The following is a 288,358-nucleotide window of genomic DNA, read 5'->3' on the forward strand; positions in this document are numbered from 1 at the left end:
CTGTCGTCGAGGTACCTCCGTTTCCCAAACCTCTTCTCGTTTGATAGTGTGACTGTTTTTCTTTTTCGACACCCTCAAATTCCTTCAGGTTTCAAGCTGTGAAACGAGCGGAGCTGATAATTGCCATTTCACATTGGTACCCCTAGGGTTACAGCCTGACCAGCCACCAAATTCACAATATATTCCCCACTGTCCTCTCTCTTTACAGCACTGTCTCCTACCCAGATCTGCAAGCCATTTGGGCATCCTTGGCATACAAATGCTCGATTAGAGTTATGTGACTGCCCCTCCAACCCCCGAGCAATAAATCCCCCCATTTCCGAGAATTATCGAAGGCACATCTCCTTCGAGAGGCCTTCCCTGACTAAGCCCTCCTTTCCTCTTCTCCCATTCTCTTTGGTGTCACCCTTACTCTCTCCCTATATTCATCCCCGCTCCCAACCACACAGCACTTACGTATGTAGCTGTAATTTTTTTATATTAACGTCTATCTCCTCCTCTAGACTATAAGCTCATTACGGATGGGGAACGTGTCTAACAAATCTTATTCTGTACGCTACCAAGTACTCTCCCATGCTCTATCCACTAAGCCACCCTGCTTCCCAATAGCAGTAGATAGAAGCTGATCAGGTTGGACACAGTCCTGTCCCACAAGGGGCTCATAGGCTTAATCCCCATTTTACAGTATTAACAGAAACGCCAGTGGGGCTTAATGGAAAGACCCCAGGCCTGGGGGTCAGAGGACCTGGGCTCTAATCCCACCTGCTGTGTGATCTTGGCCAAGGCACATAACTTCTCTGTGCTTTGGTTTCCTCCTCTACAAAATGACGAGTGAGTACCTGCTCTCCCTTCCCCTTAGACTGTAAGGCCCACGTGGAACAGGGATTGTGTCCGACCTTACGTAACTAACGATCGACCTGACAGTCGATCGGTGGTATTTACTGAGCATTGACTGTGTGCAGAGCATTGCGCTAAGCGCTTGGGAAAGTGCAGTCCGACTGATTTGGCAGACAAGTTCCCCGCCCAGCCAGTGTGTCTGGCACGGAGGGTTGAACAGCTATTGCTATGGTTATTATTCATGAGGTGGCCACTGAGAAGTCAGTCAGTTAATCGTACTTATTGAGCACTTAATGTGAACAGAGTATTGTAGTAAGTGCTTGGGAGAGAATAATACAACAATATAACAGACACATTCCCAATCGACGTAACGGCAGTTAAATATAGGAAAAAGACATATGACATCGCGTGTGTGACGAGATGCGTGCAGCATAAATAATGACAGCATACATGCTATTTTTTATCCTGAGTTCACCCTAACCCTGCAGTGCTCCTCCACAGGTAGGATCTTCTCTTTCCCACCTTTAAAGCCTTACTGAAGGCCCATCTCCTCCAGGAGGCCTTCCCAGACTAAGCTCTCCATTCCTCTTCTCCCGCTCCCTGCTGCATTGCCCCAACTGGCTCCCTTAGCTCAGTGGAAAGAGCCCGGGCTTGGGAGTCAGAGGTCATGGGTTTGAATCCTGACTCTGCCACTTATCAGCTGTGTGACTGTGGGCAAGACACTTAACATCTCTGTGCCTCAGTTACCTCACCTGTAAAATGGGGATGAAGACTGTGAGCCTCACATGGGACGACCTGATTACCCTCTATCTGCCCCAGCGCTTAGAACAGTGCTCTGCACATAGTAAAGGTTTAACAAATACCAACATTATTATGATTATCCCTTGCCCCAGCCCCACAACACTTACGTCCATATCTGTAATTTATTTATCCTAATGTCCGTCTCCCCCTCTAGACTGTAAGGTCACTGGGGGCAGGAAATGTGTCTGTTATATTGCTCCTCATGTACTCTCCCAAGGGTTTAGTACAGTGCTCTGCACACAGTATGTGCTCAATAAATGTGACTGACTGACCAACAAGCTCCAGAGTCTTTGTGTTTTCCCCCAGGTCCCTGTGAATGCAATGCTGTTCTGAGCCTCCAAACATCACTCCAGGAATCAAGATGTAGGGCGACTATGGGCTCAAAAAAAAAAAAAGGTGGTCCAGTATAAACCGGCTAACTGGTCACTTCAGTACCAAAAATTATAATGATGGTATTTGTAAGTGCTTACCACGTGTCTAGCACTGTACTAAGCACTGGGGGAGATGCAAGATTCATTCATTCATTCAATAGTATTTATTGAGCGCTTACTACGTGCAGAGCATGGTACCAAGCTCTTGGAATGTACAAATCAGTAACAGATAGAGACAGTCCCTGCCCTCTGACGGGCTGACAGTCTAATGGGGGGAGACGGACAGACAAGAACAATAGCAATAAATAGAATCAAGGGGAAGAACATCTCATTAAAACAATAGCAACTAAATAGAATCAAGGCGATGTACATTTCATTAACAAAATAAGGTAATGAAAATATATACAATTGAGCAGATAATTAGATAATTATATATCTATTAGATGATAAGATAATGAGATTGGACACATGGAGCTCGCAGTCTAAGTGGGAAGGAGAACACCATTTAACAGATGAAGAACCTGAGGCACGGGGAGTGAAGTGACTTGCCCAAGGTCACGCAGGAGACAAGAGGAGGAGCCGGAATTAGAACCAGAACCTCCGATTCCCAGGCCTGGTCTCTTTCTACCAGGTCACGCTGCTTCCGAATGTCAAACTGGATGTGAAAGCCAAATGGCCTGCTTCTCCTCCCTTCAAAAGCCTCCCGTGGGTCTTTGTATATCTTTGCATCAAAAACTCCTCACAGTTGACATCAAAGCTTTCCATCATCTGGCCCCACCATCCCATATGCTCTCTCAACTGGATATTTCCCATTAGCAGTTTTCGCTCTTCCCAAGCCAACCTTCTTACTAGCTCTATCTCATTCTCAACTCTAGGGAAGCAGCATTCATGTATTCATTCAATTGTTCTTTTTGATCACTTATTGTGTGTACCAAGCACTTGGGAAAGTACAATACAACAATAAACAGGGACATTTCCTGCCCACAATGAACTTAAAGTCTACAAGGGGGGCGGGGGGGGCGGGGAACAGGCATCAATACAAATAAAGTTAGAAATATTTACAAGTGTTGTGGGGCTGGGAAGAGAGAAGAGCAAAGGAAGCAAGTTAAGAAGATGCAGGAGTGGGAAATGAGGAAAAGTAGGATAGTCTGGGAAGGCCACTTGGAGGAGGTGTGCCTTCAATAAGGCTTTAAAAGGTGGGAGAGTAATTACCTGTCAGATTTGAGGAAGGAGGGCGTTTCAGGCCAGAGGCAGGATGTGGGCCAAGGGTCGGTGGTGAGACAGGTAAGATTGAGGCAAAGTGAGAAGGCTAGCACTAGAAGAAACGAAGTGTGCAGTCTGGGTTGTGGAAGGAGAGAAGCAAGATGAGGTAGGAGGGGAAAAGGTGATGGAGAGCTTTAAACCCAATGGTGAGGAGTTTTTGTTCGATACGAAGGTGGATGGGTAACCACTGGAATTTTTTTGAGGAAGAGGGTGACATGCCCTCAAAGCTTTTATGGAAAAATGATCCAGGCAGCAGTGTGAAGTATGGGCTGGAGTGGGAAGAGACAGGAGGCTGATGCAGCAATCCAGGCAGGATAGGATGAGTGATCGTATTAATGTGATAGCAGTTTGGATGGAGAGTAAAAGGCGATTTTAGGGATGTTGTGAAGGTGAGACAGATAAGATTCGGTGACGGGTGGAATATGTGGGCTGAATGACATGGGGGAGTCAAGGATAATGCCGAAGTAGTGGATAGAGCATGGGCCTGCGAGTCAGAAGGACCTACTTTCTAATCCCAGCCCCACTTGTCTCCTGTGTGACCTTAGGGAAGTCACTTCACTTCTCTGTCCTTCAGTTCGCTCATCTGTAAAATGTGGATTGAGAATGTGAACCCCATGTGGGACAGGGACTGTGTCCAACCTGATTTGCTTGTAACCAGCTAATACAAACTTAGTACAATATCTAGATATAGTAAGTGCTTAACAAATAGCACACTTTTTATTTTTGTTATCATTATCAACTCTTCCCACCTTCAGCCCCTTACTCACGCTGCCTCCAACTCCTTGCTTTAAACTCCCTCCTTCCCCTCAACAGACCACAGCTTTCTCCATATTCAAATCCCATCTCCTGCTCTCAACTTTCCCCAACTAATTTCCCCGTATTCTGAGCCGTCACCTTTTCAGTCCGCCCTGGCACTGATGAACCCTCTTAGCATTTACTTATTTGTCCCTGGCATTGATGAACCCTCTTAGCATTTACTTATTTGTCCTGTTCACTATCACTCATATTTCTCGAGTGCTTACCATGTGGAGATCATCCTAAGCCCTTGGGAGAGCACAACATAATTCAACAGACACGTTCTCTCCCACAACGAGCTTACAGTCGTTGGGGAAATGGACATTAATGGCAGTAAATATGAATTACGGATATGTAAGCGCTGTGGGGCTGGAGAGGCGAATAAAGGGCAAAGCAGAAGGGAGTGGAAAAAGAGGAAGTGAGGATTCAGTTAGAGAAGGCCCCTTGGAACAGATGAGCCTTCAGTAAGGCTTTGAAGGTGGGAAGGGTACTTGTCTGTCAGACAAGAAAAGGGAGGGCGTTCCAGGCGGGATGTGGATGAGTGGTCAAGTGTGAGATAGATGAGATCAAGGTACAGTGAGTAGGTTGGTATTAGAGGAGCAGAGTGTGTGGCATTTTCTGGGTCTTTAGGGTTTGTTGGTGTGTTTTTTTTTTTCCTTTTAAATGGCATCTGTTAAGCCCTTCCTATTTGTCAAGCACTTTTCTAAACTCTGGGATAGACACAAGTTAATCCAGCTGAATACCCATTGTTGGGTAGGGATTGTCTCTGTTGCCAAACTGTAATTTCCAAGTGTTTAGTACGGTGCTCTGCACCCAGTAAGTGCTCAATAAATACAACTGAATGAATGAATACAGTCATTCATTCAATAGTATTTATTGGGCACTTACTATGTGCGGAGCACTGCGCTAAGCACTTGGTCAGCGGCCCGTATGGGGTTTACAGTCAAGTAAGAGGAAGAACGGGTTTGGAATCCCCATTTTGCAGTTGAGGATGCTAAGGCATGGAGAAGTGAAGTAACTTGCCCAAGGTCACACAGCAGACCGGTGGCTGAGCCAGAATTAGAACTCTGACTCCCAGACCAGGCTCTTTCCACTAGGACACACTGCTTCCCATGGTAGACACGTTTGCTGCCCACACATATATTGTAGTTTAGTGGTGTGGTTTCACACTAAACTGCTCTTCTGGTACTCAGGGAAACAGCATGGTGGGGTGGATAGAGAACGAGCCTAGGAGTCAGAAGGTCATGGGTTCTAAACCTGGTTCCACCACTTGTCGGCTGTGTGACCTTAGGGAAGTCACCTCTCTTCTCCGTGCCTCGGTTATCTCATCGATAAAATGGGGACTGAGACTGTGAGCCCCACATGGGAGCTCCCATTAGAGAAGCAGCGTGGCTCAGTGGAGAGAGCCCGGGCTTGGGAGTCAGAGGTCATGAGTTTGAATCCCGGCTCTGCCACTTGTCAGCTGTGTGACTGTGGGCAAGTCACTTCACTTCTCTGTGCCTCAGTTACCTCATCTGTAAAATAGGGATTAACCGTGAGCCTCACGTGGGACAACCTGATTACCCTGTATCTACTGCAGAGCTTACAACGGTGCTCGGCACATAGTAAGCGTTTAACAAATACCAACACGATGGGGCCTGTTTCCAACTCGATTTGCTCGCATCCACCCCAGAATTCAGTACAGTGACTGACCCGTAGTTAGTGCTTAACGAATACCATAATCGTCATTATTTTTTTCGAACGACATTGTCAAAGCTGTTCTACTTGCAAAACTACTGCCTTGGGGTATATCGAGAACCAGTGATGTGCACCACTCCAAAGTACTGTTCTCCTTTCAGGGCCCAGCAGAAAAGAGTCACCAGTGATTAATATGTTATTTAATTAATTTCTAGCATTAGATTAGCAATAATAATAATACCTGTGGTATGTTAAGGACTTATTATATGCCAGGCATAGGGGTAGATACAGTTAATCTGGTTAGGTTGTATCTACCCCAGGGCTTAGAACAGGGCTTGACACATTCATTCATTCAATCATATTTATTGAGTGCCTGTGTGCACAGCACTGTACTAAGCACTTGGAAAGTCCAATTCGGTGAAAGAGAGAGACGACCCCTACTTACATCGGCCTCACGGTCTTGAAGACATATAAGTGCTTAAAATGCCGTCATTAATATTAAAGTCCCTGTCCCACATGGGGCTCAGATTGAAAGCTCCTTGAGGGTAAACAGCAGTCACTGACAACAGTTGTATGTTCCCAAAGACCTCTGCAAATGGCACCCTCATGCATTTTCATTTATAAAACTGAGGGACTGTTCCAGTTTCACTTGCTCTGCTCCAAAGCCTATTGTCTTCCTTTAGTAACTACTTTCCTTTCTCTCGCTAGTTAGATGTATAATCTGTTGCCACTTGTGGAAAGGAGGATAAACTATTTTGTTTACTACCTTGAAGAGGAAGATGCCTTGAAGATTGCAGCACAATATTTTAATTTAAATGGCAAGGAGGCAGAAAAAAAAAAAAATCACACCAGAGGTTTAGGTAGGTATCTATTTTCATTGCAAACTCTTTAAATCACTCCCTCCTCCCAGGGGATGGGTGTCTGAACTCTATATTGGACATCACAAACTGCCAGAAGACAGTCATCAATGGTATTTGATTTATGAGAAGCACCATGGTGTAGTGGATAGAGCACGGGCCTGGGAGTCAGAAGGTCATGGGTTCTAGTCTTGGCTCGCCTCTTGTCTTCTGTGTGACCTTGGGTAAGTCACTTTGGTTCTCTGGACCTCATTTACCTCATCTGTAAAATGGGGATTGAGACTGTGAGCCCCACGTGGGACAGGGATTTGATCCCATCCAATATGCTTGTATCCACCCCAGGGCTTAGTACAGTGCCTGGCACATAGTAAGCACTTAAATATCATCATTAGTAGTAGTAGCGGTGGTGTTTATTGGATGCTAACTGTGTGGAAGAGCCCAATATCAGGACTTGATCTCTTTGGTTCCTCACACGACTCCCTGAGTCCTCGCAGCCTGGTGAGGTAGAGAATTGAACGATTACTTGGATGATTTGCTGGATGCGTTTCTAGGCTTGGGGAAATGGGCAAACCCACCTGGATAAAATCATCAACGATTTTTAAAATGTGAGAACATAAACTTCGATGTCTTCATTTCTTCGTTAGTAAGCCAAAGGCAACAGTCTTTCAGGAAACCTGTCTCTCACGGCACCGGGTGCCGGGAAGATTGATTCACTCATTTTCTCGCTCAAACATCCAAGTGTGCGAAACTGTCTTTAAGACAGAGATGGAAGACATGGAAAATTTGCTTGAGGGTGGAGAGTTAGAGATGATGAGGTGGATGAATGTGAAAATCCCACATTCTGATTATTGGGAGTTAAATCATCAATTAGTAAAGTTTTTTGAGCATTTTTAGGTCATATAGAATTGTATGTATTGTAATCTCATCTATCTCACCACCGACCCCTCGCCCATATCCTACCCCTGGCCTGGAACTCGTTCCCCCTTCGTATCGAACAAACAATAATAATCATGGCATTTGTTAAGTGCTTACTATCTGCCAAGCACTGTTCTAAGCGCTAGGGTAGATATAAGGTAATCAGGTTGACCCACGTGGGACCCACGGTCTTAATCCCCATTGTACGGATGAGATAACTGAGGCACAGAGAAGTTAAGTGGCTTGCCCAAGGTTACACAGCAGACAAGTGGCGGAGTCAGGATTAGAACCCACATCCTTCGACTCCCAAGCCCGTGCTCTTTCCACCAAGCCACGTTGCTTCTCTAACAGATGATTACTCTCCCCGTCTTCAAGACCTTATTAAAATCACATCTCCTCCAAGAGGCCTTCCCTGACTAAGCCCTCATTTCCCCTATTCGCTGTCTCTTCTGCCCCACCTTGGCTCTTGGATTTATACCCTTTGTTCACCCCACCCTCAGCCCTTTCTCCCCACTAGGGTGTTAATTCCTTGTCTACTAAATCAGTTATATTATACTCTCCCAAGTACATAGTATGTGCCCAAGAAATGTGATTGGTTAAATGATTATACACGCCGTAGAATCCCGTGGTGGGTAATGGATCCATGTCCCGATTCTATAGTGCTTGCATTAATAGACCTACATGAAATAAAACTGAACTCACACTTGGCAGAGTGGCAAAGCATAGTGGAAGACCACGGGACTGGGTGTCAGGACATCTCGTTTCTAATCCCTCTCCACCACTCACTTTCTCTGTGATCTTGCATCGGTCACTTGACTTTTCCATGCCTCATTTTCCTCATCTGTAAATGGAGATTCAAAACCCGCCCTTAAAAATTATGTAGGAAAAGGACGGTGTTGGATTTAATTACTCTGTATGTACCAGCTCCAGAACTTAGTATAGTGCTTGGCACACGAGCACTTAAACATCACCATCAGCAACGAATTCATTTCAACTAAATGAGGAGCATGATTATATAAATTCACTACCTTATTACAAAATCCCGAAAAGTTTCGAACCACTTCAAAATGGAAAAAAAAAAAATTCACTCAAAAATATGGTCCCACTCACACACTGCACTCTAAGCTTCACACTCTAAGTGACACTGACACTGTCCTTTCCTGGTTCTCCTCCTACCCCTCTGGCTGGTCATTTTCAGTCTCTTCCATGGGCTCCTCCTCTGCTGCCCATCCCTTAACTGTGGGGGTCCCTCAAAGTTCAATTCTGGGACCCCTTCTTTTCTCCAGCTACATTCACTCCCTTGGAAAAATCACTCATTCGCATGGCGTCAACCGTTACCTCTATACCCATGATACCCAAATTTCCACCTCCGGCCCTGCTCTCTCTCCCTCTCTACAGTCTCACATTTCCTCCTACCTTCAAGAAATCTCTAGTTGGATGTCCTCCCGTCAACCCAAACTTAATATGGCTAAAACTGAACTTATTTTCCCACCCAAACCCTATCCTCCCATTCACTTTCCAATCTCTATAGACAGCACCACCAACCGTCCCGTCTCATAAATCCATATCGTTGATGCTATCCTTGACTCCTCTCCCTCTCTCCACCCACATATTCAAGCCATCATTAAATCCTATGAGTTCTACCTTAATATCACCAAAATCCACATTAATGCAAGCACTCTCCCCTGGCTTATTGTAGCAGCCTCCTTGTTGACCTATCTCTCCCCACTGTAGTCCATACTCCATTCTGCTGCCTGAATCATTTTCCTTCAAAAATGTTCAGACCACATCCTAATGCTGGCCTGGAATGCCCTCCCTCCTCATATCCGACAGATAATTGCTCTCCCTCACTTCAAAACCTTATTGAAGGCCACATCTCATTCATGAAACTTTCCCTGACTAAGCCCTCCTCTCTTTCTCCTACTCTCTTCTGCGTCACTCTTACTTGCTCCTTCATTCATCCTCCCCCTCATCCCCGTAGCACACACAGATTTATATATATATATATATATATATATATACACATATATTTATAAATCTCTATATATGTATGCATATATATATATATATATATATATATATCTGTGTGTATATCTGTAATTTATCTATTTATTTATTTATATTAATGTCTGTCTCCCCTCTAGACTGTGAGCTCATTGTGAACAGGAATGTATCTGTTTGTTGCTATATTGTACTCTCTCAAGAGCTTAGTACAGGGCTTTGCATGCTTGGTACATGGTAAGGGCTTAACAAGTACCATAATTATCACTATTATTATTAGTAAGCACTCAATAAATATGATTGAATGAATGAATACATGCATACCAGAAGCAAATTTGGTATACAAACCCCCTCATGTAGTCAATTCCCATATCAGACAACAAATGGAAGAGTTTGGTATTTGATAACCGGATAAAGTTTTGTATTCTCCTTCAGATTTTAGTCCACTCTCAGTGACAGGACTATTCTTTCAGCTCAGCGAGCCAGGATAGGAAAAAAAATTAGGCTGAGATTATGGAACCAAGATACTTTTCCAAGATACTGCTTCCATGAGAAGCAGCGTGGCTCAGTGGAAAGAGCCCGGGCTGGGGTGTCAGAGGTCATGGGTTTGAATCCTAGCTCTGCCACTAGGCAGCTGTGTGACTGTGGGCAAGTCACTTCACTTCTCTGTGCCTCAGTGACCTCATCTGCAAAATGGGGATGAAGACTGTGAGCTTCACGTGGGACAACCTGATTACCCTGTATCTCCCCCAGTGCTTAGAACGGTGCTCTGCACATAGTAAGTGCTTAACAAATACCAACATTATTATTATTACGAGAGGACCCATAGTGCTCTCTCCTCATTGATCCAGATGTGTCAGTGGACAGCTATTACCCAAGAAGCTTTTGATGCCATCTTAATGCAGAAATCCTGGGTATATTCTACCCTAACCCCTTTCTCCTCCCACTCCATGCCAGCATATCTCCAAAGTGCAGAGAGAGGACTGGGCAGATAAATAAAAGCCAGTCTGTCAGATGACTGATTTGCTGACATTAGCACTCTGGGAATGGGCTCACAGATGATGAAGATGATGGTTTTTGTTAAGCCCTTACTATGTACCAAGCACTGTTCTAAGCCCTGGGTTAGATACCCTCTTTTCCCCCCATTTCCCTCTGCTCCTCCCCCTCTCCCTTCCCATCCCCTCAGCACCGTACTCGTCCGCTCAACTGTATATATTTTCATTACCCTATTTATTTTGTTAATGAAATGTACATCGCCTCGATTCTATTTAGTCGCCATCGTTTTTACGAGATGTTCTTCCCCTTGACCCTATTTATTGCCATCGTTCTTGTCCGTCCGTCTCCCCCGATTAGACTGTAGGCCCGTCAAACGTCAGGGATTGTCTCTATCTGTTTCTGACTTGTTCATTCCAAGCACTTAGTACAGTGCTCTGCACATAGTAAACGCTCAGTAAATACTATTGAATACAAGGTAATCAGGTTGTCTCATGTGGGGCTCACAGTCTTAATCCCCATTTTTACAGATGAGGTAACTGAGGCACAGAGAAGTTAAGTGACTTGCCCAAAGTCACACAGCTGAGAGGTGGCAGAGTCGGGATTCAAACCCATGACCTCTGAACTCCCAAGCCCGGGCTCTTTCCACTGAGCCACGCTGCTTCTCGAGCATTTATTGAGCGCTTATTCTGTGCAGAGCCCTGTACTAATAATAATAATTACGGCACATGTTAAGAGCTTACTACATGCCAAGCACTGTTCTAAGCGCTACGATAGATACAAGCAATCAGTTTGGACAGTTCCTTGTTCCAAACTGGGCTCACACTCTTAATCCCATTTTGCACACATGAAGTCACTGAGGCACAGAGAAGTGCAATGACTTTCCTAAGGTCATACAGCAGACATGTGGCAGAGCTGGGATTAAGTGGCTTAGTGGAAAGACCATGGGCTTGGGACTCAGAGGACATGGGTTCTAATCCCGGCTTTTCCACTTGCCTTCTGAGTGACCTTGGGTGAGCCACTTCACTTCTCTGTACCTCAGTTACCTCATCTGGAAATAGGGGATTAAAACTGTGAGCCCCACTTGGGAAAACCTGATTACCCTGTATCTCTCCCAGCGCTTAGAACAGTGCTTGGCTCATAGTAAGTGCTTAACAAATAGCATAATAATAACAATAACCCAGGTCCTTCTGACTCCCAGCCCCACGCTCTATCGATTAAGCCACGCTGCTTCTCTAGGGAGAGTGCAACGATAAACACATTCCCTGCCCACAACGAGTTTACAGTCTAGAGCTTCATTCTCACTTCTGTGTGTTTATGACCCAGAATTCCCAAACTGGGGACATTTCTACCCAAACCCACCCAACCGAAGAAGTTAACTCCTGGAAAGCCCTCACGACCTTATGGGAGAGAACCTGCTTGTGAATTCAGATTAAGTTTTTCATTTCCATTTTAAAATTTAGGTCAGTGGAGTTCTTTAGGTTAACCAAAAGATTAGGCTATTTGTGGACGGGCTAAACAATCAATTCAGTAATGAATTCAGTGGGTGGCTAAGTTCATTTGAACACAAAATTAATTAAAATGCATCAAAGATATGCAAGGAGAATCGGATTTATTCTATAGGAGAATTGGACAAAGTCTATTCAACATCAATTTACACATAAGCTATGGAATATAAGATCACAGGTACGTAAAACTCTCAAAATAAAAATCTTTAGGCGTTGTAATCGAAGGCCCGTAGTATTCGGGCAGGATATATTATGGGTCAGGTTTTTTTTGTGACTAGCCCCATTGCCTGGGCTTAGAGCAAATTTTCATGAACTTCAAAAGATATTTGCTTTCAGATCAACTAATAGACTCCTGAGCAGACTGAGGAATGCACCATGCAAACTTTTATTTTTAAACATTTGACCTTTTCAATCCGTTTTAATATGAGCACTTTGGAAAAAGAAAGCAGCACCTCAGAGTCAGATTCCGGCTCTACGAACTTCTCCATGCCGCGCTGAGGCCCAGCCAATTACAGCGTGGTAATTCCCGGTTTCAGTACTGTTTCTGCTTCTACAGGCAATTTACAAATCTAGCCTCTTTGACTTTGGGCTTTCTTCCATCCCTCTGGGAAGATATTGCAGATACAGATGGAAAAGCAGCATGACAAAAAAATGGATCTGCCGTTCGGGGGATTTGGGTTCTAATCCCCTCCCCGCCACTTGCCTGCTGTGTGACCTCGGACAAGTGGCTTAACCTCTCTGTCCCTCAGTTACCTCATCTGTAAAATGGGGACTCAACACCTATTCTCCTTCTGCCCTAGAGTGTGAGCCTCGTGTGGGACAGCATATATGCCCAACCTGATTATCTTTTATGCAACCCAGTGCTAAATACAATACTTGGTACACAGTAAATGCTTAGCAAATTATTAAATCACTCTCCTTGGTGATAGAGTGATGTCATCTCAGCTAAAAATGTTAGGTAAAAATTTGGGTGCCAAAATGAAAACAGAGAGATTCTAGATAGGGCTCCAAGCTCAATCAATGAATGGTAGTTACTGAGGACTTACTACATACAGAACACTATACTAAGCACCCGGAAGAGTATAATCTAGTGAGTAGATATATTTCCTGCCACCAAGGACTTGACAGTCTAAAGTGGGAATGGCCCATGTCTAGTAGGATGTTGTTTGGATCCAATTCATCCGTTTTTCCACACTGTGAACCTTGATTCAAAGATTAAGACCCCGACGAATATTTTTTGTTTATTTTTTATGGTATTTAATAGTGATAATGTTGGTATTTGTTAAGCGCTTACTATGTGCAGAGCACTGTTCTAAGCACTGGGGTACATACAGGGTAATCAGGTTGTCCCACATGAGGCTCACAGTCTTAATCCCCATTTTTACAGATGAGGTAACTGAGGCACAGAGAAGTTAAGTGGCATGCCCACAGTCACACAGCCGACAAGTGGCAGAGACGGGATTCGAAACCATGACCTCTGACTCCCAAGCCCGGCTCTTTCCACTGAGCTACGCTGCTTCTTGTTAAGTACTTCTATGTGCCAGGCATTATACTAACTGCTAGAGGAGATACAAGGTTTTCACGTTGGACACATTCCCTGTCCCACAGGGAGCTCACACTCTTAATCCCCATTTTAAAGATGAGGGAAGTGCAATACAGAGAAATTAAATCACCTGCCCACAGTCAAGTGACAGAGTCAGGATTAGAACCCAGGTCCTTCTGACTCCCACGCCTGTGCTCGATCCACTAGGCCAAGTTGCTTCTCTTAAATTCTAAAGGAAAGGAGGATGGATGGATTTCAGTGGGCTCTATTTGAGCTGGTGGTCCATTGGGCATTTCACTTCACTTCTCTGGGCCTCAGTTATCTCATTTGCAAAATGGAAATTAACACTGTCCTACGTGGGACAAGGGTCTTTGTCTAACCTGAGTTGCTTGTATCTACTCCAAAGCCTAACAGATACCAGTGTTATTATTATTTTTAATCTTATACTCCAACCCAGCCCAGACGTTTCTCTCCTCTAACACCAACCTGCTCACTGTCCCTCCCTCTCGTCTATCTCGCCGCCGACGTCTCGCCTGCGTCCCGCCTCTGGCTCAGAACGCCCTCCCTCCTCAAATCCCGCGGACAGTGACTCCCCTCTGCTTCCAAGCCCTATTGAAAGCCCACCTCCTCCAAGAGGCCTTCCCAGACTAAGCCCCACGCTTCCTCATCTTGATTCTATTTATTTGCTATTGTTTTAATGAGACGTTCATCCCCTTGATACTATTTATTGCCATTGTTCTTGTCTGTCCGTCTCCCCCGATTAGACTGTAAACCCGTCAAAGGGGAGGGACCGTCTCTATCTGTTACCGATTTGTACATTCCAAGCGCTTATTACAGTGCTCTGCACATAGTAAGCGCTCAATAAATACTATTGAATGAATAGTACAGTGCCTGGCATAAAGTGCTTAAAAAAATACCATTTAAAAAAAAAAACCAAAACACTTTCTCCACATCACCTGGGCCACTGCCAAATTGATGTGTTCCTCAGTTTAATGATTAATCAAAAATGCCAGCAGCTGGAATTAGTGCTGTCTATTTTTCCTCTAATGTTTTGGATACTTGTAAAAACCCGAGTGTTCTATTAAAGATGAGGACTGACGAGAGTCTATGTTACAGAAAAGTGGTTGAAAAACCCTACTTGAACACAAATTTCACGGCACAGAGAAAGGAATGGACTGGAATAAGCTGCATGCATAACGTTCCTATATAGTCATGAATATAAATAGAATTGATTGCTATCAAGAGATGAGATTTCTAAATAAAATATAAATATAAATGTTAAGATAATTATTTAATTATGAGACTTCACTAAAGGGAATCATTAAAGCCTGAGAAAATTCACGCTCATAGGATATTTCTAAAGGTGCTGAAATAATTTGGTGTACCTGATCATAATGAAGAAAATAAAAGCAAATAGAGGAAATCTGCACATAAATCTCTATTTTCTGTAAGAAAAATCTGGAAAATGTTATGAAAGCAGTAAAGAAGCCTTAGAACATAGAGGAAAAGACCTTTTACAGCTTGTGGAAATTACAGTGGAGGATGTCTTTGCTGAAGCAGAACAGGTTCATTAATCTCGTGGTGGGCATGCTTGAAAGCACAACGGAGCATCTGAAAGCTATGTTACGATAGGATTCCACTTCTCTAGAAAACATTTTGAATCAAGAGTGGGCAGCATCAACACAAGCCTTTGAATCCTTCACTCTCCGTTCAGTCATTCAATAAACACTATTGAATGAATGAATGAATGAATGGATGACTTTACTCTGCAAAACACACACTGACACATGCACACACATGCCATAGTGGATAAAGCACAGGCCTGGGAGTCAGAAGGTCATGGGTTCTAATCCCATCTCCACCTCTTGTCTGCTGTGTGACCCCGGGCAAGTCATTTCACTTCTCTGTGCCTCAGTTCTGTCATCTGTAAAATGGGGGTTGAGACTGTGAGCCCCACGTGGGCCAGGGACTGTGTCTAACACGATTTGCTTATATCCACCCCAGTGCAGAGTACCGTGCAGGGCACATAGTAAGCACTTAAATACCACAAATATAAATGCTTATGTTCCCTTCAACATACCTCTCCAACAGCTACTGTGTTGCTCCAAACACTTAGATCCAACCTCAACTAGCACATCATCTGCCTGGTTGACCTCTCTATCTCTTGTCTCTGCTTTTATAATCCATACTTCACTCTGCTGCCTGGATTATTCTTTTCTTAAAGAGTATTATTTGCACGTATCCTCAGTCCTCAAAAACCTCGAGTGGTAGCCCAAACATCTCCACATCAAACTTCTCATAAGCTTTAAACTTGTTATGGGCTTCTTGATCTCTTGATCTCTGTAATCTTGCTGTGGTCAGGGAACATGTCTTCCAACTCTATTGTATTTTACTTTCCCAATCGCTCGGTACAGTGCTCTGCATCTAATTTACGGACTGATTGATTTAAGGTACTCAGTTAGCTCTCCCGCTTCTAGTTAACCTTGGTCTTGGCCCACTACAATCCAAGCCCACACCTTTACACTTCTAAAACCAGTCTATTTCCTGTGCCTCCATCTGGAAAATGGGGATTAAGAGTGTGATAATAATTATGGTACTTGTTGAGTGCTATGCGCCAAGCACTCTTCTAAGCACTGGGGTTAATCAGGTTGGACACAGTTCCTGTCCCATATGGGGCTCACACTCCTTATCCACATTTTAAAGATGAGGTAACTGAGGCTCAGAGAAGTTAAGTGACTTGCCCAAGATCACACAGCAGGCATGGGAGGAGTCGGGATTAGAACCCAGGGCCTTCTGACTCACAGACCTTGCTCTATTTACTAAGCTGTGCTGCAAGTGGCAGGAGCAATAAAAGGAGAGGCATACCTCTATGAATGTGGATATATATATATATATATAACAAAGTTCTGTATTCAAGTTTTCCAGTGACATCTTGAGTGCCCTGCAAAATGGAAAAATAAGGATTGTTTTCAAGAAATCGCCCAGATTCTAAAATAAGAACCATTTTGGTTTAAAACTGTAATTTGTTTTTTGTGGCGGGGGTGGGAGATTGGGGCGGTTGGCAAGACATAGCAGACTTACCTATCATTTAGTATATTCATCCCAATGCCTATTCACGGGCAGGCGGCGTTAATTTTTTTTTTGAATTTTTAAAAAAGAAACATGACTAGAAAAACCTTGGTAACATGATTTTTGTGATTAGCAAACCTGATTCCTATTCAAAGAAGACCGCAGGAGTTAAGGTGGAGGCATTTAGGTTTTTCATATGCAAAATACAAACTACCTCTTCGTTGACTCAAACAAAATGAGAGTTCTGTTCATTGCTTACCTCGCCTCAAGTGAGAGAGCAAAACCAGAAATCTATGATACCTATTTGTAATGTGGAGGAGAAGTGAAATTGGTGTAGTATGTTGGCAAGCCACTCGCCAAAGAGTTTAGTGAGCTCTTCGCTGGTTGGGAGAACTTGGGGAAAACGGGGATATAAAAATGGATTGTTTCCAGTAGATTGTTTTCCCCCCACAATACTCACACAAATCTACCATTTTATCTGTGAAAACATTAAAGACTACATAACAACCAAAGATGAGTTTGCTAAATATCTTGTAATAATAATAATAGTAATAATGGTATTTGTTAAGTGCACTTTAGTAAGTTCTGGGGTGGATACAAGCAAATTGGGTTGGACACAGTTCCCTGTCCCCCAGTGAGCTCACAGTCTCAAGCTCTATTTGACAGATGAGGTAACCGAGGCCCAGAGAAGTGAAGGGACCTGCCCAAGGGCATTCAACTTATTTTCCCGGTCTACTTGTTTTGTCTTGTTTTGCTGTCTCCCCCTCTTAGGCTATGTGCCCGTTGTTGGGCAGGGATTGCTTCTATCTGTTGCCGAACTGAGGATTCCTAGCGCTTAGTACACAGTGCTCTGCACACAGTAAGTGCTCAATAAATATGGTTGAATGAATGAATGATTAGAACCCATGCCCTTCTGACTCCCGGGCCCTTGTTCTATCCACTACACCATGCTGCTTCTGTAAAAACACCTTCAGCTCTTTGGATGAAGTATGTGATGAGACTGCAAAGACCACCGCTTACGAACACTCAAAAGAGGAAGTAAAAAATACACACTGGTCATAGTTCTCGGGCTGTGGCCACATTTCACAGGAAACCAACCCAGAGGCAGGCCAATACCATAAAGTTCCCCCCTTCAGGCAATTTCTCAGTATCATTCACACATTCACAAAATAACTGAGATAATTATCCTGCTCCATGGTCTTCCAACCAGCTCCTCAGAACTGGCTGGCCTCGGATCCTAATGACGCTCAGGTAAAACTCGGATTTCCTCTCCCCCAATCTACGTTTTATTGAATCAAATGAACACGCACAGAATCCTGCCCAGAAAAAGGTACGTGACAACGATTATTTATATACTCCGGTTGGAGAGTCCTATATCAGCCTATCTTAACTCAGCTTTAAAAGATTCTTGCTTTCTGCGGTATGGAAATAAACTCACACCTCTATGTGTAGTTTCTTGAAAGATGGTCGTAAGCTCCTTCATTCAATAGTATTTACTGAGTACTTACTATGTGCAGAGCACTGTACTAAGCGCTTGGAATGAACAAGTCGGCAACAGATAGAGACGGTCCCTGCCGTTTGATGGGCTTTAAAGCTCCTTGAGAGTGGGGATCATGTCTACCAGCTCTATTGTATTTTACTCTCCCAAGTGCTTAGTAATAATAATAATAATGTCATTTGTTAAGCACTTACTGTGTGCCTAAGCGCTGGGGTAGATACAAGGTAATCAGGTTGTCCCACGTAAGGCTCAACAGTCTTAATTCCCATTTTACAGGTTAGGCAACTGAGACACAGAGAAGTTAGGTGACTTGCTCATGTGGCGGAACCGGGATTAAAACACGTGACCTCTGACTCCCAAGCCCGTGCTCTTGCCACTAATAATAATAATAATAGTAATGATGGTAGTTGTTAAGTGCTTACTATGTGCCAAGCATTGTTTTAAGTGCTGAGATAGATACAAGTTTATCACATTGTCCCATGTGTCACATTGCTCACAGTCTAAATCCCCATTTTATAGATGAGGTAACTGAGGCACCGAGAAGTCAAGTGACTTGCCCAAAGTTACACAGCTGGCAGGTGGCAGAGCCTGGATTAGAACTCATGACCTCTGACTCCCAAGCCCTGGCTCTTTCCACTAATCCTCACTGCTTCTCTATATGTACAGTGCTTTGCATGAAGAAAAAGCGCTCAGTAAATACCGTTGATTGATTGACTACTACCTTGATAGTAACTCCCCAGAATCTATGGGAGTGGGTATTCAAGGGTCATTTAAACTGTTTAGGAGTCTGCTTTTTTAGGGCACATCTAAATCAAATGACAATACAGTAGGGAAGGGACCTCAATTAAATCTCTTGTGTGCTTCCATAGGCTTTAAACCAATCTCTCCTCCTTTAAAAAGCCCATAAATGGTTAATATATTGGAAACAAGAACTGATTGTACATTAAGAAAATTATATCCTTTTCAAAACTGTAATAGAAAAATAATGTTTGAAAACTACATTTAAATGCCGCTACCAATCTCCCGGACATGTTCTAGGGATTTTTTTTCTCCCTCTATTTCTTAAAGGATATCTCAGAGTATACGTTTGTGAGAGAAACAGAAAGACACAATCAATGGGTGGATAATCTGGCATTGAAAGAGAAAGTTGTTTTATTTCATTAGGGAAGAATTTATGCAATACTCGGTGGACTAAAATCACCTACTCAGTATGACAGAACTTTCCTTTACATGTTCAAGCATTTAAGCGTCTGCATTGCTTTCATTTTGGAAAAACTGTTAGCTATATTGTAATAGTCTAGATTGGCCTGGCTTTTTTTGAAGAGATAGGAAGAAAACCAGTCGTTAGTTTGGCTGTGGAAAACAGATGGTGGACAACGAGCGGTGAATGAAGCTCTAGATTATAAACTCATTGTGGGCAGGGAAAAGGCCTCGTTTATTGCTCTGCACGCGTTAAGTGCTCAATAAATACGATTGACTGACTGACTGAAAATAACAGCATTTATGTCAAGTTGGGAATAGTTGCAACATAAATCGGAGGACTAGTGGATAGAGGGAATGGAAAAATAACCTGCAAACTTCTGTCCCTTCTTTTCCAAAGGGATATAGTCGTGATTGATTTGAACCTCATTTGGAAAAAGTCCTCTTGGTTAAATGTCTTAATGAATACGCTCCTCTGGAAATAAAGTGCATAGACTGGATAGGTCTCCACACTGTCATATTATCTCTCTAACATCAGAAATGAAGATTAGGAAATTTGAGTGAGATGAGTCATCCCAGCAAAGGAAAGATAAGAAACTAATGAAATTCAATCTGATGTTGGAATCACAGGAGGCAGACAAAGAAGCCGTAGTCAGAAAATATATGCCTCCACCTGAAGCTGTAAGTGAGAGACAAAGCAGGACAAGAGCAGATCACTGGGTAGAGTTTGAAACTTTCCAGATCTTTATTTTGGAAATTCTCTTTTCCAGACAAAGCACTTTTGAGCTAAGGTCATTTTATTGTTCTTTTTTTTTTTTTCCATTTAAATCACATTCCAGCCTTTGCACTGGGATCTGGCCACAGATTAGTTCCCACAATTGAATTTCTCCCGTAGGTCCTGACTTCTGGACACATGTTGCAACTGATAGAACGCTAATGTGAGTCAATTCCCTAATTTTCAACTCTGTTATCATTGGAAAAATTGCACCTCAAACCTCTAATGTCTAGAAATGACCTTCCAAAGTCCCTGTGTGGCCTCAATTGTGTGGTCTCACTTTTTTGAGGATTCTCTATGATGGGATCTTGAGGCTGCACGCTAGAGAGGAACAAGACTAAGGTTTATTATAGACTAACTGGGTCATACTGATTTTTGTAATAGCCAACTTCAGTCCTCACAATCTCTCCTCATATAATAATAATAATAATGATAATTATGGTATTTGTTAAACACTTACTATATGCCAAGCACTGTTCTAAGAGCTGGGGTAGATACAAGGTAATCAGGTTGTCCCACATGGGGCTCACAGTCTTAAACCCCATTTTACAGGTGAGGCAACTGAGGCACAGAGAAGTTGTGTCTTGCCCAAGGTCACACAGCAGACAAGCGGCAAAGCCAGGATTAGAATCCACAACCTGTGACTCCCAAGCCTGTGTTCTTGCCACAAAACCTCGCTGCAGGACACCACAGAATAATTAGTTGGGTTTTTTTCTGGTTCCATTTAACTCAAACTGTTGGCTTCATCACTGAGAACGAAAACTTTGGGAGGAACTGACTAGCGGAAGTTAAAACTTCTGAACAAAAGGCATGCAAGGGGGAGAACATTAGAGAAATACAAAATATTAATCAGTTCAATCCCAGAGACCGTTCCAAGATTGTACGGATTTCTCAAACAGGAATGTGACACCAAAGTCACACTGCACAAAGAGAATGGGATAGGAACTTTTTCCTGATCAGAAGCAGTGAACGATCTTCTAAAGAACCTAACAAAACCCTATGAAAATAAGTTAAAAATCTATTATACATCCATTTATCAAAAATTCAATAAAGTTAGGACCGATGACCTGTATCTTAATTTAAAGTCTTGAGTGGGGTTTAGTGCGTCATGGTGAACAGGGAATTTGCTTGCTGAAATCTGTTGTATTGAAATGAATCATATTTGGTGAGCACTTACTTTGTGCAAAGCCCTGCACTAAGTGCTTGGGAGACCACCATACAATTTAACAGACACTGTCCCTGCCCATCAAGGAGTGTAGGGGCTAGAGGAGGAGACAGATATTAATATAAATAAATTCACAGATATATACGTAAGTGCTGTGGGGTTCTCCCAAATGCTCATTACAGTGTTCTGCACAGAGTAAGTGCTCAAAATGATTGCATTACCAAAATGCATGTGTACAATTATACATGAATATAGAGAGAAGCAGCAATGAGCCTGAGAGTCAGATGGTCGTGGGTTCATTCATTCAATAGTATTTATTGAGCACTTACCATGGGTTCTAATAATAATAATAATGTTGATATTTGTTAAGTTCTTACTATGTGCAGAGCACCGTTCTAAGCACTGGGGGAGATACAGGCTCATCGGGTCGTCCCACGTGAGGCTCACAGTTCATCCCCATTTGACAGATGAGGTCACGGAGGCACAGAGAAGTGAAGTGACTCGCCCACAGTCACACGGCTGACAAGTAGCAGAGCTGGGAGTCGAACTCATGACCTCCGACTCCCAAGCCCGGGCTCTTTCCACTGAGCCATGCTGCTTCTGATCTTAGCTCTGCCACTTGTCTGCTGTGTGACTTTGGGCAAGCCACTTCACTGGGCCTCAGTTACCTCATCTATAAAATGGAGACTAAGACTGTGTGCCCCACATGGGATAGGGTCTGTGTCCAACCCAATTTGCTTGTATCTACACCGGCACTTAATACAGTGCCTGGAACATAGTAAGCACTTAAATACCAGAATTATTATTATATATGTATGTATATCAGCGTAGCTCAGTGCAAAGAGCACGGGCTTGGGAGTCAGATGTCATGGGTTCGAATTCTGGCTCTGCCACTTGTCAGCTGTGTGACTTTGGGCAAGTCACTTAACTTCTCTGTGTCTCAGTTACCTCATCTGTCAAATGGGGATTAAGACTGTGAGACCCATGTGGAAAAATCTGATCACCTTATATCCTCTCCAGCACTTAGAACAGTGTTGTGCACATAGTAAGCGCTTAACAAATGTCATTATTATTATTATATACAAAGTTCATAAATACACCATTGTAAAGTCAACTATCCCCAGAATATATTTCTTCCTATTTCAAAAATAGCCACCCTTTCTGAATAGTTACCAAATAAGCCAAACCTTGAGTTGATGGAAAGTCAACTTTCTACATGTTTATATACAAAAATATTTTTTCTAGAAATAAATCATTTTGGAACAGAATTAACTGCTCCTATAGTATCTGGGGTATTCAGAATGTGTTGTTTTTAGTAACAGTGGTTTGTATCTTAATGAAATAAATGAGAAAAAAATATTTGTGGTTGAAAGGCCTAAATATCCCACCCTGTTATCAGCTGTAAAATGACTTGGGCCATCACCTTGATCTTATCCTTTTTTCGTGATAATTTTATATTTAGCTTTATGGCAGAAGCTCTTGGGACTCGGGGAGTTCATCGCCAATCACTTTTATTGAGCACTTACTGTGTGCAGAGCACTGTGCTAAGCACATGGGAGAACACAACACGGCAGAGTCGATAGACACATTCCCTGCCCTCAGTGAGCTTACAGTCTAGAAGGGGATAAGAACACCAATATAAATAAATTATGTGTGATAAAACTATAGTATTTGTTAAGCACTTACCACGTGCCAGGCATTGAACTACGTGCTGGGATGGATCCGAGCAAATCAGGTTGGACAAGGTCTCTGTCTCATATGAGGTTCACGGTCTCAATCCCTGTTTTACAGATGAGGGAACTGAGGCCCAGAGAAGTGAAGTGAATTGCCCAAGGTCACACAGCAGACAAATGAATATGTACCTAAGTGCTGTGGGGCTGAGGGAGAGGTGAATAAAGGGTGCAAAACCAAGTGCAGGGGCAACTGGGAAGGGAATAGGAGAAGTGGAAATGAGGGCTGAGTTGGGGAAGGCCTTTTGGAGAAGATGTGTTTTTAATAAGGCTCTGAAGGTGGGGAGGGTGATCGTCGATAGGATGCGAAGAGGGAGGGAGCTCTAGAACAGAGGTAGGATGAGGGCCAGAGGTCATGCGATGGATGAAACTGAGGTACTGTGAGTAGGTTGGCATTAGGGAAGCAAATTGTGCAGACCGGTTGCAGTAGGAAATCAAAGAGGTAAGGTTGGCGAGTGCTTTAAAACCTACAGTAAGGAGCTTCTGCTTGATGCAGAGGTAGATGGGCAACCACTGGAGTTTCTTGAGGAGCGGGGAAATGTGGCTTGAACGTTTCTGTAGAAAAATGATCCAGGCAGAAGAGTGAAGTATGGACTAGAGAAGGGAGAAAAAGGAGGCAGGGGGGTTACCAAGGAGGCTGTTACAGTAATTAAGGAGGGATAGGATAAGTGCTTGGATTAATAATAATAACTGTGGCACTTGTTTACCATTTACTATGTGCCAGGCACTGTGTTTAGCACTGGATTATCATGGTAGCAATTTGGATGGAGAGGAAAGGGTGGATTTTAGTAATGTTGTGAAGGTTGAACTGACAGGATTTGGTGACAGATTGAATATGATATTGAATATCAAAACTGGATGCTTAAAGCTGGAACTGTTCCATGTTTTCAATGCGTAAGGACATAAAGGGACAGGTCAGACATTGAATACAGTTTTTATTACAAAGGTTTGAGTAAAAATATCCATCTCTAAGATACGAGATATTCATCCAGGAGGGGGTTAAACCTAACAAGGAAGGTTATGGTGAAAAAGAAACACAGAACCATAACAGAAACAGTTTCCATGAGACAAAGAGAATCTCTCTAGGAGAACCATGAAATAGCATTAGTTGGTTGGTCCATTTTCAATTTTCAAACTTTATCAGATGGTATTAATTCTTTCAGAATTCAGAGCTAAAGTAAAATTCATATAAAAGTGTCCCTCGAATGCAAGAAAGCCTCACTGACCATGAAATTCCCCTTTCAGTGTATGACTGACTTATAAAGGCCTAGGGACACACAATCCCAGCCAGATAGTGGAAAAAAAAATCAATCCCTGCCAGATGGATAATTACCGGCCCAGCCCTTAAACATCCAGGTACATTTCTGGTCTACACTTCTTTGCCCAAGGGGGCTCTTGCAGAATGTGAGTTTTGCAGGTTACCAGCAACTTGCTCTGTTTTTCATTTTACTGCCCACTTTCTTCTGCTGACATCATTTCATTATTTTCCGGTAATTAAAGGGCACTCAATATTCCCTGATAAAGACAACAGCTTCAAGGCTTTTATTAATTAGATCCTATGTAGCTGAGGTGAAGAAGGAACATCCTTTTAATTGGTAAACCCTAACCCAAGAGAATTAGGGGACGACTCCTTTCTGATCTCAGATTCAAATTTTAGTTAGAACAATTAAAGTTATAAATTGTCCATGGGGGTTGGGAGGTGTGTGTGTGTATGTACTAGGCGGGTGGGGGGGAAGAGACATAGCCACCCTCAAATTTCTAGATATAGAAATCCTTCAGGAGAAATTCTCATGGGAAAACATAAAATCATTTTTCAGCTGCGGAAATCCTGAACATCAACTAGGATCTCAGATGGTTTCTTAGCCTCCCATTCTGCACGTTCCAGCAGATAACATTCCATCTGACCAAGTAATCACTACCATTCTCCACTCTGAATGGTTGTCCCTTTCATCTACCTTTCTGCTCAATCCATGTCACAAGAGGGATTCTTTGCAAAAATATGGGGGAAAGTGAGCAATTGAGATAGGCTCCAACTGAGAAATTCAAGGTGGAGGAACAGGTGTTATTAGTTAAAGGCCTAGCTTGTGTGAACTTGTAGAACATTTGGATCCAATTTGCTAAATTTCTTCCCTGATTAAATTTAGATAGGATTTGGAACATAAATTGCCACTCTACACAATTGAAAACCTTTTTCTACATGCATCGATGTTATACGGTCCTGGGAATTTCCCCCCCCCCCACTTCCACTGAACAATGAATTGAAAAATACTAATGTGTGAAGGATTTCTGAGCTGAGCATTCAAATCCACCATGACCATGTTAATTGTTTTGGGTACTAATCTATGGGATTAGATCCAGGCAGTTTTTTTTAGACAGTGTCTAGCTGCATTTCTTACAGTAGAATGATGAAGGCAATCCTAGTGAGAAGCAAACTGATAGTTCATTGCATGGCTCCTCTAGAAAAGCAAGGTTTTAACTTTCCTAAGTGTTTGTTGGGTAGATGTGTTTTTAAAGGGAAGCGTGACCTAAAGCATGGGCCCGGGAGTCCAGAGGGCCTGGGTTCTAATCCCTCTCTGCCACTTCATTCATTCATTGAATCGTATGTATTGAATGCTTCCTGTGTGCAAAGCATTATGCTAAGGGCTTGGGAGGGTACAGTGCAACCACAGACACATCCCCTGCCCACAACGATCTCACTTGTCTGCTGTGTGACCTTGGGGCAAGTCACTTACCTCCTCTGTGTCTCAGTTCCCTCATCTGTAAAATGTGGATTGAAACTATGAGGCGATTGTGGGACATGGACTGTGTCCAACCTGATTAGTCTGTATCCACCCTAGTGCTCAGTACAGTATCTGGCACATAATAAGTGCATAACAAATAGCATTAATGAGATAATCAAAGTGAAACCACTTTGGAAAAAATGAATACCACAAATGAGGGGGAAAAAAGGATATTTATCCTCCCTATTTATGTACATCCCAAAGGAGGCTTGGTGTTTTCCCCTGAATAGAGGTTGGATTTTTAAAAATGGGAATGTTACCACATCATTTTTTTTTGGTTTAGCTTGTTGACCTGGTGCTTTGTTTTTGTGGTTTGTTTGTTAGTCACACGCTTCTGATGGTTAAAGTTATTAAAACACTGCCTCCGCACTGTATGATACTATCCAATAAATTCCTCACAGAGGGCTTCAAATCTCTCTCTTCCTCAACTTTTCCAATCTTCCTTGTAGGATTCCCTTCCCTAGCTAGATCCCTTTACCCTTCTCGAGATCACCTGAGCCTCTCTCAAGTCCAAAGCCTCCGTCCCTTCACTCACACTGGCTCTCTGAGCCTCCAAATCCACCAGACCACAGGTTTCCCCGTCTTCACAGCTTCATCACTTGTCTGCTCTGTGACTCTGGGCAAGTCACTTCACTATTCTGTGCCTCCTGAAACAGGCTCAGCCTGCCATGTATCGAAGACACTGCTTGTGTGTATGCATAGGTACACTTGATTGGAAAGAAGAAAGCAGTTGGCCGTGTAAACCACGATTGCAGCACAGTTTTGGCAAAGCCATCAGGGTTGCAACAAATGCTATGGATTCAGTGCTGATGGAGAAACTTCTATCTGATTATCGTTGGAAATACAGTTTTTCATTTCTAAACTTCCATTAGAATTTGGCTGGAATAAGCCAGTTGTCCAATTTGGCGTCGCTGTTTTTAAATGTATTTATTTATTTATTTTAGAAGGGCCAAAACATTTTCGCATCTGTTCCGTTCGTGGGAGGCTAAAGGGGAATAGAAGGAAAAGAGAGAGGATTGTAGAGCCAAAACACTAAAATTATCAAATAATTTTCAATTCCCCTCACTGTATTGTTTAGTTGGGGGAATGGTAGTTTTGTCTTGGCTCTCTCCCACAGCTCTTTACATTCAAATCACCTTCCAGGCAGGAGCACTCCTCTTTCTATCTAGCTTTGTAGGAACACTGCAAAAGTCTACCCCTTCTTGGGATTGATATGGACAGTCAAGAAATAATAATAATAATAGAACTGGTAATGATTATATAGTATTTTGTAAGTACTTACTATAATATATGCAAAATACTCTATTAAGTGCTAGGGTAGATAGAAGATGATGATGTTGGTATTTGTTTGTTAAGCGCTTATTATGTGCACAGCACTGTTCTAAGCGCTGGGGTAGACACAGGGGAATCAGGTTGTCCCACGTGGGGCTCACAGTCTTAATCCCCATTTTACAGATGAGGGAACTGAGGCACAGAGAAGTGAAGTGACTTGCCCACAGTCACACAGCTGACAAGTGGCAGAGCAGGGATTTGAACCCATGACCTCTGACTCCAAAGCCCGTGCTCTTTCCAGTGAACCAAGAGAAGATAATCAGGTCAGTCACGGTCCCTGTCCAAATGGAACCCCCAGTCTTTAAAAAAAAAAAAAAAAACATAGCATACTGAACACTTTGATGCCATTTTAACCACTTAAAATATCTATCACTTACCTCTTAATTCATGACCCTATCAATGGTAAAATCCTCTCTGGGTATATGTCTGTAACCCGAATGACCAATGATACTTGGGAAGCAGCGTGGCTCAGTGGAAAGAGCCTGGGCTTGGGAGTCAGAGGTCATGGGTTCGGCTCCCGGCTCTGCCACTTGTCAGCTGTGTGACTGTGGACAAGTCACTTCACTTTTCTGGGCCTCGGTTACCTCATCTGTAAAATGGGGATTAACTGTGAGCCTCACGTGGGATGACCTGATTACCCTGTATCTACCCCAGAGCTTAGAACAGTGCTCTGCACATAGTAAGCGCTTAACAAATACCAACATTATTATTATTATTATTACTTCATTGTGTACATGTAAGTATTGGGTTGGAGGGGGAGAGAAACTCTATATTTGCCCCCAAAGAGACTGCCTCTGTTTTTGACATTGCTTCTTGGTATCCCCAGCTTCCCCAAGTTCTTGTCTAGGCTGGCTTGTCTCCCATGCTGATCTCCCAGAAGTACAGCTCCAGGGCATGGCTAGAGACTGTGTGTGAGATTGTCTTCAACTGGGAAGCAGGGTGCTCTTGCGGATGGAGCATGGGCTTGGGAAAGACCTGAGTTCTAATCCCGGCTCTGCCACGTGCCTGCTGTGTGACTTGGGGAAAGTCACTGAACTGTGCTTCAGTTCCTTATTCTGTAAAATGGGGATAATAATGTCGGTATTTGTTAAGCACTTACTATGTGCAGAGCACTCTTCTAAGCCCTGGGGTAGATTCAGGGTGATCAGGTTGTCCCATGTGAGGCTCACAGTTAATTCCCATTTTACAGATGAGGTAACTGAGGCACAGAGAAGTGAAGTGACTTGCCCAAAGTCACACAGCTGCCAAGTGGCAGAGCTGGGATTCGAACCCATGAACTCTGACTCCCAAGCCTGGGCTTTTTCCACTGAGCCACGCTGCTTCTCAATTCAATATCTGTTCTCCTTCCTATTTACACCGTGAGCCCCATTTGGGACCTGATTATCTCGTATCTATCCCACAGTTTGGGGTTTTTGTTATGGTATTTATTAAGTGCTTACTTTGTGTGGATTACTGTTCTAAATGCTGGGGTAGCTATAAATTAATTAAATTGGACACAGTCTCCATCCCGCATGGGACTCATAGTATGAGTAGGAGGGAGAACAGGCATTCAATCCCCATTTTACAGTTGAGGGAACTGAGGCGCAGAGAAGCTAAGTGGCCTGCACGAGGTCACACAGCAAGCAACTGGCAGAGCCGGGATTAGAACCCGGGTCCTCTGACTCCCGGGCCTATGTTCCTTCTACTAGGCCACGCAGTGCTTGACACAGAGTGTTTAAGTGACACAATTATTATCATTATTATCATGATATCCTCCCCACTCCCAACCCCACAGCACTTATGTACACATCTTCAAATTATATATTTTTTTAGTTCATATCAATGTCTGTCTCCCTCTCTGAACTATAAACTAGTTATGGGCAGGGAACGTGACTGCTAATACTGTTGTACTGTACTCCCCCGAGTGCTTAGTACAGTGCCCTGAACATAGTAAGTGCTCAATAAATAAGATTGATTGGCATGACCTCCCTGATTGCCCATGTCCCTTTTCAGTTTATCATACTGCAGCTGCATTCAGCGAAGCTGCATTGTTATGAACATTGCCTCGAAGCTGATAAAACCCATTCTGTTCCAGGCCTGGAGTGTGGGATATTTCACTCCAACATTTGATATTAGGCACGGTTTGAAGGCAGATGATAAAAGCAAACTTTCTGGCCAGGCCTCACCCTTGATATAAACTAAGTCCTGGGCCGCTTGCGAACTTAACCCGATCCAGTCTACTTTCAGAACGAGCCGGAAGAGGACCAGGAATACCAACCTACTCTGCCCCTTGCCGCTGAACAACCTTTGGCAATCCACTTAACTTCTCTGCGCTCTTTTCCCCACCTACAAGATGGGGATTGAATATGATGCTATCTTTTCCCTTAGATTGCTATCCTCAATAAGACTTTTAAGGCAGGAAGAATAATTGTCTGCAGTATATGAGGAGGAAGGGCATTCCAGGCCAGAGGCAGGACATGGGAGGGAGATTGGTAGAGAGATAGGTGAAATTGAGGTACAGATCAAATAGGTTATCATTGGAGGAAAGAAGTGTGCCGCCTGGTTGGAAGTAGGAGAGTAGTGTCCGTGAGTGGAATAAGGCCTTCGGGTTTCATGTGGAGGTGGATGGGCAACCACTGGAGGTTCTTGGGGAGTGGGGAACACAGACTGAATGTTTATGTAGGAAAATGATTCATCCAATCGTATGGTCCGAGATTGTCACTCTTTATTGCTGCATTGTACTCTCCTAAGAGTACAGTGCTCTGCACACAGTAAGCGCTCAATAAACACAACTGAAGATGATCCAGATAGTAGAGTGAGGTATGGCGTTTGTTACGTGCTTACTATGTGCCTGACACCGGCCTAAGCATCGGGACAGAGACGAGCTTATAAGATTGGATACAGTCCCCGTACTACATGGGGTTCCCAGTCTTAATCCCCATTTTACAGATGAGGCAACTGAGGCAGAGAGAAAAGTTAAGCAATTTGCCCAAGGTCACACAGTAGACTAGTGGTGGAGTAGGGATTAGAACCCAGTCCTTCTGCTTCCCAGGCCTGTGCTCTATCCACTAAGCCACAGAGGTTTAACTTGTATCTACTGCAGCATTTAGATCAGTGCTTGACACACAGTAAGCGCTTAACAAATACCACAGATAATACCACCTTGCCTAACGGAAGCAGCATCGGACTGTGAGTCGGGAGATGAAGGTTCTCGTCCTAGTTCTGCCATTAGCCTGCTAAGTGATCTTCAGTAAACTACTTAACCTTTCTGGTCCCCATTTTCCTCAACCATGAAACGGGGCTCAGGGCTTTCATTCATTCATTCATTCAATAGTATTTATTGAGCGCTTACTATGTGCAGAGCACTGTACTAAGCGCTTGGAATGAACAAGTCGGCAACGGATAGAGACAGTCCCTGCCGTTTGACGGGCTTACGGTCTGATCGGGGGACGAGAACGATGGCAATAAATAGAGTCGAGGGGAAGAACATCTCGTAAAAACAATGGCAAGTAAATAGAATCAGGGTGATGTACATTTCATCGCTCTTCCTCCTTCAGGGCTCTTCCTCCTTCATAGATGGTGAGCCCCCTGAGGGACAACCGGGTCTGTGATATTTTCCAAAGCGTAGAATAATCAAATTAATCAACAATATTTTTGGAGCATTGAGGGCAGAACACTGTACTAGCACTTGGGAGAGAACACTGAAAAAGACTTGGTAGGCAAAATCCCTGCCCCCACGGAGTATACAGTCTAAAGAGGGTCACGGACACTAAAATAAATTACACCTAGAGGAAGAGACAGAGTATAAGGATATGTACACAAGTGCTGGGGTGAATATCAAGAGCTTGAGGGGTGCAAATCCAAGATCATAGGTGATGCAGAAGGGAGGGTAAATAGAGAAAAGGAGGGTGTTTTCAGGCATGGCCTCTTGGAGGAGATATGATTTCAGTAGGGCTTTGAAGGGATTTGAGTAGGGCTTTGAGAGTGGTAGTCCATCAGATATGAGGGTGGGAGAGAGTTCTAGGCCAGGAAGAGGATGTGGGCAAGGGGTCAGCATCCAGACAGATAAGATCAACTGATATGAGACAGTGAATAAGCTGGCATTAGAAGAGCAAAGCGTGCGGGTCGGCTTGTAGGGCAGGATTGGAGGGTTAAGGTAGGAGGGAAGATCTGACCGAGTTCCTTAAAGTCAACGGTGAGAAGTTTCTGTTGCATGCAGAGGTGGGTGGGCAACCATCGGAGGTTTTTGATGAGTGGGGTGTTGTGGATTTGATTTTTTATTCTTTTTTTTAGAAAAATGATCCGGTTAGCAAAGTGACAGAATGGAATGGGGAGAGACAGGAGCCAGGGAGGTCACTGTGGAGGCTGATGATGTAGTAGTCAAGGTGAGATAGGATAAATGCTTGGAACAGCAGGGTAGCACTGTGGATGGAGAGGAAGGGGTGGATTCTAGAGATGTTGTGAACGTAGAACTGACATGATTTTGTGAAAGACTGAGTATGCGGGTTGAATGAGGGAAATATGTTTAACCAAAGCCCAGAATAATAACATTTTACTGAATTCCCTGAGGCGACCTCGACAGAAAAGAGATTTCAAAATCGAGAACTTGTGTGCTAAGTATAAACCAATTTCCCAATACAAATGATTGTTTATCCATCAAACACTACTAAGTGGCATCATCTATTTAGCATCGCCAAAATCAAAAAAAAAAGGGGGGGGCAAAAAATACATAAGAATGACAATTGAGTTTTTCAAAACCATCAACTTTATTTTGTTTCCTCAGGCTGCTCTGAAGTGTGTTCTTTATATGCCGGGTGCCAAGAACCATGAATAGACAGTAAGTAACATAATTCTATCATTAAATAAATATTCCCCATCCTGCACGTGACTTGCTTCCAGCTGATAATGTGCAGCGGATGAATAAAAGAACCTTACGTCCTGAAGGTTTTATAGGACGCATTTCAGCATTGGGTTCCGAGCCTGACAAGGAACAGCCATGGGGAGGTGATACTAAAGGAAGAAAATCCAGGGCAGTGATTCTTTTTTTTTTTTTTGAAACAAGTTATTTCTCCAGGGCTCTGACGGAGGAAAGTCAGTAAATGACAGCTCCAATTTGAGAGCCAGAAATGAAAGCCAACCTGAAAAGGTAGAACACTAATCCTCCTTCTTGACTTAACATGGTGCTGACTTTGCGCAGGGACTTCCCAACACTGAGAAATATGTGATGTTCTGTGTGTGTGTTTGTGTGCTGCCAGATAAGAAGCACATTTGCTCCCTTTGTTCTTCCCCACTGGCCCACAGCACTTACGTATATATCTGTAATTTGATTTATTTGTTTTGATGTCTGTCTCCCCCCATCTAGACTATGAGCTCATAGTGGGCAGGGAACGTCACTGTTTATTGTTGTACTTTCCCAAGCGCTTAGTAGAGCAGAGAAGCAGCATGGCTCAGTGGAAAGAGCAAGGGCCTGCGAGTCAGCAGTCATGGGTTCGAATCGTAGCCTTACTGCCTGTCAGCTGTGTGACTTGGGGTAAGTCGCTTCACTTCTCTGTGCCTCAGTTACCTCACCTGTAAAATGGGGATTAAGACTGTGAGCCCCACATGGGACAACCTGATCACCTTGTATTCCCCCCCAGTGTTTAGAAGAGTGCTTTGCACATAGTAAGCACTTCAATACCATCATTATTATTATTACAGCGCTCCGCACACAGTAAGCTCTTAATAAAGATGACTGAATAAATGAAGGGGCTTGGGAGTCAGAGGGATCTGACTTCTAATCCCGGCTCTGCCACTTGTCTGCTGGGTGACCTTGGGCGAGCCATTCCACTTCTCCGTGCCTCAGTTACCTCATCTGTGGTTGGTCAAATGTTCGGGGAAAGACAGCGAGGTTGAGATGCAGTCCCTGCATACTAATGATTACTTTGCAGAGAGTGTTGTACTCACCCACTCTCCACTTATTTTTGAGAACTCCCACCTGGGAGAGAAGAAGTATTCAATTGGGCACAGCCGAATAATTAAAGTTAGCAAGAGCGATTACTTTTTGAAAGGAGGAAGAGTGTTAGTGAAAGTGATTTGGTTTAGGCTTGATGTCTAGCATTTAGTAAAGGTGTATGTCAGATTCCATAACATCATGCCAAATAATTTAAACTCCAGTTACACAATTTACAGAGTTGAATTTTCTTAGGGAGAAGAATTATACAAGCTCCAAGACACAATAGACTGTTTCTGTATTGTGGCTCGAGTATCCCTCAAATATACAAATGAAACTTGCTAATACAGTTCACGGGTTGAATGTCTTCTGTTTCATTGTCAGATTTCAAGGCACATCGAGCCTTGAGTTATTCAACACAGTGTCCTGTGAAATGAACATGTGATGTCCAAAAATACCCAAAAAGTTTACAACTGTTATTTAACCTTGGCTTAAGAATGTTAGGAATGAGTCATTTCTAACTTCACACTTACTCAAGCTGAAAAAAGCTGTAAAAACCTTTATACATAACACAGATTGCCAATGCCAATCACCTCATGTGAAAGTAAACTTTAGTAGAGTTAGGATGGAGGTTCACACCCCTACAACCAGAGGATCAAGTTTCTACTGATTAATGATTACTTTAGCAGGATATTCTCTTGTTTTTCACAGTCTAGTAAAACCGCTCACTGACATCATCTTTCTGGAAACACTTCCATCAGTGAAACAAACACTAGCACAGCTATTTTCTCAGACCAGGCCAGAGTCTGCCACCTTTCCCAGTAACAAAACACCCAAACTATTTAGGAACGAGCTTGCTAAACTGGAGGACAGAATTGGAGAAGCAGCGTGGCCTAGTGGAAAGAGCCCAGGTTTGGGAATTAGAGGATGTGGATTCTAATTTCAGCCCTGCACTTGTCCGCTGTGAGATCTTGGGCAAATCACTTCTCTTCTCTGTGCCACATTTATGATGATGTTGGTATTTGTTATGTGCTTACTATGTGCCTAGCACTGTTCTAAGCGCTGGGGGAGATAAAGGGTCACCAGGTTGTCCCTCTTGGGGCTCACAATCTTAATCCCCATTTTACAGATGAGGGAACTGAGGCCCTGAGAAGTTAAGTGACTTGCCCAAAGTCACACAGCTGACAGGCATTTATCTCATCTGTAAAAGGGGATTTAAGACTGTGAGCTCCATGTGGGACATTGGCTCAAACCTGATGAGGGTGCACTTAACCCAGTGTTTAGAACTGTGCCTGGCACATCATAAATGCTTAATACTATAAAATAATACTTTTAAAAAATTATTTTTCTGAAGTAGCTTGTCAGAAACTTCAGTCTCATTAACCAGGGACTCTTGAGAAAATATAGCACATCAAAGCCTCTCTAACAGTGATCTTACTACAGTTCTTTCCATTTTTATTCAGAATTCTGAATGGTGCTGGGTGTCAATTGTAATCTGTAAATAAACCTGTTCACAATGAAGTAGAAGGTTTCCTTCAACTGCCACATTTCACACAAGTGTGTTCCTTACACAGCTCATTACATTCTTTGAACCCTGCATTAAATCCCTTAAACAAATAAAATGAAGACCCACATACTTTAAAAAGAACACTCAATGACCCACCTTGTGTCAGAAATGCTAGCAGTACTGGAGAAATCGAGATTAATAATTTTATATTTAAAAAAGTTTACTTACAGTTAAAGTACTCTCCTTGAGGGAAGTAGATCATATGTTCCATTAACCTTTCCTTCATGTTGGGTTAAATCACGTCAGCAATCTTTGATTTTGTCAACCTCTATGTTAGTCTTGAGGGGAAAAAAGAACCAGTAAGGCATGGCCTCCCTTCAAGGCGTAGAGTGTCTTTATAAAAAAAAAGTGTCAGGTACACCAGATTTATATAGTGTAATTAGACAGTGCTTCTAGTCAACACATGGGAGCCAAATTTCCAGGGGAATTTCGATGAGAGGTTAATATACCTCAGACATGTAGGGTATAGAATTTGGCCCAAATAATAGACATTCACATGCCTTGCTTTGTGTATTTCACTTGTTGATGAGGACATCTCACTAAAGGATAAGGCTTGCTTCAACTAACATCTTTTTTAAAAGTATACATTTTTTTAAAAAAATTCCAATATTTCACTTCCAACATTCCTGACAATAGGTGGTATATTTAATGTTCTTTTTCATCTACATACAATGGCTCAAGTTTGGTCTTTAAAAAAAAAAAAGAATTTAATGCAGGGCTCAAGTAGTACAATGAGCTACAAAAGACACAATTGTGTGAAATGTGGAAGTTATAGCAAACACAAGAAAATAGGCTATTTCCAGGTGGTCTTTCTATAATTTAACAATGGTGCTTGTTAACTGAAGATTATACCTTGAAAAATGTATGTTTTCAGTCACTAGTCAGCTAGGAACCATTTCCTGTCCACCCCAAAAAGACACTATCTTGGCTTTCGGCTACTGACCTGCATATCAGAGGACCTATCAGGTCTGGGGCGTTCACCAGTCGCATGCTGCAACACATTGAGCTGCAAATATTTATTTTCTCTTTACACCTGAGAACACTAACAGGCACTAAATTCTCTCAGTCTCAAGGAAGAAAATGAAATCTGAGTTTGGACTTACTTGAAGCCAAGAAGTTTCTTTTTCAGGTCAAAATAAATGACTACATACCCACCAGACGATAGTCTGAAGGGGAGTAAAGCCTGTGGCTTTTACTTTTTATCTGTGGCTCCTGATTGTGACTCATCACTTGCAGCTGTAGGCATCCGGTAGCTTCCCCTCTCCCCTTTTCTCCTCCTCTCCCCCTCCCCTTTCGCTAGCTTTTCCTGATACTCGTTTTGCAGAGGTGGGATGAATGTGCTAGGAATTCCCCAAAGGCCTTTGGGCTTCTGTCAAAAACCAGTCTCCTTTCAAAGGCTTATGCCTTCAACTACAATTATAAAGGTTCAAATCTTCCTTTGTTTCCTCACCCCAACTTTCCAGACCTGTTCTCATGGCACCTCCCCATTTTTCTAACAATCTGAATCTCAGTTTGGGAAGCTAGCCAACGCGGGCCTCCCCGAAGTCCCTTTGCTGGGTCATTATCTTGGATTTATAACCTCATCTGACCATTCTCTGAAGTCGGTTTACTGAGAGCGTTGTTACACACCTTTGCTGCTCAGCAACTCACCTGGATGAAGATTTATTTCCCTCTAGAGCCTCCCAGCTGATCAATTAATCAATGGTTTTTATTGATCCCTTACTCTGTCCGAAGAACTATACTAAGCCCTCGGGAGAGTACGTTGTAGCAGAGTTAGTAGGACATGTTTCCTGCCCACAAGAAGCTTACAGTCTAGAATGGGAGACGGACATTAAAATATATTAGGAATATGAAGGTATTATTATTACGAATATAAGTGCTGGGGGTAGGAAAAGAGAATTTTTGACCGTTCAATCACCTTGAGTTGAACTCTTTCCCTTAAATCTGCCATTCTCTCTCTCCTTCCTTGTTTCTTTATAACTAACATCCAGTTAAATATTCTTGCTGCCTCCCTTCAGTAGCACAAAGGGAAAGAAGTTGTTGAACTGAGAGGTGATGGATAATTACTTCCCTTTCTGGACAGCTGAAAGGGCATACCAAAGGCTCAGAGGTATACAATACTTTAATTGCAAAATGCAGAGAATTTTGCGCCTAAATCCCATTTGAGTTAATGGGGTTTCCGCTTATTAATTCTTGCAAATCCCAATGAGAAAGTGCCTGCGGAATGAAAATAAGGAGTCCAGAAATTTCTCTTATGAGTAAAGCGACTTGACCTAGTGGAAAGAGCAAGAGCTTGGGAGTCGGGAGTGCTGGGTTCTAATCCTAGCTCTGCCACTTGCCTACCGCATGAGTTTGGACAAGTCATTTAACTGCTCTGTGCTTCCTGTGAAGTTTCCTCACCTGCAAAATGAGATTAAATTGCTGTTCTCTCTTTCCCTTAGACTGTGAGTCCTATGTGAGATAAGGACTGTGCCTGACCTGCTTATATTGTATCTGCCCAAGTACCTAGTACAGTGCTTGGCACATAGTAAGCACTTCACAAATAAGACAGATCTTACTGTTATGGACATTTAATATTCTATATTAACATGTGCATATAAATCTATATTTTGAGTTGCGACAGGAGAGGTAAACAGGCGAGTTCAACAGATACTGATCTCTAGAAACTTGGAACCAAAAATATCAATCAGTCAGTGAATCCAAAAATGGTGTTTACTGAACACTTACTGTAGGCAGAGCACTGAAAAGCAGAGTGGCTCAGTGGAAAGAGCCCAGGCTTGGGAGTCAGAGATCATGGGTTCGAATCCCGGCTCCGCCCCTTGTCAGCTGTGTGACTGTGGGCAAGTCACTTCACTTCTCTGTGCCTCAGTGACCTCATCTGTAAAATGAAGACTGTGAACCTCACGTGGGACAATCTGATTACCCTGTATCTACCCCAGCGCTTAGAACAGTGCTCTGCACATAGTAAGCGCTCAACAAATGCCAACATCATTATCATTATTATTACTAAACGCTTGGGAGAGTACAATACAACACTCCCCGGCCACATTGAGTTTACAGTCTAGAAGGGAAGATAGACATTAACATAAATAATTTCTACCGTCCCCCTCCATATATGCTAAACCACCACTCTTCCCAATTTAAAGTTTTATTAAGGTCGCAACTCCTCTACTAGGCCTCTCCCGATTAAACCTTCTTTTCCCCAGCTCTCTTTTCCTTCTGCATCATCTATGCACAGCACTTTATGTAAATAGCTATAATTATTTACCATATTTTATGTTTTTATTTTAGAGTCTCTCATCCCCCTCTTGACTGTAAGATCACTGAGGTCAAGGAACGTGTGCTTAGTCCTGTAATCTTATCTTTAGACTGTAAACTCGTTTGGGGCAAGCAATATGTCTGTTATAGTGTTGAAGTGTACTCCCCCAAGTGCTGAGTACGGTGTTCTGCACACACTAAACTCTGGGGAGTCAGAAGTTGTGGGTTCTAATCCCGGCTCTGCCACTTATAATAAAAATGTTGGTATTTGTTAAGCACTTACTAGGTGCAGAGCACTGTTCTAAGCGCTGGGGGAGATACAGGGTAATCGGGTTGCCCCACATGAGACTCACAGTTAATCCCCATTTGACAGATGAGGTCACGGAGGCACAGAGAAGTGAAGTGACTTGCCCACGGTCGCACAGCTGACAAGTACCGTGGTACAGTGGAAAGAGCCCGGGCTTGGGAGTCGGAGTTCATGAGTTCGAATCTCGGCTCTGCCGCTTGCCAGCTGTGTGACTTTGGGCAAGTCACTTAACTTCACTGTGCCTCAGTTACCTCATCTGTAAAATGGGGATTAAAACTGTGAGCCCCACGTGGGACAACCTGATCACCTTGTATCCCCCAGCGCTTAGAACAGTGCTTTGCACATAGTAAGCGCTTAACAAATGCCACCATTTATTTATTTTTAAGTAGCAGAGCTGGGACTCGAACTCATGACCTCTGACTCCCAAGCCCGGGCTCTTGCCACTGAGCCACGCTGCTTCTCTTATCAGCTGTGTGACTTTGGGCAAGTCACTTACCTTCTCTGTGCCTCATCTGGAAAATGGAGATTAAGACTGTGAGCCCCACCTGGGGGAATCTGACAACCTCGTAACTCCCCCAGTGGTTAGAACAGTGTTTGGCACATAATGAGCGGTTAACAAATACCATCGCTATTAATTAATGCGACTGATTAACTGACTGGCTTACTAGAGTACTCTACACATAGTAAACAATAAATAGATCACCATTAATGATTTAATTAATTAAATGTGGGGCTGAGGGTGGGACGAATACCAAATACCCAAAGATCCCAGTACAAAATATTCAAAAGCAAATTTTGAAATGGTCGTGCTATCAGGGAAAAAAGAGACGCTTAACACGAAGGAGGAGAAGTGATGTTGCGGATCAAGAAGTTAAAGGATATCCTGCTTGTACCTGGTGCGAAGTTTTTGGTAAAGGACTACTAGCCTATCAGTAACATTCCATATTGGGATTATTCCATTCACGCCAGTGTAGCTGATGGACAAAGATCCTCCAATAATCGATGCTGACCAAAATCTAGAACCCAACAGAAATACAAAAATCTCCACTGTTCACTCATAAATCTTTGAGGATTCACAGATATTGGCACAAGAAACGTACACCAGAAGGAAGTATTATTCCCCGTGGTGCTTATCGTGAGATAAAGAAACACAGGAAGAAGTTTATTAGAGCTAAGAGACTCTGTAGAGTATTGACCGCTAATGAAAACAATGATATAATTCAGGAAAATGATATTCAGAAGGGGAAATAATCAACAAATACTCCCAATATTTTCATAACAAAATTGCATACTAATCTTTCAGGCCAGGAGACCTCACCTACTCTGCTACTACAATCCAGCTTGCACATTTCACTCCTCTAGCCTTCCTCCCCACCGCCTAACCACTGGGGGAGTTACGAGGTTATCAGATTGCCCCAGGTGGGGCTCACAGTCTTAATCTCCATTTTCCAGATGAGGCACAGAGAAGGTAAGTGACTTGCCCAAAGTCACACAGCTGATAAGTGGCAGAGCCAAGATTAGAACCCACAACTTCCGACTCCCCAGAGTTTAGTGTGTGCAGAACACTGTACTCAGCGCTTGGGGGAGTACACTTCAACACTATAACAGACATATTGCTTGCCCCATTATTAAGACTGTGAGCCCCACGTGGAAAAACCTGATTACCTTGTATCTAAAGTGCTTAGAACAGTGCTTGGCACATAGTAAGTGCTTAACAAGAACCCAAATTATTATTATTATCATTATATAGGGAAGCAGCATGGCTTAATGGGAAAAACACGGGCTTGGAAGCCAGAGGCCATGGGTTCTAATCTCGGCTCTGTCACTTGTCTGCTGTGTGACCTAATGCAAGTCACTTCACTTCTCTGTGCCTCAGTTCCCTCAACTGTAAAATGGGGATTAAGACTGAGCCCCACATGGGACAACCGCATTACTTCGTATCTACCCCAGTACTTAGAACGGTGACTGGCACATAGTAAGCTCTTATCAAATACCATCGTTATTATTATTATTATTGTATATATATGTATATATAATTTTTTTTATTTATATTGATGCCTGTTTACTTGTTTTGATGTCTGTCTCCCCCTTCTAGCCCGTGAGCCCACTGTGGGCTGGGTTTCTCTTTATTGCTGAGCTGTACTTTCCAAGCTCTTGGTACAGTGCTCTGCACACAGTAAGTGCTCAATAAATATGATCCAATGAATGAATGAATGAATGAATGAATGAATTCTCACTCTACCTCTATCTCATCTCTCTCAATGTCTACTCTAGCCCACGTCCTACCTCTGCCCTAGAAAGCCCTTCTTCCCCCAGGCTGATAGATAATCACTCTTTCCCCCTTTAAAGGCTAACTGAAGGCCCATCTCCTCCAAGAGGCCTTCCCTAAGTCCCCCCTTTCCTCTTCTCCCCGTTCCTTCTCCATCGCCCTGACTTGCTCCCTTCATTCATCCCCCGGTCCCAGCTCCACGGCACCTCCGTGTATATCTGTGATTGTATCTATTTATATTAATGTCCGTCTCCCCCTCTACACCGTAAGATCATCGTGAATAGGGAAGGTGTCTGCTGTTATACTGTATTCTCCCAAACACTTAGTACAGTGTTCAGCACACAGTAAGCACTCAATAAATACTATTGAATAAATGAGTGAATGGATAAGAATCATCTGAGGAATTTTCGAGAATGCCAAAAATACAAGACCCTGTGGTTTTAATTTCACCGTTGCTCCTCAAATGATACTTTTCTGTTAGGGCTTCTGGATTTGAGGAGCACTGTCTGTCCGCCTCCTCCCTGACCTCCCTGTCTCATTCATTCATTCAGTCGTATTTACCGCCTGCTTACTGGGTGCAGAACACTGTACTAAGCGCTTGGAAAAGTACAACAATAAACCAACCTATTCCCTGCCCCCAACGAGTTTACATTCCGTCTCCTGTGCCTCCCTGCTGCAGTCCATACTTCACTCCGCCGCGTGGATCATTTTTCTACAAAAACATTCAATCCGTGTCTCCACCCTCCCTAAGAACCTCCAGTGGTTGCTCGTCCACCTCCACGTCAAACAGAAACTCGTAATCACTGGCTTTAAAGCGCTAAATCCGTTTGCCCCCTCCTACCTTACCTCACCCGTCTCCTGTCGCGGCCCAGTCCGAAACCTCGGCGTCCTCAGCACCAGCTTTTCTCACTGTGCCTCGATCCCGTCTTGCCACCAATCCCTTTCCCAAATCCTCTCTCTGGCCTGGAATTCCCTCTCCCAACCCCATGAACCCCAGACCACAACTCTCTCCACCTTCAAAGGCTTTCTGAGGTCACATCAACTCCAAGAGGCCTTTCCCCATGAAGTCCTTTTGTGCCATCTATGCACTGAGATCTGTACCCATTCAGTACTTGATATTCACCCACCATCCGCCTCACAGCGCTTATTATGTACATAGCCATGATTTATCTCAATGCCCGTCTTAAGCAGCATGACTCAGTGGAAAGAGCGCGGGCTTGGGAGTCGAGGTCACGGGTTCTAATCCCGGCTCCGCCGCCAGTCAGCTGTGTGACCTTGGGCAAGTCACTTAACTTCTCTGGGCCTCAGTTACCTCATCTGTCAAATGGGGATTAAAAAACTGTGAGCCCCACGTGGGACGACCCGATCACCTCGTCTCCCCCAGCTCTTAGATCAGTGCTCTGCACATAGTAAGCACTTAACAAATACCACAGTTTATTTCCCCATTAGACTATGAGTTTAGGGAATGGTCTATCAACTCTGTTGAATGGTACTGTCCCGAGTGTTTAGTACAGTGTTCTGCAAACAGTAAGCGCTTAATAAATATAACTGAATGAATTAAATGCCATTGATTGATTGACAGATTGATCGTTTGCCCGATGGCCCAGAGATGAGACTGCCAGTGATCAGGCTGCATTCGTTATAATAGGGTTAGGCTCTACCAACTCCGTTACTTTGTTCTCTCCCAGTCAGTCAATCAATAAATGGCGTTTATTGAGAACTTACTGTGTTGGAAAATACAACACAAGAGAGTTGATAGACATCCCAGCTCTGCCACTTGTGAGCTGTGTGACTGTGGGCAAGTCACTTCACTTCTCTGTACCTCAGTTACCTCACCTGTAAAAGGGGGATTAAGACCGTGAGCCTCACGTGGGACGACCTGATTACCCTGCATCTACCCCAGCGCTTAGAACAGTGCTCTGCGCATAGTAAGCGCTTAACAAATACCAACATTATTATGATCTCTGCTCACAAGGAGTTTGCAACCCATAGGAGGAGATAGACATGATATTTAAATGCTGTTGTTGTTGCCTTATGCGGTCGAGTCGTGTCCGACCCATAGCGACTCCATAAACACATCTCTCCCAGAACTCCCCACTTCCATCTGCAATCGTTCTCGTAGCGTAGCCTTAGAGTTTTCTTGGTAAAAATACGGAAGTGGTTTACCGTTGTCTCCTTCCGCGGAGTAAGCAAGTCTCTGCCCTCAACTCTCTCCTGTGCCACTGCTTCCCAGAACAGGTTCTTGTCTGTCCGTCTCCCCCGATCAGACCGGAAGCCCGTCAAACGGCAGGGACCGTCTCTATCTGTTGCCGACTTGTTCATTCCAAGCGCTTAGTACGGTGCTCTGCACATAGTGAGCGCTCAATAAATACTACTGAATGAATGAAAGGTGAGTTTTGACTTGTAGCAGATCGCCTTCCACTCGCTAGCCACTGGTCAAGCTGGGCATGGAATGGGTAGGCCTCTGCTTGACTCTCCCTCCTGTAGTTGTGACTGGTAGAGGACTGGAAACTCTCCAGGCGTGACCCCCGAGAGGGATGACAATTGATTACCTAACATTGATTGATTGACTGCATCATTTTGCTCAGTCACCAATGATTAAGAGGGGAAAAGATATGCTGTGTGACCTCGGGCAAGTCACTTAACTGCTCTGTGCCTCGGTTTACCTCATCCGTAAAATGGGGATTAAGGTTGTGGGACAGGGATTGCGTCCGACCTGATTACCCCAACGTTTAGTGCAGGGCAGCGCACAGAGTAACAGCTTAACAAATACTATTGAAAAAAACAAAATAAAACAAGGTAAATATATGTCCTATTGCCAGCAGGATATGAAAGCTTGTCTTGTTTTTGCAGTAGTCAGTGATGGTGAGAAACAGCGAGGCTTGGTGGATAGAACACAGGTCTGGGAGTCCGAAGGACCTGGGTTCTAATCTCGGCTCTGCCACTTGTCTGATGTGTGACCTTGATCAGCTCACTTCATTTCTCCGTGCCTCAGTTACCTCAACTGGAAAATGGGGATTAAGACTGTGAGCCCTCTGCGGGACAGGGACTGTGTCCCACCCAGTTACCTTGCATGAGATCCCAGTGCTTAGTGCCTGGTACATATTAAGCTTTTAACAAATACCAAAATTATTGTTATGGTTTTGCACCTCTGTCTCTCTCCCAGTGTCCCTGAGCTTCCCAGTGGCAAGCCTAGAGAGCCAGCTGACGGAAGAAAAGGTGCCATCTGGATTTACAGCAAAGAGTGAAATTGCACGGGCGGATAATTCGATAGCCACCGACTACAGATGTATTAAAAATAATAGGAAAGATAAATTCTTTGACTTTTTATAATGAGTGGTGGCATTTAATTCCCATATCTCCAGATACGAAAAAGTGGTCGCACTGCATAATCCAGAGGTGAATAATCGTCTGACTTTCGGGTGCTGTTTTAAATGTGCAAGGGGGCTGGAATTGATTTTCATATACCCTAACGCTAGCCCTCATTCCCGCTATCAGTGGTGGAATTTGTGCTACCATTTCTGCTGACCGCAGCACATGGAAGACAGTGGAGAGCTGCAGAATGAAATCAAATTCTCTGAGACTTAGATGTGAGCTTCTCTCCACTAAAGCCAAACAACATTGACAAAAGTTGAGGATTTGGCAGTAATTACCCGGGTAACAATCTGTACTTAGCCCAAGAGTTGCAGATATATGTCTGATGTGTTCATTCTAGAGCTTAAAATGCATCATCGGACACTGTGAGCCTGGAAAAACCTTCACCATATATATTCTTTCTTGCTCAGAACATGTTCTATATTTAGTCTATGGCCCAGAAAGAATTCTTTTTGAGTATTTGACAAAACCTAGTTAGTTCTTTCTCCACTCCCTTCCCCTCTCGAATTGGAAATCGTTCCCTGGCACCTCACCAGAGAAAACTAGAAAATACTGCCTGTGCTATTTTCAGCCCCAAAATCACTCCGGACCCCTTTCCCATGGCTTCCCCCAGCCTGGAACTCCCTCCCTTCCATATAAACCAGACCACCACTCTCTCATCCTGCAAAGGTTTTTTAAGGTCACATCTTCTCCCCGAGGCCTTCCCGGATTCAGCCCTCTTTTCCCGGGCTTGCTCTCGTTCATTCGTTCGTTCATTTAATCGATCGTATTTATTGACCACCTACCGTGTGCAGAGCACTGTACTAAGCGCTTGGGAAAGTACGACATAGAAATAAACAGTGACATTCCCTGCCCACAGTGAGTTTACAGCCTAGAGGAGGGGAGACAGACATCAATACGAATAGTTGAATTCGACCTATGTACCTAAGTGCTGTGGGGCAAGGAAGGGGGAATTGCAAAGGGAGCGAGTCAGGGTGATGCAGGAGGGAGTGGGGGATGAGGAAAAGTGGGGCCTAGTCTGGGAAGGCCTCTTGGAGGAGGCGTGCCTTCAAAAAGTCTTAAAGCAGGGGAGCTCACCTCTTCCAGGAGGCCTTCCCAGACTGAGCCCCCCCCCCTTTCCCTCTGCTCCTCTTCCCCTCCCTCCCACCCTCTGCTCTTCCCCGTGCCCCTCCCCTCAGCACTGTGCTCATTTGTATATATCATTATCCTATTTATTTTGTTAATGCGGTGTATATCTCCTTGATTCTATTTATCTCGATGATGTTGTCTTGTTTTGTTTTGTTCTGTTTCGCTTTGTTGTCTGTCTCCCCCGTTTAGACTGTGAGCCCGTTCCTGGACAGGGATTGCCTCTATCCGTTGCCGAATTGTCCATTCCAAGCGTTTAGTACAGTGCCCTGCACATAGTAAGCGCTCAATAAATACTCCTGAATGAATGAATGGGAGAGTAGTTGCTTGGCGGATTTGAGGAGGGAGGGCGTTCCAGGCTAGAGGCAGGACGTGGGCCTAGGGGTCGGCGGTGAGGTAGACAAGATGGAGGCGCACGGAGAAGGTTCGCACTAGAGGAGCGAAGGATGTGAGCTGGGTTGTATGGGAGAAGCGCGACGAGATACGGGGGGACAGGGTCGTCTACATTCTTGGATCTGTGTCATTTGCTATTTACCCCACTCCCAACCCCACGGCATTTATGTACATCTTTCAATTCTATATTAGGAAGTATTCTGCCTCCCCCTCTTGCCCCTCTGGGCAAGTCATTTAACTTCTCTGTGCCTCAATTACCTCAGTAAAATGAGGATTAACTGTGAGCCTCACATGGGACAACCTGATTACCCTGTATCTACCCCATGCTCTGCACATCGTAAGCGCTTAACAAATACCAACATTATCATTATTATCATTATTAGACTATAAGCTCATTACAGACAGCGAACGTGCCTGTTCATTCTGTTGTACTGTGCTCTCCCAAGCACTTCATTCATTCATTCAATAGTATTTATTGAGCGCTTACTATGTGCAGAGCACCGTACTAAGCGCTTGGAATGAACAAGTCGGCAACAGATAGAGACGGTCCCTGCCCTTTGACGGGCTTACGGTCTAAACGGGGGAGACGGACGGACGAGAACGATGGCAATAAATGGCACCTGGTATGGTGCTCGGTACAGAATAGGCACTTAATAAATACCATCGATCGACTGACTGATTGACCCGCATTTAGGAACTGACAGGGCTCAGCAAAAGCAGTTCAGCTTCCCCAGGCCCAGCGTCAGAGAATCATCACTTCCTGTTGAATTAATATGTCTGTCTCCCCACGTCTAGTCTGCGAACTCACTGTGAGCAGGGATTGTCTCTCTTTATTGTATTTCTCTTTCCCAAACGCTTAGTACAGGGCTCTGCACACAGAAAGCACTTAATATTGAATGAATGAATGAATTCCTCTCCGTAAACTGGCCCTTCCCCAGATCAATCCTAATAATGGTGATAATTATGGGATGGGTTAGATGTTCCACCAAGTGTCTGAGGCGCTGGGGTAGATTCACGATGATCAGGTTGGACACAATCCCTAACCCACCCAGGCTTCAGAGTTTAAAAGAAGGATAACAGGTATCGAATCCCCCATTTTACAGATGAGGAAACAGAGGCACAGAGAAGGTCAATGACTCGTTCACGGTTACACAGCAGGTAGGTGGCAGGGGTGGGATTTAAACTAAGGTATCCTGACTCCCGGGCCAGTGCTCTTTCCATTGGGCAAAACTAAGTTTGATCAAAAGAAGAGGCAGTTTAATAATAATAATGATAATGATAATAATAATAGTGGTATTTGTTAGGTGCCGACTATTCGCCAGGCACTGTACTACGCACTGGGGTGGATATGAGCCGGTTGGGTTGGGCACTGTCCCCGTCTCACATGAGGCTCACAGCCTCAATCCTGTGAGAAGCGGCGTGGCTCAGTGGAACGATGCCGGGCTTGGGAGTCAGAGGTAATCGGTTCGAATCCCCGATCTGCCACTTGTCAGCTGTGTGACTGTGGGCAAGTCACTTAACTTCTCCGTGCCTCCGTTACCTCATCTGTAAAATGGGGATTAAAACTGTGAGCCCCACGTGGGACAACCTGATCGCCCTGTATCTACCCCAGCACTTAGAATAGCGCTCTGCACGTAGTAAGCACTTAACAAATACCAACATTATTGATCCTCATGAGATGAGGCAACGAAGACACAGAGAAGTGAAGCGATTTGTCTAATGTCACACAGCAGACAGGTGGACCTTCTGGCTCCCAGGCCCCTGCTCTATCCACTACACCAAGAAGCAGAATCGCAGCACGGGCCACTAATCTCACGAAGAAGAATGCCAGCCGGGACCCGGAGCAGCAAAAACGTTGCCTCGCCCCAGGCCCATCAAAAGTCTGTGCCGCTGCGGAGACGGGGTCAGAGAGACTGGGGGGAATTCCGCAGGATCTGAAGCAGCCCCTGTTTTTCAAATCCATAGCTCTTGGCAACTTTCAGGTAAACCTAAAACAGGTTCGGAGACATGCATAAAAATTGTGATTTTAGGGAGCTTACTATTTCACATCACAGGCGAGCTAAAGGTGCTCTGCTCACTTCAGAGCTTTATTCTTCCTGCAGAATGGTTTGAGTGTTATTCTTTGGGACCCCAAAGCCCACGGATCATCCAGAACAATGGCACGGAGAGGTCGGGAATGTGTGAACTCGGCTGAATTTCCGTTTCACGAAGCATCGCGCTTTTAATCTCTCACACTTTCAGAGAAATAAAGACGACCGTGTGAGCCACTTCGCATATTGTCCCCGGCAGTCTGAGAAAGAGCATGCTGGAATTTGCCAAGGTCTCTCATGACCTCTTCAGGTCAAAACTCTGTGGACACTCTTCGGTTGTTCTCTTTGATTCCCTTACCTCCCTCGCCTGAAATGGGAACCCAAATCAGAAGCTAGTGGAGAAGAGAGTTAGCAAGGAAACAGCCCAGGACGCAAAGGAGAGCGTGAGAGCGTGGGTTGAGGGGGAAGGAAAGGGATCGTTTACGAGGGTGAGAGACACCTCCTTACCGTCGGCTTTAAAGCACTCGATCGCCTCGCCCCTTCCTACCTCACCCGCCTACTCTCCTACTATAACCCAGCCTGCACACTCGGCTCCTCTAATGCTAATCCACACCTTGTACCTTTCATTCATTCATTCAATAGTATTTATTGAGCGCTTACTATGTGCAGAGCACTGGACTAAGCGCTTGGGATGAACAAGTCGGCAACAGATAGAGACGGTCCCTGCCGTTTGCCGGGCTCACGGTCTGATCGGGGGAGACGGACGGACGAGAACAACTCCATCTCGTCTATCTCTAGCCGCCCCTTGCCCACATAATAACAATAATGTTGGCATCTGTTAAGCGCTTACTGTGTGCCGAGCACTGTTCTCCGCGCTGGGGTAGATAACGGGGCGATCCGGTCGTCCCACGTGAGGCTCACAGTTAATCCCCATTTTACAGATGAGAGGCAGAGAGAAGTGAAGTGACCCGCCCACGGTCACACAGCTGACAAGCGGCAGAGCCGGGATGCGAACCCATGACCGCCGACTCCCAAGCCCGGGCTCTCTCCCCCGAGCCACGCTGCTTCGACATGCATCCCGCCTGTAGCCTGGAACACCCTCCCTGTCATATTCATTCGACAGTATTTATTGAGCGCTCACTATGTGCGGAGCACTGGACTAAGCGCTTGGAATGAACAAGTCGGCAACGGATAGAGACGGTCCCCGCCGTTTGACGGGCGCACGGTCTGATCGGGGGAGACGGAAGGACGAGAGCGATGGCGATAGATAGAGTCGGGGGGGAAGAACATCTCCTAAAAACAACGGCGACTAAATAGAATCAATTGCCCGTTCATATCTGACAGGCAATAACCGTCCCCACATTTAAAGACTGTTGAGGGCCCATCTCCTCCAAGATGCCTTCCCTGACTAAACCCTCCTTGCCTTTTTTTTCTCCCATCCTCTTCTGCACCGCCTTGACTTGATCCCCTTATTCATCCCCCTTCCCAGCCCCACGATACTTGTGTACATATCCGTAATTTTGTTTATATTAACGTTTGTCTCCCGTTCTAGACTGTGAGCTCACTGTGGGAGGGAATGCATCCGTTACATTCTCTGCTATCAGAGGAGCGGCGTGGTTGAGTGGAAAGAGCCCGGGCTTGGGAGTCGGAGGTCATGAGTTCGACTCCCAGCTCTGCTACTTGTCAGCCGTGTGACTGTGGGCGAGTCACTTCACTTCTCTGTGCCTCCGTGACCTCATCTGTCAAATGGGGATGAACCGTGAGCCTCACGTGGGACGACCCGATGAGCCTGTATCTCCCCCCAGCGCTTAGAACGGTGCTCGGCACATAGTAAGAGCTTAACAAATACCAACATTATTATTATTGTTACAGTGAACTCTCCCAGGGGCTTCGTACAGTGCTCTGCACGCGGTAAGCGGCTCCTTAATACGATCGACTGACTGACCTGATGTGTAGAAGTGGTAGTAATATTAATAGCAATGATTGATGCCCACTTGGTAAAAGTCACGATAGTTAACACCACAGGACTATGCAGAATGATGTACTGGCACAGTCCCCGCACACGAGGAGTTTACCGTTTAACGGAGAGACAGACATAAAGATATCTACATCCGGAGCGGTCAAAGTTAATGAACCGCGCAGACATACAGAGCATGGGCCCGGGAGTTAGAAGGTCATGAGTTCTGATCCCAGCTCTGCCATTTGTGTCCGCTACGCGGCCCCGGGCAGTGCCATCCATGCACCGAGGACGGGTTCGTTCAATAGTCATTCAATGGTATTTATTGAGCGCTTACCATGTGCAGAGCACCGTACTAAGCGCTGGGATGAACAAGTCGGCAACAGATAGAGACGGTCCCTGCCGTCCGACGGGCTCACGGTCTGATCGGGGGAGACGGACGGACGAGAACGATGGCGATGAATAGAGTCGAGGGGAAGAACGTCTCTGTTTGTTCGGGTTTGTTGGGGAATCGGTGCGGCGAGAGAAAGAGGGAGACCGGGGACAGAAAACCTAAGTTTTATACAAAATGTATTCCGCGAGGCGAATGGAATTATTTGATTATTTTGGATGCGGCAAGTTGACCCTCCCTTTCGGGAAAAATATGATTATTTAATGATATTGAGCTTCCCTGTCGTGAGGATATACTTACGTATTATTCGTGCGTGGCAGAACTCCAGGTCCCACCCAGGAGGAATCACTTACGCTTTTGTTGGCACGCGGTGAGGCGGCTGGCTCTCACCCACGAGCACTTCCCACTTGGAAGGAATCGATTTACGCGTTACACACCAGTGGTGAAGGAGGCTAGGCTCCCACCCACGAGCATCCCAGCGGGACACTCACCCGTCTCACAGCTCCCGACTCGGCTGCAAGACAGAGGCGGGCCTCTCACGCTCTGGGGACAGAGGGCGACCCGCGGCCGAGCTACCGCCAGATTCTCGACGCGGCTGCCCAGAAGGTCGGAGGCCGCGGGATTTATTACCTGCGCTTCTAGGTCCTTCCAGCTTCCGGCCTCAGTTTATCCAATCTCTGCCCTCCCCGCTTCTCCATAACTGATCTGATCGGCAGGGGGGTGAGAGACACCTTCTTCATTCCTGGCTTGGGCTGTCAATCTAGCGGTTTTAATTATATCGATTAAATTAAATAACAAAAATATCATCACGATTTCATTCATTCGATCCTATTTATTGAGCCCTTACTGTGTGCAGAGTATTGTACTAAGCGCTCGGAAAGCAACATTCAGCATTCAGCAACGAAGCGAGACGATCCCTACCCAACAACGGGCTCACAGTCTAGAAGGAGAGACAGACATCAAAACCAGTAAACAGGCATCAGTAGCGTCAATATAAATAATAACGTTGGTATTTGTTAAGCGCTTACTATGTGCCGAGCACCGTTCTAAGCGCTGGGGAAGATACAAGGTCATGAGGTTGCCCCACGTGAGGCTCACGGTTAATCCCCATTTTAGAGATGAGGTCACCGAGGCACAGAGAAGTTAAGTGACTCGCCCACAGTCACACAGCTGACAAATGGCAGAGCCGGGATTCGAACCCATGACCTCCGACTCCCAAGCCCGGGCTCTTTCCACTGAGCCACGCTGCAGAATTATGAATATATACACATCATTAATAAAATAAGCACGATGATAAATATGCGCATATATACCGTGGCTTAGCGGAAAGAGCCCGGGCTTGGGAGTCAGAGGAAATGGGTTCTAATCCTGACTCTGCCATTTATCTTCCGGGTGACCTTGGGCAAGTCGATTAACTTCTCTGTGCCTCAGTTACCTCATCTTGTAAAATGGGGATTGTGCGCCCCATGTGGGACAACCCGATTATCTTGTATCTCCTCCAGTGCTTAGAACAGTGCTTGGCACGTAGTAAGCCCTTAACAGATACCATGACGATAATAAACGATAATAATATAGACAGGTGCTGTGAGGTGGGGAGGGGGGTAAAGCAGAGGGAGGGAGTAGGGAGGACTCAGTGTGGAAGGCCTCCCTGGAGGAGGCGAGCTCTCGGCAGGGCTTCGAAGAGGGGAAGAGAGTTAGCTTGGCGGAGGTGAGGAGGGAGGGAGTTCCGGGAAAGCCGGAGGACGTGGCCCGGGGGGCGACGGCGGGACGGGTGAGAACGAGGCCCACTGAGGAGGTGGGCGGCGGAGGAGCGGAGGGTGCGGGCTGGGCTGGAGAAGGAGAGAAGGGAGGTGAGGTGGGAGGGGGCGAGGGGCTGGACGGCTGTGAGGCCAAGAGTGAGGAGCTTTCGCTCGATATCCCACCCACACTTTCGAGTTCCACCTCAGTGGCTCGAGATAGCATTTGATCTTGAGATGGTATTTGGTCTTGGCAACTTTCAGGTTGACTTTCAGGTAACCCTGGGCTCACCTTGGGACAGCAAGTCACTTCACCCCTCTGCGTCGCACTTTTACTTCATCTGTAAATGGGGAATGAGTATGTGAGCCCCATATGGGACAGGGACTGTGTCCAACCTGATTTGCTTATATCCACCCCAGTGCTTAGTGCAGTGCCTGGCACATAGTAAGCGATTAACAAATACCACAGTTATTATTATCGTCATCATCGTTATTCTTATTATGAGAGCGTAAGCTCCTTGTGGCCGAGGAACACCGCTATGGTTCTCGTCCGCCCGTCTCCCCGATTCAGACCGTAAGCCGTCAGAGGCAGGGACTGTCTCTATCGGTTACCACTGCTACATTCCAAGCGCTTAGTACAGTGCTATGCACATAGTGAGCGCTCAATAAATACTATTGGATGACATGACATGAATGAATACCAAATCTGTCCTACTCTCCAGGTACAATTCTCTGCAGAGCGTAGGTGCTCAGTAAATACCGTATTGACTGCGTCCAATCCAATTCGCTTGTCTCCCCCAGTGCTTAGTACGGTCTCTGCACATAGTAAGCGCTCAATAAATACTATGAAAATGAACGAATACCAGATCTGGCACTCTCCCAAGTCTTAGTACAATTTCTGCAGAGCGTAGTCTCAGTAAATACCGTTGATTGACTGCGTCCAATCCAATTCGCTGTGTCTCCCCAGTGCTTAGTACGGTGCCTGGCACATTTGGAGCGCTTAATAAATACCACAGTTGATTGATTAAGACTAAGGAGATGTCACTCTTGAGTACGGCTCAAGTTCTGGGAATTAATCGACGTGAATTTGCGGAGAGTGGGATCATAGGAGGATCTGAACGTGTGAAGCCCGTGGTCTCCTTCGATGGGGAAGCGGAGCTCTAAACTGACGAATAATATGATGAAACCACAGATAAGAAAAAGGAGATTCAAGAGATGGTATGCCTACAAGGTATAGAGAAGCAGCGTGCTCAGGGGAAAGCCCGGGCTTGGAGTCAGAGGTCATGGGTTTCGAATCCCGGCTCTGCCGCTGTCACTGGGTGACTGCGGCGAGTCACTTCACTTCTCCGTGCCTCATTTCCCTCATCTGTAAATGGGGATTAACTGTGAGCCTCACGTGGGACGACCTGATGACCCTGCATCTACCCCAGCGCTTAGAACGGTGCTCTGCACATCGTAAGCGCTTGACGAATTCCAACATTATTACGAGGTTGGTTTAGAAGGGGTGAAGACAACATCGGTGAGAGAGCGGATAGGGAGTAAGACGTTGCTTTGGGATGCCTGAGAGCCAACAGAGACTTCGAGGAGAGAGAGGTGGAGCCGAGACCTTCAAGGAAGTGATCCGTTCACGGCATCAGCCAGTCGATCGTATTTGTCGACTCGCTTACCATGTGCGGGCACTGTACTAAGCTCTTGGAGAGTACGATATAATGATATGACAAGACATTTCCCTGTGCACAACGAGCTGGAGAGGGGAGAGCCAGGGCCTGGTAGTAGCAGACGAGGTTAACGCATAGTAATAGCTTTGGAAGACTTGATAATAATAATTTGGTATTCGTTAAGCGCTTACTATGTGCCGAGCACTGTTCTAAGCGCTGGGTAGATACGGGGTCATCGGATTGTCCCACATGGGGCTCACGTCTTTCATCCCCATTTTACGGAATGAGGAACTGAGACGCGAAAGTGAATGACTCGCCCACAGTCACACAGCTGACAAAGCGGCGGAGCCGGGATTTGAACCCGTGACCTCTGACTCCCCGGCCCGGCTCTTTCCACCGAGCCACGCTGGATGGAGACTGTGGCCCACTTGGGATAAGGACTGTAGAAATCCATGCGGATAAGGACCCCAGCGCTTAGTGCAGTGCCTGGCACACAGTAAGCTTTAACAAATACCATAATTATTATCAATATTGACGATTTAGAATAATCTGGGTATTAGGTAAGTACTTACCGCGTGCCAAGCACTGTACTAAGTGCTGGGAGAGCACAAGGCAAATCAAGTTACTACGTGGGGCTCACAGTCAAAGTAGGAGGGAGAAAACAGATCGAATTCCCATTTTCTAGACCGCGTCAGAGAAGTGAAGTGATTTCCCAAGTCACACGTAAGTATGGAGCTTGGAATTAGAACCCAGGTCCTCTGACTCTCATCTCGCACTCTTTCCACTAGACGCTGTCGACCGACCGGGAAACTTAGTGGGGATCATACGGGGGGGGGGGGGAAGATAAGTTCTTTTTGAACCATGATGGAGTTCGAGATTACAGCGCCATCCAGGGGAGATGTCCTGAAAGAGGTGTAGGTCAGATAGTCAAACTAGAGAAGCAGCGTGCTCGGTGGAAGCCCGCTGGGAGTCGGAGGTCATTGAGTCGAATCCCGGCTCTGCCGCTTGGCAGCTGGGTGACCGTGGGCGAGTCACTTCACTTCTCTGGCCTCAGTTCCCTCATCTGTCAAATGGGGATTAACTGCGAGCCTCGCGTGGGACGACCTGACGACCCCGTATCCGCCCCCCGCTTAGAACAGTGCTCGGCCCATAGCAAGCGCTTAACAAATACCAACGTTATTCAACTAGACTGTGAGCTCGTTGCAGACAGGGAATGTGTCTGTTTGTTGTGGTATTGACTCTCCCAAGTACTTAGCACAGCGCTTTGCACGCGTTCCATAAATACAACTGAATGAATGAACGCAAGTCAGGATGGGAGATACGTGGCGTCGTACTTATAGAGGCGAAAGTTTATTCCGCATGAGCACGTGAACTTCTGAGACAGTGACTTTAAGCAAGAAGAGGAGGAGCCAATAACCAAAACTAGAAAGAACTAATAGACATAAAATAGAAATCAAAAATAGTACCGTCCCAGCAAAACAACGCCCGAGCTTTCATTCATTTTTCATTCAGTTCATTCGCTTGTATTTCTTCGGCACTCACTCATCTCTGACTCAGTTCCCTCCTCTGTACTGAGGATTGAGACCAGACAGAACCCCCTAATAATGTTTGGTATTTATAAGCGCTCACTATGTGCGAGCACCGTTCTAAGCGCTCAGGTCATCCCACGTGAGGCTCACAGTTAATCCCCATTTTCCAGTGAGGTCACTGAGGCCAGAAAGTGAAGTGACTCGCCCACGGCCACACAGCTGACAAGCGGCCGAGCCGGGAGTCGAACCCAAACCTCCGACTCCGAAGCCCGGGCTCTTTCCACTGAGCCGCGCTGCTTCCCATGTGGACGGGGACTGTTCCGACCTGATGAACTTGTATTTACTCCGCACTTAGGACAGCGTTTGCCTAAAGCAAGCGCTTAAATTTAAAATGATATAATAAAATAATCATTATTTTTCTGGCATCATACGGGAGAAGGAAAAGGAATGACCCTGAGATAGTGGGGGGAGGGGGGTGGTCCAAAGTCTCAGTAAGGAAGGGGAGGTAAGAGGATGAGCTGAGATAGGTGAAGCGGGGCTGGGGAGGCGGGGTGAAAGTCCCATTAAGGACCGGGCCCACGTTTGGGGCGGAAATAATAATATGCTATCTTTAAGTGCTTACTTGTGCCAAGCACTGTTCAAGCATGATAGATACAAGTAATCAGGTCGTCCCATGGAGGCTCACAGTCTCAATCCCAGTTTTACAGAAGAAGCAACTGAGGCACAGACAAGTATTCGGCTTGCCCGGGGTCACACAGCAGGCAAGCGTGGAATGGGATTAGAACCCATGTCTCTGACTCCAAGCCTGCTTTTTCCACTAAGTCAGGCTGCTTCTCTAAGATGTGGATGAGGTTGCAGGTTAGCAGGTCAGATCAGAAAGTGATATGACAAAACCGGTGCAAGCAGCGCGTGAAGCTCTTTTTTGAGAGTGCGATCTGTACTTTTCAAATTGCACAGTGGGCGATACATAAGAAAATAGCCATAAAAGATTGCGGTTAACCCCGGGATTTCCCAACAGTCTGTCAACCAGTCAACTAATCAATCGTCTATATTGAGCATTTACTGCGTACGGGGCCTCTACTGAGGACTCGGGTGAATTCGGGATTGTAAAACTCCCCCTCTACACTCTAAGATTTTCATGGACGGGACTGTGTCTGCCAACGCTACTGTACTGTTTTGTTTTTTTCTAAGTGCTTAATACAGTGCTCTGCACACAGTCAATACTCATTAAATACCACTGTGGCGGAGCACTGGCAAGCGAAGCCACTGGTACGATATACTCTACTAAATGTTGGAGTTGAAGCCGGAAGACACGCATTCTATACCCGAGGAGTTTACAGCCTAAATGGGGAAACGGATCCAAAATTATTTATCATCAGTAGGAGAAAGGGAAAAAGGAGAGATGGATAGGGTGGCTGAGAAGTACTTAAACAGTCAAGTATATAAGACAGTAGGTTACCGAAGTACTAAGCAACCTGGGTGACAAAGGCCGAAGGAACCGAAGCACGAAATGAGCCCTGTCCACCTTCCGAGTCTTCCGTGAGCCGTGGGTTCTAATCCCGGCTCCGTCACTTGTCAGCTCTGTGACTTTGCGCAAGTCACTTCACTTCTCTGTGCCTCAGTCATCTCAGCTGTAAAATGGGGATTAAGACTGAGCCCCACGTGAGACAATCTGATAACCCCGTAACTACCCTAACACTTAGAACAGTGCTTGGCACATTGTAAGTGCTTAACAAATGCCATCATCGTTATTATTATTAGTCCATAAAGAAGATGCTACTTTGTCCATCTAGATTGTAAGATTATTGGGCAGGGAAAGTCTCTGCTAACTCTGTTGCTTTGTATTTTGTTTATTTTGTTTAATGAGATGTACATCACCCTGATTCGATTTATTTGCCATCGTTTTTACGAGATGTCCTTCCCCTCGACTCTATTTATCGCCATCGTTCCCGTCTGCCCGTCTCCCCCGAATAGACCGTGAGCCCGTCAAAGGGCAGGGACCGTCTCTATCTGTTGCCGACTTGTCCATCCCAAGCGCTTAGTACAGTGCTCTGTACATAGTAAGCGCTCAATAAATACTATTGAATGAATGAACGAATAGCCTCTCAAGCACAGACTACAGTGCTCTGTTCATTCATTCATTCAGTGGTATTTATTGAGCACTTATTGTGTGCACAGCACTGTACTAAGTGCTCAATAAATATCCAGTGTGACAAGTGTTTGAACCAGTGCACTTCACAGAGTAAGCATTCAATAAATGCCCTCGATGGATTGATACTGTTCCACAAATGGCATATAGTGGCCGAATAATAATAATAATGATAATGTTGGTATTTGTTCAGCGCTTACTATGTGCAGAGCACTGTTCTAAGCACTGGGTGGACACAGGGGAATCAGGTTGTCCCACGTGGGGCTCTGAAAGAGCCAACGGTCTCTTGCAAATGGCTAACACATCCACTGAATGAGTACACGGGAGAAGTTTAGAAGTTCGAGAATAGATAAGTGGGAGCCTCGTGGAGTATTAATTTGCTTCTCTCCCCAGGTTTGCCCTGTAACTGTCGGGCAATCAGCGAGAATATGGTCACTTTCGTGACCGAAGGCAATCCCCGGGGTCAAGCAGCAATAGAAATCTCCGGTCCCCCATGTGTGGTGACTGCTGTTAAATCCCCATCTTTTATTATGAAGAAGGCGCCTCCTTGGTTGCTATAGCAACCTTAACGTCAGGGCTGCGACTTTGGGGTACTCGATATTTTCACCGCAGGGTTGAAGTTAGCAAGGGAGCTATTGCATTCAATGGGCATATTTACACTTCATAGTGCCCTTGGATTGAATTTTGTGTTATTAAGATCCCGTGTGTTCCCTGCAGCTCTCTATTCTTTTTAAAAGGTAAAATAAATAAGAAATATCTGAGGTCAATAGACTGCTTTTCTCTGGAAGTAGTTAAAATACAGTTGCAATAATTCAGCGGGGAAGTAAATGGGAGGAAGGAGGTGCGGGAGGGTTTAGATGACCTATTTTCTCTTTTGCCACTTCTGGCATCTGGGATTCTACAGTCGGGAGCTCTGATTCGCTTGTAATAAAATATTGCTTTTGGAACAATGGTCTTTCAGAAGTCCATCTGCTCGGGCTCTGATAGGAGGAGGTTTGGCCTACCGATGGGTATCGTTTGGCTCGGTATCTCTCGTCTGGGTTTTATTTCCCGGACTGACACATCAACGACCCGAAAGTTTCCAGCTAGGAGGAGGCACTTGTGTTAGAACAAACTTCGTGATTATTAAGAAAACATAGGTTGTCTCCAAAGTCTTCCAAAAAAAATCGTTTTCATTATTTCCAAAGGCAGAAACAACACCAATCCTAGTCAGACGTCTGGTAGCTTGTCAGAGGCAGGATCTTACGTCCTCCTTTGTAAACTAAGATTCATGCCCTTTCTTGGCAGTGCTGTTAACGTTAGCATTTCCTTATTCATGCTAAGGAATCTCAGTCCCTTCAACTTTTCCTCCTATTACCTATTGTCCAACTCTTTTACCTTCCCTGATCTGTGAACTTTACCCCAAGTCCCTCTTAAATGGTGAAACTGGACTCTCTGCTAGTAAAAACATGTTCATAAACGTTTCCTCCTGCTCTTTTAGTCATTCTTGTACACTCTGACTGTACAAAGTAACCCAGAGAAATGGCCCTGCATTACTTCTCATTTTCAGCCTGTGGTCTACTTCGAGCCAATCAATCAATCGATCAAACTCTGTGTTATTTTTTGAATACTTACTGTGCGCAGAGCACACGGATTCTTGGACACGATCCACGGGGCTTCCACGAATCCATAATCCAGTATGAAGACTGGAAACTTCCTTAATAATTCTTCATTTCTTCCAGATGCATCCCACGATTTAGCACTGGCCAACTCGGCTTTCAGGCCGTTCCACTTCTGTGGGTTTCAAGCTGCCAGCAGTTAGGAGAAGCAGCGTGGCCTAGTGGCTAGAGCATGGGCCCGGGGGGCAGAAAGACCTGGGTTCTAATCGCGGGTCCGCCACTTGTCTGCTGTGTAACCTTGGGCAAATCACTCAACTTCAACCCCAGTTCCCTCATCTGTAAAATGGAGATTAAGAACATGAGCGCTATGTGGGACAAGGATTGTCTTCAAACTGATTACCTTGTATCTACCCCAGTGCTTAAGACAGTGCCTGGCATCAAATACCACACAAAAAAAGTTATGGACACGCAATTCCCGTCGGTCTGACTGGCACAGTGAACTCTGGGGATCTCTTTTACCTCAGGCATCTCATCTGTAAAAGGGGAGTGAGATTATGAGCCCCACGTGGGACAGGGACCATATCCAATCTGATTAGTTTATATCCACCCCGGTGCTTATTAAGACATCTGGCACATAGTAAGCACTTAACAAACCCGCCAGTTATTATTATGATGTCATTTATGCCGTTTCACCTGTGTTTACCCGAGTTTGTCCGAGCCTGGGGCATTTCTTGATTCTATCTCTTGATTCTATTTCGTTGCCATCGTTTTTACGAGATGTTCTTCCCCTCGACTCTATTTATCGCCGTCCTCGTCCGTCCGTCTCCCCCGATCAGACCGGAGGCCCGTCAAACGGCGGGGACCGTCTCTATCTGTTGCCGACTTGTTCCTTCCAAGCGCTTAGTACAGTGCTCTGCACATAGTAAGCGCTCAATAAATACTATTGAATGAATGAATGAATTTCTTGGGGGAACTTCTAATTCCCTCCCACCACTTCCTCCAGAGCCCAGTTCATTTCTCTTCCAGGTTCCTGTTGGCACAGGGACTGTAAAACACGGCAGCAGGAGCAGAGGTGGAGTGAGGTGGGTGCTTCAAATCATAAAATCATCAGGTGCCATATCCGTGAAAGACAAGGGAGAGACCTGCTGAAAACTGGACCGTCCAGTATAAAACCAGGCAGGTGTCTACCCTTCGGAGATAGCTAAAATTTTCCTCCTAGACATTTATCACCTCTGTAAGTTGACTTCCCAGACATTTATCACCTCTGTAAGTTGACTTTCAAAAATCACAGTTCAAAAGACTCCAGTATTTCCTATTGTGTTGCTCAACAATCCACTTTCACCTAATAAATCCACGAATGAACATTCCAGAGGGAACCGTCGGGATGGAGTGGGGAGTCTAGAAAGAGAATCAGAAATTGATTGTCTTTGTTCATTCATTCAATCGTATTTATTGAGCATTTACTGTGTGTAGAGCAGAGTATTAAGCGCTTGGGAGAGGGCAATATAACGATAAACAGACATGGATTGTCTCTCTATTGCTGTATTGAACTTTCCAAGTGCTCAGTACAGTGCTCTGCACACAGTAAGCACTCAGTAAATACAATTGGATAAATGAACGTTCTCTGTCCACAGTGAGCTTACAGTCTCGAGGTCCAGCACTTCTATTAAATCTGGGACCTCTGGGATACCCTTTAATTTCTCTGAGACCTGCCTCATCAATTTATCCAGATAACTCGAGGTGAAGATTACATTTCTAAATTATCTGAGTGCATGAACGAGGTCCAGAAGCATCTATTTTCAGGTTCCTGATCATTAGGATAATCAAGGCCAAAATATAACCTGAATCATCCAGATAATTCATTAGGGGAACTCTCCCTTCAGTGCCTTCCTCTCAAAGATGAAGGGACCATTCTGCATATGAATACTGACCTACCTCAAAGGGCTGATGGAGGATTAATAGATAATAATGTTCACAAAGCGCTTTGAGTTCTTCCCACGATTCCTTCTGATAGAGCAGCTGTTAATTAGGTCCATCCCTTCTTGCCCCAGAGAGCTGATTCAAACCCAGATCCTGGCTTCGAAGTCATCTTCTCCGCTCAGATCAGCTCCGTGGGGGCCAACGGAGCAAGGGGTGAAATCCGTCCAAAAGGAGGGAGGATGAGAATCCGAAGCATGAATATTAAAAACGCCACACACTTACGTAGCATTTAAGTCTCTGAGCTCAATCTTATTAATTGCTCCACACAGTATCTCTGCGAAGCAGAGAAATATATTCTGGCCAATCTCTTGCTCTTGCCACAGAGCTCTCGTTTGTTTCAAAAAGAGGGGAGTTCGGGCTGCGGGCAGATCCAAGAAGGGATGAACAGCGAGTAGACCACTCTACTGTTCTTTTCTGGGAAACACCCTGACCTAGTGGAAAGAGCACGGACCCGGGAAGGAGCTCAGGTCTAATCCCCGCTTGGCCACTCACCCGCTGCTTACCTGCTGTGTGACCTTGGGCGAGTCGCTTAACTTCTCTGTGCCTCAGTTCCCTCCTCCACAGAATGGGGATTCAATATCTGTCCTCCCTCTTACTTAGGCTGTGAACCCCACGTGGAACCTGATTATTTTGCAGAGCTAAGTACAGTGTTTGGCACATAGTAAATGCTTAACTAATACCATGATTATGATTATTATTAGAAATATTAGTGGTGGTATTATTATTATAACACTTGAAGAACAGGGAGGTAAGACCACGCTGTTGTGGGAAATTACTACGGCCTTTTGCTTCTCTGGCAGCCAAAGGGGCTGAGAACCGTACCCAGCAAAGCCATAATTGTAGGTTTTACAAAGAGAGAAAGTGACGCGTAAAAAGGCGTAAAACGTAAGGCCCTTGCCTTACTTGAGAAGTAGGGTTGCCTGGAGGAAAACGCATAGAGCTGAGAGTCAGAGGACCTGGTTTCTAATCCCAGCTCCACTTGTCTGCTGTGTGACCTTGTTCAAGTCATTTCACTTCTCTGGGACTCAGTTACCTCATCCGTAAAACGGGAATTAAGACTGTGAGCCCCGTGTAACTACCCAGCATTTAGTACAGTGCCTGGCACAGAGTAGTGCTTAACAGAGACCATTACGATTATCATTATTAATCCAGGCTCTGCCCTTGCCCCAGGGTGTGACCTTGGGCGAGTCACTTAACTTTTTTGTAGCTCCTCATCTGTCAGATGGGGATTAGATACCTGTCCTCCCTCCCCTTTAGACTGTGAGTCCCAGGTGGGTCAGGGGCTGTGTCTGCTTATCTCGGATCTACCCCGACGCTTAATACAGTGCGTTCCACATAGTAGGCACATCACATGTACCACAGTTATTAGGGATGATTATCATTAAGCTCCTTGAGAGCAAGGATCATGTCTGTGCTTCGTAATAAGCGCTTAACAAATTGTTCGTCCGGCAACTCCGAGATACGCCAGAACGGCAAGGTCAGATGGCTTGATGTCATTCCTCTGTGTGGGTTGTCTAGCCCATCCTCCACCCGCCATCCACGCAGATCCTGGACTTCTAGGGCAGTTTTGGAAATAGAACTCATCTTGGGGGGGGGGGGGGTCTCAATAACACAAACAGGCTACGGGACAATAATCCAGCCTTTTTTTTTCAGTGGCATTTGTTAATAAGCACTTACTATTTGCCAGGCTGCCACCTGTCAGCTGTGTGACTTTGGGCAAGTCATTTCACTTCTCTGGGCCTCAGTGACCTCATCTGGAAAATGGGGATGAAGACCGTGAGCCCCGCGTGGGACATCCTGATTGCCTTGTATCTACCCCAGCGCTTAGAACAGTGCTTGGCTCATAGTAAGCGCTTAACAAACACCAACTATTTTTTTTTTTCCCCGATTAGACCGTAAGCCCGTCAAAGGGCAGGGACCGTCTCTATCTGTTACCGATTTGTACATGCCAAGCGCTTAGTACAGTGCTCTGCCCAAGACTGTAAGCCCGTCAAAGGGCAGGGACCGTCTCTATCTGTTGCCGACTCGTTCATTCCAAGCGCTTAGTACCGTGCTCCGCACATAGTAAGCGCTCAATAAATACTATTGAATAGTAAGCACTCAATAAATACTATTGAATGAATGAATATTAAGCACGGGGGTAGATGCAAGTTAATCACGTCTCTATGGGACTCCCAGTCTCAATCCTCTTTTTCACAGGTGAAGTAAACTGAGGCACACAGCAGACACGAGGACACACTGCAGGCACAGCAGCGTGGCTCAGTGGAAAGAGCACGGGCTTTGGAGTCAGAGGTCATGAGTTCGAATCCCAGCTCTGCCACTTGTCAGCTGTGTGACTGTGGGCAAGTCACTTGACTTCTCTGGGCCTCAGTGACCTCATCTGTAAAATGGGGATTAGGACTGTGAGCCCCACGTGGGACAACCTGATTCCCCTGTGTCCACCCCGGCGCTTAGAACAGCGCTCTGCACATAGTAAGCGCTTAACAAATACCAACATGATTATTATTCACACAGCAGGCGAGGGGCGGAGCTGGAATAGGAACCCGGGTCCTTGTGACTCCTCTATCCACTAGGCCACGCTAATACTCAAACTCCTCCGAAAATACAGATGCCTAGGTCCTTCCTGAGTGCTTAACTCTCCACCAACTCCCAACTATAAACCATTGTTTTATATTCATTAATGTTATCAGTTCAACGCCCTCCCCTGAAACTCGTGCTGAAGGTTGAGGTGCTCCCAACTTCTATGGCTGCCGGAACGGGAATCCTTCGGCTTCAGATCCAGCCGTGGCCGCCTTTGAAGTGAGGGAAGTCTAGACTCCCAGGAGAGAGATCCCCGCCGCCGGTTGAAAGCATCTGCTTTCCATCGGACTCAAAGTAGATTTGGAGCCGGGGTTTATGGCTTCCGCAGCTCCTAGAGCAAGTCCTGGGGCGTGTCAAGGGTTAGAAAAGTTCCAGAGTCGGTTTAGAAACACCGACATTAATATTTGAAAGGAAAGCCGGAGAAATTCGGGAGATAGGCACAGGCTTCCTTGAAAGAGGCTGGGAAGATGGCAATGGCCGTGGCCTCAGTAGAAGAGAGCCCGGGCTTGGGGAAGTCAGAGCGTCATGGGTTGGATATCCCAGCTCCTGCCAGCTCGTCAGCCGTGTGAACCTGTGGCAAGTCACTTCAACTTCCTCTGGGCTCAGTGACCTCTCTGTAAAAATGGGGAAGCAGACTGTGGGCCTCAACGTGGGACAACCTGATGACCCCGTATCTACCCACCGCTTTAAAGAAAAAGAGCCCCCCCGTGGCTCTGCACATAGTAAGCCGCCTAACAGCCTACCAAAATTATTATTCTTGCCTGCTGGTGCCTCCAGTGTACCCTCATCTGTGTAAATGTCATCTTGTTAAGAAATGTGAGCCCCAATGGGACAACCTGGTTACCGTTGTATCTCCCCCAGGCTTAGAACAGTGCTTGGCACATAGTAAGCGCTAGCAAATGCATCATCATTATTATTATTATTATATTATATCTATAGTGAGGAATTTGAGTCTGGTGTTTTTTCAACCAATCATTCGAATGGGATTGAGGGTTACCTGTGTGCAGAGCGCTAAACTGGGCACTTGAGAGAGTGCAGTGTAGACAATTAGTAGATACGGTTCTTGCCCCCGAGGAGTTTTGCAGTCTAGAGGGGGAGACAGAACCTTTAAATAAATTAACAGGTTGGGAATAGTGGATTAAAATAACCACCCCAGTTTAGTGAGGAAGACAACGGCCCAGTGGAAAAGGACAGGTTCTAATCCTGGGTTTCTAATCCTGGTTCTAATCCTCTATCTCTGCTGTGTCATCTTGGTGAGTCACTTTAGCTTCTCTGTGCTCAGTTCTTCATCCATAAAATGGGGGATTAAATCCTACTCCCTTCTATTAGACTGTGAGTCCCATATGGGACAGGAACTGTGTCCCAACCTGATACCTTGCATCTATCCCAGCACTTAGTACAGTGCTTGGCACAAAGTAAGTGCTTAACAAATACCATCGGAAGAAAAAGTGTTGTGAAGCTGAGAGTTGGGCACAAATCCAAGTGTTTAGATTCAAGCGCATCTGCTAAACTCTTGACTTGAGCGAGTTTGTATTTCGAATCCGAATGGGATTCCCCGCGTTACTTTGCCTAGGTGACTTTCGCAGCCTGTTGGAAATTTCAGCTTTCGTTTTACTAAGGAAGGGCCTAAAACAGGAATGAACCACGGCACTCTCTCCTCCAGAGGGCTCAACGGATTATCCCTCGAACCGAACAAAAAACTGGATAGATAGCTGTCAAAGCCCTCCTAAAATCCCATCTCCTCCAACAAGCTTTTCCCACTGAATCTCCCTATTGCCGGCTCAGCAAATTCTAGCTCTTCTATTGTACTCTCCTAAACTCTTAGCACAGTGTCTGCACCCAGTAGCACTCAATAATATAACTGATGAATCTAACAACAAACAGACACATTCCCTTCCCCCAACAGGGAGCTTACGGTAAAGAGGGGGGCATATCTTTGTGTGACTGTCTGTGACTTTTGACCCCTCTACGTGAAAATCCTTTAGGCTCGTCTCCCCCATTTGAATTGTGACATCTTTGTGGGCAGGGAACACGTCTCTTCTTTATTCTTTTTTTTTTAATGGTACTTGTTAGTAGCTTGATATGTCCCAGGCACAGTTCTAAGCGCTGGGGTAGATACAAGATAATCAGGTTGGACACAGTCCCTCTGCACACAGGGATCCCACTCTTAAATTCCATTTTATAGATGAAGTAACTGAGGCCCAGAGAAGTGAAGTGACTTGTCCAAGGTCAACAGAGAAATCCCGGCTCTGCACTTGTCGGCTGTGTGACTGTGGGCAAGTCACTTCACTTTCTCGGTGCCTCAGTTACCTCAATCTGGAAAATGGGGATTAAGGCTGTGAGCCCACGTGGGACAACCTGATTCCCTTGTGTCTACCCAGCGCTTAGAACTGTGCTCTGCACATAGTAAGCGCTTAACAAATACCAACATCATTATTATTATGTGGCAGAGCTAGGATTAGAGCCCAGGTTCTCTGTCGCCCAGACCTGTGTTCTTTCCACTAAGTCACTCAGCTTCTGTAGAAGCAGCGTTAGGGCACCGTACGTGATACGAGATGAATAAAGAGATATTGTCGATGCCCTGTAAGCACAGAAATTATTCAAGGACTAGGTAACTAGTGCTTGAATTTACACTACAGCTTCCTCTCCTCTCCTACCCAGGAAATAAAATGGGATTGGAAAACCTGCCTTAATAGATGGTAAGGTTCCTCAAGGGCTGGGATCATGTCCACCAACTCTATTGCAGCTGGAGTCTCCCGAGCGCTTAGTAAAGTGAGAAGCGGCACGGCGTAGTGGATAGAGCACAGGCCTGGGGAGTCAGAAGGTCATGGGTTCTAATTCCGTCTCCGCCACTTGTTTGCTGTGTGATCTCGGGCAAGTCACTTCACTTCTCTGTGCCTCAGTTACCTCATCTGTAAAATGGGAATGAGGCCGCCCAACTTGCTTTTGCTCGTATCCATCCCGGGGCTTAGTACAGAGCCTGGCCCATAGTAAGCTCTTTAAGAATACCGTGATTATTATCATTAATATTACGTGTTCTGCACATAGTAAATGCTCAGAAATATTATGAATTGATTAATATTCCTCTCCCTCCTTCTGGTCTAAGTGGACCAAATTGTCTTCCTGGTCACTGTGATTCAGCTACACTATGGAGAGTCAGAATAACAACAATAAGAATAATAATCATGAGAGTCTTTCATTCATTCCATTCAATAGTAGTTATTGAGCGCTTACTATGTGCAGAGCACGTACTAAGCGCTTGGAATGAACAAGTCGCAACGGATAGAGACGGTCCCCTGGCCGTTCGACGGGCTCACGGTCTGATCGGGGGAGACGGACGGACGAGAACGATGGCGATGAATAGAGTCGAGGGGAAGAAACAGTTCACAGCGACGCATGAGCTTGAAAAAGCTCAGAGAAAGTTTGCACCATAATAGACTCTGAGATTCCCTTACTGCTTAAAGTGTCTTTTCTAAGGAGTAGTTTAATTGTCTTTCAGTCCAAGCTGGCTGGACAGCAAAATATAGTGCTGGAAGCCCCATATGGCTTGTAGAAGGGATATTGCCTCTGCTTCAGATGAGGAGGGGAGCAAACCGGAAATGAGATGGCTAGGGATGAGAGATCAGAATCAGAGTGAGCTCAAAATTGTGTTGAATCTTGGCTCGGCTAAAATAATCGGAGAACAATAGATTTGGTCTCTGGGATGGCTAGACCTCGGGAATTTGGGGGAAAAATAGACCTGGGTAGGAGGGATAACGATCTTTCTAGAGCATCTGTCATTCAAAGACCTCAAAGCTCTTTGCCAACAAAAATTAAATTGCATAGCATTGCACGGACGGTTACTACCCGTTCAAAAATAACATTCACCAATCTTTCCCTGGGATATCATTTCACCTCTTGAAAAAGAAGCTTAAAGGCAACCTAAATGAATCCCTGCGCCGTTATACCTATATCTACTCACTAAATCTAGAGCTACTATAGAGTAGATGTATACAATATATTCTAAATCTAACTACGTTACCGTCTCACTGTGCCTCGATCTCATCTCTCTTGCCACCGCCCCTCGTCCACATCCCGCCTCTGGTCTGGTACGACCTCCCTCCTCAAACCCAACAGACAATGATTCTCCCCCATTCAAAGTTTTACTGAAGGCCCATCTCCTCCAAGAGGCCTTTCCCGACTAAGCCCCCCTTTCTTCTTTCTCCCACTCCCTTTCTGCGTCACCCGGACTTGCTCCCCTTTGTTCTTCCCCCCCTCCCAGCGCCACGGCACCTATGCCCATATCTGTATTTTATATATATATATTAATGTCTATCTCCCCTCCCCTGCTCACTGTGGGCAGGGAATGTGACCATTTATTGTATTGTACTCTCCCAAGCGCTTAGTACAGTGCTCTGCACACAGTAAGCACTCGATAAAGGCAATTGAATGAATGAATAATAACTACTGCAGTTAGAGGTTACGCTGAACTCGTTGCTTCTCGACCTAGGCAATGAGTCGATGATAGTCACTTCGAGCTTCAATTCTAAATGGCCTATATAATCAACCCCTTAAGAATTCTTTCTTGACCATCAAAATAATAATGATAATGGCGGTGTTTGTTGAATGCTTACTATGTGCCAAGCACTGTACTGAGGACTGGGGTAGACATAAGATAATCAGGTCCCACGTGAGAATAAGTAGGTAGGGGGACCGGGTATTCATTCATTCATTTCATCAATCATATTTATTGAGCGCTTACTCTATGCAGAACGCTGTACTACAGTTAATCAGATCACCAACCTCCAATCCAAACAGTAAGGAGAGTTGGTAAATTATACCTACTTGGAAGATGAGGGAAACTGAGGCCAGAGAGGTTTGGTGACGTCTCCAAGGTCACACAGCTACTGGAGCAGACAGAGACTGGAATACTCATCTTCTAACTCCCAAAACCTGGTCTCTCTTCCTGGCTGTGTCCTCCATTTTGACTGTTCTGGTTTGATCTTTAAGAGCGAGCAGCTGTGCTGTGGAAAGAAAAATATCTTCTACTCAGTTTAAAATATCGTGAGGCTGCTATCTTTGTAAAGTACAAAGGCACTGGTCCCTCACGGCAAAATGGACGTCGGGGAATGTCCGGCCTGGAACACCTCCCTCCTCAAACTCTACAGACAATTACTCTCCCCGCGTTCAAAGCTTCTTGAAAGCACATCTCCCCCAAGAGGCCTTCCTGACTAAGCTCAAATGGTTCGGGATTGCACTTGTCAGCTGTGTGACTGTGGGCAAGTCACTTCATTCTCTGTGCCTCAGTTCCCTCATCTGTAAAATGGGGATTAGGCTTTGGAGTCAGAGGTCATGAGTTCGAATCCCAGCTCTGCCACTTGTCAGCTGTGTGACTGTGGGCAAGTCACTTGACTTCTCCGTGCCTCAGTTACCTCATCTGTAAAATGGGGATTAAGACTGTGAGCCTCACAAGGGACAACCTGATTGCCTTGTATCTACCCCAGCGCTTAGAACAGTGCTCTGCACATAGTGAGCGCTTAACAAATACCAACATTATTATTATTATTATTATTATTATTATTTATTACAAAGATGCTTGGAAAGTACAATTCGGTAACAGAGACAATCCCTACCCAACAACGGGCTCACAGTCTAGGAGGGGGAGACAGACAGCAAAGCAAGTAGAGAGGCATCAATAGCATCAAAATAGATAAATAGAATTATAGAGACCCCACTTTGCACATGAGGAAACTAAGGCACACGTAAGCTAAGTAACTTACCCAACATCACAAAGGAGACAAGTGGTAGAGCCGGGATGTGAACTCAGAGATGTAAAATATAAACGAAGGAAACCTCCCAGCTTCATTATTCTGGATTCAATAAACGTGAGATGGGAGAAAGTTGTGGAATTTTGTTGCTTTTCCACCTTGAGGCGTCAAAATCTACCACATTCCTGCAACCTCAGACACAGGATTCATAGTAAGGATGAGGGAATGTACAGAAGGAGAGGTGAGATGATTCTTGAATCATTGTTGGCTGGCCCATTACAATTCAAGAATCATCTCACCTCTCCTTCTGTACATTCCCTCATCCTTACTATGAATCCTGTACTTACTATGTACTATGTACTATGTACAGAGCACTGTACTATGCGTTTGAGAGAGTGCAATGCAAAGAATTAGCAGACACATTCCCCGCTCATAATGAGGTATACTTGAAGCTAATATGAAGATCATTTCTGATCTCCCATCCTCCTGTCTCTCCCCACTTCAGTCTATACTTCACACCGCTGCCCGGATTATCTTTCTACAGAAACTCTCTAGGCATGTCACCTCCACCGTCGACCCCTGGCCCACGACCTCCCTCTGACCCGGAACGCCCTCCCTCCTCACCTCCGCCAAACTAACTCTCTTCCCCCCTTCAAGGCCCTCCTGAGAGCTCACCTCCTCCAAGAAGCCTTCCCAGACTGAGCATCCCTTTTCCTCAGCTCCTCCTCCCCTCCCCATCACCCCTACTCCCTCCCTCTGCTCTACCCCTTCCCTGCCCGCAAATATGTATATTTGTACATAGTTATTATTCTATTAACTTGAATAAGGATGCATCTATATCTATAATTCTACTTATCTATTTTGATGCTACTGATGCCTGTCTACTTGTTTTGTTTTGTTGTCTGTCTCCCCCTTCTAGACTGTGAGCTTGTTTTTGGGTAGGGTTTCTCTCTATCTGTTGCTGCATTGTACTTTCCAAACGCTTACTACAGTGCTCCGCGCACAGTAGGCGCTCAATAAATACGATTGAATGAATGAAAGATATACTTGAAGATAATCTGTTTCACATTTGAACACTGTGTTGGTGAAATTCTACTGGACTCTCCCAAGTGCTGCCCAAGAGAAGCAGCGTGGCCTAGTGGATACCGCACGGGCCTGGAAGTCGTGTAAAGACCTGGATTCTAATCCTGCCTCCACCACTTGCCTGCTGGGTGACCCTGGGCAAGGCACTTAATACCTTTAGGCCCCAGTGACCTCATCTGTGAGCCCATGTGGACATGGATTGTGTCCAATTTGATGACTAGACTGTAAGCTCACTGTGGGCAGGAACTGTGTCCGTTCATCATTATATTATACTCTCCAAGTGCTTAATACCGTGCTCTGAGCGCAGTAAGCACACAGTAACTACAATTGAATTAATTAATAGCTTGTACCTACCCCTGTCCTTAGTAGAGTGCCTGGAACATAGTAAGCGCTTAAAAAATGCCATAAAAAAAGTGTTGCATAGAGTGCTCTGCACAGAGTAAAAGCTTAGTACATTTCACTGACTGAAAATATAGCTGTGCACATTTTCTAGGCCACAGTTAAGAAAATTATTAAGGTAAAGATGTGCTCTACATCAAGCATGGCCTGAGCTTAACTTATTCTTGCAGTAGTGGTTCAGATTTGTACTGAGCCATCCAGATAAATAAAAAATAAAATAAATAATGGTATTTGTAAGTGCTTACTCTGTGCCAGGCACTGTACTACACCCTGGGGTGGCAGAAGCAAATCGGGTTGGATATGGTCCCTGTTCCACATGGGGTTCACAGTCTCACTCCCCATTTTCCAGATGAGGTAACTAAGGCCCAGATAAGTGAAGTGACTTGCCCAAGGTCACACAGCAGACAGGTGGCAGAGCAGGGATTAGAACCCATGATCTTCTGACTCCCAGATCCGGGCACTAGCCACCGTACCATGATTCCCCGGAGGATGGGAGAGTGCCTTTCTGGGCAACAAACGAGCTAGTTGATGAATCCCTCAGGGACTGGTGGCCACGAGGCCAGCGGGCCTGGCAAACTCAACACTTTCCCGAATCCCAAGGAAACCAGATTCAGATTTTGTTTTAAACAATTTAGAGGAAAAACTTTGCAGTATAACTGGATTCGGGCAGGGAAAATGGAGGGGGAGAGGAGCTTCCTTAGCACTCTGCTAATTCAGAGCTCTCTTCTGGTAGGGAGACAGGCCCAAGGCACCTGCTCCAGCATTGGCTGGGAATTTCATGTTTTGTGATTTAAAATATCTTAGAATCTCTGAAGAAAACAAGTTCAGCTTCTCGTTACCATATGTATAGTTTTGACTTCCCAACGCACCCACTCCTCCCTCTAATCCGACAAACACTCTCCGCCGCTTCAAAGCCTTATTGAAGGCACATCTCCTCAAAAATGCCTTCCCCGACTAAGCCCCACTTTTCCTCATCTCCCACCCCCTTCTGCATCGCCCTGACTTGCTCCCTTTGCTCTTTCCCCTTCCTAGTCTCAAAGCACTTAGGTTTATATCTATCATTTTATTTATCCCATTGCTCTTCCCACGTCCCAACTCCAAAATGCTTGGGTACGTATCCGTAATTTTATTTACTTGTACTGATATCTGCCTCCCTCGCTCTAGACTGTGAGTTCGTTGTGGGTAGGGAATGTCACTGTATATTCTGTTGTACTTTCCCAAACGCTTAGGACAGTGCTCTTCACACAGTAAGCCCTCCATAAATACGATTGAATGAATGAACTCCATCCGGATGGGGAACTAATCCAGTTTGGAGTCATAGCTTGATCCCAACGTGGGCTTTTGGTTGCAGTCGTGCTTTAGTAAGGAGCAAACTTCGTATATACATATACATACCTATATATATATACATATATGCATATACATGTGTATATATCTATATACACCTATATTATCCATCTGGGGTCCCAGACCAGAAGAATTCCAAGTCCTTCATGGACACCACAGTAATGGCAGCGCTTATAGTGAGCAGCATGGCCTAGTTGCTAGAGCACAGGCCTAGGAGTCAGAAGCAGCGTATCTTAGCAGAGAGAGCACGGGTTTAGGAGTCAGAGGTTGTGGGTTCTAATCCTAGCTCTGCCACCTGTCAGCTGTGTGACTTTGGACAAGTCACTTAACTTCTCAGTACCTCAGTTACCTCATCTGTAAAATGGGGATTAAGACTGTGAACTGTGCATGGGACAACCTGATTGCCTTGTATCTACCCCAGCGCTTAGAACAGTGCTCAGTACATAGTAAGTGGTTAACAAATACTAACATTATTATTATTACTATTAAGGACCTGGGTTCTAATTCCGGCTCTGCCACTTGTCTGCTGTGTGGCCTTGGGCAAGTCACTTCACTTCTCTGGCCTCAGTTTCCTCAATTGTAAAATGGGGATTAAGACCGTGAGCACCATGCGGGACAGGTACTGTGTCTAACCCAATTTGCCTCTATCCACCCCAGAGCTTAGTACAGTGTCTGGTCCATAGTAAGGCCTTAACAAATAGCACCCTAATTATTATTATTATTATCATTATTTGCTAACCACTTACTATTTTCCCAGCACCATACTAAGCATTGGAGTAGATGAAAGATAATCAAGTTGGATAGGTTCTGTTCAAGTCTGTAGTCCCTTTCCAAACATTCGTATGGGGCATTGCATCAGGTAGATAGTAAATGCCTTTGCTACTAAATAACTTTCCTCGAGCACTTTGGCATTATGCAGAGACAGCTTATCATGTCATTTTCTAATTCTCTGAAAAATCCCAGCTGCTTTCATCCCAGCAAGCAGTGAGAGAGTTGTGAACATTAGAGAAAGAAATATTTCCATATCTTCCTACTAATTGATACGTTTTCCAGATCTCTTCATCCTCAGCAGATGCTATTTTTCCTTAAATCTCTTTTAAAAACTTTATGCCTTTTACTTGGTCAGATCATCCATGTTCATCCATTGTTTCTGCTAGAGATGAAATCTAAAAATGGACCCTTAAGCATTTGATATTCAGTCAAGCAGTCAAGTGTATTCATCGCTTACTATGCGCAGAACATTAAAGCAAGCACTTGGGTGAGTATTAGCAGGCCTGCTCCCTGCCCACAAGGAGCTCACAGTGTAGAGGGGGAGAGAAAAATTAAAATAAATTACAAACCTGCACAAAGAAAGAGGAAGTAGGAGAAATGAGGGATTAGTTAGGAAAGGTCTCTTGGAGGAGATGAGACTTTAAGAAGGCTTTGAAAGTGGGCGGAGTGATGGTCTGTCAGATATGAAGGGAGAAGGAGTTCCAGTCCCGAGGCAGGTCACCGGCAAAATAGATGAGATCGAGGTACAAGCGAGTAGGTTGGCGTTAGAGGAACAGAGTAAATGCACTGGCTTGCTTTTGTAGAAAACACCAGGCAAGACGATGAGGACCAACCTAACTGTCCACAGAGGCTTTTTTCCTCACAAATGAATCAAATGTATAAGGACACAAATGCTGAGGGTGAAAGGTCCGTTATGAGCGACATAGTCTAAGGATTTTTTTTCTTCAACTAAGCTGAATTCCTGGTCACTCATTTCTATAAAGTCACTTTTTGGTCTCTCATCCTCCAAGAGCCTTCTAGTCCCGGAGCTGTGGTAGATCTCACTCACAGCAAGTTAGATGGCCCCACCCCTGGCTGCCTTCTAGATTGTTCTGCAGTGGTCACTGATCTTATCAGAAAAAATAATTTCTTTCTCCTCCCCATTGCAACATTCAAAACAGTTCTTTCCCTCCCTCATTACCTAGAAAAGCCTCCTTTGAGAAAGGAAATAAACAGAATGGGAGGCTTGTGTGTTCTCTGTTGGTCTCAGTAGTTACTGAATAATGAAGTTTGGTTTTTGTTTTTTTAATCAGCAGCCTAATGAGGAATGGGACAGCTAGAAGGAAGGAGAAAATATGCTCAAAAGAGAAGGGACAGGCAAAGTGAATCAGATGAAAGGGGACGGAGGTTTGGAATAGGGTAAACAAAGTGGTCGGAAGCAGCCTGGAGTAGTGGGAAGCAGCATGGTGTAGTGGATAGAGCATGGGCCTGGGAGTCAGAAGGTCATGGGTTCTAATCCAGCTCTACCATTGTCTGCTTTGTGGCCTTGGGCAAGTCACTTAACTTCTCTGTCCCTCAGTTTCCTCAAGTGTAAAATGGGGAGTGAGACTGTGAGCCCCAGCGGGATAGGGACTGTACCTGACCCAATTTGCTTATATCTACCCAGTGTTTAGGACGGTGCCTGGCCCACAGTAAGTGCTTCACTGATACCCTAATAATTATTGTTAATAATGGGAAAAACAAATAAAAAAAAGGTTAAAATAAAAGGGGGTGATGAGTGGCAATAAACAAAAAGGGAAATGCAGAAGGGAGGACATGATAAAATGAAAGGAGCAGGGAGAAGTATGGTATGTGGAAGTGGTATGTGGAATAGTGAAAAGAGCCCGGGCTTGGGAGTCAGAGGAAGTGAGTTCTAATCCCAGCTCCGCCACTCGACTGCTGTGTGACCTTGGGCAAGCTACTTAACTTCTTTGTGCCTCAGTTACTTCATCTGTAAATTGGGGATGAATAATAATAATGTTGGTATTTGTTAAGCGCTTACTATGTGCCGAGCACTGTTCTAAGCGCTGGGGTAGACACAGGGGGATCAGGTTGTCCCACGTGGGGCTCTCGGTCTTCATCCCCATTTTACAGATGAGGTCACTGAGGCACAGAGAAGTGAAGTGACTTGCCCACAGTCACACAGCTGACAAGTGGCAGAGCTGGGATTCAAACTCATGACCCCTGACTCCAAAGCCCAGGCTCTTTCCACTGAGCCACGCTGCTTCTCGATGAAGATCGTGAGCCCCATGTGGGATAACCTGATTTCCTTGGATCTACCCCAGCTCTTAGAACAGCGCTTGGCACATAGTAAGTGCTTAATAAATACCATTATTACTAATACTAGTAGTAGAACTGGTCTGCGAGCTCCTTGAGGGCAGCAGTCATGGCTACCAACTTCGTTAAGTTGTACTTTCCTAAGCACTTAATATAGTGCTCTGCCCACACTAAAGCACTCAAAAAATACCATTGATTGATTGAAAGAAATACATGGATGAGGTATAGAATTCGCGGGTGGGGGTGGCAACAGACACGTAAAGGAAGGCCAACAAAAATAGAAAGCACAAAGACGGCAACTAACGCCAAAGGAGCGGTAGGATTTCAGGCTCCTCATGGCTCAGACTAACCGGACCAGAAGTCTTAGCTGCAGCCATCACAGTGACCTTCTCACTGTTCTACCAGGTGAGGAGGCCTCATGCTGCCTCTGGTTGAGACCCTTCTGGGCTGAGGCAGGGGTCTATGGGAGCTTTTCTAATGCCAACCTTCTCGTTGTACCTCGATCTCCCCTGTCTCGCTGCCCACCCCTCTCCCGCAACCTGCCTCTGGCCTGGAACGTCCTCCCTCCTCAAATTTACTCTCCCCCATTCAAAGCCTTACTGAAGGCCTCTCTCCTCCAAGAGGCCTTCCCTGACTAAGCCCTCATTTCCTCTTCTCCCACTCCCTTCTTCGTCGCCCTGACTTGCTCCCTTTATTCATCCCTCCTTCCAGCCCCACAGCACTTATGTACATATCTGTAATGTATTCATTTATATTAATGTCTGTCTCCCTCTCTAGACTGCAAACTTGTTGTGGGCATGGAATGTGACCGTTGTATTGTTATACTGCACTCTTCCAGGCGCTTCAGACGTGTTCTGCACACAGAAAGTACTCAATAAATAAGTTTGAATTAATCAATTAATGAATTAATTAATGAGTTTCAGTGCCATGGGGATAGGGGTCAACGGGCCAAAGGGGAGAAGAGACCCATTGCATCATGGCAATGCCTTTGAAGGTATTTGAACATTTATTTCCAACTTTAGCCAACCAACACTGAAGCGAAAGAAAAATCAGATCTTTGAATCTCTAAATACCTTTTTTAGCTGTTTAAATTTTGGTATTTCTGGAATGCATAAATTATCTTACTAGTTCCTAAGGAAGCTGTGATTTAAAAGCTGGGTACAAAAAAAATCAAATAGAAAGCGAAAGGGATGGGGACAAAGTATTAATCATAATAATAATAATGTTAGTATTTGTTAAGCTTTTACTATGTGCCAAGCACTGTTCTAACCGCTGGGGTAGATACAAGGTAATCGGGTTGTCCCAGGTAGGGCTCACAGTCTCTGTCCCCATTTTAGAGAAGAGGTAACTGAGGCCCAGAGAAATTAAGTGACTTGCCTAAGGTCACACAGCAGACAAGCGGTGGAGCCGGGATTAGGTCTGCTGACTTCCAGGCCCATGCTCTTTCCACTAGGCCTCGCTGCTTCTCAGGAAAAACAAGAAAACACCCAATCGAATTGCACAAAGGATAAACTCCTATATCCCTCGGTTTTCTCAGAGTAGTTCACTCAAAGGTCATGTAACAGAAAAGGGGAGAATTCTGCTTGCAATTATTTTAATTACTTTTTTAATGAAATAACTACACTATTCTAAGGGATGATTGAATCACACCACAATGGAGTTTATGAGCCTATCAAAAATCTTGGGTGGTTTCACTGCTCTATATGAGGGAAATCTCAGTGTTAGAAATTATAGAAGAATCAGGCTGCGGTGTTCATGAAAGGCATTGGACTTTTCAGATGAAAGTCCCTTTCTGAATGGAAAATATTATGGTTAATACTCCATTTTCTGGTTAAACTCCTGCAATTTATTTGACTTGAAGCTACCTTAGACGACCTCCCAGCAACTTCAGTGTGTGCAGAGCTAAGTATGCACTCTACTCTAATCTGCATTAGTTAGCTAATATGTATGACCTTGGGGATAGAGAGGAGGAACAGCAGGGAGGAAATTTATCCACAGGCAAAATTTTAAATTTAGCCCACCGGGAGAGTGTTATTAGAGTGCTTGCCCGAGAATCAGAAGAACTTGGGCTTTGGACAAGCTCTTGAACTTAGTTTCTCCTTCTGTAAAATGGAAATTATTGATCGCGACCCTCCCAGTGGAAGAGCTAAGTAGTTTCCAGAGAGAATGGCTAGCATCTTCAGGAAAGCGCAGAACTCTTTCGGGACAAGGAAGCTTTGCTATGGAAATTGAAACTTTAGAGTACCTATGGATGACAAGAGGGGCTTGGGCCGGGGGGTTTTGTTGTTTTTTTAAATGGTATTCGTTAAACACTTACTACGTGTCAAGCAATAGTCATTCATTCATTCAATCCTATTTCTTGAGCACTTACTATGTGCAGAGCACTTCCAGGAGCTGGGGGAGATACAGGTTTATCAGGTTGGACACATTCCCTGACCCACATGGGGCTCACAGTCTAAGATGGAGAGAGGAGGATTTAACCCCCATTTTATAAAGGAGGTAACTGAGGCACGGAGAAGTTCAGTGACTTGCCCAAGGTCCCACAGCAAATCGATTGGCAGAGCCAGTACTAGAACCCGGATCCGCTGACTCTCAGGCCTGTGCACTTTCCACTAGGCCATGAGCTTCTCAAATTAATTCTCTCCTTGAGGTCTTCTGAGGAAGTTGGTTAAAAAAAAAAAAGTAAAACAAACATCAAACACCTTGAACTCCGCACAAGGAAAACACTATGCTCTGCCATTGATTTCCAAGATAATAATAGAAAGTTCAAAGTAATGAGTTGCTATTTGGGGGGGCCTCAAAACAGCAATATCATATATCAGCTACTGACTGCTCTGAGCTCGGGTTTATCATTAGGGCTTCCCAGCAGTAAAACCTAAGTGGAAATCGGTGACTGTCGTGATTTTGCTGGATTTTTTTCCAGGTCGACCCGTGTGGTGTCTAGCGGAAGAGAGACTATGTCCAATCAGCTCGTCCGTATCTACCCCAGTGCTTAGTGAAATGCTCAGCACGGCGCAAGCACGTAACAATGCTACTGTCCTTGTTAGGACGCCCAGATTTGGAGAAATGATTACCTTATCCTTCCTCATCGAAAGAAAGATTGCTTCTTAAGAGGCAATCCCCACTTGTCTGCTGTGGGTGACCTTGGGCAAGTCACTTCACTTTTCTGGGCCTCAGTTAATTCATCTGTAAAATGGGGATTAAGACTGTGAACCCCACGGGAGACAGGGACTGCATCCAACCCAATCTGCTTGTATCCACCCCAGTGCTTAGTACAGTGCCTGGCACACAGTAAGCGTGTAAGAAATACCACAGTTATTATTGTTACCATTTGACTGTACTTCTTCCAAGTACTCTGCCAAACAAAAATATAAAAGCTTAGGAATTTTTTTAAAAAAGGCTTATACTTCTGCATTCTTAGAATGTGTTCTTATTGCTGTGTGACCTTGGGCAAGTCACTTAACTTCTCTGTGCCTCATTTACCTCGTCTCTAAAATGGGGGTTAAATCCTCCTCTTTCTCAACTTAGTCTGTGAGCCCCACGTGGGTCAGGATAAACTTGTATCTACCCCAAGTTGACACAAAGTAAGTGTTTCACAAATACCATTTAAAAATACCAGTATATCAGATGTTACTGGTAATGGCACAAGGAAGAACTAATAATAATGAATTTGACATTTGTTCATCATTTTCCATTGCTAAGTGTTTGGGCAGTTATGGTCAGATAATAGTTGTGGTATTTTCAAAGCGCTTATTCTGTGCTAAGCACTGTACTGAGAGCTGGGGTTGATACGAGATAATCAGGTCCCAAATGGAGCTCACTGTCCAAAAGGGAGGGAGAACAGATATTGAATCCCCATTTTGCCGATGAGGTACCTGAGGCCCAGAGAAGTGAAGTGACTTGCCCAAAGTCATATAGCTGACAAGTGGCTGAGTCGGGATTAGAACTCAGGTCGTCTCCTCTTTACACTAGGCCATATAAATACACTTTCTTAGATTTTCTGAAGGGGAAAAACTATTTTAGGGACATAGAGTTGGCTATTCATTTTACCCATATTTAAGGCAAAAGCACTCCCAATTAATGTTTCAATTTATCAATCGCATTTATTGAGTGCTTACTGTGTGCTGAGCCCTGTACTAAATACTTGGTAGAGTTACCATATAACAGTTCATTCATTCATTCATTCAATAATCTTTATTGAGAGTTTACTTTATGCAGCGCTGTACTAAGCGCTTGGGAGAGTACAATATAACAATAGGACATAATGGTTAGAGCACAGACCTGGGAGTCGAAAGGTCATGGGTTCTAAGCCCAGGTCTGCCATTTGTTTGCCGTGTGACCTTGGGCAAGTCACTGCACTTCTCCGGGCATCAGTTATCTCATATGTTAAATGGGAAACGTGGGACAGGGACTGTGACCAACCTGATTTGCTTGTATCCACCTCAGTGCTCAGTACGGTGCCTGGCACATAGTAAGCACTTAAAAATACACAATCATTATTAAAATTATTATGATTAAATGGACACATTCCCAGTCCACAACAAGCTCTTGTTCTAATCAGAGAGTTCTAATTTTTTAGAACAAAGCATCTTCTAATGTCTTTGCCTCAGTAGATCACGTCTCCCTCTCTTGTCAGTCGATTTACACGCAGTGTGGGAGGTTTCAATTAAGCCCTGATATTCATTTCCACCAATGAGTCCACCCAAATTTCCATGACTGCTCTCAGCATTCTGAGTTAATAACCTGATCTATCCCCCTGACCCAGATAGGCTACAAAATTCAGCATAGTGCAATTGTTCAAAATACTTCAGCCAGAAGCGGGCCAAACCCCAAGCCGTTCAGGACTCTTTTCAATGTATTTTCATTTAGCACCTGATGAATATAACATCCCAAGTATCCATTTGCATGGCACTCTGCAGCTGGAAACACGCAAATTTCCCACTCGCTAAATACACTGCAGGAAATAGGAGAAACCAGGTAGCAGCTAGATAAGTACAGTAAAATGCACGGCTCTATTAAACAACAGTTTCCGGTCTCCAACCGACCATTTTTCCCATTTATTTTGTTGCAAAACTAAGCCAGCTAATTCCAGAACTCCACATGGCCCAGTCGGAAGTGTGATTCTGAGGACTATTTAAGGCAAAAAATTTTCCCAGTGTCTCAATCACAGAAATACCTGGGCTAAGAAACTCTGGGCAGATGACTGTGAAAAATGACAGAGGTTTCACTTACCCTTAGAATTCTTCACTTCGTACCTATGATGCTGTGGGATCTTAGAATAGCACTATCAGAAGCAGGTTAGAGTTTAAAGTCATGTGCAGCTTTGTGGATGAGCTAGGGAGAAAGTCCTGGGGGCTTCCTGATACTGCAAGCTATGTGTTTTAAAAACTGATATCTGTTAAGCTCTTACTACGCGTCAAGAACCGTTGTAAGCACCGGGGTAGACACAGTTTAGTCAGTTTGGACCCAGGGCCTATCCCACATGGGGCTCACAGGAGAAGTAAGAGGGAGAAGAGGTATTTAATCCCCATTTTACATTTGAGGAAACTGAGACAGAGAAATCAAATGACTTGTCCAAGGTCACATAGTAAGTAATTGGCAGAGGCAGGATTAGAACCCTCAAACAAAAACTACTCATCATTGACTTTAAACCACTTAATCACCTTGCCCCCTCCTAACTCACCTCTCTACTATCCTACTACAATCCAGCCCGCACAACTTTGTTCCTCTAATGCCAACCTTCTCGCTGTACCTCAGTCTCGTCTATCTCTCCGCCAACCTCTCGCCCACATCCTACCTCTAGCCTGGAACGCCCTCCCCTCCTCATATCCGACAGGTAGTTGCTCTCCCCCACTTCAGAGCCTTACCGGAGGCCCGTCTCCTCCAGGAAGCCTTCCCTGACTAAGCCCTCCTCTCCACTCCCTTCTGCATCACCCGATTTACTCCCTTCATTCATCCTCCCTCCCAACCCCACAGCATGTCTGTATATATCTGGAATTTATTTATCTATTTATTTATAATGTCTGTCTCCCCCCTAGACTGTGAGCTCATTGTGGGCGGAATGCATCTGTTTGTTGTTATATAGTACTCTCCCAAGTGCTTAAAACTGCTTTGCACGTCTGTCTCCCCGGATTCGTCTGTCTCCCGCGGTTAGACCGTGAGCCCGTCACTGGGCAGGGATTGTCTCCATCTGTTGCCGAATTGTACATTCCAAGCGCTTAATACAGTGCTCTGCACAAGCGCTCAATAAATACTACTGAACGAATGAATACGTGCTCAATAAATGCAATTATTAATAATGATAATGATAATAATAGAAACCAGGTCCTCTGACTCCCAGGCCGGTGCTCTTTCCCCTAGGCAATGCTACATATGAGGAAATTAAATTGAAGTCAGTTGGTTCTTTCACTGGATCTAAGTGTTTGATTTCAGAGAATCTATGACCGGGGCCCCAAACCTCTTCCTCAGTCTTATCCCTAAACATAAGATTGATCTAGAAATGTCCCAAACTGCCAGTATGATTTCAACCTTATAAGAAATACAGTTTATCCATTCATTTTATTGTATGTATTGAGTGCTTACTGGGTGCAGAGCACTGTACTAAGTGTTTGGGTTAGTACAGCGTGGCTCAGTGGAAAGAGCACGGGCTTGCGAGTCAGAGGTCACGAGTTCAAATCCCGCCTCTGCCACTTGTCAGCTGTGTGACTGTGGGCAAGTCACTTAACTTCTCTGGGCCTCAGTTACCTCATCTGTAAAATGGGGATTAACTGTGAGCCTCACGTGGGACAGCCTGATTACCCTGTATCTCCCCCAGCGCTTAGAACAGTGCTCGGCACATAGTAAGCGCTTAACAAATACCAACATTATTATTAACAATAAACACGTTCCCTAATCAGTCAATAGTATCTATTGAGGGTCCACTGCATCATCATTATTGCCATCACAAATCATATGTTTTGAGCACTTACTGTGCACTTACTTTACACTTTACACTTACTTTACACTTATTTTACACTTAAAGTTACATTTACTTTACACTTACTTTACACTGAAAGCACCGTGCTAGTTGCTTGGGAGAGTACAGTGCAACGGAGTTGGTAGACATGTTCCCTTCCCCACAACAAGCTTAGTTTCTAGAGGAGACTTTATTAAGCCCTTCATCTGAGCTGCAAAACTGATTAAAAATGTAACGCTAGACAAGAAGAAATAGGGGTTGCTTAGATTATTAGCCTCTCTAGGGACAGGGAACAGCAGCGTGGCTCAGTGGAAAGAGCCCGGGCTTGGAAGTCAGAGGTCAGGGGTTCGAATCCCGGCTCCGCCCCTTGTCAGCTGTGTGACCGTGGGCAAGTCACTGCACTTCTCTGAGCCTCAGTTCCCTCATCTGTAAAATGGGGATGAAGACTGTGAGCCCCACGTGGGACAATCTGATCACCCTGTATCTACTCCAGAGTTTAGAACAGTGCTCTGCACATAGTCAGCGCTTAACAAGTACCAACATTATTACTTCTATTTCTGACCTGGGTATTCTCTCCCAACACTTAGTACAGTACTCTACACAGAAAGTGCTTTTTTCTGGTATTTGTTAAATACTTACCATGTGCCAGGCACTATTCTAAGTCCTGGGGTGGATACCAGTTAATCAGGTCGGATGCAGTCCCTGTCTCACGTGGGGCTCACTGTCTTAATCCCCATTTTACAGATGAGGGAACTGAGGCCCAGAGAAGTGAAGTGACTTGCCCAAGATCACACAGCAGGCATGTGGCAGAGCTGGGATCAGAAATCAAGTCTTTCTGACTCCTAGGCCCGTGCTCTAAAAGGTACAAAGCTATGCCGCTCCTGTGGGATGTATGAGGAGAATGAGTGACAGCAGGACACCCGGACAGTTGCTGGATGAAGAGGTGAAATTTAGAAACCAAGAGCAAGGAGTCAGTTGCTGAGGACAGCCGAGTACGGTGTACTGTCATCAGACCCCGAGTGGCTCGCTCAAAGCAAAGGCTTCATAAGGAACTGGGGACAAGGAAGCAAAAGAGAAAATAACATCAGAAGCTGGAAAACCTCAAACATGAAAACACGAGGGTCAGCATTTTTATGTTCAGACTATGGTCAGGGCACTAAATTGCACATTGATCTTTCAGTCACGCAAGCACTCATAGGTGAAATTCACCATCAGTGGTATTTATTTGTTTAATACTGTATTTTTTCAGCACTTACTATGTGTCAAGCTGGGGGACATACCAGTTCATCTGTTTGGACACAATCCCTGTCCCACATGAGGTTCACAGTCGAAGCAGCAGAGACACTAGGGATTAAAGAGAACGCTCAGCCAAGGCCGAAAGCCTCTTTATTGCCGGATTTTACTTTCTAAGAGCTTAGTACAGTGTTCTGCACACAGTAAGCGCTTAATAAACGCGACAGAACAAATAAATCGTATTCCTGTAAATGGCAAGTTCGTTGTGGGGAGGGATCATGTCCACCATTTCTGTTGGATTATACCGTCTAAAACAGTACATAAATCCTCTCGACTCATTAACTGATCACCCATCATATTAAAAATAATAATGATGGCATTTGTTAAGCACTTACTATGCGTCGACCATTGTTCTAAGCCCTGGGATACAGGTTATCAGGTTGTCCCATGGGGCTCACAGTCTTAAAAAACATTTTCCAGATGAGGTAACTGAGATACAGAGAAGCGAAGTGACTTGCTCAAAGTCACTCAGCTGACAAGTGGCAGAGCTGGGATTAGAACGCACGACCTCTGACTCCCAAGCCCGTGCTCTTCTCACTAAGCCACACTGCTTCTCATGCGCACGATCCTTTCTTCCGACAGCATGTCATGCTGTGCTCAGAAACATTTCCAAATTCTGTCTTCAGGTTAAGGCCAAATTGCCTCGTGAAAACATGAGCTATAACAGAACTCAAGTCTCTATTTTAATATGTGTCTCCCCACCAGATCCACTCTGAAAGGGGAAGGAGTCTACGAACTCTATTGTACTCTCCCAAGTGCTTAATATAGTGCTCTACACACGGTAAGTGCTCAATAAATGCCACTGATTGATTGACTGAATCCCCAGTGACTCTTCCAAGAGTCAATATGCTGCAGGGACAGATCAAGTGTCTGTGTTCAATTTGATGATCTTGTATCTGCCCCAGTGTTTAATACAGAGCTCGGTAGACAGTAAGTGCTCAGCTTAGTGGCAAGAGCACAGGCTTGGGGGGGGGCAAAGGACGTGGGTTCTAATCCTGGCTCCACCACTTGTCTGCTGTGTGACCTTGGACAAGTCACTTAACACCTCTGTGCCTCAGTTATGGGGATTAAGTCTGTGAGTCCCTCGTGGGACAGGGACTGTGTCCAATCTGATTACCTGTATCTACTCCAGTGCTAATATTGTGCTTGATTAACAGTGGTTAATATAGTAAGTGTTAAACAAATACCATAATCATCGTTATTATCGTGATTATTATTACTAATCCAGGATCACTTATTGCAAGAGATAATAGAGAACAAGGGCTAGATGGGCCTTTGTTAAATTTTTAGAATTAAATCACTGGGTTTTATGACTTCTTTACTACCAGGTCTGAAAACAATGCTGAAAATGTGCTTTATTTTATGCAAATGTTTTGCGGTGTCTGGTTCCCCATCCCTGTGACAGATAAAAAGTTCAGGCATCTCTCAGTACTGTGAGAAGCTAAGATTTAGATGGATTCGATAAGGTACTTACAGTGTGTTTTCTAATATAAAGGATAGGTGCAAATGTAATAGGCCTACCTATACAGATATGTACGTAAAAAGGAAAACTATATTCGTATTCACGTTCAATCATATTCATTGAGAGCTTAACGTGTGCAGAGCACCCTACTAACACTTGGAAAGTACAATATAGCAATGAAGAGAGACGTTCCCTGTCCACAACGGGCTCACAGTCTAAACGGGGAGAGGCGGACATCAATACAAGTAAACAGGAGTCATTATAAATAGAATTATAGATATATACACATATGCATACAAGCTGTAGGGTGAAGAGCAAACGGAGCAAGCTGAGGTGACGCGGAAGGGAGGGGGAGTTGAGGAAAAGGGGACTTAGTCTGGGAAGGCGTCTTGGAGGAGGTGTGCCTTCTATAGGGCTTTGAAGGGGGGAAGAGTAATTGGTGGATTTGAGGAAGGAGGGAGTTCTAGGCCAGAGGGCCAGGGGTTGGAGGTGAAACGGGAGAGATGGAGGCACAGTGAGAAGGTTAGCACCAGAGGAGCAGAATGTGTGGGATGGGATGTAGAAGGAGAAAAGGGAGGTGAGGTAGGAAGGGGCAAGGCGATGGAGATCTTTAAAGCCAATAGTGAGGAGCTTTCGTTTGATGCGGAGGTTGACGGGCATCCATTGGAAATTTCTGAGGGGGGTGGGGGGGTGACGTGACCTGAACATTTCTGTAGAAAGATAAATGGGCCAGCAGAGTGAAGTATGGATTGAAGTGGGAAGCGGTAGGAGGTTGGGAGGTCGGAAAGGAGGCTGATGCAGTTATTCAATCGGGTTAGGATGAGTGACCTATGCTAACGCGGTAGTGGTGCGGATGGAGAGGAAAGGGCAGATCTCGGCAACGTTGTGAAGGTGAGACCGACAGGATTTGGCGACAGATTGGATATTTGGGGTGAATGAGAGAGCGGAATCAAGAATGACACCAAGATTAGTAAGCATACAGATAAGTAGTTATATTTACCCAGCCCAGCGCTGAGTTTGGTGCTTGGAGCGTAGGAGGTCTTGTCTTGTCTTACTCTTTCGAGTCGTTTCCGACTCATAGCAACTCCATGGACACATCTCTCCCAGAACTCCCCATCTCCATCTGCAATCCTTCCGGTAGTGGATCCACAGAGATTTCCCGGTGAAAATACGGAAGTGGTTTACCACTGTCTTCTTCCGCTCAGTAAACTCGACCGTCCACTCTCGACTCTGACCCGTGCCCCTGCTGCCCAGCAAGGGGGAGTTTTGACCTGTCGGAGATTGCCCTCCACTCGCTAGCCACTGGCCAAGCCGGGAATGGAAACGGGTACGCCTCTGTTTGATTCTCCCTCCCTTAGCCAAGACTGGTAGAGACTGGTAGAACTCCCCAGGTACGATCCTGAAAGGGGACATAGGCGGTGCTTAACAAATATCATTGTCATTGTCATCATTATTATGATCATCAGGTGTTTAGGAGGGAAAAGAGGAGAATTAAGTTAGACGCCATCCCTGACCTCAGTGAGCTTACATTCTAACGCGAGACGGACTCCACAATAATTTACAGTAGGTGATCGTTTTTATTCTCTGAATGTGAGACTCTTTCACTTAGTTTGAGCATAATCCCCAAATGACAAGGTAAATGAAAGCATAATTGAATACTAGCTATTTATATAATATATCAATATTATACGCATTTCATATATAATATAATTGTAATTCCATATATATATAATATAATATATATTATTATGCATATAAAACGAAGTGCCTTGATATAATAATGATGGTATTCGTTAAGCGCTTACTGCGTGTCAAGCACTGTTCTAATTGCCGGGGTACATACGAGGTAATCAGGTTGTCCCAAGTGGGGCTCACAGTCTTAATCCCCAGATTACAGATGAGGTCACTGAGGCACGGAGAAGTTAAGCGAATTGCCCAAAGTCACACAGCTGACGAGCGGCGGAGCCGAGATCAGGACCCACGACTCTGGCTCCCAAGCCTATGCTCTTTCCACTAAGCCAAGCTGCTGCTGTCAGACCAAAAAGCAAGTCGTAGTCACACGTGAGAGTAAAATAAATGTGACTTTTTCTTCAAGGAAAACAGAGCCTGCTGTTGGTCGGAGGTTCTTTCGGGACAAACCAAGCCAGTGCAGTTGGGAGGAAAGCTAGGGGAAGAGGGCTCTGGGTGAGTTACAGTGACACTGACTACCTTGAGGCCTTGATTTTCCTCCCTGGCCAAGAGGAGCTTTTAAGTCTGGCCCAGCATCCTCAGCCATAGAGAGAGGATGCCGGAGATGATATTGGTGCAGATGATTGAGCTTCCCTAGAAAGGAAGATGCCTCATGAATCTAAGTTTTTATTATCTGTCTCTGTTGGGTCTCCGGGTGGCTAGCTCTCCGAGGACCAACGTGCTCGGAGCACCTCCGGGTATGCTAAATGGAATCTCCAAGTCAGAGGTCATGGGTTCGAATCCCGGCTCTGCCACTTGTCAGTTGTGTGACTGTGGGCGAGTCACTTCACTTCTCTGGGCCTCAGTGACCTCATCTGTACAATGGGGGTTAAGACTGTGAGCCCCACGTGGGACAACCTGATTCCCCTGTGTCTACCCCAGCGCGTAGAACAGTCCTCTGCACATAGTAAGCGCTCAACAAATACCAACATTATTCTTAAATAGCAATATTACGGGAGGAGGTATGGTGCAGAATAGTAACAATTATGTTATTTGTTAAGCACTTACTATGTGACAGGCTCTGTACTAAATGCGGGGGTGGATTCAAGTAAATGGGGTTGGACACGGTCCCCGTCTCACGTGGGGCTCACAGTCCCAGTCATTCATTCATTCTTTCATTCGATTGTATTTATTGAGTGTTTACTGTGTGCAGAGCACTGTACTTAGCGTTTGAGAGAGTACAATATAACAATAAACAAACACATCCCCCGCTCCCGACGAGCTCTCAAACGCTTAATCCCCATTTTACAGATGAGGGAAGTGAGGCCCAGAGAAGTGAAGTGATTTTCCCAAGATCAAACAGCAGACACATGATGGACCCAGGATTAGAATCCAGGTCTTTTCTGACTCCCAGGCCCATACTCTATCTACTAGGCCGTACTGCTTCAATCCATCAGTGATATTTATTTAGCACTCAGTGCGGAGGGCACTGTACTAAACACTTGTGTCATCTGTTAGGCACCACAATCTGCCACCTTTGGACATTTGGTATTCTCGCCTCTCCCAACCACAGCACTTATGCACATATCTTTAAAGTATATATTAGAAATTATTTATTCACATTAATGTCTCCCCCTCTAGACTGTAAGCTCGTTATGAGCAGGGAATGTGTCCGCTAATTCTGACGTATTCTCCCAAGCACTTCGTACAGTGCTCTGCCCAAAGTAAGCGCTTGATAAAAGAGAAGCAGCGTGGCTCAGTGGAAAGAGCACGGGCTTTGGAGTCGGAGGTCATGGGTTCGAATCCCGGCTCCGCCACTTGTCGGCCGCGTGACTGTGGGCGAGTCACTTCACTTCTCTGTGCCTCAGCGACCTCATCTGTAAAATGGGGATTTACTGTGAGCCTCACGTGGGACAACCCGACGACCCTGTATCTACCCCAGCGCTTAGAACAGCGCTCTGCACAGAGTAAGCGCTTAACAAATACCCACATTATTATTATTATATTGCCTGGCACATCATAAGCACCCAACAGATGCCATTTAAGAAAACAAAAGCATCAATCAGCCTGTCTTCCGTTGGCAGGAACAACTGCACAGATGCTCCCAGAGAGATTTTCTGATCATTACTCATTCATCAGTGGTATTTACTGAGCACTTACTGTGTGGGGAGCGCTGTACTAAGCGCTTGGGAGAGTACAATACAACAATAGACAGGACACATTCCCTGCCCACAGCGATCTTGACATCGGTCTAATGATTTTTGCACACTGACAGACGAGGATCCAGTGCAAACCACTGGATGTAGAGTTCACCTATTTCCACTTTCTGACGAGATAGACTGGGAGCTACATTTAGCCAGATACAATGAGGTGAATCCAAAATATTCTTTTCATCTCAGTTTAATTGCCTCTTAAAAGTAGTTGGCAATTCTTCAGAGGGTCCGGAAGGTAGAGACAAACAAAAATACCTGAAACAAGAGTATATTTTATTTTCATTCCTACATTCGGCTCTAAGTTTGTGCAAAAAGACTCTTGTGGTTGCTTTAATAAATATCAAGATGTAGGTTAAAAGAAATGAGAGAACTTGGCTTTTATGTTGTCAGCTACCTGAAAATGCAGCTAGAGGAGGAATAATTTAGACCCTTAGTTCCTCGTGGACGGGGAATGTATCTATCGGCTCTTTCGCACGTACTCTTCTAAGTGCTTAGTACAATTCTCTGCGCGGCTCAGTGGAAAGAGCCTGGGCTTCGGAGTCAGAGGTCATGGGTTCGACTCCCGGTTCTGCCACTTGGCAGCTGTGTGACTGTGGGCGAGTCACCTCACTTCTCTGTGCCTCAGTTACCTCATCTGTAAAATGGGGATTAACTGTGAGCCTCAAGTGGGACAACCTGATGATCCTGTATCTACCCCAGCACTTAGAACAGTGCTCTGCACCTAGTAAGCGCTTAACAAATACCAGGATGATTATTCTCTGCACACAAGTAAGCACTTGATAAATATCACCGATCAGATAATGGATTGACTAATCGAGGAATCAGATTTCCCCTGATAGACCAACTCTGACCTAGTGTAGTCTACAGTCACTGTTCTGACACCCACAGAAACATGAAAATAGTGTTAAGATGAATCAAAATTACTCAAGCGCTTACTACGTGTCAGGCACCGTACCAAGTCCTAAGGTGGGTATGAGCAAATCAGGTTGGTCACAGTCCCTGTCTCACGTGGGGCTCACAGTCTCAATCCCCATTTTACAGATGAGGTCACTGAGGCACAGAGAAGGGAAGTGACTTGTCCAAGGTCACACAATAGACAAGCTGCAGAGCAGGGATTAGAATCCACTATATCCTCATACCCAGGGCCGTACTCTGTCCACTAGGCCATGCTGCTTCTAACTGCGCTGCTTTACTGTGCTCTCCCAAATGCTTAGTACAGTGCTCGGCACACAGTAAGCACCCAATAAATACCATTGACTGATTGACTGATTCTCTGTGCCTCAATTTCCTCATCTGGAAAGTGGAGCAAGTATAATTGTTCTCCCAAATTGTGAAACCCTCGTGGGTCAGGGACTGTGTCCGAGCTGACTGTCTTGTACCTACCCCAGTGCTTAGCACAGTCCTTGGCCCAAAGTGTTAAAACAGACGCCAATGTTATCACTGTCATTATTAAGGGTTGGAAGTGCCTATATAAGGACATTTGCTCCCTCATTTGAGGAAAGGGTACCAGAGTTCTAATTTCTCTTTTAGAATTGCAGTTGAAATCTTTATTGGGTTTCTCTTTAAAATCCAAGATTTCATTCTAAGCGTATTGCTTTTTTTTCAGTTGTTTCTATTAAATATTCAGGATCTTTCAAGCATGACAAGCTATAAATTAAATTTTGTTATGAAAAAATCCATTCAAGAATAAAGAACAATTTACTGTTGCTATTAGATTTGTTTATGATATCCATGGGGATGCTATTAAAATCTACATCCCCTGACAAAGGGGAAAGCAAAAAAAAAAAGTGTTTGAAGGACTTAATAAATGACTACCTTCCATTATTTTTGGTTAATTAATTATTTTGCCCTGAACACATTCAAAATTGGTATTACGCTTGGTGGGATTTAAATATTAAAAAATCACAAAATGTTTTCTAATTTACTCTATTAGATTTTTTTTTAATTTGACTACTTCAAAAGTATTGCTAAGAAATACTGTTTACCTGATAAAGCTCTTAAAACTGAATATTATGATAAAAAAAAAGTCTCCCCTCTTGTGTAAGGTAAGCTTGTTGCCGGAGGGGAATGTGTTTCTTTATTGTTAATTAATTCATTCCATCGTATTTATTGAGCACTTACTGTGTGCAGAGCACTGTACTAAGCACTTGGAATGTCCTCTTCTAGGGTCTTAGTACAGTGCTCTGCCACAGGAAGCGCTCAATAAAAGTGATCGAATGAATCATAATAATGGTGGTATTTAGTAAGCGCTTACTCCGTGCAAATCACCGTTCTAAGCTCTGGGAGGGGATACAAGGTGATCGGGTCGTCCCACGTGAGGCTCACAGTTTTAACCCCATTTTCCAGATGAGGGAACTGAGGCCCAGAGAAGGTAAGTGACTTGCCCAAGGTCACACAACTGAGAGATGGCCGAGTTGGGATTCGAACCCACGACCTGTGACTTCCCAGCCCGGGCTCTTGCCACGGAGCCACGCTAATAATGATGGTATCTGTTAAGCACTTACTACGTGCCAAGTACCGTTCTAAGCGCTGAGGTAGATACAAGGTAATCAGGCTGTCCCACGTTGGGCTCGCGGACTTAATCCCCATTTTACAGAGGAGGGAACTGGGGCATTCATTCATTCATTCCCTCGTACTTTTTGAGCGCTTACTAGGTGCAGAGCACTGTACTGAGCGCTTGGAATGGTCAATTTGGCAACAGATACGATCTCTGCCCAACAGCGGGCTCACAGTCTAAAAGGGGAAGACAGACAACAAAACAAAACAAGTAGCCATCAATACCATCAAGATAAATAGAATCATAGATATATACGCCTCATTAATAAAATAGAGTAATCGATAATATATACAAATATGCACAGGTGCTGTGGGGAGGGGAAGGGGGAAGAGCAGACGGAGGGAGGGAGGCATAGAGAAGTGAAGTGACTTGCCCACTTCTTACTGTGTGCGTAAATAAGGTGCACACGCATAGAGAGAGAGATAGATGATAAAGTCTGAGGCCCATGTAGGAAAGGGACTGTGCCCGACTTGAATAACTTGTATGTTCCCCAGCATTTAGAACAGTGCTTGGCACACAGTAAATGTTTTCCAAATACCATAATTATTAGTGGTAATATACATATGCACACAAATAGAGAGAGACAGAGAGAGAGACAGAGAGAGAAGCAGCACGGCTTAGCGGAAAGAGCCCGGGCTTGGGAGTCAGAGGTCATGAGTTCCAATCCCGCTCCGCCACTTAGCTGTGTGACTTTGGGCAAGTCGCTCGGCTTCTCTGTGCCGCACTTACCTCGTGTAAAATGAAGATTAAGACTGTGAGCCCCACGTGGGACGACTTGATTACCTCCTATCTACCCCAGTGCTTGGAACAGTGCTCGGCACATAGTAGGCACTTAACAAATACCATTACTATTATATGTATATGTACATGCATATCCGTGTATTATATATTTCCATCGATCGCTTGTATTCCTTGAGGGCTTACAGCGTGGTTCGGTGGAAAGAGCCCGAGCTTGGGAGTCGGAGGTCATGGGTTCGAATCTCGGCTCCGCCACTTGTCAGCTGTGTGACTGTGGGCAAGTCACTTCACTTCTCTGGGCCTAAATTCCCTCATCTGTAAAATGGGGATTAAAACTGGGAGCCTCACGTGGGACAACTTGATTACCCTGTATCTACCTCAGCGCTTAGAACAGTGCTCTGCACATAGTGAGAGCGCTTAACAAATGCCAGCATTATTATGTGCACTTGGGAGCACTAAGGACTTGGGAGAGTACAGTACAAGAGTTGGGAGACACATTCCCCACCACACATAGACATTCACACATACGTGTAGTTGTCCTACACACACACAAAAAAATGTAGTTGCCCTTAGTATTCGAAAAAGGCATCGCTGATGGCAAAATCCACCTGTCGGCACGTGTGTGGCTGGAAAGACCAATGCAAGATCCACAGTCCGGGCCACAGAAAGTACACAAAAAGGTCAACATCCTGTATGCCGTCAGGCTATTTTCTCTATTAAGATGGTATGTAAGGTGAAGACATAAGGCTGGATGCAGAAATGTTTTCATAAACTGGAACAGGACGGTGATTTGTGTACATCTAGAACACCTTTGCCCCCGTGCAGTCCTGCCGAGCTAAACCTGCACGCCCTTCGGTAGAAGGGGAAAACTCAACTAAATAAAGGCCCCTGCAGCCAGCAATCAAGTTGGCAGGGCTAAGGCTGTGAATTATTCCAATGCATGTACCCTGTGACTAAAAAGGGCCGTATATAATGTTATTAATGATCCATTTTGATGATTGCAGAAAAAAAACCGGATGGATTAGTACCATGTAGCATCAAACTGCAATTTCCATTTCCTCTGAGATGCCTTATCATCATTCTCTGCTTTTCTTTAGACATAGTTTCCATCTCTTTCATCCCGAGGACGTTAGATAGAGCTGCTTTCATTGCGGGAATTCCGGATGGGCAGATTACACTCGCGTTCATAGATACAAGCGCATACTGTACCTTACTGGTCAGTTTGAATAGCGGTATTGTCTCACGGGGCGGGAATGAATCTGTTACTCTGATCCAGAAACCTCTAGTTTCTCTAATCTTCACCATTCTTCAGCGTGAATTTGGGGCCTGTAGCATGGCGTGATTTAGGTAGGACTCTTCCCTGTTTAGTCTTTTCAGTGTCGTTCTCTCGCTGGAAAACAACGGCGATCGATCTAACCGTCGTTATTTGTGCACTCCTCCAACTGACATTAGCCCGCAGCAGTATTTACTGTTTAGGCGGCGTGGCCTAGTGGATGGAGCATGGGCCTGGGAATCAGAAGGACCTGGGTTCTAATCCCAGCTGTGCCACGTGTCTCCTGAACAACCTCGGGCAAGAACCTTCCCTTCTCTGTGTTTCAGTCACCTCATCTGTAAAATGGGAGTTAAATCCTCCCCCCTCCTACTTAGAATGTGGGGACAGGGACTGTGCCCAACCTGATTAACCTGTATCTACGGTAGCGATACTGATGGTAATAGTAATAGCAATAGTAGTAGTTACAGTAATAATAATAATAATAATGATTATGGTATTTGTTAAGCGCTTACTATGTGCCAAGCACTGTTCTAAGCACTAAGGTAGATACAAGGTCATTAGGTCGTCCCACGTGGGGCTCAGAGTATTAATCCCCATTTTACAGAGGAGGTAGCTGAGGCCCAGAGAAGTGAAATGACTTGCCCAAAGTCACAGAGCTGACAAGTGACGGAGCCGGGATTAGAACCCACAACCTCTGACTCCCAAGCTCGGGCTCTTTCCATGAACACATGCTGCTTCTCACAGTAGCATTTGGCACGGCCTGGTGGATAGAGTGCAGGCCTGGGAGTCAGAACGACCCAGATTCTCATCCCGGCTCCACCACTTTTCCGCTGTGTGACCTTAGGCAAGTCACTTTACCTCTCTGTGCCTCAGGTACCTCATCTATAAAATGGGGATTAAGACTGTGAGCCCCAAATGGGCCGGGGACTGTGTCCAACCCAACTGCCTTGTATCTACGCCAGAGTCTGACACACAGTAAGTGCTTAAAAAATACCACATTCATTGAATCCCCATTTGGTGAGGCGCTAATGGAAAGAACCCAGGGCAGGGGGGAGGAAACCCTGGATTGTCATTCTAATTTCACCACTTGCCCATTGTGTGACCTTGGGCAAGTCCAGAATTTGATATTGAACTCTCCCTTCTACTCAGCAATGATCCTCAGGTAAGAATAGGATTGGGTCTATTCTGATTATCTCGTATCTGATGATGATGATGATGATGATGATGTTGGTATTTGTTAAGCGCTTACTATGTGCCGAGCACTGTTCTAAGCGCTGGGGTAGACACAGGGGAATCAGGTTGTCCCACGTGGGGCTCACAATCTTAATCCCCATTTTACAGATGAGGGAACTGAGGCACAGAGAAGTTAAGTGACTCGCCCACAGTCACACAGCTGACAAGTGGCAGAGCTGGGATTCGAACTCATGAGCCCTGACTCCAAAGCCCGTGCTCTTTCCACTGAGCCACGCTGCTTCCCTACCCCAATGTATCTACCCCAATGCCTAGGACAACGCTTTATATATAGAAAGTGCTTAACAAATACCATTATTATTATTATTACTAACATTATTACAAGCCCCCTCTATACTGTAAGCCGTTGTGGACAGGGAATGTTTCTGTTTATCACTGTATTGTACTCTCCTAAGTGCTTAGTACAGTGCTCGGCACACGGTAAGCGGTTAATAAATGTGACTGCCTATTATTGTTATTATTATTATTATCCCTGAGTTCTAGTCTTAGCCTTTCCAGCTGTGTGTCTTCAGACAAACCTCTTATACTCCCTGGAACTGTTTCCTCTTCAGCAAAATGTAGAAAGATTCCTGCTCTCAAATTGCAAGCCTTACACAGAACGGGGACGTCGTCTGATCGGACTGAACTCCCATTTTCCTCAGTGCTTTGCCCAGCACTTACCACGCAGTAAACACTTAATAAAACCATGATTATTATTTTGGTCACTGACATCAATGTTTACTAAATCTTTTGGACAACCAACAGGGTTGTGAGATTGTCCCCTTTCCCATAGGAAGAGGATGAGCAATCATCTGTGGCAGATAAGTTGTAAAAATGATGATTTTGTTTATTTTTACTACAGCATCTGGATGGTAAATGCTGTAACCTGCAGGAAGGACAGTGGGTATAAAATTTTTGTGGCCTTATAAATTTTTTGTATTTACTTATAAAGCTACAGTAAATGTACCATTACGACCAGATTAACAGATGGAATATCTGTCTGGAAAAGTTGAGTTCTTTTTCCCAAGGTTAGGTAGCTAGGCCACGCAAAAAATGACTCACTTTCTCCTGCTAATCACTCAAGCTTTCTTCTCTTTCGGACCGAATTCTGGGATTGATTTCAAGGATAACATCTTTGTTCATAACAACCACAAGAAAGATGTTGCTAGAAGATATTTTTAAAGGCTATTCAATGAATTCATTCAAATGACAAATTCAAACTAATCCAACAAAACAATCAAAATTTTAAATATTATAAAATAACTCCCACTCTATTGAAAAATTATCTAGACTATTTGCTCTTTTAAGGTTTGACGCTCATTTGAAAATACCCAGATGTCCTGTAATGAATTAGAAGATATATTAAAACTAAGAAATCAATTCAACATAAAGTTGGAAGACAAAGATCACTGTTCGCAATAATGTAGATACTTCCCCCAATTTTTAATGATTGAGATATTAATTCAAATGATGTTCTAAAGACTTAATACACGCACCTTCATTTTAGTTAACTTTTCTTCGTTTCAGACAGTTTTTCTCAACATTGCATTTCTGACTTTAATGTTATTTTAATTTAATTGGATTGTAAACCCCGTGAGGGACCGAGACTTCTCTGATCTGATTATCTTGTATCTATTCCAGTGATTAACACAGAGTAATTGCTTAACAAATTTCATAATTATCATTTTTCAAATATATTTCTCTGATTAATTTAGCCAGTAACTTGATTTCTAAATGATATCTATTAATTGCAAGAATTCAAATGATACAAAGGAGCAGTAGCAGGAGTACATTATCCGAAGAGAAAAGGTACTATACCTGACAAGAGAACTGTGGGGGTTCAAAGTGAATCAATGTTCCGTATAACCAAGTAGCTCGTAGTGGGCAGGAATTTGTCTGTTGTGCTAGTGTACTCTCCCAAGCGCGTAGTACAGTGCTTCGCACCCAGTAAGCACTCAATAAATACGATTGAATGAATGAATGAAAGATCAAGGAACTGTGAGGTAGAGAACATGAATTCTAATCCCAATTCCACCACTGGCCTTGAAGAAATCACTTAACCTTTCTCGGCCTCAGTTTCCTCATCTGTAAAATGGCTATAAGATACCTCTTCATTCCCCCCTCATAGTGTAAGCCCCATATGGAACAGAGACTTTATTTGACCTGATTATTTTGTACTTACCCTTGTGCTTTGCACAGAGCAAAACCTCTATACATACCACAGTTATTATCATTATGCTAAACCCTTCATTTTGATGATAAATTACTGTATTAATGATTCTACTGAACTATGATGGTACCGTTAGTCAAACCGATTCATGCAGGGACAGGATCATTTTAACCAGCTTGATCCCCTCTTCAAAGCCTTATCGATGGCACATCTCCTCCAAGAGGCCTTCCCAGACTAAGCCTCACTTTTCCTCATCTCCCACTCCCTTCTGCGTCGCCCTGACTTGCTCCTTTTCCTCTCCCCGCCCCCCACAGAACTTATGCATATATCTGTAATTTTATTTATTTGCTTTGATGTCTGTCTCCCCACCTCTAAACTGTGAGCTTGTTGTGGGCAGGGAATATCACTGTTTATTGTATTATACTTTCCCAAGCGCTTAGAACAGTGCTCTGCACACAGTAAGGCCTTAATGAATACAACTGAATGAATGAATGCTTTCAGTAAATAACAATTGCTTGGATAGATGTTTATATGGCAAGAAACTGGGTAGTTATCACTGCAATATTTATTCATAATAATGTCTGATTCCCCCACTCGACTATAAGCTCCTTGCGGGCCCAGAATGTGTCAGCCAATTCTGATGTATTGTGCTCTCCCAGGCGCTTAGTACAGGGCTCTGTACATAGTAAACTCTCAATAAAAACCACTGAACGATTGATTGGTGCCCAATGAGGTCTGGGCTGATTGCCGCAATAGCCATGACTGGGTTATTTTCGCCTCCTTTTGTTGATGTGGAAATGATAGGGTATCAGAATGCCCTCAGCAGATGCCATGAATCGATATGCCGAAATCTTTTCGTTCGGCCCATTTCCATAAGCCAAGCGATAGATTATCTCGTGTAGCCGGCAACACACAGGCAACATAGCGTACCTCTGTCAACTACGTACAAGGAGAAGCAGCGTGACTTAGTGGAAAGAGCACGGTCTTGGAAGTCAGAGGTCGTGGGTTCTAATTCCGCCTCTGCCACTTGCCAGCTGTGTGACTGGCCAAGTCACTTAACTGCTCTGTGCCTAAGTTACCTCACCTGTAAAATGGGGACGAAAACTGTGAGCCCCACATGGGCCAGCCTGATTACCTTGTATCGACACCAGATCTTAGAACAGTGCTTGGCACATAGTAAGCGCTTAACAGATTCCATCATTATTAAGGACAGACCGGCACTGAAGTCTTCAGTTGATCGATCGAGAGTATTTACTGAGTGTCTACTGTGTGCAAGGCACTGTGCTAAGCCCATGGAAGAGTAAAATATGACAGAGTCAGTAGACATGAAGCATAAGCTCCATAAGGAGCTTACAGACCACTCAGAAATGAACTACAAATTAGGGGAAATGAGAGAGTAAATGATGATAAGCAAAAATACTTTGGGGCTGAGGGAGGGGTGAGTCCTTAAAGGTTGCAGATCCAAGCCCAGAGATGACATAGAAGGGAGGGGAAACGGAGGAAATGAGAGCTCGGTCGGAGGAGGCCTGACGGAGACGATGTGATTGAGGAGGGCTGTGAAGGTAGAGAGAGTGGTGGCCCGACAGATACGAAGGGGAGGGAGTTTCAAGCCAGAGGCAGGACGTGGGGAAAGAGGTGACGGCGAGATAGACGAGAGCGAGGTTCAACGAGAAAGTCGGTGCTAGAGGAGTGAAGCTTGTGCAGAGCAGCGAGGTAAGGTAGGAGGAGATAATAAATAGTAAATGCTCAAGAAATACCAAGAGTATTATTATCATTATTATTATCCTTGTTTTTTAGAATGGTGGGACTCAGAACAGGGCCTCAAGGGAAAACATAGGGGCTGAGAGTCTGAGGAGGAGTGGGAAAAAGAACAGAGATGGAGAACCCAAAGATGTAAGAGGAGAACTGGGAAAGAGTGGTGTCTGAAAAACCCAGTTTAGATTATATTCTTGGTTCCTCTTTGAAAGAGCGTCTTCCATAGGTATTCACTAGTTCCTTCGGGGGCTACTCTAACTACAGGGAGAGAAATATGAACATGTTTTTGTGGGAAAGCAGCATGGCCTAGTAGAGAGGGCACAGTCCTGGACATCAGAGGACCTGAGCTCTAATCTCAGCTCTGCCAATTTCTTGCTCTGTGACCTTGGGAAGCCACTTAACGTCTCTGTGCCTCGTTTTCCTCATCTGTAAAATGGGGATTAAGACTGTGAGCCCCATGTGGGACACAGACTCTGCCCAGTATCTACAGCATCTATCTGCCCGGCACATAGGAGCTGCTTAACAGATACCATGAAATGCCATTTTAGACAGGGAGCACAGGGCAAAGAGTAGAGATGAGGATGTCATCTGTTGTGATGTGATCTGTGATGTGATCACAGATGTGATGTGATGTGAACATGTGATCTGTTGCCGACTTGTTCATTCCAAGCGCTTAGTACAGTGCTCTGCACATAGTAAGGCGCTCAATAAATACTATTGAATGAATGAATGAATGTCAGCCAGCGGGGAGATGAATCAAAGATAAAGGTCTTCTTGCCTATGAAACAGAGATAGTGCTACAAATAGCAACTGGATTAAGACAACAGCCACAGATACCTCACCGGAGGACAGACTAAATTGATTCTCCATGTTCAAAAGGTAACAAGCCACATGGAGTAACACAATTTTTCCACAACAATGGCCGCAACAGAATCAGCTATGCCATCTGGGACCCTGAAAGGCAATCAGATAATATTGCAAATAAGTAATCGTCTCTTCTTTATATGACTGAACATCAATGCCTAGGGTTAATCTGGGTAATGCTTGTTTTACTTAACAATAAAGTATTCTTTTAGTAGAAAAACGAATAGTACTTAATGAGCCTGTGAGCCCCTTATGGGATGGGGACTGGGTCCAACCCTATTTGCTTGTATCCACAACAGCGCTTAGTACAGTGTCTGGCACGTAGGGAGTGCTTGACAAATACTATTATCATTATAATTATTATTACCAAGTGCTTGAGAGAGTACGATACAATAGGGTGGGTAGATCTAATTAATTCTTGCCCTCGAGGGGTTTGCCTTCTAGTGTAACAACAGTCTGGGAAGTTCAAAAAAGAGAAGAGACAGAGTGTCTGTCTAGAAGGAGTTTGCCCTCTATCTGTGAAGAAGGATGTACAATATTTTCAAATATTTCGGTCGAGAGAAGAGAGTGATTGTAGGGTTGAATTGCTGCTTATATAAAAGTGCTGAGGAAGTGCTGATAGATGAATCAGAGCTAGAGAGAAAACTGTTAAGCTGTCCCTGAGAGAGTTCAACCCACCAAGCTAGCCAATGACACCCCAGTGACAATCTTCTTTTTTCTTTACATCATTTAATCCCATTCAAGGGCTTCTGCTGACTTTCTCAGAGTTTCCAAGTCACTCCTTCTTAAAGGAATATTCTCCTCCACCAGTGTTGAGAAAGAAGAAACTGTGCGAGACGTATCATTCTAGGTAGAACCAGTCTTGCCCCCATTTTTCCTCAGGCCTAAGACTCCCTCCTCCTTCACATCCACAAGTCCACCACCTTTTCCCACCTTCAAGATCACATTTCCACCGAGAGGCCCTCCCGAACTAAGTCCTCTAGTTCCCCTCTCTGTCGTCGCCTCACCATCAACTATGCTTTTTCCCGTGAAGCCCTTAAGCACTTTGATAAATAATAATAATAATAATAATTGTGGTATTTGTTCCCACGTCCTTACTGTGTGCTAGGCACTGTACTAAGCTCCGGGGTGGACACGAGCAAATCGAGTTGGACACAGTCCCTGTCCCACATGGGGCTCACAGTCCCAATCCCCATTTTATGGACGGGGTAACTGAGTCACAGAGAAATGAAGTGACTTGCCCGAGATCACACGGCAGACAAGTGGAAGAGCTGGGATTAGAACCCACAACCTTCTGACTCTTAGGCCCTGTTCTATCCACTCTGCCATGCTACAATATTTATGCAAATATTCGTATGCTTTACTATTTCCCATCTCCCTAATCTATTTTCATGTCTGCCTCCCACTGCAGATTGTAAATTATTTGCGGGAAGGGATCACGTCTATAATAACGTTGGTATTTGTTAAGCGCTTACTATGTGCCGAGCACTGTTCTAAGCGCTGGGGGAGATACAGGGTAATCAGGTCGTCCCACGTGAGGCTCACAATTAATCCCCATTTTACAGATGAGGGAACTGAGGCACAGAGAAGTTAAGTGACCTGCCCACAGTCACACAGCTGACAAGTGGCAGAGCCGGGAGTCGAACTCATGACCTCCGACTCCGAAGCCCAGGCTCTTTTCCACTACCAACTCGGTTGTCTTGTACATTCCCAAGTGCTTAGTAAGCGCCCAGTAAATACTACTGACTGATTGAGTGTACTGCCAGAGGGGCCCAGAATCAATCAGTCGGTCAGTCAGCGTGGGACTCGTGAACCTGGGAGTCAGAGGATCGGGGTTCTAATCCTGGCTCTGCCACTTGTCTGCTGTGTGACTTGGGGCAGATCATTTCACTTCTCTGGGCCTCAGTTACCCCATCTGTAAAATGGGGATTAAGGCTGTGAGCCCCATGTGGGACACGGACTGCCTGATTATCTTTTATCTACCCCAGAATTTACTATAGTGCCTGGAACATAAGTGATTAACAAATATCATTTTTTAAAAAATCAATTGGTGGTACTTACTGAGTGTCTAGTGTGTGCAGAGCACTGTACTAAGCACTTAGAGAGTCCAGAAAAATGGGCATGATCCCTACCCTCTAGGATCTTAAATTTCAGTGCATTGGAACGGACCCAGGAACTTCCCCATTGCAGTGAAACTGCGCGACTGAAGGGAAGCAGAGAAGCAACGTGACTTAGTGGAAAAAGCCCGGGCTTGGGAGTCAGAGGATGTGGGTTCTTACCCTGGCTCTACCACTTGTCTTCTGTGTGACCTTGGGCAAGTCACTTCACTTCTCTGTGCCTCAATTACCTCATCTGTAAAATGGGGATGAAGACTGTGAGCCTCACATGGGACAACCTAATTACCTTTGATCTACTCCGGCTCTTAGCACAGTGCTTGGTACATAGTTAATGCTTAACAAATGTCATCGTACAGGGAAGCAGCGTGGCTCAGTGGAAAGAGCCTGGGCTTCGGAGTCAGAGGTCATGGGTTCGACTCCTGGCTCTGCCACTAATAATAATAATGTTGGTATTTGTTAAGCACTTACTATGTGCAGAGCACTGTTCTGAGCGCTGGGGGAGATACAGGGGAATCGGGTCGTCCCACGTGAGGCTCACAGTTAATCCCCATTTGACAGATGAGGTAACTGAGGCACAGAGAAGTTAAGTGACCTGCCCACAGTCACACAGCTGACGAGTGGCAGAGCCGGGAGTCGAACTCATGACCTCTGACTCCGAAGCCCGGGCTCTTTTCCACTGAGCCACGTTGCTTCCCGCTAGTCAGCTGGGGTGTTTTTTTTAAATAACTAAGGAGCTATTCATTTTTCAAAGTAGTTATTGATAAGAATTGTTACTTATTCATTCATTCAATAGTATTTACTGAGTGCTTACTATGTGCGGGGCACCGTACTAAGTGCTTGGACTGTACAGTTCACTTACAGAGATTGTCATACGAATTAAAGACTAAATTAAATTCTCTCACTTCAGATATGGACTACTGATCACAAGGGCCAAAAGAAAACATAGCAGTTAGATCAGCTTTGAAGCAATCAGCTTGCCCCCTCCTACCTCACCTCACAACTCTCCTACTACAGCCCAGCCCCCACACTTCACTCCCCTAATTCAATAGTATTTATTTATTTATTCAGTAGCATTTATTGAGCGCTTACTATGTGCAGAGCACTGGACTAGGCGCTTGGAATGAACAAGTCGGCAACAGATAGAGACGGTCCCTGCCGTTGGACGGGCTCACGGTCTGATCGGGGGAGACGGACGAGAACGACGGCAAGAAAGTTGATTGCCATTGCCTAATCGCCCATTGTCAACCGTCTCACTGTACCTTGATCTCGTCTATCTTTCTGCAGATTTCTCTCCCACGTCCTGCTTCCATCTGGAATGGCCTCCCTCCTCATAATAATAATAATAATAATAATAATGTGGGTATTTGTTAAGCGCTTACTACGTGCAGAGCACTGTTCTAAGCGCTGGGGTAGATACAGGGTAATCAGGCTGTCCCACGTGAGGACAATTATTCTCCCCTTCTTCTGTGTCCTATTGAAGGCCCGTCTCCTCCAAGAGGCCTTCCCTGCCTAAGCCCTCCTTTCCTCTTCTCCCACTCCCTTCTGCCTCACCCTTTGCATAACGGATAGAGCACCAGCCCGGGAGTCAGAAGGTCATGGGTTCTAATCCCAGCTCTCCTACTTGTCTTCTGGGTGGCCTTGGGCAGGCCACCTCACTTCTCTGGGCCTCAGTCACCTCATCTGTAAAATGGGGATTAAGACTGTGAGCCCCATGCGGGCCAGAGACTGTGTCCAACACGATTTGCTTGTATCCTCCCCAGCACTTAGTGCAGTCCCTGACACATGGTAAGCGTTTAACAAATACCACAATTATTATTATTATTATTATTATTATCATCATTCATCACCGCCCCCCCCCCGCAATCCCCACAGCACCTAGGTCTATATCTGTAATTGTTTTATTTCTACTGATGCCTGCCTCGCCCTCTAGACTATAAGCGTGTTATGGGCAGAGAATGTGTCTGTTATATTTTACTCTCCCAAGTGCTTAGGTTGGTTTTCAGCGCACAGTGAGTTCTCAATAAATTCAGTTGTCTATCTGACTGAGTCTGTCTCCCCCGATTAATAATAATGTTGGTATTTGTTAAGCGCTTACTATGTGCAGAGCACTGTTCTGAGCGCTGGGGGAGATACAGGGGAATCGGGTCGTCCCACGTGAGGCTCACAGTTAATCCCCATTTGACAGATGAGGTAACTGAGGCCCAGAGAAGTGAAGTGACTTGCCCACGGTCACACAGCTGACAAGTGGCAGAGCTGGGATTCGAACTCATGACCTCTGACTCCCAAGCCCCGGCTCCTTCCACTGAGCCACGCTGCTTCTCTAGACTCTAGTCTAATCTAGACTGATTAGACCGTGAGCCCGTCAGAGGGCAGTGACTGTCTCTATCTGTTACCGATTTGTCCATTCCAAGTGCTTAGTACAGTGCTCGGCACATAGTAAGCGCTCAATAAATACTATTGAACGAATGACTGAATGAATAATCTCCTTGAACTCAGGGATCCTTCCTACCAACTCTATTATATTATACTCTCTCCTGTACTTAGTAGAGTGCTCTGCACACCCTGAGTCCTCAAAAACATCGCTGATTGATTGATTGTCTAAATTTGAATGATTAATTCTTTAAATCAGGCTGGCTCAGATTGGGAATCAACTCCTGAAGTCTTATTCAACTACTGATATTTGTTGAACAGAATATGTTCTCTGTCTCTGCAGGGGCAACTTGAATTCAACCAAAGAAAGACACCTTTTTTTGAAGAACAAGAAGTTGAGCCTGCCAAAAATCAGGTGGGAAAAAATATTCATTTATAAAAAACTTTCGAGGAATGGGACTCAAAGTCCAGAACCTGGGTCCCACAGATCCCGGCCACTCAGAGACCGGGAGAAGTCTGGGTTGGAAGAGGCCAGTTTGGGAGCACTTCCAATAACAGGGTCCATATCTAATTCTCTCAATCATATTTACTGAGGGCTTAACACCGTGCTAGATGCTAGGGACAAATCAATCTCCTCATGGCTCTACGCACAGTAAACTCTCAGTAAATACTATTATTGCTACAGAGAAATAATACGTGGCTCAGTGGAAAGAGCACGGGCCGGGGAGTCAGAGGTCATGGGTTCAAATCCCCGTTCGGCCGCTTGCCAGCTGTGTGACTTTGGGCAAGTCACTTAACTTCTCTGTGCCTCAGTTACCACAGCTGGAAAATGGGGATGAACACTGTGAGCCCCACAGGGGACAACCTTGCAGCCTCCTCAGCGCTTAGAACAGCGCTTTGCACATAGTAAGCGCTTAGCAAATGCCATAATTATTATGATTATTACTACTACTAGAGGCCAGAGCACTGGGGAAAGGCCAAACAGACACACTGACCTTTCACAGAGCTGGAGTGAATTGTTTTCCTCCTCACGGCTACGGCAGAGAAGACCAAAGCCAAGGGGGAACCGAGAAGGAGTAGGAAGAATGAATCCATAAAAGCGGAAAGCAGGATAATCAATAGTCATTCAGTGATATTTATTAAGCGCTTACTGTAGGCAGAGCAGTCGGGACTGTATTGTATCAGATTACAGCATGGCGTAGTGGATAGAGCACGGGCCCGAGAGTCGGAAGGTCATGGATTCTAGTCCCGGCTCCGCCACTTGTCTGCTGTGTGACGTTGGGCAAGGCACTTGACTTCTCTGGGCCTCAGTTATCTCCTCTGTGAAATGGGGATTGACAACCTGATTTGCTTGTAACCACCCCAGTGCTTAGAACAGTGCCTGGCGCGCAGTAAGCATTTAACAAATACCATTCATTCATTCGGTCGTATTCATTGAGTACTTACTGTGTGCAGAGCACTGTACTAAACGCTTGGAAAGTACAATTCAGCAACAGATAACCACAGTTATTATTATTGGTAGTGGTAGTAATGCAATCCAACAGAGTTAGATGTTTTAATGAGATGTTCTTCCCCTCGATTCTATTTATTGCCATTTTCCTTGTCCGTCCGCCTCCGCCGATTAGACCGTGAGCCCGTCAGAGGGCGGGGACCGTCTCTATCTGTTACCGATTTGTACATTCCAAGCGCTTAGTACCGTGCTCTGCACATAGTAAGCGCTCAATAAATACTATTGAATGAATGAACCCTGCCCACAAGAAGCTGACAGTCTACAGGGGAAACAGACATTAAAATAGATTAGGGATAGAGGAAATAATAATAATTACGGCACTCGTTAAGTGCTTCCTATGTACCAGGCACTAAGCGCTGGGGTGGATACAAGCAAACCGGGTTGGACAGGGTCCCTGTCCCCCACGGGGCTCACAGTTTCAATGCCCATTTTACAGATGAGGTAACTGAGGGCCAGAGAAGCGAAGTGACTTGGCTAAGTACTATGGGCTGGGGTGAGTAACAGACAGCGGGGCTCAGTGGAAAGAGCCCGGGCTTGGGAGTCAGAGGTCATGGGTTCGAATACCGGCTCCGCCACTTGTCAGCTGGGTGACTGTGGGCAAGTCAATTAACTTCTCTGGGCCTAAGTTCCCTCATCCGTAAAATGGGGATTGACTGTGAGCCTCACGTGGGACAACTTGATTACCCTGTATCTACCTCAGCGCTTAGAACAGTGCTCTGCACCTAGTAAGCGCTTAACAAATACCAGCATTATTATTATTATTATCATTAAGGGGTACATGAGAAAGTGCACCGCTAATGGTGAGGGGATGACGAATAGGGGAAATAAAAAGGCTGAATCCGGGAAGGCCTCTTGGAGGAAAAGTGATTCTAGGAGGGTTTTGAAGATGGGTAGAGTGATGGAGCGTCAGATCTAAAGTGGGAGGGAATTCTAGGCCCGAGGGAGAATGTGGGCAAGAGGTCGGTGGGGAGATGCACGAGATGGAGGTACTGAGAGCTGGTTGGTGTTAGAGGAGAGGAGTGTGTGGGTGGGGATGTGGGTGTGAGAAGCAGCGTGGCTCAGTGGAAAGAGCCCGGGCTTTGGAGTCAGAGGTCATGGGTTCGAATCCCTACTCTGCCACTTGTCAGCTGTGTGACTTGGGGCAAGCCGCTTAACTTCTCGGTGCCTCAGTTACCTCATCTGTAAAATGGGGATGAAGACTGTGAGCCCCACGTGGGACAACCTGATTCCCCCGTGTCTACCCCAGCGCTTAGAACAGTGATCTGCACATAGTAAGCGCTTAACAAATACCAACATTAACATTATTATTAGGGATGGAGTAAGCGTTCGGCAATTCTAGGTCAGAGAAGGAGAGTTGATTAAGTGCCTTAAATCTGATGCTACAGAGATTCTGTTTGGTGGGCTGGTGGATGGACAACCATCTGAAGCTTTTGAAGAGTGTGGAGATACGAACCCGGGAAGCAGCGTGGTCTAGTGGATAGAACATGGCCCCGGGAGTCAGAAGGACCTGAGTTCTAATCCCGGCTCCACCACCTGCCTGCTGTGTGACCTCGGGCAAGTCGCTTAACTTCCCTGTACCTCAATCACCTCCAGGAGAGTACAGTACAATAAATGAGCAGCCCCGTTCCCCGTCCGTAACGAACTTACAGTCTAGAGTGGGAGACCGCCATTAATATGAATAGATAAGAAATTCATAATATGTAATTTAAAGAGAAGTGCCATACTAAGCGTTGGGGAAGATACAAATTATTCAGGTTCCACGAGCAGCTCAGCGTCTAAGTAGGAGGGAGAACGCGTTATTGATCCCCCATTTTGAAGATGAGGGAGCTGAGGCACAGAGAAGGAAAGTGACTTGTCCAAGGTCACACAGCAGACACCTGGCGGCGCAGAGACTAGAACCCAGGTCCTTCGGCCTCCTAGGGCCGTGCTCTAGCCACTAGGCTACACGGCTTCCTCCTAAGTGAAGCGGCCCTTAGAGGAGCGAAGTAGTTGGGCGGTGGCGAGAGAGAAGCAGGGAGAGAGTGGACTTAAAGCCGACCGCCCTGAACAACTGCTGTCTCTCTGCAGAGGCCTCTGCCTTAGCCCGTGAAGCAACGAGAGTAGCTGGGGATGTTTGAGTGATTTTCTAGAGTTAATTATGTATATAAAGAATTGTGACTGTGCTCAGGAATGTATTTAATGTGAACATTAAGTACATTTAAATTTAAATAATGATTTTCCGTCAGCTCCTCTCATTATTACACAATGAATATAAATGGGCTATAAAATGGATTAGAACCATTCCTTCAAATTTGGGTAGTACAAACAATTACCGTCGAAGTGATATTTACAATTAAGTAAATACAACTAGAAGTACTTGCTTTCTCCCAATAAATTAGTTTTGGATGTGTCATAGCGTGCTCTAGAGATATTAAAAAGAGCAACAGATGAGGGTATAGCAATCTGTTACAAATCATTTATAAATCAGAATTTTCTTTGGAAAATGCATATACACACAAATCACTCTGCTGGTGCATATTTTATAATGAGAGGTGCTATGCAAATACAAAGTATTACTGGGGATTTAGGCAAACAACAGAAATTTCTACGAAATGCATATTTTGGGCTGTTACTTGAATAGCTGGTATATTTTGGATTCACATCTCGGCCCAGATAGCAAATGTGCAAACCTGGATCATTCCACCATACAAGGGGATCGTTCTGCTCTGGTCACGTTTGCTGTCGTCTACTGTGTGACCTCGGGCAAGTCACTGATCTTCTCCATACCTCAGTTACCTCATCTGTAAAATGGGGATTGAGACTGTGAGCCCCGTGTGGGACAGGGACTGTGTCCAACCCAACTAGCTTGAATCTACCCCACTGCTTAGAACAATGCCTGGCACACAGTAAGCGCTTAACTAACACCATCATTACATGTTGGTGTTAATGATAATAATAATTATGGTATTTGTTAAGCGCTTACTGTGCAGAGCACTGTTCTAAGTGCTGGTGTAGATACAGGGTAATCAGATTGTCCCATGTGAGGCTCACATTTTTTAATCCCCATTTTTACAGATGAGGTAACTGACACACAGAGAAGTTAAGTGACTTGCCCAAAGTCACACAGCTGACAAGTGATGGAACTGGGATTAGAACCCACGACCTCTGACTCCCAAGCCCGTGCTCTTTCCACTAAACCACGCTGCTTCTCTAAGCACGAATATCAACCAGAGAATATCTCCTGTTTTACAGTGAAAACCAATGGTCCCCTCTCCACCGGATTCTTATTTCTTTGCAGGGTCCTCATCAATCAATCAATCAATCAATCAATCGATGGTATTTATTGAGCACTTATTGGGTGCAGAACCCTGTACTACAGAGATCGACACAAGTACCATGATCATTATTATTTTTGCTAGCCCTTGGGAGAGTACAATACAGCAGAATTAGCAGACCCGCTCCCTGCCCATAACCACCTCTTTCTGCCATGAAGTAAGAGAGAGAGATGAGATTCTGGGATAAACTTCTCTCACCTCCTCCGAAAAATATATATATACTACACAAATTGCAGTTGGTGTCACGGGCCCCCGTATCTTCATTTCTGAAAATGAAGCAGTGGGAGAGTTACACTGAACCCAGAAATCGACTACATTTTCCCCAAATTCCTCTATTTTTTGAAAAGTATTTGTCAAGGCCTGCTCTGTGCCGAACACCGTGCTGAGCGCTGGAGTAGATACACCGCAATCAGACCGATCAATCCATCGATCGGTGGTATTTATTGAGCGCTTACTGTGTGCAGAGCACTGTAAAAAGTAGTTGGGGGAGTACAATGTAACAGAATTGGTAGCCACGTCCATTACCCTCAAGGAGCTTCCAGTCTAGAAGGGAATAGTCTAGATCAGCTAGTCTCTATCTCACATGGGGCACTCAGTTTCAGAAGAAAGCCCCAGCGCTTAGAACAGTGCTCTGCACATAGTAAGCGCTTAACAAATACCAACATTATTATTATTAAGGAGAACGGGTATTATAATCCCTTTTTACAGATGAGGAAACTGAGGCCCAGAGAAGTAAGGTGACCTGCCCTAGAGCACAGAGCACCCAAAAGAACCCAGATTTCCTGACTTCCCATGCTCTACTCCACTGGACCGAGCCATTTCTCTATAAATCTATAATTCCCAACACCTCTGCAATTCTCCACAGTTATTAAAGTCATGGATTTCCCAGGTCTTGATCAGAGACGTCGGAATCGCTTCCAGGTTGGTTTGGTCTTTTGTCTTCTGCATTTGTGGCTTAGTTTCTGAAGCATCAGATTTTCAGGAATGAATCCGCTTGGCAGCCAAGATCATTTTTAGCTCCGGGACGTTCAATGTGCGGTGGAATTGAAGCAAGCCGGAGTCTTCTTGTCCTCTTAAGAGAGAAGCGAAAAGGCAGCGAGAGTCCTTCAGGGGTGAGAATGAGAAGAAGGAGCCGAGTTAACTTAGGCCCGGAGTGGAATATCAGCATATCAGTCCAGACCTGGAGCAGAATAATAATTATGGCTCTTGTTAAGCGCTTACTATGTGCCAAGCCCTGTTCTAAGCACTGAAGAAAGGTGAGGGAATCTCGGCTGACCGTAGATCGACCTGTAAGTGATTCTTACTGAGCACCTACTCTACGCGGAGCACTGAGCAGGGAACAAGGGAGAATTTAATGGGGGAGAAAGACAAAGCCCTGGCCCACAAACTGCTTTGGCAAATTGAACTGGGAGACAGGCACGAAATGAAATAGTTAGGAGGGAAAAGATACGGGAAAGATGGGTAAGTGAATAACGAAGTGTTTAAAGAGAAGAGTTCAAAAATCAATATGGACATAAGTGCGACGGGCAGCTGTAAATACACAAGTGTGGAGCTGGGAGGATGTGACCTTGGGAGAAGAAAATTAAACAGGGAATTGACTCGTGGAATGAAGGGCAGAGGGGTTTGAAGCAATACGGCATAGAGCCCAGGCCTGGGAGTCAGAAGGTTGTGGGTTCTAATCCCACTTCCACCACTTGTCTGCTGCATGACCTTGGACAAATCACTTCACCTCTCTGTGCCTCAGTTACCTCATCTGTAAAATGAGGACTGAGACTGGGAACCCCACGTGGGACAGGAACGTAGTAAGCACTTAACCAAAATCATAAAAACAGTCATCTGCACACAGTAAGTGCTCAATAAATACTATTGAATAAGACTAATAATCATTTTTATTATCATTATTAACTAGACTGTAAGTTCATTATGGGCAAGGAAACTGCCTCCTATTTTTTTGTGTGTTGCACTCTCCCAAGTGCTTAGTAGGGTGCTCTGCACATAGTAAGTGCTCAATAAAAACCACTGAGTGATTGACTGATTCTCAGAGAGAAAGTGGATGGCTTAGAGACTGACTGAAAAATGAAACATTCTGTAAGGGCCTTGAAGCAAAGCCAGGAGGGAAGGAAGGGAGAAAAGAGGCAGGAAGGAAGCCAGCTTAGAAAGTATGGATTCAGGGAAACATTCTACTGCAGCACGGGAGAGAGTCGAGCGCAGAGACCCAAGTTTACTAGGTGGAAGGAGGCAGTGGTAAACCAGCGTGGCTCAGTGGAAAGAGCATGGGCTTTGGAGTCGGAGGTCATGAGTTCGAATCCCAGCTCTGCCACTTAGCTGTGTGACTGTGGGCAAGTCACTTCACTTCTCTGTGCCTCAGTTCCCTCATCTGTAAAATGGGGATTAAGACTGTGAGCCCCACGTGGGACTACCTCATTCCCCCGTGTCTACCCCAGCGCTTAAAACAGTGCTCTGCACATAGTAAGCGCTTAACAAATACCAGCATTATTATTATTATTATTATTAAACCAATTGCAGATTTTTACCAAGAAAACTCAATGGATCCACTACCAGAACGATGGCAGATGGCAAGTGGGGCCTTCTGGGAGGGATGTGTTCGTGGAGTCTCTATGGGTCAGAGAAAACTTGACAGCATAAGACAAGACAAACATATTACTACTATTTCTACTACTGGATAGAGCACGGGCCTGGCCATCAGAAGGTCACGGGTTCTAGAAGCAGCATGGCTCAGTGGAAAGAGCCCGGGCTTGGGAGTCAGAGGTCACGGGTTCTAATGCCGACTCCACCGTTTGTCAGCTGTGTGACTTTGGGCAAGTCACTTCACTTCTCGGTGCCTCAGTTCCCTCATCTGTAAAATGGGGATGAAGACTGTGATTACAACCCGATTACGTTGTATCTACCCCAGTGCTTAGAACAATGCTCCGCACATAGTAAACGCTTAACAAATACCAACATTATTAATCCCTGTTCCGCCACTTCTCATTCATTCTTTCATACAATCGTATTTATGGAGTGTTTACTGCGTGCAAAGCTTTTTACTAAGCGCCAGAGTGGATACGAGATAATCAGGTCCCACATGGCCCGTAGGAGGAAGAGCAGGTATTGAATTCCCATTTTGCTGATGAGGGAACTGAGGCACAGAGTAGGTAAGTGACTTGCTCAAGGATGCAAAGCTGGTCCATATGGAGACAAAGGAAATGAAGTAGTCTCTCTAACATATCCCAATTGTATCCCCTTCATAATCAAGCAGATCATTTAGAAAACTGGTGAAAAAGAATACTACATCATTCCCCCTAAGCAGCCCACTTGCCTGGCCTAGTGGATAGAGCAGAGGCCTGGCAGACAGAAGGACCTGGATTCTGATCCCAGGTCTGTCACTTGTCTGCTGTTTGACCTTGGACAAGTCACTTAACACCTCTGTGCCTCAGTTACCTCATTAGAAAAATGGGGATTAAGACCGCGGAGCCGGGCGGGGGGTGCGTATGTCGCATCGTTTCGAGGTACTCTCTCAAGCACTTAGTACAGCGCTCTGCACACAGTAAGTGTTCAATAAATATGATTGATTGACAGGGACTTTGGCTAACCTGATTCGTTGCTTTGTATCCACCCCAGAGTTTGATACAGTTCCTGACAAATAGTAAGCGCTTAACAATTACCACTATTAGTGTAAGTCTCCAGCCCAATCAATGGCATTTCCTGAGCACTTACTCTGTGCAGAGCATTGTTCTAAGCACTTGGGGTTTGGTCCCTCCCCTCAAGGAGCTTAGAGTGTAGGAGAGCTTCCACTACTGTACAGTTGCACAGAGAGGAAGGAAGCCACATTTTCTGCTAGATGTAGGGGGTCCGGCCTCTCAAACCCATTCATTCATTCAGTCGTGTTTATTGAGCGCTTACTTTGTGCAGAGCACTGTACTAAGCACTTGGAAAGTACAATTCGGCAACAGAGGCAATCCCTACACAGCAATGGGCCCGCTGTGGAAGTCACCGAGGCCAGCCTATTGACAGGGACTGTGTCCAGGCTAATTAACTCGTATCCACCCCAGCGCTCAGTACGGTGCCTGCACTTAAAAAATACCACAATTAGTAGTAGTAGTAGTAGTAATAATAGCCTCGTTAGCGTAGATAAGGGACAACAGCGGTCGAAATTTCCTGACAGCATTTCCCATCCTTCACCTCTGCAGTCAGAAGGCTTAAGGTGAACCCAGGAGCCACCGGATTCAGTCTGTGAGCTTCCTTTGGGTCATATTAGCCTCCTGTTTCTTGTTTACCTGATATCTCCCTGCACCTTAAACTCCATTAAAAGGACACGATCCTCCCTCTCCCCCCGGAGCCCCGCCTCTCCTAGAAGATCTTCGGTCGGGAGCCCAATTGGAATAACAACTTCTCCACAAGATCTCTCGTTAACGCACACGGCAGGTTCTGAAGAGCGGAAACCCCCTGGAGATCGAGGCCCCGAAGGGCAGGCGTGACGTTGGAATAGGCATCAAGGTGTCAGACCTTCACCGAGGCGCTGATCCACTGAGACTAAACCTTGGAAATCTAGAAAATTGAGCGTAATGACAGTAATAACCATGGAGTTTGTTAAGCGCTTAGTAGGTGCCAAGCACTGTTCTAAGAACCGGGGTAGATATAAGGTAATCGGGTTGGACATAGTCCCTGTCCCATATAATAATAATAATAATAATAATTATGGTATTTGTTAAGCGCTTACTATGTGCAAAGCACTGTTTTAAGCGCTGGGGTTGATACAAGGTCATCAGGTTGTCCCACGTGGGGCTCACAGTCTCAATCCCCATTTTCCAGATGAGGTAACTGAGGCCCAGAGAAGTGAAATGATTTGCCCAAGGTCACGCAGCAGACAGGAGGCGAAGCCGGGATTAGTAAATCAGGGCCGAATGAGGAAACGAGATGGATGGAACCGGATGCCCTCTGGACTGGGGACTCGTTGTGGGCAGGGAATTTGACTATTTATTGCTATATTGTACTCTCCCAAGACCTTAGTCCAGTGTTTTGCACACGGTAAGCGTTCAGTAAATAAGACTGAATGAATGAATGGATCATCGGTTGTAATGGTAATAATAATAACGATGACGGTATTTGATAAACACTTACTATGGGCAATGCACTGTTCTAAGCGCTAGGGTAGAGACAAGGTAATCAGGCATCCCACATGGTGCTCAAAATCTTAATCCCCATTTTACAGATGAGGTAACTGAGGCACAGAGAAGTGAAGTGGCTTGCCCAAGGTCACACAGCTGACAAGCGGCAGAGTCGGGATTAGAGCCCACGACCTCTGACTTCCAAACCCGGGCTCTTTCCACTCAGCCGCGCCGCTTCTCATACGCACACTGCTTGTACTCTCCCAAGCATGTACTACAGCGCTCTGCACAGAGTAAGCACTCAATAAATACAATTGATTCACTGACCATTTTAAAGCTGAAGAATCTCTTCAGATTCGGAAGAGCGTTTGGAGTAATGAGAATAATGGTGATATTTGTTAAGCACTTACTATGTGCTTAACAAATAGTTAAGTTGAGAAGCGTAGTTGGGAAGCAACGTGGCTCGGTGGAAAGAGCCCGGGCTTTGGAGTCAGAGGTCATGGGTTCGAATCCCAGCGCCGCCACTTGTCGGCTGTGTGACTGGGGGCAAGTCACTTAACTCCTCTGTGCCTCAGTTCCCTCATCTGTAAAATGGGGATGAAGACTGTGAGCCTCACGTGGGACAACCTGATTACTCTGTTATCTACCCAGCGCTTAGAACAGTGCTCTGCACATAGTAAGCGCTTAACAAATACCAACATTATTATGTGCCATTGGGATCGATAGAAGCAAATCGGGTTGGACACAGTCCCTGTCCCACATGGGGCTCACAGACTGAATCCCCATTTGACAGATGAGGTAACTGAGGCACAGAGAATTAGAGTGACTTGCCCAAGGTCACACAGCAAAGTGGCAGAGCCAGGATTAGAACTCACTTCTTTCTCCCTCCCAGGGCCGGGCTCTATCCACTAGATCATGCTACTTCTCTGAGTAAAATACTATTAGCCTGTGGGCTTTGGAGTCAGAGGTCACGGGTTCGCATCCCGACTCTGCCACTTGTCAGCTGTGTGACCGTGGGCAAGTCACTTCACTTCTCTGGGCCTCAGTTCCCTCATCTGGAAAATGGGGATGAAGACCGTGAGCCTCACGTGGGGCGACCTGATTTCCCCTGTGTCACCCCAGCGCTCAGAACAGTGCTCTGCACATAGTAAGCGCTTAACAAATACCAACATTAATTCTCCCCCTCTAACAACTGATCAGTCAATCAACGACACTGGTCAAGCCGTTACTGTGAGCAGAACGCTGTAGTGAGTGCCTGGGAGAATACAATACAACAGAATTGGTGGACGTGTTCCCCTCCGACAGCGAGGTTACAGTCTTGAGGCTGTAAGTACCAATCGGTGGCACTTATTGAACACTTACTGTGTGCAGAGCACTGTATCCAGTGTCTGGGGAAGTACAATATGGTAGAGTGGTAGTCACAAGGAACTTACCGTCTAAAATGGGAGCCCCACGTGGGACAATCTGATTATCCTGTATCTACCCCAGCGCTTAGAACAGTGCTCTGCACATAGTAAGTGCTTAACAAATGCCATAATTATTCATTATTATTAAAGGCAGAGCCTGGCATTTAAAATAGATTGCAGACAGGGAAATACGCAGATGGCTCATTTTACCTGATCACTGGGAAATATCATTAATTGCAGGTTTTTCGTGGGGGCAGAAGTCAAGGAGGCTGGATGGGGCTTTAATTAAAACATAGGAAATCTCATATTCCAGAAGTTTCAAGGCTGAAGAGAGGGAGTTGCTACTTACTGGTCAGTTAATTTCTCCTAAATCTCAGTGCAAACTGATGAACGTAAATGGTAACTGGAATAATAATAAATAATAATGTTGGTATTTGTTAAGCACTTACTATGTGCAGAGCACTGTTCTAAGCGCTGGGGTAGATACAGGGTAATCAGGTCATCCCACGTGAGGCTCACAGTCTTAATCCCCATTTTACAGATGAGGGAACTGAGGCACAGAGAAGTTAATTGACTTGACCAGTCACACAGCTGACAAGTGGCAGAGCTGGGATTCGCACCCATGACCTCTGACCTCTTTCCACTGAGCCACGCTGCTTCTCACTGGAAATAATGAAGCAGCAGCATCAGAGAAACTGGTTCCAGATTCAACAGGAGGATAGATTACGAGCCCTAAAAGCCAGAATAGGCAACAGAATTCTAGTCTTCTGCCTCACCTCAGATGTGTCTGTGACCTTGAGAATAACGTTCATCTTCCCTCCCTTCCCTCCTCCTTTCTCTTCCCGCTTCCTCCTTCCTTTTCCCCCTTCTCCTCCTCATCTCCAACTCAGCAAGTGTTCCCTGAAAGCCTAAGGGTGCCTAGATCCAATCTCTGGGGGGCCGATTCCCCATCTGTAGATCGGGCATAAAAATATTTGCTTTGCATGTGTGTTGCGACGCTTAATTAATTGCTCTCAGTGACGCAGTTTGAGAGCCTCAGAGGAAAGGTGCAATGTGAATGCAAGGGTTTATCATCGATACACAAACAAGCCAAATCACGGAAGTGGAATTATATCATGCTTTCCATTGCCTCGGGACTTGTCTTCCGGAAACCGCTGCATCTGTTGATCTCTGAAACCGTTCTAAAACATTGGCCTCCGTTTGTTTGTGTGCAAAGTCTAGGCAAATATACATGCAGTACATGTGAGTTCTCTTTTACATTGTAGATCATGGTTCCACAAAAATGCAGCAGGTAAGATGGAAAAATGTGCTTTATGTAAATGAATGGATTGATGACACTTTATTCAGGTGGGGTTTTTTTTTTCCTTTCCCTTCACCTTAAGGAGCAAGATTTTGTGACGAGTCCCAGACTTCTACCTGGAGATAAGACCTAGATAGCTAGAGGCTGGAAGGGATGGGGAGAATGAGAACGAGACAAGAGAGAAGATGAGGAGGACAGTAGGCAAGAGGAGTAAGAGGAAAAGAAAAGATACCCACAGGGAGTGAGAGAGAAAAGAGACTGGAATGTTCATTTGTGAGCTGTGTCATCATTCACAGAATTCCCCAAAGCGCTTTTTAATACCAGAAGCACTTTATAATATCAGACAAGTAATGACCCCTTACAAGTATAATGAAAAGCTCATAGATCAAATTTCTCTTTGAGAAAAATTTCCTATTAAACTGCCAAGTCACCACCAACATGACACATCAAAACTGCATTAAAAAAAAACCACCACACACTTCATTATTCTGACTTAGCTAGATATCTGAATATGCCGGACTGAGAATGTGTCTGCTATTTTGTTCTGTTGTACCCTCCCGAGCGCTTAGTACAGCACATAGTAAGAGCTCAGTAAATACAACTGATTGAATGAATTTTCCTGCTCTTTAGACGATGGTACAACCCCATGTCTTTCACCACTTTTTTCACCCCCAATTAGACGTGGGATCTGCCTTCCTTTGAATGAAGAATAAAAGGAGAGCGTTCGTAGCCTCACTGGAAACTCCTGACCTGGATTTACTGTCCATCTCTTTTCAGAAAGCAGCTCCATCAAAACTCCCCACGGCCCCTTATTTGAACAATCGGGCCATACATTGGGGAAAAGAAAGGAGAAATTCGTTTTCCTTGTGTCTGGGAGCATTTCGCCTTACTGGTTTACAAGAAACAGAGTCTAGTTACTGAAAGAAAAAGGCGACAAGACAATTTAGCATTTTGAGGCCCAGAGATGAGCCCGGCAGGTAGGAGAGAATAAGTGAACATGCAATGCCATCTGCTGGATTTTCCTCAACTCGCCAATATTCACCGAGGGGCGAATCATGCTCCGATCATTTCTTCTCGTGTTGAAGTTCATACTCATTCTAACTAAAAACTCCCTGGGCCGATTCCATGCTATCATACTCAGGAACACCAAACACCGCCATGGCTTAAAAATCACCACCATTCCCGGAGTGGACCTGAAAACTGAGTTTTAAATTCAGAGCGGAAACCGGGGGCTGAGATTTCAGTCCCCTCGAAGGCCGAATTTTTCCTTCGAGGGTCGGCGGCTTCCTTCAAGTTCCAGCCCAGGTCGATTTAATTGGACCCGTGAATATAGTTCCCACAGAGATACAGCGATTAGAGTTTCGACGGTAAAGAGGAGCGGGATTCAGGACACCCGTCCGTTTTGCAAAAAAGTGATTGATGTTCATGTAAATTCCCATTTTTTCAGAGAATGTATGAGACTTTGATTTGTCTGAAGCATTGCAATGGTGTTCAATTAATTCTATTTGGACAATTCCAAGGGCATCTTGTTTGAGAAAACAGCATTCAATGTATCCATTAATGCAAGCGTGGCTTAGTAGATAGAGCACAGGCCTGGGAGTCAGAAGGACCTGGGTTCTAATCCCAGTTCCACACCTGTCTCCTGTGTGACCTTGGGCAAATCACTTCATTTCTCTATGCCTCAGTTACCTCATCTGGAAAATGGGGATTAAGACTGTGAGCCGCCTATGGGACGGGGACTGTGCCCAACCCAATTACCGTGTATCTACTCCAGTGCTTAATACAGTGCCTGGCACATAATAGGTACTTATCAAGTTCCATAACGACAACAAAAGAAAAAGAAGATTCTCATTGTCTCTCTCACTCTCCTCATTTTCTCACCCACTAGCTTTCTATTCACCAGTAGAGCGGTGTGTTTAATAATGAGGGTATTTGTTAAGCACTTACTATGTGCAAAGCACTGTTCTAAGCACTGTTTATGAAGGTAGCTGAACAGCGTTTTCTAGTGGAAAGGGAATAGGGCTGGGAGTTAAGATATCTGGGCTCCAAGACACGGCTCTTCCAGGTCTGCTTTGTGATATCTTCTTTTATTTTGTTTTAATGGTATTTGTTGAGTGCTTACAATGTGCCCCGCACTGTACTAAGTGCTGGGGTAGAAACAAGCTAATCAGGTTAAACGTGGTCCCTGTCCCACATGGGGCTCACGATCTTAATTCCCCTTTTACAAATGAGGTACCTGAGGCACAGAGTACTTGGGTAAGTCACTTATCTGTGCCTCAGTTTCCTTATCTGTAAAAAGGTGATTCGAAACCTGGTCTCCTTTCCCCTTAGTCTGTGAGCTCCATGTGGGGCAGGATCTGTATGTGACTAAATTCTTTTGTATCTACCCCATTGCTCAGCAGAGTGCTTGGAACATAACATAACTTAACATAACTTGTAAGCAGTTATTATTATTATTATTATGTTTAACAGTACATTTCCCTACAGCAAATGGGCATTTTGACATATATGATCATCAAAGAAAATAAAGCTAATGGAAGAAATATTTCCTTTCCCTTACACCTGTGGAATACTACCTGTGTCCAAATGTTTAGGGGGTCTATGGGATTTGCTTCTGTCTAACCATGTTTTCTATCCAAAAGTACAGGTTTTCTTCCTTCCCTTTACATTGTATAATAATGTTGGTATTTGTTAAGCGCTTATTATGTGCGGAGCACTGTTCTAAGCACTGGGGTAGATACAGGGTCATCAGGTTGTCCCACGTGAGGCTCACAATCTTAATCCCCATTTTACAGATGAGGTAACATCATTATTTGCACAAGTACTGGTATGTTGGTCTAATCTCCATGGTCAGACTTTTGCACTCCACCAAAAATGCCCTCCCTCTAGATATTAGTCAGTTTACCCTGACAACCAGTAATAATAATAATTAATAAGTGTGGTATTAGCTTAGTACTAAGCTTTGGGATGGATACAAGCAAACAAGGTTGAACTCAGTCCCTGTCCCATATGGGGCTCACAGTCTCAATCCCCCTTTTACAGATGAGGTAACTGAGGCATAGAAAAATGAAGTGACTTGTCCAAGGTCACATAACAGACAAGTGGTGGAGCAGGGATTAGAACCCATGACCTTCTGACTCCCAGACCCACGCTCCATCCACTACATCATGCTGCAACCCCTAGGGTCTAACTGATGGAAATCTATTCATCGATTAATAAGTGAATCAACAAGATTTTTATTATAATGGTAGTATTTGTTAAGTACTTACTAAGTGCCAAGAACTGCATTAAATGCCGAGGTAGATAAGAACTGCATTAGACGCCGAGGTAATAATAATAATAATGTTGGTATCTGTTAAGCGCTTACTATGTGCAGAGCACTGTTCTGAGCGCTGGGAGAGATACAGGGTAATCAGGTCGTCCCACGTGAGGCTCACAGTTAATTCCCATTTTACAGATGAGGTAAGTGAGGCACAGAGAAGTTAAGTGACTTGCCCACAGTCACACAGCTGACAAGTGGCAGAGCCGGGATTCGAAACCATGTAGATACACAATAGTCAGGTTGGACACAGATAACATGGTTTCACAGTCTAGGTAGGAGGAAGAAGTGATATTTAATTGCCATTTTACAGATGAGGGAACTGGGGCACAGAGAAGGTAATGATTTTCTCATGGTCACACAGCAGGTAGTTGGTAGATCTGGGGTTCAAAGCCAGGTCTCCTGACTCCCAGACCCATGCTCTTTCCACTAGGCCACACTGCCTGCACTTTATTAAGCACCTGGTAGAGTCCTTAGAGGAAGTAGACACAATGAGTATCCTCCAGGATCTTAAAGCAGGGAAAGCAGAAACTGAAATAATTTACAAATAGGATGAAGAAGGGGAGGTGGGCGAGAATATGAGTTAGGGAAAGGCAGAAGTTATTTTCTATTTCAGAGGTTATAAGTAAGGCCCAAAGATATGGGGTTCGGTTTGTGAGTCAATAACCATGAGGATCCACTCTAGGAAATGGAGAGGTTCGAGCCCTGCATCAATCGATGACACCATACAATAATAATAATAAAAATAATAATAATGACGGGATTTGCTAAGCGTTTACCATGTGTCAAGCACTGAGCACAGGGGTAGATACCCCCTAATCAGGTTGTTCACAGTCTTTGGTCCCACATGGGGCTCACATCCTTAATCTCCATTTTACAGATGAGGGAACTGAGGCCCAGAGAAGTGAAGTGATTTGCCCAAGGTCACACAGCAGACATGGGGCGGAGCTGGGATTAGAACCCATGACCCTCTGACTCCCAGGCCAGTGCTCTATCCACTATGCCATGCTGCTGCTCTTATTTGGGTGGACCCGATATTTGTCCACAAAAAATGATACCTTTCCCAAACCGAAGCATCGCAAGATTATCGCAGGAGCCTTTCTGTATTCAGCAAACGATGCCTAAATTTGCCCCAAAGCTTCATTTTTTTTTTAAATGGTATGGATTAAGGCCTTCCTATGTAACAGACACCTTACAGAGCACTGGGGTAGGTACAAGATGATCAGATCGGACACAGTCCACACCCTACATAGGGCTCACGGTCTCAATCCCTATTTTACAGATGGGGATTCTAATTTCGGTTCTGCCTTAGGAAGAGCTTTGAACTTAGGCAAGACACTCAGCTTCTCTGGGCTTCAGTCTCCTCAACTCTAAAATGGGAATAAGATACTTATTCTCCCCTCCCATTAGACTATGAGCCCCATGTGAGACAGGGACTGGATCCAGTTTGTTTATATGGTCATGGGTTAGAATCCCGACTCTGCCACTTGTCAGCTGTGTGACTGTGGGCAAGTCACTTCAGTTCTCTGTGCCTCAGTTCCCTCATCTTTAAAATGGGGATTAATTGCAAGCCTCACATGGGACAACCTGATTACCCTGTATCTCCCCCAGCGCTTAGAACAGTGCTCTGCACATAGTAAGCGCTTAACAAATACCAACATTATTATTATTATTACAGGGAATGTGCCTGTTTATTGTTGAACTGTACCTTTCCAAGCCCTTAGTACGGTGCTCTGCACACAGTAAGCACTCAATAAATAGGACTGAATGAACGAATGAATGCTTGGCACAGAGTGAGCATTTAGCAAATACGCCCATCACTGTATGAATAAATACATGAATGGAAAGCTGTTCAGTGATTTGTAAACTGGGGTGGTCAGAGAGTGCCAGACTTCGTATTTTTCTGTGTGTTACCAGGATTCTACTGGGAGGAAATGTTGGAATAGAAGCGACTTTTGTTCAGATTGGCAGATTGGTCTGTGAATTTTTTCATCAGCTGATTTTCCCGAAACGTCAGGGATCGCAGTCCAGAACAGCTTTGTGGACCACCCGGGCCCCTGGCCTCTGCAAAATGAGGTTGCCCTCGGGAAGAGAACTCTAAATGGTGCCGTTTACCGAATGCACTGGCCTCGCTCCCCTGGAGGCCCAGGTTCAAATAACTGTTTACAAGTGAAAATAAATCTGGGAGTCTCAGCCTAGCAACATATTTCATCCATCTTTCAAAGAAGACATAAAACCGAAGCCCTGAGCACTGGCGGTCATTAAAGCTGCCCCGGCCCTTCCTGTAGGAGTGGAAGTCAGCCCTGCCACTCTGGCAAACTTCCAAGCTGTGGTAATTACATTCTGCCTGGAACTAAATTCCCCTTATACTTTCAGTTAGACCCATTTACCCTTCTTTTCCCTCTCCAAAGTAGAGGAAAACAACTCCAAAAGTTCAGGTGGTGTCGCCCCTGCAGAAACGGTCCCGCTGATGTGTATTTTGACACCCCAAGCGCTTACTATGGTGCTCTGCACACCCTTAGTGCTCAATAAATCGCATCGATTGACTGATCGCCAGGTCACATGAGACGGCCGATTATCGCACCGACCCTCCCGCCACGATCACGCCTCTCAACGATTGACGTGTGTAACCCCTCCAGCACGCACCCTTCGGCTTGACGGAAGTGTTACCACGAAGAATCCCTCCTCTCCTTCAGGGAACATGTCAGAGTGACTCAAGTGGGGTCCGGGATTGAAACGGCACAGTGCCAGAGTCATAAGCCAGGCAAACCGGGGGACCTGTGTGGAGCCGTTTTCCTTCCGCAAAATGAACTCGGAAATCATTGCGTTCACTAGTAACAATCTGCACAACCATAGGGGCGAATCATCACTATTAACGTTCTCTTCATTGGCTCCTTCTGGTTCGTCAGAACCTAACGGGCGACCTTATTAACACAACTCCGAGAGAAAGCGCAAATTGCTCTTCAGAAGGATTGGCAAACGTATCCATTTCTGCTGTCAGCGATCTCACGCTGAATATAATTGGTGTTGGGTCAGACTACATAATCCGAATTAGTGCCAGAAGAGTGCTTAAAGGCTGCCTAGACTAACTGTAGCTGTGGTGTGGAGACAGGGAACAGGTGCAGAGCATTCTGGCTCTCCTCTCCTCATTATTACATGTAAATTAATGAACTGGAAGAGCCTTCTAACTGTCTCTGATAATGTTTGGAGAGTAAACATTTCCTTCATTACCACAGACAGAGTACGGCATCCAACCAAAACAGTCTCTGTGCGTGACCCTGATTAACCTTAATTAAAAATGAACAAGGCACGGTCCCCTTGCCCACCAGCATCAGAGCACCATTACTGCAGTAGAGTAAGACTTTGCAAAAATTGTTTTTTCAAAGAGGTTATTTGAGGTGAAAAAGCACATTCTGAGGCAGCTCCACCTTCTTTCTAGGCGTTAGGAGATGGTGGTAACAGCTGTAGTTTGCTGACTCGAAATTCTTCTCCTCTATTTGGAGTGGGTCCAATTTTGCAGGGGAAAGGGTCTAGAATTTCTCTCTTCCAAATCAAAGTCACTAAAATAAATGGATTCTGAAAGATCTGATTATCTCTTTCAAAGAGAAAGGTCCAAAAACTAATAATAATGTTAATAATGTTGGTATTTGTTAAGCGCTTACTAGGTGCAGAGCACTGTTCTAAGCGCTGGGGTAGATTCAGGGTCATCAGGTTGCCAGCAGCAGAAAGACCCAATGAGAGACATACGGAACTTCTTCATAGTTGGATTTTAAGATGATGATGGTATTTATTAAGCACTTACTATGTGCCAAGCACTGTTCTAAGCATTCATTCATTCATTCAATAGTATTTATTGAGTGCTTACTATGTGCAGAGCACTGTACTAAGCGCTTGGGATGAACAAGTCGGCAACAGATAGAGACAGTCCCTGCCGTTTGACGGGCTTACAGTCTAATCGGGGGAGACGGACAGACGAGAACAATGGCACTAAACAGCGTCAAGGGGAAGAACATCTCATAAAAACAATGGCAACTAAATAGAATCAAGGCGATGTACAATTCATTAACAAAATAAATAGGGTAATGAAAATATATACAGTTGAGCGGACGGGTACAGTGCTGTGGGGATGGGAAGGGAGAGGTGGAGGAGCAGAGGGAAAAGGGGAAAATGAGGCTTTAGCTGCGGAGAGGTAAAGGGGGGATGGCAGAGGGAGTAGAGGGGGAAGAGGAGCTCAGTCTGGGAAGGCCTCTTGGAGGAGGTGATTTTTAAGTAAGGTTTTGAAGCACTGGGGTAGATACAAGCTAACCAGGTTGTCCCACGTGGGGCTCACAGTCTTCATCCCCATTTTACAGATGAGGGAACTGAGGCACAGAGAAGTGAAGTGATGCCCAAAGTCACACAGCTGACAAGTGGCAGAGCCGTGATTAGCATCCACGACCTCTGACTCCCAAGCCCGGGCTCTTTCCTCTAAGCCATGCTGCTTCTATGCTGTTTTTATGAACAAAGGCGGCAGTATTTTTTGTTTCCTAAAGCATAGAAGAACTTTACTGATTATCAGAGAAGAACTAAAGTATGGTCTAGTGCACAGGGATTGTGAATTACTTGGCATGAGGTCTATATTTATTTTAATCAATCAATCGAGGTATTTATTGAGTGCTTACTGTGAGCAGAGCAATGTCATTCATTCATTCAATCGTATTTATTGAGCGTTTACTATGTGCAGAGAGCTGTACTAAGCTGTTGGAAAGTACAATTCAACAACCAAGAGAGACAATCCCTGCCCACAACGGGCTGACAGTCTAAAAGAGGGGAGAGAGACACCAAAACTGTCCTAAATGTGTGGGAGAGTACAATGGACAGGTTTTCTTCCCAAAAGGAGCTTACAGTCTCGATGAGGATAGAGACTTTAAAATGAATTACAGATATGTGCATTAGTGCTGTGGGGCTGAGATTGGGGTGGATATAATAATTAATAATTGTGGTATTTGATAAGCGCTTACTATGTGCTAAGCGCTGGGGGAGATACAGGGTAATCAGATTGTCCTACGTGGGGCTCACATTTTTTAATCTCCATTTTTACAGATGAGGTAACTGAGGCCCAAAGAAGTTAAGTGACTTGTCCAAGGTGACACAGCAGACAAGTGGAGGAGTCGGGATTAGCACCCACGACCTCTGACTCCCAAACCCGGGCTCTTTCCACTAAGCCACACTGCTTCTCTATCAGTTCTTAAAAGTGCATCGGTGAAGGGAGAAGGAGTAGGGAAAATGAGGGCTTGGTACGGGAAGGTCTTTTGGACGAGATGTGATTTTAGGAGGGCTTTGAAGGTGGCAAGAGTGGTGGTCTATCAGCTATGAAGAGGGAGGGGTTCCCAAATTTACATCTGAGGAAGCTGAAGCACAGAAAAATGAAGTGACTTGCCCAAGGTCAACCAGCAGGAAAGTGGTGGAACAGGGAGGGAGGGAGTCTCAGGCCAGAGGCAGGACATAAGCACGGGGTTAGCAATGAGATAGATGTGATCGAGGCAGAGTAAATAGGTTAGTTCTAAAACTGAAGTGGAATGTTGGAGTTGGGATTTTATAGGAAAGTGCTTTAAAGCTGATGGTATGGAGTTTCTGTTTGATGCCAAAGTGGATTGGCAACTACAGGTTCTTGAGGAGCGGGGAGGTATAGACTAAATTATTTGTAGAAAAAAGTTTCGGGCCGTAGACTGAACTACAGACTGGAGTTGGGAGAGACAGGAGGTAGGGAGGACAGAGAAGTGGCTGATCAAGTAGTCCAAGTGGGCTCTAAGTGTTTGAATCAGAATAGTAGCACTTTGAAGGGCGAGGAAAGGGCAGATTCTGAAGATGTTATGAAGGGAGAACAGTTAGGATTTGGTGATAGACTGAATACATGGGTTGAATGAGAGAGATGAGTTGAGAATAATCCCGAGGTTTACATGTTTATGAATGAGGGAGGATGGTAGTGTTGTCAACAACGTTAAGAGAGTCGGGAAAGGATAGGGTTTGGGTGAAAAGTTGAGGTCTTCTGTTATGAACATGTTAAGTTTAGGGTGTCGGTGGGACATCCGAGTAGAGATGACCTAACTACAGAAGAAGATCTGTAGAGAAGGGGAGAGATCAGGGCTGGAGAGGGAGGTTTGGGAGTTATCCGCATAGTAAACTATCTCCTGCTATTATTTCATTACCCTAAAGTATTCAAGACCAGAAAAGAGACTATTTGGGTTGAAAAAGATAAATTTTCTTCATTTGGACATATCTCCTTTTTGTTATGTCACTTCTCGATTTTAAGGCATTTTAATTGAAAATGAATAAGAATATTTGTTATGCGAGAGTAATAATGTGCTTCATGAAAAGAAAATATATCCATCTATTTTCTTCATTTGGACATATCTCCTTTTTGTTATGTCACTTCTCGATTTTAAGGCATTTTAATTGAAAATGAATAAGAATATTTGTTATGCGAGAGTAATAATGTGCTTCATGAAAAGAAAATATATCCATCTATTTTCATTACCCTCTACAGAAGAAGATCTGTAGAGGAGGGGAGAGATCAGGGCTGGAGAGGGAGGTTTGGGAGTTATCCGCATAGTAAACTATCTCCTGCTATTATTTCATTACCCTAAAGTATTCAAGACCAGAAAAGAGACTATTTGGGTTGAAAAAGATAAATTTTCTTCATTTGGACATATCTCCTTTTTGTTATGTCACTTCTCGATTTTAAGGCATTTTAATTGAAAATGAATAAGAATATTTGTTATGCGAGAGTAATAATGTGCTTCATGAAAAGAAAATATATCCATCTATTTTTCCACCTATGGCGTTCGGGTGCCTGGAAAGACAATACTTATGAGCTGGGAAAGGAGATCTTTTGCTTCAAGCAGAAAACGTTTCTGTTTGTTACTCCACCTTAGGCCTTCAAGGTCTTTAATAGAGAATTTAGAGAACATATACAACTTGGAAAAGGAGAAATGTACTTCATGTGAACAATCTCCTGCTTGAATTTGACTGAAAGACAATATACAGGTTTGAAAAATGGAGAAATCTGCTTCATTCAAAAACTGGCTTGATTATTTTCCTACCTAAGCTCTTCAAGGCCTGAAAAGAGCATAGATGGGGTTAAAAAAGGAGATATTGGCTTCATGTAAATACTCTTCTAATGTACTTTCCAAGGTTTTCAAGACCTGAAGAGAAATATATGAAGCCGGAAAAGGAAAAAATTGCTTCATGCAGACACACCTCCTGTGCATTTGTCCACTTCAAGCCTTCAAGGCCTTTAAATTGAGAGTGACTCAAGATTATGTGAGGTGAATAAGGAGAAGTTTGCTTCATGCAAACACAGCCTTCTGCTTTTCATTCTTCTACCTCAGGTCTTCAAGGTCTGAAAAGAAAATATTTGAGGTGGAAAAAGAAAAATTTGCTTTTTGCAAAATCTCTCCCCTCAAGGTGTCCTCCTAATATCTTCAAGACCTGTTGAGAAAATATATGAACTAGAAAAGGAGAAATTTTCTTCTTAAAGAAATGTCCCCTGAAAAGAACTTCACCTGCAGCTTTCAAGGCCTTTTAACTGAGAATGAATGAATACGAAATTTATATTTATATTGATTCTATTGACCTTGGGTGAGTCACTTCATTTTTCTGTGTCTCAGTTACCTCATCTGTAAAATTGGGATTAAGACTGTGAGCTTCATGTGGTACAGGGACTGTGTCCAAACCAATTTACTTGTATTCACCCCAGCTCTTAGTACAGTGCTTGGCACATAGTAAACATTCAACAATTGCTACAGCATTTATTATTATCACTACTAAACGCTGGAGTAGATACAGTTCAAGCAGATCAAACACAGTCCCTGTCCCATGCGAGGCTTACAATCTAAGGCTGAGGAAAAAACAAGCACCGATTCCCAAATTTACATCTGAGGAAGCTGAAGCACAGAAAAATGAAGTGACTTGCCCAAGGTCAACCAGCAGGAAAGTGGAGGAGCAAAGATTGGAATCCAAGTCCAAAGAGTAAGTACTTAACAGATGCCACAGTTATTATTATATGGAGACATTTACATTTTGGTTTGTGTTTTTTTTTAGAAGGCAAGACCAGAAATACTGAAGTAAATCCATCCAGTGAGGTAAATCTGTTCATTTTCCTTTTCACCTTTCTTAAAAATGGCCACTTCCTTTGAAACTGAGAGAAACTCTTCCCTGGATGTATGGTTTTAACCTCTCGGAAGTTCCTCACTCTTAGGTAGCTAAATTACTACCTTCTAAGCCTCTGCCAAAATTGATAAGGTTCACTTGCAGTATGGCCAAGTAGAAAGAGCCTGAGCCTGGGAATCAGAGGACCTGGGATCTAATCCCAGCTCTGCCGGTTGCTTGCTGTCTGACCTTGGGTAAGTCACTTCTCTGAGCCTCAGTTTTCTCACCTGTAAAATGGGGATTCAACGCCTGCTCTCCCGCCTACTAAGACTATGAACCCCGTGTGGAGCAGGGACTGTGCCCAGACCTGATTAATTTTGCACCTATCCCAGCGCTTAGAACAGTGCTTGACGCGTAGTAAGCACTTAACAGATGCAATAATAACAGAAACCAATATGTCTGCATTCGAGTTATGCACACCCACACCTTCACCCACACATATTTGTCAATGTTCATAGTTACGTAGTAGATCTCAGATGGTCATTGCTATATAAAGTTCAATTTTGGTGTGTGCTACTGTTTTCTTTGCTCTGCCAAGCACAGTGCCATCTTGAAAATGTTCAGGCAAACCTGGACAGAATAGAGGTAAAAGCAGTTCCACAAGATCCAACCGGTATTACCGAACATGTTATACGCTACTCTCCCAAGCGATTAATACAGTGCTCTGCACTCTGAGCGCTCAGTAAACACCACTGATTGATAGATTCATATCGTATGCCCAAATCCCTCCCTCCTCTCCAACTCAGGCAGTATATTAGAGTAAGTGATACTGTAAGGGGCAAAGAATTAATGCTGCTTCAAAGGCACGTTTTTACTGTATTGTTTACATGTTTACTATCTGCCAAGCACTGTACAAAGCACTGAGGCAGATACAAGGTATCGAGATTACCAAGGGACACTGTCCCTGTCCTACCTGGGGCTCACAGTCTAAGCAGGAGCGAGTTGAGCAGTTAAGTGACTTGCTCAAGATCACACAGCAGGCAAGTGACAGAGCTCAGACTAGAACCCAGGACTCCTGAGTCCCAATCCTATGTTCTTTATAATAATAATAAACATTATTAAATAATGTTGGTATCTGTTAAGCACTTACTATGTTGCAAACACTGTTCTAAGCGCTGGGGGAGATGGAGGATAATCAGGTTGTCCCAGGTGGGACTCACAGTCTTCATCTCCACTTGACAGATGAGGTCACTGAGGCGCAGAGAATTTAAGTGACTTGACCAAAATCAAACAGCTTTGTCAACAGAGGCCTTAGTGGCAGACTCGGGATTAGAACCCATGACTTCTGACTCCCAAGCCCGGGCTCTTTCCACTAAGCCATGCCGCTTCTCCAGTGGACCACTTAGCCTAGGTCTGTCAATGTTCTTGCCCTACCTGGAGGTCACAGTTTTAATAGGAGGGAGAGCTGAGATAGAATCCACATTTTATGGCTGTGGGCAATGAGGCAGAGAGAAGTGACTTACCCAAGGTCACACAGCAGGTGGGCCGAGGACATGGAGGAGTGGCATTTGATGAAAATCAGTGGGGAATCCGTTTGGGAAACCAGGGGCTGTTCGTCGCAGCCGAATCCGGTCCATGTGGCCGATTCTACTCCCGCCCCACGGCTGATGCCGTGAATCACGATTTCATCTCCACCGGTTCACGTTAATAAAATCCCCAGGCCAATCAAATTTTGAAATTACAGTGTGTCATTCATCTCGTGCTCCAATTTAGAAGCAATGGAGTTCTTTCTGAGGGAAGGTGTGATAGGTTGAGAACTTCTGACTGTACGATACTGTAAGCCCCTACTCCACATGAGCCAATTACTTACTCGAAAAACTGGGATGAGTTTCATAACGAGAACAGAGTGAACTCATCCCTCGATGTAGGAATCGAAAGATGTTTTAGACCCGCAGATGACAGAACTCTGCAGGGTGCTCTCAATAAACTCTGTGAAAACTTCTGCTAGGCATTATGCAGAGGAATTGGCTTTATTGTTCCCATTCTTTTTCATCTGATAGTTTATCTACGAGGTATATTTTATTCTATTATCTTTTAAAATGTTATACTCTTTCTGAGGCGGTGTGGCCTACCGATAATACTTAAGGTAACTGTTCAGTGCTAGATATGTACCAAGCACAGTGCTAAGTGCCAGAATAGATACAAGATAATCAAATTAGCCACAATTCCCATCTCACATGGAGCTCAAAGTCTAACCTAATTCCCATTTTACACCTGAGAAAAGCACAGAGGATAAAAACAACCAATCCATATTTATTAAGTGCTTACTATGTGCAGAGGACTGTATTAAGCACTTGGGAAAGTACCTAATAGCAGAGTGGGTAGACAATAAAATAATATTTTGTTAAGTGCTTACTATGTGCAAGCATCGTAGATATGAGAGATATGTGATTATCAAGTTGGACACAGTCTCTGTCTCCCCCGGGGCCCACAGTTTAAGATGGAGGGAGTTGAGTGGTTAAGTGACCTGCCCGAGATCACACAGCAGGAAAGTGGCAGAGCCTGGATTAGAACCCAGGACTCCTGAGGTCACAGTGACCTTTATACTAGGCCAAACCATAGTGGAAAGAACATGGGTCTGGGAGCCAAGACATGGGTTCTAGTCCAACCTCTGCCAGTGGTCTGCTGTCTAGTCTTAGACAATTCACTTACAAAATTCACCTAACTCTCCATGCCTAAATTTCCTCATCTGTAAAATGGGAGAAAGATACCTGTTTTTTCTTTCAAGAACTTAGACACTGAGCTTCGTGTAGGCTAAAGATGTGTCCACCCTGATTATCTTGCATCTATCCCAACATTTAGTTACACAATATTCCATTGAAACAAAACAATCTCATAAGTCGAAATAAATAGAGAAGCAGCACAACCGAGTGGAAAGAGCACGGGCTTGGAAATCTGGATCTGGGTTCTAATTCTGGCTCCACAACGTGCCTGCTGTGTGACCTTGGGCAAGTCACTTAACTTCCCTGTGGCTCAGTTCCCTGTGGCTCAGTTCCCTGCTCTTTAAAATGGCAGGGATTGTCCCTCTTTGTTACTGAATGGTACTTTCCAAGCGCTTAGTACCGTGCTCTACACAAAGTAAGTGCTCACTAAATACAATTGAATGAATGACTGAATGAAGACTGTGAGCCCCATGTGGGACATGGACTGTGTCCAACCTGATTAGCCGGTATCCACCACAGTGCTTATTTCAGTAGCTGGTACATAGTAAGCACTTAACAAAGACCATGAAAATAGACGATAGATATTTATTTAGCTCCTTAAACCAAGGGAAGGGAGTCCCTAAATAGTCAGCAGTGACGGCAGATCTGAAGAGCCCAAAAAGTGGATAACTCCTGTATTGTCTACTAGCACTCACTACTTTGTATGTGGTGGGAAGGGAGGTGCAGAGAGAACTTTTAGACAAGGTTGCTTCTCCAAGGAGGTCCAGAAAGAATACCTTTCTTTCTGGTCCTCCGTCCAGTATGGATGGAGTTTTAGAGATGATGTCGATTCAGTGATCGTGAGAAAAACAAATTAAAAAAGACTTGTCGATCAATCAGTGGAGTCGACTGAGCACTTACTTTGTGCAGAGCATTGTACTAAGAGGTTAATAATAACAATGGTACTTGTTAAGTGCTTATTATGTGCCAAGCACTGTTCTAAGCCCTGGCGTAGATACAAGGTAATCAAGTCCCTGTCCCACATGAGGCTCACACTCTTAATCCCCCTTTTACAGATGAAGTAACTGAGGCCCAGAGAAGGGAAGTGACTTGCCCAAGGTCACACCGATGACACATGGCGAGGATGGGATTAGAACCCAGGTCCTTCTGACTCCCAGGCCTGGGCTCTAACCACTAAGCCACGCCACTTCCCTCTCTGTTGGGAGAGTACAATATAACAGAGTTGGTAGACTGGTTCCCTGCCTTCAAAGAGTTTACAGTCTAGTGGGCAGGGATCCTGTCTACCCATTCTATTGCATGGTTCAGAGCCAAAGAAGGTCCTGGTGATCAGGGAATGTGGCTACCAACTCTGTTATATCGTACCCTTCCGAGCACTGATTATAAAATGCTACACATATTAGGCGCTCAGGAAATACCATGGATTGATTGAACTGTGCAAACCGTTTACACCGGTTTCAGCCTATTCATCTAGCTGGTGTGTAGCTAGGGACACTAAGTGCTGTCTGGGTCACAGGGGCCACCAACCTGAAAGGGGGAGGCAGAAAAAGACGATTTGGTGAAAACATCACTAGTCTCTACCTGGGAGTCCACAGAATGAGATCGTCATCTTGTAGTTCGTTACCTTCCCTGGGGCAGGGCTCTTTCAAAAATGGAGCTGAGCAGATTTCAGCTGCAGAGACACACCTGATGAGAATCAAGGCCGAGCTCTCTGTAGTGAATGAGAACATCCATAGTCCAAGATAAAGTTTGTAAGTACAATGTTTTTGTGCCCATTTATTTTTGGGTACTTAAGCACTTACTTTGAGCCAGGCACTGTTTTAAGTTTTGGGGTAGATATAATATCATCAGATTGGACCCAATCCATGACCCTCATGGGGCTCACAACCTTAATCCTCATTTTACAAAAGAGGAAACTGAGATAGAGAGAGGTTAAGTGACTTGCTCTATCCACTAAGCCACGCTACTTCTCTACTTCGGATGTTGTTTGAATAGAAGAGCCAGAACTTGGGAATGAAGATAAGGGACAATGAAGAATTAAGCTCAAAATATATTTGTTCAATCGATCAAATGATATTTATTGAGCACTTATTTTGTGCAGAGCACTGTATTAAAAGCTTGGGCGGATATAATACAATAGACTTGATAGACACGATCCTTGCCCTCAAAAAACATCCAGTCTACTGTCTGCAGAATACTGTGCTGAGTGCTGTACAATACAGCTAGTAGACATGAGCCCTGCCCTCAAATAACTTAACAGCCATTAGTATTCTTCTTTTTTCTTTTTCAGGGTAAAGCATCTGAACTTTTCGATTGCACATCACTGAATTGTTCTAGGCTCCCATCTTTCCCTTCAGAGCCCTACCGATATCATTTCTCCTCCAGAAAGTCTCCTCTGATTAACCTCTAATCTCCCAATTTCATTTTCCCACTTTACTGTATCACCTATGCACTTGAAACCGTACCCCCAAAACTACCTAGGCATTCACCACCCCTCCCCATAGCATTTAGGTAAATATCTTTATTCATTCATTCGTTCATTTGTATTTATTGAGCACTTACTGCGTGCAGACCACTGCACTAAGCTCTTGGGAGATTATAGCATAACAATAAACAGACACATCCCCTGCCCACAACGAGCTGACGGTCTAGAGTATCCTTATACTCAGTTGCTTCCCCGACCCTTCTTCCCCACTAGATTTTAAAGTCACAAAGGGCAAGGATTGTACCTCCTTACTCTTACTGTACTACTAAAGTGCTCTGCACGCATAAAGTGCTTGAAAAATAAAATGACAACACTCACGTACATATACGTAATTTATTTATATTAATGCCTGTCTCCCCCTCTAGGCTGTAAGCTCCTTGTGGGTAGGAAAATGTCTACCAACTCTGTTATACTGTACTCTCCCACTTTTGATTGATTCGTTCATTCATTGTATGGAACAGACTTTAAAATCTTCGATTTATTGAGCACTCACTGTGTGCAGAGCACTGTACTAAGCGCTTGGGAGATTACTGTATAACAATAAATAGGCACAGTCCCTGCCCACAATGAGCTTTCAGTCTAGATGTGTTCTGAGCAAATCTATTGACACAGCTGATGCCATGTCTTCCTCTCTGATCTGCATCTCCATTTTGTCTTCTTTTACCTTACCTAGTGCTCTCTTCTACTTAGGCCAGGAAGTTTACCAAAGGGCTTGTTGGAGCAGAAAGCAGCCGTGGTGATTACGAAGACCCAAATGACTACGACACCGTGAAAACCTTTGAAGAGGACGGATTTAAGTCGCTGAGAATTCTCCCCCCGCGACCTATTCAGGAATCAGAATATGCAGGTAACTTCTGCCCCGAGATTGTAATGTGAAAATGCATAACCATTTGGTGAGGTGTAAAAATAGGATTAAGGCCTGCTCATAGTTTTCAGTCTTCCCTAAGGAAAGAGGCATTGTAAGCCTACATTTCTTGCTCATTGCATTTAGGAGCCATCAACAGTTTGCATCTTTTGGAATAATTCATCTTGTTTCATTCACTGTAACAAAGCAGTGTCTTTCAATTACGGCTACAAAAAAAAAAAGATTATTGAGTCAGTATATGTATTTACCACTAAAGCATTTAATCTGCACTGGACATTGTCTGTACCCTGATTTCCCATGGGGCAAAGCAAAGTATTTGTTGTATATTACTTTATGAAAACAAGCTAATTGTTTCAGCTATAATTTTGGACTAGAGAACTTTCCCAATATGACAATCAATCTCCCCACCTTCAAAACCTTATTAAAATCACATCTCCAAGAGGCCTTTCCGGATTAAGCCCGCCTTTCCCCTACTCCCTGTCCTTTCTGTGTCTCCCTTGAACTTGGAATTGCACTCATTATTCGCCCCACAGCAGCTGTGTACATATCTGTAATTTATTTATTTTTATCAGTCTCTGTCTCCCCCCTAGGCTGTAAGCTCCTTGTGGGCAGGGAATGTGTCTTCCCAGTCTGTCGCACTGTACTCTCCCAAGCGCTTAGTACAGCACGCTGCACACAGTAGGCCCTCAATAAATACGATTGATTGATTGTGGCAAACAAGAAGCACTGCCTCCAGTAATTCAGAACTGCCCCTAAACCAACCCAGAAAGATGTCTTCCTTCTTAAGATCTCCTGGGAGATCCAATAATAAGAATGTTTGTAATTGTTAAGCGCTTACTCTGTGCCAAGCACAGTTCTAAGCACTGGGGTAGGTACAAGGTAATCAGGTTGTCCCACATGGGGCTCACAGTCTTCACCCCCATTTTACAGATGAGGTCGTTGAGGCCCAGAGAAGGTAAGCGACTTGCCCAGAATCACACGGTTGATAAGTGGTGGAGCCGGGATTAGAACCCATGACCTCTGACTCCCGAGGCCGTGCTCTTGCCACTCAGCCAAGTATCATACTCAATCCAGTGTCAGCCACTCCCGTGACAAACCGCACCTAGCTGTAGTAGTAGTGATAATAGCATTCTATTTTGTTCTTTTTTTATGGCGTTTATTAAATGCTTACTATGTGACAGGCACTGTACTAAGCACTGGGGCAGAAACAAGCTAATCAGGTTGGACACAGTCCACGTCCCGCACGGACCTCGCAGTCTTTATTCCCATTTTACAGATGAGGTAACTGAGGCACAGAGAAGTGAAGTGATTTTCCCAAGGTCACACAGCAGACAAGTGGCGGAGCCAGGATTAAAACCCAGGTCCTTCTGACTCTCACGCCCGTGCTCTAGCCACCTGGCCATGCTGCTTCCCTGTGATTTGTTAGTCAGAAGGACCTGGGTTCTTATCCCGACTCTACCACTTGTCCACTGTGTGATGTTGAGTAAGTCACCTAACTTCTCTGGGCCTCAGTCACCTCATCTGTAAAATGGGGACAAGAGTATGAGCCTCATGTGTGATAGGGATTGTGTAAAACCCGATTAACTTGTATCTATCCCAGTGCTTAGTAAGTGCTTGGCACATAGTCAGGGCTTGACAAGTACCGTAATTCTTCAATATTGTTCACGTCCACCTTTCTGCAGAAGATTTCTCAGCATTTTGGAGTGTATCACATTATCCTTTCCCTTTCCTTATGGGGTAGGATAAGCTCACTCAGTCAGTCAGTCAGTCAATATACGTGAGCTCCAACTTAAGCCATTTTTTGCCTTTTTTTTTTTGCCTTTAAGGAAGCTGAGACAGAGAGCCATTAAGTGATTCACCCCAGTTTAGACGTTCTGTCAGTAGACAAGCCCAAAACAGACCTAGACGTTTCTTCTCCCACCTACTTAGAATATTATCCCAATCAGGGACCGCGTCTGACCTGATTATCGTGTATCTACCTCACTCCTTACTATAGAGCTTGAAACATAGTAAGTGCTTAACAAATACCACAGTTACCGTTATCATCATCATCATTAATATCCTCAGCTCGGGACAATTAGACTATAAGCTCGTTGGGGGCAGGGAATGTGCTTATTATAATAATAATAATAAAGTTGGTATTTGTTAAGCGCTTACTATGTGCAAAGCACTGTTCTAAGCGCTGGGGTAGACACAGGGGAATCAGGTTGTCCCACGTGGGGCTCACAGTCTTCATCCCCATTTTACAGATGAGGTAACTGAGGCCCAGAGAAGGGAAGTGACTTGCCCACAGTCACCCAGCCGCCAAGTGGCGGAGCTGGAATTCGAACTCGCGACCTCTGACTCCCAAGCCCGTGCTCTTTCCACCGAGCCACGCTGCTTCTAAGGACCTGGGTTCTAATCCCATCCTTGCCATGTGTCTTCGGTGTGACCTTGGGCAAGTCTCTTCCCTTCTCTGGGCCTCAGTTACTTCATCTGTAAAAGGGAGATTAAGAGTGTGAGCCCCATGTGGGACAGGGACTTGATTACCTTGTATCCATGCCAATGCTTAGAACAGCGCTTGGCACTTAACCTCTTAGTACAGTGCTTTAGACAAAGTAAGTGCTCAGTCGACACCACTGATTGATTGATTATTGTATTATACTCTCCCAAACATTTAGTACAGTGCTCTGCACACAGTAAGCGCTCGATTGAGTGAATATGATGGCTGTAGGAGAGTGTGCTGTCTTTTCAGTGCGGGTACGGAGACAGAGCTGTCTGAAGGAACAGGGAAGCAGCACGGCGTCGTGGATAGAGCCCAGGTCTGAGAGTCGGAAGGTCATGAATTCCAATACCAGCTCTGCCACTTGTCGGCTGTGTGGCCTTGGGCAAGTCACTTAACTTCTCTGTGCCTCAGTTACCTCATCTGTAAAATGGGGATGAAGACTGTGAGCCCTGTGTGGGACAGGGGCAGTGTCCAACCCAATTTGCTTGTATCCACCCCAGTGGTTAGTGCCTGGCATATAAAAAGCACTTAAATACCACAAACAGTACTGTTAAGGAAACGTGTGCGCCAGATGATTTCTGCTGTGAACCACGGAAAGCACGAAACATCAGAGCGGAAGATTAAACTGTCTGTGTATCTGTTTATGTCATAGACACACGTTGTTTCAGAGCCACAGCGAACACTCACATTTCCATAGACACTAAGACCCATATCACCATAAAGCAGCAGGCCTGTGACTCCCAGACAAGTCTGCATGTAAGTAAAGAACACACGACCTCCTCCGATAGCCGGGCGTCTGGCTTGATCGTCGAGCGCTTATCTTGCATTGCGAAGTGCTTTGCCAGCAACCTCGTGAGGTACCGCCACTCTGGAGGATCTCCGAGGAGGTCTGCTTTGCCTGGAAGTCTGGCTTGGCCAAGCGAAAAGGCACCAAGCAGCTTAATAGTGATAGTTGTTATTGCGGTAATAATAATGCCTCTAAAGTCAACCTCCTCGCTCTACCTCCATCTGGTCTATCTCGTCGCCGACCACTGAGCCACGTCCCGTCTCTGGCCTGGAACACCTTCCCCCTTCATATCCAACAATCACGATCCGCCGCTTCAAAGCCGCATTGAAGGCACATCTCCTCCAAGAGGCCTTCCCTGACTAAGCCCTCATGTCATCTCTTCTCTCACTCCCTTCTGCGTTACTCTCATTTGCTCCTTTTTTTTTTTTACCGCCCTCCCTCAACCCCACAACTGTTATTCATTTATACTAATGCTGTCCTCCCGCGTAGACTGTAAGCTCGTAGCACGGAACGAGCCCGTAATATTGTATTCTCCCAAGTCTTGTTTAGTATAAAGCTCTGAACGTGGTAAGTGCTCAGGAAATGTGATCGGTAGTAGTAATAATAATGATATTTATTGAGCGTCCACTCGACGTGGAGCACGAGAGTAGGTTTTTGGGGAAATACAGAACGAGAAGCGATATGTTCCTTGCCCACAGGGAGCTTACACTCTAGTAGTGGGGACAAATGGAAAAGTATTTCCAACTGGAGTGGTAAAAATAAAGAATCGAATAAATGTTTAGATTCAAATGCTGAGCATGAGTGTAAAGGAGTCCGTAAAAGCTTGAGTTGATTAATGGTTCCTACGGCTAAGGGAATTGAGAAATAAATAAGGAAGGTTTGTTAGAGGAGGTGGGATTAATTATGGTAATAATCATAATAATAATAAGTGTAAAGCGCTTCCTATGTGCCAAACATTGGACTAAGCACTGGGAGAGATATGAGGTCATCAGGTTGGACCCAGGCTCTGTCCCACACAGGACTCACAGTCTAAGTAAGAGGGCGAAGTAATAACTAGGCCCATTCTTGGTTTGTCTCCTGGGAAAATGTCTGAGTCTGAAGGAAAAAACAATCAATAAGCCAATCAACCAAATTCTGTTCAAAGGTATTGGATTTCCCTTTGACAGATGAGGAAAACCTGGGTCTGGAAGTCAGAGGACCTGGGTTCTAATCCCAGCTGAGTGACCTTGGGCAATTCACTTCTCTGGGCCTCAGTTACCCCATCTGTAAAATGGAGAATAAGAATACGAGCCCCATGTGGGAGAGGAACTGTGTCCAACCTGATGAGCTTGTATCTACCCCGGTGCTTCGTTCAGTGCCTGGCACATAGTAAGTGCTTAACAAATGCCAATAAAAAAATAATAACCCTGGCATGTATTAAGCACTTATTATCTGCCAAGCACTGAATTAAATGCTGGGGTAAGAACAAGACGACCTGGTCAGATCCTTTCCTTCTGCTCCTCCCCCTCCTCCTTCCCCTCCCCTCAGCACTGTGCTCATTTGTATATATATTTTTATTACCCTATTTATTTTGTTAATGAGGTGTACATCCCCTTGATTCTATTTATCATGATTATGTTGTCTTGTTTTTGTCCGTCTGTCTCCCCCGATTAGACTGCCGTCGGTGGACGGGGATTGTCTCTTTCTGTTGCCGAATTGTACATTCCAAGCACTTAGTACAGGGCCCTGCACATAGTAAACGCTCAATAAATATTATTGAATGAATGAATGAAGGCCTTGACCCATATGAGGCTAACGGTCAAAGGGGGAGGGAGAACAGGTACCACTGACGAAGAACAGATATTTAATCCCCACCTTATGGATGAAGAACTGAGGCATGGAGAAGCAGCATGACCTAGTGCAAAGAGCTTCCATCCCCGGCTCTGCTAATTGTTTGTTGTGTGACCTTGGGCAAGTCACTTTGCTTCTCTAGGCCTCAGTTCTCCTGTTGTCCCTCCTACTTCGTCTGTGGGATAAAGCCTGTGTCCAACCTAATGAACTTGCATCTACCTCAGCGCTCAGATATTAATAACAATAAGAAGAAGAAGGAGGAGGAGGAGGATACAAGGTGATCAGGTTGTCCCACGTGGTGCTCACAGACAATCCCCATTTTACAGATGAGGTAACTGAGGCACAGAGAAGTGAAGTGACTCGCCCAAAGTCACAGAGCTGACAAGCGGCAGAGCCGTGATTAGAACCCATGACCTCTGACTCCCAAGCCCGGGCTCTTTCCACTGAGCCACACCGCTTAGATCGGTGTTTGACACCTTGTAAGTGCTTAACAAAGAGAAGAAGCAGCGTGACTTAGTGGAAAGCGTACGGGCTTGGGAGTCAGAGGACGTGGATTCTAATCCCCGCTCGGCCACCTGTCTGCTGTGTGACCTTTGGGCAAGCCACTTAACTTCTCTGTGCCTCAGTGACCTCATCTGTAAAATGGGGATTAAGACTGTGAGCCCCGTGTGGGACAACCTGATTACCTCTTATTTATCCCAGTGCTTAGAACAGTGCTCGGCACATAGTAAGCGCTTAACAAATACCAACATTATTATTATTATTATTAAACAGATATATTCCCTGTCTACAATGAATTTACAGCCTAGAGGGGGAGACAGACATTACTAGAAATAAATAAATGACAGGTAGGTCCACAAGTGCTACGGGGCTGGGAGAGGGGGGATAATAATGATGTTGGTATTTGTTAAGCGCTTACTATGTGCAGAGCACTGTTCTAAGCGCGGGGGTAGACACAAGGGAATCAGGTTGTCCCACGTGGGGCTCACAGTCTTAATCCCCAATTTACAGATGAGGTCACTGAGGCACAGAGAAGTTAAGCGACTTGCCCAAAGTCACACAGCTGACAAGTGGCGAGCTGGGATGAATGAAGGGAGGGAATCAGCGTGACACAGAAGGGAGTGGGAGAAGAAGAAAGGAGGGCTTAGGCAGGAAAGGCCTCTTGGAGGAGACGGGCCTTCAGTAAGGCTTTGAAAGGGGAGAGAGTCATTATCTGTCGGATTCGGGGAGGGAAGGCCTCAGTTCTCCTGTTGTCACAGCTGACAAGCGGTGGTGCCGGGATTCGAACCCACGTCCTCTGACTCCCAAGCCCGGGCTCTTTCCACTGAGCCACGCTGCTTCCCTACTCGCCCGAGTTCTTATTACAGTACTCACAGTAAGAGCTCAATAAAATACGATTAAATGAATGAATGAATAAATGCATACAGCCAACGAGTGGCAGAGTCGGGATAAGAATGTGGGTCGGGTATGAGCCCTTTCCATTAGGCATCACTGCTTACCTTCTCTCTCTGTCTCTCCTAAGCAGCGTGGCTCAGTGGAAACAGCCCGGGCTTGGGAGTCAGAGGTCATGGGTTCGAATCCCAGCTCTGCCACTTGGCAGCTGTGTGACCTTGGGCAAGTCACTTCACTTCTCTGGGCCTCAGTTACCTCACCTGTAAAATGGGGATTAAGACTGTGAGCCCCAGGTTGGACAACCTGATTACCCCAGCGCTTAGAACAGTGCTCTGCAAATAGTAAGCACTTAACGAATACCAACATTATTATTCTTCTTATCAATTTCTCTCTCTGTCCCTCTCTCTCTCTCTGCCTCTCTCTCCCTCCATAACACTGACCAGTCCAGAAGCGGAATCCCAGGGAACCGGGATAGTGGAAACCCACACACTCACATCCAGAATGTAACAGTCAAGCAGCAGGAAGTCAAAAAAGAGCAGAGGGAAGAAAGGAGAGGAAAGGAGTGGGGAGATTTGGGGAAATGAAGGTTGTACATCCTCAGGCCTGAATTCCCCCTTCCTCCACTCTTATCTCCTTCCCCTCAATACCCCTTTTCCAGTGCCCAAAATACCGAGACATGTCATTTCTCACGTTATGGTTCTAATCCTGACTGGGCAGCGTGGCTTAGCGGAAAGAGCACGGGCTTGGGAGTCAGAGGATATGGGTTCTAATCCCGGATCAGCCACTTGTCTGCTGTGTGACCTTGGGCAAGCCACTGCACTTCTCTTTGCCTCAGATCCCTCATCTGTAACATGGGGATTAAGACTGTGAGCCCCACGTGGGACAACCTGATTACCTTGTATCTACCCCAGAATAGTGCTTGGCACATAGTAAGCACTTAACAGATACCATAATTATCATTATTATTGTTATTATTGCCTGCTGCGTGATCTCGGGCAAGTCACTTCACTTCTCTGTGCCTCAGTTCCCTCGTCTGTAAAATGGGGATTGAGACTGGTTGCTTAGAACAGTGTTTGGCACATAGTAAGCGCTTAAGAAATACCATTATCATCATCATGTTGGACAGAGACCGTGTCCAAGCCGATATGCTTGTATTCACCCCAGTGCTTAGTACAATGCCTGGTACTTAGTAGCATGTAATAAATATTATTATTATTATTATTATTATTATTGTGAGAAGCAGCATGGCCTAAGAAAAACAATGTGTTCTACTGGATAAAGCACAGGCCTGGGGGTCGGAAGGAACTGGGTTCTAATCCTGGCTCTGCCATGTGTCTGTTGTGTGACCTTGGGCAAATCACTACTTCTCTGTGGCTCAGTTACCTCATCTGAAGACTGTGATCCCCATGTGAGTCAGGGACTGTGTCCAACCTGATAAGCTTGTATCTACCTCAGTGCATAGTAAAGTGCTTGGCACATAATAAGTACTTAATACCATAAAAAAAAATCATGCCTCTGATTACCCTATTTATTTTGTTACCCTATTTATTTTATTATTACCCTATTTATTTTGTTAATGAGATGTACATCACCTCAATTCTATTCGTCGCTATTGTTTTAATGAGATGTACATTCCCTCGATTCTATTTATTGCTATTGTTTTTGTCTGTCTCCCCCGATTAGACTGTAAGCCCATCAATGGGAAGGGACTGTCTCTATCTGTTGCCGATTTGTACATTCCAAGCGCTTAGTACAGTGCTCTGCGCATAGTAAGCGCTCAATAAGTACTATTGAATGAATGAATGCCTGCATTCAATCAATCAGTGGCATTTTTGAGTGCTTACTGTGTGCAGAGCACTGTCATAATGGCTTGGGAGAGAACAATGTAACAGACGCACTGCCTGCCCCCATTAACCAACATGGCTGAAAGCTGAAGGAAGGAAGATGGAGGGGAAATGGTGGATTTTTCTGTTCCCATAATTGAGGTAAATCAGATTCATTCTTCAACTCAAACACCCAAACATTGTCCCATAGGCTTGGAGTTGGGGGTGGTTAGCTCCCCCTGAAATGAAGCGGTGACCCTCTTTGAAATAAAAATCCCTTCTGCCCCTGGAAATACCCACCACAGGCTGGCGAGCCCAGACCCGGGAGTGTTCAAGACATTTAAGGTGTTCAAGACATTAAAGAATATGGTCTTGGTGCCTCAGATCTGCAGGGCCAACGGGGTGCTTAGAAAAGGAGTCACAGCAGGACTGGAACACAATTTCCTACATGGTGCCGCTTGTCTTGTAAGTGGAACCACTCACACTGAAAACGCACGGGCCCAATTTAGGCAGCCGGGGGAGATTTCCCACAAACGAGGTGTGACAGGAACATGGCCCCATTTCAGATAAGAGCTTCATTTTGATAATCAAGGTTTGGATAATTAAAGTCTGAGGGTAAATCTGCTTTTCACTAGTAGTTCCATTCCCATTCCTAGCTCTTTTGTTTTTTGGGGTTTTTTTCCTGTTGGCTAATGGGTGTAAAGACCACACATGCATTTCCCCAAGGCCTAAACCCCTGCATACCAACTAACTCACTGAATTCCAAGGCCCAGCAGAACCAAGACCGGAAGAGAGCATGGCTTAGTGGATAAAGCACAAACCTGGGACTCAGAGGGTCATGGGTTCTAACCCCGGCTTCGCCACTTGTCTGCTGTGTGACCTTGAGCAAGTCACTTCACTTCTCTGGGCCTCACTTCCCTCATCTGGAAAACGGGAAGGGAGACTGAACGACACGTGGGACAAGTCTGCGTCCAACCCAATTTTCTTATATCCACCCGGTATATAGTACAGTGCCTGCCCAAAGTAAGCCTTTAACAAATACTATAAGTATTATTAATATTATTTAAGGGACAGGGTGTGAGTGGTAGTGGGCAAACCACTAACACTACAATCAATTCCTGTATGTAAGTTCTTGGCCTGGCTGTCTTGGTGCTGTGGATGAACCACCATCCCTAATGGGGAACTCCAACATCATTTTGTTTGGAATATTTGAAATGAGATAAGGAATGTGTTAAAACTAAAATCTTGTTCACTAAATGTAGTCTTCTCAAATAGGCTGTTTACTCCACTCAGCATGGCCTAGTGAATAAAGCATGGACCTGGGAGTCAGAGGACCTGGATTTTAATCCCAGCTTTACCACTTGTCTGCTGTGTTACCTTGAGCAAATCATTAATCAATCAGTCAGTCAGTGGTATTTATCGAGCGCTTACTCTGTTCAAAACACTGTACTAAGTGCTTGGGAGAGTACGATACAAGAGAATAAGCAGATTCCCTGCCCATAACAAGCTTACAATCTAGAAGGGGAGACTGACATTAATATGACTAAGTAATTTATAATATATAATTTAAAGATATATACCTGAGTGTTTGAAAGTTAGGGGTGGGCCAAATATCAAATGTCCAGCAGTTACAGATAATAACAATAATAATAATGATGATGATGGTATTAAGTTCTTTACTATGTGCCAAGCACTGTTCTAAGCGCTGGGGTAGATACAAGGTGTTAAGGTTGTACCACATGGAGTTCACAGTCTTAATCCCCATCTGACAGATGAGGGAACTGAGGCCCAGAGAAGTTAAGAGACTTGCCCCAAGTCACACAGCTGACAAGTGGCGGAGCCAGGATTAGGATCCATGACCTCTGACTCCCAAGCCCGGGCTCTTTCCACTAAGCCACGCTGCTTCTCTATACAGACCCAAATTCACAGATGATGCAGAAGGGAGAGTGAGCCGGGGAAAAGAGGGCTTAATCGGGGAAGGCCTCTTGGAGGAGATGTGACCTTAACAAAGCTTTGAAGGCAGAGAGAGCGGTGTTCTGGCATATCTGGAGCAGGACAAAGTTCCAGGCGTGGGGCAGGATGAGGGAAAGGGGTCGGTGGTGAGATAGATGGGATCGGGACACGGTGAGAAAGCTGGCACAAGAGGAGCGGAGTGTGCGGACTGCGCTGCAGTAGGAGATCAGGGAGGTGAGGTAGGATGGGGCAAGCCGACTGACGCCTGTAAAGCCGACAGTAAGGAGTTTCGGTTCGATGTGGAGATGGATGGGCAGCCATTGGAGGTTCTTGAGAAGTGGGGAGACATGGACTAAACGTTGTTGCTGTAAATGATCCGCGCGGCAGAGCGAAGTACGGATTGGAGTGGGGCGAGACAAGAGGCCGGGAGGTCGGCGAGGAGGCGGATGCAGTAGTCAGAGCAGGATAGGATATGTGCTTGGATCAGCATGGTAGCATTTTGGTTCGAGAGGAAAGGGCAGATTTTAGCAATGTTGTGAAGGTAGAAATAACAGGATTTGGTGACCCTCACCACCAGAGGGTGGGAGGCAGAGGTGGAGCCCGCAAAAGAGACTGAGAAGGAGCAGTCAGAGAGATAGGAGGGGAACCAGGAGAGGACAGTGTCAGTGAAGCCAAGGTTAGATAGAGTTACAAGGAGGAGGGGATGGTCTACAGCGTCAGAGGTGTCTGAGAGTTCTAAGAGGATTAGGATGGAGTCGAGGCCGTCCGATCTGATGAGAAAAAGGTCGTTGGTGACCTTAGAGAGGACTGTTTCTGTGGAGTGAAGGGGACAGAAGCCAGATTGGAGGAGATCTAGGAGAGAATTGGAGGTTAGGAAGTGGAGACAGCAGGTGTAAACAACACCGGGTGCAAAGAATTAACTTCTCTGTGCCTCAGTCACCCATCAGTAAAATGGGGATTAAGTATCTGAGCCCTATGTGGGACAGGAAATGTGACCAAAGTGATTATCTTGTATCTACCCCAGGACTTAGTACAGTGCCTGGTATATAATAAACATTTGACATAAACCATTAAAAAATATAAAAACACGATTTATTGACACCTCTCTAGTGAAACTAGTTGTTCAATGATGTGGCAAAATATCCCTGAGGAGAGTTACTACACAGAAAGGAGCATCATGAAATGACTAATGGAATATAACAATAATAATAATTATGGTACTTGTTAAATGCTTATTATGTGCCAAGGACTGTTCTAAGCCCTGGGGTAGATACAAGTTAATCAGGTTGGACACAGCCCCTCTCCCATACTCTGAATCCCCATTTTACAGAGGATAAAACCGAGGCACAGAGAAGTGAAATGACTTGTTCAAGGTCACACAGCAAACAATTGGCAGAGCCGTGATTAGAACCCAGGTCCTTCTGACTCCCAAGCCCAGGCTACTTGCCAAGGTTTCAGTTGTTTGATCAGGTTCTTCAATTTTACATGCTAATTTCGATTATATATGGAAATTTTCTACCTCTGACTTGAATGATGAGGGTCCATGCTATTTCATATTTCTTAATTAAACCTTTCTGATTTATTGCTACATCTCTGTTATTTGATGATTCAAATGCTGTGCAAAGTTTTTGTAAGTAAAAAAAAAATCCTTCTCCTAGCATATTTGCAATATTTGTGATCTTTCTAGTCTTTGAGGAAATGAAGATTGGAAGAGGTGAGCTGACTTTAATCCACACAAAGCCTTCATTCATTTCTTCAATCTATTTACAGAGCTCTTACTGTGCAGAGCACTGTACTAAGCGCTTGGGAGAGTACACCTCAATACAATACAACCTTTTCACTGAAATACTAGAAAGTTAGTGTAGCTTCGCTAATTGTCTAACACATCACCCGAAAGGTCCTCGATGAAGGAGCCAGAGAACAAGCTGACCTAGTATTTTCCGGAGTACGTTCAACAGAGCTTCCTAAACTCCTGCTCCGCACCACTTCGTGGTCACACTGTGGAAGGAGGGGAGTGAGGGAGAAGAAAGAGGAGGGGGGAGAGAAGGATAGAGGGTTGGAGGGAGGGATTAGTCCATGAACTAAGGAGGGAGAAAAGGATGGATGGAGGGAAGGAAAGATGAAGGGAAAGAGAGAAGGAGGGTGGTGGAGAAGGAAGGACACCCTTCACTTGTCACCGTATAGGCCTCAAAGAGGAATGTAGAGTTTCTGTAGTGGATTGGGATGAAAATTTTCTCACTTCTGCCCCTCGAAAGACCACGATGAATACCGTCCTGGGGTGAACTGGGGACTGAGAAGCGGGAGAATGATCTGGTCATCGGGAGCAGAGCCAATCGTTCTGTTTTGTCTCTTTTGCAGAATTATAAACAGATTTCAGAAGAGATCAGAAGCCGGAATGCTAAAGGTAAAGACAAAGAGGTGAAAGAAGAGTAGAAAATTAAGGAATGGGAGCTTTACTTATATTGATTTTTCTGTCAAAGATCAATTTGGAAATATGGGAAAGTCCACTTGCTTTCTATTTTGTATCACTTAGCAATGCCATAATTCCACGACATGTCATCCTAAATTATTAAAGAAGACATGATCCTCTAGACTGTAAGTTCCTTCTGGGCAAGGATTTTGTCTATCCACCTCTATCAATCAGTTGTATATATTGAGTGCTTGCGTGTGTGCAGAGTACAACAGAGCAGACTTGGTGGATATATTCCCCACCCACAAGGACTTTACAGACTCGAGGTGAAAGACATTAATATAAATTAATAAATGATGGCTTTGTACATAAGTGTTGTGACGCTGAGGGTGGGATGGACTCCATGGGTAGACTCTGGGTACTTTCCTAAATGCTTAATCAATCAATGGTATTTATTATTAAGTGCCGTCAAGTCGTTTCTGATTCATAGCGACGCCGTGGATATACTTTCTCCAGAACATCCGGTCCTCTGCCCTAATCCACAACCTTCCTAATAGTTCTTCCATCATCATTGTTATGGTCTCTATCCATCTAGTGGCCGGTCTGCCTCCTCCACATTTTCCCTGGACTTTTCCTAGCATTAGTGTCTTCACCAGAGAATTAGTCCTCCTGATGATGTGTCCTAAATATGCTAATCTAAGTCTTTCAAAGACCAGGTTGGTTTAATTTGTTCTAAAATCCATTTGTTTGTTTTTCGGGCCATCCAGGATATTCGCAAAAGTCTTCTCCAACACCACATTTCCAAAGAATCGATGTTCTTCCTATCCTGTTTTTTTACCGTCTAGCCTTTGGATCCATACAGTTGTTGACCATTTGTATTTTTGTGGCAACTGTTGCATCAGCACATTTCATGTAATTGAGTGCTTACTATGGGCTGAGCATTGTACTAGCGCTTGGGAGAGTACAGCGTGGCTTAGTGGAAAGAGCCTGGGCTTGGGAGTCAGAGGTCATGAGTTCGAATCCCAGCTCTGCCACTTAGCTGTGTGACTGTGGGTAAGTCACTTAACATCTCTGTGCCTCAGTTCCCACATCTGTAAAACGGAGATTAACTGTGAGCCTCACATGGGACAACCTGATTACCCTGCGTCTACCCCAGCGCTTAGAAGAGTGCTCTGCACATAGTAAGCGCTTAACGAATACCAACATTATTATTATTATTACAACAGAATTAGTGGACAGGTTCCCTGCCCATAACGAGCTTACTTAATACAGTACTCTGCACACAGTAAGTACTCAATAAAAAGCACTGATTAATTAGTTGATCCGCAGGAAACAAAATACCTTGAAATATTATGGATATTGTTCTCTTTATAACCGATGCAATTATTTGGCCCAGAGAATGGCGAAGACCAGATATCTCATCCCGTGATTCGTTTCCTCTCTGAAATTTTCTTTTCTCCAAAATTGAGAATCAGCTATCCAGTTTGTAAAATGGAGGCCTCCTTTACGTATCGGAGGGTGCAGAACCAAACTGGGAATGAATACACCTTGCCAGGGATTGTCTCTATTTGTGGCTGATTTGTACTTCTCAAGCGCTTAGTACAGAACTCTGCACACAGTAAGAGCTCAATAAATATGATTGAATGAATGAATTGTCCCATTCCCAGATGGGCCAAATGATTGCAGATGAAGTCTTTCCAAGACAACAGCCATCTCGGCAACTCAAACCCCACCCATCTCTCCCACGTCCAAATTCCCATGTCTCTGGAAACCAGGAGCGAGGGAAGGGATGGGACTGGTTTGTTTCTAGGCCCCTATTTGCTCTTTCCCCGCAAAAGAGTGTTCTCTTTTGTGCTTTCTTACTGCTTCCAACAGCAAAGGAGACAACTTTTGCAGTTTTACTTTTCAACTTTGGGGGAAGAATCTGTATTTCTACAATGCAGTTTTACCCGCAGAAAATCTAGTAGATGACATTTCTTTCAGGGAGCTCAAACAGGAATAATAATAATTACGGCATTTGTTAAGCACTTCCTAAGTGCCAGGTACTGTACTAAGAATTGGGGTGGATACAAGCGAATCAGATTGAACACAGGCCATGCCCCACATGGGGCTCACAGGCTTAATCCCCATTTGACAGATGAGGTAACTGAGGCGCAGGGAAGTTAAGTGACTTGCCTAAGGCCATTCAGCAGGTAAGTGGCGAGCCGGGATTAGAATCCATGACCTTCTGACTCTCAGACCCGTGCTCTAACCACTACACCATGAATCAGATTCTTCTGAATATGCCCCTTTCAAAATGAAAAAGACAAGAATGATCCTTTACCCCAAATCTGTCCTTGTTTCTTCTTGAGTTTCCCAGCCTATCCTTAGTTTGAGCTGCATTTTCCCAGAAGTTTCCTGAAGAACTTCCCACTAGATTGTAAATTCCTTGACGGTGGGGATCGTGTCTTCTAATTCTAGTGTACTCTCCCAAGCGCATAGTAAAGCACGTTGCATGCAGCGGAACCTCAATAAATACTTTCGATTGACTGAAGAAATGACCTAAGTAGTTTGTCGGTATACTTCATATTAAGCTTTATTCAAACATCCGTTCAATCTTTCAGTCATATTTCATTCAGTTGGATTGACTGAGTACTTACTGCATGCAGAGCACTGTACTAAGTGTGAAACATAAATGGGGATGGAGCTCTAGAGAGGAAAATAAACATTCTAGCGAACATACGCTATGTATCTCACCCAGAGTCTACCCGTGGAGTCCTATTGTTAGTATGTCCCCGTGGTTATCTAGGCCTTGTCGGACTTTATCGTACCATCCGGTGACTCCATCCACTGCCACCTGAGGAGCCAACAAGGGGGTGAGAAGGAGAACGCATCAATTCTGAGAAGCAGCGTAGCCTCGTGGCTAGAGCATGGGCAGAGGACTCTAAAGGACCTGGGTTCCAATCCCGCCTCTGCCACTTGTCTGCTGGGTGACCTTGAGCAAGTCACTTCACTTCCCTGGGCTTCGGCTCCTTCATCTGTCAAACGGGGATTAAGACTGTGAGCCCCATGTGGGACATGGACTGTGTCCAACCCGCTAGCTTGTATCTAACCCAGTGCCTAGAGCGGTGCCTGGCACATAGTAAGCGCTCAACAAGTACCATTAATAAAAAAGAGAAAGCAGAACCCCGGTCCAATCAGAAGCCACATGGCAGGATGCATTTTCACATCAAAAAACAAGTATTCTGTTTTCCCCAAACTCAACTAGATGTGGAGTCAGAGGACCTGGGGTTGAATTTCACTCCGCCACTTGTCTTCTATGTGACCTCGGGCAAGTCACATCACTTCTCTGGGCTTCGGTTCCCTCATCTGACAAATGAGGATGAAGACTGTGAGCCCCATGTGGGACGCGGACTGTGTCCAACCTTTATTGCTATTGTTTTTGTCTGTCCGTCTCCCCCGATTAGACTGTAAGCCCATCAGTGGGCAGGGACTGTCTCTATCTGTTGCCGATTTGTACATTCCAAGCATTAGTACAGTGCTCTTGCACATAGTAAGCGCTCAATAAATACTATTGAGTGAATGAATGATAGCTTGTATCTACCCCAGTGCTTAGAACGGTGCCTGGCACATAGTAAGTGCTTAACAAATACCATTAAAAAAAGAGAAAGCAGAACCCTCGTCCAATCAGAAGCCACGTGGCAGGATTCATTTTCACATCAAAAAACAAGTTTTCTGTTTACCCCAAACTTGATCGGATGTAGAGTCGGAGGTTCTGGGTTCGAATTCCACTCAGCCACTTGTCTTCTATGTGACCTTGGGTGAGTCATTGAACTGCTCCGTGCCTCAGTTACCTCCTCTGTAAAATGGGGATTAAATCTCCCACCCCCTCCTCCTTCTTAAACTGTGAGCCCCATGTGAGATCAGGACTGTATCCAACCTGATTATGTTGTATCTATCCCGGGGCTTAATACAGGGGCTGGCGCATAGTAAGCGCTTAACAAGCACCACAAAAAATGTGTTTCAGCTTTACTTGCCAAATTTCAAAGATGAAAAACTCTATGGGTACCCTATCAGAAGGACTGCAGATGGAGTTGGGGGTTTCTGGGAGAGATGTGTCTATGGCATCGCTACGGGTCAGAGATGACTCGGTGAAGCAAATCTCCCTACTTCTACTTGGCTAAGTCAAAAAACTTGAAAGGTACCAGGGGAGCTGCTGAACTATTTTCAACACATTAGGTTTCTCCTGGGCAGACCCGGCCTTGGTTTCAAACAATAATAATAATAATGGTATTTGTTAAGCACTTATTATGTGCCAAGACCTGTTCTAAGCGCTGGGGTAGATACAAGTCAATCAGATTGGACACAGTCCCTGTCCCACGGGGAGCTCATACTCTTAATCCCCGTTTTACAAAGGAGGGAACTGAAGCCCAGAGAAGTAAAGTGACTTGCCCAAGGTTACCCAGCAGACAAGTGGCAGACCGGAGGTTAGAACCCGGGTCCTTCTGACCCAGGCCCGGGCTCTATCCACTAAGTCACGCTGCTTCTATTTTTTTGGTATTTCTTCAAGACCTACCAAGGTGTTAGAACCCCAGAGTGGTGTTTGATTTTGTCAACCAATCAATGGTATCTGTAGACTGTCTACACTGTGCAGAGTTTGTACTGATTCGGAAGTTCCAGGAATGACCTATTCCTTCATGGATGGCGGTGCTACTATCCGCTAGACTGTAAGCTCACTGTGAGCACGGAATGGGTCTGTTGAATTAGAGCACAGGCGTGGGAGGCAGGGGACCTGGGTTCTTTCATTCATTCATTCAGTAGTATTTATTGAGGGCTTACTATGTGCAGAGCACTGTACTAAGCGCTTGGAATGTACAAGTCGGCAACAGATAGAGACGGTCCCCGCCCTTTGATGGGCTTACGGTCTAATCGGGGGAGACAGGCAGACATGAACAATGGCAATAAATAGAGTCAAGGGGAAGAACATCTCATAAAAACAATGGCAAATAAATAGAATCAGGGTGCTGTACATCTCATTAAACAAAATAAATAGGGTTCTAATCCTGGCTCTGCCACTTTTCTGCCGTGTGACCTGAGGAAAGTCACTTAATTTCTCTGTGCCTCAGTGTCCTCATCTGCAAAATAGGGATTAAGTCTGTGAGCCTTCTGTGGGACATGGATTGTGTCCCATGTGGTTATCTTGTATCTAGCCCAGCGCTTAGAACAGTGCCTAGAGCATAGTAAGCACTTAGCAAATACCACAATTATTAATGCTCTCCTAACCGTTTAGTAGAGTGCTCTGCACACAGTAAGTACTCCATAAATTCCACTAATTAATCGGTTAATGCCTGATTCCCCCTTTAGACTGTAAGCTTGTTGTGGACAGGGAAAGTGTCTGCTAACTCTGTTGTACTCTCCCAAGTGCTTACTACTATAGTAAGTGCTCAATAAGTGCTATCGATTGATCGATTGATCTGGCAATCCCTTAAAAATTAGCAGCCAGTACAATTGAGGTTGAAAATTAGATCTTTGTCCAGAAGTTGCTGAAAGGGCAGCATTTTCCTTCACATTAATCAGCCTATTTTTCAGCTTCCGCATAAGCCACTTGTCGGCTGTGTGACTGTGGGCAAGTCACTTAACTTCTCTGTGCCTCAGTTCCCTCATCTGTAAAATGGGGATTAAGACTGTGAGCCCCATGTGGGACCACCTGATTCCCCTATGTCTACCCCAGCGCTTAGAACAGTGCTCGGCACATAGTAAGCGCTTAACAAATACCAACATTATTATTATTATTATTATAAGCACCCGCTTCTCTGCTACCTGGGTGAGGCCTTGTGAAACAAAGGTACTTCCAGAATGAAGGGCATTAGTGGAAGCAGCTTGGCCTAGTGGAAAAGGCACAGGCCTGAGTATGAGAAGGTCCTGGGTTCTAATCCCAGCTCTGCCACGTGTTTGCTGTGTGACCTCGAGCAAGTCACTTAACTTCTCAATTACCTCACCTATAAAATAGGGATTAAGGCTGCGAGCCTCACGTGGGACATGGACTGTGTCCTACCTGACTGGCTTGTACCTGCCCCAGCGCTTAGTACTTAGAGAAGCAGCCTAACCTTCTGGATAGAGCCTGAGCCCGCGAGGCAAACGGACCTGAGCTCGAATCCCATTCCGCTACATGTCTGCCGTGTGATCTTGGGCAAGTCATTTCACTTCTCTGGGCCTCAGTTTTCTCATCTGTAAAATGAGGATTAAGACTATGAGCCCTATATGGGAAAGGGACTGGGTTCATCCCGATTTGCTCATATCCACTCCTGTGCTTAGTACAGTAATAATAATAATAATAATAATATTGGTATTTGTTAAGCGCTTACTATGTGCAGAGCACTGTTCTAAGCACTGGGGTAGATAGAGGGTTGTCAGGTTGTCCCACGTGAGGCTCACAGTTAATCCCCATTTTACAGATGAGGGAACTGAGGCCCAGAGAAGTGAAGTGACTTGCCCACAGTCACACAGCTGACAAGTGGCAGAGGCGGGATTCGAACCCATGAACTCTGACTCCCTAGCCTGGACTCTTTCCACTGAGCCATGCTGCTTCTCTCCTGTGCTTAGTACAGTACCTGGCACATAGTAAACACTTAACAAATACCACAGTCAACAAACATCATCTTAATTACAGTGCCTGGCACCTACTAAGCACATAACAAATACCATTTTAAGGAAATGTACTAATAGTATTTATTAAGCATTAACTCCCCTCTCGGGATCACACCTGGGGAGTTTCCAGTCCTCTACCAGTCTTGGCTTTGGGAGGGAGAGTCAAGCAGAGGCCTGTCCATTCCATTCCTAGTTTGGCCAGTGGCTAGCGAGCGGCAGGCCATCGGCTACAAGTCAAAACTCAGCCGTGCTGGGCAGCAGCGGCGCGGGAGAGAGTCGAGGGGCCGAGACTCAGGTTTACTGGGTGGAAGAAGGCAATAGTAAACCACTTCTGGATTTTTACCAAGAAAACTCTCTGGATCCACTACCAGAATGACTGCAGATGGAGAGCGGGGCTTTCTGAGAAGCAGAGAAGCAGCGTGGCTCGGTGGAAAGAGCCCGGACTTGGGAGTCAGAGGTCATGGGTTCAACTCCCGGCTCTGCCACTCGTCAGCTGTGTGACTGTGGGCAAGTCACTTCACTTCTCTGTGCCTCAGTTCCCTCATCTGTAAAATGGGGATTAAGAGTGTGAGCCCCACGTGGGACAACCTGATTCCCCTATGTCTACCCCAGCGCTTAGAACAGTGCTCTGCACATAGTAAGCACTTAACAAATACCAACATTATTATTTCTGGGACACCTGTGTCCATGGAGTCTCTATGGGTCAGAGACGACTCGACGGCATAAGACGAGACAAGCACTTACTATGTGCAGAGGAATCAATCAGGGGTATTTATTGAGTGCTTATTCATTCAATCATTCAATAGTATTTATTGAACTCTTACTGTGTGCAAAGCCCTGTACTAAGTGCTGTGTGCAGAAGTGCTTCCCAATCTGAGGATCAGAGACAGGGTCCATAAAAGGCAGGCATTCTTGATAGTCACTGCAGAATGCCTTGCTTTAGATTAATCAGTCAGTGGCATTTATTGAGTGGAACCCTGATCCAATTTACTGGACAGAGAAGCGGCACGACTTAGTAGAAAGAGCACGGGTTTTGGAGTCGGAGGTCATGGGTTCTAATCCCAGCTCTGCCATCTGTCGGCTGTGTGACACTGGGCAAGTCACTTAACTTCTCTCTGCCATTTGTCAGCTGTGTGACACTGGGCAAGTCACTTAACTTCTCTCTGCCTCATTTACTTCATCTGTAAATTGAGGGTTAAGACTGTGACCCCCACGTGGGACAACCTGATAACCTTGTATCTACTCCAGTGCTTAGAACAGTGCTTGGCACATAGTCAGTGCTTAACAAATGCCATCACTATTATTATTATTACTGAGCACTGACTATGTGCAGAGCACTGTACTAAGCACTTGGGAGAGTACACTACAACAGAACTGGAAGAGCATTCCTGTCCCCATGGAACTTAGAGACTAGATGGGGAGGCAGACATCCAAATAAATTGCAGAGAGTTACATAAGTGCTGAGGGGATCGGGATGATGAAGGAGGTGAATGAAGGGCATAAATCCAAGTGCATGGATGACTACAAAGTGCAAGAAGGGAGATAAAGTGCAAGAAGGGAGAGGGAACGGGGAGAAGAAGGTTTAGTGGGCGAAGGCAAATTTATCCTCAGATCATTTATTCCTCCCCATAAAATTTCAGAGTATTGGAAAACATATTGGTTGCTTTGACTCAATGCAGGAATTTCTAATGACATTTCTCATTAAGCCGTGTCACTTTAATACGTTATGGTAGTTTTATGTTAATATCCCTAACTTTTTTTTTCTTTATCCCTTTAAGACATTATTCGGCTTGTATCCACTTTAAAGACTGTATCATCTCTAAAGCTCTTTCAAAATTTGCATGAAATTGATTTTTGTTCAGTGGATTTATGTCATTCCATTAACGCTAACCCTGGAATGAGAATTTTAAAACGTGTATATAGTGGTATCGTTCTTGTTCAACTCTTCCGAGATCCCTACACTATAAAAGAAGAATGTGTACTGTTTCTTTTGTAGGAATGGGTCTTTTGGGCACAAAACCAAAACCAATATCCTGCGAAATGACAAGTAAGTATAAAGTAGACAAAAATTACTTTATAAAGTAAAAATGCCTGTGACATTTTCAAGGAAATCCAGTTATGGAAATATTATCAAGTGATTCAACATGGAAAAGTTACAATTGTCACCTTGGCTGGAAAAGTACTGTTGATTGAAAGAAAGAGTGGTTTGACAACAAAACAAAAGATCAGTGGATAAAACTGCGAAACAGCCTAGTCATTTGGAAATGAATTTTCATTATTATCCTTGAGAATTTCAAAATAATAACATTACAAATTCTCAATTATGATCACTCTTTTTGGCAAGCTTTCAATTTCTTGTGCAAGCATTTCACCAGTCTTAGAAGAAAATTCTGAAGTTCACTGTATGTGTGCCTGTAGATGATTTTCCAAACATTTAGCTTCAATTTGCCTTTCACGGATCACTCTCATCTTTGAGTATCAATGCCAAGAAAGACTATTTTTATTATTTTATTAACCTTGCAAACATTGATAGATGGTTATCATGTTCCCTCTTTATGTTCTAGCTACCTAATAATAATAATAATAATAATGATAATGGTATTCGTTAGATGATGTGGCACTTGGTATTTGTGAAAGTCACAAGATTATCACATCAGACACAGTCCATGACTCATATAGGGCTTACAATCTAAGAGGAGTTAGTGTAGGAAATTAATCACCATTTTATAGATGAAGAAACTGAGGCCCAGAGAAGTTAAGCAACTTTTCCAATGTCACACAACAGACAAGTGGCAGAGCCAGGATTAGAACCCAGGGCCCTTGACTCCCAAACCTATGCTCTTTCCAGTAGGCCACACTGTTTCTCAAGGAAATGCTGAGAACGGTATTTACCCTGACTTCTTGTCAGGGGTAAGGAAATAGCAGCAAGGAGCAAGAAGATGATTACAAGGATACTGGATCAGTTGTGAAATTGGTTGCTAGTGGACAAAGCGTGGGCCTGGAAATCAGAAGGACCTGGGTTCTAATTCTGACTGTCATTTGTCTGCTGTGTGACCTTGGACAAGTCACTTCTCTAGGCCTCAGTTACCTCACCTGTCAAATGGAGATGAAGACTGTGAACCCACTGTGGGACAGGGACTGTGCCCGACATGATTAGTTCATATCTACCCCAAGCTTAGTACGGTGACTGGATCACAGTAAGTGGTTTACAAATGCCATCATGGAAAAAAAAAAAACAACAAGACTCTTGACACAAATGACCGAGCTGTGGATTAGGAACTTTGGAATCCTATATAATGCTGTTGATTAATTGACTGACTTGCAGCCAAAGTCGCAAGTTGAAGGCTTGCAACTGAAGGACATGGAGATAGTGAGAACGGCATCTGTTTCACGCAGACACTGAGTCTTAAAAGGAGACAAGACCCAGGAAAAATCTGATTCATAATAATTGTATTATTTGTTAAGCAGTTACTATGTGCCAAGCACTATACTAAGCGCTGAGGTAGATACCAACAAATCAGGTTCCACATGCTTCTCGAATGTGAGCCCATCGTTGGGTAGGGATTGTCTCTGTTGCCGAATTGTACTTTCCCAAGCGCTTAGTACAGTGCCCTGAATACAGTAAGGGCTCAATAAATATGATTGAATGAATAAGTAAGAGAGAGAAGAAGTACTGAATCCCCATTTTTCAGATGAGGGAAGGGAGGCCCAGAGAAGTTAAGTAACTTGCCCAAGATCCCACAGCAGACTGTGAGCTCGCTGTGGGCAGGAATGTGTCTGTTGTTACATTGTACTCTCCCAAGAGCTTAGTACGGTTCTTTGCACACAGTAAGCGCTCGATAAATACGACTGAACGAATGAAAGTGGGGGAGCCAGGATTAGAACGGAGGGTTATCGATTTCACATTCATTCCTTCTTTACTAAGCTTCCTTTCTCCGGGTTTTCCCCCCGACTCTTTTCAAAGTAAGACTTGCTTGAACACGTCTCCACACTCCTTCCTTCCTTCCTTCCCTTGCTCGCTCCCTTTAGAGGATTAGAAATCCTCCAGGGTTCAGCTCTTTGGCGGCACAGACAGATTTGGTTGAAATCAGAAACAGATGCAAGAAGCCAGTTGCGGTGCTTTAACACCTCCATCACTTGCTAAACAGCAGTCTTCCTGTATAAACTTCCTCAACTGTTATACTGAACAACTGTCTACCACCGCATGTTTTTCTGAATGTTCTGATGGATCAAAGCGAATCGCTCTAAGTGTTCTTTGCAGGGTGCTATTTTTGAGGTGTTTATAAGGAGACAGGGAAATAGCATGGCATAGCGGATAGAGCACGGGCCTGGGAGTCAGAAGGTCATGGGTTCTGATCTCAGCTCTGCCAGTTATCTGCTGCATGGCCTTAGGCAAGTCGCTTCACTTCTCTAGGCCTCAGTCCCCTCATCTGTAGAATGGGGATTGAGACTGTGAGCCCTATATGGGATAACCTAATTTCCTCATATCTCCCCCAGCACTTAAAACAGTGCTTGGCACATAGTAAGTGCTTAACAAATACCATCATCATTATTATTATTAGTTTGTACATGTGTACAGTTTGTATCCACTCCAGTGCTTAGTACAGTGCCTGGCACAGAGTAAGTGCTTAACAAATACCATAATTATTATTATTATTATTTCCGCTAGAATCTCCGGATCCCATAAAATGGGGTTGTCCCATTATGTCCATTCATTCAGTAATTCAGTGAATCATTCATTCAATCATATTTATTGATCACTTTGTGTGTGCAGAGCAGTGTACTAAGCACTTGGGAAAGTGGGAAAGTACAGCACAGCAAGAGAGAAACAATCCCTGTCCACACTGAACTCCCAGTCTAAGGGGGTCCATTCATTTCCCTCTCCTAAACTACCTGCACAAAACCATAGCCAGTGGTGTATTGTTTAATAAAGGGCATCGTGTCTCTGAAAATTAAAAAACAAAACAAAACACCTGAGGAATGTATATGTGAGGGTCATGTAGTCATTTTGGGGATGATGGTGATTATTGAAATGCTGTCCTCTCCACCTTACCTTCCCTGATGGCCATCTTCAACTGTTCACTCTCCGTGTCTCCTTCCCGACTGCTTTCAAATGTTGCCTTGAATCCCCTTTCCTAAAATCACCTTTCTTGCATTTACTTCCCCAGCTCCCACCCACCTTCTTTTCCAAGCTCCTCAGTTGTTTACACTGACTGCCCCCACTTCCTCTCTTCCGATTCTCTCCCTGACCCCTCCGACCTGACTTCTGTCCACCTCCAATCCAGGGAGCCCATCCTCCCTAAGGTCGCCAGTGACTTCCTTCTTGCCAAATCCAACGACCTCTACTCCATCCTAATCCTCCTAGAGCCCTCAGATACCTCTGAAACTGTATCATTCACTTCTACTGGAAACCCTCTCTTACCTCAGCTTCATTGACACTGTCTTCCCCTGAGTCTTCTCCTATCTCTCTGTCTGCTCCTTCTCAATCTCTTACACAGGCTCCTTCTCTGCCTCCCACCTAACTGTGGGAGTCTCTCAAAACTCAGTTCTGAGTCCCCTTCTAGTCTCCATCTACACCCTCTCCCTTGGAGAATTCATTTTCTCTCACAGCTTCGACCTCCATCTCTGTCCAGATGATTCCTAAATCTCCATCTTCAGCCCTGACCTCTCTCTTTCTTTGCTGTCTCCCATTTCCTCCTACCTTCAGGACATCTCTAGGTGGATGTCATTCATTCATTTATTCATTCATTCATTCAATAGTATTTATTGAGTGCTTACTATGTGCAGAGCACTGTACTAAGCGCTTGGAATGTACAAATCGGTAACAGAGACAGTCCCTGCCCTTTGACGGGCTCACAGTCTAATCGGGGGAGACGGACAGACAAGAACAATGGCAATAAATAGGATCGAGGGGATGAACATCTCATTAAAAAAATAGCAAATAAATAGAATCAAGGCGATGTACATCTCATTAACAAAATAAATAGGGTAATGAAAATATATACAGTTGAGCGGACGAGTACAGTGCTGAGGGGAGGGGGCGGGAGGGCGGAGAAGCAGAGGGAAAGGGGGGAAAAGAGGGCTTAGCTGAGGAGAGGTGAAGGGGAGGTAGAGGAAGCAGAGGGAAAAAAGTGGGGAGCTCAGTGTGGGAAGGCCTCTTGGAGGAGGTGAGCTCTAAGTAGGGTTTTGAAGAGGGGAAGAGAATGAGTTTGGCGGAGGTGAGGAGGGAGGGCGTTCCGGGGCCGCGGGAGGACGTGGCCCCGGGGTCGACGGCGGGATGGGCGAGAACGGGGGACGGTGAGGAGGCGGGCGGCAGAGGAGCGGAGCGTGTGGGCTGGGCGGTGGAAAGAGAAAAGGGAGGTGAGGTAGGAGGGGGCAAGGAGATGGATAGCCTTGAAGCCTAGAGTGAGATGTTGTCCCACCAAGACCTCAAACATAATAGATCCAAAACAGATCTCCTCATTTCCCGCCCAGACTCTTTCCTCCTCCTGACTTTCCCATCACCGTAGACAACACCACCACCCTTCCTGTCTCATAAACCTGTAACCTTGGCATTTTCCTCTTTCATTCAACCCACACATTCACTCTATCATCAAATCCTGTCAGTTGCACTTTCACACCTCTAGAATCCACCCTTTTCTCACCAGCCAAACTACCACCACACTTGTCCAAGCACTGACCTTATCCAATCTGGACTACTGCATCAGCCTCTTTGCCGATGTCCCTGTCTCCAACTCTCTCCCCACACTAATCCAAGCTTCACTCTGCTGCCTGGATCATTTTTCTAAAAGAAACATTCACTCCCCATCCACCCAATCCTCGAAAACTTCCAGTGATTGCCCTTTAAAAAGAAACTCCTTATGACCAGTTTTAAGACCCTCAATCAGCTCTCCCCCTCCTATCTAACCATGTACTTCTTTCTTCTACTCGGCCCACATATTCCATTCTTCTAAATCCAACTCATTTGATGTACCTTTATCTCATCTTTCTCGCCATTAATCCCTCGCTCCCTGACCTAGAACTCCCTCCTCTTTCATATCCAGAAGACCACCACTCTTCCTTTCTTCAAAGCCCAAAAGCAGCGTGGCTCAGAGATCGTGGGTTCTAATCCCAGCTCCGTCACTTGTCAGCTGTCAAATCGCTTAATTTCTCTGTGCCTCAGTAACCTACTCTGTAAAACTGGGGATTAAGACTGTGAGCCCCAAATGGGACCTGATTACCTTGTATCTATCTCCCCCAGTGCTTAGAACAGTGCTTGGCACATAGTAAATGCTTAACAAATGCCATCGTCATTATCATTATTAAAATCACATCTCCCCCCAGAAATCTCCCTTGACCTCTCGTTTCACCGGGCTTTTCTCCTCTCCCTTCTGGCTGTCTACACTCTTGAGTTTGTTCCTCTTCGACACTTCGATACCCAACCTCCAACAAACATTCATTCATTCATTCAATCATATTTGTTGAGCGCTTACTGTGTGCAGAGCACTGTACTAAGCTCTTGGAAAGCATAAAACTGCAATATAGAGAGGCAATCCATGCCCACAATGGGTTTACAGTCTCGAGCGGGGAGACGGATATCAAAACGTAGCACTTATGTACATATGATAATAATGAGGGGGCTTGTTAAGCACGTGCTCTGTGCCAAGCACTGTACTAAGCACTGGGGTAGCTACGAGTTAATCAGGTCTGACACAGGACTTGTCCCACAAGAGGCTCACAGTCTAAGTAGGAGGGAGAGGGATTTAATTTCCATTTTAATTCCCAGATGAGGTAACTGTGAAGTGATTTGCCCAAGGTCACCCAGCAGACAAGTGGCGGAGCCAGGATTGGAATCCAGGTCCTTTGATTCCCAGTCCCGTGATCTTTCCACCCTGACCATGCTGTTTCTCGCCGTCCTTATATTTTGTACCATGTTTTAATGTGCCTCTCCTGCTAGATTATAAGGGCCTCATGCTCACCAACTATACTGTATTATACTCTCCGGTATGCTTAGAACAGTGCTCTGCACATAGTAAGCGCTTAACAAATACCAACATTATTATTATTATTAAGTGCTTACTACATGCAGAGCACTGTTCTAAGCGCTGGGGTAGATGCAGGGTAATCAGATTGTCCCACCTGAGGCTCACAGTCTTCATCCCCATTTTACAGATGAGGTAACTGAGGGACAGAGAAGTTAAGTGACTTGCCCACAGACACACAGCTGACAAGTGGCAGAGCCAGGATTCAAACCCATGACCTCCGACTCCCAAGCCCGGGCTCTTTCCACTGAGCCACGCTGCTTCTCTGAAATAGGACGTGGATTCTAATCCCAGCTCCGCCACTTGTCTGCTGGGTGACCTTGGACAAGCCACTTCACTTCTCTGGGCCTCAGTGACCTCATCTGTAACATGGGGATTAAGACTGTGAGCCCCATGAAGGACAACCTGATGACCTTATATTTACCCCAGACCTTAGAACAGTGTTTGGCAACTAATAAGCACTTACTAAATACCAGAATTATTATCATTTACAAAGAGAGTAATCAAAATAAAGAAGTGAATGTATATTTACATTATCCTATTTATTTTGTTAATGAAATGTACATCGCCTCGATTCTATTTCGTTGCCATTGTTTTTACGAGATGTCCTTCCCCTCGACTCTATTTATCGCCATCGTTCTCGTCTGCCCGTCTCCCCCGATCAGACCGTAAGCCCGTCAAACGGCAGGGACCGTCTCTATCTGTTGCCGACTTGTTCATTCCAAGCGCTTAGTACAGTGCTCTGCACATAGTAAGCGCTCAATAAATACTATTGAATGAACGAATGAATGTCTAACAACAAACGGTAAGTGCTGAGGGCAGGTATAAATCAGCACATAAGAGGGAGAGCTGGCTGACAGGTTTATAGGATTTGGGATGCTGGAGAATGATAAGGAATCTTTAGTCGAAGAAGAAAAAGACCGAGAAGAGGAGAATTGCATAAATAAGGATGGAGTCGGAGTGAATTTAAAAAGACTGTTCCTCAAATGCCACACCTGCAGGAAGATATGAGTTGAGGGGTGTGGGTGGGGGGAATTCACTGATGCTTGAAGGTGGTAGGTTCAAGCGGAGAGGAAGCTCTCCTGTCAAACAGCTGGTGGGATCCACTTGAAAGCTGTTACCACAGGAAGTTTTGCAGGCCCAAAATACCAGTAATTTCACAACCAAAGAGCTCCATAACGGGTTACTCGAGTGAAAAGTTAAGGGTGAAGAGGGAAGGGGTAGGAATGTAGATGTCGCGGTATTAATTATTAAGATGGGTAATTACAACGGTAGCGTTTGTTAGAAGTGCTTTCTATGTGCCAAGCACCGTCTTAGCTCTGGGACAGATATCAGATAATCAATCGATCGTACTTATTGAATGCTTACTATGTGCAGAGCACTGTACTAAGCGCTCGGGAGAGCAGAATTCAACAGAGTTAATAAACACATTCCCTGCCCATTAGGCGGTTACCATCTAGAAGCCGGGCCACAAGGGGTTCACAGTATTTATTATGGAATTTGTTAAGTGCTTACTATGTGCCAGGCACTGTACTAAGCGCTGGGATGGTTACAAAGAAATGAGATTGAACGCAGTCCCATGTGGGGCTCACAGTCTCAATCTCCATTTTACAGATGCGGTAACTGAGGTACAGAGAAGTAAAGTCACTTGCCCGAGGTCACGCAGCAGACGAGTGGTGGAGCCGGGATTAGACTCCAAGACCTTCTGACTCCCAGGCCCGGGCTCTCTCCACTACACCATGCTGCTTCTCTAATTGAAGTAGGAGGGAGAACAGGCGGTGAATCCCCATTTTACAGATGAGGATACTGAAACACCGAAAAGTTAAGACCAAGGTCAGCGGGCTACCGGGTGACAGTCAAGATTAGAACCCAGATCCTCTAACTCCCAGGCCTTGCACTTTCCACTAGGCCAAATTGGAGGACAAGAAGGGCAGCCTTCTTCCTTTCCTTCCAAACCTCTTGTAAGAGCCCCAGCTGGCGAGAGAATCCAGGGCTGAATGGACCACTGGCCTGACCCACCCATGGCATTCTCTTTTTATTTTCCACATTAAATTGACTCGAGATTCAAATCAACACACGAATGAAATCTAGTACTTGCAGACACTTAAAACATGTGACCCCCCCCTCACAGAGGTGAGCTATTATCCTGCGAAGCTGGCAGCAATCTGACAGGGAATTATAGCCAACTAAAGTAACATCCATGGTTAAATGGACCATCCATCTAGCACCGTAATGGACCATTTTATTTTTAGGTCCTTCATCCACCAACCTGTGCACTTTAGAGGAAGGAGCAGAGCTGGGAGTCAGGAGGCCTGGTTTCTATTCCCGGCTCAGTCGCGTGCCAGCTCTGTGATCTTGAGGAAATCACTTCGTTTCTCTGTGTTTCCCACTTTTGTACCTCCCTCAGAACAGAGTAAATGCTTAACAGTCTTATTATTAGAGAAGCAGCATGGCCTAGTGGAAAGCGCATGGGCCTGGGAGTTAGAGGATCTGGGTCTAATCTTGACTGTCACCTGGTGGCCCGGTGACCATGGTCTTAACTTTTCTGCGTTTCAGTATTCTCATCTGTAAAATGGGGTTTCAATGCCTGGTCTCTCTCCTACTTCGATTAGATTAGAACCCATGCCCTCTGACTCCCAAGCCCGGGTTCTTTCCACTAAGCCACACTGCTTCTCTAGTACAGTGCTCTGCCATAGTAAACGCTCAGTAAATACCACTGATTGATCTGATGGATTTACACATACACACCCGAGTCTTCAGTCATTCATTCATTCAATCTTATTTATTAGGGTATTCAGAGCACTGTACTAAGCGCTTGGGAAGTACAATTCAGCAACAGATAGAGACGATCCCTGCCCACAACGGGTTCGCAGTGTAGAAGGGGGGAGACAGACATCAAAACAAGTAAACGGGCATCAGTCACGTGGTTATAAATAAATAGAATTATAGATATATGCATGTCCTTAATAAAAATTAATAGAATTATCAGTAGAGTACTATCCCCACTCAACTCACAAACACATTACCCCACACTGGTTCCCCAACCTGTCATCACCATCAATGTCAGCATTTGTTGAGCACCCTGTATGGGTAGATCGCTGGAATTTTTGCTTGGGGAGATAATAATAATAGTGATGAAGGCACCTGTTAAGCACTTACTATGTGTCAAGCACTGTTCTAAGTGCTGGAGTAGATACAAGGTAGTTGGGTTGGACACAGTCCCTGTCCAGAAGTAACCTGGGTTCTAATCCCTGCTCCAGCATAATAATAATAATGTTGGTATTTGTTAAGCGCTTACTATGTGCAGAGCACTGTTCTAAGCACTAGGGTAGATACAGGGTAATCAGGTTGTCCCACGTGAGGCTCACAGTTAATTCCCATTTTACAGATGAGGGAACTGAGGCCCAGAGAAGTGAAGTGACTTGCCCACAGTCACACAGCTGACAAGTGGCAGAGCCGGGATTCGAACCCATGACCTCTGACTCCCAAGCCCGGGCTCTTTCCATTGAGCCACGCTGCTTCTCTTAATCTGCTGTGTGGCCTTGGACAAGTCGCTTCACTTCCCTGTGCCTCAGTTCCCTCATCTGTAACATTCATTCAATAGTATTTATTGAGCGCTTACTATTATGTGCAGAGCACTGTACTGAGCACTTGGAAGGTACAAATCGGTAACAGATACAGTCCCTGCCCTTTGACGGGCTTACAGTCTATAAAATGGGAATTGAGAACTGTGAGTCCCATGCGGGACAGGGACTGTGTCCCCCCTGATTAGCTTGGTTCTATCCCAGCTCTTAGAACAGTGTTTGACACATAGTAAGAGCTTAACAGATACCATCATTATGATGATAAGAATAATAATAATGTTGGTATTTGTTAAGCGCTTACTATGTGCAGAGCACTGCTCTGAGCGCTGGGGTAGACACAAGGGAATCAGGTTGTCCCACGTGGGGCTCGCGGTCTTCATCCCCATTTTACAGATGAGGGAACTGAGGCACAGAGAAGTGAAGTGACTTGCCCACAGTCACACAGCTGACAAGTGGCCGGGCCGGGATTCGAACCCATGATCTCTGACTCCAAAGCCCGTGCTCTTTCCACTGAGCCACGCTGATGATGATGATGATGATTAGCGCGAGCCAACCTCCATCTGTCCGCCCTAGAAAGCCACAATTTCTCAGAATTTGCTTTAGAAGTTTGTGCCAGCATCAAAGATGCCTGGACTCATCTCCACCAACAGTGAACCTGACAGCATCACACTGATTTTCTGGACCTTGAGGGTTTTGCCTCACAGGCTAGTGGCATCACGAATAGCTGTCAGGGAAGATAGCACATTTGCTTTCTCCTGAAATAGTTCTGCCATTATAAAAAAAGGGTTTCCAGCCTCCATCTGTTCCTAGCTATCTTCAAAGAGATAAAATTCCATTTTCACGCAGCTGTCCTGCTGAGTAAACGGTATGTAATGTGTTGAGGTTAATTTAGTTAACCGGAGTAAAAAAAATGCACTTCGAGGTTTAAAGCAGAAGCCGGACCCTCTACCCACCATCACTTGCGGTGAGCTGAACCAGCACGGTCGACTGGGAGGAGTATAGGCCTGGGAGTCAGGGGACCTGGGTTCCAATCTCAGCTCTGCCATTTTCCTGCTGGGTGACCTTGGGCAAGTCACTTCCTTTCTCCGTGCTTCAGTTTCCTCAGTTGTAAACTGTACTTCTCTGTACCTCAGTTACCGAATCCGTAAAACGGAGGTTGAGACCGTGACCCCCACGTGGGACAGGGACTGTGTCCGATCTGATTTCTTCGTATCCACCCGAGCGCTTAGTACGGTGCCTGGCATAGTAAGCGCTTAACAAATACCATGATTATCAATATTATTATCATCACCATTAGGCTGTGAGCCTCATGTGGGACAGGGACCGTGTTCCATCTGCTTATATCGTATCTACACCAGCACTTAGTAATGATTATAATAATAATCATGGTATTTATTAGGCATTTACTATGTTCCAGGCACTGTACTGAGCGCTGGGGTAGACCCAAACAAATATGGGTTGGACATGGTCCCACAGTCTTAATCCCGGTTTTACAGATGAGATAACCGAGGCCCAGAGAAGTGAAGTGACTCGCCTAAGGTCGCACAGCAGGCAAGTGGTGGAAGTATGGCATAGTGGATGGAGCCCGGGCCAGGGAGTCAGAAGGTCATGGGTTCTAATCCCAGCTCCGCCACTTGTTTACTGTGTGACCTTGGGCAAATCACTTCACTTCTCTGGGCCTCCGTTACTTCATCTGTAAAACAGGGATTGAGACCGTGAGCCCCATGTGGGACGGGGACTGTGTCCGACCTGATTACCTTGTATCTACCCCAGCGTTTAGAACGGTGCTTGGCACAATGTAAGCACTTAACAAATACCACGATTATTATTATTATTCCTTAAAGCCAATGGTAAGTTTCTGCTTGATGCAGGGGTGGAAGGGTAACCATTGGAGATTTTTGAGGACGAGGGAGATATGCACAGAATTATTTTTTTACAAAAATAATCTGGGACGGGAATGAAGTGTATATTGTGGAAGAATAAAGTTAAAAGCCAGAGAGCAGGTCAAGGTGGTAGTTGAGAGGGAATATGACAAGCGCTTGGACTAATAATAATAAAAACGATGGTATTTGTAAAGTGCTTACTATGTGCCGGGCACCGTATTAAGCATTGGGGTGGATACAAGCAAATTGAGTTGGACACAGTCCCTGTCTCACGTGAGGCTCATAGTCTCAATCCCCATTTTACAGATGAAGTAACTGAGGTACAGAGAAGTGAAGTGACTTGCTCAGGGTCACTCAGCAGAGAAGTGATGGAGCCGGGATTACAACCTCTGACTTTCTGACTCCCGAGCCCGTGCTCTATCCACCACAGCAGTTGGGATGGAGAGTCGGGGAGGATTCTGGAGAAATTATGTGTCAACTCTCAGCTCAATACGACAGTGAATTTTATTGACCGACGGAGATCCCCCTCCACCCACTCAGACCCTCTGCCCTGAATTCATGGATGCTTAAGAAAACGGCTAATACATCTTGACTTTGTAAAGGTGAACTGTGAATTTTTACCATGTGTAATGATTCTTTCTTCTTTTTAGGAGAAAAAGAAATAAGACAGAGAGCGGTAAGCTACCTCATTGCAATTTCCTTCTGAGAGATAGAATTATGAATATCTGAAATTTTAACTATAACTATGCTAAATACGTGCCCCAAATTGTGATACTTCAGAGTTTTCCTTTTTAAAATCTGAGGGCATTTGTCATTGCCTCTGTTCTTACAACAAGAAAGAATCTGACTTTCTGTTTTTTTTTTCTTTTTTAGAATCCTTTACCACCTCCACGGTAAGATTTTTCTAATGTTTTCTCTAAATGACGAGTCCAAATGCTCGAGAAGGGAGTTCAGAGGACTTTTGGATTTCCCAAGGAGGAAGGAAGTAGCTGGTTTAGGTCTCCCTTCTGCTGGGGAGACCCTCTCCCCTCTCCTTTGTCCCGTCCCCTCTCCCTTCTCCGTTTGGCCGGGATATGCAATCTGGGGAACTCCAAGCTAGAAGGAGGTTACAAAGTGAGATGGGAGATTAGGGGGAGGATATGCAGTCATGGAGACAGAGCAGTGTGGGAAAACCAATCGATCAGTCAATCGTATTTACTGAGTGCCTACTCTCTGCAGAGCACTGTACTAATAATAATAATAATAATGTTGGTATTTGTTAAGCGCTTACTATGTGCCGAGCACTGTTCTAAGCGCTGGGGTAGACATAGGGGAATCAGGTCGTCCCACGTGGGGCTCACAGTCTTAATCCCCATTTTACAGATGAGGGAACTGAGGCACAGAGAAGTTAAGCGACTCGCCCACAGTCACACGGCCGACAAGTGGCAGAGCTGGGATTCGAACTCATGAGCCCTGACTCCAAAGCCTGTGCTCGTTCCACTGAGCCACGCTAAGAGTGTGGGAGAGAACAATACAATAATAAACAGACACATTCCCTGCCAGGGCTGGGGCCAGATAAAATAATAATAATAAATAACCGCGGTATTTAAAGCTTACGATGCTCCAGGCACTTTATTAAGCACTGGGGTAGATAGAAGCAAATCAGGTTGGACACAGTCCCTGTCCCGCAGGAGGCTCACAGACTTAATCCCCATTTTACAGACGAGGTGACAGAGGCCCAGAGAAGTGAAGTGTCTTGCCCAAGGCCACACAGCAGACAAATGATGGAGCCAGGATTAGAACCCATGACCTTCTGACTCCCAGGCCCGCGTTCTATCCACTACGCCATGCTACAAAAGGATAAGGCCCACCATGAGAAGGGAAGGGGAGGGAGGGAGGGAAAGGAGGAAAAAAAATGTTGGGGAAAGCATCACTAATTATGACATTTAGAATTACCGATCGATATAGTTTTTTGAGCTTTTGTGTTACACAGAGCACTGTACTAAGCACTTGGGATAGTTGTTAGATATGATCCCTTCTCTCAAGGAACTTGCAATCTTATTAAGTGCTAAGTACATACTAAATCCTGGAGTAGAAACAAGAAGATCAGATTGGTCCACAATTCTAAAGGGAAGAAAAACAGCATGCCCTAGTGGGTAGAGTCCTGGCCTGCGACTCAGTAGGACCTACGTTCTAATCCCGGCTCCATCACTTGTCTGCTGTGTGGCCTTGGGCAAGTCACTTCACATCTCTAGGCTTCAGTTACCTCATCTATAAAATGCAGATTAGTCTGTGAGCCCCGTGTGGGACAGTGACTGAGTCCACCCAGTTGAACTTATATCTACCCCAGCGTTTAGTATAATGCCTGGCATGTAATAAATGCTTAAGAAATACCAAAAATTAAAAGAGAAGTTGTATATCTTAGCCTCGTTTCACAGATGGGGAAACTGAAACGTCCAGCGGGTAAGTGATTTGGCCAAGGTCAGACCACGAGTGGAATTAGGCCAAGGATGCCCGTCTCCTGACTCCTGGCTCTAGATTCTGCCTCCGGTCACTCTCCCCTTTCCAGACCATACTTCATTCTGTTACCCAGATCATTTCTCTAAAACACTGTTTTACACGTCTCTCCTCTCTGCTCGTCCCATCTTCAGAGCCCTTCTAAAATCCCACCTCCTCCAGCAGGTCTTCCCTGATGAATCTCTCAACTTGGCACTCTGTTTCCCCCATTCCTTCCAGTTCCGCCCTTCCTTGTCCGAGAAGCAGCGTGGCTCAGTGGAAAGAGCACGGGCTTTGGAGTCAGAGGTCATGAGTTCGAATCCCTGCTCGGCCACTTGTCAGCTGTGTGACTTTGGGCAAGTCACTTAACTTCTCGGTGCCTCAGTTCCCTCATCTGTAAAATGGGGATTAAGACTGTGAGCCCCACGTGGGACAACCTGATTCCCCTGTGTCTACCCCAGCGCTTAGAACAGTGCTCTGCACATAGTAAGCCCTTAACAAATACCAGCATTATTATTATAGTCAGCGCTTAACAAATGCCAACATTATTAACATTATTACTGTCACCGAAGCACTTGGATACGCAATCTCCATCAGTAACACCGACGCACATTTAAATCTAAGTACGGGTTGCTTCCCCTACGTATATTTCCCTTCAGTGTTGGTCTCCCCCACTAGATGCTAAGCTCCCAAGTGCTTAGTGCTCTTCACACAGAGTAACCACTCAAGAAATACCCCTGATTGTTTGATCGACAACTACTAGAACCCTCCCAAATAGGAAAGGTGGAGTCAATCAATTAATAGTGTTTACTGAGCGCTTACCTTGGACTAAGCACTTGGTAGAATGTAATAGAGTTGGCAGGCTCCATCCTTGCCCACAACGAGTTCATAGTATAGCAACGTCTTCACAACCAGATAGATTAGAGAGCTAAGGGTGGGCTGGAAAGGATGAGAGGTTTTCCAGTTCCCCGGGCGCTTCTCCATAGCAAACTTCCAACAGCTAGATAATGGGCTTAAAACGTCCTCCGGGTCTCGGGGATTTCAGTCAATCATTCGATCATATTTACTGAGCACTTACTGTGTGCAGAGCACTGTACTAAGCACGAAGCGCTTGGGAGAGCACCATATTAAGGAGCTTGTAGACACGATCCCTGCCCACAGCGAGCTTACAGTCTATAGGGAGCTTTCAGTCTAGAGGGATTTAGTCATTTGGGGGGAAATTTGAACGAGTGTCGCCCATATGACAGAAGTGATTCTACTCATCCCATCCAATGTGCTCAGTGACTGGGCTTAAATATCTACTAGACTGCAAGCTTCCTGAGGGTAAGGCTCATGTCTTTTAAATATTGAATTTTCCTATGCACTTAGTACACAATAGATGCTCAATCAATTCCATGACTTAAATGATGTCAGGCTTCATGGTAAGCACTTCTAGGCAGGGAATCACAGCCCAAGGAATGGAATTCCCAAGTGAAATAAGAATAACGGTAATAATAATAATAGTAATGGCACTTGTTAAACGCTTACTATGTGCCAAGCATTGTTCTAAGCACTGGGGTAGATACAAGTTAATCAGGTTGGACACAGTCCCTGTCGTACACGGGGATCACAGTCTTAATCTCCATTTTACAGATGAGGTAACTAAGGCCACAGAAGTTAAATGACTTGCTTAAGGTCACACAGCAAACTTGTGGTGGAGCCGGAATTAGAACCCAGGTCCTTCTGACTCGCAGGCCCATGCTCTATCCACTAAGCCACGCTGCTTAACACCCATCTGGTGAAGACCCAGCAACTGCAGGGATTTGCTGTAGACGCAGCTACTGTCTGAACTATTGGCCCGATATACCCTGATGAAGCTTCATCCAAAACTGAAAAATTAATGTATTCAATGAACTTCAGTGCCAAGTCTCTGACCGCTTTACTAGATGCCGCTTGCATTTTAATTCCCGTGAAAATTCTGACTAGTATTTTAGCCACTAGACATCATATTCTAGGTGGCAAGAGATCAAGAGAGGGCTGCAAAAAGTCTTGACAAAGACAAGCTCCTCCACTGACCCACTGGGTGCCCTGAAACAAGTCACTTGAACTCTCGGTTTTCTCAATTTCATTATCTGTAAAATAGGGATGGCCTTAGCTGACGCCCACCACCTCCGGAACGACTACATTTGTTAAGCACTTATCCACGGCAGCCAGTAGATACAAGAAGAAGCGAGGCTTAGTCAGTAGAGCGCTGGCCTGGGAGTCAGAAGGACCTGGATTCTAATTCTGCCTCCACCTCTGTCTGCTGTGTGACTTTGGGAAAGTCACTTAACTTCTCCATGCCTCAGCTACCTCAACTGTAAAAAAATGGGAATTAAGATTGTGAGTCGAGTGTGGGACAAGGACTGTGGCCAAACTGATTAACTTGTATCTACCCCAGTGCTTAGAACAGCGCTTGGTCCATAGTAAGTGCTTAAGTACCATTATTATTATAATTATTGTTGTTACCATAATCATATTGAGCACATTCCCTCCCTCCACTGAGCTTAAAGCGAAAGAGGGCCAGAAAGCTGGGCTCTCATCCCCATTTTACAGAGGAGGAAACTGAGCCCAGAAAAGTTAAGCGACTTAAAGTCACACAGCAGGCCAAGGGCAGAGTGTCTCCTAACTCCCAGCCTCTGTTAATAATAATAACTGTATTTGTTAAGCGCTTACTATGTGCCAAGCACTGTTGTAAGTACTGGGATAGATATAAGGTAATCAGGTTGTCCCACGTGGGGCTCACAGATTTAATCCCCATTTTATAGATGAGGAAACTGAGACACAGAGAAGTGAAGTGACTTGCCCAAAGTCACAAAGCTGACAAATGGAGGAGTCAGAATTAGAACCCACGACCTCTGACTCCCAAGCCCGTGCTCTTTCCACTAAGCCACGCTGCTTCTCAGCAGTTCCTTTTAGACATGGCTGTAAAATTGGTTTGAAGCACCTATAAATGAAAAGTATAGAATGTTAAAACCAGAGTGTCGAACCGCATACTGCGCAGTACAATTCACTTTGTACAGTCTTTGTGCTGAGAACATTTTTCTAGACCCTGAAGGGAGCTCAAACCCCTGATCTTAAGGTGCTTACAGTTTAACGGTCTAGTACCTGACAGAGTATTGTTTTCTTGAGTCAGTTACAACCTACTAAGTTTCATATGACCTCCATGTCCACAGGTCACCCAATCCACAACCGAAGAAATACCAATCCCTTCCTCCTGACACAGGGCAAGGCAGCCTGAACCTCCACCAGAGGCATATCAACCCCGAAAGAGGAAAGGGGACAAGGTAACACAACCTCTTCTGCTCATTTGCGAAGACACCATGGGACGTTCGTTTCCTTTCAACACTAAAAAGTGCCTAGAATTTATAAAGAGATTATATTTAAAAACCGAAAATAACTGCGGTTGTTTTTTGTTTTTTTTGCCTGGCTCTGACAGTTCTTATGTTACCAATCACTAACTCTGAAGGAAGAAAACATTTAGCGAGAACACATTTGTCAAAAATTGCCATCGCCTTTTTGACAAATAAATATTGAAAATCCAGACCCCTAATATCAAGTGTACATGATAGATGGCTGCTTCCAAAACTTGAAGAATGTGTGTCAGAGTTCTGTAATCATAAAATTCAACCAGCCAGAATAGAAACATTTTTCCAGCAGAGTTAGATTATTTTTTTTTTTTAAATCCCTTCTTTTGGCTCCAGTGAAAGATTAGTGACCCTTTCTCACTGCTTTGAAACTTGACTTTCTCAAATTGCAAGTTAGAAGCAAGAGGAGGTAGTTGAATTAATAGTATTTATTAGATGTTTATTTTATGTTGAGCACCATACTGAGTACTGGGAAATTATACAGAGGTGAGCATCCCTGGCCCCCAAGGGGCTCACAGTCTAAGAATCTGGATACCGAGAATAAGCATTTCTCATGGGCCAGATATTTGTAGAATTATGTTTCTGTCGTCCTCATGAATGTACACTAAGGAGGATTCTACCGCGGCATCCTTAGAGGTTATTACAGGCCAGGGAATTGTCTTCAGATGATAAGATAACACACCCTACTATGGCACTCTCCACTTTCGGTGTTTAATAATTAATTTCAAGCAAAACCACCCCTTTGAGGAAGAAAGAGCTGTTTGGGAGTTTATAGCAAATACTTTTAAGAGCTTCCAGTTTTAACCTTGTACTTCCTCCAGCTTTCACTCTCTGTAAATATGTTTTGTCTGTCTCCCTCATCTAATTGTAAGCTCCTGTAGGGCAAGGACTGTGTTCTGTGCCATTGCTGTACTCTCCTGAGAGCTTGGTACAGTGTCTAGCCCTCATTAGACATCCAAAAAATACACTGATTAGCTAATTTTAAGAGAATAGCCTGTTAGAGAATACAGTCATTCCTGTGATCTTTACAACTTGCAGCAGGAGAATATATATACACACACAAATATATATTCATATATATTACATTATATATAAATATATCTCCAGAGGATCATTACATCTCCTTTCCCCCTTCCCCTTAGTTTTCCTAGGCACATCTCTCCTTCTCCACCTGCCATGAAAAGCAGTACAATGATCTGAAAATACTAACTTCCCGCGATTCTCGACGTGCACTGTAATATTAATAGCAATAACTGAGTACCCACCAGGTGTGATGCCCTGGGGTAAGCACTTGGAAAGTTCAAAACGAAGAAATGACAGTTTCCCTTTCCACAAGCAACTTATATATTTGGGACCCAATCTGTCATTCTGCAATATTTGGAGAAAGCAATGACGGCTAGCGACGCAACTTAAAATGGATGGCCAGCAATAGCACCTAAGCACATTCTTATGCCTCCATTTCTAACTCTGGGCCTTTTAGAAAGGAACAGATTCCCAAGCTGTAAAAGTAAGTCAACTCCCAGAGAAATACACAATGACTCCCTCAAAAAAAAAAAAAAGAAGATTAAATGTACTAATTAATTCAATGCACTGAGCACTTTCATGTATCGAGCACTCTTCTAAAGCACTTGGAAGAGTGCATTAGAGCTGGTCCACATGATCCCTCCTCTCAAGGAGTTTACAAATCTACTGTGTGCATAGCACTGTACTAAGTGCTTGGGCGAATGCATTTAATTGAGTAGACATGATCCATGACCTCTTGGAACTTGCAATCTAGAAGGGAAGGCAGACAACGAAAATAATTTACAGATAAAAGAAAGACTGAAAGGAAGTATGCACGTGAATGACATAGTGCTTAAATAATAGAATATGAAGTTCTGTGACTACATTCTGGTAGTGGATCCAGAGAGTTTTCTTGGTAAAAATCCAGAAGTGGTTTACTATTCTAAAGTACTTACTTACTTACTACTAATCGAGGTGGTCATTTTAAAAATGTAAATAAAATTCTAAATAGATATAAACTGATATATCTATTTAGAATTTTATTTACATTTTTAAAATGACCACCTCGATTACCATCTCAGGAAAGCTATAGTGGATAGAGAACGGACCTAGGAGTCAGGAGGACCTGGGTTCTCAGACCAGCTCTGTCATTTGTCTGCTGAATGACCTTGGGCAAGTCACTTCACTTCTCTGTGCCTCAGTTACCTCCTGTGTAAAATGGGGGTTAACACCGTGAGCCCCATGTGGGACATGGATTGCGTCCAACCAGGTTATCTTGTATCTACCCCAGCGCCAGGCACATCATCAAATGCCGTCGAGTCATTTCCGATCCATAGAGACTCCACGGATATATCTTCTCCAGAATGTCCTATCTTCTGCCATATCTGGAGTCATCCTGGTATGCATATCCAAAGAGTTTTTTCGGTAAAAAAATAATGCAGAAGTGGTTTACCATTGCCTCCACACTGTAAAAACTTTGGCTCCCTGCCATTGTCTTTGATCAACATTTTGATCATCTGATCACCCGCTTTTGACTCTTTCCCACGCCGCTGATGTCCAGCACAGGTGAATCAACTTTGTCCGACGCTTTGGCTTAGAGCTTTCCATCATGGGTAACCCTGACGAGAGAATATCTCTCAGTGGCAGAGCTCGAGGCCTACACAGACTCTCCTGCCATGATAAGGTGTTGATTCATAGGAGACTCTTACACATTGTCCTCTAGACTGTGAACTCAATGTGAGCAGGAATGTATCTGTCTGTTGTTATATTGTACTCTTCCAAGCGCTCAGTAGAGTGCTTTGCACACCACAAGTGCTGGAGTACATACAAGATAATCTGGTTGGACACAATACCATTAAATAAAAATTACCACCAGCAAGACTTCTGCAGGAGTAGTCCCTGGCTATACTCTTCTAATTTGGGGTTCCAACTGCTACTTTCCCCCACCCAACCCCATATACGTGTCTTCTTTAAATTGAGAGTTAAATGACACCCTAAATTGTTGAACAATTGACATATGTTAATTTCTTTCAAGATTTTGCATGATAGATACTCTAAAGTTACCTCATCTGTAAAATGGGGATTAACTGTGAGCCTCACGTGGGACAACCTGATTACCCTGTATCTACCCCAGCGCTTAGAACAGTGCTCTGCACATAGTAAGCGCTTAACAAATACCAACATTATAAAGTGCTGTGATAGAGTTTTAACATACAAGAGGCAGAGCAGTTGCCATAAAACCCAGGTGCCTTGAATGAAAGTTATTCCAACAACCTTGATTATACCAGAACCAGAGTAAACATTCCAGTATGGAGCCCTCTTTTTCATACTATAGAATGGTGCTAGAATTTTAAGTGTTCTAGATTGATCCCTTCTTTACTACTGTTTTTCCCCTTCTACCTGACTTAATCCTCCTACACTCCTCTGATTCATGGTTTATAAATTTCATTTTTAAGAATACTTTTACTTCCTTGAAGTAGGGACTGGGAATCTTAAAATTGCGGCATTAGTGGTAAGTATGATTTTTCTAGGGAAGGTGGTACGGTGAGGATAATGGTAATGAGAAACACTGAAAGTATTAAAAATCTCCTAAATGAACCTAGATAACATATATTTCGAGGAGAATTTAATTCATGTCACCACCATTTATAGAGGATCGTAACTCTTTTATTCAAAAAAGTTATGTGAAAAACCTAGGTTTGGTATTATATAGCCATAATAAATTTCTTACCAGACCATGGGCTGTTAATTCTGCAGTGAAAATGTAATCAAAAATTTTAAGTACTCAGAATTATTTCAGCTTATGAAATATTTTATATGACCATATATTTCTCTCTGTTCTAGACCGATCTGTTTGAAGGATTTAAGCGGAGTAAGTAGTATTTTTCTAGACTCAAAATAAAAGCTAGTTCCTTAAAAGTCCATATTTTCCCTAAAAACTGTGGGAATGTTGTCTTAAAAGGAGTACTATTCTCAATGGAGAGACTGCTGCCAATTAAAATTGAATAGCCTGCCTGTGGATTTTCAGGAAACGTAGAAGATGACACACAGGATAGACACCAAATTTTATGTGTTTCTCAATATTAGTAATATCTAGAAAAGGAGAGGAGAATCAGGCATCAGAAGAGGAAGGGATTCTAGTTCATTCCATTAGGAAATTTCACAGATTATGCACTTGACTCTGTACCTCTTAAGCACTCTTATACTCACCCTAGCCCTAACGCACTTATGTATATTCATTCATCCATTCAATTGCATTTATTGAGCACTTAATGTGTGCAGAGCACTGTACTAAGCACTTGGGAGTGTACAATATAACAATAAACAGACACATTCCCTGCCCACGATGAGCTACATATCCTTGTACTCTACCGGTCCCCCCTCTGTAATTGATTTGAACGTCTGTCTCCCCCCTAAACTACCAGTTTTGTATGGGCGAGGGTCTCGCAATCACCTATGTTCTATTATGTTATGCTTTCCCAAGTGTTTAGCACAATGCTCTCCACACAGTAAATGCACCATAGATATCTTCAATTGATTGACGGATAGACCGATGGAGTCTCCCATCAGGAATGGCAGACGCGCCTGGGTTCTGAAGGCTCAAGACCCTGTGCAGAGGAGTTGATTTTAGTGCTAGTGGCTCGCACGGTTCCGCCCGCACTCTCTCGCTCCTGTCAGCTGTGTTTCCACTGGGGCAGCGAGCACAGTGAGCAAGTAGACGGGCCGGGGTGCGAAACATATGCATGGCTCGCCTTCGTCCACGTTGGCTACTGCTTGAACTGGGGCTAGAAAGATAGAGCCCGGGCCTGGGAATTGGAAAGAGCTGGGTTCTAATCCTGGCTCTGCCGCATGTCTGCTGTGTGACTTTGGGCAAGTCACAACTTCTCGGTGCCTCAGTTTCCTCAACTGTAAAAAATGAGGATTGAGAATGTGAGCACAATGTGGGACAGGGACTTTGTCCAACCTGATTAAGTTGTATCTACCCCAGCGCTTAGAACAGTGCTTGACACACAGTAAATGCTTAACAAGTAACATAACTATTATCATTACTATTATTATTATTATTGTCCTCTCCACTGGCAAAAATGTGGCTTTTTTTAAACGGTATTTGGTAAGCTCTTTCTATGTGTCAGGCACTGTAGTAAATGCTGATTAGCGCAAGATAATCAGATTGGGCACAGTCCACGTCCCACATGGAGCTCACAGTCTTAATCCCCCTATTTTACAGATGAGGTAACTGAAACATAGAGAAGTCAAGGGACTGGCCCAAGGTCACCCAGCAGACAAGTTGTGGAGGCGGGTTTAGAACCCAGGTCCTTCTGACTCCTAGACCCAAGCTCTTTCCACTAGGCCATGCTGCTTCCCAAGCCAGCAGACTGTCATTATAGCCGGGACAAGAATACTGAGCACCCAAAGAAATTCAAAGAAATTCTCTCGGGAGAGACTAGCCAGAGATTGGACAAGCAGCATGGCTGAGTGGCAAGAGCCCGGGCTTGGGAGTCAGAGGTCGTGGGTTCTAATCCCAGCTCCGCCACTTATCAGCTGTGTGACTCTGGGCAAGTCATTTCCCTTCTATGTGCCTCAGTTACCTCATCTGTAAAATGGGGATTAAGACTGTGAGCCCCATGTGGGACAACCTCATTACCACAACCTGATTACCTTGTATCTACCCCAGCGCTTAAAACAGTGCTTGGCGCATAGTAAGCGCTTAACAAATACCATCATTATCATTATCATTACTATTATTGACCATTAGAGATCTTGGGTAAACCACATCATTTCTCTGGGCCTCAGTTACATTATCTGTAAAATGGGGATTAAGACTTTGAGCGCCATGTGGGACAGGGACTATGCCCAACCCAATTTGCTTGTAACCACCCCAGAGCTTAGTATAGTGCCTTTCACACAATAATTGCTTAACAAATACCATCATTGTTAGTAGTAGTAGTAATAATAATAATAATGTTAATTGTATGGCTATACATTTGCTAATTAACTTCTATCCTCTTGATTTCATAAACTTCATTCATTTAGTGAAATATAAAGCACCTTGTCTAATCCTCATTATCTCTGAAACCTAGATGAATATGAGTTAACAGACAAAAATAATTTCACTCTTGAAATGAAACACATGAAAGAGAAAAGATTCATTTCTTTTCCCCCTTGGAGAGTTTTGTCCTAACTGAATTTAAAATTCCAAATGAATTATAAAAACGCTGGGTACAATGAGCCCGTAATACGTTCAGTGCCCTGACATTTAGACGAACAAACACATCAAAGAAACAGGGAAATAGAATTGGACCTGCAGCGGTTGGAAATTCGAAGGTACGGGCAAGATAATATCGCAAACGGATTTAGTCCCGGAAGTTACAAAGGAAATATTCGGGAAGGCAACTGAATTTACGATTCTGATGCTGAAATCATTTTTGTCTAATTCAGAAGCTGCCAGAGATGATAATGGTTATAAAAAATATCTAAATTAGTAACTGGAAGAATAGCATTCTAGCCAATTATATAATTTTCTTCAACCCTTCAAACGGAAGAAAGATACAAAGAGAATATTGGATTATTTTTGCTATTGAAAAATGCTCATTGATCCTGTTTTATTTCATTTAGGCACTTGGAAGAGAAAAAGGTAAGCATCAATATTTGAATTGCAGAATGGAGGCGTAAAAGAATGCCATTTGCTGTTACTACTGTACACTTTAAATTATTAATGCTTCAGGACCTGTAACTCCAATTTTATCATAATTGCTGTTGAGTCAAATAATACATTCAGGTAAGGGAGATACCATCCAGCCAATTCCTTTTATGTGTATGCGGCACTCACCGTGGTCTAAGCGCTGGGGTATATACAAGGTTATGAGATTGGACGTAATCCCTGTCTACGATACCTCCCTTAGAGTCAAGTCCAAAAGTCTATATTCCGTCCTGATCCTCCTCGACCTCTCGGCTGCCTTTGACGGGGGAAAGCCCAACTCCTTGAAACATTATTCATGATAATAATTACTAGCTATTTATTAAGCCTTACTATCTGTCAAGCACTGTACTGGGCAGTGGGGTAGATCCAGTACAATCGGATCAGGCGAAGCCCCTGGATATCGCGGTCTAAGAAGGAGGGAGAGCACGTATCATATTCCAGCACCGTCATCCTTCCTGTCTCACAAGCCCATAACCTTGGCATTATCCTCAATCCATCTTTCTCTTTCGACCCACATATTCAATCTGTCACTAAATCCTGTCGGTTCAACCTTCACAACATCACTAAAATTCATCTGTTCTTCTCCACCCAAACTGTGACCACATTAATCCAGTCACTTATTCTATCCGGCCTCGATTTCTGTATCGGCTTCCTTGGTAACCTCCCTGCCTCCTGTCTCTCCCCTCGGGCCGGTCCGTCTGTCATTCTGCTGCCCGGATCGTTTTTCTAGAAGAAACATTCAGTCTATGTTTCCCCACTCCTCAAGAACCTACCAGTGGTTGTCAGCTACCTCTGCATCAAACAGAGCTCCTCTCCGTAGGTTTTTCAAGCATTGAATCACTTTGCTCCCTCTTTTCTTACCTCACTGCTCTTCTACTCCAACCCAGCCCACACGCTGAGCTCCTTGAATGCCAACTACCCAATTATATCTCAAGTGCTTAGTATAGTGCTTTGCACACAGTAAGCGCTCAATAAATACTACTGAAAGAACCTCAATCTCATCTAGTTCACCACCAATCTCTCACCCACTTCTTGCCTCTGGCATGTAACGCCCTCCCTTTTCATATCCAACGGACAATTACTCTCCCCACCTTCAAAAGCCTTATTGAAGGCCCATCTCCTCCAAGAGGCCTTCCCTGAATAAATCCACCTTTCCTCTTCTCCCACTCCCTTCTGCCTCGCGCTTGCATTTGGATTTGCACCCCTCCATCACCTTAAGCACTTACGTACATATCTGTGCTGTTGTACATGTCTATCCATAAGTACTGTAGAAAACATCTGCGGAAGCAGCATGATGTAGTGGATAGAGCAGGGGCCTGGGAGTCAGAAGGTCATGGGTTCTAATCCCAGCTCTGCCACTTGTCTGCTGTGTGACCTTGGTCAAGTCACTTTACTTTTCTGTGCCTCAGTTACCTTATCTGTCAAATGAGAATACTATGGGCCCCATGTGGGACAGGGACTTTGTCTAACCTAATTTGCTTGTATCCACTTAGTACAGTGTCTGGTACATAATAAGTGCTTAACAAATACCACAGTTATCGTTATTGTTATTATTATTATCTGTAATTTATTTATATTAATGTCTCTCTCCCCCTCTAGGCTGTAAGCTCATTGTGGTCAGCAAATTTGTCTGTTTAGTGTTATAATGTACTTTCCCAAAGAGTTTAGTACAGTGCTCTGCACACAGTAAGCACTCAATCAATATGACTGATGGATTATTTTCAAATGAAAACACTGAGGCCACAAAGGTTAAGTGACTTGCCCAAGGTCACTCAGTGGGCCAGTGGCAGAGCTAAAATTCAAACCCTTGTCTCTTGACTCCTACTCCCATCTTCTTTCTACTAGGACATAGTGCCTCCTGATCAGTTGGGTGGCCAAAAGATGAATCACAGTGGTGATGTCTTTGAATGTTTCAGATGTATCACCAGGCCGGAAGAATTCCAAATTCTTCCATCCCTACATTTATTTTCCAGAGAGAGGCTATTTTTCCATCCCTATATTTTCCAGAGAGAGGATATTTAAATCATGTAAACCCTTATAATCAATCAACCAATCAATCAACGGGTATTTATTGAGCATTTACTGGGTACAGAGGATTACGCTGAGCACTTGGGAGAGTACAACAAAAAAGCTGCCCACAAGGAGCTTTCAATCTCAGAGGGGGAAAAAAGACATTAAACTTGATTGCAGATAGGGGAAACGGCAGAGTATATGGATATCTACAGAAGTGAGGTGGGGCTGAGGGTGAAATATCCAAGTGCTTCAGCGCTACAGATCCAAGTGCGTAGGCGATGCAGAATGAAGGGTGAATACGGTGGGGAAACGAAGGGTTTAGTCAGGGAAGGCCTCTTGGGGGAGATGTGATGTTCGGGCTTTAATAATAACAGTTATGGAATTTGTCAAGTGTTTTGGGTGGGGAACGTGTCCTTGAACTCTGTTATATTGTCCTCTCCCAAGCGTTTAGTACGCAGCGTGGCTAGAGAAGCAGCGTGGCTCAGTGGAAAGAGCCCGGGCTGGGGAGGCGGAGGTCATGGGTTCAAATCCCGGCTCCGCCACTCGTCAGCTATGTGACCTTGGGCAAGTCACTTAACTTCTCTCTGTGCCTCAGTTACCCATCTGTAAAATGAGGATGAAGACCGTGAGCCCCATGTGGGACTACCTGATGACCTTGTATCCTCCCCAGCGCTTAGAACAGTGCTTTGCACATAGTAAGCGCTTAACAAATGCCATTATTATTATTATTACTCTGCACACAGTAAGTGCTCACTAAATACCACTGATGATGATGATGATAATAATGTGCCAAGCACCATACTAAGCATGGGGTAGATACAAAATAATCAGGTCCCACATGAGGCTTACTATCTAGGTAGGAGGGAGAACAGACACTGAATCTCCATTTAGCAGATGAGGGAACTGAGGCAAGGAGAAGTTAAGTGACTTACCCAAGGTCACTTAGCAGACAAGTGGAGGAGCTGGGATTAGAATCTCTGTCTTCCAGGCCTGGGCTCTTTCCACTAGGCCATGCTGCTTTTCAGTTCTTCCCTGAAGATAGGGAGAGTGGCAGCCCGTTGGAGATAATTGGGGAGGAAATTCCAAGCCAGAGGGAGAACGTGGGCGGGGGATAGAAGGTGAGAAAAATGAACTGGAGGATCAGTGAATAGGTAAATATTAGAGGAGCTAAATGCATGGATTAGGGTGTAGTACATAAGCAAACTAAGGGAGCAGGGGGAGAACAGATTGAGTGCTTTAAACCAAATCATCATCATCAAGGGTATTTTTTACTGATGGGCAGAGCATTGTACTAAGATCTTAGAAGAGGACAGTACAACAGAGTACTATCCCAGCCCCCGAGGAGCTTACAGTCTGGTAAAAGGTTTCTGATAGATGTGGAGGTGTATGAGCAACCACTGAAGGTTCTCGAAGAGAGGGCAGAAGTGAGTTGAACAGTGTGTTAAAAAAATGATCTGGGAAGCAGAGTGATGTATGAACTGGAGAGGAGAGAGGAGGCAGGAAGGTCAATGAGGAGGTTGATTTGGTAGTCGAAGTGGGATATTATCCGTCACCCCCAACGATCTGGCCACCTACTTCATCACGAAAATTAACACAATCAGGTCTGAGCTCCCCAAAGTCACCCGTCCCCCTTCTCCATCCCCCCAGCTCCCAACTCTCTCCCCTGCTTTCCCATCCTTCCCTGCCGTATCCTCAGAGGAGATCTCCTCCCTCCTCGCAAGTGCCACCCCCTCCACCTGCGCCTCGGACCCCATTCCCGCTCACCTTATAAAAACCATCGCCCCTTCCCTCCTCCCCTCCTTAACTTCTATCTTTAACCGCTCACTCTCCAATGGCTTCTTCCCTTCTGCCTTCAAACACGCCCACGTCTCCCCCATCCTAAAAAAACCCTCTTTCGACCCCCCTTCCCCTTCCAGTTATCACCCTATCTCCCTCCTACCCTTCCTTTCCAAACTCCTAGAACGAGTCGTCTACACTCGCTGCCTTGAATTCTTCAACTCCAACTCTCTCCCGGACCCCCTCCGATCTGGCTTCCGTCCCTTCCACTCTACCGAGACTGCTCTCTCAAAGGTCACCCGTGACCTCCTTCTTGCCAAATCCGATGGCTCCTACTCTATCCTGATCCTCCTCGACCTCTCAGCTGCCTTTGACGCTGTTGACCATCCCCTTCTCCTCCACAACCTATCTCACCTTGGCTTCACGGATTCCGTCCTCTCCCGGTTCTCCTCTTATCTTTCTGGCCGTTTATTCTCGGTCTCCTTCGCGGGCTCCTCCTCCCTCTCCCATCCTCTAACTGTAGGGGTTCCTCAAGGGTCAGTTCTCGGCCCTCTTCTGTTCTCCATCTACAGTCACTCCCTCGGTGAACTCATTCGCTCTCACGGCTTCCACTATCATCTCTACGCCGATGACACCCAAATCTACATCTCCTCCCCTATCCTGTCCCCCTCTCTTCAGACTCCTATCTCCTCCTGCCTCCGGGACGTCTCCACCTGGACGTCCGCCCGCCACCTAAAACTCAACGTGTCCAAAACTGAGCTCCTTATCTTCCTTCCCAAGCCCCGACCTCTTCCTGACTTCCCTATCACTGTGGACGGTCCGACCATCCTTCCCATCCCTCAAGCCCGCAACCTTAGTGTCATCCTTGACTCAGCTCTCTCATTCACCCCACACATCCACTCTGTCACCCACGTCTGCCAGTCTCACTTTTACAATATCTCCAAGATCCGCCCTTTCCTCTCCATCCATCAGCTATCGTACTGGTCCAAGCTCTCATAATATCCCGGCTGGATTATTGTGTCAGCCTCCTCTCTGACCTTCCTTCCTCCTGTCTCTCCCCACTCCGGTCTATTCTTCATTCCGCTGCCCGGATCATTTTCCTGCAGAAACACTCTGGGCATGTCACTCCCCTCCTTAAAAACCTCCAATGGTTGCCTATCAACCTCTGCAAGAAACAAAAACTCTTCACTCTGGGCTTCAGGGCTCTCCATCCCCTTGCCCCCTCCTACCTCACCTCCCTTCTCTCTTTCTACTGCCCAGCCCAATGCTCCGCTCATCTGTCACTTACCTCCTCACCGTCCCCCATTCGCGCCTATCCCGCCGTCGACCTCTGGCCTACGTCCTAATGTCCCACGTCCACATCCCGGAATGCCCTCCCTCCTCACCTCTGCCAAACTAACTCTCTTTCCCTCTTCAAGGCCCTACTGAGAGCTCACCTCCCCCAAGAGGCCTTCCCACACTGAGCTTCCCCTTTTCCCTCTGCTCCCTCTGCTCCCTCTCTGCTCCCCCTTCCCCCTTCACCTCCCCTCAGCTGAGCCTCCTCTCCACCCTTTTCCTCTGCTCCTCCCCCTCTCCCTTCCCCTCCCCTCAACACTGTGCTCATTCATATATATTTTTATTACCCTATTTATTTTAATAATGAGGTAAACATCCCCTTGATTCTATTTACTGTGATTAAGTTGTCTTGTTTTTGTCCATCCGTCTCCCCCAATTAGACTGTAAGCCCATCGATGGTCAGGAATTGTCTCTAACGCTGCCAAATTGTGCATTCCAAGCACTTAGTACAGTGCTCTGCACACAGTAAGCGCTCAATGAATAATATTGAATGAATGAATGATCTCTCCCACTCCTGCTGGATCCTCCGGGGATGAAGACCTGTGATCTCTGACCTGCATTAATATCCAGTTCTTGCCTCACAGGAGTCAGAGTATCCAGGGAGGGAGTTGTTGTCTCTTCCAGTTATCCCCTGGATCGTTCCAAGAATCCCATCGCCCTCTGAGTTTTCTTCTACCATCATTATTATTATTGCATTTGTTCATTCATTCAACGGTATTAATTCAGTGCTTTCTGCGCGCAGAGCATTGTATTAAGCACTTGGGAGAGTACAATAATACAACAATAAATAGACACATTTGCTGTCCATAACAAGCCTGCAGTCTAGCTCTTAACTATTTAAGTGCTTACTACGTGCCATGTATCGTTCTAAGCTCTGGGGTGGATACAGGTTAATCAGGTCAGACACAGTCCCTGTCCCACATGGGGCTCACACCCTCGTCCCCATTTTGCAGATAATAATTCTAATAATGATGGCATGTGCCAAGCGCTGTTCTAATCGCTGGGGTAGATACAAGGTAATCAGGTTGTCCCACGTGGGGCTCAAAGTCTTAATCCCCATTTTACAGATGAGGTAACCGAGGCACAGAGAAGTGAAGCGACTTGCCCAAGGTCGCACGGCAGAGGGGTGGCGGAGATGGAATTAGAACCCAGGTCCTTCTGACTCCCAGGCCCTGAGATAATAATAATAATGTTGGTATTTGTTAAGCGCTTACTCTGTGCAGAGCACTGTTCTAAGCGCTAGGGTAGACACAGGAGAATCAGGTTGTCCCACGTGGGGCTCACGGTCTTAATCCCCATTTTACAGTTGAGATGACTGAGGCACAGAGAAGTGAAGTGACTTGCCCGCAGTCACACAGCTGACAAGTGGCGGAGCTGGGATTCGAACTCATGACCTCTGACTCCAAAGCCCATGCCCTTTCCACTGAGCCACGCTGCTCTAACCGCCAGGTCACGCTGCCCCCTGAATCCCCTGCCGCGAACTCCCCCGATCAGACCGTAAGCCCGTCCAACGGCAGGGACCGTCTCTATCTGTTGCCGACTTGTTCATCCCAAGCGCTTAGTCCGGTGCTCCGCACATAGTAAGCGCTCAATAAATACTATTGAATGAATGAATGAACCTGCCAAGGATCAGTCCCAGAACCCCTATGGGAAGTCACAGGTGGGGCCGATGTCACTGAATATGCCACATTTAAGCGGTAAAGAGGAGGCCAGTGATTAAGAATGACGACGTTTTGAACATTCCCTTTCGTAATACAGTTTCGGAGCTTGGGTCTCCATGAGAAGAGAAAAATTTGGAGCGTTTACATCATGATGGGACTTTACGAGATAAATTATGGAGGAACTAATTAAGCTTCCCTTTTAAGTAAGAGTGCCAGGTCTGCTGATTGTTAAAGAGGGAATTCAACGAAGAGAAAGACTTTGAAGTCTACCGCAACTCCCTCATGCCACACAGTGGCCAATCAGTGCCAAAGGGAAAGAATGATGAAGGATTTTTAAAATCTCTAGATCCCCCCTGAATCCTAAATGAGCTAAGGATCGCTTGATACTCACCCCACCCCCCCGCCCCCCCAGCCCCACAGCGCATATTTACATCTCCTTATACTTTCCCATTTCCCTAGCTGTAATTTATTTTAACATCTGCCTCCCCTACTAGGCTGTAAGATCCTTGAGGGCAGGGATCGTGTTTACCAACCCTAAGCGGCGTAGCTTAGTGAAAAGAACACGAGTTTGGGAGTCAGAGGACGTGGGTTCTAATCCCGGCTCCTCCGCCTGTCTGCTGGGTGACCTCGGGCAAGCCACTCGACTGCTCTGGGCCTCGGTTTCCTCGTCTGTAAAGCGGGGATGAAGATCGTGAGCCCCACGTGGGACAACCCGATTGCCTTGTATCTACCCCGGCGCTTAGAACGGTGCTCTGCACCTAGTAAGCAATATCATCATCACCACAGTGCTTGGCACATAGTAAGTGCTTAACAAATGCCATAAACGTTATTATTATTGCACTCTCCCAACTGCTTAGTACAGTGCTCTGCGCACAGTAAGCGCTCAGTAAAAACTATTGATCCTGCATATTACTACTACTCCTTTCCATCACGATTCAGCAGGGAGCCCGTCACCGGGCAGGGAGCGTCTCTAGCCGTTGCCGAACTGTACATTCCAAGCGCTTAGTACAGTGCTCTGCACATAGTAAGCGCTCAATAAATACTATTGAATGAATGAATGGAAAGGAAGGAGGGTGAGCGGTAGCGTGGGAGGAGGAAGGTGGGGGTACTTTGGCCATGGAGCTTCATTTTCAACACCACCAGCCTGCCTGACCCCGGTGACTGTTGCAAGCCCCTCCCGCCCCTCCCCACAGGGATCTCTGGAAGAATAATAATAATAACGATGGCATCTGTTGAGTGCTTACTATGTGCCGAGCACTGTCCTAAGCGCTGGGGTAGACATAGGGGAATCAGGTCGTCCCACGTGGGGCTCACAGTCTTAATCCCCATTTTACAGATGAGGGAACTGAGGCCCAGAGAAGTTAAGTGACCTGCCCACGGTCACACGGCCGACAAGTGGCAGAGCTGGGATTCGAACTCGTGAGCCCTGCCTCCAAAGCCCGTGCTCTTTCCACTGAGCCACGCTGCTTCTCCGTGCTGGGGAGGATATCCGAGGTGATCGGGTTGTCCCACGTGAGGCTCACAGTCTTAATCCCCATTTTACAGATGAGGTCACTGAGGCACAGAGAAGCGAAGTGACTCGCCCCAAGTCACACAGCTGACAAGCGGCTGAGCTGGGATTTGAACCCATGACCTCTGACTCCCAAGCCCGGGGCTCTTTCCACTGAGCCACGCTGCTTCTCCCAAGCGGGGAAGGGGCGGGAAAAGGCTCAGTAAGGGAAACACCAGGATGCCCGCTGAATCGTGCAGCATTCGGCTTCAATCCTGAGAAGCAACGTGACCTAGCGGAAAAAGCACGGGCCTGGCAGTCGGAGGACCTGTGTTCTAATCCCGGCTCTACTCCGTGCCTGCTACGTGACCTTGGGCAAGTCTCTTAATTTCTCTGTGCCTCAGTTTTCTCCTCTGTATAAATGGGAATAACATACCTGGGGTTTCTTTTGTTTGTTTTGGGCATTTGTTAAGCTCTTACTAAGGGCCTCTTCCCTAACCCTTAGACTCCGAGGCCCGTATGAGAGAGTGGCTCCGTCTGATCTGCACGGCGTAGTGGATAGAGCACGGGCCTGGGAATCAGAAGGTCACGGGTTCTGATGCCGGCTCCGCCACTTGTCTACTATGTGACCTTGGGCAAGCCACGTCACTTCTCTGTGCCTCATTGACCTCATCTGTAAAATGGGGATGAAAAACGTGAGCCCAGTGTGGGACACAGACTGCATCCGGCCGGATTTGCTTTCATCCACCCCGGCACTTAGTACAGTGCCTGGCACATAGTAAGCGCTTAGAAAATACCATAATTATTATTATTATCTGCCATTAGTACCGCCCTTGTTCCGCACACAGTAAGTACTCAATAAATACCGTCGCTTGAGAGTAACCAGGAGATCAGTCGATGGTATTTGGGCACTCACTGTACAAATACCACCGAAGTGAAGTAATGGGGGGTTCAAACTGGGTTTGAGTCCCAACCTGACAGAATCCTCGCCTACTTTCAGGGACGGAGGTTGGGGAAGAAAAAAGCCACCTGGGGAGGGAGGCCCCATAATATAAACAATGATAATATCTGTGTGCCAATAATAATCCTGTGTGCCAAACACTGTGCTAAACCCTAGCATAGATACAGTATATATGGATCGGACACAGTCCCTGTCCCTAATGGGGCTCAGAGGCTAAATAAAAATAAAAATAAATAAATAAATGATGGTATTTGTTAAGCACTCACGATGTGCCAGGCACTGTTCTGGCTGGAATCAGAACCCAGGACCTTCTGACTCCCAGGCCTGTGCTCTGTCCACTATGCCATGCTAGGACCGCGTAGGAAGGAGAACATCTATGGAAAGAGCCAGAGCCATCTTATCCCGGGTATTGCAGCGTGGCTGGAGAAGCAGCGTGGCTCAGTGGAAAGAGCCCGGGCTTGGGAGTCCGGCGTCTTGGGTTCGAATCCCAGCTCTACCACTTGTCAGCCGTGTGACTTTGGGCAAGTCACTTAACTTCTCTGTGTCTCAGTGACCTCATCTGTCAAATGGGGACGAAGACTGTGAGCCTCATGTGGGACAACCCTATGACCCTGTATCTACCCCGGAGCTTAGAACAGTGCTCCGCACGTAGTAAGCGCTTAACGAATACCAACATTATTAGTGCCGAAAAAACAATCCTTCTTGCTCCCAACAGGTCAGATGTGAAAGTGTAGCACTGGAGAACGGTTTAGGCGTTGAGTGCCCCAGCCCTGAAACATTCCCAGAGGTCAGGCGTGGACACCAAATCACCATCCACTCCTATGTCCAGTCTAGAGAATAGAGCAGGTGGCTGGGAATCAGGAGACCTGGCCCTTACTGCTCTGCCCCGTCCTACTGCGTGACTTGGGCAAGTCACTAAACCTCTCTGGGCCTCAATTTCCTAATTTGGGATGGCATCATCAGCCAACCCTCACCTCGAAAAGATGTTGTGAGGATAAAAGTAGCAACGTAGATTACTGAAAAGAGAACGGACTTGGGAATCAGCCCTAATCCCAGCTCTGTCACTTCTCTGCCGTGTGACCTTGGTCAGGTCACCTAGCTCCTTTGCGCTTCAATTACTCCATTTATAAAATGGGGATTCAAACTGGGAACCCTATGTGGAACATGGGCTGTGTCCAACCTGGTTAGCGTATATCTACCCCAGAGCTTAGTACAGTGCCCGGCACATAGTAAACGCTTAACAATTACCACTGAATCATTGTGGACAGGATACGTCTACCATCTCTGTCATACTGTTATAGTGTACTTTCCTAAGTGCTTAGTACAGTGCTCTGCACACAGTAAGTGCTCGATAAATACGATTGGTTAAAGAAAAAAGAAATAAAAGGAGATTATCAATGTGAAAGCACTTTGGGAAAATAAAAAGTAGAGTACAAAAAAATGGTATTGTTTCAAATGCATATTTGGAAACTCTTGGCTCAGTCCAGGTCTTCCCTCCCTTACCTCAGCCTCTAAGCTTCCTGGAGACCCCTTGAGTGGACCACTGAGGCCCGACCTTCTAGGGACTGGGAAAAACTGAACAAGAGAAGCAGCATGGCCTAGTGGGACCTGAGAAGTCCTGGGTTCTCATCCCGACTCTGCCACCGATTAATATTAATAATTATGGTACTTGTTAAGCACTTACTATGTGCCGAGCACTGTTTTAAGCACTGGGGTAGATAGGAGTTAATCATGTTGGGACACAGTCCCTGTTCCCACATGGGGCTCACACTCTTATTCCCATGTTCCAGATGAGGTAACTGAGGCACAGAAAAGTGATGCCTGTCTACTTGTTTTGTTGTCTGTCTCCCCAGACTAGACTGTGAGCCCATTGTTGGAGAGGGTTTGTCTCTATCTGTTGGCGAACTGTACTTTCCAACCGCTCAGTACAGTGCTCTGCACACAATAAATGCTCAATAAATATGATTGAATGAATGAATGAATGAAGTGACCTGCCCAAGGTCACACAGCAAACATGTGGCAGAGACGGAATTAGAGCCCAGGTCCTTCTGACTGCCAGGCCCATGCTCTGTCCACTAAGCCATGCTGCTTCTCTGCGACTTGCCTACTGTGTGACCTTAGGCAAGTCACTTAACTTCCCTATCCCTCCGTTTCCTCATCTGTAAAACGGGGATTCACTACCTACTCTCCCTCCTACTTAGACTACAAGCCTCATGCGGGACAGGGATTGTGTCCAACCTGATGATCTCAAGCAGCGCGGCTCGGTGGAAAGAGCCCGGGCTTGGGAGTCAGAGGTCAAGGGTTCGAATCCCGACTCTACCGCTTGTCATCCGTAAATGGGGATGAAGACTGTGAGCCTCACGTGGGACAAGCTGATGACTCTGTATCTCCCCCAGCGCTTAGAACAGTGCTCGGCACATAGTAGGCGCTTAACAAATACCAACATTATTATATCTACCCCAGCATTTAGTCCAGTTCTTGGCACATAGGAAGTGCTGCACAAACACTACGATATTTATTATTACCTCTGATTCTCATCCATGCATGTTGCCAATAAGGTCTTAACTCTTGAATCAATCAATCAGTAGTATGAATTGACCACTCACTGTGTGCAAAACACTGTACTTAGCGCTTGGGAGAGTACAGTGTACTAGAGTCGGATCCAATTATGACGGTTTTCAGGATCGCGGTTTTATTTTAATGATGTACCTTTTGAATTTAGAAAGACTAAGTCTGTATGTTTATGACTTTCCAGATCCAAAGAAACCGGAATTGTCTATCGCAACTCAACAACCGAACTGTAAATATCTCCCCGTTCCCAGGTAGGAGCACTGACATAGCAGCATTTCACCGCACTGATTCTATCTAGAATATTGTCTGGAATAGTGATATGCCAGATGCCTTCCCAAGAATATACTTTTCCCAAACGATAATAATGTTGATATGGCATTTCTTAAGTGCTTACTATGTGCCAGGCACTATACTAATGTAAGCTGGAGTAGATCCAAGCAAATCGAGTTGGACACGGTCCCCGTCCCACCTGGGGCTCACATTCTCAATCCCCATTTTACAGAAGAGGTGACTGAGGCACAAGTGACTCGCCCAAGGTCACACAGCAGAGCCTCAATTCGAACTCGTGACTTTCAGCCTCCCAGACCCCTGCTCTATCCACTACGTCACGCTCCTTCTCTAAATCTAAATCCGAATAGACTGTAAACCCGTCAAAGGGCGGGGACTGTCTCTATCAGCTGCCGACTTATACATTCCAAGCGCTCAGTACAGTGCTCTGCACGTAGTAAGCGCTCAATAAATACTATTGAATGAAATAAATAACATTGAATAAATCAATCCGGTTCCGGTTCCGTCCTATGTGAGGAAGCATTAGCGTTAATCATTCAATCAACCTGGTATTTATTGCATGCTTACTGCGTGCAGGGGACTGTACTAAGCGCTTGGAAGAGTACGATTCCACAGAATTGATAGACACAATCTCTGCCCTCAAGAAGAAGCAGTGTGGCCAATAGAAAGAGCATGAGCCTAGGAGACAGAAAACCTGGGTTCTAATCCTGCTTCTGCCACTTGCCTGCTGTGTGACCTTCGGCATTCAGACTGAGCCCCCCCGTTCCCCTGCTCCTCTTCCCCTCCCCATCACCCCTACTCCCTCCCTCTGCTCTACCCCCTTCCCCTCCCCACAGCGCTTGTATTTGTACATATTTATTATTCTATTTATTTTATTAATGATGTGTATATATCTATAATTCTATTTATCTATGTTGATGCTATTAATGCCTGTCTACTTGTTTTATTTTATGGTCTGTCTCCCCCTTCTAGACTGTGTGCCCATTGTTGGGTAGGGATTGTCTCTACCTGTTGCTGAATTATATTTTCCAAGCGCTCAGTACAGTGCTCTGCACACAGAACGCGCTCAACAAATACGACCGAATGAACGAATTTAACTGCTCTATGCCTCAGTTTCCTCATCTGTAAAATGAGGATTCAATACCTGTTCACCCTCCTACTTAGACTGTGAGCCCCATATGGGACAGGGACTGTGTCTGACCCGATTAACTTGTATCTACCTTAGCACTTACAACAGTGCTTGTTACACAGTAGGTACTTAATGAATACCACTGATACTAACAGTATTATTATCAGGTTTCTCATCGAATGTTCCATATTGTTGCCAGTTTTAAACCCTGAGAATCAAAGAATCAGAATATCCGTTGAAGTTTTCATCACTCTTCCTAGTCTTCTTAATGAATGATTAAGAGATTTCAACAGTTTGGGTTTGGGGTTGGTTTGGTGTTTTTTTTAACGTAGTAAGAGGGGCAGGAAACAAGGCCAGGGAGGTGAAAGTGGTTCTATTAGTGGAAGATTTTGTCCTGGCCTAAAATAGTTGCCAGTTAGGCAGAACTCACTTGAGCATCAAACCAAAAACATTGTGTATCTGGCCACTAATTCACTGTTTTGCCTGGAAATCTCCCACGTCCCTTTACGTGGAGTATTTTGTTTTATTGAAGGGTTTCATCTGGCCTATCATTTTCGGCTACAATATTATATTTCTCTTTCAAAATAAGGCCAAAGAATTCATTAATATTATTTAAGGGCAACCTACAGCACAAAAGCACTGTACTAAACATTTAGGAGAGGACAATTGAGAGAGACATCATCCCTGCCTTCAAGGAACTTGCAATCTAAAAACAAAATGCCCAACTTTTGTTCCTTTTGCCTATTCCCTTTTGTCATACTTATAAACGATGTACTGAAACTAAAAACACTTCACAGACATTTTCTCCTCTCTTGATTTTTCTCTTTTAAAACCGAGAGGAAAATGTGAGAGGCGCTTAGCGAAATCTTCATTCTTCCTTTTTGCTAAACACTCAACCAAATTATGCACTTTTGCACTTTCAAAAAGACCCTGGTTTTAGTGAGTGCAATAGTATGAAGAAGAAGAAAGAATGTTGGTATTTAAGCGCTTACTATGTGCAGAGCACTGTTCTAAGCGCTGGGGTAGACACAGGGTCATCAGGTTGTCCCACCTGAGGCTCACAGTTAATCCCCATTTTACAGATGAGGTGACTGAGGCACAGAGAAGTGAAGTGACTCGCCCACAGTCACACAGCTGACAAGTGGCAGAGCCGGGAGTCGAACCCATGACCTCTGACTCCGAAGCCCGGGCTCTTGGAAGTTCGGCTTAGGCGGACAGTGGAGTCCCAGGCCCGGATCTGTGGTTGGGTGATTTGCTACTATTGCATAGACAAAACACAATGTCACTCGAGGTCCCATTCAAGATAGCGAGAGCCAGAAATAGCAGTGTGTTTACTTTGATGACACTGATATTCCATTCACCCAAAGGAGTTATAACCCAAAGAGTTCGAGCCAGAAAAATCCCTTGACTCAGGCAATCAGATCCCAAGTAGCTGATGGGGTCTACAGACCATTAAAGAGAGAATGAATAAGAAGATCTAAGGCAAAAGACAATTTTCAGGAAAACCCTGATGTCTGGAAACCCTTGTTTAAGGATGTGTTTTTCCACTCACTGAAAAGCACATCCGTTTCTTAATTATTCCTTCAGATTTTTGGATAATAGTTTCCCTTTCATGCTTTCCTTTGCTCATCTTCCATGAAATTGTCTTATTAGCGATTCTAGTCTTGGTCTTCTTCCTCTTTCTTCGGCATTGGCTTCTTCCTCCTTATACAGTATATTATTTTCTTTTTTGGTATTTGTTAGGTATTTACTATGTGCCAGAAACTATACTGAACACTACAATAAGCACAGGCGTAGATACAAGATAATCAGTTTAGACAAAATCCCCGTCACATGGTCTACGTAGGAGGAAGTAGGATTCATTTATTCATTAAATCGTATTTATTGCACGCTTACTGTGTGCACTGTACTAAGTGCTTGGGAGAGTACTATACGACTATAAACACACACATTCCCTGCCAACAACAAACTTCCAGTCGCCAGAAGGGGAGACAGACATCATTTACAAATACATAAAATTACAGATACGTACATAAATGCTGTGGGGCTCGGAGAGCGGGTAGGAAGAGCAAAGGGAGCAAATCAGGGTGACGCAAAAGAGAGTGGGAGATGAGGAAAGCGGGGCTTAGCCTAGGAAGGCTTCTTGGAGGAGATGCGCCTTCAATAAGGCTTTGAAGAGGGGGAGAGTCACTGTCTTGCGGATCCGAGGAGGGAGGGCGTTCCAGGCCAGAGGCAGGAAGTGGGCTAGGTGTGGGCGGCCAGACGGGGCCAGATGGAGGCACAGTGCAAAGGTTAGCACTAGAGGAGCGAAGTGTGGGGGCTGCGTTGTAGAAAAATAGAAGCGAGGTGAGGTAAGAGGGGGCAGTGAATCTCCATTTTACAGATTGGGTAACTAAGGCACTGATAAGTTCATTCATTCATTCATTCAATCGTATTTACTGAGCGCTTACTATGTGCAGAACACTGTACTGAGTACTTGAAATGTACAATCCGGCAACAGATAGAGACAGTCCCTGCCCAGCAAAGGGCTCACAGTCTAAGCGGGGGAGGCAGACAACAAAACAAAACGAGTGGTCGGGCGTCAATACCATCGAGATAAATAGAATCATAGATGCATACACATCGTTAACAAAATAAATAATCAATAATATATACAAATAGGCACAGGTGCTGTGGGGAGGGTAGAGGAGGGGAGAAGGGGGAATGGGGAGGGGAGGAGGGGCAGAGGGAAAGGAAGGGCTCAGTCTGGGAAGGCCTCCTGGAGGAGGTGGGCTCTCAAGTTAAGTATCGCCCAAAGTCATCCAGACGAACCCAGGTCCTCTGATTCCCAGGCCCATTCTCTTTGCACTAGGCCACATTCTTTTCCTTCTCTCCCCATTATTTTGCCCTCTGATGCTCCTTTTCCATTGTATTTATTCACTGAGTGACCGGGTTTCCTCCATATTCATTCATTCATTCATTCAATCCTATTGATTGAGCATTTATTCTGTGCATAGCACTGAAATAAGCACTCAGGAGACCACAATATGACAGTAAACAGACATAGGCCCTGTCTGTACGCAACATATACGCAACAAACTTACAGCCTAGAGTGGGCAAAGTCTCGAGAGAGGGAGCTTCTAGGGATCGAGCCTTTCCTAGGGTCAAACGTCAACACCCCTCAAGCCAGGGAGAAAGAGAAAGAAACACAGAGCTCCCCAGGGGCCTACAGAGACAGCCCCATCTTTCCGGCCCTCGCCCGCCTTATTCTCAAATCCACCTGCACTCTCAGCGTTCACCTCTTTCCAGACAGAGACCGGGCAAGGCCCTAGGGGAGGCTCAGGAGAGGGGAAGGGAAGGGGCCACGCGGGATAAGACATACCACCGGAAGCCCATCCATTCAAACATTTAGCCCCGCTCTTGGCTGCGTCCTGTTGGCCCACCCTTGATCACCGGTCCATTACTGACTCCTGGAGCTTTCAAAATAGCACCAAGGATAGACAATCACCTCTAAGTCTTTCTCCCTTCTGGACAGGGGGAGGCTTGGCTGAGATAACTGGATGCTTCTGGTGCGACCTTTGAAGTTCGCCGGAAAACAGATGCCCGGCGGGAAGGGGGCCAGACGCTGAGTTCTATGGGGCGGGTGGTATTTCAGGCCAGCCAGATGAACCGGGGAGTCGGCCGGACGCACGGACAAACATATAATAATAATGGTGGTATCTGTTAAGCGCTCACCATGTGCAGGGCACTGTTCTAAGCGCTGGGGGAGATACAGGGTAATCAGGTTGTCCCACGTGAGGCTCACAGTCAATCGCCATTTTACAGATGAGGTAACTGAAGCACCAAGAAGTGAAGGGACTTGCCCACAGCCACACAGCGGACAAGTGGCAGAGCCATGGATTCGAACCCATGACCTCTGACTCCCAAGCCCGGGCTCTTTCCACTGAGCTTCGCTGCTCCAGGTCATAAACCGACTCTATCAATCTATCAAACGGTGGCATTTACTAAGTGCTTACTACGTGCAGAGCACGCACTAAGCATCTGGGAGAGTACAATACCGGAGCGATGTTAGGCACAATCCCTGCCCACAGGAAGCGTAGAGTCTATTCAGGCCAACTTCGACATCTTCAGCCCTCTTCTATATATTTTTCATTCAATTGTATACTCAACTGTTCATATGGACTACTAGTGCAAAGATTTTTACACCGGTCTCCTCCATTAGAGTGTAAGCTGCTTGTGGGCAACAAACGCATCATTTCCTAAATTCTGTACTTCCCCCAAACTGCCCACTTTCCCAACAAATACCATCCTTATTTATTTATTACTACTACTATTAATATTACTGATACAACTACTGTTACTCCTTGTGGGTAAAGAATGTGTCTGTTAATCGTTATATTCTGCTCTCCAAAGCACTTAGTACGGTGCTCTGCACAGAATAAACTCTCCATTTGTCCATTCAATCATCTTTATTGAGGGCTTACTGTGTGCAGAGCACTGTACTGAGCGCTTGGAAAGTACAAGTCGGCAACAAATAGAGACAATCTCTGCCCAACGACGGGCTCACGGTCCAGAAGGGGGGAGAAATGATTGAAATGAGTGAATGGATATTACTACACTACACTATTATTACCACTGTTATGATTTATTCTACTATTACCACTGCTACGACTACAAATGCTCACTTATATACACTTACGTACTGATGTCAAGCACCTAGCACAGTGCTCTGCACACAGTAAGAGCTCAATAAATATGATTGAATGCACAAATGTCTGTAATTTGTTGATTTATGTCAATGCCAGTCTCCCCCTTTAGACCGAATGCTCCTCGAGAGCAGAGAACGTGTCTACCGACTCTGTCGTATTGTACTCTCCCAAGCGCTTAGCGCAGTGCTCTGCAACAGTGCGTGCGCAACAAATGGGATTGCTTTTGGACTGATTCGTTCTACTCCACTGCTGCTCCGACTGCTGTTAATAATAATGGTGGTTTCTGTTAAACGCTTATTATGCGCACAGCACTGTTCTAAGCGCTGGGGGGATCCAAGGTGATCAGGTTGTCCCACGTGGGGATCACAGTTTTTAATTCCCATTTTACACATGAGGTAACTAAGCCACAGAGAAGTGAAGCGACTTGCCCAAAGTCACACAGCTGGCAAGCGGCGGAGCCGGGATTAGAACCCAGGACCTCTGACTCCCAAGCCCGGGCTCTTGCCACTGAGCCACGCTGCTTCTCTACGTAGTACTGCTGCTCTCTAGTCAGGGTTCACAGAGGGGATCTCCAAGTCCCAAATTTCCAAGCAGAAAATCACCTCAGTGGCATCTAGAAACACCACAAATAGAGTATTTTTGTGTAAGAAAATGTAAACAGTGCATTCATCCATTTAAACTGGGTTTGTAATATTTTTATATATGTTCTAATTGGTTGGTTCCTATCTATTGTCCCTCTACCTAAAGCAGGCAGGAAGATGCAGATAAAAAGGGAGAGAAGCAGCGTGGCTCAGTGGAAAGAGCGCGGGCTTTGGAGTCAGAGGTCATGAGTTCGAATCCCGGCTCTGCCACTTGTCTGCTGTGTGACCTTGGGCAAGTCACTTCACTTCTCTGGGCCTCAGTTCCCTCATCTGGAAAATGGGGATGAAGACTGTGAGCCCCACGTGGGACGACCTGATTCCCCTGTGTCTACCCCAGCGCTTAGAACAGTGCTCTGCACATAGTAAGCGCTTAACAAATACCAACATTATTATTATTAAGTTTCTACAACACTTCCCCCCATTCACTCTTGGTCTGGTCCCTGAATGTTTTCATATCCAGGATTTGCTATGCCGTGAGAAATCATAATGCTACTTTCATTTGAATATTTCCCTTAGCTCTTCATTCACGGTGAACGAGACAAGCTATCCAACCTCAGGTAAGACCTGTTTTGGCTTCGTGTCATAACTTGAAGACAAGCAGATGTATTTTTTAAAATCACAGAAACCTCTCCCAACATTTTGTTCCTTTGCTTTTCCTTCAACTGTTAGTACAGTAGCCGAAAACTTTACACAGTACTGACTGAAGATTCCCTCGGTGGAAAAGTTAACAGGATTTTTTAGGCAGCCATAGCATAAAGAGAATTGTACTTTCCTCAGGAACTAATTCTCCCACTCTTTAGGGCTTACATTTTGGTCAAAACCCATGAGAAGAAAAACGTGGGCTGTGTCCTCGCCCACTGTGATATGACAACCATACTAACACCACCGCCACTTTACCCAAATCGGCTCACAAAGTCTTACAAACGCCAACTCGTCTTCCCCTATTAATTCCCAGAATCCCAACTCTTATAAATCCATTGTATGCCCACTTATGATGCCCATTTATTCATTCGATCATATTTATTGAGCACTTGCTCTGTGCAGAGCACTGTACTAAGCGCTCGGGAGAGCACAGTGGAACAAGAGACCTCCCAACCTAAATAATAATAATGTTGGTAATTGTTGAGCGCTTACTATGGGCCGAGCCCTGTTCTAAGCGCTGGGGTGGACAGAGGGGGATCAGGTTGTCCCACGTGGGGCTCACAGTCTTAATCCCCATTTTACAGAGGAGGTCACTGAGGCACCGAGAAGTTAAGTGACTTGCCCACAGTCACACAGCTGACGAGTGGCCGAGCCGGGATTCGAACCCATGACCTTGGACTCCAAAGCCCGTGCTCTTTCCACTGAGCCACGCTGCTTCTCACATCTCTCCCCACTCCAGTCCATATTTCACTCCGCTGCCCAGAACGTCTATTGTACAGAAATGTTCAGGACACGCCACCCCTCTTAAAAATTATGATGAGGATGATGATGATGGTATTTGTTAAGCACTTACTCTGTGCCAAGCACTGTTCATTCAGTCGTATTTATTGAGCACTTACTAGATGCAGAGCACTGTACTAAGCACTTGGAACGTACAGTTCGGCCACAGATAGAGACAATCCCTGCCCAATGACGGGCTCACAGTCTAAACGCTGGGGTAGATACCAGGTTGTCCCCCGTGGGGCTAACAGTCTTAATCCCCATTTTATAGATGAGGTAACTGAGGCACAGAGAAGTGAAGCGACTTGTCCAAGGTCACACACCTGACAAGTGGAGGAGCCGGGATTAGAACCCTCAACTCTGACTCCCAAGCCCGGGCTCTTTCCACGAAGCCATATCGCTTCTTGCAAATAGCTCCAGGGGTTGCCCTTCCACCCTCGTCTCAAACAAAAACTCCTCGCCATTGACTTCAAGGCCGTCCATCCCCTGGCCCCCTCCTCCCTCAGCTCCCTTCTCTCCTTCTCCAGCCCAGCCCGCACACTCCGCTCCCCTGGGGCCGCTCACCTTCTCCCCGGGCCTCCATCTCACCTGTCTCGCCACTGACGCCTGGCCCTGCCCTGCCTCTGGCCTGGAACGCCCTCCCTCCTCCATCTGACAGACGATGACACTCTCCCCATTCAGAGCCCTCCTGAAGGCCCGTGGCCTCCAAGAGGCCTTCCCTGACTAAGCCCCACTTTTCCTCAGCTCCTGCTCTTCCACCACCTCCCAGTCCCACGGCTCCTTTGTATATCTCTGTAATTTTATTTATTTGTATTGATGTCTGTCTCCCCGCCTCTAGACTGTGAGCTCACTGTGGGCAGGAAATCTCACTGTTTATTTTTGCATTGTACTTTCCCAAGCACCTAGTACAGAGAAGCAGCGTGGCTCAGTGGAAAGAGTCCGGGCTTGGGAGTCAGAGGTCACAGGTTCCAATCCCGCCTCTGCCACTGTCAGCTGTGTGACCTTGGGCAAGTCACTTGACTTCTCTGGGCCTCAGTTACCTCATCTGGAAAACGGGGATGAAGAATGTGAGCCCCACATGGTACAACCTGTTTACCTTGGATCTACCCCCAGCGTTTAGAACAGTGCTTGGCACATAGTAAGCACTTAAATACCAACATTATTATTATTATAGAAAGAGCTTAATAAATATGATTGAATCAGTGAATGAACAATAGACACATTCTCTGCCCACAATAATAATAATGATAATATTGATGGTATTTGTAATCAGGTTGTCCCACGTGGGGCTTACAGTCTTAATCCCCATTTTACAGATGAGGTAACTTAAGGCCCAGAGAAGTGAAGTGACTTGCCCAAAGTCACACAGCTGACAAGTGGAGGAACCGGGATTAGAACCCACGACCTCTGACTCCCAAGCCCGGGGTCTTTTTACTGAGCCATGCTGCTGTTATTGTTATGCTGTACTCTCCCAAGCACTTAGTACAGTGTTCTGCACGCAGTAAATTCTCAATAAATACGATTGAATTAATGAATGTACTTAGCACACAGTAAGCACGGGAAGCAGCGTGGCTCAGTGGAAAGAGCCTGGGCTTCAGAGTCTGAGGTGATGGGTTCGACTCCCGGCTCTGCCACTTGTCAGCTGTGTGACTGTGGGCAAGTCACTTAGCTTCTCTATGCCTCAGCTGCCTCATCTGTAAAATGGGGATTAACTGTGAGCCTCACGTGGGACAACCTGATGACCCTGTATCTCCCCCAGCGCTTAGAACAGTGCTCTGCACATAGTAAGCGCTTAACAAATACCAACAATATATAAATGTCGTAACTGCATCCAACTCTCCTTTAAGTGAAGCCAGCACCACAGAGCCCATCTCCAAATCCACCTCAGGAATTTCAGCACGTTCGTCTTTCCCCTCACCTCAGGCCCTTTTCCCGGGGGTCTTCTTTATGGAAATAAGGTCATCCCGACTCTGCCCCTTGTCAGCTGTGTGACTGTGGGCAAGTCACTTCACTTCTCTGTGCCTCAGTTCCCTCATCTGTAAAATGGGGGATGAAGACTGTGAGCCTCTCGTGGGACAACCTCATTCCCCTGGATCTCCCCCAGCGCTTAGAACAGTGCTCTGCACTGTGTAAGTGTTTAACAAATGCCAACATTATTGGGAAGCAGCGTGGCTCAGCGGAAAGAGCCTGGGCTTCGGAGTCAGAGGTCATGGGTTCGACTCCCGGCTCTGCCACTTGTCGGCTGTGTGACTGTGGGCAAGTCACTTAACTTCTCTGTGCCTCAGTTACTTCATCTGTAAAATGGGGATTAACTGTGAGCCTCACATGAGACAACCTGATTACCCTGTATCTACCCCAGGGCTTAAAACAATGCTCTGCACATAGTAAGCACTTAAAAAATACCAACATTATTATTATTATTATTATGTCTCCTCCATTAAAGTGCAAACTCGCTGATGGCAGGGAACATGTCAGTTTGCTATTCTGTACTTCCCATACACCTGAACTTGACTCTCCCATCTCCCCCGATCAGACCGTAAGCCCGTCAAACGGCAGGGACCGTCTCTATCTGTTGCCGACTTGTTCATTCCAAGCGCTTAGTACAGTGCTCTGCACATAGTAAGCGCTCAATAAATACTATTGAATTACCACAAATGAGTGCTCAATAAATGCTATTACTCTAAAGTTTCTAATTCTACAGTACCTATTTCAATCTCGTGAAAATTCACCAAAATGGACACAGCTTAAGAAAAAATAGTCAAGAACAATAAAAGCAGAAATAAATTTCAAACAGGATGTGTAGTGTGCTCCAAATTCTTCTTGCACTATGCTTCAAACTATTTCAAATACCTCATTTGATTTTGATATTCAAGCCATGTACTATAGGATGAGAAACAGCGTTAGGTAAAGGAAATGAAATGTTTAACACCCAAACACCCATTTTCAGAGGCACTGACCAGCAAGAAAAAATAGAAAAGCCAATGATAATACCGATTTTCCTCTCCCAAATGCGTCCTCGGAACATTTGGAACCTCAGCATTGTGGGAAAAGGTTTATAATGATAATAATAACTGTAGTAATTGTTAAGCTCTTACTAGGTGCCAAGCACTGTGGGCTGAATCAGGTTGGACACAGTCCCTGTCCCCCATGGCGCCTTGCAGTCTCAATCTCCATTTACACATAAGGTAATTGAGAAGTGAAGTGACTTGTCCAAGGCCACACAGTAGACAAGTGGTGGAGCCGGGATTAGAACCCATGACCTTCTGACTCCCGGGCCTCGCTCTATCCATTCCACCGTGCTGCTTCTCTTATCACTTCTCTTTATCGCTGCCACAAGGCCCGTCATATGACAGGACCCTGAATGTGGTTTGGGTAAAACACAGCTATGTTATTAGAAACTGTCAACAGAAAATAGTAACTGTGGAATTGGTAAAGCTTTTACTATGTGCCAGACATTGTTCGAAGCACTGGTGTAATAATAAAAAGTAATCACGGTGGCATTTGGTAAGCGCTTACTGTGTGTGAAGCACTGTTCTAAGCGCTGGGGAGGATGCAAGGTGGTCAGGTTGTCCCACGTGGAGCTCCCAGTCTTAGTCCCCATTTTACAGATGAGGGAACTGAGGTCCAGAGAAGTGAAGTGACTTGCTCAAAGTCAGCTGACAAGCGGTGGAGCCGGGATTAGAACCCATGACCTCTAACTCCCAAGCCCGGCCTCTTTCCATTGAGCCACGCTGCTTGTGTAATAATGTTGGTATTTGTTAAGCGCTTACTAGGTGCAGAGCACTGTTCTGAGCTCTGGGGTAGATCCAGGGTAATCAGGTTGTCCCTCGTGAGGCTCACCGTCTTAATCCCCATTTTACAGATGAAGTAACTGAGGCACAGAGAAGTTAAGTGACTTGCCCACAGTCACACAGCTGACAAGTGGTAGAGCCGGGATTCGAACCCACGACCTCTGACTCCCAGGCCCGTGCTCTTTCCACTGAGCTTCCACGCTGCTTATCAGATAATCAGGGTCCCTGTCCCATAAGGAGCTCTTAGTCTAAATAGGAGATCACACAGCAAGGTCCCACAGCAGACAAGTAATAATAATAAAGATGGCATTTGTTACGCGTTTCCTATGTGCCAAGCAGTATGTGCTAAGCGCTGGGGTAGATGCCTCAGTTACCTCATCTGTAAAATGGGGATTAACTGTGAGCCTCAGGTGGGACAACCTGATCAACTTATATAATAATAATAATCATGTTGGTATTTGTTAAGCGCTTACTATGTGCAGAGCATTGTTCTAAGCACTGGGGAAGATACAGGGTAATCAGGTTGGCCCACGAGGGGCTCACAGGCTTAATCCCCATTTTGCAAATAAGGTAACTGAGGCACAGAGAAGTTAAGTGACTTGCCCAAAGTCACCCAGCTGGCAAGTAGCGGGGCCAGGATTAGAACACACGACTTCCGACTCCCAAGCCCGTGCTCTTTCCGCTAAGCCACGCTGCTTCTGGGTGCTTCTACTCCTACTTACAAGTGGTGTAACTTCTCTGTGCCTTAGTTACCTCATCTGTAAAATGGGGATTAAGGTTGGGAGCCAAATGTGGGACAGGGACTGTGTCCAACCTGCTTAGCTCGAATCTACCCCAGTGCTTACTTGACTCATAGTAAGTACTTTAGCCAATACCATAAAAGAATAATAATAACCTTGGAGGAACCTGGAATTCTGCTCTCCTAACCTGATTTTTGTGTTTATCTGTCCAAGGGCCAGGGACCATGTCTAGTCAATCAGTTCATCCAATCGTATTTATTGAGTGCTTACTGTGTGCAGAGCACTGTACTGAGCGCTTGGGGCAGTCCACTATAACAATAACAATTTTAACAGCCTACAGGACTGCAATTATTAATGAATAATAATTGTGGAATTTGTTACTTTGGGCCAGGCCCTGTTCGAAGCACTGAGGTAGTTACGAGATAATCGGATTGGACACAGTCCCTGTCCCACCTAGGGCTCTAGTCTTAATCCCCACTTTACAGATGAGGTAACTGAGGCTCAGAGAAGTGAAGAGACTTGCCCAAGTTCACCCAGCAGACGAGTGGCAGAGCCAGGATCAGAACCCAGGTCCTTCTGACTCCCAGGCCCGTACTTCATCCATTAGGCCACGCTGCTTCTCATTCTTTTGCAGCACTTAATAGAGTGGTCTGCTCACCATAAGTGCTTAATAAGTATTATTCATTCATTCAATAGTATTTATTGAGCACTTACTATGTGCAGAGCACTGTACTAAGCGCTTGGAATGGACAATTCAGCAACAGATAGCAACAATCCCTGCCCAATGATGGACTCACAGTCTAATCAGGGGAGACAGAGAGCAAAGCAAAACAGAACAAAACAAAACAAGACAACATTATCACGATAAATAGAAATCAAGGGGATGTACATCTCATTAACAGAATAAATAGAGGTAATAAATAATATATACAAATGAGGACAGTGCTGAGGGGAGGGGAAGGGGGAGGAGCAGAGGGTGGAGGGGGAGCAGAGGGAAAAGGGGTAGCTCAGTCTGGGAAGGCCTCTTGGAGGAGGTGAGCTCTCAATAGGGCTTGGAAGAGGGGAAGAGAATGAATTTGGCGGAGGTGAGGAGGGAGGGCGTTCCGGGACCGCGGGAGGACGTGGCCCGGGGGTCGACGGCGGGATGGGCGAGAACGGGGGACGGTGAGGAGGTGGGCGGCGGAGGAGCGGAGCGTGCGGGGTGGGCGGTGGAAAGAGAGAAGGGAAGTGAGGTAGGAGGGGGCAAGGTGATGGAGAGCTTAATACTTCAAGTAGGTCCTATAGGCATTCTGCTCAAAACATAAGAGAATGGTTGACTTTTACAGGACAGAAATTAAACGCAAATTCACGATCACCGTCCCCAGCGAAGTGTAAACCTCTGGAACAGGAGACACTATCGACCTACGAAAATCAAAAAGGGGCAACTTTCAGCAATCCAAACCAAAGGGTAAAGACTTTTGTGTCAGAAACTAAATATCCTGCCGAACCTCTTCATCACTTTATATACGTTCACTGAACTCTGTAATAATTAAGGATAATTGTGGTATTTATTAAATGCTTACTATGTGTCGCGCACGGTACCTAAAAATCAAGCCATGAAAAAATCCATCAATGGTATTTATTGAATGCTTGCTGTGTTCATACGTTTAGGGTCTAGAGGGGGAGCAGATAGTTGTATAAATAAGTAAATCACGGCTACGTAGGTAAGTGCTGTGGGGCTGAGGATGAGGTGATTATCAGGGACTCTAAAGGTATAGAGTTTCCAGTCCTCTACCAGTCTCGACTACAGGAGGGAGAGTCAAGCAGAGGCCTGTCCATTCCATTCCTAGCTTGGCCAGCGGCTAGCGAGCGGCAGGCCACCGGCTACAAATCAAAACTCAGCCTTGCTGGGCCAACAGCGGTGTGGGAGAGAGTCGAGGGCGGAGACTCGAGTTTACTGCGCGGAAGGAGGCGATGGCAAACCGCTTCCGTATTTTTACCAAGAAAACTCTCTGGATCCACTACCGGAACGATCGCAGATGGAAGTGGGGCGTCCTGGGCGTCGCTATGGGTCAGACACGGCTCAACGGCGTAAGAAAGCAAGTCGCGTAATTATCACAAATTCTTTCAGTCAATTAATGGCATTCTTTGAGTGCTTACAGTGTGCGGAGGACTGCGCTAAGTGCTGGAGAGAGTACATTCTAACAGAGGTGGTAGACATGTTCCCTGTTAACATGAAGCTTATAGTCTTTCTCAAATATTTATGTAGAATCAATCAATGGTATTTATTGAGGGCTTACTATGTGCGGTGCACTGTACTAAGCATTTGAGAGAGTACGACGGAATAATTGGAAATGTTCCCTGCTCATAACGAGTTTATAATGGCATTTACTAAGCACTAAACTTTGTGTTAAGCACTGGGGGAGGTACAAGATAATCAGATCGAGCTCAGTCCCTATTCCAAATGGAGCTGGCGGTCTAAGAGGTAGGGTAGATTGATCATTTTTCCCTGTTTTACAGATGAGGACATTGAGACACAGAGAGAGGTTAGGAGACTTGACTACAGATGCACAGCAGGCCAGCAATAAATTTGGGACTTCCCATCCAGTGCACTTTCCACTAGGCCAGACTACATTCCATTGTTGTCATTTAAAAAATTGAGGTTTTCGTCATTTACTAAACACTGAGAATGTACTAAGGGATGGAACAGAAAGGTTATGATGTCAGTCACAGACTTTGCCCCCACATAGACTCCAAAATGGTCTCATTTCCATTTGACAGATGAGGAAATCGAAGCCCAGAGAGGTTAAGCGACTTGCCCAAGGTCCCACAGTAGCCCGATGGAAGAGCCGAGACCAGAATCCAGATCCTCCTGGCACTAGTGAAAGCCAGGAAGACGAGAAGCAAGGGCTAAGCAAGAGCGTGGCTTAGTGGAAAGAGCTCGGGCTTGGGAGACACAGGTTGTGGGTTCTAATCCCCTCTCCACTATTTATCAGATGTGTGACTTTGGGCAAGTCACTTCACTTCTCTGGGCCCCCATTCCCTCATCTGTAAAATGGAGATTAAGACTGTGAGCCCTACGTGGGACAACCTGATGACCTTGCATCTACCCCAGCGCTTAGAACAGTGTTTGGCATATAGAAAATGCTTAACAAATCCCATCATTATTATCCTCTGGACTGTAAGCCCGTTGTGGGCAGGGATTGTCTCTATTGCTGCATTGTACTTTCCAAATGCTTAGTTCAGTGCTCTGCACACAGTAAGCGCTCAGGAAATGCGATTGAATGAATGAATGAAAGGAGTAGTAGAATTTTAAAGGAATGTATTTCCTGGCTTGAACATGTTTTATAGTCGACCGTCCTCACATTCCGTTTAGTTCTTCATTCTCTACTCTCTCACCTCTGCCAAACACCGACACGATAAATGCTGTGAATTCTGATTATGCTTTGTGGCCTGAGAAGAAGTGAGACCCAGTGGAAAGAACCCGGGCCTGGGATTCAGAGGACCTGAGTTAATAATAATGTTGGTATTTGTTAAGCGCTTACTATGTGCAGAGCACTGTTCTAAGCGCTGGGGTAGATAGAGGGGCATCAGGTTGTCCCACGTGAGGCTCACGGTTAATCCCCATTTTACAGATGAGGGAACTGAGGCCCAGAGAAGTGAAGTGATTTGCCCACAGTCACACAGCTGACAAGTGGCAGAGGCGGGAGTTCTAATCCCGGCTCTGCCACTTGCCTGATGTGTGACTTTAGCAAGTCACTTCACTTCTCTGGGCCTCAGTCTCTTCATCTGTAAAATGGAGATACCGTACCTGTTTTCACTCCTACTTGTATCTTCATGTAGGATATCCAACCTGATTCTCTTGCTTCTATCCCAATGTGTCGCACAATGCAAGCACTAAACAGATACCAGTACTATTATTCTGGATTTATTTAGCCAAAAGAGGCTGCTGGGACATTCCAGGATAAATTAGCCTACTAATTTAGACTATTCTTGCATGCTTAAAATGTTTGGACAACCATGCCAGGGCCGGAGCATACTCACAAAAAATTCAGTTTCTGTCCCTCAGCATTAAGGAAATTGTAGCGTAGACATCTCTGAATTTTCTCCTCTTTCGACTGATACAAATTTAAGCTGGTGTCCCAATTTTCAACAAATACGGCAACTCATTCTTAAGCCTTAACATTTTTCCTGACAGTTATGGGTCATAGTAATGTCCATTATGCTTATCACTTCAAAAGAACCTTTACCAATTCAGTGGTGATTGTATACATGGCCTAGACTGAGATAGGGCAAGGGAACAAATAGCCTTTTGTGAGTCGTGATTGCCCAAGTCCCATTTGGATTAAAGCCATTAGCATAAATACCCCAACACAGGATTTCAGGCAACAGATTTAAATAGTTCAAGGTACACAAACTCTGAGGTAAATGAGATTGGGCCTGAAGCAGGAACAGAGATACAGTCCGAGTATCTGAGTCCTCTCAGGGTGCAATTTTGCACAGAATTTGGAGACATTGGGTCTCATTCACATTACCCTACTTATACTACCTCAGATTCATCTCTTTTGTTCATGTCCTTCCTCTGGCCTGGAATTCTCTCCCCCTTCATATCCAAACGATGATAGTAACAACAACAATAATAATAATATCATCAGACCACTACTCTCCCCAAGTTCAAAATCCTCCTAAAATTACATCTTCTCCAAGAACTCTTCCCCGACTAACCTCTCTTGTCCCCAAATTTGATTTGATTCCCAAATCTACATATTCAACTCTGACCTCTCTCCTTCCCTGCAGTCCCGCATTTCTTTGTGCTGAAATTCTGAACCGCTGCCTGACCCTTTCTAAAATGTCTGGCATTCAGAATTGCAACACTAGGCACATACTGGCAGACTTTAAGAGCAAGAGAAAGAATCTAGGACTTTTTGTTGACGGTGGCGGTGCTTAGTTTTGTTTTGTTTATGGCATTTGTAAGCGCTCACTATGTGCCAGGCACTGTACTAAGTGATGGGGTAGGTAGACAAAAGCTAATCGGGTTGGACACGGCCCTCGTCCCACATGGGGCTCACGGTCTTAGAGATGAGGTAACTAAGGCACAGAAAAGTTATGTCACTTGCCCAAGGTCACACAGAAGGCAATTAGCAGAGCTGGGATTAGAACCCAGGTCCTTCTGACTCCCAAATGAGTGATCTACCCACTAGGCCACACTGCTTCCTCTTGCAGTGGTTGGAATGGCTGCTTTAAAGAAATTGAGCGAATACCATCTGGCTCAGCTTTCCCCTACACCCTCTCCTGACTGAGACAAACTCATTCTAAAACATGTCGTGCAGAGACACCTAAGAAGGCCGGGCCAGTTTTTGCTCTGGATAACATCAGTCACGCCCATACGTTATCTGTTTATCACTGGAAGAGGCTCCCTCCTCTGAGTGTGGAGTGCAACAGAGACTTGTTTCCTAATGGCTGGTTTCCAGTGGACTCCTCTAATCTGAATATTTTATCTTGAAATGCAGGCTCCAGCCCGGAGAAATTGGTATATCGGAGAATGTAGCCGTCGAGAAGTGGAACGAGCATTACTCACAGAGAACAGTGTAAGTACTGAGGTTGTTTGGTTCTGGTGTATAACTTCCAGAAAATCTGGATTGCATTTTTCCTCGAGTAGTAATAGTATGAATCAATAAATCAATGGTATTTATTGAGTGTTTACTGTATGACCCCAGCACTTAGAACAGTGCTCAGCACCTAGAAAGCGCTTAACAAATACCTTTTTTATTATCATTATAATTATTATGGCAAAGACGGCTGTGAAGGCAGCAGCAAGGGCTCGTCTCGGAACAGGCGCCCAGTCAAAGGCAGAGCTGTCCCAGGGTAGAAGCAGCGTGGCTCAGTGGGAAGAGCCGGGGCTTGGGAGTCAGAGGTCATGGGTTTGAATCCCGGCTCTGCCACTTGTCAGCTGTGTGACTGTGGGCAAGTCACTTCACTTCTCTGGGCCTCAGTTACCTCATCTGTAAAATGGGGATTAACTGTGAGCCTCACGTGGGACAACCTGATGACCCTGTATCTACCCCAGCGCTTAGAACAGTGCTCTGCACATAGTAAGAGCTTAACAAATACCAGCATTATTAATGGCATACACTTCCTGCTTTCCTTCGCCCCCCTTCTGGAGCGAAGACTTCCTTGGGGAATACATTATTCTGGGTGTGTTTCTATATTGTCAGTCAGTCAGCCAGTCGTATTTATTGAGCGCTTAAGGTGTGCAGAACACTGTACTAAGCGCTTGGGAGAGTCGATAGTCTGATATAACAATAAAGACACACGTTCCCTGCCCACAATGAGCTTACAGTCTAGAGGCTTGTATTTCTTCTTTGAGTGTCAGGGACCCCACCTGCATCCCTTTCTCTACTTTATCCTTCTTTCTCTCTCTGTCCACCTCTCAGTCTTTCCTACCTTCTTTCCCCGCAACCATCTAATCTTGACCCCTGGTTCCAACCTGGTCCCTCTTTAGGCTGGGGAAAATATGGTCACTGGAAGCAGGAAGCAAGGAATGACACACGCTGTGAAGCAATTTCTGAAGAGTGTGGGAGGGGAAAAGTCTTTTTGTCTAGCAGTTGCCTGGCCTGGGTTGTGTCTTTCTGTATCTCCCTAATCCTTTAGACAATTCCTTTCCTTCACGGGATTCTGGTCATAGGTGGCCCAGGTACTATGCATTCCTCCTACTAAATCCCCTTAAAGGTTGTACCCTCCAAAGGGCAATTAGATAGCATTTGGGGAAATGCTAAACTTCCCTTCCCCTTTAATCCCAGAAGGCAGGAGGTTAGAACAAAACCCTGAGGGAGAAGGGTGGGGGGACTGTAGGAAGGTGAAAAGGGAAATTGGAAGCCTAAACAATAAGATGCGGGGAACAACATAAAATGTCTTTTCCAGTTGGTGGAGAAGAATAAAAATGCCAAAGGGGCATGCAAAGGCTACAGTCTTATAACCATCTGGAGAATATTAGCCACCTGCCCAAAAAGGAATATAAACTCTTCCCATCAGGCTGCCTATTCTTAATCATATTCAAGATCAATCATCTTCATACATAGGTGAGAAAGGCTCAGGAAAATGCAATATAAATAAGAACACGGTTCTCAGGAGAACTGGGTTACCCCCAGGGTTACCTGAGTGTGAAAGAACTATTTTTCATGCCCATTTGGAAATATATTAATGTGGCAGAACAATTACTTCTCTCGAAATCAGAACCTGGTAAGGGCTAAAAAGGAAACATGAATGACTGAAAGGAAGATTTTCAAAGGATAATATCTGTTAGAATAATCATTCAAAGATTGTCTTTGGATAAGCAGTGAGGTTACACTGTTTCTAATAAACACTTCCCCTCAGGAACACTAAATTTGCCTTCTGTGTTTCCTATAAAGCTGATGCCTTAGGATTCCCAAAGTATCTCATTTAAAATATGATCTCATGGCAAAGTGGTGATCACAGGAATAAAATTACAGGCTCCCTGGACTAATTGGTGTTGGTCAACAATAATTGGACAACAAGGGTCTCCTTCTTATTTCTTGACCTTCAATTTTCTACATATTCTGGGCAGAGAACATAACTACTAACTCTGATATATTGTGCCCTTCCAAGCATTTAGTACAGTGCTCTGCACACAGTAAGTGCTCAGTGAATAGCATTGATTCTTCTTTATGAGCTCCATACCTGGCAAGTGCCAGGTTTGTCAAAACTGCAGCAAACTGTTGACCTCATGTACATATGTATCAATTACACTAATTTTTTTTATATTAATGTCCATCTCCCCTACCTAGATTCTAAGTTCCTTGTGGTCAGAGAACATGCTTGGCACACAGTAAGCGCTTAACAAATACCATAAGTATTATTATATGTACCAACTCTATTGTAATGAATTCTGCCCAGCACTTAGTACAGTGCTCTGCACACAGTAAGCACACAATAAATACTTTTGATGGTGATGATGATGAAAAGAATCTGTGTGGAATACTGCAACGTCTGAAACTATAAGCACCACGGGAAGTAAGAGTGGTGATTTCCAAACAATAAAACAATCGAAGGCATCTATTGAATACTTACTCTATCAGAGCACTGTTGTAAGGCTTGGGAGAGTAATACAAAGTTATTATTATTATTATTATTAAGTGCAGCTGAGTCGTTTCTGATTCCGATTCGACTCCGTGGATATCCTTTCTCCAGAAAGCGGTGTCCTCTGCCATAATCCGCAACCTTTCTAATGATTCTGCTGTTATCATTGTTAAGGTCTCTATCCATCTAGTTGCCATTCTGCCTCTTCCACATTTTCCCTGGACTTTCCCTAGCATTAGTGTCTTCTCTGGAGAATTAGTCCTCCTAGTGATGTGTCCAAAATATGCTCATCTAAGTCGAGTCATTTGGTCTTCCAAAGACCACTTAGGTTTAATTTGCTCTAAAATCCATTCCATGGTATTCTCAAAAGCCTTCTCCAACGTCACTTTTCAGAAGAATCAATGTGTACTACAGGGTAAGGACACACAATCCCTTACCTCAAAAAGCTTGCAGTCTAGGCTGAGAGCTAGACATTAAAATAAGTTATAGGTAGGGGAGCCAAATAAGTATAAATATATGACGTAAGTGCTGTGGAGGTGGGGGGCAAGGCGAGAATCTAAGTGCTTAGGGGATATGGACTCAAGTCCAGAGGGGATACAGTAGAGAGGGAAAATAGGATGAGGAGATGAGAGATTAATCAAGGAGGACTTCCTGGAAAAGTAATCATGATAATACATCACAGGAAATAAACATATAATACAATACATGAAGAAAATTAGCATGAACCTTGTCTTCTCTCTCAAGATCACTTTTTCTTCCATCCTGGAAAAAGTTCCAGGGTGTTCTCCTTAAAATTAAACATGAGTGTGTGGAGATTCTGGTTAACTGTACACGTTCATGATAGCAGACATTTGGGAACCACTTGAATAAATGTATTTTTCCTGAAATACTCTAGTAGGGATCCGTGGCTCATCTTGAGAACCATCTTTTTTCCCTTTTCAAATATTCTAACTTTTCTCATCGGTGACTATTATTTAAGATTACACCCCCCAAAAACAATAATAACAATAAAATAAACAACTATCACTCAAACCCAGTCCAGAAGACCTATTTCGTGGAATAAAAGGGACTGAGTAAAAGTATTTGTGTCTTCCAAAAGATTAGAATTTTCAAATGGATTATCATTACATCTGCAGTCTATCAGGGAGTCATTTGCATAATAATGTTGGTATTTATTAAGCGCTTACTATGTGCAGAGCACTGTTCTAAGCACTGGGGTAGACACAGGGGAATCAGGTTGTCCCACGTGGGGCTCACAGTCTTCATCCCCATTTTACAGATGAGGGTCTCGGTGTGAATTATGGAACTATTAAATCACTAATGTCATCACTCATTAAACCACAGGACGGGACATTTTTAGTCAGAGACTATTCGAAGAAATCAACGGCAGAGCCGTATGTTTTGGCCCTACTTTATCAAAACAAAGTTTACAATATCAAAATCCGTTTTCTGGAGAGAAGTCGACAGTATGCCCTAGGAACAGGACTCAGAGGAGACGAGGTAAGTGAAATACATTACTCAGTTTACCCTATTGCTTACTCTTACCCAGAATATAGCGGTAATTCATTATGCATGCTCAAACATGAAAATAATGTTTTGGATGATTTGTCTCAGCTTCACTTGGGATCATCATATTGCGCTCCGCAAAGCTGTGCCCAAGTCATTCTAATAGCTTTGTTATTAGTCATTTGTTTTAAAAAGAACCGCTTCTCTCAAGCATGGCTTAATTTCAGGGCTATAATTAGTTTTAAATGGAACCCTAGTCAATGATCTGTGCGTGGTTTTTCGTTACAAACGAAAATGAAAGAGAGTTTCTCGCATCTCTCTAAACCTTCAACTTTTGCGTGTTTGGGAAGGTGCACTGAAACCAACTAGGGCTTCCGGGCTCATAGGCAAAGATAGCTTTATAGATTTCAATCGACAGAAATTCAAAGAAGGCCAATCAAATGACCTGGGCACCAACAATTTTAAAGCATTTCCCCAGCCCAAAGTAGAAAACAGTGATCTGGGCACGTGCACTCTTGACTCAGAGTTAAAGAAGACAACATTTATGGGTTTGATCTGGGCCTTCTACTTGGGCTGATACTGAAATGGATACATCCAGTGGGAACTAACCTAATGGGTCAGTTTCTACCTGGGAAGATCATGATCAATCAGTGGTTCAGTGGTATGTACTAATGCTTATTGTGTGCAAAGCCCTATACTAAGTGCTTGGGAGAGTACGATACAACAGAGTTGGTAGACATGCTTCTTACTCATTCGGAGTTTATAGTCTGGATGGAGAGACGGCCATTAAAATAAATTATGGATATGTACATAAGTGCTGGGGGAGGAGAGGTTAAGAATATCAAGTGCTTAAAAGAATACAGATCCAAGTGCATAGATGGGAGAAGGGGAGGAGTAGGGGAGAAGAGGGCTTATTTGGAGAAGCCAGTAGAAGGGGATTAGCTTTTCAAAAGGTCTAGGAAATGTAGAAAAGTGAACAAATCTCTAATAGCAACAGCATGAGCCTGTTGTTTTAGACTGTGAACCTTTGGTTGGGCAGGGATTGTCTCTATCTGTTGCCGAATTGTACATTTCAAGTGCTTAGTACAGTGCCCTGCACATAGTAAGTGCTCAATAAATATGAATCAATGAATGAATGTATTGACTTCCAACTAGGTGCAATGCCTTGACTTGTTCACTAAAATTTCATATACATTTTCTTCAAAGCCCTTGGAAAGTACGAAGTAAAGAAGTGATATTCCCTGCCCACAAGGAGTTTACAGGGGAGGCAGATGTAAAATGATTTACAAATATTCAAGATTAAATGAAGTGTAAAATTGGATCAACATATCTGCAACAGTGCTGAGTATAGCTACAAATAGGTTCCCTAGTGCTAAAAATGACTGATGGGTTTGTAGGGTTTAGCAGAATGGGACATCTTGAAGGAAATATAAAGAATTTTAGTTACCATTTCACTAAGAAAAGAATGTGATTTACAAATGTAGTCAGGACCAAAGGCATTAATGAGCTGATAAATCTCAAAAAACCCGAAGTTGCGAACTACTTATCCCTGTGAAACCACACACATACACACACGTGACAGATTTCTATTTTCCACACTGATCCAGTCATCCAAATTCTGCTACATAGGCAGAATTTCAATGATGCACAGATACAAAGAAATTGAAAGTAGAGTTCTAAAAAATCCAGTGTGCCTCTTAGGAGTTTGATAGAGATTGGCTATAAGGAAGCATCACATTTCATTCCAAATTGAAAGTTTCTAAGTCTGTAGTGTGACCTACAAAAGCATCCTTTTCTAAAGGACAGCTGGTTTTATGGCAGAAAGGGTGTCATCAGAGTTGTCTAAAATAGCAGAATCCTAAACAACTGCTTGGGGTCAACTGGAAGTGCTTATCTGAACAAAGGGAGGACTGTAAGCCCGTCAAAGGGCAGGGACTGTCTCTATCTGTTACCAATTTGTACATTCCAAGCGCTTAGTACAGTGCTCGGCACATAGTAAGCGCTCAATAAATACTATTGAATGAAATACTATTGAATGAATAAAACAAACATTTTAAAGCCATGTAAGCTTATTATGGGCAGGGAATATATCTGTTTACTGTTTACACTCCCAAGCACTCAGTACAATGCTTTGCACACAGTAAGCGCTCAGTAAATATGATTGAATGAATGAGACAAATTCAGTAGATGAATGAACCTGGTGGGGAGAAATTGAGAGAGGATTTTTCTTGAGTGAAGACAGTTACATTTTCTCCATGATAATCTCATTCATGATAAGCTCATTGTAGGCAGGGAACATATCTGTCAACTCTATTGTATGTACTCCCCAGGTGTTTTTTTTAGTACAGTGCTCTGCACACAGTAAGTGCTCATTAAATACCTTTGATGATGATAGTACTGGGACATCAAAAGTCAGAGTTAATTAGAAGCAAAATGTACTTATTTTGCTGGAATGTATGGTTTTATTTTCCTAGGAAACATATATTTAAAACTCAAATGTTATTGAACCAAAGTGTGCTTATATTAATAAATGCCTTTAAGAATTTTTGAATGGAGTAGATATATATTTTTGGAAATTTAAAGGAACGGTGGGTAAATAAATAAAGCAAACAGAAAAATACCAAGCAGCCTCTGAGGTTTAAGATATAACATCAGTGTATCATTTGCTATCCACTGGAAAGATGGATAGATTTTCTGTTACCATTATGATTAAATTCTTATTTTTTATATTCAAAACTCCTTAGGGTGAAATTTCAACTACAGGGCCAAACACTAGAGACAAATAATGAGAAATGACAGGATGACTAATTGTACATTCCTGGCTGCTGCTACCTGTTAAAATTATCCTTTTCTACAAGCACCATCCAATTTATAGATAGTTAAAAACAATTATCATTTAATTCATTATTTCAGCATAATCCTAGAAAAAAAGGAGAGGTTGAATATAAAACAGGCTTTTGCTCATAGAAGATTAATATCAAGCAAGAACATTTGGCTTCCTGAATTACAGGTTAACACAGAACTGTGCATAGAGATGATCTCTTGCTCCTCTTTCCTTCACACTTGAAAAAGCCAGGAATAATGACAAAAAAACTGAGGTCTTTGCTTCGCTACCAAACATTTGTTTCCCCATTTCTGTTCATTGTAAAAATCTCTAAATTCCTTTTCCAGTAAATGTTAAAAGTCTTCCTACTTCTATCTATATCCTTGTACTTGCTTCTGCTTCCACTCTGGGAAATATTTTCGTCCACTGTCCATCCCGTTAGATTGTAACTTTCCTGCTGTGTGACCTCGGACAAGTCACTTCACCTCTTTGGGCCTCAGTTACCTCATCGGCAAAATGGGGCATGAGACTGTGAGCTCCATAAAGGATAGGGACTGTGTTCAACTCGATCTGCTTGTATCCACCCCAGTGCTTAGTACGGTGTCTGGTACATAGTAAGTGCTTAACAAATACCCCAATCATCATCATCGAGTTTCTGGAGGACAGTGAGGGTGTGCCTTCCTCCTTCTGAATTTTCACTAGTACTTATTACACTCCTTCTACTTATTACACTCCTTCACACTTCATGTTCTATACATATCATTGACGTCCTTGACTAATATTAGTTATAAATGATGTAATTATTACCCCTGTCAGGATCACGCCTGCAGAGTTCCCAGTACTCTATCAGTCACGACTATGGAAGAGAGTCAGGCAGAGACATATGGTGGCTTAGTGGCAAGAGCACAGGCTTGGGAGTCAGAGGTCATGGGTTTTAATCCCACCTTGGCCACTCATCTCCTGTGTGGCCTTGGGCAAGTCACTTCACTTCTCTGTACTTCAGTTACCTCATCTGTAAAATGGGGATTAAGACTGCGAGCCCCACATGGGACAACCTGATTTCCTTGTATTCATTCATTCAATAGTATTTATTGAGCGCTTACTATGTGCAGAGCACTGTACTAAGCGCTTGGAATGTACAAATCAGCAACAGATAGAGACAGTCCCTGCCCTTTGACGGGCTTACGGTCTAATCGGGGGAGACAGGCAGACAAGAACAATGGCAATAGAGTCAAGGGGAAGAACATCTCATAAAAACAATGGCAAATAAATAGAATCAGCATGATGTACATCTCATTAAACAAAATAAACAAAATAAATAGGGTGATGAAGATATATACAGTTGAGCGGACGAGTACAGTGCTGAGGGGGTGGGACAGGAGACGGGGAGGAGCAGAGGGAAAGAGGGAAGAAGAGGGTTTAGCTGCGGAGAGGTGAAGGGGGAGGGTAGAGGGAGCAGAGGGAAAAAAGGGGGGAGCTCAGTCTGGGAAGGCCTCTTGGAGGAGGTGACCTCTCAGTAGGGATTTGAAGTGGGGAAGAGAATTAGATTGTCAGAGGTGAGGAGGGAGGGCGTTCCAGGACCGCGGGAGGACGTGGCCCGGGGGTCAACGGCGGGATAGGTGAGAACGGGGGACGGTGAGGAGGTGGGCGGCAGAGGAGCGGAGCGTACGGGCTGGGCGGTAGAAAGAGAGAAGGGAGGAGAGGTAGGAAGGGGCAAAGTGATGTAGAGTCTCGAAGCCTAGAGTGAGGAGTTTTTGTTTGGAGCGGAGGGCGACGATAGGCAACCAACGGAGGTGTTTAAGAAGGGGAGTGACAGGCCCAGATCGTTTCTGCAGGAAGATGAGCCGGGCAGCGAAGTGAAGGATAGACTGGAGTGGGGCGAGAGAGGAGGAAGGGAGATCGGAGAGAAGGCTGACACGGTAGTCTAGCCGGGATATAACGAGAGCCCGTAGCAGTAAGGTAGATGTTTGGGTAGAGAGGAAAGGGCGGATCTTGGCGACATTGTAAAGGTGAGACCGGCAGGTCTCGGTAACGGATTGGATGTGTGGGGTGAACGAGAGAGACGAGTCAAAGATGACACCGAGGTTGCGGGCCCGAGAGACGGGAAGGATGGTCGTGCCATCCACGGTGATAGGGAAGTCTGGGAGAGGGCCAGGCTTAAGAGGGAAGATGAGGAGCTCAGTCTCACTCACGTTGAGTTTTAGGTGGCGGGCCGACATCCAGGTGGAGACGTCCCGGAGGCAGGAGGAGATGCGAGCCTAAAGGGAGGGGGAGAGGACAGGGGCGGAGATGTAGATCTGCGTGTCATCTGCGTAGAGATGGTAGTCGAAGCCGTGAGAGTGCATGAGTTCACCGAGGGAGTGAGTGTAAATGGAGAACAGAAGAGGGCCGAGAACTGACCCTTGAGGAACTCCAACAGTTAAAGGATGGGAGGGGGAGGAGGCGCCCGCGAAGGAGACCGAGAATGACCGGCCAGAGAGATGAGAGGAGAACCGGGAGAGGACGGAGTCCGTGAAGCCAAAGTGAGATAAGGTATGGAGGAGGAGGGGATGGTCGACAGTGTCAAAGGCAGCAGAGAGGTCGAGGAGGATCAGAACGGAGTAGGAGCCATTGGATTTGGCAAGAAGGAGGTCACGGGTGACCTTAGAGAGAGCAGTCTCGGTAGAGCGGAGGAGACGGAAGCCAGATCGGAGGGGGTCCGGGAGAGAATGGGAGTTAAGGAATTCTAAGCATCGATTGTAGACGACTCGTTCTAGGATTTTGGAAAGGAAGGGTAGTAGGGAGATAGGGCGATAACTGGAGGGGGAAGTGGGGTCGAATGAGGGTTTTTTTAGGATGGGGGAGACGTGGGCATGATTGAAGGCAGAGGGGAAGGAGCCATTGGAGATCGAGTGGTTAAAGATAAAAGTTAAGGAAGGGAGGAGGGCAGGGGCGATGGTTTTTATAAGGTGAGAGGGAATGGGGTCCGAGGCGCAGGTAGAGGGGGTGGCACTTGTGAGGAGGGAGGAGATCTCCTCTGAGGATACTGCAGGGAAGGATGGGAAAGTAGGGGAGAGTTGGTGGGGGGGAGGGGAGAGGCGGAGGGGTGACTTTGGGGAGCTCAGACCTGATCGTGTTGATTTTTGTGATGAAGTAGGTGGCCAGATCATTGGGGGTGAGGGATGGGGGAGGGGGAGGAACAGGGGGCCTAAGGAGAGAGTTACCCCAGTGTTTAGAACAGTGCTTGGCACATAGTAAGCACTTAACAAATACCATAATTATTATTGTTATATCCATTCCATTCCTAGCTTGGCCAGTGGCTAGCGAATGGAGGGCCATCTGCTACAAGTCAAAACTCACCTGTGCTGGACAGCAGCAGCATGGGAGACAATCAAGAGCAAAGACTCAAATTTGTTGTGCGCAAGGAGACAGTGGTAAACCGCCTCTGTATTTTTACCAAGAAAACTCTGTGGATCCACTACCAGAATGATTGCAGATGGAGGTGGGGCGTTCTGGGAGAGATGTGCACAAGGCGCCGCTACGGGTCATAGATGGCATAAGACAAGACAAGACGCGATTATTAGTATGATTAGAAGCAGCATGGCCTAGTGGAAAGAGCACTGGGTTTTAGGAATGCCCCATCAACACCTTCTGTTGGTCATGATTTGTTGAATAAAGAATCGTACGAATGCTGTAGTGTTGTAAAGCAGACTAAGCAACAAAAGCAGTGTTGATACATTAAGGGGTAAAGAGATGCAGAGCTATGTTACTCGTCACTGAATTGAGACTGTGGCTCGCCTCCAAAGAAGCTACCCGCAAGACCCCTTTTCTATTTGCAGGGCACAGTTGAAGACTTTGGTCAAGCCTCTACCCTCATCACAGACAAGATGAAAACCAAGGGAGCAATGCCTCAGTGAATTTCTAATTTGCTCTCCACCACAGAAAACCTCCCAGAAAGCAACAGCGTGGCCTTCGCTTGAGTTTTTGAGGAAGTCACTACCGTAGACCCAAGGTGTGAAAAAATGGTTAGGACCTGGATCTGTAGATGTGGTTATCAAGGGTTGAGTACAGTGCTCTGCCCACACGAAGCGCTCAATAAATACCACTGACCGATTGCCTGAGGGTCTACTGAGCACATAGCTGACATTTACAAGGAAGACTTTTCGGCGCAGACTTTTCCTCAACCTCGGGTACGCTGAAGACTCCCAAGATACGACCATAAATGTCATTGCCAAGAAGCGAGGTGTTAGAGCTAAAAACTCCTGGGAACTTGTGTTGATCTTCAGGGCTGCCAAGATCCTACCCAGTCCTTTTGGACAGGAACCTAAAGTCTCATCTGTTCTCCCATGATGCTAGAACATTATTGGGAAATCAGGGAATGTTTTTCCGAGTGCACGGAAAGTGTGAATAAGGCAAGATGGAGATAGGTAGAGCTGCGCACTTGCACACAGAAATCAAGGCACGAGGAATAATGACTATGGTATTTGTTCAGACGTTGCCTTTTCTCATGCTGTGGAATCATCTCCAACCCACGGTGACTCCATGGACACACCTCTTCCAGAATACCACACCTCCATGTGCAGTAGTGGCTCCACAGAGTTTTCTTAGTAAAAATACGGAAGTGGTTTTGGTAGGATAGTATCGAGGTGAGGTAGAGGGGGATAAGGTGATTGAACGCTTTAAAGCCAATAGAAAGGAGTTTCTGTTTGAGGCGGGGGTGGATGGGTGTGCCAAGGTGGACCTTTATTGCCATCGTTCTCGTCTGTCCGTCTCCCCCGATCAGACCGTAAGCCCGTCAAACGGCAGGGACCGTCTCTATCTGTTGCCGACTTGTTCATTCCAAGCGCTTAGTACAGTGCTCTGCACATAGTAAGCGCTCAATAAATACTATTGAATGAATGAATGACCTGGCCACCGGCTACCCCGAGGTCAAAATGCCACCGGTGACGTAACCTCTCTGGCCAGAGGGGACGGGGTGGGAAGATAGGTGTCCCTCACCTCTGTGCCCACCCAATAAGGTATGGAAGGGGAGGGAGCGGAAGGGACGGAGATTGAACAGAATGGAAGTTGGGACTACCCAAACCACAGGTAATAATAATAATAATAATGTTGGCATTTGTTAAGCGCTTACTATGTGCCGAGCACTGTTCTAAGCGCTGGGGTAGATACAGGGTAATCATATTGTCCCCCGAGAGGCTCACAGTCTTAATCCCCATTTTCCAGATGAGGGAACTGAGGGACAGAGAAGTGAAGTGACTTGCCCACAGTCACACAGCTGACAAGTGGCAGAGCCGGGATTCGAACCCATGACGTCCGACTCCCAAACCCGGGCTCTTTCCACTGAGCCACGCTTACCTGTTGCCTCTGGTGCTCTGGTCTCTTGGAGGATCACAGCGGTAGCAACAGCCACCCACGTGTCTTTCCCTGCCCAGAGCGCCAGACGCCCATTCTGCCACCAGGACCAACGCACAGAGACGGGGGTCGTGGGACGGGTGAGTGGTAACGAATAAGTGGGTTCGGTGCATGAGTGGGTAAAGTATAAGTGAGTGTAAAGCCTAAGTGGGTTCGCTGCATAAGTGGGTTCGGTGCATAAGTGGGTAATGTATAAGTGAGTATAACGCACATGTGAGTTTAGTGCATAAGTGGGTAGCGTATAAGCGAGTGTAACGCACAAGTGAGTTGAACGCATACGTGACTGTAACGCATAAGTAAGTCTAAGGCATGTCATGAGTTGGACGTCCGGCTCAGGCACTTGTCAACTGTGTGACTGTGGACAAGTCACTTCACTTCTCTGGGCCTCAGTTACCTCATCTGTAAAATGGGGATTAACTGGGAGCCTCACTTGGGACAACCTGATTACCCTGTATCTACCGCAGCGCTTAGAACAGTGCTCTGCACATAGTAAGCGCTTCACAAATACCAACATTATTATAAGTGGGTTCAGCGCATAAGTAGATTGAACGTCTAAGTGGATTCCTCCCAAGTGGGTGCGCACGTGGTGAGAGCTAGCCGCCTCACCACGTGCAAGTAGCGCCTACGTGAGCTTAACGCGTAAGTGGGTTTTAACGTATAAGTGGGTTTAACGCCTAAGTGGGTTCCTCCTCAGTGGGTGCGCACATGGTGGGAACTAGCCGCCTCCCCACGTTGTGAGTAAACCATAAGCGAGCTCTGCCTGGGCGGACCCAGCTGTCCTCACACACGCGGGTAAAATACCACTGTATTCCTCCCGTTAGGGAAGCTCTAACACCATATTCCTCCCAAAGGGGAAGCTTTAACACCATATTTCTCCCAAAAGGGAAGGCCGATTGTCACGTCTACATTATTAATTCAATTCGCCCGTGGAATAAATCCTATACAAAACTCAGGTTTTCCATCCCGGGCCTCCCTCTCTCTCTCGCCACGCCGATTCCGAAAGAACCTGTCCCCGGCGACGGGTGACAATGGGCAACCGCTGAAGGTTCTTGAGGAATGGGGAAACGTGGACTGAACGTTTCTGTAGAAAAATGATCCAGGCAGCAGAGTGAAGTATGGCCTAGAGTGAAGGAGGCAGGGAGATCAGCAAGAAATATTAAGTATTAAATCTATGCCAGTGCACTGTGTTAAGCTCCTTGATAAATACAAGGCGACCCGATAAATTCGTCCCAGTTCCACAGGAGATCCGCAGTATATCACCCCCCACCTGCAAAACTCAGTTTGACGGGCAGAATCGATTGATTTTATTTAATCAGTGGTATTTATTGAGCATTTACTATGTGGAGAGCATTTTACTAAGCATTTGGGAGGCTACAATGCAACAACGTTAGTAGTCACATTCCCTGACCACAGTGAGTTTACAGTCTAGAGGGGTGTGAACAGAAGTGACATGTTCCCTGCGTACTAGGAGCTTAAACTCTATTTATATTAATGTCTGTCTCCCCTTCTAGTCCATAAGCTCGCTGTGGGCAGGGAAAATGTCTGTTGTTATACTGTACTCTCCCCAGCACTTAGTACAGTACAGTACCCCACGTCCCCCTCCAGTTATCGCCCTATCTCTCTACTACCCTTCCTTTCCAAAATCCTAGAACGAGTCGTCTACAATCGATGCTTAGAATTCCTTAACTCCCATTCTCTCCCAGACCCCCTCCGATCCGGCTTCCGTCCCCTCCGCTCTACCGAGACTGCTCTCTCTAAGGTCACCCGTGACCTCCTTCTTGCCAAATCCGATGGCTCCTACTCCGTTCTGATCCTCCTTGACCTCTCTGCTGCCTTTGACACTGTCGACCATCCCCTCTTCCTCCATACCTTATCTCACCTTGGCTTCACGGACTCCGTCCTCTCCCGGTTCTCCTCTCACCTCTCTGGCCGGTCATTCTCGGTCTCTTTCGCGGGCACCTCCTCCCCCTCCCATCCTTTAACTGTTGGAGTTCCTCAAGGGTCAGTTCTCGGCCCTCTTCTGTTCTCCATTTACACTCACTCCCTCGGTGAACTCATTCGCTCTCACGGCTTTGACTACCATCTCTACGCAGAGGACACGCAGATCTACATCTCCGCCCCTGTCCTCTCCCCCTCCCTTCGGGCTCGCGTCTCCTCCCGCCTCCGGGACGTCTCCACCTGGATGTCGGCCCGCCACCTAAAACTCAACGTGAGCGAGACTGAGCTCCTCATCTTCCCTCCCGAACCCGGTCCTCTCCCGGACTTCTCTATCACCGTGGATGGCACGACCATCCTTCCCGTCTCTCGGGCCCGCGATCTCGGTGTCGTCCTTGACCCGTCTCTCTCGTTCACCCCACGCATCCTATCCGTTACCGAGACCTGCCGGTTTCACCTCTACAATATCGCCAAGATCCGCCCTTTCCTCTCCACCCAAACGGCTACCTTACTGCTACGGGCTCTCGTTATATCCCGGCTAGACTACTGTGTCGGCCTTCTCTCTGACCTCCCTTCCTCCTCTCTCGCCCCGCTCCGGTCTATCCTTCACTCCGCTGCCCGGCTCATCTTCCCGCAGAAACGATCCGGGCCTGTCACTCCCCTTCTTAAACAACTCCAGTGGTTGCCTATCGACCTCCGCTCCAAACAAAAACTCCTCACTCTAGGCTTCGAGGCTCTCCGTCACCTTGCCCCTTCCTACCTCTCCTCCCTTCTCTCTTTCTACCACCCACCCCGCACGCTCCGCTCCTCCGCCGCCCACCTCCTCACCGTCCCTCGGTCTCGCCCATCCCGCCGTCGACCCCCGGGCCACGTCCTCCCACGGTCCCGGAACGCCCTCCCTCCTCACCTCCGCCAAACTGATTCTCTTCCCCTCTTCAAAACCCTATTTAAAACTCACCTCCTCCAAGAGGCCTTCCCAGACTGAGCTCCTCTTCCCCCTCTACTCCCTCCGCCACCCCCCCCTTCACTTCTCTGCAGCTAAACCCTCTTTTTCCCCTTTTCCCTCTGCTCCTCCACCTCTCCCTTCCCCTCTCCACAGCACTGTACTCGTCCACTCAACTGTATATATTTCCATTGCCCTATTTATTTTGTAAATGAATTGTACATCGCCTTGATTCTATTTAGTTGCCATTGTTTTTACGAGATGTTCTTCCCCTCGACTCTATTTATCGCCATCGTTCTCGTCTGTCCGTCTCCCCCAATCAGACCGTAAGCCCGTCAGACGGCAGGGACTGTCTCTATCTGTTGCCGACTTGTTCATTCCAAGCGCTTAGTACAGTGCTCTGCACATAGTAAGCGCTCAATAAATACTATTGAATGAATGAATGAATACAGTGCTCTGCACAGGGTAAGCACTCGGTAAATATGATTGACTGGCTCACAGACGAAGTGGGGAAAATACTTTCAAATAGAGTAATCAGAATAATTTGAATTTGCAATTGAGAAGCAGCACAGCCTTGTAGCTAGACCAGGGGCCTAGGAGTCAGAAGGACCTGAGTTCTAATATCAGTTCAGGTACTTTTCTGTTGTGTGACCTCGGGCAGGTCACTTCACTTCTCTGTACTTCAATTACCTCATCTAAAATGGGGATTAAGATTATGAGCTCCATATGGGACATGGCCTGTGTCCAACCTGATTCACTCCAACCTGATTCACTTGCACCTATCCCAGCCTTAGTACAGTGCCTGGCACATAGTAAGAGCTTAACAAATACCATTTTTTTTAAAAAAATCAAGTAACATATTTAAAATGCTGCGGATGGATAGAAATAAATACGTTAAGTGTTCGAAGTAGCTTGTTAGAGGAGGAAGTATTTTAGGAGGGCTTTGGATGTCGGGTGAGCTGCGATCTGTCAGATTTCGGGAGGAAGGAACCTCCAGTCCGGAGGATCAGCGCAAGTAAGAGAAATCCATTTTGAAGTTCACGTTGTTAAAGGTTCTCTAACAAATGAGATGTCGTTTCTTCCCAACAAGTAACCACTCCATTCGCTTACGTTCTTTTCTTGATTGAAACTTTTGTTAGTTTAATGAGACCAAAAATACATATACTTCATTTAAAATCATGTCTGTGTCCTAAATTGTTTACTTTATCTCTGAAATCGCCCAAAGTATGTGTTTTAAAAAATCACTGGAATTTCTTTTGTCTTTCAGAAATTTGATTCAGTGGAAGATATCATTGAGCACTACAGATATTCTCCAATTACACTCATTGATGGAAAAGATAAAACAGGAAACAACAGAGAACAATGCTATTTAACACATCCGCTTCCTTTCAGAAAACATCCTCACTTTCCAAGTTCTCGTTAAAATGTGCTAAGTGTAAAATGACGTTTTTGTTGAACTCTTCACACTCTTCAAGAGACAACTTTCTACGATAGCATTTGGAATGAAAGGCATGTTTCATAACTAGAAAAAACATTCAAATTTCTCCAAGAAAAAACGGCTCCCAAAGACTACAAAAGAAATGAAACTGAAGAATCAACATTTTCAGTCCTCACTTGTGTTGTAAACAGGGCTAAGAAAGTAATTGGTGGGGACTGGATTTGATAATGTTCCTCCAAGGTCAGATTCACTGAAATCACCGCGGCCCAAATCCGCCAATGAAAGGAAGATGGCCTAGAAAATAGTCCCGTCATCGAAGCCATCGGCCTCAGCGAAAGACAATGACCAGAGTGGAAGTGAGGTGTGGGATCCTGGGAGTGGAAAGGCACGGCTCTCTTGGCGGGGAGACTGTGGCGTTGCTATACTCGTGCCTGAACAAGACTCCAATCATGGCGACAACCCAATCCTGTCATGGTCGTTCAACCCATTATCCCAGCGGTTCTCAGTGGCCAAAGGAGTTCTGGGACAGAGTTGTTGGTGAGATGAGGGGCAAGATAAAGTTCCTGTTAACACCTGCCCCTCCCTCCCTCATTGATTAGGAAACCATGCAGTTTAGTGGAAAGAGCCCAGGCCTGGGAACCAGAGGACTGGAGTTTTAATCCTGGCTCTGCCACTTACTACAGTGTGACCTTCGGCAAGTCATTTAACTTCTCTGTGCCTCAGTTCCCTTATCTACAAAATGGGGATTCAAGACTTGTTCTCCGTCTTACTTCAACTGTGAGCCCTTTGTGGGACCTGATGATCTTGAACCCGCCCCAGCGGTTAGTACATTGCTTGGCACCGAGTAAGCACTTAAATACCACAATCATTGGAAGAAGGCAGAGGCAAGAAGAACAAGGTGCCCCATTCCTCCCCATCCGCTACTCATCGTGATGAAGAGAGGCCTGTGTGTGCCAACCAGCCAAAGGCATGGAGAAGCAGCACGGCATAGTGGATAGAGCCCAGGCGCGAGAGTCAGAAGGTCATGGGTTCTAATCCTAGGTCTGCCACTTTTCTGCTGTGTGACCTTGGGCAAGTCACTTCTCTTCTCTGGATCTCAGTTTCTTCATCAGTAAAATGGGGATTGAGAGTATGAGCCCCACTTGGGACAGGGACTGTCCATATTAATCCCAATGTTTAGTACAGTGCCTGGCACAGAGTAATAATAATAATAATTATGGTATTGCTTAAGCACTTACTATGTGCAGAGCACTGTTCTAAGCGCTGTGGTAGATACAAGGTAATCAGATTGTCCCACGTGAGGCTCAAATTTTTTAATTCCCATTTTTACAGATGAGGTAACTGAGGCACAGAGAAGTTAAGTGACTTGCCCAAGGTCACACAGCAGACAAGTGGCAGAGCTTAAGCACAGCAAGCAGACAAGTAAGCGCTTAAATGTCACAAGTATTATGTTCAAAGGAAACAGGAAGCTCTCCCATGATGATACGTTTGTCACACCTGAGAATCGTGCTAAATACCAATCCCAACTTTTAGTTGCCACTCTGTCAGATACCATGTAAAAAGCATTCTCACATTTTTCCTAAAAAAGCATCTATATTTATTCACTTGATGATGCATTAAAGTAATAATCATAATGGCTTTAATTAAAAACTTATTACATGTTAAGAGCTCGGGTAAGTATGAGGTAATCAGTTGGACAGAGTCCCTGTCCCCTACAAAGCTCACAATCTGTCATGTCCAGAGAAGGAAACTGAGGCCTGGAGAGGTCAGGTGGTCTGCTCCAAGTCACACAGCAGGCAGTGGCAAAGCTGAGACTAGAACCCAGGTTTTCTGTATCCCAGGACTCTGCTCTTTCCATTCCACTGTCCCTCAAGATATGTTGAAATCCTGATTCTCTTATATAGTATCTCTTTAAGATAAACCCAGAAGTGTTTGTTCGATGAATATATAGTGTTTATTGAGCCCCTCCTATGAATTGAATGCCTCCTGGGTGCAGAAAACTGTACTGAGCACTTGAAAGAGTACAAAGCAATTAGGAGAACACAGTCCCTACCCTCAAGGAGTTTACAGTTAATTGGAAGAGACCAGGAGACACATAATATTTAATAACAATAATAATAATAATAATTATGGTATTTGTTAAGAATTTACTATGTTCCAGGCACTGTACTAAGTGCTGGGGTGGTTGCAAACATATCGGGTTGGACAAGTCCCTGCCCTGCATGGGGCTCACAATCTTAATCCCTATTTTACAGATGAGGTAACTGAGGTACTGAGAAGTAAAGTGACTTGCCCAAGGCCAGAGAGCAGACAAGTGGCAGAGCTGGGTTTATAAATAATGGGAGGAGAAGGAGAAGAAGGAGAAAGAAGAAGAGGAGGAGGAGAGGAGGAGGAACCTAAAGACTAAAGGACCTAAAGGTGTGAAAGGAAAATAATTACATTTGTTAAGCACTTACTATGTGTCAAGCACTGTACTAAGCCCTAGGGTAGAAAATACAATGTAAGCAGATCAGACACAACCCTAACCCACACAGGATGGAAGGATAAACTGATGAAAAGAATTAAGTGATGAACGATCGTTTGGATCAAAATATACTTTTGACTTTTCTCCTTCCCAAAATTGCTCATTGCTTATTCTCCCTCCACGGGTTCCAATCCTGGCTCTGCCACGCGTATACTGTGTGACCTTGGGCAAATCACTTCATTTTTCTGTACTTCAGTTACCTCATCTATAAAATGGGAATGAAGACTGTAGTCCCGTGTGGGACAGGGGTTGTATCCAACCTGATTAGCTTGTATCTACCCCAGCTCTTAGAACCGGGCTCGATGCACAGGAAGGATTTAACAAATACCATCTTCCTCCTCATCATCATTTAAGAAAATGATCCAGTTAGCAGAGGGTACTTCAGTTTGGTAAATTTCCTTATTCAGAGTGGCTAGCGGAAAGAGCACAGGGCTGCTAGTTGTGTGACATTGGGTAAGTCACTTGATTTCTCTGTGCCTCCATTTCCTCTTCTGTAAATGGGGATAAAATACCTGTTCTTCTTCCTACTTAAGACTGTGAGCCACATGTTGCAAAAGAACTGTGCCTGATCTGATTATCCGGGGCTTAGTGCTTACTAAGTGCTTAGTGCAGTAAGTGCTTAGTAAATATCACTATCATAATTATTAGTGTTATTATCATTATTATCAATGTATAGCTTCATTCTGTAATGCTTTATCAGCTATATACAAAATATTGAGCAGATGCAAAATATTAAGCACACTGCGCATCGAATTTAAGCTTCAGTGTTTATTTCATTAGGTTTCTACCTAAGTTCTGTTTAGATGTAAAAAGCAATGTCAGTCACTTATTTCTACAGTTAAATTTCAACTTTAAACACATTTATTCACTGTTTTGGAACTTTTCAAGATGTCACCAATGGCAATAGTGATCATTTACAAGCAGCCCACGAGTAATCAACAACAGCACCCCTCTTGTAAAAAGCTCCCCCATAAGCAGCCAAAAGTCGAAACCAAGCGAGTCAATGTGGCTCGACCGCAGGATCACGTCGAGTGATCTTTTGAGCCCATTCATTACAACAGAACGACTCCTCAGCGGCCCACAACACTCCCGTACAATCCAAGTAAACATTCTCATCGAGATTCCAATTCCAAGACTGCCCCTTGCTTGAGACAACTCCCCGGCCCCATGAGGAAGTCGTTCTACCACAAGCTTTTTTAAAAAATACGTTTTTAATTAGCTCAAGTCGTTACCGCAGCCACTTTCTGGTCAGACCCAAAAGAGGACGAGATGTGGGTTCTTAGACTCTTCCGTTTCTGCCCAAATAAATGTAGATCTGCTAGATGGGTTCGGGTTCTCAACCTGGGAACTTTGAAAAGGGAAAATGTGTAACTTTACCTCATCATTTTCATAGTCCCTGTTCTCTGGATTGTAGATTTTGCCGATCGCCTTTCCTGTGGCAGAGAAATTTAGGAAATGTCAAAGGGGTTTTTATACAACTTCTGCAATAATTGTAACAGCCAGCAGAGAGAGCGATAAAATGTTTCCAGTGCTCTGATGTCATGGTCATCGTTTCTGGCTAGAACGCAGACATGGAAATTACAAAACACAATCACGAGGGCTTTGAGGTTCGGGAGGAAAGAGATAATGTCTGCCAAATGGAAAACGGCAAAACTTAGGAAAAGGTTATTTTCAGTGGAGAGAAAAAAATGATTTTTGTTTCTTTAATCCGATTTCGTTCATGAACTAAGCAGAGCGTTGAGTTCTGTCCTCTGTAAATATGACTTTTTGAATGTTCCAATAAAACTTTAAAAGCTGTTTCCATATTGTGTGCATACCAAAAAGGGTCACATTGCCCAGATTCATAAATGCTCATTACTCTTATGCTAAATGCTTAAATTTGTTCCAGTTGATACACTTTCAACTTTTATGACCTCTACTGCATCGCATTCTCCCAATCCTGTAGGACGGTGTTCCACACTAAGGAAATACTCCACAGATAACCATTCATTCATTCAGTCGTATTTATTGGGTGCTTACTGTGTGCAGAGCACTGTACTAAGCGCTTGGGAAGTACAATACAACAATAGAGACAATCCCTGGAAATACTCTATAGATACCACGGATTCACTGATGGATACATATATATGTATATATGTATATATTTATATATAATATATCATATATATATATTTATAAATATATATATATTTATATATATATATATAAAAGATTGCTGCATGATCAGTTTGTCAGGCATGATAGCCTATGTGTCCTTTCAGTCTCACCAAGACTTCAGCATCTTCAAACTCAAGATCATTAAAATACACATGTAGGCATATACATAATATAAATGTCTATTCAACTGTACTGAGCGCATGTTTGCAGAGAAGCAGCATGGCTTAGGGGAAAAAGCACAGGCTTGGGAGTTCTAACCCCAGCTGTGTGATTTTGGGCAAGTCACTTCACTTTTCACTTTTAGTGAGAAGCAGCGTGGCTTAGTGGAAAGAGCACGGGCTTGGGAGTCAGACGTCATGGGTTCGAATCTCGGCTCTGCCACTTGTCAGCTGTGTGACTGTGGGCAAGTCACTTAACTTCTCGGTGCCTGTCACCTCATCTGTAAAATGGGGATTAAAACTGTGAGCCCCACGTGGGACAACCTGATCACCTTGTATCCCCCCGCGCTTAGAACAGTGCTTTGCACCTAGTAAGCGCTTAACAAATACCACCATTTATTTTTATTTTTTCTGTGCCTCAGTTACCTCATCTGTAAAATGAGGATTAAGACTGTGAGCCTCTGGGACAACCTGATAACCTTGGATCTAGCCCAGTGCTTAGAAGAGTGCTTGGCACATAGTAAGCGCTTAACAAATACCATTATTATTATTACCATTATGTTAAACACCATTTGTTCTGCAACGGTTTCAGAAAAAATAGTACGCACGTAAACAGGAAGCAGATATAGATTCCCACTCTCAAACCATGGGCAATCAATCAATCAATGTTATTGATTGTAAGGGAAGCAAATGAATATAAGGATGAGTACGTTAGGTGTTGGCGGAGTGTGGATGAGGGGGTGAGACTGAGTGCATCGGTGAAGGCTGTAGGGAGGGGAAATAGCATGGGCGGAATGGCAGGTTAATCCAGGAGGGCTTCCTGGAGGAGATACACTTATCAGTAGGGCTTTGGAGTTGGAGAGTGTTCTGGACTGTCACTTATGTCGGGGGAGGGAACTCCAGGCAGGAAGGAGGGTGTGAGCCAGGGGTAGACAATGTTAAAGCAGCAGACAAAATAGGCCAGACATGTTTCAGGTGGTGTATTTCATTATCATTCACGAGGTTGGAAATAACGGGCTTAAAGTCAAACCTCTCTCCATTTGGATTTTTCTCTTTAGCTATGCATACGGTATGGCTCCGTTTTGAAGATGGCATTATTAATAATGTTGGCATTTGTTAAGCGCTTACTATGTGCAGAACACTCTTCTAAGCGCTGGGGGAGATACAGGGTAGGCAAGTTGTCCCACGTGAGGCTCACAGTTAATCCCCATTTTACAGATGAGGTAACGGAGGCACAGAGAAGTGAAGTGACTCGCCCACGGTCACACAGCTGACAAGCGGCAGAGCCGGGAGTCGAACCCATGACCTCTGACTCCGAAGGCCAGGCTCTTTCCGCTGAGCCGCGCTGCAGTGAAATCTTGTTTACGGTCCACTAGACTGTGAACCCCTTGAGGGCAGGATCAGTCAGTAGTATTTACTGAGCGCTTACAGGGTGTAGAGCACTGTACTAAGTGCTTGGGTGAGTACAATGTTACACCATAACGGACACATTCCCTGCCCACCATGAGCTTACAGTCTGGAGGGGGAGACAGACATCAGTACCACAGGGAATGCCCTTCTTTGTGAATCACTTCTTCAAGGAGCAGCCTCTCCTCATTATTATTATTATTATTTAATTATAATAACTAGTAATTCTTGATAATTATTAATGATGATGCTGATGATGATAATCGTGATAATGATAATAACGATAAGTGGTTACTATGTGCCAAGCACTGTACTAGGTGCTGGAGTAGATGCAAGACGATCCAGTCAGACACAGTTCTTGGACCACATGGAGCTCACACCCTAAGGAGGAGGGAGAACAGATTTTGAATCCCCATTTTACAGATGAGGAAACTGAGACCCAGAGAACGATGATGATGACGGTGCGATGGTATTTGTTGAATGCTAACTCTATGTAAAGCACTATTCTAAGCACTGGGATAGATACAAGCCAATCTGAGATCCCCGTTTTACAGATGAAGTAACTGAGGCACAGAGAAGTGAATTGACTTGCCCAAGGTCACACAGCAGACCAGTGGCAGAGACAGCTTGGCCTAGTGGATAGAGTTTAGGCCTGGGAGTCAGAAAGACCTGGATTCTTAATCCCAGCTGCTCCACTTGCCTGCTCCCAGGCACTGTGCTAAGCTCTGGGGCAGATACAAGTTAATCAGGTAGGATACAGTCCCTGTCCAACATGGGACTCTCAGTCTTAATTATGAGAAGGAGCGTGGCTCGGTGGAAAGAGCCCGGGCTTGGGAGTCAGAGGTCATGAGTTCTAATCCTGACTCCACCACTTGTCAGCTGTGTGCCTTTGGGCAAGTCACCTAACTTCTCTGGGCCTCAGTTACCTCATCTGTAAAACGGGGATTGAGACTGTGAGCCCCACATGAGACAGGGACTGTGTCCTTCCCGATCTGCTTGTGTCCACCCCAGTGCTTAGTACAGTGCCTGACACATAGTTAAGCACTTAACAAGTACCATTATTATTATTATTATTATTAATCCCCATTTAACATTTGAGGTAACTGAGGCACAGAGAAGTGAAGTGACTTGCCCAAGGTGACACGGCAGACAAATGGTGGAACTGGAATCAGAACCCAGGCTTTATTGACTCGCAGACCTGTGCTCTATCCACTAATAAGAATAATAATTATGGTATTTGTGAAGCACTTACTATGTGCCAAGCACTGTTCTAAGCACTGGGGTAGATACAAGGTAATCAGGTTGTCCCACGTGGGGCTCACAGTCTTAATCTTTGTGATTCAAATACCCTCATTATCATTATTATTATTATTATTAATCCTGATTTTGCAGATGAGGTAACTGAGGCACAGAGAAGTTAAGTGACTTGCCCAAAGCCACACAGCTGATAAGTGGCAGAGCCAGGTTTAGAACCCACGACCTCGGACTCCCAGACCTGTGCTCTATCCACTAGACCACACTGCTTCTCAGGTTCTTGAGTGGGGGAACACGGACTAATTTTTTTTTTAATAATCCAGGCAGCAGCGTGAAGTATAAACCGGGTGGCAAGCCTGGGAGATCAGAACTTCAGGTTCTTGCTCCACCTCTAGCCTGATGGTCACATTACCTCTCTCAATCTCAGTTTCCTCAGCTGTAAAATGGGGATAAGAGCTGGTGAGTCCCACAGGACCCAAAGTCTGTGTCAGATCTCATAACCTACCCAAGTGTTTAGCACTTAGCAAGCACTTTAAGAATGGCATAATAATCAGTATTATCCTATTGCTAGTCTTTCCGGCTCTGATATTAGGAAAACCTGAAAGCAAATAGAAACAACTGCCTATCGGGAAGACAAGACACGGGGAATTTTCCATTCCTATCCAGCTGTTGCTTTCTTTCTGGCCTGCTTCCCAGACTAGTTGAGATTGAGCCCAACTCCTTCATCTATTACTTATTTTTCTCCCCTGTTTTCCAGCTCCCAGCATCCACCCTACACTGGGTGATCTGGAAGCCAATTAACACAGCTGTACCAATTTGCCACCTGCCCTTGAGGGCTAGCTGAAAGTGCTATATGAACCTGCTCTGCCCTAAAAGTCTACGTTACCCACTCTGGGCTTATTTTTAGAGCTATGATGGGTCACTCTGGGAAGAAAATTCCTTCCTGTAGATTTTCTTCAGTGTCATAGGGAAGGTAAATGACAGAGACAATCTGATCTCCCTTCCTCCTGTCTCTCCCGGCTCCAGTCTATTCTTCATTCTGCTGCCCGGCTCATCTTCCTACAGAAACTCTCTGGGCATGTCACTCCCCATCTTAGAAGCCTCCAGTGGTTGCCTATCGACCTCCGCACGAAACAAAAACTTCTCACTCTAGGCTTCAAGGCTGTCCATCTCCTCGCCCCCTCCTACCTCTCCTCCCTTCTCTCTTTCTACCGCCCACCCCGCACGCTCCGCTCCTCTGCCGCCCACCTCCTCACCCTCCCCGCTTCTCGCCTATCCCGCCGTCGACCCCTGGGCCACGTCCTCTCACTGTCCTGGAATGCCCTCCCTCCTCGCCTCCGCCAAACTAATTCTCTTCCCCTCTTCAAAGCCCTACTGAGAGCTCACCTCCTCCAAGAGGCCTTCCCAGACAGACCTTTTCCCTCTGCTCCCTCTGCTCCCCCTTCACCTCCCCTCAGCTAAGCCTTCTTTTCCCCCCTTTCCCTCTGTTCCCCCCTCTTCTCCTCCCCTCAGCACTGTGCTCCACCACTCAATTGTATATATTTTCATTACCCTATTTATTTTGTTAATGAGGTGTACATCACCTTGATTCTATTCATTGCTATTGTTTTAATGAGATGTTCATCCCCTTGATTCTATTTATTGCTATTGTTTTTGTCTGTCCGTCTCCCCCGATTAAACTCTAAGCCCGTCAATGGGCAGGGACCGTCTCTATCTGTTGCCAATTTGTACATTCCAAGCACTTAGCACAGTGCTCTGCACATAGTAAGCGCTCAATAAATACTATTGAATGAATGAATCTGAATAGAGACTTTAAGCTTGTTATGGGCAGGGAATGTGTCTGTTGATCGTTATATTGTACTCTCCCAAGCACTTAGTACAGAGCTCTGCACACAGTAAGCACTCAATAAATAAGATTGAGTGAAGGAATGAATGAATGAATGAATAGTGGAAAGAGCCCACACGTGGGAGTCAGAGGATCTGGGCTCTAATCCTGGCTCTGCCAATTGCTTGTTGTGTGACCTTGAGCGAGTCACTTCATTTTTTTAGTCCTCAGTTTCCTCAACTGTAAAATGAAGAGTAAATGCCTGTTCCCCCTTCTACTTAGACTGTGAGTCCATAGGGGACAGGACTGTGTATGAGCTAATTATCTAGGACCTACTCCAGCCCTTACAAGTGTTTGACACATAGTAGGTGCTTAATAAATACCATTTAAAAAAAAAATAACCCAGAAGCCCCCGTATGCCCTATCACTGGATATGGTGGTTTTCAAACTCTTTTGTCTCATGCTTTTGAACCATATCTCTAGTCCTGGTGGCATCAGAGAAGCAGCGTGGCTCAGTGGAAAGAGCCCGGGCTTGGGAGTCAGAGGTCATAGGTTCGACTCCCGGCTCTGCCACTTGTCAGCTGTGTGACTGTGGGCAAGTCACTTCACTTCTCCGTGCCTCAGTTGCCTCATCTGTAAAATGGGGATTAACTGTGAGCCTCATGTGGGACAACCTGATTACCCTCTATCTCCCCCAGCGCTTAGAACAGTGCTCTGCACCTAGTAAGTGCTTAACAAATACCAACATTATTATGATTATTATTATCTTTTAGACTGTGAGCCCATTCTGGGCAGGGATTGTCTCTATTTGTTGCTGAATTGTACTGCCCAAGTGCTTAGTACAGTGCTCTGCACACAGTAAGCACTCAATTAATATGAGTGATTGAATGAAATTTCTGAAATCACATCAGATGCAAGCAGTACTGAAATAAGGATAGCATAATTCATGGCTGCTGCTTCTACGGTCTAGCCACCCGGGGGGCAATGCCCACATTTATGTTAAATACAAGTAAGAGAGCAAGGGGAGAGAAAGATTAAATCCAGTTTCTTACCTCTCGGTAATTACACAGGTTTGACTTCACAGACTTGGGCCTAAGAATTTGCCTTTTAGGCATGAAAAAAAGCTAACCTCGGGAACAAGAAAGCAGCTGCTCAGCACACTCCTCCCTTGGATTTAAGAGTTCTGCCTGACAGGGATAGGGCTAGCTCCTCCTTGGCTTCTATTGGCCAGAAAGTTCCCATGTCCCAGAAGAGTCGGGGAGATGTCCTCCTCTAGTTCCTAAATAGGAAAGCATCACAAGGATATCCCAACACCTCTTTGGTCTTCCTCTAGTAGGGGCCTGAATAGCTCATTGTGTCTGTTTACTGTTGTTTTGTAGCCTCCCAAGCACTTAGTACAGTGCTCGGAACACAGTAAGTACTCAATAAATACCATCGAATGAATACTAACATATTGAGGATCCTCTAGAAAATAACTCCCTAAAGGATCGGGAAGAGGATAGGCAGTAAGGGAAAGTTCCAATTCACTGACCAACAAGAATGTCACTTTGACAGGAGACTCATGGGTCGATCTGTGACTTTTATGGGCATTTGATATTTGCCCTACCCTCAACCCCACAGCACCTATGTGCATATTTTTAAATTATATATTATGAATTATTTATCTGTATTCACGACTGACTCCTCTTGACTGTGAGCTTTGGACAGGGAATGTGTCTGCCAACTGTTGTGTTCTACTCTCCCAAGAGCTTAGTACAGTGCTCTGCACATAATAAGCACTCAATAAATATCATTGATTGATTGATTGATCAATACATTTGGTAAGCAGAAGGAATAGGGTCTTATGTTCCTGTTTTGCCTCCATGAAGCCCGGAAAAAGAGCAGCTCAGGATTGGTTTCTGTGATGCAATTTTAAGAGCACTGTTATGTTCCCGTTTTGCCTCCATGAAGCCAGGAAAAAGAACAGCTCAGGATTGGTTTCTGTGATGCGATTTTGAGAACACTGCGAGTTAGGAGATTTGGCTTTTACTCTTTGCTCTGCTTATGAATCACCAGGTGACTTTAGTTAAGCCATTTAACTCTGAATCAATTTCCCATTCTTTAAAATGAAGATGTCACCTTAACTTTTGTAAAACTTCTTATGTTTATAAGAATAGCAGAGGAAAAGAGGTAGCATGGCCTAGTGTATAGAGAGATTGGGCCCGAGAGTCCTTGAAGCAGCATAGCATAGTGGGTAAAGCCTGGGCCTAGGAGTCAAAAGTCAGGGGTTCTAATCCCAGCTCTGCTACCTGCCTGCTGTGTGACCTTGGACAAGTCACTTCACTTCTCTGGGCCTCAGTTACCTCATCTGTAAAATGGGGATTGTGACTGTGAGCCCCATGTGGGATAGGGACTGTGTCCATCTCAATTTGCTTGTATACACCCTAGCACTTAGTACAGTGCCTGGCACATAGTATTTTACAAATACCATTATTATAATTATTACAGTCCAGAGGGGAGGCAGACATTAATATAAATAAATTAATTGTGGATGTTTACATAAGTGCTGGGTGCTGGGGATAGGGGTGGTGAATAAAAGAAGCAAGTCAGGATAAACCAGAAGGGAGTGGGAAAAGATGAAATGAGGGCTTAGTCAGGGAAGGCTTCTTGGAGGAGATGTGCCTCCAATAAGCCTTTGAAGAGGAGGAGGAAGGGGGAGTATTGTCTGTCAGATATGAAGAGTGAGGACGTTCCAGGCCAGACTCAGGATAATAATTAATAATAATAATAATTGTGATAATTGTTAAGTGCTTATCACTTGCCAAGCACTGTTCTAAGCACTGGAGTGGATACAAGAAAACCAGGTTGGAGACCGTCCCTATCCCATATGAGGCCACAATCTTAATCCTCATTTTACAGATGAGGTAATTGAGGCACAGAGAAGTGAAGTAACTTGCCCAAGATCACACAGCAGATACATGGTGGAGCCAGAGGTGTGTGAGTGGTCGGGTGACATGGAGGAGATCAAGGTACAGTCAGTAGATTGACATTAGAGGAGCAAAATGTGCAGTCTGGTTTGTAATAGCAGAGGAGTGAGGTGAGGTGGGAGGGGGCAAGGTGATGGAGAGCTTTAAGCTGATGTTGAGGAGTTTCTGTTTGATTCGGAGCTGGATTGGCAACCTCTGGAGGTTCTTGAGGAGTGGGGAAACACGGCCTGAATGATTTTGTAGAAAAAATGATCTGGGCAGCTGGGTGAAGTCTGGACTGGAATGGGGAGAGAAAAGAGGCAGGGAGGTCAGCAAGGAGGCTGATACGGTAATCAAGGCAGGATAGGATAAGTGCTTGAATTAACTTGTTGGCAGTTTGGCTGGAGAGGAAAGGGCAGATTTTAGCAGTGTTACGAAGGCTGGACAGGATTTAGTGATAGATTGAATATGGGGGTTGAATGAGAGCTAAGAGTCATGGTTAACGCAAAGATTATGGGCTTGAGAGACCGGAATGATGCTGGAGCTGTCTACAGTGATGGGGAAGTCATGGGGAGGACGGGGTTTGGATGGAAAGATGAGGAGTTCTGTTTTAGACATCTTAAGTTTAAGGTATCAGCGGGACAATCAAATAGAGATGCCCTGAAGGCAGGAGGAAATGTGAGACTGCAGAAAGGGATAGAGATCAGGGCTGGAGAGATAGATTTGGGAATCATCCGCATAGAGGTGATAATTGAAGCCATGGGGGGAAATGAGTTTTCCAAGGGAGTGGGTGTAGATGGAGAATAAAAATTGGACCAGAACTGAACCTTAAGGGACCCCCTGTGGGAGGCAGAGGCAGAGTCCGTAGAAGAGACTGAAAATGAGCGGCCAGAGAGACAGGAGGAGAATTAGGATAGGACAGTGAAGCGGAGGTTGCATAATGTTTCCAAGGAGAAGGGAGTGGTCACCAGTGTCGAAGCCAGTTGACCATCGAATGGGACAGAGACCTGCCCGAGGACAACAAGATCTCTCTACTGATCGGCCTCAGCCTGACCAAGTCATCGGCCACCGGAATCACTGCCTACCATCTGCCCGCCCCCTCCGCCCCCCGCCCCCGGGATTACAGGACATTGCGGTCCAGATCTGCTGCAGCCAAGAAGTGGACATTTTCCTCATCTTCCCTCTTTCCCTGTGGTCAGATCAAGGTGTGGTGGCCTGGCCTAATCCCCAGGTGACCAAGGCCCAGATTCATACATTATTACATTTCAAAAGCTGCCTGACTTCACACCTACTCTGCCCAACCTAGCCTGTTTACTTCTACTCACTGGCCTCTTCACTCCCAAAGCCCCAAGGACAATTCAACCATCACCTCAGGGTTCCCATAAACGCTGGACTCTTCACTCTCCATGCTCCAGGGGTGATTCAACCATTCATCGTCTCAGGGCTCCCCTAGCCGCGGTCTTTTCACTCTCAACCACCCACGAATAATTCAACCGTCTCCTCTGGGTATCACCAGATTAAGTTGTTATTGCTGTCCTTTGCCTCAGTGATCCCACCATGACCCTCCAACCCCCCTTCCTGTCAGCCCATCCCAGTCCTCTCCTTCCACCTCACTGCCCCCACTCCCTCTGACACTCAACTCTTCCCCTCCCCTTGAGCCGCTCCCACCCCTCCCCTCCTCCCCATCCCTGTAATCCCTGTGTCCCAGTGCCACCCCTCAGACCCCTCCCTCCCACACCAGCCCCTGTCAACTCACTCCCATCCAAACCCTTCCCACCCCTTCCCTCCCCTCCTCCCCTCTCCACAGCTTCTGCCAAGTGTGACCCGTGGAAGCTCCACTCCATCATGGGGAAGCTTCCCTTCATCCTTGACCTGGTCCTGACTCAGTCACTCCTCCTCCTCCTCGCCATCACTGAAACCTGGCTCTCCCCAGATGACACGGTCTCCCCTACTGCTCTCTCCAGAGGGGGTCTCATCTTCTCCCACTCCCCCAGACTCACTAGGAAAGGAGATGTCGGCTTCCTTCACACACTCCAGTGCCGCTTTCGCACCATCCCACCTCCCCTTTCCTTTTCTTTCCCTTCCTTTGAAGCCCAGATCAATCTCCTTCTACCACCCACTCCAGATTCAGATCTACCATCCTCCAGGTCCCACCTCCAACTTCTTTAACCATTTTGATCCCTTTCTCACATTCTTTCTCTCTCCACACCCACACTGATCCTTAGGGACTTGGATATCCATATAGATGTTCCTGATGACCCTTCTGCTGACCACCTTCTCAACTCCGCTAATCTCCTGCTCCACCCCACCTCGCTCACTCACAACCTGGACAAAGACTGGATCTCATCATCTCTAACCCCTGCACAATCTCTACCCTCACCAACTTTGAAATCCATCTGACCACAACCTCCCCATTTGCCTCCTCTCCCACTCACCTCCTGTCCATAAATTTGTATTATTCGCCCCCAGAGACCTCCGATTTTTGATCCCTTCCAATTTTCTCAACTCACCATGCCCCACTAAGCGTCCATACCCAAACTATCCTCCATGGTGACCAAATAGATGCTCGCTTCCGAACTCAACTCACTCGCTCCCTTAGCTCTTTGTTGAACTCGTACCAACCCACAGCCCTGGATCACCTGCCCAGTTCCTTTGCTCCTGTGCTCAAGCCATAGAATGCTGCTGGCGGAAAACTAAGTATCAGGCTGACTTGGTCCACTTTTAGTTTATCCCTGCATGCTATAACTCTGCCCTCTCCTCTGCCTGGCAAAATTATTTCTCCAGCCTTATTGAAACCCATGCCCATCGCCCTCACCAGTTGCTCCAGACATTTAATTCCCTCCTCAGGCTCCCTGTCTCCCCACCTTCCCCATTCCTAGCCCCCAATGAGCTGGCCGCCTGCTTTCCCAAGAAAAATTGACACTATCAAGTGTGAACTCCCTAAAATAGCCCCTGCCCCTCCTCAGTCCCTCCTCCTTCCAGTCCCCTCTTCTACTCTCCCATCCTTTCCAGTAATAACTCTAAAGATCTCCTGTTTCCTCTCAAAATCCACCCCCTAGACTTGCTCATCCGACTTCATTCCTTCGCACCTTATCAAAACTCTCACCTCTTCCCTTCTTCCTTCTTCCTTCCCTAACAACCATCTTCAACTGTTCGCTCTCTAATGGCTTCTTCCCCACTGCTTTCAAACATGTCCAAGTCTCCTCTATCCTAAATAACACAACCCTTGACCCCTCAGCTCCCTCCGGTTATCGCCCCGTCTTCCCCCTACCATTCCACTCCAAATTCCTTGAGTGAGTCGTCTACACCCACTGTCTCAAATTCCTCTCCTCCAGTTCTCTCTTTGATACCCTCCAATCTGGCCTCCGTCTCCTTCAGTCCACAGAAACTGCCCTCTCAAAAGTCGCCAATGACCTTCTTGCCAAATTCAATGGCCTCTACTCCATCCTAATCCTCCTTGACCTCTCAGCTGCCTTCGACATTGTGGACCACCCCCTCCTCCTGGAAATATTATCCAATCTTGACTTCACTGACGCTTTCCTCTCCTGGTTCTTCTCTCAGTAATTAATAATAATAATAATTACGGCATTTGTTAAGCATTTACTACATGCCAGGCACTGTACTAAGCATTGGAGGCACTGTACTTCATGCTGGGGCACTGCTAAACTCTGGATTATCTCTGGCCGTTCATTCTCAGTCTTCTTCATGGACTCGTCCTCTCCCTCCCATCCCATAATTGGGCAGGTCCCTCAAGATTCAGTTCTGAATCCCCTTGGAGAACTCATTTGCTACCGTGGTTTCAAATACAACCTTTATGTGGATGACACCCAAATCTACATCTCCAGCCCTCATCTGTCTCCCTCTCTGCAGTCTCGCATTTCCTCTTGCCTTCGAGACATGTCTATTTGGATGTCCTCCTTTCACCTCAAGCTTAATATGTCCAAAATAGAACTCCTATCTTCTCACCCAAACCCTGTCCTCCCTCTGACTTTCACATCAGTGTAGACGGCACCACCATCCTTCCTGTCTCACAAGCCAGTAACCTTGGTGCTATCCTTGACTCCGCTCTCTCATTCAATCCACATATTCAATCCATCATTAAATCCTGTTGGTCCCACCTTCACAACATCGCTAAAATCTGTCGTTTCCTCATCGCAACTGCTACCAGGTTAATACAATCACATCCTATTCCACCCGGACTACTGCATCAGCCTCCTTGCTGACCACCCAGCCTCCTGCCACCCCAGTCCACACTTCATTCTGATGCCCGGATCATTTTTCTACAAAAACGTTCAGGACACGTCAGGCCCCGCTCCTCCAAAAACTCCAGTGATTGCCCATTCACCTCCACATCAAACAAAAACTCCTCACCATTGACTTTAAAGCATTCCACCACCTTGCCCCCTCCTTCCTCACTTTGCTTCTCTCCTACTACAATCCAGCCTGCACATTTCACTCCTCTAAAGCTAACCTTCTTACTGTGCCTCAATCTCGCCGATCTCACCACCGATCCTTTGCCCATGTCCTGCCTCTGGCCTGGAACACCCTCCCTCCTCAAATCTAATAATTACTCTCCCCCACTTCAAAACCTTATTGATGGCACATCTCCTCCAGGAGGCCTTCCCTAACCCCCCCCCCACCTTCTTCTCCCACTCCCTTCTACATCACCCTTACTCCCTTTGCTCTTCCCCACTCCCAGCCCCACAAAACTTCCATACATACCTGCAATTTACTTTATATTAACATCTGTTATCTCCCATCAGACTGTAAGCTCATTGTGTGCAGAGAATTTGTTTATTGTTCTATTACACTCTCTCAAGCACTTAGCACAGTGCTCTGCACATAGAAAGTGCTCAATAAATACGATTGAATAAATTAATGGGAGGTCAAGAAGGATTAGGATCACTGGATTTGGCAGAGAGACCACTGGTGACCTTTGAGAGGACGGGTTCTGTGGAGTGAAGAGGAAGGAAGTCAGATCGGAGGGGTCAAGGAGAGGATTGGAGGAGAGGAATTTGAAACAGCGGGTATAGATGACTCAATCAAGGAGTTTGGAGAGGAATGGTAGGAGGGAGATGGGACGATAACTGGAGGGAGCCGTGGGGTCAAGGGAGGGCTTTTTTAGGATAAAGGAGTCACGGGCAGGTTTGAAAGTAGTGAGGAAGAGGCCACTGGAGAGCAAACAGCTGAAGATGGCAATCAGGGAGGGAAAAAGGGAGAGGGCAGTGCTTTGATAAGGTGCAAAGGGATAGGGTCAGATGAGAAAGTGGAGGGCTGGGTTTTGAGCTAAGGCATGAGATCTCCTCTTGAGTTACTGGTGGGAAAGAGGGTAGAGTGGAGTTAGGCCCAGGAGATCAGAGAGACCGCAGAGGAGAAGGGGAGATTTTAAGGAGAACAGGCCTGATAGTTTCAGTTTTTCAATAAAGTAGGCTGTCAGGTCACTAGGGGCGGGAGATGGGGGAGCCAGGGGAACATGGGGTCTGAGGAGGGAGTTAAATGTCTGGAACAACTGGGGAAGGCAATGGGTATGGGTATCAATAAGGATGGAGAAATAATTTTGCCAGACGGAGAGGGCAGAGTTAAAGAATGTAAGAGTGAACTGAACTTGAGGTGAACAAGGTGGGCCTGGAATCTAGATTTCCACCAGCAGCGCCCTGCACGACTGTTGCCTCTCAGTGAAGAGATCTCAGTGCCGTCGGGAAGGTCTCTATCCTAGCAATCTTAGATGGTTTGTATCAGCTGTGGCCGCTCGGCGGAGAGATCTCAGTGTTCTCGGGCAGGTCTCTGGCTCAGGCAATGGTCGATGGTCTGCTCCACTTCGGGGCCTCTCAGTGGCGAAATCTTATTGATCTGGAGGGATCTTAGCGCCGCGAGTAGGGCCCCGACCCAGGCGATGATGGATGGTCCGCACCGACTGAGGCCACTCGGCGAAGAGATCTCGTTGTCCTCGGACAGGTCTCTGACCCGAGCGATGTTCGATACGTGATACGTACGCTAAGACAGCAATTTCATTCAATCATTCAATCGTATTTATTGAGCGCTTACTGTGTGTACCGCACTGTATTGAACGCTTCGAGGAGTACAATACAAAAACAGACACATTCCCTGCCCATGAAGAGCTTCCACTGGGGAATTTTTTTTTAATTGCATTACAGAAGTCAGGTGGGCAAATACCACTAAGTTGGCCAGTGTCATGACCTACTGAGGGAGGGATAACCTCATCCTGTCTTGAGACCTTGACATGCCAAGTTCCCTAAGAAGGCAGACACCTGTACAGGATGAACAAAGAAGTCTGGGAGAGGATATAGGATGTGCTCACTCTGAGTAAATGACAGCGTGGCCAGAAAAAATGGAGTCCAGCCTAAAGCTCCATCGCACTCCACCCCTTGTTATCCTACCACTCCTACGGGGATATTCTTGTTCACTGAAACATGATAGTTATGAGGTAATCGAACCGGCTTAGAGGCAGAACAGCTCTGAGGGGACGTTCCGAAATGAAAGGGACTAATGCAAGACCCACACAACTGTGTTTCCACGATAGGAAGCTTTTTACACAATCCCAAAACAAGCTTACTCACCTTAACTCCTAAACCTTGATTCTTTGTCTGCATAAGCCAACTTTGGTTTCCCTCCTAGTGGGTTGAACTGAGACACAGATAGGCGAATACCACACTTCAACACAAAGCTGGTATTGTTTGGGTCAGTATGAAGGAGTGTCATATTTTCACTTATTTTTTCCCCCATCAGCTGTGAGATTTGAGTAGGGCAATCCTTAGCTAATCAAACCTAGTGTTCCTTAAATGGAAGACACTGGTAAGGAATATAGAGAAGCAGCGTGGCTCAGTGGAAAGAGCCCGGGCTTGGGAGTCAGAGGTCATGAGTTCGAATACTGGCTCTGCCACTTGTCAGCTGTGTAGCTTTGGGCAAGTCACTTCACTTCTCTGTCCCTCAGTTACCTCATCTGTAAAATGGGGATTAACTGTGAGCCTCACATGGGACAACCTGACTACCCTGTATCTACCCCAGTGCTTAGAACAGTGCTCGGCACATAGTAAGCGCTTAACAAATACCAACATTATTATTATTATATTTACAGCCACTCAGTACTCAGGTGCCGCTCAACTTATTTTGACCCATCAAGTTACAAAGCCAACATAGTCACGGTATTTCCATCTCTTCTATCTTGTCACCGACCCCCGGCCTATAACCTCCCTCCGGCCTGGAATTTCCTTCCCTTTCATATCCTACAAGCCACCAACCACTCTCCCCTCCTTCAAAGCCTCAGTAAAATCACATCTCCAAGAGACTCAGCTCATTTCCCCTTCCTCCCCTCTCTTCTGTGTCACCTCTGTACTTGAACCTGTACCGTTTAAACACTTGATCCAACCCTCAGCCCAACAATACTTACGTACGGATCTCTAGTTCATTTTAACGTTGGTCTCCCCCTGTAGAGCGTGAGCTCAGGGAACCTGTTTCCCAACTTTTTCTTATTGCATTCTTTCAAGCATTTAGTGTGCTCTGCACCCAATAGGTGCTCAAAAAATAGCACTGATTAATTGATGTCTCTGCCTCAGTCTCAGATGTAAAATGGGAATACAATACCTGTTCTCCTGCCTCAGATTGGAAACCCCATAAGGAAAAGGGATTGGGGGCAGACTTATCTTGCATCTACTCCAGGGCTTGGTACCTAGGAAGAGCTTTCCAAGTACCACAGTTATTTCTACTGAGAACCGGCATGGCGTAGTGGATCGAGCACGGTCCTGGAGTCAGAAGGTTATAGGTTCTAATCCCGGCTCCACTATCTGCTGTGTGACCTTGGGCAAGGCACCTCACTTCTCTGTGCCTCAATTACCTCATCTGCAAAATGGGGATTGAGACTGTGAGTCCCACATAGGACAGGGATCGGGCAGCGTGGCTCAGTGGAAAGTGCAGGGGCTTGGGAGTCAGAGGTCATGGGTTTGAATCCCAGCTCTGCCATTTGTCAGCTGTGTGACTGTGGGCAAGTCACTTAACTTCTCTGTGCCTCAGTTACCTCATCCGTATAATGGGGATTAAGACTGTGAGCCTCACGAGAGACAACCTGATTACCCTGTATCTACGCCAGCGCTTAGAACAGTGCTCTGCACATAGTAAGCGCTTAAATACCAAGATTATTATTATTCTGTACGAACCAAGCACCTGATACAGTGCACTAAACCAAGGGGGTGCTCAATAAAGGCGACTGCTTACTTTAAAATGGGTCCGCTTTACAAATTAACAACGGAAACAAAAAGGAGTTGCAAGTGTTTTATTTAACAAAAATTTACAATTTAAAGCTTTGACACTTCCAAGATTATGTACAGACGTTTATTTTGAAATTATAATAGCAGACACAAAATGGTAACATAGCTCTTAAAAACAAGGTTTAGTTTATTCTAAGCATAGTACTGAACTATATAAATACTTGAGTGTACAGTTAATGCGTGAATAACATACCTTCTTTTCTATTCTCTTTAATGTTCTTCACCAATCGAGGTTGTTTAGTGTTAGTACAATTATTTTCAAATCAATACTCATCTAAGACAGTAATTCATAAATGGTCATCATTATACAGAGCATCTATATGGACTGTTCCAAAAACGAAGTTAACTTAAATACAAATCTGCAAAAATAATTTTCTAGTCCCCTTTCAAGGAATTAGTTTGAATGCACAATGAGCCCTACCTGTAAAACGTATTTCATCGAACCCTGTAAACTGAGATGGGAAATATAAAAAGGGATGGGGAGGAGAAGATTCTGGGTATTTGTTACTTCTCTATTTTGTGTTTATAAATATTTCCAAGTACAGGAAACCATGGCAGACCGTGGCAGTACACCATGGAATCAACGTAAAAAAAACAGTCATGGACATTCCCTAAGGGAGTCTCCAGACGCTTCGAATTGGAATGTTCGATCCAACTATAAAGCATTTCTAAGATGGGAATACACATCCACGTTCCCTTGCTAAATCTAGTCAACGAGAAATATCTACATGTTGTAGTGAAACAGCACTTGAATCGGATTCAATAGCACAAGCATTCGCTGTCCTTTCCAAGTTACACCGCTCTCACTTTAGCCCCCACGAACAGCCCGGAAACCACTGGAATCAGGGCTACGGGACCAGAAGAGAATACAGTACATAGCCCAAGACTGTGGAGCTCATATGGGATTAGCGAGCCTTCACCTGCACCCTTCCCCTTCCTCTTGTGTCTGAAGGGCTTCAGCAAAATAGAATATTGGAGGGAGGGGAGGGGCTAGGCTAAGTGTATATTTATTTAAGTGTTCCACTCCTTCTCATTAAACGGGCAATAGGGCCACGCTAAAAGAAGAACATTTCAATCAACGATCACATTCTCAGCAGCTGCCACTGTCTCCAACACAGGAATCGCAACGGGTGTTGTGTATGTCTAGAATCATCCGGCCAGTTAAGGACATCATGATCCTTTGATATTTTTGCCCCCCCCCCCCCACTTCCCATCTCCCCGGTATATCCCCGCGCAAAAAAAAAAAAAATCGGTTTGCTCTCCTCTCAGGCCCAGGCACGTACCAAACGTCTAGAGCGTGTACGACAACCCCAGTGACTAAACAACCTCTCTCAATAACTCGGTAGTCGTAGCTTTAAAATGGTACCCACGGATGGTGTATACTTACTCTGAGTACATTTAAGATTTGCAACTTTTTGCCTCAGAGGGGCATGATAGGAGATTCCAAAATCCCATTCCTCAAAGCATCAACTGAAAAATACTGCGCACATCAACCCTTTAAAGACCGCACGATGAAATGCGGCGCAACTATTTCTAGACGATTTTGTCCTTCTACGGCATATCTCCGCCACAGCAAATTGTGCTTTCATTGTTCTCAAAACTGGGGTTAACAAATACTTATCAAAAATGTACTTCTAGAATTAAATATGTCATGTAATCTCTACAGTAGAAAACGTACTTAAATAGTTCTGACCCGATTTCCTTATAAAAGGGGTCGCCCTTAAAAATCAGCGACTCCCAGTACTTTCTTTACAAGTAGTGCCTTAAAAATAATTCTGTATGTATATGTATAATCACATAGATGCACACCCAAAAGTTATTACTTTACCGGTAAACTTAAGATGGAATAACTCCAGATCACACCTGTTAACATGAGAAACTGTAAAATAATCCATTAAAAATGATGTTTGTACCAGAGGGCCAAGGTACGGGCTGAACATTTTCCATTCTAAATTCCAAACACTAACAAATGCAGCTTTTAGAATTCAGGATTCCTCTTTCAAGTGGTGCATCTCCTATAAGAAAAAAAGACGGAACTGAAAGGTCCTTCATAATCCTTCCTCCTCGCCTCCCCCCTCCAAGACCACACTGATTTAGCACTGCTTTCACATTAATAATTCACACTCTCCCCTACTAAGAACGTACGCTCCCTGAGGAGAGGGAGCTTTGTTATTATGTACTTCACAGGCGCCTAGTACACTGCACCACACCAAGTGGGTGCTCAATAAATGCTGTTGCTACTATCACACAGATCCAAGGCTCTGCACTTGCTAAAATCAAGAGTATCTAAGAACCATGAGACCATGAGACCAGGCACTAAAAAGTAAACTAGGCACTTGAGAAGAAAAGCTTCTCCCTTTCCCCCAGAATCATACCTGGTAGGTTAATCTATCAACTTTTGCATCAACGATCCTAGGATCGGGGCAAACCGAATGGGGAGAGATCACTCGAGGCCAACAGTCACTCTGCTATGGAGAGGGGAGGTTGTGAATCCATTAGGATGAAATTATAACCCAAGATGCTCTTGTTGGTTCTCCATCAGATATCTGAACCATTCAACCGGACCGACCGTAAGCCTTTAAAAAATTCATAAGGATATGGCATTTTACGTCATTCTATTTATTCCTGCCGGGAGAAAAGGTGCTGATGGTTCGTTCCCCTGTCCAAAAATGAATTTTATTTTCCAAGAGCAAATGATTAGTTTCGTTCATTCAAAATCCTCCCTGGCCTTTTTTTTTTTAAAACCCATCCATAAATCCCTGTGCTCCATAACAAAAAAAAAAAAAAGAAAAAAATCCCCTGAACGCCAAAGTACAATTTTTTGTTTGTTTGCTTCGACGACAGCTCACCCCTTGGGATCTTCCAGAGGAAGAGAAAGCATATCCCAATCTCTGGTGGCTTCTATCAAGTGGCGTTGTCCATGGCTCATCCACTCTTCTTGATCTTCATACAACCTCCCGCAAAACCAACACTTAAACATACACTGCAATGACCCTTCGGGTAAGGAATCCACTACCTGGTAGTTGTTCTTGTGGATTTTTTTCAGTTTCATCTTCAGCATGATCTGCTTTTTCACCGGACTGGCCGTCTCCAAGTTCCGACAGGTGAGCCGTCTGTGGTTCCGCCTGATGCCCAGCTGGTGGCTGGTCCTTTCCGACAGGACCACTTTGAGGACGTTGCCTTTGTACTTGTTGATGATCTTCATCACGTTGATCACTTCCGGAGGGTCCACGTCCGGGTGGTTGAGCACGATGACCGGCTGGTTACGGCGGGGGCACTTAATCAACTGACCCACCTTAGCCGGCGCCAGGCGCAGCTGCCTGGCCACCACGACGTGCGGTCGCTCGCCCGAAAGCTGGCCCTTGGCTTTCTTCCTCGACTGGTTCCCCGGCTTCGACTTGCATCGGGGAGTTGGGGACCCTTTAGCCGCCGGTCTGCTGGGCTTGTTTGGGTTGCTACCCTTCGGTGGGTGCGGCGGGGTGGGGGTCTGTTTGCTGGTGGGGCTGTGGGGAGTCGCCTCTCTCGCCGCCTTGCTCCTCGCAAACGCTCTCAGGTTCCTGGGCCTGTCCGTCGATTCGACGTCCCCCAGCAGAGACGGGAAGTCCGGGCCGGGCTTCTCCAAAGCACTGAGCGGAACGGGCCTCGGGAGCAGCGTCTCGTTGCAATAAGGCTTGAGGGGTTCCTGGGACTCGCTCTCGACTTCGTGGGCCTTTTCACCGCAGTTGAGGACCCTCAGCACCGTTCCTTCGGGAATAAACACCGGAGTAGCGATATGAGCCTTCTTCATTCCCCGGAAGTTGATTTTTCTATCGCCCTCGTCACCGGGAGGACCCACCGCCACGTGAACGAACTGCTCGCCGGCTTCGCCGCCGTTCTGCGTTTCCGGAGGGGACGGGGAATCGGTCCCCGGCCCTGGGACGTCCAGACCTTCGAGCGACCGGCCTTTCAGAAGTTCCGCGGGAACCGAGTGCTGCTGCTTGGCCGCCGGGAGGCAGAAGGAAGGCCTGGCTGCCGACTCGCTCGCGGATATCAGCCGGGCAATCTTTTCGCACAAAAGAGCCGCGGACTTGCTTTTGTGCGTGGGATCGCCCCACTTTATGCCTTCGGGGACGTTTTCCTCCCCGGTGCTGAGCGAAAACACCGACGAGATGACGGGGCCCTCGGGAGACCTCGGATGGCCCGTGGAAATGTCCAGTTCTAAAGAGTCCCCGGGCGTAGTCTCGAGCGTTTGAGATACGTCACTGGATACTGGAGTCAAGCCGTTGGGGGCGAGAGCAAGTTCGCTAAGGTGGGAATCCCGTCCCACGACCGAAGTTTCCAGAGGCAGATGAGAAGGCGGGATCTTACAGAGGGAGCCGGCCCCAGTCCCGGAACCTGAGCCACCCTGGCCGGATGGCGACGCACCGAGGTGAGAACCGGCGGCCGTCGACGGGCCTTCATCCGCAGGCCGAGTCGGCTGATCCCCGGCCCTCTTCCCGTCTTCCCGATGGAAAGCAGCAGAATGAACCGGGAGAACAGCCGCTTTTCTCTGCGTGCGGCAGGAATCTCCATTTATCCCTTTAGAGAGTTTAGGAGTGACACTGCTACCGTCCCCGTCAAGGGGCAGCAAGGAAACGGGAAAACGATCTGGCCTACCCGACTCTGAAATCGTCTCTCTGGTCAAAGCCACTCCGGGATCACGGCCGGGGCAGGGCTCGCCTCGGCCCTGAGTGTTTGCCGAGCTCCAACCCGACGGACAAGGGTAGGAAGATCCGAGACGTTCCGATCCCTTGTGTTTCCCGTCGCCGCCGTCGGCTGGTTCTCGGACCCTCCCCGTAGGGCTCGGTGGCTTGGTCGGAGCAGCGGGGGCTGACTTTCCCTGCTCGCTGACTGCTTGAGATGAAGGGAAGTTTGACCTTTCGGGGGCAGGACCACAGGCAGGCTTAAAGAGATTCTTCTCTCTGAGTGGAATAAGTTTCAGAATGAGTTGTTGGGTCCCGTTGACCGTCTTAATGTCCAACAACTGTGCTAAACAATTGGCTGGAACTACTAGTTCGGCCGGAGCTACCACGGTTAACGGCATGCCGGGAAGGACCGGCTCTTTGACTGGAGAAACAACTTCCACCTCCACGTTTCTATCCTCAAACAGCGTTTCTCCGGTGGAGTCTAGAACGCCGACCCTCTCGGGAACGGCCGCGGTCTCTTTGCCGGGTTCCCTGGGGTCGGCCCGACCCCCCACGCCTACTTGGCCCTCCCGGAACGGGCCCGCTGATGACGGTGAATTGAACCGCCCTTTTGTGTTCGGGCCGTTCTGAGCTCCGAGCAGCCCCTTGTCTCCCGGCGGCCAGGCGGCCCTCTTCCGCGCCGGGCCGCCGTTCGGTTTTATTTGCCGCTTGTGGTTAACCGTCTCGTGTACCCGTCTCGTATGCTTGACGATGTAATCGTTTCTAATAGCCCCGTAGCTGCAGTATTCACACTTGTAAGGAAAAGTCCCTGTGTGTTTTACCAAGTGCCTCTGGAACTCTCCCTTTGTGTAGGAGATATGGTTACAATGAGAACAGATGAACTGAATCTCTTCGTGCTGTATCATGTGCTTTTTGTACTGCAGGGGGTCCTTGGTGGAAAATCGACACTTATCACAGTAGTATTTTCCCGGCTGGAAGTTCCTCACTTGAAACTTATTTTCATTTTTCCTTGGGATACTTTTCTCCGTACTGCCCACGTCAACGGCACCCGCTGTATCGGATACGAAATGGAAGGGTGGAGGCACGCGTAGACTGCACTGGTTACAGACGAAAAGCTTTTGGTCGGCACTTGGGCTTCGCTGGTTTTGCTTCTTCGAGTCCGTCGTCGGGATCTGATGAACACTTCCGCACTTTCCACACGTCACGGCTGACACCCGGCCACCCTCCGCCTCGTTTCCTTGGTAACAAAGACTCTGGGCTTCCTGCCCATTGGGCTGCTTTCCTTTTTCGCTCTTGGGCTGCTTGGGCGAAGTACTCGAGGAATCATTTGCGTCATTCGTTTGCTGGGCATATAATGGAGGGACCATCTCCTTCATTTTTTTAATCTGCATTTCCAGGAAAAAGTGCATATCAAAATCCCAATCCAAGAAGTACGATGATCTAGCAGCTAGACCTTCCACATGTCCTTTCATTGGCATAGGGGCAGCTTCTTAGTCAAGACTATGAAATCTCTGTTACTTCGGGGTTCTGTATCCCACACGCTTAAGCACTTTAAATTCTTCGATGCCTTGAATCAACACTAGAAGAGGGAAGAGAAACGAAAACACAAAAGAATGTGGTTTACTAATGACTACATTTACGATAACGATAAAGAAACAGTCCTGCTACAAAAATCCTTTGTCGGTTATGAAGATTTTCAGACATGAAAAACTTGAATGACCTTTCAGAAACCTGAACGCCTAAGCCAGGTGAGCAGATGGCTTGAAAATACCATTCAACCACTTCAACGTTTCGCTACAATTCCCACTTGACTAAATACACCCAGGTGCCCTACGGCACCAGATTGTGTTTCCCCAAGGCAACCCCTGAGAGTAACTGTGGCATCTGTTAGGCCCTTACTGCGTGCCACGGCCTATACTAAGCGCTGGGGTGGGTACAAGATAATCGGGTCCCTCAAGGGGCTCGTGGTCTAAGTAGGAGAGAAAACAGGTATTAAATTCCTATTTTACAGATGAAAAAACTGAGGCCCAGATAAATTAAGTGACTTGCCCAAGGTCGCAGAGCGGGTAGATGGTGGGGCTGGGATCAGAACCCAGGTCTTCTGACTCCCAGGCCCGTGTTCTTTCCACTAGCCGCATTGCTTCCCATTGGCTCAGGTCAATGCACGCTTCCCTCCACAATCTACTCTCGCACGCGCACACCTACACACACTCTACGGGCCCTTCCCCCGACCCTCCTCACAACCCTCACCCCCCGCCCACAGGTCATACTAATCAAGACCCTCCTGGACCGGGGAAGCCTCGGTGACACGTAGTCAAACCACAACTCTGATCACCAAGGTTACTGTGGAAAGTTCTTTAGTTTCACCAACGTCCAAGGGAGTGACCCATACACACACTCACTCCCTCCACTCCGACGTGCAAGGGAGTGACACATGCACACACTCCCTCCGCTCCACCAAGAGTCCAATGCCAGTCTGCTGGTCAACAGAGCCCGTTCTGCCAACGCTTCTTTCGGCTTCCGAGTGCGGTTGCCTTCTCCTGCTCCTCTCGGTGTGCTTCCTTCTTGCCTCTCCTCTGCATGCCCGTGGCAGTCATTGATTAGTCCAGGCCCGTTACTGGGTAGAAGAGGGAGAGGAGACCACGCCTCCCTCCATTCTCCGCCCCCGCTCGGGCCAGCCGTCACCCGCCTCACGTAAAGCCCATGAGTGCCTTCGCCAGCCTCTTCCTCGTTGTTGCTCACGGGACCACAAAAGGTCACTATTAAGGCAGCTTGTTGTGGGCTCACTACACACACAAACACACACCAAGAGCTATCATCCCGCTTGTTTTGCTTTGGCCTCACCGCTGCTGCTCCTTTCTTGATTATCTCAGGAGACGTGTACTCCCGAAGGTAATGAATCCCAGGTGAACCCAACATCCCTTCCAACTGCTTTGTCTGGAACCCGCTGGCGTTTCGAAGGAAAACTTTAATTGCACAATCCTACGCGTCTTTACTGCTCACCTGAGGCTGATAAAAATCCAAGAAGAGAAAATGGAGAACGCCGCTGCCTGCTGCAGCCAAAGGCATGGCGCCTATCATTCAATCATTGAATCGTATTTACTGAGCGCTCACTGTGTGCAGAGCACTGTACTAAGCGCTTGGAAAGTACAATTCGGCAACAGAGACGATCCCTGCCCGACGACAGACTCACAGTCTAGAAGATACCGTCATGAGTCATGAGAAGATACTGTCACCCAAGGCACCCAAGTGGCTTCTTACTGTCTGTAGCATTTCTCTCCAGAATGACAATTGGATCGATTACGGCATTTCCTTAAGCACCTGTGTTGCAAAACATCACGCTAAGCGCGGGAATAGATACAGAATAATCGTACTGGCCACAGCCCCTTTCCTTCACAGGACTCACAATCGAACACGGAAGGAGAGTGGGTATTTTATCCCCATTTTTCAGATGAGGGAACTGAGGCTCAGACCAGAACTCAGGCCTCCTGTGCCCATGCTCTATCCACTAGGCTGTGGAAGAAACACTTGATGAACTCTATGTTGTGCTTAAAAAGGGGACGCTAGAGAAAATTTTATCACTACTAGGGCTTCCTCCAGCACTAGTAGAGAGAGGCGATTGAAAGGCAGAGACTCCCCTGCTAATCAGGGCCAGTAAACCAGCGCTTCTTTTACAATGCACTTCTTGGTTTTGCTTTATTTTGTCCTGTTTCTTTCCTTGTAAGGGTCGCTAAGATCAGACTGTGTGCCACATGGCCAGGAACTGGGTCTGATCTCTCAACATATCCCGACTGGATTACTGCATTAGCCTCCTTTCTGATCTCCCATCCTCCGGTCTCGTCCCGCTTCAGTCTATACTTCACTCTGCTGCCCGGATTATCTTTCTACAGAAACGCTCTGGGCGCGTCACCCCCCTCCTCAAAAACCTCCAGTGGTTGCCTATCAACCTCCATATCAAGCAAAAACTCCTCACTCTTGGCTTCAAAGCTGTCCATCACCTCGCTCCCTCCTACCTCACCTCCCTTCTCTCCGTCTACAGCCCAGCCGGCACACTCCACTCCTCTGGAGCCGCTAACCTCCTCACGGTGCCTCGTTCTCACCTGTCCCGCCGTCGACCCCTGGGCCACTTCTTACCTCTGGCCTGGAACGCCCTCCCTCCTCACCTCCACCAAACTAGCTCTCTTCGCCTCTTCAAAGCCCTACTGAGAGCTCACCTCCTCCAGGAGGCCTTCCCAGACTGAGCCCCCCTTTTCCTCTGCTCCTCCCCGCCACTCCCTCATACTCCCTCCCTCTGCTCTACCCCCTTCCCCACGGCACTTGTACATATCTGTACATATTTATTACTCTATTTTATTAATGTGTATATATCTATAATTCTATTTACCTATTTTGATGGTATTGATGCAAGTCTACTTGCTTTGTTTTATTGTCTGGCTCCCTCTTCTAGACTGTGAGCCCGTTGTTAGGTAGGGACTGTCTCTATCTGTTGCGGAATTATACTTTCCAAGGGCTTAGTACAGTGCTCTGCACACAGTAAGCGCTCAATAAATGTGACTGAATGAATTAATTACTGTCCTTGTAACAATCCATCAGTGGTTTTTCAGTGCTTACTGTGTGCAGAGGACTGTATTAAGAGACTGGGAAGAGTACAAAGCAATAGAGTTGGTAGACGTGATCCCTGCCCAGAAGGAACTAAACAACATTCCTCCGGGTTTTGTGGAAGAGTATCCATTCATTCAATCGTATTCATTGAGTGCGTACTGTGTTCAGAGCATTGCACTAAGCGCTTGGAAAATACAATTTGGCAACAGATAGAGAATCCCTCCCTAACAATCGGCTCAAAGTAATGCAATAGAATTGGTAGATATGACCTCTGCCCAGAAGAAACTAAACAACATTCCCCTGAGCTTTGCCCAAGAGGTTAAACAAATACAACAAACAAAAGTAAGAGTTCCCTTGCTGCACGAAGCCTGCTTATTGGTATCACAATCTCTGCCTAGCCTTGGCTCGGAGCGGAATGTGCAGGCTGGGCTGTAGTAGGGGATCAGTGACATGAAGGAGGGTGGGGTGAGCTGATTGAGTGCTTTAAAGCTCTCTTTTTAAGGAGTTTCTGTTTGATGCGGAGATGCACGGGCAGTCTTTGGAGGTTTTTCAGAAGTGGGGAGTCACAGACTGAAACATTTTGGTGATAAACGATCCAGGCAACAGAGTGAAGGACGGACTGTAGTGGAGAGAGAAAGGAGGCCCGAAGATCAGCAAGGAGGCAGATGCAGAAGTCAAAAAGCAGGATAAGTGTCCGGATCAGCACGGCAGCAGCTTGGATAAAGAGGCGAAGGTGGATTTTAGCAGCACTGTGTAGGTAGAACTGACAAGATTTGGTGACAGACTGAATTTTTGGGTGGAGTGAGATGAATTGTGGGCAATGCCACCATTACGGGCATGTGAGATAAGGAGGATAGTGGTGATGTCTACAGTGATGGGAAAAATACCAAATGTAGATGCCATTCGGCAGTGATGCCGAATTGTATATTCCAAGCACTTAGTACAGTGTAAGCGCTCAATAAATACTACTGAATGAATGAATGAAAAACTGCGAGAGGAAAGGGATCGGGTGGGAAAATAAGGAGTTCAGTTTTAGAAATGTTTAATCGGAGGTGCGGGCAGAACATCAAACCATGTATGCCACCTGTGGAGCTTGGGGATGCTTCCTTTCATTTCACCCCATCCCAGCTGCTGGGATATTCTGCTGGCCCCCGTCCAGCCATTTACATTAAAATCTGTCTCCCCTTCTCAACTGTAAGCATGTTAATGGGCGACCAGGGAAGGTGCCTAATTCTCTTGCATTGTTCTCTCCCAAGCGCTTAGTACAGTGCTCCGCACATAGTAAGTGCTCAATACATCAGTCAATACCACTGACTACTCCAGTCCTCCTCACACATCCCACCCACAACATGTGAGGCCGGGGATATTGCTTCAGTAGAAGCAGCGTGACTTAGTGGAAAGAGCACGGGCTTGGGAGTCAGAGGACGTGGGTTCTAATCCTGGCTCTGCCACTTGTCTGCCGTGGAAGCCTGGGCAAATCATTTCACTTCTCTGTGCCTCAGTTACCTCATCTGTAAAATGGGGATTAAGACTGTGAACCCCACATGGGACAACCTGATTACCTTGAATATACCCCAGCGCTTAGAACAGTGCTTGGCACAGAGTAAGTGCTTAACAAATACCATCATCATCATCATTATCTACCCCAGCATTTAGAACAGTGTCTGGCTCACAGTAAGCACCAAAGTGATGTTGGTGACAAGAGGTTATGTCTGGTCCTAAGTCCAAGTTTAGCTTCTCTAAAAAAAGGCTGGACACCACAACAGCCTTACAGTTTGGTATGGAGATTTTGGATCCATTCTCTTCCAACTGTCCTTCAGCCTGTCAAAGTCTTGCTGGGTTTTTAAAAATCCTGGCTGGTTCCTTCATCTAGCCAGGCACTGTACTGCCCAGGTAGCAGAATCCAGGGACGGCAGTAGGTTCTGTCTGGCTGGTGAAAATCTTTGATTCTAAGTAGGGTTTCCCAGCAACTGGTTAGTACCTAACCAGTTTTCTTTAAACATAATGTCAGTCTCTGGTGCTGTGTTGAAACTGTGAAGAGATTCACCATCATCTGCATAACATCAATTGCATGATAGGTCTAACTGCAAAATCATCCGCATAAAGGAGTTACCGAATTACTTCCCTGAAGTCTTTGGATGATGCCTGTAGACAACTGACCTGAAAGCATTTTCCAGTGGCTTATATGTTTATTCCAATTCCAGCTTTCAGACCCCTGGCTGCCTTGTGTGACATAGAATACATTGGCCAGGATTGGACCTACGAAGATAGGAATGACACATTCTGATCCACCCAACAGCAGCATTTTGGAATAGCCTGAAGTTCTGTGTCAATTTTCTTAGCCACTGCCGGAACCCTAGTCTACTGATGCTTTGCCAGATCAACAAACACGGCATATACCTACTCTCCTTCCTAGGCTGTGAACCCCAGGTGGGACAGGGACCATCACTGGCATTTACTGAGTGTTAGGTGAGGAGCACTGTACTAACCACTTGGAACAGTACAAAACAATAAAATTAGCTGACCCATTCCCTGCCCCTAACGAGCTTATATCTACCTCTAAGTGCTTCGTACATAGTAAACTCATAACAAATACCACTATTTTTATGATTTATCAAATAAGTTTTGGAATTCCGCTCAGCACCTTTCTGGTACCTGTAGTTCGGCAATGATCGTATCTACTGTGCTGGGTTTTACTCTGGAGTGAAACTACAGTTCAGATAGCATTTATTGAGTGCTTACTGTGTGAAGAGCACTGTACGAAGCACTTGGGAGAGTAAAGTACAATACGGTTGGTGGACACAATTCCTGACCTCAAAGAGTCTACAGGGAGATGACAGACATTAAAATAAGCTACAGATAAGGGAGGCGGCAGAGCATAAGGAAATGGTTTCGGGAAGCGCAGTGGAGCTGGAAACTGTGTGATTCCCCAGCAGATTCCCCAGCCAACATCGCTCCAATATCTTCTTGAAGACGGAGATTACTGTGGCAACGGAGACGATAACAGGAAATATGTGGAGGAGAACCTTTCCAGATGTCCGAAGACCAGTTCCCTTCCTGGTTTTAGAGTTCTGTAGAAAAGTCATCAGATTCAACTGCTTCTCCATTTTTCCTCCCAAGTTGGAGCTAAGGTCATTCCTTCAAATTGTGGCTAGTTTTCCATACCTCAAAAGGCCTCTTACTCTTCAGTGGTGGAAAGCATGGAGTTTAAGTTATAGTGTTAGCACCGCCAGCATGAGAATCCCTCTTTGTGATAATGATGGTTCCACTGAAGTCTTCTGAACTGCCCCTGTGGTGAAGTGGGGACCCCAGAGTTCCTTTGATGATGAGTAAGTTGGAAGGTGTTCGGCCTATCCTCGCTTCTCTTCAACTCTGCTAACCTCCCACTGGTCCCATATTTTTGTCTTAGCTTGGGCCAAATGTCTTGAAAGTCTTCACAGATGGTTGCACATCCAACTCCTAGAGAATGAGAGGTTCTCCAGAACACTCGGGTAGCCTTTTGGACGCCCAACATCCTGCTCTCAGGATCACACCTGGAGAGTGTTTCCAGCACTCTAGCGATCTCGGCTAGAGGAGGGAGAGTCAAGCAGAGGCATATCCATCCCACTCCTAGCTTAGCCAGTGGAAGGCAATCTGCTACATGTCAAAACTCACCTGTGCTGGGCCGCAGCGGCGTGGCAGAGGGTTGAGAGCGGAGACTTGAGTTTACTGCGTGGAAGAAAGCAATGGTAAATCACTTCTGTATTTTTACCAAGAAAACTCTGTGGATCCACTACCAGAATGACTGCAGATGGAGGTGGGGCATTCTGAGAAAGAGGTGTCTACGTAGCTGCTATGGGTCAAAAACGACTCAAGAGATTAAGACAAGACCGGACCCCCAGTGTAAATCCCAAGGCCAGCAAATGGAGGGCTCTCCAAGATGCTACTTTCCAAGCATTAGCAAGTAAACGACACAACTATGACTGGTTTGATGAAAATTAGCCGGATATTTAAAAATTTCTTGCGGCAATTTTCAACACTTTACAACTCGTTTTGCTCAGAGAAGAAATGATTCATGAAATCTGCTTCAAGATGCTGTTTGGACCCCCCACATTCACCCTCTCAACCATTTCTCAAGAGATCTCCTGCTTGCTTTCAAAAAAAAAAAAAATCGGCCCCATTCATCTGTACCTCTGACCACCTGACCACATCCTGCCTCACCTTCTTTAAACACTACCGACCACCCTTCTTCCCTTCCTGACTGACACTTTTGACACCTCACTCTTGGCCTTGAAACAAGTCTGTCTCCCTTACTCTTAAAAAAAAAAGCAACCAACAAACCCAAAAACCCAAAAACAAAAACCCTTCTCTGGACCACAGAGCTACCAGCCCAACTCCCTCCTGTCCAAACTCTTGAATGAGCTGACACCACTTTCTCTCCTCCAAATTCCTTCCCTGACACCATCTTCCATCTGATTTCAACCCCATCTGTTCAACTGAAGCAGTCTCTCCCAGAACGCCAATGACCTTTTTCTTGTTGAAACTAACAGACTCTACTGCGCCCTAATCTTCCTCTAAATCTGCATTAGACTGTAGGCTCCTTGTGGGTAGGGAACCAGTCTCATGCTTCTTTTGGTTTTTTTCCCAAGTGCTCAGCACACTGCATTGCAAGCAATGGATGCTCAATAAACAGTTTTACTATTTCTACTATTCTTGGCTGCCTCGGATGCCGTAGACTACTTACTTTTTCTGGATCCATCTTTGTTTTTTCCTTACAGTTCTCTCCTGGTTTTCCTCTTAGTTCTCTGGTCAATCCTTCTGGCCTCTCGGGCTCCACCTCTTATCAGCGGGTGTTCCTCGAGACTGTGCCAGATTCCGTAGTCATCTCTTGGGAGTTCATCCCCTCTTAAAGCCTTAAGGAAGAAGACACTCAAATCAACCTCACTAGCCTATCGCCTCCCCGCTCCTCTGCGGTCTCTTATTTCCTTCCACCACTAGGCTCTCTCAACGTGGAACTATGCTGGTAAATCAAGATCAACAGGTTTCCAACAGAATTCTTCATCCTCCCCTTCACCTCTCTCCAGCTGGAAATCAACATCCTTCCCTTTTCTCAAGCCCAAAACTGCAATACTCTACTATCCTTGACTCCTCTCTTCCTTTTAAAAGTCAAATTCATTGTCACCAAATATCCTTGGTTCACTTTTTTATGGTATTTGTTGTGTTTTCCATGCACCAGGCATGGTACTAAGCGCTAAGATAGATGCAATTTATCTGGACACAGTCCCTGTCTCACATGGGGTTCACAGTCTTAATCCCCATTTTACAGATGAGGGAACTGAGGCTCAGAGTAGTGAAATGACTTGCCCAAGGTCACACATCAGGCAAGTGGTGGAGTGGGATTAGAACCTGGGTCCTGTGACACCCCCCCCCCCCGCCACAGGCCCGTGCTCTGTTCACTAGGCCAGGCTGCATCTCCCCAGCATTTCTTCAATTCAGCCCTCCCTTTCCAGCCAAAATGGCTACCTTACTAGCCCAAGCATTTGCCAGATCCTGATTTCTTCCTGCTGCATCAGCCTCCTCGTTGATCTTCTCGTCTCCATCCTCTCCCCCCTTCAGTCTACGTTTCACTCTGCGTCCCCTATCATTTTGCAAAACTGTCATAATGCAGACCACTCCCCACTAGAAAAGAGACCCCATTAATTATCCATTCTCTCCGCAGGAAGCAAAAACACCTGACAATTGCTTAGAAACATATTTAGCTCTTGCCTCCTATTTCTCCACTTCCTTCTCCCTCAGCTCACACTCCGTGCTCCTCTCAAATCAACCTACTCACTGTGCCTCCTTCTCATTTCTCCTGCCACCAAACTCCTGATCTGCTCTTATCCCTACTTGGAACTGCCTCCCGCTCAAGCAACCATATTTATTGACCACTTACTGCATGCACAACACTGTACTAAGCACTTGGGAGAAATCAATGTAACACAGTTGATAGACACGTTCCCTGCCCACAAAGAGTTTAGAGTTTCTCATCCAACAGACCACAGGATTCCCATCTTCAAAGCCCCGCTGAGACCACATCTTCTCCAAGAGATAGCTAATTCCCTCCAACCTTACATCTCCCAATTGCTACTCCATGCTCCCAAGGAGCTTACAGTCTACAGGACAATATATGGAATTCTGAGTAGTTTAAGAAGGCTCCAGTCTATAAGAGGAAGCAAAACGGACAAAATAAACCAACTTAAATCCAATAAATAAGATCTTCAATAATCACCAAGATAACAGGTAAATACTGCAAACGATGGGATGTCAAAAGCAAATCCAGACCTCTGAGGATGTCTATCGAGTGCCAGATGTACCCTTCGTTCTATCAGAACTTGAGATTTCACATATATTTGGCCTAACACGCAGTTAGGGGATTAGGGAATTTCTGTCCAACACAATCCTGTCTGGATGCAGAGAGTCAGAAGAAACGGTTGTGCGCACGTGAACTGCATCGGATGCGGTGAGGACTGCAAAACCAGTTACCCTGATGACGGGGCTTCCCAAGAATGCGGCCGCCTCTCTGTAGAAGAACTGAGGGTATTGCAGCCTGAGGAAGGCAAATGAACCCACATTCTCCAATGGGGAATGAGCATAATGCGAGGAATGTTCTGAAGATTCTCGCGTTCACGAGAACTCGAGCTAATCAGTTCACACAATGTCTGACATCACGTTCCTGCACAGCGCATCATCTCTTCCAACACCCCCTTTGTGCTGCACACGACAACCCTGGGAGAAAGAACTTCCCTTACTTCCGTAATAGTGCACTACTGAAAACACGTAATGAAAGCACAAGATACAGCACAAGCAGCTGTACTTCCTGGAAAGTTTCACGGCTCCCAGCGTTGTGCTCTGCATTTTCAGAATCCTCAGTCAATTCATAGTACATTTTAAGCACCTGTGTGCAAAGCCCTGTACCATGTGTTTGAGAGAGCACGTCAGAAAGAGGGCGTGATCCCTGCCCTCAAAAGACTCAGAATCTACTTTACGATCGAACATGTCTAACTTCCTCCTGTATATTCTTTCCCAGCGCTTAATACAGCGCTCGGCACCTGGTAAGCGCTTAATAGAAATGCCGTTACTACTACTCGATCCTGCTGGCTGACTCATCAGATAAAGAATCCTGGAAAGAGAGCAACATTTCAGGGACCCTGTTACTAAACCTCCCAACGGTACAATTTTGAGTCCCAGGAAGTCTAGAGAGCCCGTCAAATTGCAGCATTACAAACTCGGCCCCGACTTCTGTTCAGCCCAGCCCTAAAATCGGCCACGCTCCTGGCAGAGGGCAAGTCAGGGAAATGAGGGATGGTGTGTAGCCCTCGCTTCGACATGAGGGTCCCGCCTGACGAAGGGTGATGGGCAAAAGGCTCCGACCAGTGAATTCCAGATCGAAAACTCTTGGACAGGAGTTGACGGGGAGAGGGGTCTGGCCATCCGCCTTCTGGTCTCTGCCGCTCTTGTTCCCACTGGGGCTTGGAGTTCAAGGAGCCAGTAGGTGGGCACAGGGCTGCAGCACAATGTGCAGAACACTGTGCAACACACTGAGATTCCCTTATGGGTGAAACCCATTTTCTGGGCAACGACTGCAGCACAGCCCCGACGCTATAAAATAATAATCCATAATCCCACAGGGAATGCCTCGGGATCTGCGGCTGCCTTGGCCGCCCTCATAAATCCACGAGTGTGGGGGATTCCTGCTCAGCCCTATACCTCAAATCCTCTGAAGGCAGAAATCTTCACTACCGTCGCCTCTACCTGCAGAGCCGGGACTAGAACCCCGGCCTCCCGATTCCCAGAGGTGTACTCTTTGCGGTGGACCGAACGGAGGGGGTTTACCAAGGCCGAGGCAATCGTACACGACTTCACCAATCATCAGACCCATCAAGATGGCAGGCAGAAGCTCGGAGCATTTTCACTTGCAGACAAGGAGTAAGGGGTCTAAAGCTACGGATCCGTCAACAACGGAGTATCCAGTGCAACATGGTTTTAGACCAGTATAGAGAAGTCCAGCGGACACAAACTCCACCATAGCCTAGAGTAGATGCAGAAATGGAAAGAGCAACAGAAAGCCAAACTGTGTTTCGACATTTCGAGCACGTTGGATACCAAAAATGGGTTCTGTCAGCTATTGGGCAAATCTGGCTCCCCTGGATAAATTCACTAAATTCACCATGTGGGACAGGAACCATCTATAATTTGATTATCTTCTAGTTAACCCAAGGCTTAGCACAGTACTAGGCATAAAGTACTTATTACCATTATTATTATTATTATGAAGCAAACTTCAATGAAAGTGACAATCTCAAAATCCTAGCACAATAAATCTTAGTTTTTAATTTTTTTTTTTGACTGGCCTCTACATAACTACTTATGCACTCAGTCATGAGGCAATATGGCACCGAAACCCAGACAGGTTTGTGTTGCTGAAAGAGCCTTCCCCGATTTTGTAATCACGTTCCTTCACTGATAATATTTACCGAGAGTGGAGGGTGTTCAGAGACCTGTTTTAAGTCCTTGAAAAAGAACCAAAAAAATAAATAAAGAGTTAGTAGACCTAGTGTCTGCCCTCAAGGAGTTCATAGCCCAGAGGGAGGGCTGACCCTGAGGAAGGACCCTTAAATAAAGGATAGACAAGGAGACCAATCTAAGATACGACCCTAAATGCTACGCCGGGCTAATTTAAGTGCCCGGGTGGCATGGAGGGACAGAGGTGGCAGTGAGAGAAAATACAGGGTGGGAAGACTACCGATTTATCAGGGAAGACCTCCTGGAGGAGATGTGATCTCAGAAAATGCCGAAGAAGGGGAGAGCTGGGGTCTGTCAGACACCAAAGGTGTGGCCAGCACCACATCGGCCTTTTCAGTCGCACACACACGCTGTGATTATCACCATTGGCAGGTCTTCTTTTAATACCAAAGACACCTACACAGACAGATAAAGGGAAAGGAGTTCCAAATTCATTCAATCGTATTTACTGGCACTTCCTGTATGCAATGCACTGTACTGAGCACTGGGCTACGCACTTTAAGGTAAAAGTGGGTGACTCTCAAAGATCTGGCAGCTTGGATGCTTTTTAACACAAGCTACCACAAACCAAACTGTAACAAAACTATTTTCCTCGGGCATCCATCGGATCGCAATCGTTCTCCTTCTCTGCCGACTACGACACTCGAATCCAACCGCCACTCTTGGAAACCTGTCGCAAGTTCTGTGGAGAAGTTTCGGCAGAGGGCTGAAGATTCTCATTTCCATCCTCCTGAATGCCTTCTGAGTGGTCCAAGCCTCTTCCTGGCTGACAGTGTGGTTTAAGGGTAATCGGTGATGAGCGCTGCGACTCTGCATGTTGGAAGGTTCCAACATGGACACTTTAAAGGGCCTCCTCTTCACCAGGAGAAGGGTCGTCAAGGAGAACATTGAAAAAATGTTCCTGCCGAGATCTCTTCGGGAGTCTTTCCTTTGTCCTGGATGAGCCAGCCGTCACCTTCACTCTTCAGAGGTATCGTGGGGGCCCGTTCCGGGCCCCTTCGTAATGTCTTTCGTGATGCGCACAAAGCGCTGGAATTGGTTGCCTACCCAGTGGATCTTGCTGGATCCAGCTGCAGGGACATTTTCCAGAGTTCTGACTGCTGACTACTGAGGAAGTAACTGCAGCAGCAGTGTGAAAGACAGCAAACTACCTGGACCCGAGAGCAGACCAAGCGAGATAAATACACCCACACACGAGGTACCTGCTTAAGCCTTTAGGGAAGCTCTCCCTCAACACGCGGACCAGAAGCAATGCCATAATCTTCACCCATCATCACCTTTGTGAAGAAAGGGGAAAGATCAACTCACAGCGAGTACTGAGACATCTCACTGCTCTCCATCACTGGCAAGAGCTGACCAGAGGCCTCTCCAATCGACCGGTGAAGGATACTGTTGGCCAGATGCTTCCCCACCCAAAAGTCGCAACGTAGCTTCAGATGCCCTTGTACTTTCCCAAGCGCTTAGAACAGTGCTCTGCACAGGGTAGGTGCTCAGTAAATACGAATGAGTGAATCACAGTGGAGCAGAATGGCACCAAGACCCCGACAAGGCTTTCCTAGGCCTTTCAAAGGCATGGGCTACCACCCGTAGACGTTTTCAGTAAACGTGGCTCACCTGAAATGTTTATCGAGGTCGTGAGACTGGACCGCGATGGCGTAGCTGGCTGGGGCACATCTGAGGGTGCCCAGCCTGACTCGTTCTCCATCACTAGAGGAGTAAAGCAAGGATTGTGTCATGGGCCCAGTACTGCTCAATTTATTCCAGGTGGCCCAGATGTGACCAGAGACCTGGATGCAGGCCTTCCCACTCAACAGAGTTTGAGCCCTATCCAGAGCCCATGACATAAGTCATTCAAGAACTCTTGTATATAGATGACTATGTTCCCAAGTCACTAGGTGTTACCGCCCGAAACTAAGTCTAAAGAAGTGGTATGGCTTGGTGGAAAGAGCGCGGACTTGGGAGTCAGAGGTCATGGGTTCTAATCCTGGCTCTGCCAGTTGTCAGCTGTGTGACTTTGGGCAAGTCCCTTAACTTCTCTGTGCCTCAGTGACTTCATCTGTGAAATGGGGATTAACACTTTGAACCCCACCTGGGACAACTTGATTTATCTTGTATCTACCCCAGCGCTTAAAACAGTGCTTGGCACATAGTACACGCTTAACGAATGCCATAATTATTATTATTATTATTAAAAAGTGACGTATCCTCCTCTAGCAGGGAAGCCACACACACAAAAACATAAAATTCAATGCTTAGAACAGAGCTTAAATACCATCATTATTATTATAAAACCAAGAATTTCCATTGGCAACCCAAAGCTGGAGGCTGTCACAGAATTCTGTTCTCTAGGCAGCATAATGACCAACGACCCAACAATAGACACGTAGAAAACAGAATCAAGATGATCAGCACATCCTCTAGGAGACTGTCAAAATGGTGGCAGAATCCAAAGTCAAGGTCTATAGTGCTGTCCTACTTTCTCTACAGCTGCAAGACCTAGACACAACACACATCACATCCAGCTCCTTGAACAGTTCCACCCACATCAAACGGCAAGACAGAATCACAAACGACGAAGCTCTGGAATGAAGTCAGTCTCTGAGCACTGAAGTTACGATCACTTCAAACAGCTACGCAGGAGAGAAGGAGTGACAGCAGGATACCCGAACAACTACTAGCTGGCCGAATGAAATCAGACCAACAAAAGCACGGAGAACAGAGGAAGTGATTTAAGCCCATGGTAAAACAAAGGCGGAGACAAACAATGCTACTGCTGGAAATTCTCAGCTGGAAATTGGCAGCCAATGGCCATGGATTGGGCCACCCGGCGCACTGCAAATAGGACTGGCTCCCTGACCAAACGCTTCATCTGTAGTTGCAGAAAACCAAGGAAGCAAACGAGAAGACAACACCAGGCTCTGTGAACATCAGACAGGACAGCTTTCGTGTGGCCTTTTCAATCACGTGTGCCCATAAGTGAATTTCACTAACTATCCACCGTATCTTCTTTAGGTTCACAAGACTATATATATACACACACACACACACATACACATATATATATATCTACACATTTTATATATATATATACACATATATAACGTACATTTTATATATACATATATATATACACACACACCTTTTATATACACTATATATATATATATATATATATAGTGGTGACACGGAAAAGCCTTTGACTATTCAGTTAAAAGCAAGAGTTTCAAATTGCTCCATCAGGTTTTCTTTTGAACTGGAAAAGTGCGTGTGGGGAGGGCGACAGCACAAAACAAGCAATAGGGGCACGTGATAAATTTCAAGATACATTCCTTTCACGAGATAAAAGTGCAGCTATCAGGGCTCGTTGCGCAGGCTTGAGGCAGAAATGGTAGCTCTACCACCATCTTCTTTCGCTTCCAGGAGCTATTCTCCACAAATGTTGGTTTGATGCCAATGGCTAGTTTCCACCAGGGAAGGTGACTGCCGATGAAAGGCACCCTCTGCCCCAAAAAGCTAAACATAAAGTGGCTTCCCCAAGCACACTAAGCCACTCTCTTTTTGGCTTTTAGATTTTGACACTGTAATTTATAAACATGATAGCCTTTCATTTTTCTAACTTTCGTTATTTCCCCCTTTCTAAGCAAGATAAAATGCTGTGCACAAAAACTTGTATAATGCAAAACCTATTCTCTCCTGGAACAACTTATCACATCCACACCTTATTTTATCTGGGCATTAGCCAGTCTGCTGAAAACTTAACACCGAAAGGCAAAAAAAAAAAAAAAAAGAAAAGACAGAAAATATCAAGATGCCTCCTGCAATGTCCAAGAACCAAAGATAATGACACTACCGGTAAATGGCTTAAACTAGTTCTTAGTACGTGACTAGAAGGAGAAGAAGGAAAAATGAGATTTATTGAGTTACTACATGCTAAGCACTGGAATAAACACAAGATCAGGATTTTGCTGGGATAACGGTCACAAATCAGCGGAGAAGGATCGGAAAAACCACGTAAAAAGAATTAGAAATCATGTATTTTCAACTTGAAGAAAGTAAGGACACCACCGGTTTGAATTTTTACTTTATTGCAGCATAAATATTGTTCTCCAGTATTTCACTTTGAATAAATTTAGAATGTGAGCAGGGCTACTTCATACATGACATTATAAAAACCGCAAACCACAAAACTGGTTCAAAAGCGAGCTAGGCTTTTCTAAGATTTTAAATTGGGGACATATTTTGTCCAGTCATATCATTCTGTATTTACACTCTAAAAAGATCCCAGATATTACTTACCTTATCAGTCCTAAGGCTAAGTAGTCACCCTGGGTTCACTGGCGAGAGAGTAACTTGAGAGCCTGCAGGATTTACGAGCAGTGACCCCACGACAGATTGTCTACGCAAAAGAAACAGCACATTTTTGAGGCGTCCTAAGTGGATGAAAGCCAAACTACGTTGTGGGGGAATAAAAACTCAGAACAAGTGGGTTGACCCACTTCTCCTTTCTCCTCTGGTACACTTAGCAGATTTGGAAAGATGACTCCCGCCGGGCGGATGGTCAACAAAGAAGTTGGAAGACAAAATGGCTGAGGGCTCAGAGAAAGAGGTGAACTGACCACTTCCTTCCTGCCAGTGTTGTCTGAAAAATGAGCTGAAGCTTAGCTCTGTAACCCAGAAAAAAGAGAACTGCAGGCGACGAACCCGTTCGTCGCAGAACAGCGCCCAACCCCCCAAGACGGCATAACTTGAACTTCTCATCCTCTCAAGAGAACATCTTTGTAAGTGTAAAGCCAGAAGTGTCGCCATTTTAGGCAGTCATCCTGAGCCTGCTACGTGCCTCTGCTCGGATGCACGTAAGAGAACCAACGGGGAGATGCCCTACTTAGGAGAAAGGGGAATGTCCTCTTTTGTATTCCCTCTTTTGTATTCTCCCAAGCGCTTTGCGCTCCGGAGTAGGAGGCTATTTATTAAGCGCTTACTGTGTGCAGAGCTCTGCACTAAGCACGTACTAAGAATACACACGTGTGAGTTAGTCACAGCCTGTCTCTCTCTAGGAGCTCAGGATGGCCAAGTCATCTCAAGACATCCCTTAACTCTGCTGCCTTAGTTAGAAAAAAGGTCTCCACGATGCTTTCTAAGCAACGGTTGGGATCACAGAGCCTTGCCCAGTAAGGAGGACGGGACAGCCACACCTCACCCGGTCCTACAGTTGCCCATCCTGCCTACCGCAAATTGGCTAGTAGGCAGCCGCCGGGCCGGAAGGGACTGCGGACCTAATGCCTGTCCAACGGAGACCCGCTTAAGGTATCTGGCCTCCCCGAGGAGGGGAAAAACTCATCCTCCGGGGTCCCTGCTGGTGGACGACGGCGGAGGGTCGGCGGTATTCCCCTCACCTGGACCGCTTCTCCGTGGTCCCCTCCCAGCTCCGGGGGAAGGGGGCCACAAAGGCAAGACCACCCCCTCTGTGATATCAGAGGTGATTCTCGGGGCTCGGAGCCTTCTACGGTGACATCGGATGGGCCATTGTGCAGACGATCGACTCAACCTAGAGGGGTTTCGGGGGCCCGGGGCCGGTCCCTTGTCCCAGCCAGGGCTTAAGCTCGCCTTCCCACCACCGGGCTTCGCCAGGAGGAAGCCGGGCGCCGAAAATAAAAACCCTGGACGGAAAGTGTCGGGCTTCTGGGGTCGCCACTCACCGGGGCGCTGGTTCCTTCCTGGAGGGTGGCGATGCGGCCTCCGGCCTCACCTCGGGGCGGCCCCCGCCGCAGAGGCGCCCCGAGGCCGTTCCACCTCCCGGACCCCGACCGCCGACGCTGGACAAATCCACGTCCCCAACCCCTCGACCCAACCCCAACCCCACTTGCCCCCACGCTGCAGGAAGGGACCTTCCGGCCGGCCAAGGGGGGTTGCCACCCGCCCGTCGATTAGCGCGGTGCTCAGCACAGAGCAGGGCTTTCAGTCCCTCATTCCTTCATCAATCGTATTTCTTGAGCCATTACTGGGTGCAGAGCCCTGTACTAAGCGCTTGAATGGCGCATCCCACGGTGTTTAGGACGCCGCTCTCCTCCCCCGGGTGTCCGATGACCGGGCGGTTCAGCCCGGCCGCCTCCGGGGGGTGAGGGGGGAGGACGGGGAGGCCGAGAATAAATTGTTTTGTATGTTGTCTTGTTTCGTTCTGTTTTGCTTCGCTGTCCGTCTCCCCCGTTTAGAGCGCGAGACTGTCATTGGGCGGGGACGGTCTCGATCTGTTGCCGAATTGTGTGTTCCAAGCGCTCAGTCCAGTGCTCTGCACATAGTCAGCGCTCAATAAACACGATTGAATGCACATTTCAAGAGCCTAGTCCAGTGCCCTGCACAGAGTAAGCACTCAATCAATACTATTGAATGACTCAATGACAAGGAAGACGAGGCCGGGGAGGAGGAGGAGGAGGAATTGCCCATTCCAAGTGCTTAGTCCAGTGCTCTGCACATAGTAAGCGCTCAATCAGAACTACTGAATGAACAAGTGATTGACGAGGATGATGAGGGTGGGGAGACAGGCCCGGTAGAAGGAGGAGGCCGAGGAGGAGGATGGGGAGGAGGAGGAGGATGGGGAGGATGAAGAGAAGGAGGAGGAGGTCGAGGAGGATTCATTCAATCGTATTTATTGAGCGCTTACTATGTGCTGAGCACTGTCCTAAGCGCTTGGAATGTACAATTTGGCAACAGATAGAGACCATCCCTGTCCAACAATGGGTTCACAGTGGGAGGAGGAGGAGTGGGAGGAGGAGGAGGCGGCTGAGGACGACTCATTCATTCCATCGTATTTATTGAGCGCACACAAGGTGCAGAGCACCGTCCTAGGTGCTTGGAATGGACAATTCGGCCACCGATAGCGACCCACCAAAAGGTTCCCAGTGGGAGGAAGGGGTGGACGAAGAGGAGACAGAGGATCCCTTCACTCCATCGTATCTATTGAGCGCTTACAAGGTGCAGAGCACCGTCCTAAGCGTTTGGAATGGACAATTGGGCCACCGATAGCGACCCACCAAAAGGTTCCCAGTGGGAGGAAGGGGTGGACGAAGAGGAGACAGAGGATCCCTTCACTCCATCGTATCTATTGAGCGCTTACAAGGTGCAGAGCACCGTCCTAAGCGTTTGGAATGGACAATTGGGCCACCGATAGCGACCCACCAAAAGGTTCCCAGTGGGAGGAAGGGGAGGACGAAGAGGAGACCGAGGATCCCTTCACTCCATCGTATCTATTGAGCGCTTACAAGGTGCCGAGCACCGTCCTAAGCGCTTGGAATGGCCAACGGGGCGAGAGAGGGAGCCAATCCCCGCCCGACGAGGGGCTCCCGTGGGAGGCCGCTGTCACCGGCGCCGGCCAAGGCCGAGCCTCGGGCTGCCAAGGCCGAGAGCCGCTCAGTACAGTGCCCCGCACGCAGGAGACACGACCGAATGAATAAACGCATGACTAAACAGCCGCACGGACGAAGCAATGACCGGGGGGCGGCCGGGCTGGAGAAGCGCCGGGCCCCTCCCCGCCGGCGCCGGGCTCCTTTACACCTCCAATCGACGTTCTTATTGATTTCCCCGGGGTCTTGGGGAGGAGCCGCCGCCCGGGCGCCTTGTCCGGGCGGGCCCGCGGCGGCGGGAGGGGCCCGTTCGGAGCGCTTAGGGCAGGGTTGGGACCGGAGGGAGGGAGGGAGGAAGGGAGGGAGGAAGGGAGGGAGGAAGGGAGGGAGGAAGGGAGGGAGGCAGGAGGGAGAAGGGGACACTCACCGAGCGGCCGGTCCTGGGGGGAGGGGAGGGAAGGGGGGCGGCGGCGCGCCGGACGCCGCGGCTCCTTCTCGGCCCCACCTCGGCGGCCGCGCGCACGGCGGGGACGCGGGCGCGCCCCCCGGGTAGTTCCCTACCGCCGCCGGGCGCGGCCCCGGCGCTGAGCATGCGCCGTGCCGCCGCCGCCGCCGCCCCCCTCCTCCCTCCTCCCTCCTCCCTCCCCCCGCCGTGGGGCCGCGCGGGAGGCCGCCCGCGCCGCTCCGCCTCCCGCGCTCCGGGTTTTCCCGACGCCGGGGCTAAGGACCGGCTCCCCCCCGCCCCCCCGCCCCTCCAAACCTCCCCGCTCCCTGCGCGGAGCCCCGCGTTGAGCTCCCGGCAGAGCCGCCAGCGGCGAAGCCCGCCCCGCTACGGCTGAATTTTTCTGTCTTTGCCAAAGGCCCAGCGGAGCCCATCCCGTCCCCGCGGGGTCCGGGCCGGGTTTTCCCAACGCCCGGAGCCCCCGCGCGCGCCCCCTGGCGGCCGCCGCTCGCCCCTGCCGGCCGCTCCCGCTCTTCCCGCTCTTCCCGCTCTTCCCGGCCTTTCCCGTTTTTCCCGGCGGGAAGGGATGACTCGGCCCGGGGAGCCAAAGGTCCCGGAAACCTCGTGCTCCAGGGGCCGCCAAAATGCCGTTAAATAAAGGAAGGAAAGAGCCAAAAGATGGAAGTTTGGCCAGTGGATGAGAAGAAGGGGGAGGGAGATTCGGTTATTCGATTGTAGTTACTATAATAATGAGGTTGGGGTTGGTTAAGCGCTTACTACGTGCAGAGCACTGTTCTAATAATAATGTTGGTATTTGTTAAGCTATTACTCTGTGCAGAGCACTGTTCTAGGCGCTGGGGTAGACCCAGGGGAATCAGGTTGTCCCACGTGGGGCACACAGGCTTCATCCCCATTTTCCAGATGAGGGAACTGAGGCCCAGAGAAGTGAAGTGACTCGCCCACAGTCACCCAGCTGACAAGTGGCAGAGCCGGGATTCGAACTCATGACCTCTGACTCCAAAGCCCGGGCTCTTTCCACTGAGCCACGCTGCTTCTAAGCGCTGGGGGGGAGATGCAGGGTCATCAGGTTGTCCCATGTGAGGCTCGTAGTCTTCATCCCCATTTGACAGAGGAAGGAACTGAGGCCCAGAGAAGTGACTCGCCCACAGTCACCCAGCTGACAAGTGGCAGAGCGGAATTCGAATCCACGACCTCGGACTCCCAAGCCAGGGCTCTTGCCACTGAGCCACGCTGCTTCTATGTGTGCGAGGATATGAGAGCGCTCATATCTACTATGGGCGAAGCACTGCGCTAAGCTGTCGGAGGCCCTCCGCTGCAAGCTGCTTTGGGGCATCCCTAATTCTCTTCTGTTGTACTCCCCCAAGCGCTTAGTAATAATAGCGCTTAGTACAGTGCTCTGCACATACTAAGCGCTCAATAAATACTATTGAATTGAATGAATTAGGGTATTGAAGTACTTATTCATTCATTCATTCAATAGTATTTATTGAGCACTTACTATGTGCAGAGCACTGTACTACGCGCTTGGGATGAACAAGTCAGCAACACATAGAGACGGTCCCTGCCGTTTGACGGGCTTACGGTCTAATCGGGGGAGACGGACAGACGAGAACAATGGCAATAAACAGCGTCGAGGGGAAGAACATCTCATAAAAACAATGGCAACTAAATAGAGTCGAGGCGATGTACAATTCATTAACAAAATAAATAGGGTAACGAAAATATATACAGTCGAGCGGACGAGTACCGTGCTGAGGGGAGGGGAAGGGAGAGGTGGAGGAGCAGAGGGAAAAGGGGAAAGTGAGGCTTTAGCTGCGGAGAGGTAAAGGGGGGATGGCAGAGGGAGTAGAGGGGGAAGAGGAGCTCAGTCTGGGAAGGCCTCTTGGAGGAGGTGATTTTTAAGTAAGGTTTTGAAGAGGGAAAGAGAATCAGTTTGGCGGAGGTGAGGAGGGAGGGCGTTCCGGGACCGCGGGAGGACGTGACCCGGGGGTCGACGGCGGGATAGGCGAGACCGAGGGACGGCGAGGAGGTGGGCGGCGGAGGAGCGGAGCGTGCGGGGTGGGCGGTGGAAAGAGAGAAGGGAGGAGAGGTAGGAAGGGGCGAGGGGACGGAGAGCCTCGAAGCCTAGAGTGAGGAGTTTTTGTTTGGAGCGGAGGTCGATAGGCAACCCCTGGAGTTGTTTAAGAAGGGGAGTGACATGCCCGGATCGTTTCTGCGGGAAGATGAGCCGGGCAGCGGAGTGAAGAATAGACCGGAGCGGGGCGAGAGAGGGGGAAGGGAGGTCAGAGAGAAGGCCGACGCAGTAGTCTAGCCGGGATATAACGAGAGCCCGTAGCAGTAAGGTAGCCGTTCGGGTGGAGAAGAAAGGGCGGATCTTGGTGATATCGTAGAGGTGAAACCGGCAGGTCTCGGTAAAGGATAGGATGCGTGGGGTGAACGAGAGAGACGAGTCAAGGATGACACCGAGATCGCGGGCCCGAGAGACGGGAAGGACGGTCGTGCCATTCACGGTGATAGAGAAGTCTGGGAGAGGACCGGGTTCGGGAGGGAAGATGAGGAGCTCAGTCTCGCTCACGTTGAGTTTTAGGTGGCGGGCCGACACCCAGGTGGAGACGTCCCGGAGGCGGGAGGAGATGCGAGCCCGAAGGGAGGGGGAGAGGACAGGGGCGGAGATGTAGATCTGCGTGTCATCTGCGTAGAGATGGTAGTCAAAGCCGTGAGTGCGGATGAGTTCACCGAGGGAGTACTTACTTACTACGTGCCAGACACTGAACTAAGTCCTGGGGTAGAGAAGCAGCGTGGCTCAGTGGAAAGAGCCCGGGCTCGGGAGTCACAGGTCATGGGTTCGACTCCCGGCTCTGCCACTTGTCAGCTGTGTGACTGTGGGCGAGTCACTTCTCTGGGCCTCAGTGACCTCATCTGTAAAATGGGAATTAACTGTGAGCCTCACGTGGGACGACCTGATGACGATGTATCTCCCCCAGCGCTTCGAACAGTGCTCTGCACATAGTAAGCGCTCAACAAATACCAACTTTATCATTATTATCATCCAAGCAAATCGAGTTGGACACAGTCCCTGTCCCGCAAGGGGATCACAGTCTTCATCCCCATTTTCCAGATGAGGGAACTGAGGCCCGGGGAGGTGAAGTGACTTGCCCGAGGCCACACAGGGGACAAGTGGCAGAGTGGGATGCAGGGTTGTGCACCCAGTAAGTGCTCAATAAATACCAGTAAATAAACAAATACCCCAACACCAAAACACTTCCTCTCCCCCGTTTAGACTGTGAGTCCGTCACTGGGCAGGGATGGTCTCTATCGGGTGCTGAATTGTCCAGTCCAAGCGCTTAGTACAGTGCTCTGCACAGAGTAAGCGCTCAATACTCTCGAATGGATGAAAGCACTCAGATACATACCTTTAAATTCCGTCTATAACAAATTATTTGTTCATATCGATGTCCATCTTCCCCTCTAGACCGCAAGCTCACTGTGGGCAGGGAATGTTTCCGCTAATTCTAGTGTCTTGCAGCCACCCAAGTGCTTAGGAATGTGTTCGTTTAATGTGACATTTGTACTCCCCCCAAGTGCTCAGGAAATACGCCCTGCACTCAGTAGGTGCTCAATAAATACAACTGACGGACTGTTCTGCACATAGTAAGCGCTCAGTAAATATGATTGAGTGATTAATTGACAGGGAAGCCGAAGTTCATCCGTAGCATCGGGTTCTTCACCAGAACGGAGATGCAGGACTCTAGGAGAAGACCCTCACTTCTCTGTGACACCTCTCTGTGACCATCAATCGATCACATGTATCGAGCGCTTAAATAATGTCGGTATTTGTTAAGCGCTTACTACGTGCAGAGCACCGTTCTAAGCGCTGCGGTAGACACAGGGTCATCGGGTTGTCCCACACGAGGCTCACAGTCTTCATCCCCATTTTCCAGACGAGGGAACTGAGAAGTGAAGTGAACACAGCTGACAAGGGGCAGAGGCAGGATTCGAACCCATGACTTCTGACTCCCGAGCCCTCCCCACTGAGCCACGCTGCTTCTCCACTGTATGCGCTTACCGTATGCGGGTACTGTACTGAGCACTTGGAAGAGAGAGCTCACTGTGGACAGGGAATGTGTCTCCCAAGCGCTCAGTACAGTGCTTTGCACACAGTTAGCACTCGCTATTTACTAATCCCCGTCTAGAGGGGGCGGCTACCAGGACTCGGTGAGGACACCTGCACCCCGGGGAAAACACTCCAACAACTTGTCCCCGAGTGATTAGGTAATAATAATAATGTTGGTATTTGTTAAGCGCTTACTATGTGCCGAGCACTGTTCTAAGCGCTGGGGGTAGATACAGGGTAATCAGGTTGTCCCACGTGAGGCTCACAGTTAATCCCCATTTTACAGATGAGGTCACTGAGGCACCGAGAAGTGAAGTGACTCGCCCACAGTCACCCAGCTGCCAAGTGGCAGAGCCGGGATTCGAACTCATGACCTCTGACTCCCAAGTCCGTGCTCTTTCCACTGAGCCACGCTTTCAGGTCAGTTCGCCGTCTGTTTTCAATGGTTCAGTGGACGTGCTCACAATGTGCCAGTAAATAGACGGTAAATGCTGGAGGAAACGCAACATGAGAAGCAGCGTGACTCAGTGGAAAGAGCCCGGGCTTGGGAGTCAGAGGTCATGGGTGCGAATCCCGGCTCTGCCACCTGTGAGCTGTGTGACTGTGGGCAAGTCACTTCACCTCTCTGGGCCTCAGTGACCTCATCTGTCAAATGGGGATTAACCGTGAGCCTCACGTGGGACAACCTCATTGTTCTCGTCCGTCCGTCTCCCCCGATTAGACCGTAAGCCCGTCAAAGGGCAGGGACTGTATCTGTTACCGATCTGTCCATTCCAAGCGCTTAGTACAGTGCTCTGCACATAGTAAGCGATCAATAAATACTATTGAATGAACGAACGAAATCCTGTATCTACCCCAGCGCTTAGAACAGTGCTCTGCACATAGTAAGCGTGACTCAGTGGAAAGAGCCCAGGCTTGGGAGTCAGAGGTCATGAGTTCGAATCCCAGCACTGTCACTTGTCAGCTGTGTGACTGTGGGCAAGTCACTTCACTTCTCCGTGCCTCAGTGACCTCATCTGTCAAACGGGGATTAACCGTGAGCCTCACGTGGGACGACCTGATCACCCTGCATCTACCCCAGCGCTTAGAACAGTGCTCTGCACACAGGAAGCAGCGTGGCTCAGTGGAAAGAGCACGGGCTCGGCAGTCAGAGGTCATGAGTTCGACTCCCGGCTCTGCCACTTGTCAGCTGTGTGACTGTGGGCGAGTCACTTCACTTCTCCGGGCCTCGGTGACCTCCTCTGTAAAGTGGGGATGAAGACTGTGAGCCTCTCGTGGGACAGCCTCATTCCCCTGGATCTCCCCCAGTGCTTAGAACAGTGCTCTGCACATAGTAAGGGCTTAACAAATATCAACATTATTATTATTGTTATTATATTCCTCTCCTTCTACACCTGAGTATCTAGTAATAGTCGGCGGAGAATCAGTATTAATTAACTGCAAAAAATGGGCAAATCCCTGTAGTAATCTCTGGGAAACATGTACGGGATGAAATGTAGAGCCAGCCCCTAGTTCCCGGGGGGCTCACAATCTAGCAATAAGAAAGGGAAGAAGAAGTCTCACAATAAGCACATAACGAAAGATGAAAAAAAAACCAGCTAAAATGCAAATACAAAACAGGGAAGAGGCAGCTGGATTTCAGGCGACAAGCCTAAACACTGTCATAAAAAATAACAATAATGTTACCATGAGAGATGAGAGAACTGAAGCCCAGAGACTGATACGTTTGTATCCACCTCAGCGCTTAGTCCAGTGCCCGGCACAATGTAAACGTTTAACGAATACCACAGTTTATTATTATTTTCCCCTTTCCCATCAAACTGCGGAGATGTTTACTGGAGATCAGCCAAAACTGAAGACAGTCATGAGTAGGGGCATGTGCAGAAAGAGCCTGCCTGACAACTGAGAGGTAAGTACATGGTGTAAGAAGTATATTGTGTATATTTGTACATATTTATTATTCTATTTCTTTTATGAATGATGTGTATATATCTATCATTTTATGTATTTGTATGCTATTGATGCCTCTCTACTAGTTTTGTCTTGTTTTCCGTCTCCCCCCTTCTAGACTGCGAGCCCAATGTCGGGTAGGGATCGTCTCTATCTGTTGCCGAATTGTACTTTCCAAGCGCTTAGTACAGTGCTGTGCACACGGTAAGCGCTCAATAAATACAATTGAATGAATGAATGAAAAGAAGTCTCAGGTTGGAAAATGCTGCAGCATCCTTACTAATATTGCCCAGGGCTAAACAGGGCACCGGTTTACCTTGCAGCCTTAGGACTCTGCTGTCATCTATCATCATCATCATCATCATCATCATCATCATCATCATCCATATACCTCCTAATATAGCATCAGCAAAGAAAATAATAATAATGTTGGTATTTGTTAAGCGCTTACTATGTGCAGAGCACTGTTCTAAGCGCTGGGGTAGGTACAGGTCATCCAGTTGTCCCACATGAGGCTCAACGTCTTCATCCCCATTTTCCAAGATGAGGGAACTGAGGCCCCAGAGAAGTGGAAGTGACTCGCCCACTAGTTCACACAGCTGATGCAAGTGGCAGAGCCGGAATTCGAAACTCATGACCTCTGACTCCCAAGCCCGGGCTCTTTTCCACTGGAGCCACGCCTATGTGCATTTGGGTTTTACTCTGCACTTCCTCTGGCTGTGCCTTTGGGATCCCAAATGTGGCCTGCTCAACGTTCATTCGTTTAATAGTATTTATTGAGCGCTTACTATGTACAGAGCACTATACTAAGCGCCTGGACTGAGCGCTTGCTGTGTGCAGAGCGCCGTCCTAAGCGCTGGGAAAGTACAATTTGGCAACAAATAGACAATCCCTACCCAATAAGGAGCTAGAACTGGTCCTGGGTTCTAATCCCAGCTCCTCCACTTGCCTGCTGTGTGACCTTGGGCAAGTCAGTGCATGAAGCAGCGTGACTTCAGGGGAAAGAGTCCGGGCTTGGGAGTTCAGAGGGTCATGGGTTCGAATCCTGGCTCTGCCACTTGTCAGCTGTGTGTCTGTGGGCAAGTCACTTCACTTCTCTGTGCCTCAGTTACCTCATCTGTAAAATGGGGATGAAGACTGTGAGCCTCACGTGGGGCAACCTGATGACCCTGTATCTCCCCCAGCGCTTAGAACAGTGCTCTGCACATAGTAAGCGCTTAACAAATACCGACATTATTAAGTCACTTGACTTCTCTGTGCCTCAGTCACCTCATCTGCAAAAATGGGGATTAAAAAACATGAGCCCCAGGTGGGACCATCTGATCATCCTGTATCTACCCCAGTGCTTAAAACGGTGCTCGGCACATAGTAAGCACTTAACAATTACCATCATTATTATAGGGGAAGCAGCGTGGCTTAGTGGAAAGAGCCCGGGCTTGGGAGTCAGAGGTCATGGGTTCGAATCCCAGCTCTGCCCCTTGTCAGCTGTGAGACTGTGGGCGAGTCGCTTCACTTCTCTGGGCCTCAGTTCCCTCATCTGGAAAATGGGGATTAACTGTGAGCCTCACGTGGGACAATCTGATGACCCTGTATCTCCCCCAGTGCTTAGAACAGTGCTTGGAACATAATAAGCTCTTAACAAATACCAACATTATTATTATTGTTATTCTTCTTAGCAGGGGGGAGGCTGACAACAAGAGAAAACAAGTCAACAGGGATCCATATAAAGAAATGCGCTTTCCCCCGTCTCCTTTCCCTGTTTTTGTTTTCCCGTGTGCTAGCTTGTCTTTAAAAATAAAAACAATGTGATTTTTTTCCCTTCCAGGGTGGAATCTCCTCCCTCCCTCCCTCCCTCCTGTCACTCTCCTCGGTCGCCTGCAAAACCCGGAGAAAGTGGGTTGCGCAGTCCGTTCCGCGGCCGGCTCCAACTGCGCATGCCCAGTAGCCCGCTCCGGCTCTGCTCCCGGCGAGAAGGCGACAAAGGCCCTGCCCAACCCCCCCCCCCCCCCCGCCCCCAACGCGCTGACGAGCGCAGCCCGGCCCGGGATTGGTCGGGCGGCACCGCGACCCGGCTCGGGATTGGTCGTCCGGAAAAGCCCACGCGGCTCGGGATTGGTCGATCGGAAAAGCAGCCCGGCTCGGGATTGGTCCGGCGCCGCCGCGGCTGTTGCTATCGCCCTCCGGACGGATAGATTTCTACGCGGCCCGGTGCGGCGCAGGGCAGCGCCTCCAGCGGCAAGAGCGGTCCCGCGCCGCGCCCCCCTCGGGGCTGCAGGAGCTTTAACCCTTCCTCCCCAGGGCGCCCCCCAAAAAAGCTCCCTCCCCTTTCCTTTCAGTTTGCGTTTCCAGGCGCAGGTGGGAACCAAACAGCCAGGCTGGGGATCACCATTCCGATGCGCGAGGGGCGGCCCGACGGCATTTGGCCATGGAAAATGCTTCCCTCAATAGGAGCAGATGATGTCATTCTTAAACTAGAAATTCTCCTTGGCACAATGACTCCCTCCCCTCCTCCATTTGTAGCTAAAAAGATTGAGGAGTCGGGCCACTCCGCATTCTTTTGAAAACGTGCTGCACGTTGCAACCGTTCCAGTTAGAGGAGGAAAAAAAAAGCAGGCATTCTTCTTTCAATTTTTTTGTGATTGGGGTCGACCCCCACAGAGGCATTTGCAATTTACTTTCAGGGCCCTGTTGCCTTCCTTTTCTTTAGACTTCATTTGAACTTTCCACCCGAGCCTGCCTCTTGAAGCCGGGTTGAGGCTTTAAACAAGAGTCCTCTTTCCCAGGGGTCATAGATATATTCTATCAAAAAAAGGAACAGAAGTGAAGTTGCCACTGAAAACTCTGCTCCCATTCCACTTTTCATTCATTCAATTCGTTCAATCGTAATTATTGAGCGCTTACTAATAATAATAATGTTGGTATTTGTTAAGCGCTTACTATGTGCCGAGCACTGTTCTAAGTACTTGGGGTAGACACAGGGGAATCGGTCCACGGTGGGGCTCACAGTCTTAACCCCATTTTACAGATGAGGTCACTGAGGCACCGAGAAGTGAAGTGACTTGCCCACAGTCACACAGCTGACAAGTGGCAGAGGTGGGATTCGAACTCATGACCTCTGACTCCCAAGCCCGGGCTCTTTCCACCGAGCCACGCTGCTAGGTGCAGAGCACTGTACTAAGCGCTTGGAACGGACAATTCCGCAACAGATAGACACAACCCCTGCCCAATGACAGGCTCACGGTCCAAACGGGGGAGACGGACAACAAAAACAGAACAAAATAAAACAAGTAGTCTGGAGTCAATGTCATCAAGATAAATAGAATGGTAGATATGTCCACATCATTAACAAAATTAATAGAGGCATAAATAATATATACAAATAGGCACAAATGCTGTGGGGAGGGGAAGGGGGCAGCGCAGAAGGAGTAGGGGTAATGAATGGGGAGGGGAGGAGGAGCAGAGGGAAAGGGAGAGCTCAGTCTGGGAAGGCCTCCTGGAGGAGGTGAACTCTCAGTAGGGTTTTGAAGAGGGGAAGAAGAGTTAGTTAAAAAATAGGGAACGCTTCCCGCTTCCGATCTTTATTGCTGGCGACCTCAGCCATAAATTGGAATTGCTTCATCCAGCCCCACTCATGACGGCCGCCGCAAGGTCCGAAATATTCTCTTTGCAGGTTGTGACTTGTCGGACAGCAAAGAGGAAGACAGAGACGGATTGTGGATTTTGCTCCGGACTGTAAACTCGTTGTGGGCAAGGAATGGCACTGTTTAATAATAATGATGGTATTTGTTAAGCGCTTACTATGTGCCAAGCACTGTTCTAAGCATCGGGGGAGATTCAAGGTAATCAGGTTGTCCCACGTGGGGCTCACAGTCTTAATCCCCATTTTACAGATGAGGTCACTGAGGCACAGAGAAGTGAAGTGACTTGCCCAAAGTTCCACAGCTGACAAGCGGAGGGGCAGGAATTAGAACCCACAACCTCTGACTCCCAAGCCCGGGCTCTTTCCACTAAGCCGCTTCTCTATTGTTCTAGTAATAATAATAATAACTGTACTTTTTGGAAAACAGAGAAGCAGCATGGCCTAGAGGATAGGGCTCAGGCCTGGGAGTCAGAAGGACCTGGATTCTAATCCCGGCTCCGCCACTTGGCTGCTGTGTGACCTTGGGCAAGTCACTTCACTTCTCTGGGCCTCAGATACCTCATCTGTAAAATAGGGATTAAGACTGTGAGCCCCCTGAGCCCCAACTTGATTAACTACAAACTACACTCCAGTGTTTAATACAGTGTCTGATACATTGCAAGTGCTTAACAAATATTTAAAAAAATGGTGATCCGGCTTCTGGAAAGAGAGATGTTTTTAAAATATGGAAAGCAAAAATGCAGGAAAGCTTTCTCAACAACCCATCAGGCAAGGCTTTTCTGTGCCTTTTATCATTCATTAGGAAGCGTTGTAAGTTCCAAAATAAGGCAGGATTTTACTGGCAGTCATACTGAGTATATTAGAAAATGCACTGCTAGAGAATTCCGAGTGGATGCCAATAATAACTGAAATAATAACTGAAATAATAAAAATAACTGACAATAACTGAAATAAATGTCCCACATGGGGCTCAGTAAGCGCTTAATAAATACCATTATTATTAAGACTGTGAGTCCCATGGGGGAACTTCATTACCTTGTATCTCCCCCAGCACTTAGAACAGTGCTTGGGACATTGTAAGCACTTAAATATCATCATTATTATTACTATTATTATTAAGACTGTGAGCCCCATGTGGGACAACCTGATTATCTTCTATTGGAGAAGCAGTGTGGCTCAGTGAAAAGAGCTTCGGAATCAGAGGTCACCGGTTCGACTCCCGGCTCTGCCACTTGTCAGCTGTGTGACTGTGGGCAAGTCACTTAATTTCTCTGGGCCTCAGTTACCTGTCGTTAAATGGGGATTATCTGTGAGCCTCACGTGGGACAAACTGATTACCCTGTATCTGCCCCCGTGCTTAGAACAGTGCTCTGCACATAGTAAGCGCTTAACAAATACCAACATTATTATTATTGTAGCCCCCTCGCATTTAGAACAGTGCTTGGCACGTAGTAAGTGCTTAACAAATACCATCATTATTATTAAGACTGTGAGCCCCATGTGGGAGAACCTCATTACCTTGTATCTCCCCCAGCGCTTAGAACAGTGCTTGGCACGTAGTAAGCGCTTAACAAATGCCATCATTATTATTTATTAAGTGGTGCTTACCAAGTGCCAAACACTGGATTAAGCACTGGGTTTGGAGATAATCAGCTCAGATATAGTTCGTGTCGCACATGGGGTTCACTGTTTAAGTGGGAGGGGAAATAGATATTAATTTTACCCGTGAGAACACTGAGGCCCAGAGAACTGAAACACTTGCCCCAGTGAGTCCCAGAAGGCAGATGGAGGAGTTGGATTAGAACCCAGGACCCCATCTCGTCTCCCAGACCTGTGTTCTTTTCACTAGGCCACCCCGCTACTTAGGGATGGAGACAGCCACGAGGAACAATGGGTGACCCTCTTTGTTATTAGTAGTATGGGATTTGTTAAGCGCTTACTATGTGCCAGGCATTGGACTCGGCACTGAGGTAAATGCAAGTTAATTCATTCAATCGTATTTATTGGGCGCTTACTGTGTGCGGAGCACTGTACTAAGCACTGGGAATGTACAATTCAGGTTAGACGTCGTCCCTGCCCCGCACGGGGCTCACAATCTTAATCCCCATTTTCTAGATGAAGTAACAGAGGCACAGAGGGGTGAAGTGACTTCCCAGAGGTCACACAGAAGACTAGCGGTGTGGCAGGGATTAGAACCCAGGACCTTCTGATTCCCAGGCTCGTGCTTTATCCACTAGGCCACGCTTCTTCTCTGCTGGAATCTTCAGAACAGACTTCGGAACCGAAGTCTGGGTTCTAGATTTTAGGACTGAGAGGTTCATTCATTCATTCAATCGTGTTTATTGAGCGCTTACTGTGCGCAGAGCACTGTACTAAGCGCTTGGAAAGTACAATTCGGCAACAAATAGAGACAATCCCTACTCAACAACGGGCTTGGGGGGCAGGGGACGTTTCTATCGACTCTTTTGTATCAAATTCTCCCAAGCACCTAGTCCAGTGCTCAGCATGTAGTAAGCGCTCTATAAATACCACTGATGATAACGATGAGGATGATGAGAGACTGGCTGAGAGCACCGTCGTCCACCCTCTCTGTCCTGTCAGAAGGAAACCCGCTGGGATAGCAGCCTGATGTAGTAGACAGAGCACGGGTCTGGGAGTCAGTAGGTCATAGGTTCGAATCGTGGCTCTGCCACTTGTCCGCTGTGTGGCCTTGGGCAAGTCACTTCGCTTCCCTGTGCCTCAGTTACCTCATCTGAAAAGTGGGGATTAAGGCCGTGAGCCCCATGAGGGCCAGGGACTCTGTCCAACCCGATTTGCTTGGATAATAATAATGTTGGTATTTGTTAAGCGCTTACTATGTGCAGAGCACTGTTCTAAACGCCGGGTAGATACAGGGTAATTGGGTTGTCCCCACGTGAGGCTCACAGTTAATCCCCATTTTCCAGATGAGGGAACTGAGGCCCAGAGAAGTGAAGCGACTTGCCCACAGTCACACAGCTGCCAAGTCGCAGAGCCAGGATTCGAACTCATGACCTCTGACTCCCAAGCCCGGGCTCTTTCCACTCCACCCCACTGCTTAGTATGGTGTCTGGCACATAGGAAGTGCTTGACAAATGCCATAATTATTATTATTCCAGACTGAAAGAGGCAGACAGCCGGGCACCGCCCGTGCAGTCTTTACCCTCGCTAGCCAGAGACAAGCAGAACCCGTCTTGTTGCCGAACTGTCCATTCCAACCGCTTAGTACAGTCCTCTGTGCATAGTAAGCGCTCAAGAAATACGATTGAATGAATGAATGAACCGGGGCTAGGACCCAAGTGTCTCGAGTCCCCAAGGAGAGCTCTTTCCCCTGGATCCACAGCAGAGCTAAAGAAATCATAAATGGATTTGAAAAAAGCACACTATTAAAATTAGTCCCATCTGAATGCTTATAAAAGATGAAATTAACTCTCTTCTCCCCCTTCAAAGCCCTACTGAGAGCTCACCTCCTCCAAGAGGTCTTCCCAGACTGAGCTTCCCCTTTCCCCTCTTCCCCTCCGCTCCTCCCCCTCTCCCCTCCCCTCAGCACGGTGCTCATTTGTATAGATTTTTATTACCCTATTTATTTTGTTAATGAGGTGTCCGTCCCCTTGATTCTATTTATCGTGATTATGTTGTCTTGTTTTTGTCCGTCCGCCTCCCCCGATTAGACCGTGAGCCCTTCAGTGGGCAGGGACTGTCTCTATCTGTTGCCGAGTTGTCCATTCCAAGCACTTAGTACAGTGCTCTGCACATAGTAAGCGCTCAATAAATACTATTGAATGAATATAATAGAACCCAGGTCCTTCTGACTCCCAGGCCCACGCTCTTTTATTCTACTGTACTTTCCCAAGGCCTTAGTACAGTGCTCTGCACACATTAAGTGGTCAACAAACACCCATGATGGGCTGGAAGAGAGTAAGATTGATTGATTGACTGATTGACTGGAAATCCTGTTCCAACACCATCCTCACCCTTAAAAGGAAAAGTTGACCCACAGGCAATGAACACCTACATTTCCTATGAGAAGTTCTGGAGGAAAATGTGTGTTGTAATAATGAATAATAATATAATTTCGGTATTTTACGGGAATGTACTATTCGGCAAGATAGAGACCAACCCTGCCCGCTGACGGGTTTACAGTCTAGTCGGGGGAGACCGAAGGACAAAAACAAGACAACTTAATAACAATAAATAGAATCAAGGGGATGGACACCTCGTTAACAAAAGAAATAGGGTAATAAATATACAAATGAGCAGAGTGCCGAGGGGAGGGGAAGGGAGAGAGGGAGGAGCAGAGGGAAAGGGGCCTTAGCTGAGGGGAGGTGAAGGGGGAAGGGAGGGAGCAGAGGGGCGGAGGGGAGCAGAGAGAGAGCAGAGGGAAAAGGGGTAGCTCAGTCTGGGAAGGGCCTCTTGGAGGAGGTGAGGCTCTCACACCTGTCACACTCCTGCCAGTTCACTTCTCTGCCTTCAGTTTCCTCATCTGTAAAATGGGGATTAACGAATTTGGGCTCCACGAGGAGTCCACGACTCTGAGTCCAAACCTGATCTGCTTGTTTCCACCTCAGCGCTCAGTACAGTGCCTGGCACATAGTAAGCGCTTAACAAGTACATAAAAAATACGCAGGGTCTGATCGATCGACTGATCTGGTTCCATCCACATTTGGAGGCCGGAGAAAACCTAGTAGGGATCGGGAAAGCCTCTGGTCAACACCTGGCCACGGTGGCTCACGAGTGCCAAGACGGTAGCCCCTTTTCCTGCTGTCTCCCATCCACCTCCACAGCGGCAGGACGGGATATCTATGTGAGCTCATCCTCCAGACCCCCAGACTTGTTGTGGACAAGGAAACGTCTACCAGCTCGGTTGCCTCAAACCTCCCAAGCGTTTAGTGCAGTGTTCATGTCATTCATTCATTCAATAGTATTTTGTTGAGCGCTTACTATGTGCAGAGCACTGTCTAAGCGCTTGGAATGGACAATTCAACAGATAGAGAGAGATCCCTGCCCACTGACGGGCTACAGTCAATCGGGGGAGACGGACAAAACAAGACAACATAATCATGATAAATAGAATCAAGGGGATGGACACTCATTAACAAAATAAAATAGAGTTAAAAAAAATAGACTGAGTGCTCAATCAATCGATCAGTCGTATTTCTTGAGCACTTACCGTGTGCAGAGCACTGTACTAAGTGCTTGCGAGAGTGCTTAATACCACCGATGGATTGAAAGCTGCCTTTTTCGGAGAATAACTATGGGGGTGAAGCTGATGGCGTCACTTCCGTGAAGGGGGGAAGGGCAAGGTAAACCCACACCTCACGGGAGCTTGAGCCTAGTTTTCAGTAGGTGTGAACATCTCAGCAAGAAATAGATGGGCGGAACCAGCCTGCGGGATAACTCGTGAGTTTGGAGATCGGAGGGTTGGAAATGGACTCCACCCTTGAGCGTTCTGGAAAACGGAAGCGAGTGTTTGGAAATTATAGCCCAAGGAATCCACCAGAGGTAATCCACCGAGAGCAAAGCCTTCCTAGGCCGACGAAGCAAAAAAATCTAACTGGTCTACCCGGTCCCTAACTTCTAACAGCTGGTGGAACCACTGCATCGGAACTCTACGAGCGCTTAGAACAGTGCTCTGCACGCGGTAAGCCCTCAATAAATGTGACTGAATGATCTACCTCTGAATGTCCAGGGTTACTCTTCCGATCTCCCAGGGGTTTACCTTTCGAATCGTTGTGGCTACCTTGTGGTTGAGATCCTCGACCATTCATTCGTTCGTCATTCAGTCGTGTTTATTGAGCGCTTACTGTGTGCGGAGCACTGTACAACAGAATTAGCAGAAACATTCCCGACCCGTAACGAGCTTGCAGTGTAGACGTATCCAGGTTTTAAGTTTCCACTCTTTATCGCGCTAATCTTTCCGTTACGATTTGCTCTCTTTGGTAGCAGACTCCACAGTCTGTCATTTTGGAGGATAAGAGTTCTCACTCTTCATTCACTGTGTGACTGTGCCGACTTGTTCATTCCAAGCGCTTAGTACAGTGCTCTGCACATAGTAAGCGCTCAATAAATACTATTGAATGAATGAATGAATGACTGTGGGCAAGTCATTTCACTTCTCTGTGCCTCAGTGACCTCATCTGTAAAATGAAGATTAACTGTGAGCCTCACGTGGGACAACCTGATTACCCTTTATCTACCCCAGCGCTTAGAACAGTGCTCGGCACGTAGTAAGCGCTTAACAAATACCAACATCATCAGCACTGTACTAAGCACTTGGAACACTCACTTCTCCTTGCTCCAGGGAGGAGGTCCGATCGGTCACACGGGGTCCGACAGAGTGGGCGAGCCCCGGGTCTGGGCTAGAGGCGACTCGCCACATCGATGTGACGGAGTTCATCCATCCAATAGTATTTATTGAGCACTTACTGTGTGCGAAGCACTGTACAGAGTTTCCAATCCGTCTGGAGTTCTGGAGACACTTCCCCAGATATACCCCGCAGTAGCGTGGCTCAGTGGCAAGAGCCCAGGCTTGGGAGTCAGAGCTCACGGGTTCGAATCCCGGCTCTGCCACTTGTCAGCTGTGTGACTGTGGGCAAGTCACTTCACTTCTCTGGGCCTCAGTGACCTCATCTGTCATTCATTCATTCAATAGTATTTATTGAGCGCTTACTATGTGCAGAGCACTGTACTAAGCGCTTGGGATGAACAAGTCGGCAACAGATAGAGACAGTCCCTGCCGTTTGACGGGCTTACGGTCTAATCGGGGGAGACGGACAGACAAGAACAATGTGGTGCCATCTGTCAAATGGGGATGAACTGTGAGCCTCCCGTGGGACAATCTGATGACCCTGTATCTCCCCCAGCGCTTAGAACAGTGCTCTGCACGTAGTAAGCGCTTAACAAATACCAACCTCATTACTTCCCGATTCCCCCCCAACCCCCCACCGTCATTTGGGGGAAGATGTTGGGCAAGACTCATCGGGAATCCTTCACTCCGGTGCCCCTGTGGGTTTTCGGGCCTTCTCGCTCACCGCCAGCCCTCCGACATCCAGGGAATTTTGTGGTTTTTCAGAATCGAGGGGTCCCACGGTTTCTCGGGTTGGCACCGGGGGT

The 288,358-nt window shown here is 45.8% G+C and overlaps 2 protein-coding genes across 12 annotated transcripts; one reads left to right on the plus strand and one right to left on the minus strand.

Moving 5' to 3' along the window:
• Positions 1-17,782: 17,782 nt before the first annotated feature.
• CLNK (cytokine dependent hematopoietic cell linker) lies at positions 17,783-225,990 on the plus strand. 2 transcript variants are annotated; one of them, XM_039911666.1, is made up of 18 exons: positions 17,783-17,960; positions 31,873-31,926; positions 103,571-103,642; positions 127,267-127,307; positions 133,210-133,366; positions 146,013-146,058; positions 154,688-154,738; positions 166,830-166,855; positions 167,053-167,072; positions 171,849-171,959; positions 175,887-175,914; positions 178,659-178,677; positions 190,734-190,800; positions 197,812-197,852; positions 204,574-204,695; positions 208,738-208,815; positions 212,669-212,824; positions 225,191-225,990. In XM_039911666.1, the coding sequence occupies exons 5-18, from the start codon at positions 133,361-133,363 to the stop codon at positions 225,344-225,346; spliced, it is 927 nt and encodes a 308-aa protein (XP_039767600.1). In that variant the 5' UTR covers positions 17,783-17,960; positions 31,873-31,926; positions 103,571-103,642; positions 127,267-127,307; positions 133,210-133,360; the 3' UTR covers positions 225,347-225,990. The 2 variants fall into 2 exon arrangements, with proteins under 2 accessions (XP_039767600.1, XP_039767601.1); XM_039911667.1 differs by lacking the exons at positions 17,783-17,960; positions 31,873-31,926; positions 103,571-103,642; positions 127,267-127,307 and having other exon boundaries at positions 133,207-133,366.
• Positions 225,991-245,903: 19,913 nt separating this feature from the next.
• Positions 245,904-271,575, minus strand: ZNF518B (zinc finger protein 518B). Of its 10 annotated transcripts, none has more exons than XM_029062768.2 (5): positions 271,488-271,565; positions 259,903-260,071; positions 258,834-258,887; positions 248,763-252,156; positions 245,904-247,928 (listed from the first exon to the last, which is right to left on the minus strand). In XM_029062768.2, the coding sequence occupies exons 4-5, from the start codon at positions 252,053-252,055 to the stop codon at positions 247,913-247,915; spliced, it is 3,309 nt and encodes a 1,102-aa protein (XP_028918601.1). In that variant the 5' UTR covers positions 252,056-252,156; positions 258,834-258,887; positions 259,903-260,071; positions 271,488-271,565; the 3' UTR covers positions 245,904-247,912. The 10 variants fall into 10 exon arrangements, with proteins under 10 accessions (XP_028918601.1, XP_028918615.1, XP_039767869.1 ...); XM_029062782.2 differs by lacking the exon at positions 271,488-271,565 and adding an exon at positions 268,020-268,487 and having other exon boundaries at positions 248,930-252,156; XM_039911935.1 differs by lacking the exon at positions 271,488-271,565 and adding an exon at positions 268,020-268,487.
• Between the last annotated feature and the right edge of the window lie 16,783 nt (positions 271,576-288,358).

The sequence above is a fragment of the Ornithorhynchus anatinus genome, chromosome 4 (genome assembly GCF_004115215.2).
Source record: "Ornithorhynchus anatinus isolate Pmale09 chromosome 4, mOrnAna1.pri.v4, whole genome shotgun sequence".
Taxonomy (NCBI): domain Eukaryota; kingdom Metazoa; phylum Chordata; class Mammalia; order Monotremata; family Ornithorhynchidae; genus Ornithorhynchus; species Ornithorhynchus anatinus.

Coding starts and splice junctions, on each gene's coding strand:
- CLNK (XM_039911666.1), top strand. Junction 167,073..171,848: donor AATCCTTTACCACCTCCACG/GTAAGATTTTTC, acceptor CCATGTCCACAG/GTCACCCAATCCACAACCGA. Junction 171,960..175,886: donor GAAAGAGGAAAGGGGACAAG/GTAACACAACCT, acceptor TCTCTGTTCTAG/ACCGATCTGTTTGAAGGATT.
- ZNF518B (XM_029062772.2), bottom strand. CDS start 252,055: ATGCCAATGAAAGGACATGTGGAAGGTCTAGCTGCTAGATCATCGTAC.